This window comes from Gopherus flavomarginatus, chromosome 1 (assembly GCF_025201925.1).
Source record: "Gopherus flavomarginatus isolate rGopFla2 chromosome 1, rGopFla2.mat.asm, whole genome shotgun sequence".
In the NCBI taxonomy this organism is placed as follows: Eukaryota; Metazoa; Chordata; order Testudines; family Testudinidae; genus Gopherus; species Gopherus flavomarginatus.
In genome coordinates this window covers 23,622,704-23,834,623 of record NC_066617.1, presented here as the reverse complement: position 1 = coordinate 23,834,623, position 211,920 = coordinate 23,622,704, and the positions used below count along the sequence as shown (strand labels likewise).

At 41.6% G+C, this 211,920-nt stretch overlaps 1 protein-coding gene across 1 annotated transcript; it reads right to left on the bottom strand.

The window, feature by feature from the left end:
* Nucleotides 1-11,141: 11,141 nt before the first annotated feature.
* Nucleotides 11,142-174,485, bottom strand: SEMA3C (semaphorin 3C). The gene is made up of 18 exons (XM_050936876.1): nt 174,154-174,485; nt 170,806-170,946; nt 79,613-79,773; nt 76,687-76,749; nt 69,161-69,280; nt 62,735-62,825; nt 57,648-57,767; nt 55,504-55,646; nt 53,259-53,373; nt 50,995-51,064; nt 47,714-47,858; nt 40,908-41,130; nt 28,867-28,955; nt 25,460-25,501; nt 24,031-24,188; nt 20,591-20,658; nt 17,081-17,211; nt 11,142-15,313 (listed from the first exon to the last, which is right to left on the bottom strand). Exons 2-18 carry the CDS (start codon nt 170,906-170,908, stop codon nt 14,900-14,902), a joined length of 2,256 nt encoding a protein of 751 aa, XP_050792833.1. The 5' UTR covers nt 170,909-170,946; nt 174,154-174,485; the 3' UTR covers nt 11,142-14,899.
* Between the last annotated feature and the right edge of the window lie 37,435 nt (nt 174,486-211,920).

Here is a 211,920-nt window from a genome sequence, read left to right as displayed (position 1 = left end):
CATGTTGCCGAATCCGCGTTACCAGTGGACCTCCTGAAGGCATGCTGCTGAAAGCCACCTGACTGCTGTGCTTGGGGTGCCAAAATACATAGAGCCACCCTGATCCCTTGTATCGGGGGGTTTCTATGCCACATTCCTTGGTGAGTTTGTAGGGGAACAGAGGCCTTCTGTATATTTTGGGTCCCAGGCCAGGGTCCAAGTCCTAAGCAGTCAAAGTTCATCTACTTAGACCCCTTGCTTCCTACTTGGATTACTTCCTACCCTAGCCTACCTTTAGGCCTTTCCCACAGCTTCTTCCCAGGCTCACTGCACCACTGTATCTGCACCTATCTCAGCCCAGAGAGCTTCCTAGACCTTTCTGCCATCCAGCTGGTTCTGCCGCAGGTGAGTTGGCTCAGCTCCCCTTGCAGGTCACTCCCTGACCCTGCAGAGTGAAGAACACTCTTCAAAACTGCTTCAAACCCCCTGTTCTGGCCACCCTTTTCCCCAGGAGGCTCTGACAAGCAGCCATCTCTCACAGACCCACAGGCAAGACTCCGCAACTGAACTTGTACTATAGTTATGCTTCAAGCCTGGCTTCCCTTAGGGAGTCTCTGTCTGCCAACAAGCCAGCTCAGCAGCATCTGTCCCTGCATGAGAGCCAGAGGAGCTGCTCTCCTTTCTGAATTCAGCTCTTTTGTCTCCTCCTTCCAAGCTTGACATCTAGGGCACGTGCAGCAGGCAGGGCTGACTGGGGCCCAGGGTGCCTTTTTGCCCAGTGTGGGGTTGTACAAGTACAACCAAGTTTGAGAATGCTGCTTTCTGACCAACAGTAAGGAGACTGTGAGCCACACAGTTACGTTAATATACAGGCAAGTTGCATCTTAGGTGCATTTAACATGCGCTAATTCAGCTTTGCGTGGTCGGCAAAAAACAGAAAAATAACAATATAAAAACGGCATCTGTAGTGCAGGCGATTCTGCCCACCATTCAACTCAATGAGTGTTTCACTATACTCGGTTTTTGCTTTACACGCTAACTGCGGAACTGAACCCCTGCGTAGGATGAGACTTGCCTGTGCCAACACATAAGCGTGCTGTAGCACTATCTAGCTAACTTCTAGGGTAACTCTCATGAGCAAACGAGACTGAAATGCTCCTTAAGATAAAAATCTAGACACACTGAACGCTTCACCAAATTAGCAAAACTATCTTTATAAGACAGAATTTTGCTAATGTATAAGGGGAAGCCTGGCTGCTAGAAACCATTTATTTTAAAATTCAAGTATTTTTGGAATGTGAAGAACAGAAGATTGAGCCCAATCTAATGGCTACTGCTACAGTAAGACATGCCAGAGTAAGACAAAATTACATGTATTTTAATTACTATTCTGTTATATAATTGTGTAATTATGCCATGGAGTTAGCAGCATTGGTTCTAACTGTGACCTCTGAACCTCAATAACGCAGCATGCAAAAATGTAACATTTTGCAACATGCTCTAATTGTTTTGTTCTGTGACATATGGTGAGTGTCACCTAAAACAAATTGAGTTTTAGTTCTTTATATTTGAATCTTAGAAATGTAGCAGAATCTGAAAAAAAAGAACTTTAAAGTGACCTGTTCAGTAGCCTTTCACACTCAGATGAAGTTGCATAGAATGGGCACAAAAATAACAATATCTAGGTCTTATATACTTTATTTCATCAGTAGATCTCAAAGGGCTTTACAAAAGAGGTCAGTACCATTATCTCCATTTTACAGATGGGGAAACAGGGGCCTATAGTGGGGAAGTAACTTGCCCAAGATCACCTGAGTCCCAGTCCAGTGCTCTATTCACAGTGCATCCAGTTCCAGGTGTGATGAGGAGCTGCAAGATTTCAGAGCTAGAAGACCCTCCACATAGAATGCATGTTGACACTCCAGCTAGAAGCATGCCTCCCAGCCCGGATAGATAGCTCTGCTCAAGCTAACATTAGCAGTGTGGATATTACAACCCGTATGGCTGGCCACCCAAGTGCAGGACTACCTGACCCCTTAGGTCTGTACTCGGGTGGCTAGTTCATGCCACAACATCCAGACTCCTATTTTTAGTGTGCTACCTCTAGCAGACCTAGTGGATATCTGACTACCTGAGCTGGTTGGCGCACTCCCTGCTGCAGTGTAGACATAGCCATAGAGACTGAGACTGCGCACACTTTTCAAAAGGCCAAACCCCACAGCCCTTGTCAGTTTTTATGCTCACCATTTATTTATGTCAGTGGGACTCTTGACTAAGACCTGCAGAATGAGCCCAAGAAGCTGAGAAATGGAATATACAGTACAGCCTCAAAGATATGAACACCAGAGTTACGTTCTTACTGACCAACTGGAAGTAATCAGGTAGCAGCGGCACACACACACACACACACACACACACACACACACACACACACACACACACACACACACACACACACACACACACACAAAATCAAGGCTCAGGGCCTCAGCTGAAGGATGAATGTTAGGGCTGCAGCTGCAGAGTGTGGAGGGGTTCACGGCTCTGGGCAGGGGTAGGTGTTAGGGCTTCCAGCCTTCAGGAGCACTGGGGCTCTGGGCTTCCCTTAGTTCTGGTCCTGGATTTAGTCTCATGGGGGGTGCCAGGGCTCAGGGCTGAAATCTGTAATGTCTTGTTCAAAGTTATGGACATTTCAGAGATACAGACAACCTCTATCCCCGAGGTGTCTGTAACTCTGAGGTTCTACTGTATTGGACAATATTGCATTCCAATTTGTCTGAAGAGAAATAAGAGTTGATTTTTCCTGAGAGGCAGAGACGTGCATGTCAGCCAAGGGAGTTTAATGACATCTGCACAAGAACTGGGGTACTCTAAGTGAAACTCTCTTGAAGAGGAGCTCTGTACCTTTCATGTTTCCTTCACACCCAGCTTTTTCCAGTTACCCAATTTTGAACGTAAGCTGCAGCCTTTGTTAGAGACATTTGCTTTCATCAGCAAAGGATATGTAGTATCAAAACATCTTACAGCTAAAAAAGTCACAATAAAAAATAGTTTGTAAGGCATGGATGTCCCACTGAGTATCAGGTGTGTCCTGATTTAGATTGCTGCTTGTGATCTGAGATTGGGCCTCCGCAGAAATGGTGGTTTGGTTTCATAAAGGAACTTAAAATAACAGGCCAGATTCAGTGGTACACTGTGATTGCTTTGCCCTACTCTTGTGATGAAAAGCAGCTGTGAAACTGACTTACCCATCCAGCTAAACTGTTTACGGCTGGAGTGTACCATGAAAGAGGCCCGCGTTCTCCATTCTGAGTGTAGCTATCTGAAAGGAGCAGCATTTTCACTCTTGCTTCAAGTAGTGAATTTCTGAGGCTTAAGAGTAACGACATCTCTTTGCCCATGACAAGGAAGATGGAAGCTGTTCTGAATGGGTGAATTCAGCACCTGACATGGTATGGCCCTCTCTGCCATGATCAGTTGTGCCTTCCTCAGGCTGTAATAGTTCAGTCAACAGCAATTACTGCAGAGGGTTCCCTCAGAATGACATTTATTCTTGGCATCCAAACCTGAATGTTCTCTGTGCAAAATGACTTGTACAGTTTCCAAGATTACCACTGGCTGACTTTAAAATTGGCTGGAGGGATGCAGGGGGGAATTTCTGTTCAGCTTATAAGGCTTTTGCCTTCATGTTGTTAGCTCTTTCCAAAATAACGGCTTGCCTTCATGACAAGAAAAGAATAAACTAGCTGGGCAAATTTTTCTTTGTTAATCCCTCACTGCACTCCAGCAACACTGGAAAATGAACTGTCTGTTATTTCAGATAGGACCCCTGGGCCCGTAATATGTACTGCACTGTAACAGCACTGAGGGCAAGAACCAGATATCATGCTTCACAATGTCATCTGGTCACCAAATGGTATCAAGGCATATTCCCTCCATCTATACCATTGCATAATCAGCCAGGTGCATTCTGAACTATCAGGCACCAGATGCTGCCAGAGGCAGGGCTGAATAGATCAGGTATGGGTAAATCTCACATGTCTGGATTCCCTGACAATCCTAGAGAGGGGAGAAGGCTTCTTAGCTGTCCCTGGAAAACTCAGGATGTGGAGGAGGCAGCTCTGCCTTATTTCCAGGGCCATGTGACTGTCTATTCCAGGGATTGGCAAGTGGTGTGCCGAGTTTTCATTTATTCACTCTAATTTAAGGTTTCACGTGCCAGTAATACATTTTAACATTTTTAGAAGGTCTCTGTCTATAAGTCTATACTATATAACTAAACTATTGTTATATGTAAAGTAAATAAGGTTTTTTAAATGTTTAAGAAGCTTCATTTAAAATTAAATTAAAATTCAGAGCCCCCGGAGCAGTGGCCAGGACCCGGGCAGCGTGAGTGCCACTAAAATCAGCTCGCGTGCCACCTTCGGCACCCATGCCATAGGTTGCCTACCCCTGGTCTATATATACAGCACTGCAGAGGCACATCTGTACCGATACAGCTGCGCCGCTGCACTGTGTGTGGTGAAGATGCTCTGTACCGATGGGAGAGAGCTCCCGTGTTGGCATAAAAAACCAATCTCCACACGCGGCAGAAGCTTTGTCAGTGGGAGAAATTCTCCTGCCAACATAGCACTGTGCACGTGAGCGCTTACGTCTGTGTAACTTACTCCACTCCTGGGGGTGGTTTATTCACCCCCATGAGCAACATAAATTACATTGGCAGAAACTATAGTTTGACATAGGCTAGGTATAGAAATGAGGTAAGGGAGAGCCCTTGTCTTGGTCATTTGATGACAGATGTGGTCTAGGCATTAGGGGCAGCAGTTTTCATGGGCATCATAGTTTCAGATAATCAGATTATCAATATTAAAGATCTGAATTTTTGGATGTTTTTCTGAGCAGAACCCCAAACTGATCAAGTGATCGCTCTACTTAATAGATGCATTCTGTCATTTATTTTTAAAATAAACTAATCAAATCTAATCTAGTTACACTACCCACTACCCCATCCTGTGCTAGCAAAGAGCCTGAAGACCAAAATCCATTACTGTGTTTTGAGCTTTCTTCTGGAAACTTATATGAGGTATGGAATAGGGCATATGCTGCCATTGTCCTACAAGACAATACATTCTGGCAATATTGTTCTTCTGAGGAAAACAAAATACGGCGCAATATGTCTTTTTGTCATGGAGGTTTGAGAATGCAGTCATGTAAATAAGAAGATCTTGAAATATAATCACAGACCTACATGTATTGAAAGGTTCTATGGTCCTTAAAAGTGGCTCCTTTAGTTGTGTTGTTTTGTTTTTTTTAACCGAACATTAAAACAGCAAAGCATGAACTGTTGTCCAAGACGTGTAGCATCTGCTCAAGAACAGACCAGACAGTACGTTTGAGAATGGCGTAGCATAATGGATAGAACTTTCGATTAAAACCCTGAACCTGGTCTTTGATTTTCCCATCTATAAGTGGTTACATATATACTGATCTCCTTTGTAAAGTGTTTTGAGATCGACTCTTGCTGGGTATTATCTTTATTATAACCGGTTTTTATAATCAGAGCAAATTAGCACAGCAGGGACTTCAAGAGACTGACTGATGAAGGGGAAGGGATTAAAGAGGCTATAAGAAGAGAAGCCTGGGGAAGAGGTGGCTGGAAGAATTTACAACAAAAACAGAGGGGGACTTCTGAGACAGAGACAGGGAAAGGGCTTGATCCAACTTCCACTGTAGGCAGTGAAAAGACGGATTGATTTCACTGAGATTTGGAATGGGGCCCAAAGAGGAGGGTGAGGAGAAAGAGAATCTTCAAAGACCAACTCTCCTTCCCATATAAACCAAATACAGTATTCAGTAATAAATGCCCGTTTCTATAGGGTTTGAGCTCTTGCTATGGAATAATTTATTATACTGCTTGCTTTGTCTCCTTCCATCGTCCTATTCCTGCCTGTCTGCTACTTGGATTAAACCTTTAAATAGTACTGAAGTATTACTGCTCCAAACGCCGCATAAATAGTAACATTTTAGGCAGATACTATAGGTTGCTGTAAAGTTATTTCTATTAAGGCTGGATTAGATATAGAGGGTGAAATGATGTCCTGGAAGGAGAAGAAGAGAAATATGACCTTGGAAGCAAATAGAGACCCTGTGTCTCTGTGGGACCTTTGAAAGGGAGAGAGAAAAAGAACAGATACTAGGAAGAAAAGCACTGCAGAATAGCTGAGTGGTTGAACCTCGGGAGGCCCATCTGGCCAAGAGAATTGTGAACCTGAGATTAAATAAACATATTATTTACTCTCTCCCCATCTACAAGTTGTTATATAAGTTGCTTAGTCAGAAAACAGACTTTTTTTTTTGTTGTCTCTAAGTAATTTCTAATGGACATTTGTTGACTGTAAATGTCTTTTATTTCTTTTTGAAAAGTTCTATGGTACTTTAAGATGTAAAGTGTTTTAAAATCCCCTTGAATGCAAAACTCAGCAAACATTCTGGGTCATGTCTGAACCTGGCATTCAAATAAAATCTAATGAAGACAATGGTATCCTCAAAGTACGTGAAATATTGTTTGCTCTGCAGAGCTATATATTGAATCCAGTGGTGAATCCCGGGCTACAGAACAGTCTACCACTGTAATGCAATTACTTGGTGACTTCTGAACCAGCTGTGTTGAATTTGCTTTTTGGAATATTCACAGCTCCAAAGTATCCTTAAATCTCAGTCTTTAGTTTAGATTAGAAGTGTTAAATTGTAGCACAGTTATGGTATCTTGCATTACGCTAGTGGAGCTAATAATAGAAGAGCATTCCTCATCTTGACAAATCCACCAACTTCTACAGGGTATAGAAAAAGGCATACTAGAAACACAGCTGATTAGAGGAAATGGGTGTTAGCAGCCCAATTACTTGGCTGTTTGACATGCAGTGCTTCCATTGAAGTTAATGGGCATTCTGCCCACAGAGCTGTTGAAGGTTTGTGACCTGGGGGCCTGATTCTGCTCCCTTTGAAACAATAGAAGGAGTCCCAGTGACATTAAAAGAAGCTGGATCAGACCCTGTATGAATTAGGCAGTGCAATCTGAAAGGGAAAATGGTTTCTCATTCCATCCCTGTGAAAAGTGCCTGGTAGGGGTGTGCGCAAAGATTTTAGTTGGCTACTATTCACTTCAGTTCATAGCACACTAAAAAGTCACTTTCATTTTGGGGTTTAAGTAAAGAGCTAGGTGTGCACTGGGGGAGGGGCTGGGGATGGACGAAGGCCCTTATTTGGCCCTTGTAAAAACTGGACAGAATTGTAACCTCTGAGTTCAGCTTGCTAGCCCCACTGGGAAGGATTATGCTGCACCCCTTAAAAGGGTATGGTGGTTTGTGTGGTTGGCTCGAGAACCAGGCAACTCCAGGGGTCTCCCTTGAGGATAGTGCAGCTGCATGCCCAATGCAAAGCATGGCATGTAGAGCTGTGATGTAATAACTTTATGAATACTATGTGGCCTCAGCATTGAGAGAGACTGTCCAGTCACAGTGGGTTTGTAGAATTGTTATTTTAAGACGATATTGCTTTAATTCAATTGGGGCTTTTGGCAGCAAGAAGCCAATAGCTCTCAGGTAAGACTCATAGACTCATAGACTCTAGGACTGGAAGGGACCTCGAGAGATCATAGAGTCCAGTCCCCTGCCCTCATGGCAGGACCAAATACTGTCTAGACCATCCCTGATAGACATTTATCTAACCTACTCTTAAATATCTCCAGAGATGGAGATTCCACAACCTCCCTAGGCAATTTATTCCAGTATTTAACTACCCTGACAGTTAGGAACTTTTTCCTAATGGCCAACCTAAATCTCCCTTGCTGCAGTTTAAGCTCATTGCCTCTTGTTCTATCATTAGAGGCTAAGGTGAACAAGTTTTCTCCCTCCTCCTGATGACACCCTTTTAGACACCTGAAAACTGCTAGCATGTCCCCTCTCAGTCTTCTCTTTTCCAAACTAAATAAACCCAATTCTTTCAGCCTTCCTTCATAGGTCATGTTCTCAAGACCTTTAATCATTCTTGTTGCTCTTCTCTGGACCCTCTCCAATTTCTCCACATCTTTCTTGAAATGCGGTGCCCAGAACTGGACACAATACTCCAGTTGAAGCCTAACCAGCGCAGAGTAGAGTGGAAGAATGACTTCTTGTGTTTTGTTTACAACACACCTGTTAATGCATCCCAGAAGCATAGTCTTGAGAGATGACGGGGAAAGCTATTCACTTTGAGGATCCCCTCAAATGCATTGGTAAGCCTAGGCACTAACAGATCAAAGGGAGATATATAGCTAAGAAGTGACTTAAGCCCTGTGAAGGTGTTGGGGTGAGGAGCTCAAGAGACTGAGCAGGCTTTAAAGACACATTCCCTGAAGAAGTGAGAGTGAATTTTTTTCTCTGATATGCTTTGGTTCTAAATAAAACAATACTTTGCTTTAACAAGGCTGGTTGCTGGGTACCAGCTCTCAGAGGGAAGTGCGCTGCAGAAGCTGAGCCTAGGTCATTTTTCATGATCACTACCTGGGTACTGCAGCCCAAAGCCCAATCTGAGAGTGGGAGAATCACACGATGCCATCTCAAAGGATATGATAGCTCAAGGCATGAGATCTGGGGGGTGCACTCAAAGAAACCAGGAGGGGGTGAGTAGCTGTGACTAGGGAATCTCAGTGGAAATGTTGGCTTTCTACTAGTTTTTGCCATAAAAATCATATGGATTCATGCATTTCACACACTGTCTATACAAGATCATAAACTGTCCAAGGCTCCCTCAAGCCCAGCCTCCCCTTTGCTCCAACCCAGGGATTGGCAATCTTTGGCATGCAGCCCATCAGGGAAATCCACTTCTGGGCTGAGATGGTTTCTTTACCTGTAGCGTCACAAGTTTGACTGATCACAGCTCCCACTGGCAATGGTTCACCGTTCCAGGCCAATGGGGGCTGAGGGAAGCAGTGGCCAGCACATCCCTTGGCCTGCATTGCTTCCAGTAGTTTCCATTGGCCTGGAGCAGCGAACTGTGGCCAGTGGGAGCTGCGATTGGCCGGAGCTGCGGACGCTGCAGGTAAACAAACCTTCCCGGCCCACCAGTGGATTTCCCTGATGGGCCGCTTGCCAAAGGCTACTGATCCCTGCTCTAACCTGAAGTTGCTTTCCCTCATACCTGGATGTGACCTTCAGAACCTCTCAATGCCAACTGGCAAAGGGGGTCACTGTTCTGTACAGTACCAACTGACAGGCCTGGCACTAACTAGCACACTGCTTCCATAGTATTCCTCCATAAAGAATGTGATGTGAGGTCTTCACTGACAGGTGGGGTCATACTGATCATTACTGTTGTTGTGAAAAGGATGTACAAACACCATGTAAAAAAGTTATGCGTATACTGTAAATATGGTCCTAAAAAGTCGAAATCAAGGCAGGGTGGACAAATGGATTTCTGGCAGACAAAGGTTTGCTCACCTGTCTACCTTGGTTCACATGAAAATTAAGCATTGTAAGCCAGCACAATGGAGGCTCTGTCTGCATACAAAATCAACATGAGGATGTGACCTCAGCATACAAGGAAATAAGCCCTGGGTTGCGGGGGCAAATCCTATGTGGACAAACAGTGGATTTGGGCGATATAAGGAGATGGCAAAAGGACCCCACTTTATCCTTTACCCAAGGAAGTGCAATGCAATTACATTCATGAAAATGGCATCCAACCCACCCTGTTTGGAAGCACTGTGAAGGCCATTTAGGTGAGATAAGCTGGCTATTAGACAGGTGGTTAGCCTGTTAAAGTTAAGTTGAGTCTGGAGAAAGTGCGTATAGATTTTGTATTATAGGTAACCTTTCTGTCTCAAGCATTATCCTTACTCACTATCTCTTAAATCTTCGTATTTGGTAATAAACTAATGGTTGTTTTCACTATAATTATGTGTCGGTGCTGTGAGGTATATAAGGGACAGCAAATCTGGTGTTTCTGTGAGTAGCTAGTGACAGAAGCTCAGAGACTGGGGTGCACCTACTTTTAACCTGCAAAACATAGTGAGGGCTGGCATTGCCCTGAGGAGACAGGGTGACTAACAGAGTGGTGGTAGCAGGGAGCTGACACCCAGGTAAGCACCAGCAGTGCTTCTTCTAGTTGGAGACACAGGGGTAGCAAGGAGACTCACAGTCCTAGGCACCCTGAGAAAACATCAGACTGAGGTTCACATTCCCTCAAACCTGAGCTCACCTCCCTCAAAACTTGGTTCAAGTTTACTCACAATTTATTGAACCTTTCAACCAACATGGGCTGGTTATTGTGCTCTCATTCTGCCACTGTCACTTGAGTTCAGTAGTACGTCACCGACATGTATTGTCTCTTAGACTGCGTCCCAGCCCTTTGCAGCTCTTAAGAGGGAAAGCAGGCTCTGTAGGTCCTCTACTGCTCCCACATCAAGCCAACAATGGGTGGGCAGAGGTGTCTGGCCACCACAGCTGAGATAGCATGTCGTGCCATGGAGAAGAAAGTTGTGTGGTACAGAGGAGGTGCAAATTACTTCACCCAGTAACAGGGCGGGAGATTTGAAGGAATTGTGACTCTGAGTTGTCATTCTGTCCTCATGTCTCTCATTTAGAGTTGCTTGAAAAATGTTATATAATTGATGCAAAAATTCTAAACAAGAATGTTTCATTTGAAAATTTCCACTGAATGTTTTCAGTTTTTTCAACAAAACAAAAACTGAGGGGGGAAAATTAACTCCCCCATATCCCCTCCTTTCTAAATCCTTTTTGTTAAAAAATTGGAAAATTTGAAAATTTTAACACAGAAATTACCCGCTAAATTATATTTTCTGTCAAAAAGCAATTTGCTGCCAAATCATGGGCAGTGAAACATTTCAGCCTGATCATGATGGGGTACACAGATCCTTTATGATGCTCATTCCTAGAGATTCAATCTTGCTCTTAGATAAGTTCCAGACTTTTCTAAGAAACCAATAATACTAAACTCAATGTGAGCAAGGGAGGGCAAAACAGACTTATTACAAATCTTGAAAGCAGCATGTTTTGCATGGTTTTGTTGCAAAGATGTATGGGACAGCTGTTCTTATGATAAGTAAAAAAGTTTTTGGTTGTTAGCAAAGATCTACAAAGGGAAAAGCAAAACAAATCCTGAAGTGGTTTCAACATACTTTATTTTGTCAGGCAAAGAATAATTCCAATTAAATAGCACTGTGTTAAACTACGTTTTGTTCTTTCTTTCACAGGATATAATGAATATTCACTGTAATGACAGTTTCATCATGCTAGGAACTATACACATACCTACACTTCTTAAAAAGAGAGTTTTCTGAACGAAACATGTTTATGTACAGTACTGAGGCTTCAAAGAACACATTGTTAAATCAGAATTTCAGCAAACTTTACAAACTACACAAAATAAAAACAGCAAAAAAAAGTACTGATGGACTTCTTGACAGAGAACTTATCTTTACATTTGGCAAAGTTCTATCTAGGAGGTGTTTCTTTAAAAAAAGGAATAAAATTATATACATTATTCAGTAATCCTCAAAATAGGAAGTTATTAAATAGCACAAACAATATTACAATCTTAAATGTCCATGTTACATACAAATGGGGACCGTGGTCTACTTTAAAAAGAAAAAACTTGTAGTAAGTCTAGCCTGTACATTTAGGGCCAGATCCTCAGCAGGTATAAATCCCTGTAGTTTTATGGACATCAAGGAAATTACACCTATTTACACCTGCTGAAAATCTACTCCTTACCTACATTATACACAGAGGAGACCTGCTAAAGCATGGAAGGCTGGACTGGCTACACATTGACAGAAGTTTGTTATGTATAAACAAGTTTTCATGCAGCAGAAAAATGTTAGTTTAAGTGTAATCCCTTAAACAGTCATATCATAAGAATTGTATGTGAAGCAGCTTTAAAAATATTATTTTATAATCATATGAAACTCTGAGCTACGCTGATTGTTTTAACTGAATCCCATATTGCCAATATTCAGTTATAAACAATGCAACTATCATTTTTGAGCCCTGATGGGGGCCTATTAAAATATCACTATAATCAACCACTCAAAGAATAAATCGTACCCTTAAATGCTCATTAAATGCCATATTTCATCTGGAATCAATTATGAGCCTCACAACAGACATTAATGTTATACTAACTATGCAGTGAATCTCCTGGATAACATTGGAAGACCAAGTGCAGCATACAGAGTATATGAACTAATGTCAGTCTAGGAGGTAGTTTTGTTTTGTGGAGCCCAAAACAACTTTTTGGTTTGTAACTTAAGGATTGAACTTTCAGAAAGTCTCCCTTCCTACCAAATGGATATTTTCTCCACTGCAAGACACCTGGCAAAAACTGAGTTTCATTTACTCATTTTAATTTAATCTTTGTTGAATCTACGCTGCCAGCTCTTGAGACCTGATCCAAAGCTCAATTAAATCAATGAGAAACTTCCCACTGGTTCCCATGGCCTTTGGTTCAGGCCGCTATACACCAGTGTATCCAGTTCACTAATATGCATTTAGGCCTCGATTCAGCAAAGCACTTAAATACAGGCTCAGATTTAAGCACATGAGCCATCCCACCCCCTTTAAGCAAAGCAATTCAGCCTGTGCTAAGCTTGCAGTTAATTATGAGTGGTCCCACTGATGACAATGGGACATAAGTCTGTGCTTCCGTGATCTGCTGAATCAAGGCATATTTCCCAGCTGTTCCATCACTGAACGGCAAAATGGTAACACGCCTGACTGCCAATGCATCAGTTTGAAACCAGAATAATGCAATTGTGACAGACTCTTCATCACACTAGTGTAAATCTTGAGTAATTCTACTCACTTCAGTAGACTTACTCCTGATATACACCAACGGAAGTGGGATAAGAATCATGCCCCAAAAGCTTCCACTGTTTTAAAATAAAGTTAAAAGAATAATGGATAGAATAAGGGGTTCTCAAACTTCATTGCACTGCAACCTCCTTCTGACAACAAAAATTACTACATGACCCCTGGAGGAGAGACTGAAGCCTGAGCCTGCCTCAGTTCCACTGCCCCAAAAGAAGGGGGCCAAAGTCCACCACCCCAGGTTGTGGGGAGCGAAGCCAAAGACCAAGGACCCCAGACCGCAGCAAGTCTAATTCTAGCCCTGGTGACCCCATTAAAACAGGGTCGCAACCCACTTTGGGGTCCTGACCCACAGGTTGAGAACTGCCAGATATAGATACTTCCTTTGAAGGCATGATTTTATTAGAACTGCTGGCATTTTTTTTTAAAACCGCCTGTGGGTTTAGAAGTTATTTTTCCTCAGTTTATCATAAAATAATGTTATTTTGGTTGAATATATGATATCTTTAATTAGTTTATTTTGCTGCAGACAGTCGTAAAATGTCATTGCATTACATGTGATATTCTGTGATGCTATCTGTTGCTAATAACTGAGTGTAGTGAATAATCTTAGTGGACCCCAGGAAACTTCTCACATATGTAAGGCTAGCAGGATTTGCCCCTGATATTTTGCACTACAGATGGTTGGAAAATGGTGACATTTTTGTACCAAACTGGATGGATGGACAGAAAGACATTCACCAAGTTTTCAACCAGTTCTATTTGGCATGTTACAAATCATGAGCTGGTGAAGATTTTTTTTTAAATGTTTTTGCTGAAAAATGGCTTTAGAAAATGAAAATGTCACCAAAAATTTTGTTTTGAAATGTTCCTCTTTTTTTTAGACAAAAAATATTTTTTCAGTTTTCTTTTTTGCCCCTTTCTAAACCGTACCCTTGTTTTCCCCTTTTCAGCAACAAATAGCATATGGGTTAATAAAAAAGGAGAAAAGGATGAAAGAAAGGAAAAAATTGAAAACTGGACATTTTTTAAATCAAATAATTTTGGAAAGCAGTTTTCTGAACATTTTGTAATCAGCTCTCTTGGAAAACTTTGAAAAGATACTGCTTCTGAAACTTTCAAAATTTTTCATGATTTTTTCTCCACATCTTTCAACCAGCTCTAACCTTTATCATTTGGGACATTATAAAAGAAATCTGTGGTTCTAGTATTTGAGGAAATGTTGTACTATATATCTACATTCTGCTCACAGGAAGGTAACCTTTTTGAAAAGCACCTAAGTGACTTATTACTTTTGAAAATGTTACCTATAATCAGAGTCCTCATGTTGCTTACGAAGCTATGAAGTGTTTTAGGGCAAATATGCTCTTTGATGTCAATATGAGCAGAGATATTTGTAAATTATGTCTCAGAATGTATTACAGCTCATATAATGAACAATAATCAGTGTTTCCTGAGGTATAAAACCATTTTTTCTCTTTTTGTCCTACTTTTACTTTAATTTGACCTTCAGTTTTTTCCCGTCCTATCCACTTCTACTGTACTTTACTTTTGCCAGCTTCTTAGCTTCATGCATTCACATGACTTGTACAGTGAATGAAAATTGTAAACCCAACATTGAACCGTAAACAATTAGAAACTCATAGACTTAAATGCAGTGCAAGAAACCCCAGGGCATTACCCTCATTTGAACAACCATCGTAACCCAAATTATCTCTCTCCCTTTCTGTTCTGCTCAATTCCAAAACTGCAAATTAATGCACTGATTTTCTTTCTTTCTTTCTCTTCAACTGTAAGTAAATATCAGGATATCAAATGGGTTAAGGGAAATATTCAGTTTTGCTGCTACAATAGGGACCTATGCAATGCCAGTGAGCATCTCACAAAGAAAATGCTGGTTTTATATTTTCTCTAATTAAGTTACACTGCATTTTACTGGGAGAAGAATGTTTCTCAGGCATGCTTTACTAATTTTTATTTTAATATGCTCTCAACAGACAAACAAGAGCCCCCTTTAGGGAGAACAAACACATCTGAGGCTCCAAATGAAAAAATTAAGACCCTGGTAATTGATTCCTTCTGTTCCTACTTTTCCTGCTATTAATCAGGGCCTTTAACTTGCCATAGTCCCCTCTCATCTTCTGGGATTCTTCTCCGTGCTGTCCTTGCTGTCTACTGTCTTTGCAGTATTGGTTAATCATCTGCATTTCTGAATGGCTGAAAGCTCCAACAAAATCCTTTGGGTGGAACTGCAGTGCTCGTATAGAGCTGGCCCAGGTCCAGGGGGACCACTTGTCAGTCATGAAGGCCACCATATTTGAATCTAACACTTTGAAGTTGATCTTTGCTATGGTTTGCTTGAAGCTGTTCTCTGTTGCGATGCAATGGTAGAGTCCTCTATCAGTATCCTGGACAGAGCGAATCAAGAGTCCTTGCTCAGTCAATATGATCCTTTCATTAAGTTTGACCTACAAGGACAAAAGGAAAAATAAACTTCTTATACAGTGTGATGGGCCAATTAATTATACAAGGCACATGTAATATCTTCTGATGACTCTTTTTCACATATGGGGAGCTTGTTCTGTGTAGAGTTTTTCCGAATTTTATCTTTATTGTGATTTTCAACGGTTACTATTAACATTTGAGATGATCAAACCACAGAGACCAACCTAGACCCTTGGGAGGACCCACCACAAGGCAGGATTTTCAACCATCTCCAAAGAGGGTAGACCCCTAGGGGTAGAGAAACTTTTCTTTGCCAGCATTACAGACCTGGGTAGTCTGCCCGCTAACATCAGAGTATTCTGCTAACATCTGCTGAAAGGAAGATGGAGTCCGTAAGACTGGTGGTTGATGTCTCACTGGACACTGGGTGGCTTTTGGGTAAATGCTTTAATTGAGTATTGGCACCAGCGGGCAGTTCTATAAAGAATTATATATCTGGTGTAGATTCCATACAATAGTATAAAAGTGTCTAAGGGAAGGATGTCATTCTGTATTCAATGTTGCACAGTTTGGAAGAAATTTACACAGCACACTATTTAGTTTTTGTTTCATGTCTATGACAGGCGATGATGGTGTTCTTTTTAAATATTTCTATGTTGCGGCAACTCACATGGCATGAGGCTGTGCAGAAATCTATTTTGAGTAAGTCTATTCTCATGAAATTTCCAGCCCAGTTCCTCAAGAAAAGGGGTTTTAGAATTCAGAGAGATTCAGCTTAGCTGAAAAGAAACAACCCTCTGATCCTTTCATGGTTCAGCCGTTACTAATTCCAGCATGTGTTTTTCTGACACAGTTACAAAACAGAAAGACAAAAGGGGACTCAGCTAAGGTGTATGTTTTTCTTGAGTAAGGAATAAAGAATTGAATCTACATTGCTCGCACAAGGTTTGAGCCTTCTCTGAGTATACCTGAGAAACAGCATGTTTTACTCAATAAACGCCTTATTAGCCCTCTCTTTCTCATTTCACAGTGAGTGTAACACTTTCCATTATTTATATTCTGTCACATGCACCATGTTACTGTCTTACTCTTACAACAGAAGTTCCCTTTTTTTTCCTCCAAAGAATATCTGCCTCAGATTTGAAATGGAAATGATGTTTCCTTTTTGTATCACTCAAGGAAAGCATTATAGTGAATGTTAGAGTACTGAAACTTGAGAGCAGTAATGGAAAATGTGATTACACCGCAGTGGGGAAAATGCTTGTAGCCTTAAGTGTTTTTAGCTCAGGCTAATTTCTTGCTAAGGAAACCTGCCCCATTTCCCCTCACTCTCTCTTTTATCTTCTCCATTGCACGAAGGTGCTGCTGTAACCAGACCTAGCTTCTTGATTTTACACATCTTGTTTCTTTTATGCCTGTTTCCCCAGATCAACAGCATGTGCTGACTGAGCAAATATTCCCATTACAATCACCTTGTTGTAGAGGAAAGATTTTCTAGTTAGTGTTTTGAATATAGGTGTAGCCTTGAATTTTCTAAGGGAATTAGGTGCCCAATTCCCGTTAAAAGTCAACTGGAGTGAAGTCCCTAACTCTCTTAAGCTCCTTTGAAAATCTCAGCTATAATTTATAATGAGAGCTGTCACTCCTCATGCCAAAACTAAAATATATTCATGTAACTTTCCTAACCTGCTTCATCATAACCAGACTGTCTGAGCCCCCTGATTGAATGCACTCCCCTCCCCCCCTCCCGAGCCCCAGATTGATCTGTGCTGCTCAGCTGCATTACTCACCTCTTTCCTTCGGTCATTGTCTTTCTGTAAGAGCCATTTAATGGACGCCTGGGGAGATTTAGGGGTGCACTCAAGAAAGGTGGTGTTGTTTTTCACTCCGTACTGAATGACTTCTGCTGCATTTCTGTACGCTAGGAAGCAAGAGGGGGCAGATAAGACTATTGTACTACTGATGCCTGATTCTGACTTGGAAAGCAAACATTTACATGTCAGCAAAACTGGCAACCAAGGTTCCTTAACCTAGCCGAGTCACACCCCGTCTCAGACTCACTAGACTGAAGACGTCCAGGAATCTGTAATTCAGGGCAAAAATCTATAAAAGAAAAGGAATTAAGTTTGGAGAAACTTCAGGCCCAATCAAACAGCAAATATTTCAGCCCTGGGCACAGACTGTTCTGAGAAATTAGGGCACCTGCTTGTGGGTCAAATCCTGCCTGGCAAAGGCAAAGGGAACTTCTTCTACCTGGTGCTCTCAGGCAGCAGCAGGCCAAGGCATCATCCTAGTGCTCTCTGTGGCCCATCAGCGACTGCCAGTAGCAAAAATCCCCAACATCTGGAAACAGGACACTAGATGGTGGGGGTCTGAGTTACTACAGAGAATTCTTTACCAGGTATCTGCCTGGCAGGTCTTGCCCACATGATGTCTTGATCACCATGTTTGGAGTCGGGAAGGAATTTTTCCCTGGGTCAGATTGGCTGAGACTCTGGGGGTTTTCGCCCACCTTTGTAGTATGTCACAGTCACTTACAGGTTTAAACTAGTGTAAATAATGGATTCTCTGTAACTTGAAATCTTTAAAACATAATTGGAGGACTTCAGTAACTCACCCAGAGGCTAGGGGTCTATTACAGGAGTGGAGGGGTGAGGTTCTGCAGCCTGCAATGTGCAGGAAGTCAGACTAGATGATCATAATGGTCCCTTCTGACCTTAAAGTCTATGAATTTAAAGAAGAGCGAGCTATTTAACATGCCGGTCAGTGCCCCAGCATCAAAAAAGATACAGCCTGCTACTCCAAGGATGTGGGTAGGTCTGTAGCTGTTCCCTGAATGTGCATTTTGAGGTGAGCTGGGGGCTAAAAATGGCCAGAAACAGCTTCTTTTTCAAAGCATCATTAAGAAGCTCTTCAGTCACCTGTAGCCATCATGTAGTGTCACTCCATCCCTACCTACTTGGTGCAGCTACTTATATAGATAGGACAGGACTTAGCTCTAAACTTAAAATCCAATGAAAAACATAGATCAGACAGAGACTGAGACCAGGAGACAGAAGGAGATGATGCCACTCTTCTCCTGGGAAAGGCTTTCAGTTGATTTATAGCACTCTAGCAATACTTGGGCATATGTAAGTTCTATCTTAGGCATATGTAAGTTCTACATAACAGTAATGGTTAAAAATAAATACTGTAAATTGAACCACCTAGACATAGATGCCTAAATCAAATAATTGCGTCATCATACGGCTGTCACCCTGTCTTTCCTCATTCTATTCCCCATCTTCTGTTTCTTGCCCTTAGTCATAGAGACACTTCTAAAATTGGATTCTAAGCTACTTGGGAACCTTTGCTTTCTATTTGTTCTGTAAAGTGCCTACTACACTTTGGATTCAACACATAACAGTAATAATATTGTAAATGTTATGGAAGTGATCCTGAAGTACTTGGCATTCAAAGGTCCTAATCTGGCAATTAGTAGGCCCCTGTGCCTGCATGGAGCTTACTGCAGGACTGGGGTCAAAGTGAGTTTTACAGATGTACTTTAGGATTGAGTCATACAGGAACATACATCATACTGAATGAGAGTTGATCTGTGTACGTGTTCTACAGATTTTACAGTTGTCTATAGCATTGTAGTATCTAAATGCGTCCATCCTTTCACTAAACTTTTATCTATTGCATATTATTTTTACTTGTTATGTGCACTTTGAAAGACAGAGAAAGAAAACAAATGCTTTTTCATAACAGCCCTAAAAGCTAACAATAATTTGTTAATGCTACAAGTCTTTATAGAATATATAGAATAGCTATATGTAGAATGGCCATACAAACCTATTGATGCTCAATGCTGTATTTAAATGTAGCTCTGTGCTGAAAAATGTTAAAGCCTCACATGTTAAAGCATGTTGAGGCATGAAACATGGCATGCTTTATGCCTCAGTTTCAAAATTGTCTTATAAATTTGCTAATACATTTTACTCACATCAGCTCTTTTGTCTTTTTGGTGGTTTTCCGATGTTTTTTTCTTCTCAGTGTATTATTTTGCCATAAAATGGCTTAAAATATAATTTATATGTTGAAAGAGTCTAAATTATGGTTTCTTTATTACCTTTTATTACACTCGAAAAAGTAGGAGAAGGGCCGCCTATTGTACCCTAGCTCTTCTCTTCCCCACTCTCATCAAAACTTCCTTGAAAAGAGAGAGTGAAACACCCTAATTAAGATTAGTCAATAGCTCAATGGCTAGGGCACTCATTCATGCTGTAGGAGACCCATGTTTAAATCTCTACTCTGTCTAACCTGAGAAACCTTCCTGATGAAGGTTGCATTGAAACTAGATATGTTTCTATGAAAAGTTTTGTTTTTGACAAATTGACATATCCTAGCAAAAGACAACAACTCTACTACTGATGACACAGAGTGAAGTGGACAAGAGTTCAAAACAGGATTAAAATTGCAGGCGAAAATGACCCTGATCCCCTAATCTCAATTTGTGTGGGGATTACAAAGCAGTAGACCGTCACAGCCTTTACTCAGCCATGCATGGGAGTAAGATGGAGTAAGGCACAGGTCGTCAAGGGATTTAGGCACCTAACTCCCTTTGAAATCTTTTGAAAATCTGGGTCTAAATTACAGGTTTCACCCTGTTTGGCCTTGCCTGGAATTGGGAGTGGAAGGAGCCTTAGCTCCATTGCCTCAACTCATTGGGCAGTGTGGATGGTCCGGTGTACATTGGGTTGTAAAATGCTTCATGAAAAGGGATAAAATAATTTACTCGTCCCTCAGTGCAAAGGCGGAAAGAGGAAGAATTGTGACTCAGAGTGGTGCCCAAATCACAGTGCACCCTGGGGCTATTCTGGGGTGTGTGTGGGGGGAGAGGGGGCACAGCTTTCACACCATCTCTTGCAGGGCTATGCCCACAAGTACAATCTAGCCCCAAATGACTTTACAGTTCAGTATAATCATCAGGTGCAAGATTGGAACAGGTGGGTGTAAAGGACATGGGCAGAAGTGTGTGGGGAACTAGAGCAGTCCACCGTTTCCCTAAAGCTGACTCAAGTCAGTGCTACTGGACTCTCACTTTATAATATCTCATGCCATTTTATCATACAAAGACACCACTTCATGTAAAATACAAGGAAAGGATGTTAAGGAAAAAAAACCTATCTCAGGTTTGGAAAATGACTGTGCTTTTTTCCTGCTTTACCAGTAAACCACACAGCTGACATGAAGAATGAGTCACATGAAGGAAAGTTCAAGTGATCTTTAACAGTATGATCATCTTTCAATTACAGTACCTTTCAAGTTAAATCCTCGGCACTGAGTCATAGGATTTCCATGTCTCACATCTTGTCTACGACTCCGCCTGTAATATTTGGGAAGCACAAACTCTGACTCTAAAATAGCCACACTGTAAAACTATTCACCAAATTATATATTAGTATCAGTGGTCATGACTTACTGTAAACAATTCCATGTTTTGCAATTGGCATGCGTATAAAGCCCAGACTATTTGAATCAATGGAAGTTTTCCCACTGAAGTCAAGGGAAGCAGAGCAGAGTGCTAAGATTGACCCTATTCATGAAAATAACAGACTCTTCTGAACCTCAAAGGAGATGAGTTGTGTTCAGGTTTCTGAGAAAGGTTTCAATTGGCTTGTATTGTATCCAAACTGGTTCATCCGTTCTTCACTATCAGTCTCTGTTGTACAGGGGAGCAACATAAAGTTCAGAGGTTTCACATACAGGGGTTCATACAAACTTTGTCAGCTCCTTTTGGAGGCCAGGGCAGTCTTGTAGGATCAATGACTGCTCCTCATCAATTACTCACTATTTGATATTTGATATTTAGATAGGTTACTTAGGTCAATGTTTCCAACTTGCCTAAGTAGTCTGATTACCAGAGGTACTGAACACCCATACCCGTCATTAGTTCTCATTGGCGAAGTTGAGGTTGCTCTGCATCTCAGAAAATCACATTAGTTATTTTGGTGCTAACTATGGATTTACCTGTGCTGCTGTAGGCAATTGGTATGGAAATGTGTGCCAGAATCTCTCTGTGTCTTGGTTTCCTCATCTGTCATATAGGATGAGTAATATTGCTCTGCTTCAAGGGGATATGGAGAATTCTAAGTCATTAATGTTTGTGAAGTGCTCTGGGATCATCAGGTGGTCATGCTTTATCCTATTATAACTATTTTTCTCCACATGAATTCATGCCTCTCATCCCAAAACAAATTTTGGTGGATGTCTCTCTGTCTCTCTGCCTGACTTTAGAATTTGCAGCAAAACCTGAAACTAGTCAAGTGCTGAGTCGCTTAGGATTTTGTTGTCCTCTTTTATATTTAATACTCAGTATTAAAAATGCTGCAGCACTATAACATGGCCTGAATGATCTACAGATGAGAGAGAAAATAGTGAACACCAGAGTAGGAAAATATCTAGGTAAACCATAATTTGCTGTGGTCTTTCAGAAGCTGCTCCCACATCCCACTAACCTAATCAAGAGACCTTATCCTGACATTTTACTATTTATCCAGAAACAAGAAGTGGCAATGTTTGTTTGGGGAGGATATGTTTGTGGGTGTTTTCAGGACATAAGTTAAAAGTCAGGTGTTTTGAGGTTATGCTGTGTGGGATAGCAGGCAGAGAGGTGGCGAGAGAAAGACTGACCGTAGAAAGACACTACTGTCTAGACTTGGGGATTTGGCTCGAATTACTGATGTTTTCTCCAGCACAAGCTGTTTCTTTAGATAAAGAAACAACTCATTTCCCTAGCATATGAAAAACAGATTGTTTTCCATACTGTGTTTGGTGTTTATTTTGGTCTGCTGTAAGAAGCACATTACAAACAAAATGTTAGCAGCAGTATAAAACCCAATGGAAATAACATGGATATACATGATGGAAATGGCAAGAGGTCAGCTGGAAATTATAAATGTTGGGCCTGAGCTTCCACTTTGTTATACCTCTTAACAGTTTAAGTTGTGTTGGCTTCAGATGGGCTGAGAATCAGAGAGCTGGAGCCAGCACCTGACGATTCCCCATCCTCCCACCATGGACTTTGCTTGGTGTCCCAAAGAATCTGTCATGAAGACAAGAGGTCAAATGCTGAACCTTGCAAATTGTAAACAAATACTACTACCACACAAAAATGCAAGGTACCTGCACCATAAAATATACTTTGTTCATTCAGGACTAACTTGTGCTGTATGAGTTAATCCCGCAAGGAGTGGTCAGTAGCTGCCCTAACCCAGGAGAAGTCCAGCAAAGAAATTGTCTCTGATCCTTTTTTGCTCCCAGATGTTAATAATCGACTACTAGCACCTCATCAACTGGCTGGTCCACTGGAGGATGGAGCCAAGGTTCCACCCATTTCCCATCCCTCTCTGTCAGCTCCCCAGATACCTGCAAAGGGAGAAGTACCATGCACACAGTCCCCAGGCTCTTCCTTGAATCTACACCTGTGCTCCTGCACAGGCCAGGCTAAGACCCCACTAGTAATGAAAAGTTTAGTTTGATAATATTTCACACAATGTTCATTAGATATTCTGTAGTCATTTGTACAAGCAGTGAAGCCCAGTAATATGAGACCGCACTACAGCCTTCTGCTATTAAATATTTCTCCAGAGAAGTGGAGCAAGATTGCTAGTTTGCATAAAAAGTATAGTTTGTGCTCAGTGAGAACTAGAGACTTTCTGTTGTAAATTAAAGGAAAATTGCTTTGTCTGCTTTAATGAACCTCATGTTGAAAATCCCAAATCTAGTGGGTATGATATGGAAATGAAATTTGCCTGAATTGGTCTGTTTCCCAGAGCAGGGTGGGAAACAGTCTTCTTGTCCTGTGAATATTTTTGAGAGTTTGAAAATATTTACCATCCTGAATGGAGTTGAAAAGTCAAAATCTCAAAAATGTTTGCAAATTGAAAAATTTGTAAAAATCGGTTCATGTCAATCGAAAACCTTTGTTTCAATAATTTGTAAATGTTTTGTTTTGATTTCAACTTTTTTCCATTTAAATCTATTTTTGCCTAACGAGTGTACATTTTTAACCAGAATAAATGATTTTGGGTTTGGTTTGTTTCAAAAATAGCGAAATGGAATACTTTGACAATTTCCAAACTTTTTTATTCCATTATTTTTCAAAGTCAAGAGATTTGTCGAAACAGACCCAGCTCTATAAATAGTTTTGGTGTTAACAAATCAGTGTTTTTTGATGAAAAATGTCTCTGAAAAATTCCAGACCAACCAGACCTGATAAATAGTCCTTTTCAGTGAGGAAAAACACAGAATATAAAGATTTAATGCACCAGATATTCTGCTGCATGAAAGGCATTACCATGATAGTTACATTCACAGCGATTTTAAACAAAGGCAAAGGCATCACTGGATTCTGATTCTATTCCCACATCGGCATTACCTCAGTGTAACTCCATTAAAATTGGTGCACACATGGTATGCCAGAGGAGGATTTGGCCCTTGTTGCTTTAAAATTAGAATAAAATCTTTCTTTCACAATGTATTGTTTTTAATATAAAAAGTGATCTCTTTAGCGGATAGTTTTGGTCAGCGTGCAATGCCAAAAACAACAGGTATTTCAGTATTATTTTTAAAGAAGCCAGCAACAATAACAACAAAAACCAATCCCCTTCTGCTATCACATTACATGAGCCATGACTACATATGAAAGTAAACCCCTGACTTGTACTTTTCTTGCAAATCTCATCAGACTCCTCACCTCTTCCCTGTTGGGTAGAACCTGGAGCAGGAATTGCCATCCCAAGCACAGTAAGGATCTCTGGCTAGGCAGCAGTCAGCACAGGCTGTTCCATAGATATGGCAGCGATGCAAAGATACCTGCGTGATCCCTTCATCTGAGCTCACATATAATTGTTGCTGTGAAAGGCAATGGAAACATTTATTTCAGATGTGGAGCCTAGAGGAGCAGCTTTTCACCCAGGAGCTTAGTTAACTTATGCATAAAGCCTTCAATTCGTTTTGGAATGAACTAAAAACCAAGAAGTGAGCCACTAAAGGGTTCAAAGCCAAAATAAATAGAAATCTCCCAGGTTAACAGGCTTATAACATTACCATCTCCTGTTATAAAATACTTAAAATGCTATGGAGAATGCTAATGGTTTTTTGGACATTGAATCTCATTATTTTGTCCTGTTGCAGCGGGTCTGAGTTAGTATAGTTCAGATTTGAGGACTTGGTCCTTAGTGACGATTACTGAATCAAGCCTTTGAGATAAGCAAGTTCTCTGCATACAGTCTCCTTAAGAAATACTGTGCAAAGCTTCTAGTTGGATTTATTTATAGATTCCATAAACACAAAACTTCGAGGTCACTATGGACTAGATTCTGAGAATCTTACCTTAAATAGAACCTTACTCCAGGTCAATGGGGCCACTGGAGTCAATGAGACCACTCATGGAGTAAGGATCATTCAAGGTGAGTGAAGCCATCAGAATCTGGAGCAAAATGACTGGTTCTAACCAAAAGCCAGTTAAATAGCATTTCTTAAAGTGGAAATAAACCCTGGATAGGAGCATACCTGAACTGTGGTGGCCTGAGTCCCTCTCTCTCATAACGCTGGCAAATCTCATGGAGTTTAATTTCATAAATAGTAATTAATTAATTAATAATTCTGAAAAGTCTGTGGCAGAATTCAATAAATTTAAATTGTCTGAATACAGAATTTTAGCTAGCTTTTATTATGGTTGTGCAGTCACACAACTATTATGATCACCATCACCATATTAATGATTCATGTCAAAATAGCCATTATGAATTAGCTTGACAGACACAACCTCATCATAGGCCCCATACCACCATTTCTACACTCCCCAAGTGCTGAATGAATAATTTAGACAAATAGCTTCAGTCTATGGATTGTGATGTGATTGGTTATATGGTAATTTTTTTGTTCCCTAATTGGACTTTTTATCATTTGAAAATAACCAATATTGAACAATGCACTAGTGAATTTTGTCTGACAGTGCTGGGATAGATCCTCAGCCAGTGCAAATTGGGAGTCAGAGGTGCTACACTGAAGATCTGTGTGTCCGTATTTAGTATGGGGCATCCTAGTTAGCCTTTTTAGGACCTTAAGTTAATTCTGTTCTCAGATAATAACCACTAAATGAGTGTTCCACTTTCCTTTACCTTTTTAGATGAAATCTTCATTGTTGTTATGGGAGCATTATTCTGAAAGACAAATCACATTTATATGCCATCTTTTATTTATTATGCATGATATTAAACTTTAACATTTTGTAAGCCACAGTCATTTCTAGATAAACCATTCTTTTCCAGACTCTTGAGGGGATGTCATTCACACCTAATCATCTTTTGCCACAACTCAACAAACATGACATAAATACAAAGTTTGAGTCAGTAAATATATTGGCTGCATGAACCTCTGGACTTGACTCAAACACATTAACAAGTTCTCACACTTCTGGCTGAAATGCTCTTAAGAGCTGACTCACTACTACAGATAGGCAGTATCTGTTTGCAAACCATCATTCTCTCTCTCTTTGGAAGGCACAGCCTTTGTTCTTGGAAGGTGACAGCATGCAGGAATCATGTAACAGCTCATACGTAATTAGCACATGATCTGGACAAGAAGAATTAATATTTCTTCCACACTGTATCTACAATGCGTACACTTTGGTTACTGTCCAACACATGATTTTAGATTATCAACAAGAAATGCCAACATTACAAATGATGTGTTGTGTTACTGAATTTTTGTTTTTGTTCAGTGCACTCAGTGGACACAGCACACTACTGTATGTAGTTTTCAGTGTCATTTATTATCTGTGTCAAACTGAATGTTAAAGCAGCAAAGAATCCTGTGGCACCTTATAGACTAACAGACGTTTTGGAGCATGAGCTTTCGTGGGTGAATACTCACTTCTTCAGATGTTAAAGAACACCCTTTGGAGTGACTACATCCACTGTGTTAAACCAATGAAACAATCTATTATTCTCATCAAAATTAATGGTAAATATAATAAATGATGGCAACGGTAATGACAATCATTATTTTGGGGATCAAGGAAGAGATGGATGACATTGTGGTAGGTCAAGATTAGAGTGTGGCACACCAGAAGAGCTGTGAGGAGGCCCAGGGCTGGAATTGCAAGGGGCTTTGCAGAAATTGGAAGTTGCTCAGAATTGGGGCTGTGGGGTTGTAACACTTCAGGTCTGAATACTTGGGAGCTAGGAAATCTGAGTTCAATTCCATGTTTCTCCAGAAGCTTCCTGTTTGACCTTGGGCAAGTTGCTTAGTTTTTCTGGGCCTCAGTTTCCCATCTGTAAAATGAGGGATAATAGTACTTCCCTACCTCACAGAGATGCTGTGAGGACAGATACAGTAAAGATTATAGAGTGTTCAGATGCTACAGTAGGGGGACATAAATACCTGAGGTGATGATAAGTGCATTAGCAGATGTTGGGGCTCAGGACTGGAGCAGTAAAAGTTTAGTAAGTAAGAAATGAGTCATATTGACATAGCTGTAAGGGGTTAATGCCAGATTAATCATAGAATACTAGGGTTGGAAGGGACCTCATGTAGTCCAACCCCTTGCTCAAACCAGAAGGAATCCCCAGACAGATTTCTGCTCCAGATCCCTAAATGGGCCCCTGAGGGATTGAACTCACAACCCTGTATTTAGCAGGCTAATGCTCAAACCACTGAGCTATCCCTCCCGCCAAGATGTTACTACCAGTTCATGTCTAATGGGTAGTAAATTTGCAGAGGTCAATGTGTGGAAAGCATGCAGTGCCTATTTCCTCCTTGCTTTGAACAGTTCTTTCAGTGTAGGGTGATCAGACAGCAAATGTGAAAAATTGGGACAGTGGGTGGGGGGTGTTAGGAACCTATACAAGAAAAAGACCCAAATATCGGGACTGTCCCTATAAAATTGGGACATCTGGTCACCCTATTTCAGTGTCTCATTTTCACAAACACTGAAGTAGATCAAAAAGGCCCCAATTTGTGTCTGCAGTGCTGGCCTGGGGCTCTGTCTTTTGTGTCTTGCATGGAAACGAGATTAAATAGCTTTGCTCCAACCGTCTTTCTCACTGCAATCTGTCAAATGCCACTTTGGATCTCAGATTCCACTTTCCCTCTCAGAGCTACTTTTCAAAAAGAAAATACTTGACAGCGCTACCACATGCTTTACTTAGTCTATGCCTTTACGTACACTAAGCCTATGCTACCCTTGTCCCCTCTGTTTTTGAGAGCCTCAGCGCAACTACATATGTTTTGAGCCCGGAGCTTATGCTAGAGTGATCTTGACGGCTCAGAAAGTAATGATGAGAAGACCAAGCAGGGGGCTGAGAGTCATGACCCTGGGTTCTTTCCCAGGTCTTGGCACAGACTTCCCATGAGCCCTTGCTTTCCCTGCCTAGCTTCCCCTGCTCTAAAGGGAATGAATAATATTTCTGGTGAAAGAAGTCCCATACAATATTATTCATATGCACGTTTTGAAAAAAGTAGGCTCAGTTTTCCACACAAGGCATAACAAGACCATTTAAATTCACAGGTAACTCATCCTGGGGTGCAAAGCAACTGGGGAACCTGGGTTGGGACAGGCATGAATGAAGGTGTGCAGAGTAGGAGGTTGTGCAGAGATGGCAGTTCCTTGTATGGCTTGTCCAAGGGAGGGCCTCTGCTCACAGGGGAGAAGGGGATATGCTTCCTTGGTGTGCCCAAAGAGGGCTCGGAGGAGATGGAGCTATGACCTTGCCCCTTCCACACCTGCCCACACAGCAAGTTAGCTGCACCATAGCAAGTGGGCTGTCTAGTCCCTCTGCACAACAGGCTGAGCTGTGCTGGGTACAGAGAAGCTCAGCCTAGATCTGCATCACTTGCCCTGAGTCTACCTAGTAAATAGCAGTCCACTTGCAAATTTCTAAGAGCTTTCACCAGTAGGGTGAACAGTTCCTTATTTTTCTAACAGGCAGCTAGAATGATTGACAGAGACTCTTTTATTGTTTTTTCCATTAATTGTTTATGCCTCTTTTCAGCTTAGGGTGATTTAGGCCTAAAGCTTTTTGACTAGGGTGACATCTGGCTTTAAAGAACTTGAGCAAAGTAAAAACAACACCAGTTTGCTTCAAATATGTGGCTCATAATCAGAAAGCTTATAGTATAATCAAAGAAGGAAAAAAAAAAGAAAGAAAGAAAAAGAAAAACTGAGATTCCAGCTGCAAATGGCTGCTGCCTCAATATGTGATGCCAATGATAAAAGTCTCCTGCTGGCAGTCAGTATAACATGACCTCTTAAAAAATGTGATTACCAAAATCCTTTGAGCCAGGATGACAACATAAGAAAAACAAGGCATTTGAATGCAGATAAAAAGATTTAAGCCCATTTATACTCCACAGTACACTAGACATCACCTTATTCCTACTTCCTTCAGTTGGAGGGCATCAAGCTGACATTCTACTAATTTATTTGATCTTTTATCAAGTGCTAGTCACCCTTGCTAAAGTCCTTTAGACAAAGTGTTTGTGTGAACATATATGTTGGAGGATTGAAAGGGGGAGCAAGACAAACCTGAAAAACCTCCAGTTCTTCTAAAATGAGCTCTCCACTTGCAGAAGAGTTGGTGGGTAGGACAACAACTTTCTGTACAGTCCCCTGATCTGGAACATAGAGAGAGGACAGATGAATTCTTACCAACTAGGAAAAAATATTAGAGGAAAAAGCATAACGGAGAGAAGAGTGGAAATGATTTTCATAAATTCATAGATTTAAAGTCCTGGGGGGATCATTAGATCATCTAAGTCTAACCCCCATGTAGAACACAGATCATAGAATTTCATCCAGTTACTCCTGTAATGAGCCCAATAACTTTGTGTTTGATTTTAAAATATCTGTAATAACTCTTTCTAGTGGGATTCATTCAAGCAGGCAATAGATGTATAAAGGGATTAGACTTTTCTCCCACAGTTTTTTGATTAAGTCATGGTCAGATATTTATTTATTCATTCATTTATGTATTATTATTTTATAGCATCCATAAGTAACAGTCAGAATTAGGTCCCCGCTGTACTGGGTGCCATACAAACCCAGAGGAAAAAGCAGCCCCTGCCACAAAGAGTTTACAATCTAAAAACACAAGAGAAACAAAGGAAAGGAGAGATGGATACAATGCCAAATTTTATGTGCAATGCATGGCAACATATAACAGAAACTAATAACATGTAAGCAACCTGCATGGTACAAATTTCAGTGCAGGAATCAGTTTTAACTTGGGTGAGATGCAAGTCTAGCCAGTGTGGGTTGGTGTGCACCATCAATAATTGGGGCCTTATGTAGCAAAAGAATCCACTTTTGTGATCCACATGGCAATCAAGGATGTCCATGGGGAATGCATGAAAACTGCTCTCCCCACAGTGGCATCATTAAAAACACATAGTAGCATGTAGTCTCTATCCCCAAAATCAATTTGCAAGCATTACATTTGAAATGGAGATTGAGGTGGGACTTGAAGGAGGGCAAGGTAGTGGATTTATGGTTCAGGGAGGATGTTCAGGGATTGGTTCAGAGAGGACATTCTGTGTGAAAGGGATGGCATGGATGGTAGTGTGTGAGGTGACACAATATGGTACAGAAACAGATAAAATGGGAAAGATTTATATTTTATTAATTATTATTATTAGTGTTACCATAGGGGCCTGTGTCATAGACCAGAACTCCATTGTTCTAGGGCCTCTAAGGTAGGGACAAATGTATTGCATTTGATGCAGTGGAAAAGGCAGTGTCAGAAGATGGACTCAAAGAAAGGTTTGAGATGGTAAGAGTGATAGACCAGAAAGATTATCTTAGCAGCTAATTTTATGCTGCTCAGCCAGGACCTTGTTGGCTCTTTAGAAAACCATGAGCTTTGGGCTACATCTACACTATGAGATAGGGGTGTGATTCCTCTGCTCATGTACACATAGCTTGTGCTGGCTCTCACAAAGCTAGTGTGAGAATGAACAGCAGAATAGCTGCTATTGCACCACTGAGCCCTGTCGAGCAGTTACCCACCCACTGTGCTTCTGTTGCCTCTACCTGTGCTACTGAGGCTACAGTGTAATTTATACTCATGCTAGTTCAAAGACAGCTAGCACAAATACATGTACATGAGCATGGGAATCACAGCTCTATCTCATAGTGTAGACATACCCTTGGATGAAAAAAGGGTTATTGGCATAGGTGCTGGAACTAGGGTGCAGGGGAGGCTGCAGCACCTCCGGGCTTGAAGTGGTTTCCATCATATACAGCGTTTACAGTTTGGTTCAATGGCTCTCAGCACCCCCACTATACAAATTATTCCAGCACCCATGGCTATGGCTTCCTCTTGTCCGGAAGGACGAGAACTCAGACTGACTATAACAAACCTATTTTGCTCTATATTGTCACAGAGGAGCAAGATCAAAGAGTTTGTATCTCACTTTTGTCATGAAATGTTTCAATAATAATGTTGAATTGTGCAGGTCAGTAAAATGTTAGAGCTGCCGTGTGTGTGTGTGTGGTGTGTGTGTGTGCGTGCGTGCGCATTTCTGCCTGTAGGGAAGTGATCTGAGCTTTCCAGGCAATCTATGATGTTGACAGAAGAAAGCAAAAGCGGGAGACTTGTGATTTTGTTTTTAAGGTCAGTGACTACATTCCATAGCTGGAGTTAGAATGCAAGTTGGTTGGTGTAAATAATTTAAATCATTCGTTTTCCCCAGTGTAAGCCAGCAGATAGGCATACCTTGGCTTCAAAATAAAGAACTGTACTCATATATAATAATCTTGACCACACACCTAACCCGCACTGTTGTTTTATAACATTAAATCAAGAAACTTAAAGCAGCCAAGATATAAAAAAATGTATAGCTATCAACTGTACGTGCTCAGCAAATGTTAGCCATGAATATTTCATGAGGGTTTGTTCTATGGTTATCGTTTGTCCTCATTATGCAATGATATGATGAAACAGTTCTTTCAGAAGAAACTTTCTTGAAACTAAATCTTTTGACAGTACCCCAGTGGTCTGGACAGGGTGCCAGCATTAGCAAAACTATGAGGACCTGAAAGAGATTTACTGGCTGCCAGGACCTACATGATCCCTAAACTCCCTGAATACTGTGGAATGTCCTTCCATGGAGCTGAGATGAAGAGCACGTGTGTGTGTGGATAAGGCACCAGCCTTTACCTCTATAAAGCCTGTCAAATAGTCATGAATATGTGAGGCTTATACACACAGTCTGCCTCCACTCCCTCTCCTTCTTACCTCCCTTCACAGCATTGTGTTATGACTCTTCTCCAGCAATGTCCTTTGTTCCCTCAATATCGGGATATACAATATACTGGTGGGGAGGAGTTGCTGATTGTGATGAATTTTGGAAAACACTCTCAACTACCTGTCCTGTGTCCTGTAAACCTCACTTACAGGATGTAAAATACTCAAACACACATTGGTACAGACCCTTCCTATCCTCACACGTGCAATATGGGTCTGACCCATACAAAAGTAAGTGTATTTCAACGGTGTAGCAATCCATGCCACACGTTTAAAACTGTAAACTGGACTTCAATGTACAAACCCTGAAATGGAATGCTGAAATTAGAGTTTACAGGAAGAGACCAGTATGGGCATTTATATAACTAAGCACTGATATGAGCATACAAATTCAGGGACTTGTGTCCTTATAAGGAACTCCACATCTGAAAACTGGGTTCCTGAATCATTAGCTGCTGCAAATCCTTGATAAAACAGGGCAAGTAGACATATTTTCCATATGTATCTCAATTTATTGCCTGTTGTCTCAATATTATTTTAACATGACAAGCTAGATCCTTGTCTCCAGATACATTCCCTATCATAAGGAATCTCCACACCGCTCTACTGTGCTTACTAGTCTTGCTATAATATTTTCAAGCTATTTTATGCAATGTAAAGCTTGACAGTGGAAAATTGCTCATTAAAATTTTTTTATGCAAGGAGTAACCTTGGCCTGTGGGCTGTTCCCCAACAATACACAGTAACACCAGTTTTACTGTTATTGTTCAGTCTTTTCCTTGGTAAGTGAAACAAAAATAATGGTCCCCACATGGCTTTCCTAGTCCCTTTTCCAAAATGTTTAGCTCTCTAGACTATAAGAACAATGGTTGTCAAATCAAATGCACTTGTACATATTGATCTGAGAATAACTACATTTGAGTTTTGTTGCAAATCTTATTTGTTCACTTCTGTTAATGGAATTAAATTCCTGGGTCAAAAGGAAAGTTGGAAAGGATGCTGGCAAAATAGTCATGGACGCAAGAGATATACAAAATTACATACATTCTGATGTGTTTTCCAGTTCATTATTGTTCTGCAAGCAAGATACAAGACACAGAATGAATGTGTCATTTATGTTCACAACAAGATCCTATAAAAATCTGACAAGTAGAGGGACCATTTCCTTCCCAGAGTAACTCTACTGACTTCCCTAGAGTCACTCCAAAGATGAAGTTGGCAAAGAATGTGTTAGTTCTACTAAATTAGGAGACAAGTCATTGTGTCTGCTAAACACTAGAATATAGCTAGCTACATGGCAGATGTATGCCTTTCACTGGTCTCTCTGTAGGTAATACACAACACTTGACCTTACTACAGTATGTGTCAATACCCACGTTGCAACAGAGAGAAAGAGAGAGAGCCAAGGAGAGGAGAGATCTGGCTGAGCTGTAGGTAGGTGCAGCCTTAGTTCAAATAGGTGGTCTATTGGTTGAGCTCTGTAGAATGTGAACCAAAAAGGAGTCTTTTCCCAGCTGAGACCGTAGAAGCTACAATATATTAAGCTTCTGTTATCTGGAAGTTACTCTTTGCACGATAAGATAATTTGAGTTCCTAGCTCCCCACTTCTTTTTTTCCTTTTTTAAAGCAGATTCTCGTTTACACATTACTTTTCCCTTCAACGGCCTCTTTGGTCTCCTGCTATAGTTCCTTAAATATGTGGCCTTTACGCTACACATGTGAAACACTGTTTTATACTTTTTTCCCTCTGGCATGTTCCACAATTTCCAGTGGACAAAATTCTGAGAGTTGCTGAGCACTTGCAACTTCCTCTGACATCAGCACCTCTCAGGATCTGGCCCATTGCTTCACACGACAGACCTCTTCTCTCCTTACCTCTCTCTGTACAACATGGGTATTATTACCTACTGTAGCAAGGTCAATTACTATATATTAGCTTCTTTCGAATGTAGACAAAACTCTTGGAATGCTAGACCTTCATCCCTAATCAAGACCTGAGAATTTCCATTACCAACTAGTGACATTCACCCTTTCTTTGGAGACTACAGTCACATAAACTAATAAAGAAAGCTGCTATGATTGCTTTCCTGCCCCACAGTTAATAGTATCCTAGCCATAGATAATCATTGTCATTGTCATTATATAACCCACTGGTCAGTGTGCATTATGTGTGCCTCCAGGTCCCTGGTTCAATGCCTGGTATGTTGACCAACATAGCAGCTATCTCAGTAGCACTTTCTGGAAATACTGAGTTAAGTTCCAAAGATGAAGCAGTATTCTTGTTTAGAGAGCAGGTACAGGCCTGGGGAAAATCCACCAACTTTAGTTCGCACAGGTTTCAGTGAACCTTACAAGGCTGACCCATGTGCTTTGCTTTGAGTTTGGGGTTCATTTGAATTCCAAAATATAAATCAAACTCTCAAATGACTTGGAACAAAGTAATCACGAACATAAAGCCTGATCCAAAGCCTACTGAAGTCAATATAAAGACTCCCATTGACTTCAGTAAACTCTGAATTAGACCTATAGTTAACCTATTTAACAACATGATCATCTTATTACTATCAACTTCATTCTCCCTTCTCCTTCTCTCCTATTGTTTTTCACTCTCACTTCACCATGGGGATCGTGTCTTCCTCTGTGTTTGTACAGTGCTCAGCACACTAGGGGTCTCTGTTCTGACCGAGGCCTTTGGGCAACCATAGTACAAATAATAAATATTGAGAGAATGCAATTTCTTTCATGCCAAACCTTCTCAAACAACCCAGGTTTCAAAGCTTGACTTGAACTCGAACGTTACTGGGATCACAATCCCTTTATGAGGGATTGGAAAGAGTGAACAGCAAGAGAGAAAGAGCAAACATCCCCTAAGCTTGAAAATGGAGCAGAGAGTCAGCAGAGTGGAAAACAAACAGAGAGTGAGAGACTGTGAAGAAAGGAATACAGAGAGAGGAAGAGAACATTGTGAATGAAAAAATAAATAAGGTGCAAGATCCTCCGGTGGTGCAAATCAGCAGGTTCCTGTAGAAGCCAGTTGAGCTATGCTGCTTACACCAGTTGATGACCTGGCCCACAGTGTATAACAAAGGAGGTAAAAAATAATGAATGGTGATATCAAATGCAGATCTGTTTGGCTGAAATACTGTGGATTGAACAGAAGAGGTTTGAGTTTACATCTCTCTTTCCAAATTACCACCAACCGTTCTTTTCCACAATGACCATTTTAGCTCAGTATTGCCAACTTCAAAGAAAGACTTAGAATAAACAAACAACAATCCCAGAAAAAAATAACAAATCAAAGGGCTGGCTGTCCACATCATCAAAACCACCATCACAGTTGACACTAACTGCTACTGTGATAAACATCTTACGGAGAGGTCTCCTCCTTTGAGGGGATCCCTGATGTTGAGGCATGAGGAAGATTGGTGGGGCAGCGTGAGAAAACCTATAGTGCTTTTGCCCTGGTTGTACCAGTACCTTAAGGCTGTTGATTGGGCACATTTCATTGACTTGAAATAAATAAATAAAAAGAAAAGAATAAGTTTTCCATGATGCCTAAACTCTCTTTGTGTGAAATCCTTTCAGTCATGGGACAGCAGGTGAGACTCTGAGATGAATGGTTGTACTGCTTAGCAGTTAAAGCTAAGGACTGACAGTCAGGCCTCTTGGGCTCTCTCTTTCTGGCTCTGTCACTGTTTTGCTGCATGGCCTGGTCAAAGGTACTGAACTGTTCTCTGTCTTAGTTTACCCCATCTTGAAATGGATATAATACTTTCTCAGCTTGCAGACTTGCTGTGAAACTTAATGAATAGTCTGTAAAGCACTTTGAGGTCTCTCCCAAAAGGCAATTTGTAAGTGCAAAGAATTACTGGGCTAACTACTTAGATCTTCACTCAGCACCTACTCATTCCATTTCTAGGCAAAATCCTGAGAGTCAATGTAAGTTTGAGTAAGAACTGAGTAGGGACCTCAGGATACACACCTGGGCGGGGGGGAATTTGCAACTCCTAAAATGGCTGTAAGGGTAAAAAAGCTTAGCAGGAAAATCATCATAACGCTTCAAATGATTCGCTCAGTATGCCTGAGTGGACCGGGGGGACCAGGCTGCCTTCGGTATTACTCTTGTGTAAAACCTTCTTCCAGAGCACAAAGACAGAACACAAAACTAGTGACTTTAATGCTTGCTTTTCTGACCAGATTATCTAGCTCTGTAACAATCTGTAGTTTATTACATGTTATAGGTTATTCCATTGCTGGATACTACTGTTGTTAGCGAGAGTCAGTCTTCCAAAAAGACAGCCATCATGTAACACTGCAAAAGCAAGCACTCAGGGATTTAGTCACATATGTGACATCCATATTTTAACCCTCATGCTCTGAAAGTGCTAAGTGCAACCAGTCTTTCAAATGAAGGGTTCAAACAATTGGACAAGGAAAGGAAAGACAATTAGAAACACTGAACAAACACACACAACACTAGACACTGGAAACAAAACCACATTCACACGGCCCAAGTTAAACATATGAAACTGTGCTAAATCATCCTGAAATCTGAAATACCTTTTACAATAGTAATGCAGCCCCTTTCCAAAAGCTGAATGACATCATGCCTTATAGGAGCCGAGAAAGTTCTTAAGGATGGCCAGTGATTGGTGAATGCACCTGAACCTGACGCGGATATTTAAATATTTTCATAACACTAAGAACAATAAAGAAAGCTTGCAGAGTCAAGGGACTGCGCAATCTGGTGCACTCTGTTGGAAGTGCAAATGGTAGGTCGCAAACTTAAAAAATAAATATTAATCTCAAGAAAATGCCTGCATGCTGCTTTGCTGCCTTTCTTAAACAAATGGAAAACAACCTACCAGGGGATAAAGTGGAGAATTTGGAGGCTTGAGACATGGAGTAATGTAATTAAAATAAAATGCAAGGGAAATAAAATGCTTTACGAGCTGCAAAATTAGACAAGCAGAGAAGCAGAATAAGTGAAGAAGAGATCTAAATCCAAGGTCTTGACCAGACGACATAGAGGAAAGGGCATTAGCCTCATTGTCATGGTCAAATATGCAAATGGATAATTACACTATGACCGGCTAATTACAGCTGTGGTTTCTATTGGGATGATAAGGTATTCTACACTTGTCTATCTACCGCTAAATAGTTGCTGCTTTTCACCCCATAGGCACCTCCATTTCAGCAGTGGATGTAGAGATCTCCATTGTGTCAAGCCTTTGCATCAGCCTGGCGGGTTTTATAAAGTGCTTTGGGATTCTTCAGGATGAAAGGCACAGCGTAAATTCAAGATCGGTATCATTAGAAAAGCTGTGTGTAATGTTTCAAGAACAATGTCGGTCTATGGGATTTATTTCACTAGTCATGTGGCTTAGAAAAGAAATACTGTACTGAAATCAGCTGTTGGCAAGGAACAGTTGCAGTGAGTTTGACATGCCTGGCTGGGGGGAGTAAAGGAAATATTACATTTATTTCACGTTCATGTAAAAAAAGACATGGCTGTCTGTACCCTTCCTGTGCCATGGCTACATGGTGAAAAATACAGGGGTTCTTAGAGCTGCTTTTGTTATCGTTCATTTGCACTCAGGAACTGATTTACTACTGAGACCCTCAAGGAGGAGGGGGGAAGCTAAACATTTTGTGTGCTCTGTATCTGGCAAGACATAAAACACTCCAATTTGCAGCATGAGACAGGTCACTGACAGTGACAGACGTGACTGGGAACATCTCAGTTCAGCAGTAACTAAGCATCACAGACTGAGCGTAATTGTCACCAGGTGCCAAGTCCCATTCTCCACTGCTGAAGGGCTCAGGGCTCCCAAGAAATTATCAAATGAAACTCTGTTATACAATGTGTGTTTTGCATCTTCTAGGATGAACTTACATAAAAAGAACCCCCCTCTGCATTTCTTCTGACTGTTAATATCTTTATCGAATCCTCCTGAGTCTCACAGAAAGCACGGAGCCAAGGAAAAGTGTAAAGAGTCTTTCCTCACAGAGACAGAAGCTCGATCATTTGTATTTACAAGGGTTGAGAGGCACTGTACCCATGTCATATCTGTTTATTTTATGGCAGGGCTATGAAGCTATTAGCATCTTAGGAAGAATCTCTGCACCACCCAGGAATTGTAACGTCCAAAAAAAATAGACTAGCAGAAATTATAAATAGTACATATCACAGGGCATCAAGTCTATTATTTCAGTAGTTGTGACTCTAATCTTAACTCTTTGAGAGGATGCACTAAATTGGACTTCATATAATCATAGAACCATAGGGTTAGAAGGTGCTGCAAAGAGGGTGTGCTGGCAGATTATAGAATGAAAACAAACACACATAACCAGCCCATGTATGTTAGTACCTTTAATGAGCCACCTGCTCATTGTTTATCCATGCCTGAGTCACTTAGCTGCTCTCTGTGATGCCTAACCAATGTATAAAATGAGCTTGCCTGTATTTATCTCCCTCAATGGAATCTGATGAGGAGTAATTCACTAATATTCAGCAGTTGACTTTGAGACTTAATCCAACTCCCACTTCAAGTCACTGGGAGTATTTTTATTGACTTGAGCTGGATTGGGTCCTAAGTTATTGTTCATCATTAAAACCTGTGACATCATTAATGAGTTTCAGTTTAATAAAGGGAGTAAAGAGCTTTGAGAGCCGGAGGTGGAAAGAACCATTGAAATGCTAAATATCATTATTGTCCAAAGCTTCAAAAATGTAAGGCACTTTATATGTACAGCACATTATTCATTAGTATTACTACTACATATTTTGTACCTGATATAACATGTACCTTGTGTTAGCTGGAGACTTATATGCCTTGGCTTCTTAATTAATCTTTAGCAGTATTTTTTCCTCTAGTTAAAAAAAATCATATGTTTAGTTTACTAGTTTAAAAATTATACTGACATTTAAATGTTCATTTGAAAGCTCTAGTCTTGCAAGCCAAAGTATTTGTGTGATTAAAAACAGTGAATTGGCACAGAGGAGCTATGCTGGTAGAAGACCAAGATTTTTTTTTGTTTGTTTAGACATGGCTGATGCTAATCTATGTGAACAAAAAGTAGGGAGGGCACGTATAAACCTTCCTCTAGAGATTTCCACAGTAGCATGCACAGCACCCTTCTTTGCTTCTTCCATAGGAAGATAATATAGAACCTACTGTGTCAAATTAAACCCTGAAGGATCCAAAGGTCCCAGGTTGTCGTTGGATTCACTCGGCCAAGGGTCGGCAACCTTTCAGAAGTGGTGTGCCGAGTTTTCATTTATTCACTCTAATTTAAGGTTCTGTGTGCCAGTAACAAATTTTAATGTTTGTAGAAGGTCTCTTTCTATAAGTCTATAATATATAACTAAACTATAGTTGTAGGTAAAGTAAATAAGGTTTTTAAAATGTTTAAGAAGCTTCATTTAAAATTAAATTAAAATGCAAAGCCCCCTGGACCAGTACCTGGGCAGTGTGAGTGCCACTGAAAATCACCTTGTGTGCTGCCTTTGGCACCTGTGCCATAGGTTGCCTACCACTAATGCTAATACTTTTTTTTTTTTTTTAAAATGGAGATGAGCCCATCTCCTAGAACTAGAAGGGACCTTGAAAGGTCATTGAGTCCAGCCCCCTGCCTTCACTAGCAGGACCAAGTACTGATTTTGCCCCAGACCCCTAAGTAGCCCTCTGAAGGATTGAACTCACAACCCTGGGTTTAGCAGGCCAATGCTCAAACCACTGAGCTATCCCTCCCCCCCCTTCCTTACTTGCTTGGGAAAAAAGTGTCTTAATCAGTAATTAGTTTCTTATTTATTCTGATGACCTGACAAGCCAGGAGCCTTCAAGGCAATTTTAAAACTAATTTTGCATCAAATGGCCAAGAAAAATAAAAATGCCCAGATCCAAAGCTCACTAAATTCTTATTGTAATTCAATACCCAAAGCTCGATGCATCTTCTATCACTGCCATGCCTTATAACGATGTACACTAGCCACTAGAGAGAGTGAGTGTCATTCTAATGAATCATGACATAGTGAATGGAGGCCCTTCGTGACGGTTTGCCATGGGAACAATAACAGAGCTTTTCTGTATTCTTATTTCCTTTGGTGGTTGGGGACTTCCTTTAAGAAGAGTGAAGAGAGTTTCTTTTAATCTCCTCCTCATAAAAGTCCGGCGATTTGAAAGATTTTTAGCCTTGACTTCCTGAGTCTAATACAAGGATGGTGATTCCCAAACCCCTGTGGTCTAAATGGTAGTTTGTTGGCAGGAACAGTAGTTCCACATCTCTATAAGACTTGTCTGAGGTTCAGAAACAAACCCGTTCTCAGAGGATTATCTGCCTTATTATTAGTTGAAACTGCTCTGTGCTAACAAATAGAATCAAGAAGACTGGACGGTAGTTTATCAGAGCTCCAGTCCTCAAGCCATTCACAAGCACAGCCACCCATTAAGTCAATGACAGTCCCAGATGCAGAGGGCTTTCAGGATCCAGCTCTAGATCATCTACTTTAGTTTATTTCCCTGACAGTGATTGATTGTTCTCTGCAATTCCAATCATGTCGCAATAAATTTGAAAAGTAAATTGGATCACTATTCTCTAACCTTACAGTTCTTAATAAAAATCATTACACTTGTCAGTTACAGTGGTGTCAGGTCAATACATCCATTGACTTCAATGGAATTGCTACAGATTCACATTTGTGTAACTAAGAGCAGAATTTGATTTGTTATGTTATAAAGGAAATATTTGTGATCATTGAATCAGACATAGAAAGTCCTACAACACAGTCCCACTAGAACTACAGTTTTCTCTTTTCTATTTATTAAAACCCTCTATATTTACGTCACTGTGAAGTTGTTATTTCTGCCCCTGTAACTTTCTGGCCAAGTTACCATTCTTTTCACAGGCAGTTTACCTCATATGATGATCACAATTAGTAATAATACAATGTCAGAGTCCCATATTCTGACTCCTGGAAAATAGTACATTAATCCATGGAAATTAATGGTACTACTCATAGGTATGATGCTACTCAGGGTAAGTAAATCTAGATTATACACTGCACACAACAAAGTTGGCTTTTGTCTCTGATGAGAACCATTCTATTTTTTACAATAAATATTCATTTTATTTTCTTTGTATTTTTGTTCTGATTATAGCTCTTAAGACATATTTGTATATACAGTAATTATGTTTTAATAAGCACTTGTGAAGACAATAGGCTGTACAGGATTTGGAGTTGACTAAAAACTACAATGCAGTACATCAAGTTAAATAAATAAAACAATTCTATGCATATCTGCTGTTGAGTGCATCTTACCTGTTCCAAGAAATAAGACATGGTATCGTCCGTCAGCAGCATTAACTCGGTCCACTGCTATCTTTGTATACTTGTAGTCTGTTCCTGTCCGAATGATTAATGGCCTTTTGTGTATTGGGTAAATGGGATTGAACATCAAGGGGTGATTCCTAATAAAGGTTACAACATCATCGGGGAATTCCTTGGTTGTCCGCATGTTGGGTGTAAAGGCTCCTCCAGGACACTGTGAGGAAGCATTCATAATAATGCTTAACAATGCATAGCACCTATCAAGGATATTTTGTGTTCAATCTATCCAAAAACATTGACTGATGTTCAGGCAACATGGTAACATTTTTTCAAAAAAACACTTCATACTCCATGTGAAAATGATTATATTTATATAATGGAAAAGTTGTACTCTAATAACTATGTCTATAAACCATCCTCTGTTGGGACAAAACAAACAAACATATTTGTGTGTTGTTAAAAGCTAGGCTGATGGCAATACTCCATGCTTGCGGGGGCCTTATTTTTGCATTCCTTGAGCTCCTAAAGTTGTCACTGCAAAGAATGCAAGTGACTAGTAAGGGGAAAAATACAAAGATCTTGCCTCTGGGTAGTACAAAAATAGATGTAAAGGCCAATAGGTCTATTTAGATGCCTAATTAGATACTTACCTCTGCTGTATGTTATAGTTGTTCAGTGCACGTAGGGCTAGATTTGGACAAACCCTGCGCAAATGCACAAGAAGGGAGAAAATGCAAGGAGCCTTTCCCAGACCCTTTGAGACTGTACATGAGTACCTAGGTAAGCCTAACCCCAGTGTGAGAAGCTACATTGCAAAGCCATTCCTGTGTTACTGTGTCCTCACTGGTTCTGTGCTCACGTGTGTATTTCACTAGGACTTCTGGTGCAATAAGCTGAGCCATGCTGTGTTTCTTTCTCAGTGACTCATGAGAGAACTGGGCAGACAAGGAGACTGGTGGAAGGCCCTGGAGGTATTACACCCATCCTCAGACCACAGGTGAGTTAGCCTGCATCCTTACTGCAAAGTGGGTAGGTTCCCCGCCCGAATGCAAACAGTATCTGGGCTTTAATCCACATCCCCAGTCAGGCCAGTTAACTCGGGTTGAAAGCACTACTTAAAGCTAAGAATGTGTTTACATGTTTTCCTGAATCAGAATCAAATTTTGGCCTGCTGCACACAACTCATGTAAACAAGCGACATGGCCACACCCCTGCCCTGCACCTATCTATGGTACCATTGGAAGAGTCACCCACAATACACTGCTGCATAGCACAGGGTTTACAAGGCAGCTTCTGTGCAGTTCTTCAAGCTCTGGAGTTCTGCTGCTTTCAGGGCCCTGTAAAATGTGAGGAGGTCGGGATTTGACCCTATATCTCATCCAGGCATGAAGAGACATTTGACAGGTAAATTCTGAGCCAGGGATTTGTCAGAAGAATCTGTAGCTTTCTGTAGAGTGCTAGGAAAAGGCCTTACAATGACCCTGTCCTCCAAAGCCCCACACATTTTCCAAGCTATCCAGCTGTGAAGGCTATTGCCCAGATTAGGTACTGCATACCTGCCAGTAACGGTCCCCGCGCCCTAGCTTGATTCCAGGTGTGCCAAATTTATGTTGGTAATGACAACAGAAATGCACTGAGCTCAAAGATTCCTCTAGCATTCTACAGTGAGAGTTCTCACTCAGTGTCTGTACAACTTTAAGGGACAAAGACAGCTGAACCTCCCTGCCTTTCACCTTCATTCCTTGATTGTGAGACAATGAAAGGACCCCAGGGGCAGATGGCTCATCCCTCCTACAAAGAAATAATATTTTGTGGTTGGTGGGATAGAGATGGGAAGACCTCATAGAGAGGGGTTATTAGGGACAGGTTCCCTCCTGCCCCTCCCCCCACAGCAATCTGAGGTAACAAAGTCCCACCCAACTCTAGCCCTTTCTTTACATTGAATGAAGAACCATCCCGTTAATCAATTCTGTGATTTATCAGTCCCCTGGGGTACTCACAAGGGAGTAATTCCAGCCTTAGAGAGCTGACAGGTTGTGAGTATGTCAGGGGAAATGTGAGGAAGAAGACAGGAAGAGGAGAAATCAACTTCAATATAGAAATCTGTGCTGTGCAGGGACTTCTCTCAGCCCCAGCCAAATCTTTCATTTCTTGCTGCTCTAGAACTCTATTGGTTTTCTGCAGCTCATGGGCCTTTCATTTTCCAGGAAACACAGGGCAAATTTCAGAAATTTGTAACCAGCACTGACAAACAGGGCTGGCTACAGGCTTTTGAGGGTTCCAAGTAAGGTGATTCATGGCAAGGGACCCCAAAACTCAAAGGCACTCCCAGATCTATGTCAGAGAACCCCCTCCCCACCTGCATCCTAGACCAATATCACCTGTCCTTTCACTCCTTCCTTAGAAGACAGGTACTTTTTCCGTCTTCTAGACCAGATTTCTCAGATGCTGGGAGTGGATGACAGGGGATAGATCACTCAATGATTGCCTGTTCTGTTCATGCCCGCTGAAGCAGCTGGCATTGGCCATTGCTGGAAGACAGGAGAGTGGGCTGGATGGACCATTGGTCTGACTCAGTATGGTCGTTCATATTTTCCCCACCTTCCTTCCTCACGGATCATAGGCCATTTTCCTGTGTATTCCCAGATTCAACTGTCCCTATTTATTACCACCCTGGCATATAAATCCTCATGAATTGCAGCTGGATAATTAGATAGTTGTTTCAGGCATGTCCCAGAGATCCTTCTTGGACCTGTTGCATTGCCTCTATTACCAGCCCCAAAACCTGTGTCATGAAAATTATTCCTTTAGCCACGAAGGATTGGATTCAGAAAGCTTCATCTCTTGTGTCTCTCAGCTGCCAAACAGAGAAGTCACTGAAGACCACCATGAGCTGTTCCCTTCCTCAGGGAGTTCAGTGTACCTCTGCTGCACTCACCAGCCTACAGATGATTTAACCATATGGTGACAGCACTCACAGTACATTTTGCACCCACAAGCCTGATGGGATAGCCCCACACATTAGAGATGAACTAAAGGAAGAGAGGAACCCTTTGGTTTATAGTTCATTCTTCAACAAGCTATGGGTACAAAAATATTTCTGTCAAGTCTGGATAATGGAAACAACCCTTAAACAGCTCAGAATGTAGTAGGAAGCTGCCAATTATGTCATAAAAGTTTTTCCATAAGTAATGTTAGTTTGTGGAAGAAATAAGAAATGATTGGTATGTAGTAAAGGGGCAGCCAAAGACTGCAGAGCCTGACAGTGGCCTATCAAATGTATGACTTTATTTAATTCCATTTAAGCTATGCTGAAGCATTTGTGATGTTTACAGTTACAGCATTTTGGCTGATTGTAAGTGCATTTATATCAAAATGTTTAATTTGAAAGATCTATTTACGCAAGTGGAACAGAGGATTTGCCGTATTGGGTCAGATTGCTTGTCCTTCGAATCTAGCATCCTAGCAGTGGCTGATATTGATGTTCGGCAGGAAAGGGGCTCCTAACCCAGAATGCATTTTGGCCAAACTTTTCAAACTTGGATGCCCAAAACTAGGCATCTGCTAAGCTTCTAAATAAAAGTGGTCGTACTTTCAAAGGTGCTGCACCTTCACTGACTTCAGTGGGAAACAGAATTTAACCCTTAATCCTACCATGATATCAGAGACAGAACCTTCTGCCAATGGAGAAAAGCAGAGATAAACTACAGAAATCTCATGTCAGAAAATGTTTTTTTTAGTGACTGTGATGAAGTAGGGTGGTTTGCGGAGAAGCATCAGGGGAACAGATGAGAGGATAAGGCAGTTTCAAATGATAAGGATGCAGAGTTTAGTCATATTTGGTGAGATTATTGTCCTGATTTGAACTGGATTGGATTATGCAGAACAATGGAGGTACCATGGGAATTGGCTGACATGACAACGGAAAATCAGTGACATGCTTTCTTGTGTGTTTGTGGAATGGCTTGTTAAAAGAATTTTGGGTAGAAGAATTTGGAGAGTCTTGGGGAAAGAATATTAGAGTCCAATCATGTCTTGTCCTAGAAAAACTGGCAGCATAAGGGGGGAAATTTGGCTGAACGCTCAACATGGGGTGATTTGGATAGCTGTTCTCATGGCCTTCTCTGAACTACTACCCGGCTACTTGAGGTTTGGATTTGACCCTAAGAAAAAATATAGGGACGAGTTCCAGTCGGAAGATTCAGATCCAACTCTCCAATCCCCTGGAAATGTGCAGAGCTTTGGTTTTAACATTCCAGTTTTGTCACTAATCATGTCCTTATATTATACTATCTATTTTCGCCTTCCTTTGTTAACGTACCAAACCATTTTCTGACTTTTCTTTTCACTGAAGCTTCACACTGAACTAATGCAAATACTGAGGTGTCCATAACAATCCCCGAGAATCTTTCTTCTCAGGATCCTTCAAACTCAGAGCCCATCAGCATATCTGATAAGTTTAGACAATTTTTGCCACTATGTAAACCCAATTCTAAGTTAAATTTTCCTTTCCTTTGTGCTGCCTGATCACTTACAGTGTTTAGCCCTATTTGGAATACTTCACAAGCCTTCATAAGATGAACCAAGAATAACATGGCAGTGATTGAAAAAATGCAGATACAATATTCCTGAAGCAGCAAGAAACACTGAAATGTGACTAATCACCAGAGCATGAAACTTCCTGGTTAAATGAGCCATTTATTTTATATTTTCATAAACAGTAATATTAAAGCAACAGTAAACTCAGGAGATTAAGACTGTTTGAATTAATCACAAGCAAGAATGCTACCATTCAACCAAAGCGGAACATCAGGTATTTATTAACAAATTCTGAAAAGATTTTATGATATGAAAGGCCTAAACCTGACAGCCAGTAATATTATAAGAGGCTGAACTGATATTCCCAAAGCTACAAAGAATTACATTTCTCTTGTCCCTGGGACTTTTATTCTTCGCAAATCCCAGGTGCAGTTGTAATCCATACACCTCCTCCGTGTGGTGTTCTGTCCCATCTAGTGGCACTGAGACCACTTAGAGAGAGAGAAAGATGTAGAGGCTCATACACTAAGCTCCAGAGATCCCCAATTGAAGCTTGCCCACTGACAACCAGGGTCTGCCGGTGTTACACAATCACTACTGTTATATTATAGTGGGCTAATCAATATCTGTGTTTTTATCACCACCATTATCAGCTATTATGCTTCAGTTCTACGTTTATCTACAATGCTCTCATAGGTAATTAACCACATGAATGATCATTGCTAATAAAAGTATTTTCATCTGTCAGTTCAGAAACACTGAAAGGTTGCTATGGTGCCAATATCAAAGACCTGAGATGTTCATCACAAATATGATATAACAAGCAGATGTATCTAGAGTTATGAACAGCGTATGAAGGCTTTTCAGGAGAGAAGAACAGCATAAGCCACAGTGCAGAGGGTTTCCTGACAAGGCTACAAAGTCCCCTGAGGCCTGTACAGGGATTCGAACCTGTCTGATCTGTAGCCCACAAAGAGTTTCATTACTAATGACAGCTGCTCATGGTGGGCATAGTAGGCACTTGCCTATCCCGTTTCCTCAGGCAGAGGAGCAAGCACTAAGAGAGGGTATAATATTTGCAGGACTGCTACATGGACATGTGGTTAAAGGGTCTTGTGACAGGCAAAAGTTAAAATAAATAAAGAGGTGGTTGGAAGGGTGTGAGGCCTTTTTTCTTCATTATGAGATATGGAGCAACTATTTAACTCAGGTGAATAATGAATAGTTTAGAGAAAGACTTTTTTTAGCTAAAGATACAACACTGCAACTCTTCAATTAAGATGTCTTAGAATAAACACCTCAGAGAACGTCCATAGACCCCTCAGTAAAAACAGAAGACTCCTGATATTTCTGAAGTAAAATTCAAGCAGTTCTGCGGGGAGGGGTGTGGGTTTTTTTTTTTTAACTGCAGGCCTTCTCTATACATTACCTGTACAAAAAAGGGCACAATCCAATTTTATAAAAAATCCTTACAAGATTTGAGGCATAGACCTGGCCATGTTGTTCTATGTATTCAGTATCTCCAGGCTGATCACTGAATCTCATTATATTTTGAAACAAAGCCCTGAAAGAGCTCCAATTGGTACAAAAAGAAGCAGCAACACAGGTTGTTGTGAACAGATTATCATGGCCTCTCATCCGTCACACACTCCATTTCAAGGACTGTTTTCTAACTATCAATACCATCCATGGGATTGGCATAGTCATTTGAGACCCTCTCTCCCTCAGCAACCATGACCTGCCACCACAGCTACTCAATGTTCCATTGGAATAATGAAACTGTTGAAAACTGGGGGAGATTCATGAGCACAGGACACAGACTTTTATGGGCATTGGACCTAAAATATAGAACTCAATACTATAAGAGGCAAGAGTGATCAGGGTGAAATATAAAACTCTTCAACTTGGCTTCTCTTAATAGCCCCTGGTCTTCCTTTGTTTCTTCTCTCTCTCTCTCTCAAATATACACAAGCTCTTAAACAAATAACAGACATCTAATGAAATAATTTACTTCTACCTGCTGGACAGAAAGCGCAAGCGAGAGAGAGATTGATTTTTTAATAATTTTAATAGTTCTCAGATATTATAGTGATGTACATGATAGATTCATAAGTAGGCAGGCAGATAGATTGAATTACAACTAACTTTAGATATAATTTATAGTCTGTACTTTAGTACCAATTTTATGATACTTCATTACATTAAACAAAGACAATTAGTTGCGAAGCCTGACCTTCATAAACATCTTTAGTACTTACTGTGCCAGGTCGTGGATATGGAATTCTGCCCTGATATGGAATTAGCTGGTGGTTAGGACCTTCCTTATGTGCAAAGGGTCCATTGAACACTGTTTGGATCTCAGACAAGTGATACACACACACTGCTGAACCTTTAAATACAGAGCTGGAAAAAACAAGGAAAATATTTGCACCACAATCTGCCATTTCTTACATAACATTTTCCATCATCACAAAGGGTTCAGTGAAGCAACGTTGCCCATAAAGATAACACATTTAATAATATGTAGCACTTCTATAGCACCTTCCGTACAAGGACCTCAAAGAACATTGCACACATTAATTTACCCTCACAATACACAGCATTAATCTGTAAGGGTATGTAACATTTTCCTCACAAAAAGTATCTATCTCCCCAATGAGAGGGGAAAGTATTAGCATCCCCATTTTACAGATGGGGAAAATGGAGACGGAGACTGGTTAAATGGTTAAAAATATTGCACACATGAGAGCATAACCTTTTCCCAATGAAATGACTTTAGTGAGACCAGGACTTGACACTCTCTGTGTGGTTAAACTGGAAACAGAACACATCTCTCCTAGCCCTCAGCTCATGAGAGCCCATAGCTGCCTTAAAAAACACCTGGATAGAACACTCATTAAAACAATAATCACAATTAAGTGCAGTTAGAATATTGTAATCAGTGTTGAGCTTTCTATAAATAATATGGGCTCAGATCATGGTGTTAAATGGAAACACCCAGCAGAGGCCAGAAAATTTCATGAGGTTCCCCTTGCAGAGTTTCCTATACATTCTTCCCCAGGAGTGGTGAAGTTTGACCTTCCCACAGCCTACACTAGGGTTCTGACCCACTAACTCCAGGGATCCCAGGAGATTCGTATGGATCCAGTTGCACAGGCCCTGTGCCTTCCCATTAATCTGGGCCCACTGAGGCTCTGTCTGGGTCCCTTGGTGCTGTGGAGCCCTATTTGCCAGGGACTTTGCAGCCAGCACATGCCCCTAGCACTCTCCATTAAGGATGATCGCCAGTGTCAAGGAGATGCTAAGACATTGACTATGATATTAACAGTCCATTTCTGTGTCCACTGTGTGAAGGGCGCAATGTGTGTGTTGGAGGAGGGGGGAAAGGCACACTTCGAATGTTTATTCAGAGATGAACATCCAAACATTCCAGATTTGCTCAATATTAAGTGTGAGATGAGGAAAATCAAAATTGCTCTTTGCTGTGCACTGAACAGGTAAAATAACTAAAGAGAAAAATGTGGTAACTGCTGCACGACATTACCGAGCAATCACCATTGCTCTATGCCACATGTGCTACCTTGAGAAAGCCCTCAGATGCATGATAACCCCATCTGTTGTCTGAGCTCTCTCTTCCTCACAATTGGTTTATGAAGTTTTCCCCGGGAGCCATAAGATAAGGTTTAAAGGATGCACTTGATCATTGCAGACAATGCACCTTTAGTAGTTTGATAATAGTTCCTGCTATAAAAATAATTCACGTCAGTCACAGCCTAGACCAATATAGTTTAGTTAAAGTTAATAATTATGTTTATCTTGTAGCCTATTTCTCCAGTTACTGTTCTCAGGTTGAAGGTTTGCAGAGGTGAAAAAGATATGGACAGTACTAGTATATGAAATTCATTATGACTGCTAGGTTTAATTACACAACATGTTCAATCTAGAGTTTAAAAAACAAATAGAAGTCTTGTGGTTTGTGGAAACAGAAACCTAGACAAAAGTAAAACCTTGTATAAAGTGAGAAAATGTCTACAGGGCCTGGAATATGGTTATATGGTGCCTTAACTCAAACCCAATTTGCACTGGAAGAATACCATGAGATTTAGATATAACAGTTTCCAGCTCAGACATGTTGAATCCATAACATAATCATGTGTGGTTTTTATCGCTAAACATTGCCTCAGCATTTTCTCTTTTTGTGCTATAAGAGTCATACAGTATAGATAACCTCAGCTATTTACAAGGTACAGGGTTGGGTTTTTTCCCCCTTGCCTAAATATCATGAAACTATCTTTTCCTGGCTATATGTAAGTTTGATAATTGGCACATACGGGGCATATAGTATCGTGGTGGTTGACATGGTCAGGAAATGACTTTCTCACATGGAAATGTTCAACTGAAATGATTTTTTTTCATTTTATTAAAACATTTTCTATAAAAGAAAGAAAATAAAAAAGTCAGTTTCAACAAAACTCTATTTTTCAACAAAAAAACTTCTAATTGGTCAGGTCCAGGTATTGGAAAAAAATATAAGACACTGAAATGTTACAGCAAGGTATGTATTAAAAATACATTGACAGACAGGCAGTGGCATTTCCATTGTTCAGATATTTGAGACAAGAACCAAGAGCAAAAAACCCCAAAACATCAAAATACAAGTAAAGTTAGTATCTGTTGTTTCTCAAAAAGAACATCCCAGCAAACTTAACAAGAAATCTTGAACTTTCTCAAATAACTATCTATTCTGTCCTTACAGCAAGGTGGGCCCTTATCTGCCAAGAGATGAGGAGTGCCCATGTTTTGCAGTGATCTGAAGACTCAGGTTGTGATTCAGGAAGGACTTGATCAAACAGGATATAAGGGTGTCTTTTGGGAGCCAAAGTCCAATGGCATAAGGAATAATCTGCCAGCTATGAGACTGGGAACTATTAGCATGAATTTATTTAGGAATTCTGGGCTTGATGTTTCAAGTTCTAAGGACCCTTGATGAGGTGCTGAGAATCCTCAGTTGCCACTGAAGTCAATCACACACTATGTACTTGTTCTTTCCCGCTAGGGTGACCAGACAGCAAATGTCAAAAATCGGGATGGCGGTGGGGGTGGGAGGTAATAGGAGCCTATATAAGAAAAAGACCCCAAAATCAGGCCTGTCCCTAAAAAATAGAGACATCTGCTCACCCTATTCCCCGCTATCTAGTAAACATATGGATACAACAGGAAACATTTTCTCAATATATTTTTTAGAAAGCTGGGAGCAGAGGGGAAATTTATCTCAGGTATAGTTGTATTGAATATACATCGAGGATCAATTTGGCACAATGAGTACAGCTCCAACAGAGATCACAAGTAATTGTTCATCTAATTGATGAGAATAAGCACGACTGAAAGGATGTCTCCTAGGTGGCAATCATAGTTGCAGGATATATTAGTAATGCATTCAATCCCAACTGCCTTGACACAAAATACCTCTTTCTGTGTTTATATGGAATTGGAACTGAGGCCACTCACAGAGGTTGCCTCTACAAATCTTCAAAATTACCTTGATGTTGTAAAAATTCCATACACCAGTGTTGTTCTAGGGTTATCTGTTTCTAGGAGAAATACATCCTCTGTGAGAAAGAAAGAACATAGCTGTTGAGTAATTGCTCTAGCTTGAAATTTAGGGCCTCATCCTTCTCCCATTGACTTCAATGGGAATTTTGCCTCTGACTTCAATGGAAGCAGGATTGGACCCATCATATTTAAGGTTGGTCATAGTAAAACCAGTATTTACACATTCTGAGCCAGATTTTCAAATGAACTCAATACACAAATGCCCCTATTTAGACACATACATAAAAGGATCAGATTTTCAAATGTGCTCAGTACCCATTTTCTCCCATTCTCCTCAGCAGGACTTTAACTCATGAAAGCATTTAATCATGTGTTTAACATTAGACAAATGTTTAAGTCCCAGTGGAGTTGAAGTTACAGTGCTTTCAAAGATGTGTAGAATTCAAGGCTAGAAGAATCTACCACTTCCCTTGGGAGTTTTTTCCAGTGGTTAATCACCCTCACTGTTAAAAATTTGTGCTTAATTTCTAATTTGAATTTGTCTGGCTGCAGCTTTCAACTACAAGTTATACCTTTCCCTGATAAGTTAAAGATCTCTTTAGTACTTTGTAGTTGCTCCCCACAAATGTACTGAAACACTATAGTAAAGTCATCTCTCAGTCACCATTTTGATAAACTAATGATCACAATATCCCTTTTTGCCACAGCATTATCCTGAGAGTTCATGCTCAGTTGCTAGTCCAATATGATCCCCAAAGCCTTAATGCTCAAAGCTAAACATAAGTGCTTTGCTGAATAGGGGTGGAATGATGAATCAGGGTCTTGGAGCTGTTGAGAGCAGTGCGCTTTTGAAAGGTGGCTGTCAAAGGATCCTCTAAATTTTGAATTTGGTTTTGTTTGTGCTTTATGTCAGGGACTGAGACCAGCAATATATACCACATAGTGTTTTATCATAGGATAAAAGTACAGTGATCTAGGATCAGATTTTGATAACCTTACTCACATAGAACTTTAAATTAGGATTTGATCCAACCACGATTACATTCTAAATCAAAACAATTGCACTGAAGTATTTTTAACAATGCATAGCCACAGAGATTCTAGATCCCATTTACAGTGGTGAAAATCAGGGGCAATACCACTGAGGTCAGTATAGTTACACAAGTGTGGAAGCAGTGTGCATGAGTCCGATTCAGATCTAGAATGTGGTTCATTAGCTAACAACATATATCTTATCTGAAATAGAATTTATGTCCTTAGCTTCTCAAAGCAGAAGACTGTACAGTCTACTCATTGAGTTAAATAAGGCCAGGGGCAGCTGATCAAATTTGTCGTTTTTACCTGCTGAGTGTTGCACAGACAAATCCACTCTCCCCAGTTGAGGCAAAGCTTGTTTGAGGTTATCTGTCCAACAAATGGGGTTCAGATCTGTGACCATGCCTATGACAATCATAGACATCAGATGTCTGCAAACACGCAGCTTTAGATATGTGATCATGAAGTTAATAACTCATATTTATGTTGGGCACCCGAATAAGACCTTACACAAACAGAACAATTGTTCTGAGGGTTAGTTAGTTAATGTTTGTAAAAAGCTTTGCAGATGTAAAAGCGTGTATAAATTCTAAGCAATTATACTTAGTAGCAGTAGTATTTAGTATCCTCCTCCTCATCAACAACAACTTCTGCTTCCAAAGAGACTTCTACCAAGTGACCCAAAGGAGCACCTGTCTTGTCATCAAAAGGACATTAGTGGTACATAAAAACTGACACTAAAAACAGTTTAAAATACTATAAGCAAATCTTAATCATTAGCATAAACAGTAGGAACAGCAACAATTATATTTTGCATGTACATCTCTCCTTTCATCGGAAGCTCTCCACGTGTTTTGCAAGCATTAATTTAGCCTCTTACTACTTCAGTGCATAGTCAAGCATTATTATTTCTGCTTCAGAGATGAGGATAATGAGGCAAAGAAATTTATAATGAAATCTTGGCACTATTAAAGTCAATATGATTTTTGGCATAGACTAAATGGGGCCAAGATTTCTAACCTAGTGACTTGTCCAAGGTGACATAGGAATTTTGTTGCAGAACAGGGAATCAAATTCAGATGTCCTTAACTCCCAGTATCTGTGGCTTAAGCACAGGTATATATTTTTTTCATTTGAAGTTAAGATTCTCAAATACTCATAGAAACAAAGATAACATGATATAGATAATACTTCGTAAAGACTACACTGCTATACCTAATTCATCAAAGTATGTTTCCGTTCCATCCTCGTCCATTACTGAGCACACAAGTCTTGCTTTCAAGAAAGTTGTCCACTTGTTTACAAGACTACGCTGTCCACCAGTATCATTCTGAAAAGCAAAATGAATTTGACAAAAGTATAACAAAGCAAAACTAAAATCTTACTTAATACTCGCAATCTTTTCTCGGGTTATTATGATCCATCATCTAGCAAATACCTTTTTTATATTAAAGACAATAAACAGAGATAGGCATGAAGCAAACCCCTTTGCCAAACACTGCCAAATCTGGGAAAATACAGACCCAATTATGAATGTTGAAATTGAGGACTATCTTGAGCAACTTTGCAAGCCTAAAGTGGGTGCACAAGCATGACACAAGCATGACACTTTTGCATGTCTAGCCTTTGAAAATCAGGCTTTGAATCATTTTTCTACAAAAATCATTTAAAATTGTGTTTGCTGTATAGAGTAAGGATCACAGTGAAATATCTCAGGAAAATTTTAGGTGAAATCAGAAAAAAATGTTTACAGCAAAGTTCACCCCTTAGTCTCTGTCCCCCTGACCTTTCTTATTGACAGGGTCTCTAAAGATGAACTATTTTAGTTAACAGAACCAAGATTAAAGTGCTGTTTTAATAGAGGCATTAACAGAAATGTACATGTAAGATGAAATAACTGGTAAAACTTTATGATGCCAGATTTGTACAAAATCTCATTAATGTACTGTTCAGGTATCTGTTATCTGAGAGCAAGTGACCTGGAAGGTTCAATTCATAAGACCTAAATAACCAATTTTGTACTATTTAAAGCACACCATAAATGGGAATATGTTTTGAGAAAACTCGTCAGAATGATGTTAAATGATCAGCTCTACTTTTATTCTGCCTTTCATGCGCATGTGTAAGAGGAGTTCTGCCTAGCTATGAAGGGGGAAAGTGACCTCTCTCATTTTAAACTGGAGTAAAGCCTTTTTAGCCACCTGTCCATACTTTCTTTGCAGCTGAACCAGCAGGCTCAAGAGGCTTGGGCATTAACTTTCGTGCTGCCAAAAATGCTATTAGAATAGGTCTCCTTAACTGACCTAAAGTTAACAGAGCTCATGGCAAGTCAGGCTGACACCAGGAGGCTTGTAGCAATGTTCACTCCTTATTGAGGTTGTTACAGTAGATTACTATCAACATGAAGGATCAGCTCTTGTTCCCTTTGGAATCTATAGGAGTTTGCCATTGATTTCAATATAAGCACAATCAGGTCCAAGTCTTTTTGGAAGCAATCTGGACTTCATTATAATAATAATATCAACAATAACATCCTAATAATGTTTAATGTCTTATTGAAAAATACCCAGAGACCACTGGGCACCTAACCAAAAATACAAAAGAATAGCAATATTGTTAAGACTAGATCATATATCATATTGAACTGCCAGAACAGGAACTGAGCAAAAACCAAAGAGCACAACCATTCCCCTGCACAGCCACATCACAAACCTCAATGAATACAAAACCCATATTAATCAGGAGGGGGAGAGAGGGGACCTTCAAACTTGATTTCCAGTTTGTCCTTAGGTAAGGGATAAAGGGCTTTTCAGAAAAACAGAGCATTTTACAGTTTTAATTGTACAAGCATCCATAACCTCAGAGAAAGAGATAGCTGCTTCAATCACATTGCAAGCCAAATTGACTCTGGTTACAGAAAAAGAGAAATACGGGCAACAACTAAGGCCCTGATTCTGCATGGACATATGCACATGCATAACTTTGATCCACTGAAATCAGCGGGACTAGTCATGTGCTTACATTAAACATGTGCATAAAGTGTAATTGTTTTACGAATAAAAACAATGTTTTCAAATGCCTTTACATTGAATTTCTTGTGGGAGATTTGGTACTTCTGTGATTCAGTAAAGCTCACATCTGAATCATGGAAAGTAAAGCAAGCTCAGGAAGTCAGTGTTATTAACTACACTGCACCAGACACCAAGGTGTACAAATTCATCAAGCGCTAATATTCCTACTAAAATTACAGATATATTCCAGATATATCTAACAAGGTCAGGGCTTGGCTCTGTACTCAACAGCCTTTCTTCTTCATTATGGAGATGGAAGCAGGAACAGGAAATTTGCTTGTTATTGGAATTAAAGGCTTTTAAGTCGTTTTAATGCAATGAATTCATTTTGATTATTCAATCAAGCCAACAAATCAGCCCCTGAAAATTGAACAAAAAATTATTCTTACTGGGCATATTCTAGCAATCATTGAATTAATCTGTTTGGTGCTGCCACTGTTGTCCGTAAGCCTCTCTTTGAAGAAGAAGTACACTTTGGCATCATTAGGGTCTGTGCCGTCTGGGATGAGATGAGCATCCACAAAAATAGGCTCTGAAAAGAGACAGATACAGAGCAAACAATGTGTCAATATAAGCAACTCTTGACAGCTACTGATCTCTCCAGGTACCTCCACAGAATGCATCTCCTGCTGCTGCCCAACATGCTAGGACTTGGCCCTACTCATGTGTAAAGTTAAGCACTAGTGTCACTGTTTTCAGGACAGGGATCTAGGATGGTTTCTGTAGACTCAAGTTGATACTAGAGCAGATTTGTCCCAGTTTTCAAAAAATCAAGCCTGAAGCAGAAACAGCGGTGCTAGTTTACTAGAGATCGAAAGCCTTGCAGGAGAAGAATCAGTGAGCAAGCTAGAGAAGACTCTTTGAGGAAAAAAAAATGTGAGAAGAGAAACAATGATCTGAAAACCTGTTAGGGAGAAAATGAACAAATTACTTTTCAAGCCTATTCAATCAGAGGATAAAGGTTGTGGCAGAGCTACTGAAAACCAAAGCAAGGGAGGCTTTGAGGATGTGAGAATGCTTGAGGAGTGAAGTTCCCTCAAAGATATTCATATTAGAATATGGTGAACATATTGAAATAAATATGCCCTACAGTCTGAATGAGCACAAGGATAGAGGACTGCAGCGAGCTAGAGTCAAATTGTTTGTGTATCATAGTATCACTGCAGACTACTTTTAGGCAGTCACAGCTATCAGTACACTTGCTTTCCTTTGGCAATTTTCTTGGCTAAAATCTAATGAATAGCATTGGAGGCCTCCAATGATCTATATTCTCCAGTCTGGAGGTCACTTACTTCCTATTATTCATACCATTTGATTAGTTGATACTCAATACAAACCACTTTTGACTTTTTGGTGACCTCTGATGGAAAGGTCACATTTTTAATTTTGGATATCTTCTGTACTCTTCAATCCATTATCAATGAATATGTCACATTTCATGATGCTAGCTCAGGAGGAATATGGAAATACATTGTGTGTATCAGACACCTTTTCCAAGTAACTGCAATATGTAAGTTTTCGAGCAACGAAGCACTTTCTGTGCAGTCCATTTTCTAACATACTTTGAGAAGAGTAGGCAAGCTTAAGAGAATGAAGACAACTAAATGCAAATTTTAGAAAACAGATAGAGTTTCCCTCTTTTGACATATTTCATTTATTCTCTTACAAAAAGTGCAAGTTAGTATCAAAACACGTGATATCACATGAATTATGAATAAAAAGAATAGATGTGTTAGGATTTGCCCTGTACAATTGCATGAGGTAGAAAGACCAGACTGGTTTCTTTCAATATACCTCAGTAGGCTTGGCAGCAATAAATGCAAATCTTCAAATCAGAATGATAAATTTGGCCTATTCCTATTGGGTGAAATCCACCACTGTGCAGAGGGCCAGCACAAAACCTATTGCATACGATTAACTTTAACCCAGTGAAATCAATGGGACTATTTATGTGCTTAAAATTAAGCATGGGCATAAAGTGTAGCTGTTTTAAGAATAAAATAAAGCATAGCATATAACACATGGGTGGGATCCTGGCCCCACTGAAGTCAGTGAGAGTTTTCCCATTGATTTCAATGGAGCCATGGTTTCACTCCTTGTACCTCACCATTGCACAGAGGTGACTTTTCCTCATTGTGCCATTTTATGACAATCACATAGTTAATAAGTTATTTAAATTTACTACATTTGAAAATTAAATGTAAATAATTAGAACCAAATCTTCCTATGCCAGATAATCTCAAATAACTAGGGGTTAAGAACAAACTTCCCTGGGAGGCAGTTTTAGCCACTTCAGGCACAGTGTATTGGAGTAGCTGAACCATGGGTCTCCTCCAGTATGGCAATTCCCAGGTCATGTAGAATTCCTATTTATCACACAGAGTGCATTGTCTGTGGCATGTTTTTATTCCTATTTCTGGCCCACAGTTTCCCTTAGTAGATTCATTTTAGAATGGGAAATAAAGAACTCTTTGTTGAAAAAAACCTTTCTCTTAGTCACATATCAAAAGCTTTAATGAAGCAATTGTCTTACCACTCAGCCACTTAGAATTGTGTTGATCAGTTCTCACTGCATTCCGTTTGGTTAAACTGCGAAAAATTGCTGCATCGGTCCCCATGAAATCTATGTACATTCCTGAAAACAGCTCTTCGTCTATGGAAAGATGGAAAACGAAAAGGAGAAAAAAAAAACCCATGAATGTGTCTATCTTGGCTTTTTGGGAAATCCATTTCTAGTGACCTATTTTTGTTAAAGATGGTGCCAGTTCTTTATTTGCATAGCAGTCACTACACAGAAATATCAGTCCGGTGGGAGTTGAGTTTCCTCTGAATCATGGAACAATCATCTAGCCTAAGAAGGAAGCATCAGATGTTGCTAAGAACTTTAGGGAACTGCATGATTAAATATAGCAGCTAACCACATGTGTAGTGAAACTTTTATTTGAAATATAGCTTAGTGACTGAACTTACATTGATAAACACCAGTGCACAGACAGGGTAATAGTCTAAAAAGGAATCAAATTCAATTTTTTAAAAAAGTACTTGAGAAAGCTTCTGTGTATGGAAGTAGCCAAAATACTGGGCCAGTATTTGCAAGTGTAAATTGGCATAGCTCCAATTGAAGTCAACAGAGTTGCTATTGTTTTCAAGGCTGACTTCGGACTCAAGCATGATTCTGTACTGCAGAAACTGGATGAAGATGCTATGAACCTGGCTCAGTGTAAAGGGAAGTAACAAATACCTGTATTATATACTAGAGTCAGAGTAAATTTCTATGTAGTGTGAAGAAAATTAGACATGCAACTCTAGTTTACTTTAATAGGATTAGGTACCTAAATTCCCGGTGCAGGACGCTGAAAATTCAGCCCATATATATATACTACATAGAAATTTACTCTGACTCTAGTATATAATACAGGTATTTGTTACTTCCCTTTACACTGAGCCAGGTTCATAGCATCTTCATATATATATATGAAGCATATATATATATATGAAGCATATATATATGAAGATGCTATGAACCTGGCTCAGTGTAAAGGGAAGTAACAAATACCTGTATTATATACTAGAGTCAGAGTAAATATATATATATATATAATTTCCACTGGCTAATGCAAGGCAACCCCAGAGTACAACACATTAGCTAAAATAATTTTTAACTTCCATGCTGGGAACAGTGGCTGAATGAACTCCCAGACAGCTAGGTCCTTTGATGTTTTCACCCAAATGCCTGGGCTGCCATGAGTGTGTGTGGTCAAGCTGGCAAGAGCCACAAATATTAAGCCTTCTTTTAATTTTTTGTTTGTTCAACAATAAGAAACACTCGTTCACCTTTGAGAGATGAAAACTCTGGAGGGTTTTTTTTCATTGCTTGCTAGGTCATGAACCAGATCCCTACTGATTAGACAGTAGGTAGTGCCAGGCATTGTGTCACTTACATGTCTTTCCCTTAGCTGCGGCTCAACGTATGAGGGAATCCATTGTGCAGGGGGTAACAACAAGGAAAGTAGACAGAAGTTTACACAATGTGGTTTGTTCCACTATTTGTGCTGTTAGATCAATAGCGGCTTATTATGAATCTTTCTAAAGCAATGTGATTTCCCCCCAGAACCATCTGGTGTCTTATTCCTCTTGTTAAATAGATTGGCTGCAATGGATCATGCCTATGGCTCTCACACAGCTCTCATGTTCATTCCTAGAAAAAAATAGAAAGGCTGGAATGGGGCTATGGAATTCTTAATCCTATTGCATACCAGCTTTATTAGTTACGTCTTAAGCATTTCTAGATCCTACTAGTCTAATCAGGTATCAAATGATATCTGTCAACTCCACTTCCTTTTGGTTTAATGCTTAAATTCTGCACAACAGTTTGTCTTTGCAGGGTAACCAATTCACACTGTTTCTCTTTGTTACTGGGGGAATTGCTGAACTGATGTATGTCTGCTCTTGTAAATACCTAGGAGCATTAGTTGCAGAAAGAAAGGGAGTGTGCATGTTAATTATTCCTTGCGTGCCCAAAGATACATTTTTCATAGCTTTGCTTCTAAAGGATTTTTGTAGAATGGTGAATTTCTCCTACTTTCTAATTTGTTTGTCAGGTGGTGTTTTCCTCTGTGGGGCCATTCACTTTTCCTGTTCTATTTCAAGCTTGTGTTCTGTGTTGCATAGGTGGAAGGTGATACCAGAAATCGACAAGAAACAGGGACCACACTATAAAACGTTTATATCATTATACTTTACTAGCTCCGATGGCATTCATCAGTTTAAGAGGAGGGAGGAAAGAAGGTCTTGTGATTAAGGCACTTATCTAGGCCTCAGGAGCTCTGGGCTCAATTCCCAGCTCTGTCTTTGGCTTTCTAGTTACACAGGCTCTCTACTCCTCCCTCAGTAGCAGTACAGTTCTCCAGTTGGTTGAATCTTTTAAAAATTAAGAAACTTTTTGAAGTGTGAGCACTGTAAATTGTGTAACCCAAATGATTCAAAGTTCAAGGAGAAATATTGCTTTGGAGATTAACTAGATATTGGGGGCCTGCTCAGTCATACCTGGGAGATTAAAGCAGATAAAGTAACTTCTACTAAAATGAAGAAAACTCCCATGTGTCCAAAGGAGACAAGCCTTTGTCCTACTGTGTGTACAGAATCTTAGAAAAGAGGACGTTAATGGGCATTCATAAACCCCAGGATGAAAAAAGAAAGTCTCTAGTCTTTGATGGCAGTAACTCATTTAAGAATGTGAAAAGCATAATTGCTGTTTATGAGTGGACTAAGCTATAACTGACTTTGATCAAATTCCTTTACATGCTGCCCACAGATCATTGATGAGGTAAGATGGAAATGTAGCCAATCATTTAAAGGGGTAGAGTATCACGCTAGAGAAATGACACTTTCTCTTCTTCCATGCAGACTGGAATCCCCTTTTGCTTGCATCTCTGCTCACTACCATGCCAAGCCACCTTGGAACTTTATATTTTTGAAGGTAAGATGCTGAGATGATTCTGTTCAGTTGAGGAGAGAACAAAGGACCTGTCCCTGGAGCCCTACTCTTTAAGTTGAACGCCCGGCAGTTCCACTGTGTACCTCTCATTAATCCAATGGAAGCTGCATGGCTAAGACATCACACGGTAGTACCGTGAAAACCCAGGGCTAAATGCCTTGCTATATTGTGCGCAGTTGCTCTGAAACTCAACATACTGTACACAGAGGTCAACAGAATTCTTCTCTTTGTTCAACATTATCCTAAGTCAGTTTGAGAAATCTGTGCAACTCCTGCTCTTTCACTTGGCTAAAAACATACTATGTTTGGGCTGCTAATTTAGGCTATGTCTATCGTAGGTGTGAATAGCAGTGCACATCAAAGTGCTGTCTTGTAACTCCCCCGTGTGGATTCTGCAGGCACCAACTCAAAGACTCCCAGTTCACATTCATGTAGTACGACATTAATACCAACTAGGAACCTATTAATTCACATCCATAGCTCCACACAGGGGAGTTACAGCATAGCACTTTGGTGTGTGTTGTTATTCACACCCCTGCAATCAAAACTGTGGGGCAGCACAGATGGGCCCTCAGAGATCAGGGATTAGATACAGATTCAAAATGCAAAGCTTTGGTATCAGGAGTCTCTGAACACACTGCAAATCTAAATGGCAAAGTGTATGTCTACATTGCACATTCAAGAGCACGTGTGGCTCTAGTGGTTGTAGCATTGTCTGCGCAGGCAGTTGCTGCTCCAGCCCAGCTGCTGTCATAGTCCTAAAAACATACTGCAGACGGTGACTAGGCAGAGGGCAAACAAAACCATCGATCGAGCATGCTTAATGAATTCAGGGCAACGTTTAAATTAATCACCAGAGCCCTGCCATTCCAAAGTAAATGCTTTTCATTCCTTGCTGTGAAAGCCAGTGAGGAGTTCATTATGGACTGACTAACTCAGAGTTATGTCTAAAGCATATCTTGCTGCAGTCTGGGAGATCTGAGGGTCTGATGACCCCTTTCCCTGTGCCTGCTGTGATCTTTTTCACTAATGCAAAGCCAGTGCAAGTGAGGATAAAACGCTGTTAAATCAAAGTGATAGGGCCTGATTCTCCTTTTGCATTAAGGCCATGCACATTTGCATCCACTTGAAGGCTCTTTATAATGCCACTAGAGTGTAAAATGATCTTAGTGTAAACCAGAATTAGGCCTGTAGTGTTTTACACCCACTTTGCACTGGCATAGGTGCAAGGTAAAGGGAAAATCTGGCCCTTAATGTGCTGTTATTTTTTCCAGCCCACTGACCGCTGGAGATCAGGCACGTTGAAGTGAGGATATGTTGTTTTCTCCAGGTGGAATTTGTGAGCTGTCCTTTCATTCTCTTTCAAGGTGAAATTCACCCCTGTGCAAAGGGCTACACTGGGCCTATGCTCCACTTAAATCTCAACAAAGAGCTTAGGTGGCACTGAAGTGGGGCCCAGGCACTGTGCTGGCCCTGTGTGCCAAGGTTTCACTCTCACTGAACACTCTGCCAGACAACCTACAGTGAGATGTCAAGGGAACCAGCTGTCACAGTCTCTGCCCTTCCATATGGAAGTGAGTTGCTAAATTTATAGTCAGTGATACAGTGCGGGTGAGGGAGGGGTAGGTAGAAATGCCAGCTGCAGAGCAAGGAGCCTGGCAGTAGCTGGTGGCCTCAATAGCAGAGACAACAAATATGAAATGCAGAATAACTCGAAAGACTCCAGCAGGTTTTGCTTCCCTAACTACATGGCAATGAGACACAAGAACTGGCCGTGATGAATGAAGTCAAAAAGTGTTTAAACATTAAAAAAAAAAAAGGTTAAGATATTTAAAAGTTGTAGCTAACCCTGGGAAAATGTGAAAAATGAAAAGGGGACAACCTCTTGCCCTCTATACCTCCCTCTCTCCCTCCCTCATTGCTGCTTCCTTCTGCATTTCCTTCACACATCCATGCTTAGCTCCGTGCAGACCTTCAAAAGACGCCTGACAAGCAGTATGAACACAATGGTTTCCTTTTACGGGCTGTGCCCTGTGCTCCATTTGTTTATGACACCCAATCGTTTCACACTCTGCTCAGTCATAATGATTTAAGCTGCCAGGATCTTTGGTTATTTTACTTACTGATCATAACAGATACTGTGTTCACATTAGGGTTGAAAGAACAGCGCCCCTTCCCCGATTCACACTTGGAGTCGATCATGAAGACTTGCTCCTGTAATATAGACATGCATGTCATTGCTGATGTTTAGAAACCTTAGAAAATGAAAATAAAGTCAGAGAAGACTTTTTTCCTGTGTTGTTATCGACAATAAAAATAGTCTGCACTGGTGTGGGTTTTTGTGTTACTACTTACAATAAAACTGTCTTATGATGAGTTTTCATTATCTTCTCACTTGTACCCAATTATTTTCACTGTAATTACAAATGCAATACACTCTCAGATGTAGAAAGTGTCCTCTGAGTTTAGCTGAGCTGCTCTGTCTGTGGTCCACCCAGCTTATATGTCAGCAATAACATCTGCAGACATTTTTTCTATAGTCTTGAAATGACCTATGAATTACTTGATGAATTCATGGTGGTATTTATATCAGAGGCCTAGGCTAAAACACTTGCAATAAACTACTTGAGTAACAATACATAAGAATGCAAGCCTCTCTTTTCATTGTCAGCTTGTCATATTATAAATCATAATGGCCCAGATTTGTACAGCTATTCAGATATTGCTGTGCTCAGTGTCACAATGCCTAACTGATTTAGAATCCTAAATCTCATTTTCAAAAGGGATTTAGGCACTTAGGAATCTAAATTCCATGAACAGTCCATGGCATTTAGACTTCTAAGTGACTAAATCTTTTTTAAAAATGAGACTTAGGCTTCTAAATCAGTTAGACATTGCAGCACTGAGTGCAATGACACCTAAACAGCTTTAAAAATCTGGGCCCATCTCCTTACCCCGCTTCCAAAATAATTCCTAAAGCACACACATTTTCTTCAGAGCATTGTCTCTTGGATTACACTCATTGCTCAGTCACTATGGTGGTAGGTGTCTTATAGATAACAAAAGCAAGTGTAGGACTTGATCTCTTGCTGCTGTTAGACGACTGAGCAATCTTGTTTAGATGGTATAGGTCATTCACAGCACTATAATTCAAAAATGGTGTTTAGGTTAAGAAGCAGCAATCTGGACCTTTACCTGTTCCTTAAACAGAAGCAATCTTTGGTTAACTTGTGTTCCCACCCCATCTTGGTGTCCCTCTTAATTTACTGACTCCAGCTAGAACCAGAAAAATAATTGCAAGGATAAGAAAGGATTTTAAATATTAGGGGATAGCTATGTTAGTCATATCCACAAAAATAACAAGGAGTTCTGTGGCACCTTAAAGACTAACAGATTTATTTGTGCATAAGCTCTTGAGGGTAAAAACTTCACTTCTTCAGATGCATGGAGTGAAAATTACAGATGCAGGCATTATATGATGACACATGAAGAGAAGGAAGTTACCTCACAAGTGGAGGATGAGTTTTGACAGTGCCAATTCAGATTTGAGGCTATTTCTGTCCCAAACAGAAACAGGTAATCACAAATACTCATAAGAAAGCCAATCAGAATGAAGTTTTTGTGATGTGGATGCCAATCAAGTAGAAACTGGAATGAGTCATGTGACAGTGGCAGACCAGGTGCCAGCTCATGCCAAAGCCCCCTACGTCTCAGTTGAACATTGACAAATACATAGCTGGAACCAGTCTGGCTCATCTGTGTGTGAGTACTGTTAAATATGTATTAGAGTCATAAAAATGTACTTCGTGTTCAGACTTCAACACAGGCAGCAATTTATTATAAGCATTCCATAATCTCACTTATAACATCTGTATCCCATCTTATAAGGTAACATTCAAGTGTTTGCTCTGCAGGGGCACGAGCAGAACTTTTAATTTGATCGCTTTTGGAGGGGCACATTAAACACACACAAGGAGGCAATGGCTCTCGACAGCAGCACACTCCGTGTTCCTGAAGCCTGGGGAGGGAGGAAGCAGCACCACAGTTGCCCAACAAAAGAAGGCCCATAGACACCAGACAAACCATTGTGGAACATCAAAGGACAAAAGACTTTGTTGATTGCTCCCCCACCTGCTAGGAAGAGGAGACATACAACTGAATTCCTCCCAGTGGCTGAATTTGCAACTCAAAGAGAAGTGGGGAAGGGATAAAAAGACCTAAGAAGGAAAAATGGTTTTTTTTAATGCTGCTTAGACTGAGTGGCAAGGATTACTAAGCATATACAAAAGATCCCCAGTGCTTTGCTTGGGTTAGCCCTAAAGGACATAGAAGCTTCTATTGCCCTCTGAAACTTAAGACAGGAATTCATTTGTGTGTATATGTGTTTACCTGCGTTAACTTTGTAAATAACTCATTTATTTCTTTTTCCTAGTTAATAAATCTTCAGATCATTTATTATAAGATTGGCTACCAGTGTTGTCTTTGGTGTGAGATCTAAAGTGCAAATGACCCAGGGTAAGTGACTGGTCCTTTGGGATTGGGAGTAACCAGAATATTGCTGTGATCTTTGGTTTAGGTGATCTTTGTTATAAGTGACTGTCTATCACAAAGGTAAGCTTATCTGGCTGGCAAGATAGATCAGACTACCCAAGGGGACTATCTGTGACTCCATGTTCAAGATAATATAGTGCCTGATGAGTTCACACTTGATAATGTGTTGCCAAAATCTAAGTATAGAACTCACAAGCAATATGGGGTTGATACCCTGCTTCTTAACAGTCTGCCCTGAAGTTGGTACTCACGCTCTTGAGCCGCTGTAAGACAGCTTGACAAGAGCACCGATTCGTTACTTGTTCCTTCCCTAATAAGACCAAGCATGATGGCACCTAGATGCCACACAGGCCACTAAACAACCATCTGAGGGTAATAAATTTGGTCTCTAGTAACTTGAGACAGTTTAAATGTTCACTAAAAGCTGCAAGTTCCCAAATTCCATTACTATCTATCTATCTATGTATCGATCGCTATGGAATCTTATCTATGTAACCCATCACTATAGTCATTAGACAGATCTTGTAAACAAAATTTCAAATCTAAGTATAAGGCTATGTTCTCTGTTTTCTTAATGAATATGTCGTTTCATACTAATGTATATTCGTATTTTATGCTTACGGTACACTACTCCAAAATGCCCAACCATTGCACTGGCAATTTGCCAGAAGCCGCAGGACCACATATATTTTTCAAATGTATTAAGTTATTTTTTCTTAATCCATCATAAATCCACACAGCCATAACATTTGCTTCTACTTGCACCCACTCTGATATTAGAATAACACTTGGTTAAGTTCACAGTAATCACATTCTGCAAATGATTAGCCTTTTCTTCACCTGTTCTTACAGGGAGAGTTTAACACAAGTCTACATTTTATGATAGCAAGAACGGCATTCAGCTCTGCAGAGAACATTTTCCTTGGCCAATGTATCAAGGCACAGGATGAGAAAGGGAAGCAAAGAAGTGTTTTGATAAACTGCGACAGGGAAATACAATTTAACCAGATATGGCCAAATACTGCCTCCCCAGTGAGGGATCGATCTCTAGCTGGGAACACGATGCCCTCTTACTGCAATCATGTACTAACCAAAATCTGAGACCTGGCTCCCATGAGTGCCAGACTATGGTGCTGTCATGCTGGGTGGTGTTTTACGGTTTCCAAGGAGTGTTTGCAGCAGAAATAGATGTGCCTGTTTAAAATAGCAATTCTACACCTGCAAAAACAACCATTTGTTTGTGGAAAACAGTGATAAATTTGAGGTGAAATCATGGTTTTTGCAAAAGCAAAGGAAACACAACTTCTCAATAGTCCCATCAGCATGACATAATTTTTCACTCAGCTCTCCTAATTAGGCATTTGCAGAGGGAAATACTTGAATTTAAATCTGTACTCTTTAAAGTGCTTTGCTATTGTTGGCCTGTACAGTACCAGCAATGAGAGTGCAATGCCTAGTCAAGTGTCTGACAGACTCCAGACGTCTGAGACAGCAGTTTATTTAATCAATTGTTCATAGGCAGGCAGCTACAGAGACGAGCTAAGTGAAGCCAACTCTGCTCTCCAAGACGTGTATCTTTATTTTAAACTTCAGAATTTTAACATCCTGCATCATCTTGAAGCCTCATGTGTTATTAAAAGTGAAATAACATTTCTGACAACAAAGAAATCATCAGATTAATATTTCTGTAAAAAAGAACAGGAGTACTTGTGGCACCTTACAGACTAAAATTTATTTCAGCATGAGCTTTCATGGGCTACAGCTCACTTCTTCGGATGCATAGAATGGAACACACAGACAGGAGATATTTATACATACAGAGAATGTGAAAAGGTGGAAGTATGCATACCAACAGGAAGAGTCTAATCAATTGAGATGAGCTTTTTCTCCTGCTGATGATAACTCATCTCAATTGATTAGACTCTTCCTGTTGGTATGCATACTTCCACCTTTTCATGTTCTCTGTATGTATAAATATCTCCTGTCTGTGTGTTCCATTCTCTGCATCCGAAGAACTGAGCTGTAGCTCATGAAAGCTCATGCTGAAATAAATTTGTTAGTCTCTAAGGTGCCACAAGTACTCCTGTTCTTTTTGCGGATACAGACTAACACAGCTGCTACTCTGAAACCAGTCAATAATTCTGTAGTGCTTGGTAAAACGGCTACATACGTTTTAAAAGATATCATATTGATTATTCTACAGATGGGATCACTTTCAATTTTAAAATTAATTTCCTGATAAAATTAAATTAGAATGACTGTCACCAGGATGGTATTACTGAGAGTTCCTAACTAGTTGAGAGCAGAAGAGTAGATCCATTAATTTCAGAGATTCATCCCAGCGGTTCTGTGCTGTTGAATCCAGGCTCCTAAGCCCCAGTGGCAGGCAGTCTTCTAGGAGAGGAAGTGCACAGTCTATTTGGGGGCCTGGAGCCAGCCAATGCTCCCCCAAAATGCTTGGGACCATTCCATTGAAGGATGGGGCAAAGTCTTCCAGGAGATGCACTGATTTGTAGCCCCTCCAAACAGTCTGTACTTGAGGGTTGAGGATTTCAAACCCAGCCCTCTCCCTTTGAAATCAGTGGTCAAACCCACATGAACTTCTATAGAAGCAGAAACAGATATTTACAGCTGCCTTCCCCTGGCAGAACTTAACCAGCAGCGTCTGCCCTCTCCCTGCAGCACAGCCATTTCTCCATGTGCAGGAAGGCATACTGCTCCTTCCTGTGCCCTTAAGAGTCAGTCTGGCCCAAACTCTACCAAAGTGCCAGGATTCAGATAAAAACTTTCCTTTTTCCTTCTCCCTGTTCCATTTATTGCTTACTACATTTGTATAGAAAAAAAAAATCTCATTTTGATATCATGAAGTCTGGAAAATGCATTTATGAAATATCTGGTCTTATACATATTTAGCCAATACAATGCAATTGAAAGCAGGCAAACTAACTCAGGTAATGTACTAAGAGGCTGCTCTTTACAAGAAGTGTTTTGGCTAGCTATTATTCCATGACAGTGCAGTATGCGGGAAGGAGAAAATGGTTTACGATTTAAAATGTAGGAGGACAAGTAGTACTTAGTAGCACAAATTGTGCTGCCTGGAAGGAAAAATAAAAAACAAAACAAAACAAAACAGGAGTGTGGAAGGGAATCTTTCTAAAATGGTAGATGGATGGTAAACTTTACAGAACAATTAGACTTGTCACAAGAAGACTAGAAAGTTACTGTGATACTTAACCCTTTAATTGTTGAATTCTCTGTTACCAGATGTAAAGTAAGTTGCTTCAGTGGTTCTTAGGAATTAAATCAGCATATCTCAACTGGAGCCATCAATGGAAATAAGCAGTTTTATACCAGCTGAGGCTCTCATCCTAATAATCGATGACCCAACCTTGCTGCATCTATTCAGGCAAAACTTTTCTTGTCGATGAGGCTTTATTAGGAGTTCTACCCGAATAGAGATTGCACGTTCAGGATTGTAGGTCCCCATCCTGCAAAGACTTACACCTGTGAGTACCTGGCCCACAGGAGTAGTTCTATTGAACTTAACAATACTACTCCCATGGATAAATGCTTGTAGGACTGGGGAATAAGAGAAGGACCTTACTGAGTTTTCTTCTACTGCTATTTATTTGCAATTTTGGATGATAAATTAGGAATGAATTAACCAGTTCAGATTAAATGAGAACTAGCCAAACCTTAGCCCAAAGTCTGAAGTGAGCTTTTTCTGACCCAAAGTCTGAAGTGAGGCTAACGCTATCAAACCATTTTCTACTTTTATGCATGCCATGCTCTCTGGTAGCAGCTGGGACTGGAAAAAGAAGTGTCAGAAAACCAGGAGAATGGCTATCCTTGTGCTATTTGTAGCCTGACTGGACAAAGTAATCTCATGAGATCTCCAAGAGCAGTTTCCAGACTCATCCTCTTTGGATAAGTGTATTTGCCCAGTACTAAAAATATCCACCACAGAGAACATGGGAACAATGAATGAAAACACTTACTTCAGACCTGCGCCCTCTGTTGAGGTATGTGCATACTGGGCTGAATGCTCCACTCCCACAGACGTACAAATGGGTGCGATTGAAGGTCTGTATCACACGTACATAATTTCCACAGCCATGCTGTAGGGAAGGAAAAAGACTTAATAAATATGCATGCAGACAAAACTTATTGAATGTTGGGAAACACTAAGGAACAGGAATAGCTGATAATTTTAACGCTGTCCTTGTCAACTTGTTTATTACAATATGTTCTGCTGCAATTAGTCTCATCAGTTAGGACAAACTCCCTTGCTTCCTTTCTCATTGCTTGTATAGAGCCAAATCCATGATCCCTGTCCAAAACCTTCAGTCAACAGGCTTTGTGCAAATGTTGGGGGTTGGAGAAGGGACTCTTGTTCTCATCTGAAAAGCTATGGCTGCTTCACTTCCCATCCACAGGGAGTTGTGGCCAGTGGGGCTACATAGCTGTAGACCTACAAGCCATGCATGTGCCCTTTCTTCCAGCCTGTTCTGCTGGCTGGATTGCCATGGATGGGCCAGCATGAAGTATGCAGAAACCGAGGACTCTCCATGTTCAGCTTCTCTATAGCCTGCTCTTTTTGCTCAGAGAACCACAGTATATCAGGGTCCTGATCCTTTCCCCACAGGCCAGGAGTAAATCTTGTTTACTTCAATGGGAGTTACCCATACCCTGCAAAAGGAGAATCAGGGCCCCAAAGGAGAGCAGGCTTTTGATCTTAATCCGAAGTGCCCTCAAGGAAATCTCTGCAAATAGGTCATTCTTTTTCTCAGTTATTGTTGTTAAACATCACCAGTTCAAAGGTGGAAGTCATTGGAAAAAAACAGCCCATATTACTTGTCTAGACAACTTCCCTCCAAAATAATAAGAGCCTCATAACATAAGCAAATCCCCAATGGATGTAAAATGTTGCCCCGTATTGAAAACCTGCTTTAACAATTTCTAAGCGGCATACATAGAGCAAATGTACACGTAAAATCAGCATTGCTCTGCATTCCCTCCTATTCTCCTCCTAGCACCCCTTTCCTTTCATTCCCCCTTTTTTTGACACCGATCAGCTGCTGCTGCACTTTAGATTAGGTCATGTACCCAGATGTTTCTTTTCCATATTTTTAGTAATCAATATCCCAGTTCTGCCCTCGTATTCAACCGGGTAACATTCCTTGAAGTTTCTGAGAATTGTGTGTGCGTAAAGTGACCAGGGCTGGAACCTATGCCATCAATCACTCCCTTGCTAATCATTGGAGCTAATCCTTGCTCAACAGGCTGCACATTTTATTTATATTTGAAGACGTTCACATTTTCAGTCCAATATATAATGGCACTCTGCTATGACACCTGTTTATAAAGGCACCCAAAAAGTGGTTATATAACTGTCAGGATTTCTGTGTTGGTGGAAATAAAAGCTTCCCCATTAGGAATGCTGTGCAGCAAACAGCAAGGAGATTTAACTGTGACGGCATTAAATCAGTTATTGTGGGAGCCTTATCAAAATAGACAATTTTCCTAAAGCTGAGAACTGTCCCTACATCCTTCCGCTTCCCCACATCTAATAAGTCACTGCTGCACCTCAAGATCTGCTTTGCTGTGAGGTCAGGCTGTCAAAATCAGTCCTGCACAGGAAATATCTCAGTGTTGTCTACTTGTGCTGTGGGTGAAGAGGAGGAGAGGAGCTAGTCAAAGATGCACTACTGGCTCATATGCACCATGTAACTTCATGGCAGGAAGGCAGAATGCTGCTTTCATGTTTGTTCATGTCAGTGGGGGCTTTACTGCAACAGATCTACATAAAGGATTATGTGTTGAGTAATCTTATAAAAAAGCTCCTTGGAGAGTAAGACAGGGAGTCTATGTGTTGATGAATAGTACCTGAGTGTAACACAGGCTTGTTCTCTACTGTTACCAAGGATAAAGCCCCTCCAGTACTATTGTGTCTTCTTTCCACAGTTATCTGCAGCCAGGTTATGGAATAGCTAGAGGAATCTGACATTCCTTTAGGGACAGCATTGTGAGCTCATGTTTTAACATTTACTGTGCCCTCATCTCTCCACTGTGGTGATTAACAGGTCAGTTACACAATCTGGCTCAATGCTGATTTTATGAGATTTTAATTTTGCCTCACAGAATGAGGTCATGGAACCAATTCTGAAATTGTTCTTTTGATCCCTTGCTGATGTCTAATATTCTCCAGTGTAGTGCCAATGAACTCTCCCTATGATTTTATAAATGATTAATCAGGGTGATTCTCTTACAGTCCCCATCCCATTAAAACGGGCATTGTAACTTACACCCTTTAAAAAAAATAGCATTGGGACCTGAAGAACTTTGATTCAGCAACACTTATCTTTTCAGTATCTTATTTGACCTTTCTAGCTATTATGTTACTTTATTTTCTTTTAAAGTCTGACTTGGCTGAGGTTACATGCTAGCACAAAGACAGCTTTGGTTGGGAATGCAAATGATCAATTTGTCAGTGCTGATGATGGTTTGTCATGAGCTCATGTATTACTGGGTATTTCCACTGCAAATAATGTCAATAATCATGAAATCAGGGTGAATTCTTTGGAATCTTAAATTGCTTTGACAGGAATTGCACTTGACTGATTTTGTCATATTTAGCTGACAGGGTGTAGGCTTTTCCCTCTCATCTCCATGTCTACTGTTCCCCTTTCAACTTGTGTCCTTCATGGTTCTCTCTTATATCCAGTATTATCCAGCATTTACCAAAATTACTTTAAGTGACATGGACTGGAGTTTTACTTCTATGTATCTGACACTCTCTAATCTGTTTGTAAAATCACTCTTCATTTTTCTTCCATGTCTACCATATTATTCGGACTTATTTAGACTCACACAAAAATACATACATGCTGTTAAAATGGAGCTACCCGTTGCTGGTTCCAGACATTGACTAAGGTATCATTTCTCTCCCTCCTTTTGAAATTTTGATACATAGCCATGGCCTCTAGAAAAGAGACTGGGAATTCTGATTAAGCTAAGCATCATTTTGGCTTTCCATATCTCTTCAGTAGTAGATGCAGATTTTTTATACTTGGGAAATATTTCCAGAATTTCTGGATGTCTCTGATATAATCATTCCAACTCAGATATTCACGTCCTTCCATAATGGTTATTACAATCTGCTACCTACTAGAATTTTGACTTTCAGCTAACATTACTGGTATTCAACAGGAATGGAATATAATGGCTAAGATTCTGATGGGGACTAGAGAATGTATTTGTGTTATCCTATATGTGCTGATACCTACTGAATTGTGGACTTACTGTACAAACCTTCACCAAGAGGGACATTAATGTTTGAATATTAGTGATTGCTCATTTTTCTAGACATTGCCTGAAGTAAATGTTTGCATTTGCATATGTAACTCTTTGCATTGGCTATCAATTAGTTATTATGCATTGGCTTTTTGGGATCTACTGGACTTTGAGCTCACTATCAATGGTGTAAATCAGGAGAGGCCAACCTGAGCCTGAGAAGGTGCCAGTATTCACCAATGTACATTGCCAAAGAGCCACAGTAATATGTCAGCAGCCCCGCATCAGCTTTTCCCCCCTCACCTGCTCACAGCGCCTCCCACCCACCAGCAGCCCCACCAATCAGTGCCTCCCTCTCCCTGCTGCACCTACCAATCAGCTGTTTTGTGGCATGCAGGAGGCTCTGGGGGGAGGGGGAGGAGCGAGGGCATGATAGGCTGAAAGGAGGGGATGGGAAGGGGTGGAGTGGGAAGCAGGGCCTATGGCAGAGCCAGGGTTTAAGCAATGGACACTCTCTGGCACACTGGAAACCTGGTGCCTGTAGCTCCAGCCCCGGAGTTGGCGCCTATACAAGGAGCCGCATATTAACTTCTGAAGAGCTGCATGTGGCTCCAGAGCCACAGGTTGGCCACCCCTGGTGTAAATGAAGAGTATCTCCAACAAATTAAGTGGAATAATATCAATGTAAAACAGATGCAAGTGAGATGAAAATCCAGCCCATTGACTATTTAAAAAGTTAAGAATGCCCAACTGCACTCCAAAAACAAGTCAATGGCAAAGAGTACAATTGACTTCAATGAACTTTAGATCGGACTCATCACTGATTTCAGTGGAAGCAGAGGCTGGCTCTTTAACTTCCTAGTTACATGTTTGGACAGACTTTTAATTCTTATTAACTCTTCAGGGTGGACCTAGTGTTCGGGTCACATATTTAAAGTGTCTTCACCCAAGACTTTGGTTTTGTACCTGCAGTTTTGGATCTACAATGAATGACAGATGCAAAAAGCAGGTGAAATTAAATGTGAGTGCAAATGACAAGATTCCCATATTTTAAATACTTGATTGGGCTTGTAGTGGAATGCAGAGACAATCAATTTCAGGTGCAAAAACAGAGGCTGTGTTTAGCAATGTGGCCTTTATTGCTAATCACACTGTAGAGCATCCCAAGACGCTTCATCATGGAAAACTTCTATAAAAGTCTCACTCTTGAGTAATCAACTTTGAAAGAAGCTCCTTGGAAGATAGAGATTTGTGGGTTTTGTTGTTGGTTTTTTTTTCCCATGGAGCACACATTTTGTATATTGCACTCAAGGCAAAAGCACCTTCCATGCTGTGATATATTCTTGCTGCAAAAATGGACACTATATGTTTGGAGACTTGAACAAGACTGATGATCTCTCGATATTAAAAAAAAAAATGCCAAAACTTAAACCAACCCATAACTCTTAAAATGCAATTATATACTGCTCTGTGTTGTATTCTTTCTGTTTAATGCAGTTTAACAAGCTAATAGATCCAGGCTGTTGCAAGTTGTAATAGCAACTATGTAAAGAACTACTTAAATGTAGCAGAAAACACATATGCCTTAAGAAAAGCCACATATTTCAATTCTATAATCATATAGAAAGGAAAAACAGATAAGCTGCTGTCTCAACCCTAGTTATTTATTTAAAGAATCATTTTGTTGCTGTGGAGCACTAGAATATATTATTTTCTAGAGTTTTATTGAAAAGACTATGTTGCATTATGCTCCAGTAGGTCCAATATATTTTGTTTTCCTTTTCCGTAATCAAAAGTACATTGAACTATAATAGACTCAGGAAAACATAATTTTAATGTAAGTCTAATTTTGGTTAGTGAGCTCACTATTTTAGTATGACAGTGCCTGGAATGAGCATTTAATGTCACCATTACATTTAATTTGGCATTAGGAAATTTGCAGCTAATAAAATATTTTCAAGCTGTATATGTACCTGAAATATGGTAACACTGGACCTGTTCCAAAGTCCATTGAAATCAAAAGGGGTTTTCCCATAGAAATAAAAGTGTTTTGCATCAGGCCATTGTTTCCAAAAGCATATTCTTTGTTTTATAATGCATAATTCCAGGACCACTTTAATGAACATCAGTGGTGTGATCCTGTATTTAAACTAGCATGAAAGCATGATCCAAAGCCCATTAAAATGAATAGAACGTCTTCTCTTGACTTTGCTGAGCTCTGGATTAGAACATCAGTAAAAACAGAATTCAACCAAGTGCCTCCTGAAGATTGGTGCTGGGAAAAAACATTTTCTTTGTGTTACATTAGTAACTCTGGTGCTTAAACTCTTTTATGGAAAAATAGATGTGTCTGAGGAGATGATGTAAGTGAAGACTGGGATCATTTCAATAAGGGGTGTGGCATCTCCCCATTGCTTAAGATTGAGGAGAAAAGCAAATGTTGCTATTTGTTTGACCACAACAATTTTCTTGTGAAACAAGCAAATGTATACAGGCCTTAGTATCTGATCCTGCAATGAGAGGAAGGAAGGCAGATACCAACACCCAGGGTTGGCTCTGGCATTTTTGCCACCCCAAGCAAAAAAAAAAAAAAAAAAAAAGGAGGAGGGGCAGGGCCACTGGAGCAGCAAAGCAGGGGGAAAAAACCAAAAAATGGCGCGGCTGGAGCGGCAAAGCGGGGGGGAACACGGAGTGGCTGAAGCGGCAAAGCAGGGGGGGAACACGGCGCAGCTGGAGCAGCAAAGCGGGGAGGGGAACACGGCACGGCTGGAGCGGCAAAGCGGGGGGAAAACAACACAAAAACGGTGTGGCTGGAGCAGGTAAGTGGGAGGGTGGGGGGAGAAACAATGGTGTGGCCGACAAAGCAGGGGAAAGACAAAACAAAAAACTATACAGGGCGGCCAGAGCCAGGGGACTCCCTGTGCTGCAGAGTGCGCGCCCGGTCTAATGGGGGAAGGGGAGGGAGCGGGAGGGAGAGAGAGAAGGGGGGCAGCCAGCGCTTTAGTGGGGCTCTCGCCACACGGCCCCGACCGCCACGCCGCCTGCCAGGAGAGCTCCACTCCACTCCGGTTGGCAGGGAGGGAAGGACGCTGACTGCCCTGCCGAGTTTGCTGCAGGACGCTCCCCTCCTCTGTGCTGCCGCCCCCTACAGGGCGGCAGGAGCAGCAAACAAAAAAACAAAAAAGCGGCCATGCAGCCCTAGGATTGGGCGGAATGCTGCCCCGTAGAATCTGCCGCCCCAAGTACGAGCTTGCTCAGCTGGTGCCTGGAGCCGGCCCTGCCTACACCCGCACATGGCTTCACAGTGAAGTCAGGATCTGCACAGACCCACCCAGGGGCGGCTCTAGACATTTCGCCGTTCCAAGCATGGTGGCATGCTGTGGGGGGCGCTGTGCTGGTCGCCAGTCCCACGGCTCCGGTGGACCTCCTGCAGGCGTGCCTGCAGAGGGTCCGCTGGTCCCGCGGCTCCATCGAAGCCGCAGGACCAGCGGACCCTCAGCAGGCATGCCTGTGGGAGGTCCACCGGAGCCACGGGACCAAAGAACCCTCCGCAGGCATGCCGTCGAAGGCTTCCTGCCTGCCACCCTCCCAGCGACTGGCAGAGCGCCCCCATGGCTTGCTGCCCCAAGCACACGCTTGGCGTGCTGGGGCCTGGAGCCGCCCCTGGACACACCAACAGGACTGTGGTCAAATTTACATGTTTTAAGGAAGCACTACTATTTCTCAGATATTTGCCTAAAACATTGTTTTAGAAAACTAATAAAAGTGTGTGTGTGTGTGGGGGGGGTTATGACCAACGCTGTATGCTGTTGTAATGTGCAGAATAACCACTGCCCATTCGCAAAGATTCTTTCCATAGAAAAGACTATATATTATCTGGGAGCTAGTCCAGGCACTGACATTATCATTAGCTCAACAGTCTACAATATATTCTCCAGGAGATACTTGGAACAAACATTATTCATGCTATCCATCACTAACAAAAAACAAAACAAAACAAAAATCCTAAATCCAGTTATGAAAGTGAGCAATGTACATATTTTTTTCAGACAAACTATGAAGACATATACTATGTAAATATTCTCATTTTCCAGAATTTCACTTTACCTTTTGATCTGGAGAATATTAAAAAAGAAAAGCCCCCACCCCTTACATCTTGCTTTCAGCTGCACTCAAGGTGCTCTGACTCAATGGCCAAATATTTAATTGTGTGTGCGTGTATAAAACTTACTGTAGGATCTTTGCCAGCCATTTTGCACTCTTCAACTTTGATTGCTGATGCTGGCCAGAAAATCTATTTGGAAAGAAATAATAATTTAAATAACTACATAATTTTAGTTGAATATATACAACATTCATCACCCCACCTAGTTTATGCTACAGGTTTCCTTCAAGGTATTTCTGCGTTCACAAAGTCAATATTTTTACAGGTTTCATACCTTTTTGCTAGGGAAAATTATTTCTTCCACATATTTTTCTGACAGAAATCCAGTTTAAGCAGTAAAGAGAGTTTTACTTTTCCCCACAAGTCTGGATTAGACATGCATCCGTTTAAAATATGGGCCCTAAAAGACTGTTGCTTTTATTCTTTTATAAAACTTTATTTTTACATAAACACAATGGTAAATGAGTGCTTTGTATTTTAGGGTGCAACACTGAAAATAATGGGCCAGATCCTCAAATGTAATAAATTAGTGTAGCTCCCTTGAAATCAATGGAGACAAGCTGATTTATACTGAGTATCTGGCCTAAAGTTTGCTACTCCAGTTAAGGATTAGTTAACCAACCTGGACAAACTACAAACCCCTTTGAACTTTTGCTGTTCTGTACAACTGAACAAAAGAACTTTAGGACTAAAACTTTTCTGAGGTGCTGAAATGTCTGAATACGGGATACATTTGTATTAATAAAAACTGTTGCATATCTTTATGCTACTTCTAGGGATGGTCCATGACTGGAATCGGAAGTGCTGAAATACAGCAAGAAAGGCTGTTATTACAGTGTTTCTTGTTTGGAATCAGAAGCGGAAGTGCTGGATATCTCATGAGAAAATGTGTTCTCTTAAAATTTCCAGCTGAATTTAGCAGATTCTGGAGGTATAGATAACTTTCAGATAAGCACCTCAAGCTCTGATTGCTTATCCAAACCATACTCAAACTCTGGTGTTTTTTAAAGTTCATCCATCATTAACTCTGATCTTGAAACAGAAAAGGCAGTAATAGAGAAACACTCTCTATACTCTTCATAGGTGGGTTAGTCTGATAAGGAAAAGTAAATCAGAATTCTGTCTCAAGATACCACTGGCAATATCAGAACAATAAAATGAGCATTGTGATAACAGATTTAAGTCTAAATGTGTTTAGCTAATGGTTCATTTCTGTGCATCTTTCCTATATTAAAATATTATTATTTCAATAGATTTTTAGTGACATTTAAACAAATGAATCACAACATAAAATAGATCATGTTGAACAGGATCTCCCAGGGACACAAGAGTAGCAAAAGGCAGCCACTATAAAGAAAAATTAAGTAGCAATCCTGCAGATATTGGATAGATTCCAGTTTGAAGCAGCCTAATATTGGGTGGTCATGTGATCTGTCAGAACTGTATGGGGATATCTTTTGCTTTTATTTGGTTGTTTTTATTTTTGTTTCGCTATCTATGGGTATATGTATGTAGACCCTGACTTCTGGTTTCATTTTACTATTACAGTGCATTGCAACATTATTTTGTAAAGCATGCTCCTTGCATTCATACGTGTATGCATATGTATCTATCTATCTATATACATATCCTCCCAAACACTTCATAGAATAAATAGCAGTTTGAGAGAAGACTGACATACACAGAAAAAGAAAGAAAGAAAACAGGTTTTCACATGAGTTTTGCAGTGAGGTTTAATCAGTGTGGCAGAGAGGTACAGTAAGGCTGTTCCAGATAGTACAAGCCTTTAGTACCAATGGAGATTATAAATTATGTGGTGGTACAGTAAAAAAGATGGATGCTGGACTAACGGACCAGATGAGATTCATAGATTCCAAAGCCAGATGGACCATTGTGATCATCTAGTCTGACCTGTAAAGCACAGGCCACAGAACTTCCCTAAAATAATTCCTAGAGCAGATCTTTTTAAAAAAAAAATCCAATCTTGATTTTAAAATTGCCAGTGATGCCAACTCTCACTATTAAAAATTCACACCTTATTTCCAGTCTGAATTTCTCTAGCTCCAACTTCCAGCCATTGGATTGTGTTATACCTTTCTCTGCCAGATTGAAGATCGCATTATTAAATATGTGTTCTTTATCAGGGAGACAAGATATGTGTTCTTTATCAGAGTGACAAGATCTATTAAGTATATTTTACAGAAATCTGAATTTGAACAGGTTCTGGAAATAAAACAGAAGCCTTTGGAGGCTTCCAAATACTGGAATGATGTCACTGCATTTTCCATACAGCTAAGGGAGAAGGCATGAACATTTTGCATGTGCTGGAATATAGAGAGCAGATGGATGTGATGGCCTGAGCAAAGAGTGTTACAATAACTGAAAGGAGAGGACAGCATAGAGAGGGACTGCAACGGAGACAGGATTAGCGTTATGTCTCTGAAACTAGGAATAGATCACTCCCCTACCATACAAAAATGGGAAGGATTATAAAACAGAAGCAAAAAAGTTCAGAGGACAGGCTTCAGCTATGGGACTTTCTTTATCGTAGGAAAATAAAACAAACCTAGTCTAAGATTAAAGACATTTTATCGTATTCATTTTCCTCACACAGCCTGAAAAAGGAGACAAGTTACAAAAAATATCCTCATGCTGCTTAGAGGGTTCTTTTAAAGCTGCAGCTTTGAATACTCTCAAATCTTTGAGACGAGTGGAAATTTTACATCAGTCACCTCATACAAGGTGCTCCTTGTGAGACTGAGCCACTACGCAGATGACTCAAAAACAAGTAAACAGGTTGAATGAAGTGTTTTAAGTCATTTGAAAGTTTTGTTCATATCATATTACACATCAAACAAGTACTAAATGTTCAATGAGGTATGGATCTGGACTTCTGTCTACTGCTGGTCTAATGAAACACACATTTTTTTTCCTTAGAAAAAAAGGCATGCAGAAAAATGATATTGGGTTCTGGAAGTACTTTTGAACTTACACTCAGAGGGTCCTGGCTTATATTATTAATATTCAAAGACAAAATGTGATCTTTGCTGCCCACATAGATCCGGTCCTGATCTTCATCCATTAATAATATCCTGTAATCGAGTGGGTGGTGGGATATACGGTAATATTCAGAGGTCTTGGTTTCCTGCAGCTCTGTAATAGTGAGTACCACAAGTTAGCAAAGGCATTCCGTTGCTTTTCTTAGTTTTATAATTGCATCTTATTTTAAATAAAAGACCTTTTGAATATAAGTATAGCTAATAACAACAGAAAAAAATTATACCAAGCTGTTGGCAATAAAGCTATTGTTCAATTAAAACCAATATTCCTTTCCAAGTTTAAGTGAATGGTATTTACAAGGTAAGTAAGAATCAGTCATTGATTTATCCATTCAACTAATGAACTCCACTATTTTAATGGATGTTATTATTTACAGCTTTAGCTTTTAAGGCAGACTGTATATAAAATTAAATAATGGACTCAATACATTATAAAGTTTATGACAGAAAAAGATCAATAAAAGCTACATAAAAACATTTCAGTTACTTTTCCTAACAGAGGATTTCACTGAGAATGGCTGCCTATATATTTTTAAGGGAAAGGTACTTCTTTGTTTTTGACAAAATGAAATGTTCTCCTAATTCCCCATAATGAATGTTAACTACTTTTCAAAGGCTATGGTTAGTTTAAAAGAAAATCTAATTATGAAATCAAACACAAATAGGCAATTTTCTTTCTTTTTTTTAATGGGACAGCAGCTATTGTGTCACTCTTGTAGGTTGAACTCATCTGTTTATTCAGATAAACCCCATCCATCCCTTACTGAAGTAAATGCCAAAACTCTTATTGCATTCAATGTTGCACACTCATGCCCATTACAGGAACAGCACAAGCATTTTCAATGTTAATAACCCTACATCGCCTTGCCAATGCTCTTCTGTTCTGTTCTGGAGAGACAACTGCTGTAAGAAGACAGAGACAAGGTGGGTGAGCTAATATCTTTTATTGCATCAAGTTCTGTTGGCGAAAGTGACAAGCTGTGTAGCTTGAAAGTTTGTCTCTTTCAGAACAGAACTTGGCTCACTAAAAGATATTACCTCACCCATCTTGTTTCTCTCATAGTTAGGAACCAACACAACTCCAACACTGCCAACAACATAAGAAGATAAGCCTTCTTCTCCTTACTCAGCCAATTCTTGGCCTCCACTTTGATTATTTTATCTTTAATTGTAAAGTAGGGGATATATTTTTAATATTTGAGAAGGGAAAGTAAAGCTTTAAAAAGTAAAAGGACCTATTTTGAATACCTAAAATGATGTATTTGTACCACAGGCACATTATTTTCAGACGTGCTGAGTACTCACAGTTCCAAGTGAAGACAATGACAGCTGCAGGTGCACAGGACCTCTGAAAATGAAGCCTCATTTGCCCAATCCTACCAATTTTATTCACACACTTCAAGACAAAGTCCATTGCCATCACTCAGAGCCAAATACTTGGATTAAAGTGGTGTAACTTCATTAACATCTTTGGATCTATATGTAGTTGCTCCAGATAAAGATCTGGTTCTTCGTTTTTGCCCAGTACTCTTGCAATCTCTAACAAGAGCTTTCCCTGAATAACGATTGAGTAAAGGCTCCAGGATCTGGCCGTTAGCCCTTACTGATGCAACCAGTCAGAATGAATCAATGGGGCTATAATACAGCTGGTCAGAAAACCAAAAATATTTTGGTTTTCAGATTTTTGGGCTGGAGGGTTGTCAAAAAGTTGAAATTTTCAGCAGAAAGTAGACACGTTCCATAGAAAACTTTTGTTTAGCTCAAAATTCCAAGTTTCCATTGAAAACAGTTTTGATGGGAAATTCTCCACAAGCTCTAGATTATCCATGTGAGCAAAGGTTTCGGGGTTGGGCCCTCCATATATGTATTGCAGATATAAGTACAGAGAATCAAGTTAATTAGAAAAGATTTGCATTATCACATTAACTCTGATAGATAATAGCTCATGCCCATTTAATTTTCAAGGTGTTTAGCCAGTAACCTTGGAGACAATGGGGAAGATCCTCTTCTGGCGTAAGCTAGCAACTTTGATGGAGCTGTGACAACTTACAGAAGCTGCATGTCTCTCCAGTGTATATCTTGTAATATTAAAAATAGTACTATTCATGAGTAAGATTCAAACTCCTTGCTTCATAGCTTAAATCAAGTTGGTTCTCATAACCATGTATGAAAATTGTTCATGTCACACAGGTGAAATCAACAAATTTACTTTTTAATTCCCTTGAAAATCCATTCTCTTTTTTCATTCAAAATTCCTCTGTGTAAACTATAATGGTTTGCTTTTCCAAGGCACCTAAGGGAAATAGGCACCCAAATCCCAAAATTCAACTCCCATGGGCTCCTTTAAAATTCTCAGGCTCACCTTTCAAACAGATTATGGAAGTTTCATTCTCATTAATCCTTCTGGTTACTTTAATCATTGTATTGAGTTTGCTTTGCTGCAGTAAGGTAAAACTGAATCTTCTCACCAATCGTACGATCAGAGCTGAGCTATAGCTCAACCGCATAGAGGTACCCAATGAAAATATCACATTCCTCTGCTATGCTGAATTACTGTGCTCCATGATATCACTCTCACAGGCAAGTACATACTATAGCATCAGTGAGTCAGTATGTCAGAATGTACAAACTTTCCTTTAATGATACCTTTTAGAGTAGTCAGAGATACTGTGAATGGTATCATGGTGAGTCAGGGTGCTAATGACTGCTTTCAAGGAAGGGGCCCGGGAAGCAGTGAACATGTCCTTTCCATGGTTCTCATGCTCATATTAGGAGATATCTATATTTTCCTGCACTTCAAGCTCTTTGTTACAGCACTGTCCTTGTTACGAGGCATGTGGTTACAGGCAAAAGCAGTGGAAGTGGAGAGCTATAGAGCTACTCTGTTTCAAACAGGTCACTGGCTGGAAGGATACCACAGGACAGCACCCTACCCTATGTAAGAGTCTGAATGAGGTCTTCCCTGACATCTAGTGGTGAGGACTTCAGGAGCTGATCCCAGCACCCACCCTGTCTAGGTGCTCAGCATGATGGGATTGTTTGCCCAAATGATCACTTGTGGCTGGTGTTGGATCCCCAGTCTTCTTGTCATGGGGGCAGGAGTAATAAAAGGGTTATCATCTTTGTTGTGTGAACTGAGGGCAGCAGAACTGTACCTGGCATACCTCAATGGAGGGACGCACCTGCAACTGAACAGCACTCACTAGGCAGGGGACATGGGTTCCAAAGCCCAATGAGTGAGAGAGGGTGGAGATAGGTACTTGTGCTTGGTGGTGTGGGCCCTGTTTAAGCATCCTATACACCATTTGACCTGCCTTCTCTCCATGGTATAATAGAAGAGCTAATTTAGATTTAAATGAGAGTCTTTTTACATGCTGCAGAGCTGAAATCACTGTTACTGAGGTGTAAGTGTTAGACCTACTTTGGGACAATATCTCTATTCCAAGAGGCTGCCCAGTGTGCACTAACAGTGAGGCTCCTGAAATCACTGAGAGCTGTGTTAAGTGGGGGGCCCTGAAGACACCTTGACAAGTGGCCAGCTGGATGGTTGGTGGAGCAGCATGGCCAGCAGGGCAGCTGGTGAAGAGGTGTGACAAGCGGCCAGCAGGGTGGCTGGCAAAGAGAGCCAGACTGGAGCCCAGTAGGGAGGTGCAGCAATTGGCCAGCGGGCCGACGAACGAGTGCCTGAGCTGTGGAGAGTGAAAAGTGCCTCGTTACCCCCACTTCCACCCAAGGTGGAAGGTGCACTCTGCAGATGAACCTCTGGACTTTGGGGCTGCACTGGCCAAGGACAGCAACTGTGAGTGGGATGCAAGAAAGGACGGGCAGGTTAAAGGGATTTTGGGTTGCTCAACTTAAGAACCTGAGGGGAAAAGGACACTGACCAACTTACTTGGAGGTGGCTCTTTTGCTCATGGTTTGTGTTTATGAATCCTAGTTGTAGTGTTTTCCCAAATTAATGCTGAGTTACTTCCTTCCTTTTATTAAAAGTTTTTGCTACACTCGGACTGTGCTTTTGAGAGGAAAAGTATTGCCTCTTAGAGGCACCTGGGGGTGGTGTGTAATTGTCTCAGGACACTGGGTGCAGGTTCAAGCCAGTTTTCTGCTGTATTGTTGAAAAGGAACCCCTAGATACTGAACCCAGCCCTTGTTGCTGCTGGCTTCACCTGGCAGAAGGGTTACATTTACAAACAAGTCAGAGGCATCCACAAGTGGGAAGGAAAGACTCTCCTTGTGGCAAACCACCACCACAGGAGATACAATCCCATACAAGCTTGTTACTTGTACTTCCTTTGGGCTGAGGCCAGAGAATGAATCACAGGCCTCCTGTGGGTTTTGGTCAAGTGGGGAGGAATTCATGGTTCCATACGCTGTCTTTTGACAAAACAAAATTTGCCACAAAACAGCCTTACAAAATTTGATTTGATAAAGTATGCTACTACATGGAGACTATTATTTTGAAACCTCAGTGATGGAAAGATACTATAACAGTGGTGGGAAAACTGTGGCTCACAGGCTGCATGCGGCCCGTTAGGGTCATCTGCAGGCCACAAGACATTTTGGGTGACATTGACCATTGGTACGGACGGCCCCCCCGCAGACCCCAGTCGCCATGGTTTGCCGTTCCCAGCCAATGGGAGCTGCAGAAAGCGGTGGGCTGCAGCGACGTGCAGGCCATCACTTCCTGCGCTCCCATTGGCTGGAAACGGTCAACTGTGGCCACTGGGAGCTGTGGGGGACCATCCCTGTGGACAGTCAACATCAGCAAAATGTCTTGCAGCCCACAATCAGATTACCCTGATGGGTCGCAGGTTGCCCACAACTGCACTATAATGTCCCCAATGCAACTCCCAATATTTCATAAGAAAAACCTCTTAGAAGGACAGGCTCTTGTATCTGAAATTATCAAGTCTATACATTTATTGACCTTCAGAGTAAACCTTGTTGATTGCCTTGGGAATTTGGGAATTCAACCAACATCCTCAAAGCAGTAAACTCTGTATGTAGAATGAGACCTCAGCAAGTTAAGTCTCTTAGCACTTTGTGAGTATTTAATATTTTTGTACGGCAATCAAAATAAAGGTCACAATTTATTCCATGTGTAAGTAACTTCTGGCTGTAACCACACAAGAGTAACCTTTGTTAAATAGGTCAGTGAGTTTGGTCTTGGCTTTCATGATTAAATCGATACCAATCTGATTCACACTTAGAAATCTTATCTTAAAAACAGATTATTTAGCCCTCCTTCCTTTAACAAACAACAAAATGTTCAGTGAACTCTCTCCCCAGAACCATATACTATTCTGAGCTTTTGGGAAACTGCAAAGGTTGACAGCTATCTTGCATTAAGAATGTATGAGTTCTAGGATATACTCCACATATGCATGTATCTGCCTCACTAGATGACTCTCTCCAGAAAGTTTCTCTATTAAAAACAGAGGAATTAAAGGACAGAAGATGAAAATGAGTGTTATGTGCATACATTTTGAGTTTCAGAAGATGCACTATATTATTCTTTTTTAACAGTGAATTAAGGAGTATCTGGATTACCAGTCCTGGAACGTGCAGTGCTCTATTTATCCACAGACAGGTACAGCATGGGCAGGACCTCTTGAGACAGGATTGGTTCCAGTACATATGGGTACTCTGTGAAGCTATCAGTTTGGAACCCCTTGCAGTGAGGCACAAAGGACAGTTAGTGACTTCCTTTTCTCTGCAGTCGCAGCAAGTTTGTGCATAGGGAACCCTTGGGCACATGCACAGCATTGATACATGTGTTTGTGAACGAAATTAGAGGAAGAATGGATGGATGGAGGAGGAGGAGACCTGCGACATGCTTCATCCTTGGGCCACAATGAAGTGGAAAAATCTTGACGCGCTCATTCTACCATCCCTACACATTACTCATTCTGCCCAACCCACCCTCCACTCTGTTTCATCAGCAAAAAGCGAAGTTGAATGCAGGTTAAGATGAACCAGAGGAACTAGCAGAACACTCTTGGTCCATGTGGCTTAGATGCTTCCAGCCTAACTCAATATGCTTCCTGTACCCCAGTGCCCCATCAATGACAGCCCCTCCATGGAACATGGCCTCTTCTTATCTGACTCCAATTACACTAATCATGATATATCTTCCCTGTTTTACAAACATTTTAATATATACCTTAAAAACAAATGATTGATACCCAGACCCCCACAACTCTGTTCCTTTGACCAGAGATTATTAGCACATAGCTGCGTTGGAGCCTCGTCTTTACCACAGACTCAGCAGGTTATGTAGTCTTTGAGATAGTTTGGTCTCCTTAACCTTGCCACAAGTGACTCAGCTCTGTCTACTTGTCACCTATGTCCTTGTCTAGCCAACTACCTTTGTGGAGTCTGCTCCCTCCCTGTGGGGTTGCCGTGTGGATGGTTGTCTTTCTCTCCATTCTGTGATGACCCAGTCTGTATTGCTGTAGGCTCTCTCTGGGTGTTGAGTCTGCTGGCTCATCTTTCCTGCTCCTTGGGATCACTCGTCTCTCTTGCATAATCACCTCATATGCTCTGGGTGCCACTGCACCCCTCATGACTCCTTTAGTCCACTCCTTGTGGTGTCTCTCTAATGACTGGATCCTCACAGTGGTGCCTATCTTGTGGGATGGTAGGTCCTTGTCTGACTTATCATATGCTAGCGCCTGCTTTCTCTGATTGTTGGCCATCTCCTTTTGGCATCCCCATTCTTCTGGCTGCAGCAAGTCTCCCCTCATTTGTTCCCTTAGTGCCTGTGCTTGACTGTTTTGGCACCGCTGTTGTGGAATATTTAATGCCACAAAAATGGCAACCAGAGTTATGAACCAGAGGAAACAATCTTGTGTGACACTCTTTTAGCTGTTTTCACAGCTGAGTCCACTTTCTCATTAACCTGAGAATATGCTGAAGAGGAGGTGTGGTGGTCAAACTCCCATTTGCATGCAAATGCATTGAATTCTTCTGAGGCAAATTAGGGTCTGTTGTTGCTGAATATCATGTCCAGAATACCATATCTGTCTAAGTAGACCTTCGGTTTACCAATCACTGACTTGCTTTTTGTATTTAGGCAGGGTATCAACCTCATAAAAGTTTGAATAATAGCACACTGTAATCAAGTACTTGAATGTAAATAAATCCACTTCCACCTTTTGCCATGGATAGGTGAGCAGCTCATAGAATTGTAGGCTGGAAGGGACCTCAAGGGATCTTCTGGTTCAGTCCTCTGCACTCAAGGTGGGACTAAGTATTATCTAGACCATCCCTGACAGGTGTTTGTCCATCTTGCTCTTAAAAATCTCCAGTGCTGGATATTCTGCAACTTCTCTAGGTAATTTATTCCAGTGCTTAACTACCCTGACAGTTAGAAAGTTTTTCCTAATATCTAACCTAAACTGCCCTTGCTGCAATTTAAGCCCATTGCTTCCTGTCCTATCCTCAGGGAATAAAGAGAATATTTTTCTCTCTCCTCCTTGTAAAAACTTTTTATGTATTTGAAAACTGTTGTTATGTTCCTCCCCACCCACTGGAGTCTTCTTTTCTCCAGACTAAAAAAACCTCAGCTTTTTTGATCTTCCCTCACACGTCATGTTTTCTAGACCTTTTGTAATTTTTGTTGCTCTTCTCTGGACTTTTTACAATGTGTCCACATCGTTCCTGAAATGTGGCACCCAGAACTAGACACAATCCTCCAGTTGAGGCCTAATCAGCGTGGAGTAGAGGGGAAGAATTACTTCATTTGTATTGCTTACAACACACCTGCTAATACATCCCAGAATGATATTTGCATTTTTTTGTATTGGTGTTACATTGTTAACTCATATTTAGTTTGTGATCCACTCATTACCTCATGTGGCAACAGAGTCTCTTTCTGCTGATGGTTATCACAAAACCAGTAGGTGTACTGTGGAGGAGTGGAGTTATATATTCATTCCCAGCCAGTAAACCCACTCTCAAGCCCATCTAAGACAGAGTCTGTGCCTGGATGTGAGGTATGTATTTTTGCCTTCTGTTGTTACATAATGAGGTAGGGACAACAGCTCTCTTTCCTCAGAATATGATTCCATCTTGTACACTCTGCTCATCTTTAATTTGAAAATATGGTTCTGCTCCTACCAGCTGTTGGCCTTTGTCTTCTGGACACCATGTTAGGATAGCTCTTTTGACTGCCTGTAGTTGAGTATCTTTCTCCAAAGCCTCTGATTTCCATTAGTTTTGTTACTGAAACTGGGAGATAGTGCTGCATGTTAATGGAAGCAATGTCCTGATCCCTTTCCCCCAGCTTGCTGATACTTGGTATATTTGCCCTGCTCTGGGTGTCAGCTAACACCAGTAAGCATCCTGGAAAATATCTGATCTCTAGCTGGTACCACTGGAAGTGTGTCAACATGAGCTGAAATTTCTTTGGAGCACCAAGAAATTGGATTTGTGGTCTGACTGCACTATTACTGAGTGGCCATAGGTATTTTGATTGAATCACTCCACTCCAAATATCAGAACCAGAAGCTCTTTTTATTTTCTATTTGGGCATATCTCTGTCAGTCTCTGACAGGGCTCATCTGTGATAAGCAACCAGCTGCTCCTGTAAAAGAACCACACCCAATCCCTTCTGCTTTGAAGCACACTGGAATTGCAGTGGCAGTCCTGGCTCGCAATACTTCAGGATAGGGGTATCCATTATCATTTGTCTCAGCATGTGAAATGCCTGCCTTTGGGGACCTGCTCATCTTCATTCAGCAACTCACCTTGTGAGCTGACACATGGGTTCTGCCACGGCAGCCAGCCGTGGACAGGACTTGGATGATAACTGATCATTTCTATGAAGCACTGTACCTCTTTCATATCCACTGGAGCTGGCATGTCTTTGACTGCATTGATCATATTGGGATCTGATTTCAGTCTCTGTCTGCTGTGAGTAGATGTCCAATGTAAGTCACCTCTTGCTCAACTGCATTTTTTCTGGGTTCGGTTTTATGTTCTTTTTCCTGCATCGCTGTAGAAAAGCATGTAGTTTTCTGTCATGGTCTCATTCAGCTTCTGTATCATTATTCCCTTCACAAACAATGAGGATATAATCACAGTTATTTTTGCTCCAGGCAGCCCTTCCGGCTCTTGGGTGAGGATGCTGGACTCTTTATCATCTGCCAAAATCAATTCCTCACATCACACACTGTAAAGATTTTGGCTTGGAAAGTTTGTCAAGATGTAATAACATATGGGAAGTGGGTAGTGGAATCTTTTCAATGCCTGGTTCAGTGGTTTTGGGCCTATACAGATGTGTAATTTGCCTGATGGCTTTTTGACCACCACTATGCTGCTTAGCCAGGCTACAGAGGCCTTTACAGGTGCTCTGATACCCATGCTCTGCAGACTTTCAAACTCCTTAGTACCGGATTACATACTGCCTCTGGAATTTTCTCTCATGCTAAGCACACAGGGTTCACTGTGGGTCTACTTCCAGTCACTGCTTTCCGGCACTAGTCATCTTTGAAAATATCTCTATATATTCTAAAATAATCTCCATTGCCCATGGGACCCCCTGTTTTGCTTCTTGCACTGCATCTTAAAATTCTGACATTACACCATGATCAGATACATGATTATTATGGCTGTGTTCTCCATGAGAGGTCTGTGGTATATCCATCCACCACACACGTCAGTTGGTACCATCTGTTATTTTTCAGGTTAGTTACTATGAATTCACATTTTTCCAATGGGCTGTATTATGCTCTCATTGCACATTATTAGAGTGTGCCTACTCTTTGTAATGGGTGTGCTTGAGTCCAATACACTCTGAAGAATTACACTGCAGGAGTTCCCACTATCCAGCTGCAATTGCACAGGGTGTTCCCCTGTTAACATTGTTGCATGCACAGAAGTTAGTATTGATCCTGGTTACTTTCCTGTCCTGACAGCCTGAAGCTGAGATGGTCTTGGAGTCAAGGAGAGAGTGATGATGTCATCACCACTGTCTGATGTGCCATTCCCCTCTTGTGCAAGTCTGACTGAATCTTTCTGGGACCTTCCTCTGCTCTTGCACACACTGCAAAAATGGCTCAACTTGGCCCTGCATTAGGACAGTATTGCAAGGAATATGACAACTCCTTAATCCACTCATCTGTTCTCCCACAATAAATGAATCTTGCTACAGGTCTGGAACCCTGCCTATGTGAACTTCTCTGCTGTTGTCTCACTGCATGTACTTAGGGGGAGCTGTGCCTCCTAGGGCTTTCATCCTTTCTTTTGAGGCTTCCGATGGATGTCCCAAGTCTACGTATCTGTCTAATGTGAGATCCTCTTCCCAGAGCAGCCACTCCTGCATGTGGTGATCCCAAGTTCCACAGACTATCCTGTCCCGAATCTGGGAGTCTGTCAAGTTTCCAAAATTGCATGTAACAGCCAGTGTGTGTAAGGCAGTAACCCCGGGGTCTCTCTCTTTCCTTTCAGATCTGTACATAGCAAGAAACCTGTATTGCTCCACAGTTTCTTTCCCTGGGACTCCTAGAGTAGCTGTGAGGCTTGAAGCAGTGGCAAGCTTCAGAGTGGTACAGGGCTCTCTTCCTTGTTCAGCAGTAAGGTAAAATAACAGTTTTACTCTCCTGCTATTGTCCTCCCAGATAGTCAGATCTGCATACAGCTTGAACTTCTCTTTCACTGGGTCCATTACTGGTCAAGGTTTGTGTCTGTAAAATGCAGGTCTCTGGGTGACTTCAGACACTGTCACCATTTTTCATTAGCAAAGAGTGAAGTTGAACGCAGGCTAAATAGAACAAGTGGAACCTTATTAAACCCTGTGCACTGCTTTGTCCATGTAGGGGAGTTGTTTCCAGAATAACTTCACCCATTCCCTGTTCCCCTGGTGTCCTATCAATAACAGCTCCTCCAGGGAACAACAGCCATCTAACGCCAGGTCCACTGAGGTTGCCAACCCTCAGGAATTAAAGATTAATCTTTAATTAAAGATTATGTCATGTGATGAAACCTCCAGGAATACATCCAACCACAATTGGCAACCCTAAGTTCCACATGGCCCTGAAGACTTGGCAGGCAACAGCATAAGACTATTTCAACTTATCCTTCATGCGTCATAGGTCCATATGAGCCAGAGTCCCATTGTAACTGCAACTTTGGCAACATTGTCTGACTAGGCCCTGGATAAAGGCACAGCCTGTAACACTCTTTTTGGTTTCATTTAATCCTTGTTCTACACCAACAAAGGTGCCAGGCAGTGCCTAATGTGTTTTTGTGACGTGACCTCTTGTCTGCTTAGGGAGTGCAACGAGACAAGTTTTTTTTTTTCTTGAAGTATCTATTTAGCAGCACATACCTTTTGCACACAAAACACAAATGAGAATGTCTCCATTTGCTTTTGGGGGTAATTCTGAGCAGGAGAACAATTTACTATTGATATATAGCACTTTCTCTAATTTCGCTTGTAGGCTTTTCCTACATTTCGAATATATAAGTGGAATCTGGAATGTTGCCCCAACTATCATTTCCATGAAATTTCTCCAAGCTTGCAAATAATTTCAGTTTCACAAAGAAATTATGGTTAAAAAAATATGTATTTTTTATGTTTTCCTCTTTATGCTTTGCAGTATTAGATATGTGGTGACTAAACAGTGCTTTTACTAACTTGTTGGGGGACTGACTTGAAAAGTCCCAGGTGAAAGACAACAGGCTTCAGATGAAGAGAAAAACAATCATCTTAGCTTTTCTTGATCTTCTTCCAGATTTTTCAATAGAATGACATGACCATGGGACATGAATACATTACTTTTTTGTTTCTGTGTTTGTTTCTTTAGAGTGTATGCAATATTCCTGGAAGAGTATACTATTTATATTATTGATTTTGATCTGGGGCTGAATATGAGTTTAATTTGGGTCTCTTTGCACACACAAGACAAGGGATAGTTGAATATATAATTCAGGATAGGTTTGTTTTTTGTAAAGTTTTTTTTTTTTGGCAAAGATGTGTCAACATCCAGGGGCGGCTCTAGGTATTTTGCCACCCCAAGCACGGCAGGCAGGCTGCCTTCAGCGGCTTGCCTGCGGGAGGTCCCCAGTCCCGCGGATTAGGCGGTAGCCTGCGGGAGGTCTGATGAAGCTGCGGGACCAGCGGACCCTCCGCAGGTATGCTGCCGAAGGCAATCTGCCTGCTGCCTTCACGGTGACAGGCAGAGCACCCCCCATGGCTTGCCGCCCCAGGCACATGCTTGGCGTGCTGGTGCCTGGAGCCGCCCCGTCAACATCTCATTGTCAATATCACATGCATTTAGGTGATCTGTGATGCATGATGCAGATTGCATGAAGAACTTCATTACTGACGTAGTTAGCTAAGTCAGAAGAAGCCAAAGTTACCATTAGAAAAGGACTTTTCTCACAACAAGGTTAACAAAGCTCTGCAGTTAACAATATTCAAACCACAGCACGGCATTACGCAGAAGCCTATACAATCATACTTTACATGATTCTTGTTGAAAGAAAAGTTGAATGTTAATAGCAACGTAATAGAGTTATAAGAATTGAAAGTAACAGGATAAATGCATCTAGTCAGTCTATAAATCTCGTTAGGTTTTAAGTGACTCTTTAATTAAAAAGAGAGAGCAAACAAAACAAACGCTGAAATTCAGGAAATCACAACTTAACTCATTAATATGGTCATTTGGGACAAGATTTCCCTATCAATATAGAGCAAAAAAGGAGCTGTCTGCCAAGAGCCACTGCTTAAATGTATAATTTACATGAAAGAAAATCAGTTTCTGTGCTTGGAGTGAAGAATAAATAACACCGAAATGTCCTGCCAAGGAGATATAAAAATGATCATGCTCCAATGAGCACTGATTCTCCACTGCCTTGCACATTGTATAATCACTTCTACCTATGCAAGATAAGTATATAATGGATGTAAAACACTCCCAGATCAGAATGGTAGCATTGTGCACAGGTATCAGTGGCAGCTCAAGGTATCAAAGATTGCACAAATGCTTTGGAGAATTAGGACCCAGAGCTAGTTCTAGCATGTTTGCAAAACAGTCACCTTTGGTAACACAATATGTGTATTAAGGGCAGTACATTCAGGAACTCTTTGTGAAGGTGACCAGGGGCTGGTAGGGAAAGATACGTCAGATAACACAGAGGAACAGATCCTCTACAGTTGGTCTTGAACAGTGCATTGATACTTGCCATTAGAAGTCGTGCATTTCACAAGCCAGTAAGAAGACATGATCATGAGAGTTTGATAATCTTCAAAGCTGGTAGATTTTAAAATAATTTAAAACAAAAACACACAATTGAATGGCAACCTAGCTGTAGGAGAAGAAAGTGACTTACTACTTTAAAGACTAAAGAATGAGGAATTGCTTCTGATGGAGACAGGTTGCTGATCTATTTTGATTTTTTCAAAACCATTTTAAAATCTACCAGCAAATCTACTTGCCTTTAATTTGCTGCTTTAAAGTATAAAGAATGAGGAGAGGTGGATTACAGAGATCTAGATCACTATCCATTTGCAGGTCAATTTCTGAGGTATGGTGAAAACATGACTAGAGACAAATACCTTTTCTTTTGTGGGTGGCAATGTGTGGGGAAGTGGTTCTGTGGCACATTCATCAATTCAAGCCATCTAGTAAGGTTAAGTGTGTTTGTATTGCAGCTTTAGAATATGAGGAATGGGCACTATTAAAATGCCTAACATAAATGTTTGATTTATCGATATATTGTTATGGTGCAATCATACTACATTCCACGGTACAGACCCCAGGTGTCTCTGGAAAGGAAGAGGGAAAATAAGTGAACTTTTCCCCTGACTGCAGGAGCAGAGTTATTCGATGTCTTGCCAAAGATTCCAGGATCCAGATTCCTTCATTCAGAATTATGCAAGACCACCCACACCCTTCAGCCAGGCAGTCTAGCTAGGATTTAGCAAATTCTAATCATAATTGTTCAATTAGGAGGCCAGTTCTTCTCTCATCTACAACAGTGTAAATCTAGAGTAACCCCACTGAAGTATGTGGCATTACACCAGTATAAAAAGGGTGAGAGAGGTGAAAAGTTCTTCTTAATTTCTTACTGTGCAAGTCTTATGAGCAGTTTTATCCTTATGGGGAGAACCATCACACACTTTATTCAAGAACATCATCACAATTTGTGTACCTCAGAATGAAAATATCACAACTAGAGCAGTGAGGGGAATTTTCTGGAAGAGGCATCCAATTATTCAATTGTTATTTTGACCAGATTATTTATTATCTTTGCCCTCAAAACAAAGGAACAACTGTGGCAAGTGTGAAGGGCAGTGAAGACATGTCAATTTGATTTCAAATTCCTTCAGCTAATCAGTTAGCCATTTCATATAGAAGCCTCTCTCTCTCTCTCTCTCTGTTTCCCTCCTGTCTCACTGTCTGGCGTACAAGGTCAACAACTCTGCAATGTTCAAACTGCTCTGAAGGAGATTTAAGCTGTATACATCGGAGTGTGTCTGTACATAGTAATAGAGCTCCCTTTTCATTTCTTTTCAAAAGAGATATAGAAGGTCCTTAGCACATTTCTTGCTGCTTTGAAAACAAGAGATGCCTCAGCTGGTAGCCTGCGTGTACACAGAGGCTTTTCAATCACAGCTCAAGACATTTTTAATTTCCATATGCAGGAGCAGGAAGCTCTTTTCTTGCCAAGTATGACATTACTGTTGAGCTGGAGGGGCAGAAAAAAAAGCCACACCCAAGGAGAAATCAGACATATTCCACATTGCTTTCCTCCTTCTGGGAACATCTTATCTGTTCATTATAGTCTTTTGTTTTCTCTCTTTTTTTTCCTACTGGACCAACAATCACTTCATAAAGGAAGCATGGCAGAGCTGTCTCCCTTGAAGTTCATTCATTGGAAAAATGCTTCACAAAGCTGTCAGGCAAAGTTCAAACAAAAGAGGCCTTGTTTGTACACACAAAAGTCAAAGAGAGCTGAAAAACCAAATTGATTGGATTACTGGATTTCCTTCCATTTGAAGATGAATCAGAAGCTACAGTTAATGTTGAATGATGCTGTCCTCCCACTTAGCAGTGTTAACCAAATAGGACATATAAGATCTGTACTCCATAGCCATTATCTTGCACCGCTGATGTCAGTGGATTTGAAAATGGATCAGGCCACAAAGGCTGAACTTCCCTTTTTTTCAATTTGGGATGCCACCACTCATGCTGTTATGTTTGAAATATAAAAGCCCTCTGAGGCCTGGGTTTCATCTCCCCGTGTATTGCTGTGATAACTGATATCAGCTCCGGTGCTCTTGCTAAATTTGGACATCTGGAGGAGGAGTGGGGTGGTGAGTATGAAGAGGGGATATTTCCAACAGAGGGCCCTCATTGCTGAAATTCTCTTTCCTTGTTAGTTTGTCACTGAGTGTGTGCTAACCTTTAAAGCACAGTGTGAGTATTTACTCAGTGGTATCTGACTGTGGTGAAGATCCAGAGCTGTTTGGCCTAGAGGTCTACTTATTTTGAGGCCTATGTTATTAATGTTTGTAAAGTGCTTTGGCAACAGACCGGTCCAATGTGGAGGCTGGAGTGCAACAGAGCTGCATTTTATGTTATTTGGCATTGCCATACACTGAATAATAAAGAAGTATATTAGCAACACAAAGACCGGTATTGCGGGGTAGATGGCAAATGCCTAGAAAATCTAGACTTTGTTGATGATACTGTGCTACAGAGCAACATCCCTGAAAAAGTGCAAATGAAGGCAGACAACTTGACAAAATTAGGAGGCCAAGAGCAGCTCAAAATTAGTTATGATAATACAATCATCCTTGAAACCCAGACATGAAGCAGTAACATCACATTAGAAGGCAACAATATTAAGGAAGCAGAACAGAAAAGCTACCTGGACAATACTATATTAGTCAATGGAGACTTAATGAAGGAAATTACATCAAGGTTAGGAAAGGCATTTACAGCATTTAGTAAACTAAAAATACATACGGAAGTCAAAGACATATAGCATCAGAACAAAACTGAGAATTTTCATTTGAAATGTAATATTGGTGGTATCATATGTCTGAGAGATCCGAGAAATCACCAGCCAGCAGTTTCTACCAGAATTAGAAAAAATGCTGGACATACTTGGGGCATGTACTCTGGATGAAGACTCCCACATGAAGCTGTCAAGTGGAAACCAACTTATGTGAAGAAACAAGGACACTCAAGAGAAACCTTAAGAAGAATTCTTTGCAGGGAGGACAAAATAATAAATCTCAACATGATAGAGCAAATGGAAGCAGCAGCAAAAGACAGAGAGGCATGGAAGAGACTGGTTTCCACCTTGTGCGCCAACATTAGTGGAGGAAGGATTTTTTATAAAATATGAGCCTTGAGATCCTCCCATTGGAAGTCACAATAGAAGAGCAAAATATTGCCCCAGATAAAGGAGGCAACACAACATTGTCTTCAAAATCCAGCAGTTGCTTAATGCAGCCGCGGCCTTCACACAGTACAGCCTGCCTCCACTAGAACTTGCAAAAGACAATATCCATCCAAGAACATTCAGTTTCACTTTCCATTACTGCAGCCACTGTCAAACCACACCCACCCTGCAACGCCACCTAGCAAGGGAAGGAAATACCTTTCCCATATTATTATTGCTGCTATATAATACAGTGGAAAAAAGTCAGCATGAAATCATCCTCTTGTTCTCCTCTACCATTAACAGAAAGTTGCTTTGTTACAGTATTAAGTAGGTGGCATTGCATGGAAGTAAAGGTGATCACAATTTTTTATCAAAGTATTTTTTTCCAATGGAAAATGACCCTTTTCGTGGGAGAGATATGTGGAAAAAATGAAGAACCGATTTTGTCTGTTTCCATTTGAAATTTTTCATGGAAAATATACATTTTCCAACTAGTTCTCCATGAAAAGTAAGCTGCATTTGTACTTTACTTGCAATCAACTATCATTTGTTATTATTTCTGTATTTACTGACAGGAGGATTACTAAAAGGCTGTGGACAAAGTAACTACCAAGAATAGATATGAGACACTGGAATTTGTTTATTGTTCTTGCTGAATAAAGGAGTTTTGAAATATTGCTGCCACTGTATTTGTTTTCCTCTTAAGTGCCCCAGCTTACATTTGCTTTCTTTTTCTGATAGGCTATCACTAATTCTCTCTGTTGCTTCCTGCTATTGACCATGAGGAGCTTGAACCAAAACCTGGCTGGTTTGAAAGTCTAAGAAAGTCAGAGCTTTATTAAAAATCGGTCATTCCCAAAGGCAGTCACTACTTAATGTAACAGATACAGATATGCCTGCCTACAACCCATTTTAGCCTATTCATTAGCGATATAACCTACTACAGCAAATACTTGCTGCCCGTTTCTGCAATGTGCTAGAGATGGCTCTTAGTATCCTCTTATTAAAATTCACCAGGGATATGGAAGGGAAGATTGGGGTTATTTGAAGTTCAGCTCCACACATCTGGATGCTTCCGCTAACCTATCCCTGCCAGATATGACTTACCGACCCTCTGTGCTCATAAAACACTTCTGAGAAGATATTCTTTAGCTTTTAGGATACACCAGGTTCAGGTATTTCTAAAAGAAATTGTCTTGGGATGAATACCCTCAGAATCTGTACAGCCACTTTTTCAACCTACTACCGCTATTTGAAACTGAGGGCATTAAACATTATTAATGTTCAGAATTGTACTAATGGTATGATGGAAGCACCCATAAGGAGCTAGGCACTGTCCACGAACATAGGAAAGCACGCTCCCTGTCCCAAACAGCTTACAATCAAAGAACATTTTACTATAATATCACTATACTTCATACAATTTTCCATCCATCCATATATGTATGCCTCCATCCTTCTGTCCTAGCAATCTTTCCCAAATCTGAACCTTAGAGTCCAGAAAATGAGATACTAGCATGAATTTCCCTAAGCTTAATTACCAGCTTAGATTTGATAGGCTGCCACCACCCAAAAATATAGTGTTTTGGGGCACTCTGACCTCTCCACCTTCCCTGGGGACCCCAAGAACCCAGATCCCTTGGGTTCTTAAAACAAGGAGAAATAAACCATTTCCCCTCCTCTCCCCCCTCCCAGAATTTCCCTCCCTGGGCTATCCTGAGAGATACTGATCTAACCTCTTAAATCACCATACAGAGAAGCATCTCCCTTCCCTTCCTCAAAGAGGCAAACAGATTCAAGGAAAACAGAGAGAGGTTTTATCACTCCCTATCTCCCCCACCCGTCCTGGTGAGTTATCCCAATCCCCTGGGATAAAACAAGGGAACAGAGAAAAACCAATCAATCAGGTTCTCTAAAAAGAAATCTTTTAATAAAAGAAAGGAAAAAGTAAAGAATTATCTCTGTAACTTCAAGATGTAAATATTACAGGGTCTTATAGCTTACAGATACCAGAAAGAGACTTTTCCACCAGTACCAATACAAATCAAAATATTCCCAGCAACTACACATATAAAAGTTAATCAGCCAGATCCACAATTGCAAATAGAGTTAAAACAATTAAAAAGCCTAAAACGCCTGTTTTACTTACTCTATATAAAGAAACTTAGAGAGCCTGCAGTAATGTCTGGTCTCTCTCAGACCCTCCGAGAGAAGAACAAAGAACAAAGAACTCACACCCAAACTTCCCTCCACCCAGTTTTGAAAGTATTTTGTCTCCTGATTGGTCCTCTGGTCAGGTGTTTCAGGTCACTGTTTGTTAACCCTTTTATAGGTGAAAGAGACATTAACCCTTAGCTATCTGTTTATGACACCTTCCTTCCTGGTTTTTTACACAATGGCAATTAACATAGATTCCCAAGAACGAAGGATAAAATGCCCTAAAGGCTTCCCTCATCATCATGGTGATGAGGAAGTGTTTGTGTTTAAAAGGGAATACAGATACACACATACTCTAGTCCCTCCCCACACCTTTCCTTCCATCCCCCTTGCCCCCCAATACCACAAGTTAAGGGGGAACATTTCTGAGGGAGACCCCTCTTAGAATATTGACAGCCATCATTTGCCCTTTGTGCATTTCATATGGAAGCCATTCTCATCACGTCTCATTGTAGCTTTGAGAGATTAGTAAGTTTACTTTCCATTGAATACTACAACACTGTTCAGAGTCCAGACTGTGTGCCTGAATTGGAACAGAACAGTTAAATGCTCCAAAATATTCAAAAGAGTGAAAGTGACAAAAACATGGTAGTTTTTAAGTATGCACTATTGAGGTTACAGTTTTTAAACTCAGAAAGTTTTCCTATGTTCCTTTACTTCCTCCCTACATTCCCCCTCATAGCCACTTTGATGCAGAAGTACATTCACTCCCAGCGCTAATAAAAACACATTGACAAAGCACATCTCAAGTGCTAAGATATTTCATTACGATTTCTGTAAAAAAGCAAGAATCATCTCCATTGTGGTCAGACGAAAGAACCCCTTTCCCTGTACTCCTTTCTTTCTCAAAGAGCAAATTATCTGAAGAGTCAGCCAGTTTCCATATATCTAGGATTGGTATTACTGCAGTTTAATCTCTGACTTTATTGATGTACTAATTTCAGCTGCATTTCTAGCCTCTTGGCACAGGAGCTGCGTCACTACCCACAAATCTCCTTAAAACACAATGGTATTGCCCGCAACAGTCTTTTCTCGCCACTATACTACAGTAACAAAATAGAAAATGTATGTTTTCACAGTCACTATTCCATTACAACATTTTTTAATCAATTTAGAATTAGCTGACAGTGGATCAGGATCTGAGGTCCTTCTCTTTTTTTTAATTCATTCTTCAGTGAAGTAATGAGAGTTTTGATTGAGCAAGGACTGAGTAAAAACACCTCAGGGTCGGGAGGGTGGGGAGAGGGTTAGTGCCTTATGGATTAGCTGAAGGAAAATGTTCCATGTTCAGGTGGAAGATACAGAGATGTTTGCAGGAGAAGTAAACAAATGGGCTTTAGAAGCTGGCAGTAGAGTAGGTGAGGCACAACCATATCAAGTGATAACAGTGATTAAGTAGCATGGAAGCAAGGGAAGCTGAGGGCAAAAAGCTTGAATCTGATGCAGAGGAATTCAAAGAGGGTTGACATGGCAAGTGCAATAGCTGGGGAAGATGATCTTAGTTGCTGCATGTTATATGGAAGGAAAGGGGAGAGGTATGTGGGTGTCTAGGAGACCAAAGACAAGGAGATATAGAAGGCCAATACTAAAAACATCTCCCCTTTAAGGCCAAGTTCAGGCCTATGGTCCTGTTTTGACAACAGTAACTGGAAATGGTACCAGAAGCTGGATATGAGTCAGCAGTGTGCCTTTGTTCCCAAGAAGGTTAACGGCATATTGGGCTGCATTAGTAGGAGCATTGCCAGCAGATTGAGGGAAGTGATTATTCCCCTCTAGTCGGCACTGGTGAGGCCAGATCTGGAGTATTACATCCAGTTTCCACCCCCCACGCACACACTACAAAAGGGATGTGGACAAATTGGAGAGAGTCCAGTGGAGGGCACCAAAAATTATCAAAAACCTGGGGAACAAGACTTATGGGGAGAGACTGAGGGAACTGGGCTTATTTAGTCTGCAGAAGAGAAGCGTGAGGGGCGATTTGATAGCAGCCTTCAACTATCTGAAGGGGGGTTCCAAAGAGGATGGAACTAGGCTGTTCTCAGTGGTAGCAGATGATAGAGGGTCAATGGTCTCAAGTTGCAGTGGGGGAGGTCTAGGTTGGATATTAGGAAAAACTATTTCACTAGGAGGGTGTTGAAGCACTGGAATGGGTTACCTAGGGAGGTGGTGGAATCTCCATCCTTAGAGGTTTTTAAGGCCCAGCTTGACAAAGCCCTGGCTGTGATGATTTAGTTGGGGTTGGTCCTGCTTTGAGCAGGGAGTGGGACTAGATGACCTCCCGAGGTCTCTTCCAATCCTAATCTTCTATGATTCTACCACGAGTAAGGGTCTCCGTTCTGGCAGGTGAGCAGCAGTGAGGCTGGAATTACATAGATCACTTGATTGGTCTTCTCATATAGTTTCATGTATGCTACTAGTATCAGTATAGGTCAATATGTCACATCTATGTTCACGTAAAAATTATTCTTTTCCATATTTCAAGTTAAGAGAGTTACCCATCTCTAGCTTGTTCATACCGGAGGGATAAAGGAACAAGTAAATGATAGTATATCTCAGTGGCCAAAATTGCAGGTAAGTAAGTGTCACTTTTCCCCAAGCCATTAATAAACCAGTGCCCCAACATGACGTTATGAGGTGTTTGCCCTAGCATTAGGTGCTATCGGAGATACCATCTTTGAGAAAAGAAGTGGTCACTACTGATTCCATGGCACATTTTACAATTGTACCTACACAAATTTTGGTAATTTCAACTATTCAAAATATTCTTCACTCCCTGCCCTATTCTGTACTGTTTCTCTGTACTACTAAATTACCCCCTGTGGATCTAATTTGGGGAGTTTGGTTCAACTTGGGTCAGCCTACAAAGGAAGGCTACTCAGCCTTTGCCACTGGAAAGAAGCAAGCTGATGTCTGTAGGTGGGTGTGGGAGATATTTCCGGAAGCTAGGGAAAGTTTGGTTTGGGAGATGAGCAAAGCTCAGGCCTCTTCTTATTTTGTTTTCCTGTTTTTCCCTAAAATGTATTTTTGTGGTATACAAAAATGCATCTGCGCCCAGAAGAAGAATGGTGATGTGGTCAATGGCAAGAGCCAAAATAAATAAATGTTTCTGTCATTACACCTAGCTGTGAATTTCAAGAGAAGTTAGAAGTAACTTTGAATCATTAAGTGCATCCTTAACATGCATTACTTGTCTCACTGACAACCCTAGAACTTTTGGAAAATCTTCCTTAGCAGATTAATTAAGGTTTGTTATGTTGTTTTAACTGCACAAACAAAAAACCTTCCAAAATGTAAATACGTGTGTGAGTATTTACTCCTTCTTTATTTATTTTTGCTACTTCATTTAATAATTGATTTGGAGGTTGTGAGTGGATCCATTACCACCTGCCCTTTATTTGATGTGGGTGTCCCCTTAGTGAGTCAGCCCTTTGGAGTCCCCGCACCCTCCCAGCCATCTCTAAAGTTGGTAGGAACAGCTCTTGTTTGAGGACTCATACTTCTGTGAGTAACATAGTTGCTGTTCAAACACATGCTACATAACCATATTTCACTCGGTATGTACCCCATAAAGAAGGTTGAATATAGGTGAAGGGTGAATTTAGGAGCATATTACCATCAATCTTCATACTCAGCTGATCACCAGCTGGTGTTTGGAAGAAACTAGAAAGAGAGGCATAGACTAGTACACTGAGCATGAGCAGGTACATCAGGAACTACATAATTCTAATTGTGCCGTGGCAGTGTTTCCCACCGTGGCACTGGGCACGTCACATAAACTCTCTGCCTTCATTTCTTCATCTGTAAAATGAAGATAATAGTAACATACCCACCTCACTGGGAAATTAGGAGGATGTGTTAAGTAGAGTCTGTAAAGCTCTTTGAAAAGGAAGGACTGTAGGAAGTTATTTCAAGTGTATTTCACATGCAAAACCAGTTTCTTTTGCTTGACATCCAGACCTTTCAGACTTAATAAGTTCAGCCAAAACTCTGGTTTGGATTTAAGAGATAACTTTTGTGCTTTTCTGTTTAGATTTCATCTGAACGGGAAGCTATTTAAATAAATAAACCTTCTGCAGTCACTCACTCCATGTTTAAACTAGACTTGCCATATTTATTCAGCAGCAATATCATCCAGCACTTGGGGAGTGGGGGGGAAAGAAGAAGATTTTTTACTTCTTTCTTGTTCACAGATAAATATGAAAATATTTTAGATAAACGCTACATGTTTAGATAATAAACCCTATGAGTTATTTAGTCTCTTCTGATTTCAGCGCAATCACTTATAGATAACGATAGCTCCTAACATTAGTGGGCTATTAGACCCTTTGGGTATGCAGCGCACAGACAAAGAGAAGAGGATGATATATTATTGCTTCCAAGTTGAAGAAATAACAGCCAGGGAAAGCTGCAAAGTGTGCTAAGTGAAAGTAACACATAGCTATTTGATAGCCTGTGGTGTTGAAACAGCAGGTTCAAGGCTGCGATGTCTCTCCCAGGGTTCCAAATCCACAAATTATGACCATGGTTGTTTAGATTCCTCTCTGATAGGCTAGACGGTGACTGGCAGATCATACATGGGCAAGGTGAGTAGGGTGCAAAGAGGCAGTCACAACTGCAGTCTCTGTGCCCTCCCATCTTGGTGGGGAAAAAGCAGGGCCATATCCCTACCCCTTCCACATAGACAAGAAAAGCTGGCCAGATACAAAGCAAACACACTGCACCATCCAGATGGATAGTGAACAAGGCATGCTCCCTCTGTCTGTATCAACTGAGCTTAGATTACACAACCTGGCCCTTAAAGTACAGTGCATGGTTTTGGCATTGCTATGAAGAGCGGTATGGGTTCTGATCCTGCTCTTAATGAAGTGTACAGCAAAATTCCCATGGACTTAAATGGTACAGGACTGGGCCCTAGATTAATAAGTGTTATAACTGGAATGTGCTCTCCATATACAAACGCATGACTCTCTGGCCTTGTCCAGTCAAGACATAAGCAAAATGCTCATTAACTTTAAAGGAGGTTTTGCTTATGTCAGGACTACAGGGCAGTGCCCTTTATGTACGCACAGTATGTAATACATTTTTTCTCATGAAAGCATGACCAAGAAGGTAACATCAGCATTCATTTAGAAAATCATTTTAAAAGCATTTAGAAGAAGGGAAGGTCATTTCATGAACTGTGAGTCAGAACTCCTGGGGACTTGCTAAGTCAGAGTTTCTCAAACAGGGGTCGCCACTTGTGTAGGGAAAGCCCCTGGTGGGCCAGGCTGGTGTGTTTACCTACCCCGTCCGCAGGTCCAGCTGATCGCAGCTCCCACTGGCCACCGATCGCTGCTCCGGGCCAATGGGAGCTGCTGGAAGCTCCTAACCTCACTGTGTCTCAGTTTAACCATTTTCTATCTTTCAAGGTTATTGCTAAACTCAGTTAATAAATGCTTGTAAAGTGCACAATGATCCTCAAAGGAAAGGAGCGTATAAATACACATTATTATTATAATTCACATTGCCACTAAATCATCTAAAGCTTGTATACCAGTGGTGGGCAACCAGCGGCCCGCAGGCAGCATGCGGCCTGTCAGGGTAATCCGCTGGCGGGCCACCAGAGAGTTTGTTTACATTTGCATGGCTGCCCGCAGCTCCCAGTGGCTGCGGTTCACTGTTCCTGGCCAATGGGAGCTGCGGGAAGTGGCGTGGGCCACAGGGTGCGTGGACAAGTTAGAACTATGTGAGTTGCAGCAGAATGAATTGTGACAGCTCTGAACACCTTTTAATCTGAGAAATCATTTACCAAAGGTGTGTTATCCTTGCTAGAATTTCTCATAAGAGGGAGTGCAAAACATAGCCTGTTGTACACATAGCCTATTGTACACAAATATTTTGTAACAAGTCCGTTCTTTTAGCTGATATTTATTTAATAGGGCTTGTCTGCGTTATACATGATATTTTGGCTTGCTACATCACAGGGAGACTACATGCATGCATTTGAGGAATCTGATCATTTAGCATGTTATGCAACTAAAAGCAATAATCACAATCATTACCTTTGTTACATTCCTACCTACACTCACACCCTCCTCATCTGTCTTTGTTTGTTACTCCATGTTATGTTATGCCTAACTGAGACTAAAGGTTCCTTAAATCAGGAACCTCTTGTTTGTTTTTTAAAAAAATTGATCTCAGAGAAAATAGTGTCATCTCAGACCTGTGTATATCTGGACCATGGAATATAAATTATCAAATGCATTCCTTTTGTAGGCATTATGTCAGATTAGGGACCATAAAACCTAGGCCTGGTCTACACTACGCGTTTAAACCAATTTTAGCAGCATTAAACCAATTTAACGCTGCACCTGTCCACACAACGAGGCCCTTTATATCGATATAAAGGGCTCTTTAAACCAGTTTCTGTCCTCCTCCTCGATGAGAGGAGTAGCGCTGAAATCGGTATTACCATATCGGATTAGGGTTAGTGTGGCCGCAAATCGACGGTATTGGCCTCCAGGTGGTATCCCACAGTGCACCATTGTGATGGCTCTGAACAGCAATCTGAACTCGGATGAAGTGGCCAGGTACACAAGAAAAGCTCTGCGAGCTTTTGAATTTCATTTCCTGTTTGCCCAGCATGGAGCTCTGATCAGCACGGGTGGCGATGCAGTCCCAAATCCAAAAAGAGCTCCAGCATGGACCATATGGGAGATACTGGATCTGATCGCTGTATGGGGAGACAAATCTGTTGTATCAGAGCTCTGTTACAGAAGACGAAATGCCAAAGCATTTTAAAAAAATCTTCAGGCTATGATACAGAGTCCACAGCACAGTGCTGCGTGACAAGAGTAATGGAAAGCCAAAGAATCAAATGGACGCTCATAGAGGAAGGGAGGGGGACTGAGGACTCCAGCTATCCCACAGTCCCCGCAGTCTCCGAAAAGTATTTGCATTCTTGGCTGAGCTCCCAATGCCTGTAGAGTCAAACACATTGTCCGGGGTGGTTCAAGGTATAGCTCGTTAATTTACTCCCCCTCCTCCCCCGTGAAAGAAAAGGGAAAAAAATAGTTCGTTGACTTTTTTCAATGTCACCATATGTCTACTGCATGCTGCTGGTAGACACGGTGCTGCGGCACTGAACAGCAGCATCCTCTCTCCTCCCTTCCCTGGTGGCAGACGGTACAGTGCAGTAGGACTGGTAACCGTCCTTGTCATCAGCCCGTGAGTGCTCCTGGCTGGCCTCAGGTGAGGTCGGCTGGGGGTGCCTGGGTAAAAATAGGAATGACTTCCGGTCATTCCCAGTAGATGGTACAGAACGGCTGGTAACCGTCTTCATCATAACAACTGGGGGCTGAGCTCCATCAGTCCCCTCCCTTTCATGTGCAAAGAAAAGATTCTGTACTGCCTGGACTATCATAGCAGCAGGATGCTGGGCTCCTCTCCCCCACACCATTTAATGTCATGCCTGGACTATCATAGCAGCTGGAGGCTGCCTCCCCCTCATTTTATCTCACTAACAAGTCAGTGTTTCTTATTCCTGCATTCTTTATTACTTCATCACACAAATGGGGGGACACTGCAATGGTAGTCCAGGAGGGTTGGGGGAGCAGGGAAGCAACGGGTGGGGTTGTTGCAGGGGCACCCTGTAGAATGGCATGTAGCTCATCATTTCTTCGGGATCTGACACGGAGCAACTGTGCTCTCTGGTACACTGGTTCTGTAGTACACTTGCACCAAATTCTAGGCAGGACTGACTCTATTTTTAGATACCATAAAGGAGGGATTGACTCGGGGAGTCATTCCTATTTTTGTCTTTGTGCCCCCGGCCGACTTCAGCCGGGGCACCCATGAAAGCAGCAGATGGTACAGAATGACTGATAACCGTCATCTCATCGCCAATTTACAATGGCACAGCAGACAGTACAGAACGACTGATAACCATCCCTGCTATCTTGCAAAGGCAAATGAATGCTGCAGTGTAGCGCTGCAGTACCGCGTCTGTTAGCAACATCCAGTAGACATACGGTGACAGTAAAAAAAAGCTGAACAGGCTCCATGGTTGCTGTGCTATGGCGTCTGCCAGGGCAATCCAGGGAAAAAGGGGGTGAAATGATTGTCTGCCGTTGCTTTCCCGGAGGAAGGAATGAGTGATGACATTTACCCAGAATCACCCGCGACACTGTTTTTGCACCATAATGCACTGGGGTCTCAACCCAGAATTCCAATGGGCAGGGGAGACTGCGGGAACTATGGGATAGCTACGGGATAGCTACACACAGTGCAACGCTCCAGAAATCGACGCTAGCCTCAGACCATGGACGCACACCGCCGAATTAATGTGCTTAGTGTGGCCACATGCACTCGACTTTATATAATCTGTTTTACAAAACTGGTTTATGTAAAATCGGAATAATCCCATAGTGTAGACATACCCTTAGACAATAAAGCCCTTGGTTATGCAAACTGCCACTGTGTTACTCCAGTTTTACAGAACTGTACCACCACTGAACTCAACAGAGATTCACATAATTAAGCAGTGTAAAGCATTGGAGAATCAAACCCTGGGTGACTAAGCAGGGTGTTACAAATAGTGCAATCGTCAGAGAGGTGCCTGGGAATCTGAGTGGCCTTCCCAATTGGCTGCTGGCAACGTATGATGAAATAGGAGGAGGTGGGTGTCACCACAAAGGCCCTTGGGAAAAAGGTCCCCTGTTCTTTGCAAACAACTCTTGTCTCAGACCTGACGCACTCACTACATCAAATATGTTGCCTTCATGGTATTTATCTATGAAGGGCAGCTTGTGAGGTCTCTGCTGAAAACTTATCAATATGCATGATCATTGTGAGATGTGCATATTGGTAATATTTAAGGAATAATGTAACTATATTGAAAATTAAACCCTTATGGTTTTAGAGTGAAAGTTGGTCACCAGGGAATTATATGTCTTGATGATGACCCATTCAAGCAGCACGGAGTTGTCACTTCTCTCTGGCCAGCTGATTATGCAGTGTATTGTTCAATTGCCCCATCCCAGAACAGTCAATGGCAAATCAAAGACGACTGTAAACCAGTCAAAACAACTTGGGGCAGGGGGAGGGAGAGGAACATTACAACAGACAAGGAATCACCCTGTCTGCCAATAGAGAAAAAGGGCTGATTTAGTATATGATGTTCGTCCATCATTGTCGATGAAGACCTCAGCTCATTTGTTCGATGACTGGGCTCTGTGCATCCGAAGATGACTGATCAGTCCGATTCGGGCGTGGAACGTCCTGTCACACATCGGGCAGACATGTGATGGCACTGTCGATGATGTGCGGGCAGCCCTGGACTTGCGTAACTCACGCTTTCTTTCAGCCTCAGCAGTACACCTCGCCTCAGAGATATTACTGCCTGTGTGAATGAGGCTGCGCCATGCTGGACGGTTCAGTGCGAGGGTTTCCCATGTGGCGGTGTTGCTCTCGAGTATATTTAGTATATAAGAGGGCAGAGAAAGTCCCTCTGCTTCCATTCACTGAGGATACATCTTGTTGAGTGGGGATATTTTTCATGACCGATTGGATCCTGGTTCCTGTGAAGCCAGTGAGCGCTGCAACATCCTGGACTCTGGGGGGCACCTAATTTATTGGGTAGGAAAAGTAACTGTTGGCCCTAGTTCACACTTTATGATATTGTTTTGTATTGTAATCCTTTGTTTCCATCACTCTCTCTTATTTATGGTGGAATCTTTATTCTTTTTTAAATAAGTCTTCTTTTGTTTCATTTCATTGTGTATTTTACAGGAGTGGTGATTAAAGGTAAAACTAGCAAATTCAGACACACTGCTCCTTTGGGGGCTGAGGGTCTGGTATTTCTGTGAGTAACCAGTGACAGGAGCTGGATACCACAGGGGAATGCTATAAGGGGACTTGGGTATTGGGGTGCACCTCTTGTTAACCTTCAAGGCAAAGTCAAGGCTGGCATAGCATGGAGGAGAGTGCTTGTGTGCCTGAAAGGCTGGTGGGGCTAGGGAGCTAACACTCAGTTAACACAAGCAAGACTCCCTCATCCTAGAAGCAGGGGGTAACAAGGTGACTTGCAGTCCCAGGTGTCCCAGGAGTTGTCACAATATGGCCTAGTGGTTAAAGACACTAGGAATCAGGACTCAAGTTCCTGGTTCTATTGATAACTTGCTGTGCAGAATAGGACACATCTCAATCTTTGTGCCTTAGGTTCTCCATGTGAAAAATCAGTATAACAAGGCTTATCCACTTCACCTGGGTATACTGATACTTAATTATGCATTTTTTTTAATTTTTTTTTTGTGATCTTCAAATAGAAGTTGCTTTCCAGCCTCTAATATAACAGTGCTGCTGATTTCACAGTTGGGAAGGCTGCTCTAAGCATGCAGCTCTGTGAGAGCGCGTCATAGTGTGTCGTCATTGTGAACTGCATTCTGAGCACTGCTATTTCATGTGCATTGTACTGCATTGCCCTGCAGATCTAAGATAATTAGTGTAGGAAGTCTAATTCCTTATCTTAACTATGTGAAACAAAGCAGGCTGTCCCTTCTGAATTCTGACTCCATATGCCACTTTACCACTTAAAATCAGGGTATGGGAAACAATATAGCAGTTTAGAAGTAATGAACGACAGTTTCATGGCTAGGATCTTTGAGATCGTAGTGGCTCATCAGCTGAATGATGAGTGATTTACAACTGGTAAAGTAAATCGCATAAAAAGGACTTTAGTTCATTCAACTGCTGTTCTGTAGTAGTTGATGCATAAATCATACACTAATAGAAAAAACATATAACTATTTCCTGAGGCTTTAAACTATGACATCTCTTGGTCCACGCCACTTCCAGGAGCTCCCATTGGCCTGGAAGTGGCACAGGACGAGGGACGTACTGGCCACCGCTTCCAGAAGCTCCCAGTGGCCTAGAGCAGCGAACTGCGGCCACTGGGAGCTGCAGTCAGCCGAACCTGTGGACATGGCAGTTAAACAAACCAGCCCGGCCCACCAGGGGCTTTCCCTGCACAAGCGGCAGAAAAAGTTTGGGAACCACTGCATTAGATGAATAAAAATAGCCTCTGATGTTACACAGATACGGGGAAAGGTTACCAGAACCTTCAATGCATAGTCATCAGATAGAATCAGAAATAAATCCTTCTCCCCAGTAGTATAAGATTGTGGATACACAATTACATGCATAATAAGCATTGTATATCTTCCTCTGAAGCATTAGAGACAAAGTTCTGGGGATAGTTAGACCATTTGTCTGTTCCATAATGGCAACACTCTTGTTCTATAACTGACATCAGTGGTTATTTTATGCTTTTTTATTGCTTCAGTGTCCAGTATAGGCAATCTTGTCTAAACTTGTTTCTGATTAGCATGTTTTCCCCAAGGCTATTGATATAGTTCCTCTATTCAGTCAAATCTAGCCAAGTGCTAATGTCTCCTGAGCAACAGTATCATCACAGCAGAACAGAAAGCCAAACATATTATACGGTATGTTGTTATACACATGCATGCTACCACTATTAACTAAGTGTAATTGATAGGGCTTATTTAAATTAGAACTATATCGTAGTTATATAAATAGCTTTGTCTAGAATTTAGTATATCATAGTTGAGCAATTAAATTAATGCCTAGTGTCAGTTACTTTGATTTTGCAGAATGTTAGCTATTTTTGAGCAAGGAAATCTGCTTTCAGCACATGTACGCAAGAATTTTAGAGGAGAAACATTGGTGAAAGGGGTGGAAGATACCAAATTTCACAGTTTAAGCCAGATTCTACTCTAGTGTGAATTGGGATAGCTCCACTGACAGCAATGGAGCTATATCGGTTTATACTAGATAAGTGTGTATCTGGCCCTTTGTGTTGACTGGAAAAGAGAACAAAAAAATGTCTGCCCAGTAGCAAGCCAGTATCATTTATATAATCAGCACCATGATTTTAGTGAACCATAGCTGCATATTCACTAAGAATCATCAGTGTAGCCTTACTCACATGATTAGTCCGTCTGAAAACAATGTGGTTACTCTCATAAATATTGGTTTGCAGGATCAAGACCCTGGTTTGTATTGCTCCTCTGTCACGATGCTGATGAGAAGCCAGACAGTTTACAAAGGCCTGAAGCACTGAAGTAGATTAGCTGTTATATACTCTCTCTCTCTCTAATCAGAAAAAAAAAGTATTGCAATATATGAAATATATTCAATTTGCATATATTCGATCCCCCTCTCTCCCGTGAATGTCACCTGCCTTCTTGGATTATCAATTCTATGAGAGTATGTGTTTGTACAGATCCCTGCACCATGGGACCCTGATCCTGATTTGGGCCTTTGGGTGCCACTGTAATATAAATTTATACACAGAAGAGCCCTTGCCAATTTCCAGACCCAAACTGAATCAGTAAGATTTTTTTTAAATATTTATTTAACTATTTGACAACTACTGTTTCATTATCATATACTCATATCCTGAAATACCAAAGGTAACTTAAACACGTTGTGTATGCAGTATTTCGAGTCGTGTCTGAAGTTACGAACTGGTGGTGATTACTGAATTCTGTTATGTAACCTCTATGCCAGTCCAGATATATCAATTTGACCAGTATGTGGGAAGACAGAAATAAACAATTTTCATGGTCTTCTGGTGATTTGATTCAAGCTTTTGTTATATTTCTAGATATCATTCAGACATAGAAAAATACTATAGGAATAACCCTGCCTGTTCCCACTGAAGTCAATGGCAAAACTTCCATTGAATCCCAAGTTTGGGCCTGTTTCACTGCTACTCTTTAGTGTCAGAACATGCATATGAAGGCTTATTTTTGCTTTTGTTTGCTTCTGCCTCTTTCCTCAAATATCCTGACATCCCTCCCTTCTCCCTATCCCCTGCAAAAAGGGAGAATTTATACAGGTTTTCTCAAATCGAGGCTTAAAATACGATTATTGTGGTTGTTGTGTCATAGTTTAAAGCCTCAGGAAATAGTTATATGTTTTCTCTATTAGTGTATGATTTATGCATCAACTACTGCAGAGCAACAGGTGAATGAACTAAAGTCCTTTTTGTGCAATTTACTTTACCAGTTGTAAATCACTGATCATTCAGCTGATGAGCCACTGTGATCTCAAAGATCTCAACCATGAAACTGTCGTTCATTCCTTCTAAACTGCTATATTGTTTCCCATACCCTGATTTTAAGTGGTAAAGTGGCATATGGGACTGCCTGTCAGGCTTCACATTGTTAGGATAAGGAATTAGACTTCCTACACTAATTATCTTAGATCTGCAGGGCAATGCAGTACAATGCACGTGAAACAGCAGTGCTCAGAATGCAGTTCACAAGGACGACACACTATGACGCGCTCTCACAGAGCTGCATGCTCAGAGCAGCCTTCTCAATTGTGAAATCAGCAGCACTGTTATATTAGAGGCTGGAAAGTGACTTCTATTTGAAGATCACAAAAAACAATTTAAAAAATGCATAATTAAGTATCAGTATACCCAGGTGAAGTGGATAAGCCTTGTTATACTGATTTTTCACATGGAGAACCTAAGGCACAAAGATTGAGATGTGTCCTATTCTGCACAGCAAGTTATCAATAGAACCAGGAACAGTGTTATATTAGAAGCTGGAAAGTGACTTCTATTTGAAGATAACAAAAAGAATGCATAATTAAGTATCAGTATATCCAGGTGAGGTGGATAAGTCTTGTTATACTGATTTTTCACATGGAGAACCTAAGGCACAGAAGTTGAGATGTATCCTATTCTGCACTGGTCTAATGGATTGGAGGACAGGAAAGGGAGTCAAGATATAGTCCCAATTCTGCCATTGACCTCCTATGTGACCCTGGATATGTCACTTCACCTCTCTGTGTCTCTGCTCCCCTCCTGCCCTTTGTCTGTCTTGTCTATTTAGATCATAAACTCTTCAGGGCAGGGATTGTCTCCTACTATGTGGTTGTAGACAATCCAGCACAATCTCTTTCTAGGCTCTACGGAAACACAAGTAATAATAGCAAAGAATCCTGTGGCACCTTATAGACTAACAGACGTTTTGGAGCATGAGCTTTCGTGGGTGAATACCCACTTCCTCAGATGCATGTAATGGAAATATCCAGGGACAGGTATATATATGTGTGCTAGCAAGCAAGCTAGAGATAACGAGGTCAGTTCAATCAGGGAGGATTATGCCCTGTTCTAGCAGTTGAGGTGTGAAAACCAAGAGAGGAGAAACTGGTTCTGTAATTGGCAAGCCATTCACAGTCTTTGTTCAATCCTGAGCTGATGGTGTCAAATTTGCAGATGAACTGAAGCTCAGCAGTTTCTCTTTGAAGTCTGGTCCTGAAGTTTTTTTGCTGCAGGATGGCCACCTTAAGGTCTGCTATAGTGTGGCCAGGGAGGTTGAAGTGCTCTCCTACAGGTTTTAGTATATTGCCATTCCTAATGTCTGATTTGTGTCCATTTATCCTTTTCCGTAGAGACTGTCCAGTTTGGCCGATGTACATAGCAGAGGGGCATTGCTGGCATATGATGGCGTATATTACATTGGTGGATGTGCAGGTGAATGAACCAGTGATGGTGTGGCTGATCTGGTTAGGTCCTGTGATGGTGTCGCTGGTGTAGATATGTGGGCAGAGTTGGCATCGAGGTTTGTTGCATGGATTGGTTCCTGAGCTAGAGTTATTATGGTGTGGTGTGCAGTTACTGGTGAGAATATGTTTCAGGTTGGCAGGTTGTCTGTGGGCAAGGATTGGCCTGCCACCCAAGGCCTGTGAAAGTGTGGGATCATTGTCCAGGATGGGTTGTAGATCCTTGATGATGCGTTGGAGGGGTTTTAGCTGGGGGCTGTATGTGATGGCCAGTGGAGTCCTGTTGGTTTCTCTCTTGGGTTTGTCTTGCAGTAGGAGGCTTCTGGGTACACGTCTGGCTCTGTTGATCTGTTTCCTTATTTCCTCGTGTGGGTATTGTAGTTTTGAGAATGCTTGGTGGAGATTTTGTAGGTGTTGGTCTCTGTCTGAGGGGTCAGAGCAGATGCGGTTGTACCTCAGTGCTTGGCTGTAGACAATGGATCGTGTGATGTGCCCGGGATGGAAGCTGGAGGCATGAAGGTAGGCATAGCGGTCGGTGGGTTTTCGATATAGGGTGGTGTTAATGTGACCATCACTTATTTGCACCGTGGTGTCAAGAAAGTGGACCTCCCGTGTAGATTGATCCAGGCTGAGGTTGATGGTGGGGTGGAAGCTGTTGAAATCATGGTGGAATTTTTCCAGAGTCTCCTTCCCATGGGTCCAGATGATGAAGATGTCATCAATGTAGCATAGATAGAGAAGGGGTGTGAGTGGACGAGAGCTGAGGAAGCGTTGTTCCAGGTCGGCCATGAAGATATTGGCATATTGTGGGGCCATGCGGGTGCCCATAGCAGTGCCACTGATCTGGAGATATATATTGTCATCAAATTTGAAATAGTTGTGTGTAAGTATAAAGGCCCAGAGCTCAGCAGCCAGTTGTGCTGTGGCATCATCAGGGATAGTGTTCCTGACAGCTTGTATTCCATCTGTGTGTGGGATGTTTGTGTAGAGAGCCTCTACATCCATGGTGGCTAGGATGGTGTTTTCTGGGAGGTCACCAATGCATTGTAGTTTCCTCAGGAAATCAGTGGTGTCGCGGAGATAGCTGGGAGTGCTGGTGGCATAGGGTCTGAGTAGAGAGTCCATATATCCAGACAGTCCTTCAGTGAGAGTGCCAATGCCCGAGATGATGGGGCGTCCAGGATTGCCGGGTTTGTGGATCTTGGGTAGTAGATAGAATAACCCTGGTCGGGGCTCTAGGGGTATGTTGATTTCTTCTGGTGTTAGTGTAGGGAGTGTCCTGAGTAGATGCTGTAGTTTCTTAGTGTATTCCTCAGTGGGATCTGAGGGAAGTGGCCTGTAGAATTTGGTATTGGAGAGTTGTCTGGCTGCCTCCTTTTGATAGTCAGACCTGTTCATGATGACAACGGCACCTCCTTTATCAGCCTCTTTGATGATAATGTCAGGGTCGTTTCTGAGGCTGTGGATGGCATTGCGTTCTGCACGACTTAGGTTGTGAGGCAAGCGATGTTGTTGTTCACACTACACACTCAGCCCAGAAGAAAAGTCTGTCCTATCTCGGGGACTCTCTTTCTGCCCTGCCACCCCCACCAACATGATACAGTTCTGTGGCGATCTGGAAGCCTACTTTCGCTGTCTCCGTCTCAAAGAATACTTCCAGGACAACACTGAACAGTGCACTGATACACGGGTGCCCTCCCACCAACAGCACAAGAAAAAGAACTCCATATGGACTCCTCCTGAGGGTCGAAATGACAGCCTGGACCTATACATTGAATGCTTCCGCCGGCGTGCACAGGCAGAAATCGTGGAACAACAACATCGCTTGCCTCACAACCTAAGTCGTGCAGAACGCAATGCCATCCACAGCCTCAGAAACGACCCTGACATTATCATCAAAGAGGCTGATAAAGGAGGTGCCGTTGTCATCATGAACAGGTCTGACTATCAAAAGGAGGCAGCCAGACAACTCTCCAATACCAAATTCTACAGGCCACTTCCCTCAGATCCCACTGAGGAATACACTAAGAAACTACAGCATCTACTCAGGACACTCCCTACACTAACACCAGAAGAAATCAACATACCCCTAGAGCCCCGACCAGGGTTATTCTATCTACTACCCAAGATCCACAAACCCGGCAATCCTGGACGCCCCATCATCTCGGGCATTGGCACTCTCACTGAAGGACTGTCTGGATATATGGACTCTCTACTCAGACCCTATGCCACCAGCACTCCCAGCTATCTCCGCGACACCACTGATTTCCTGAGGAAACTACAATGCATTGGTGACCTCCTAGAAAACACCATCCTAGCCACCATGGATGTAGAGGCTCTCTACACAAACATCCCACACACAGATGGAATACAAGCTGTCAGGAACACTATCCCTGATGATGCCACAGCACAACTGGCTGCTGAGCTCTGGGCCTTTATACTTACACACAACTATTTCAAATTTGATGACAATATATATCTCCAGATCAGTGGCACTGCTATGGGCACCCGCATGGCCCCACAATATGCCAATATCTTCATGGCCGACCTGGAACAACGCTTCCTCAGCTCTCGTCCACTCATACCCCTTCTCTATCTACGCTACATTGATGACATCTTCATCATCTGGACCCATGGGAAGGAAACTCTGGAAAAATTCCACCATGATTTCAACAGCTTCCACCCCACCATCAACCTCAGCCTGGATCAATCTACACGGGAGGTCCACTTTCTTGACACCACGGTGCAAATAAGTGATGGTCACATTAACACCACCCTATATCGAAAACCCACCGACCGCTATGCCTACCTTCATGCCTCCAGCTTCCATCCCGGGCACATCACACGATCCATTGTCTACAGCCAAGCACTGAGGTACAACCGCATCTGCTCTGACCCCTCAGACAGAGACCAACACCTACAAAATCTCCACCAAGCATTCTCAAAACTACAATACCCACACGAGGAAATAAGGAAACAGATCAACAGAGCCAGACGTGTACCCAGAAGCCTCTAACTGCAAGACAAACCCAAGAGAGAAACCAACAGGACTCCACTGACCATCACATACAGCCCCCAGCTAAAACCCCTCCAACGCATCATCAAGGATCTACAACCCATCCTGGACAATGATCCCACACTTTCACAGGCCTTGGGTGGCAGGCCAATCCTTGCCCACAGACAACCTGCCAACCTGAAACATATTCTCACCAGTAACTGCACACCACACCATAATAACTCTAGCTCAGGAACCAATCCATGCAACAAACCTCGATGCCAACTCTGCCCACATATCTACACCAGCGACACCATCACAGGACCTAACCAGATCAGCCACACCATCACTGGTTCATTCACCTGCACATCCACCAATGTAATATACGCCATCATATGCCAGCAATGCCCCTCTGCTATGTACATCGGCCAAACTGGACAGTCTCTACGGAAAAGGATAAATGGACACAAATCAGACATTAGGAATGGCAATATACTAAAACCTGTAGGAGAGCACTTCAACCTCCCTGGCCACACTATAGCAGACCTTAAGGTGGCCATCCTGCAGCAAAAAAACTTCAGGACCAGACTTCAAAGAGAAACTGCTGAGCTTCAGTTCATCTGCAAATTTGACACCATCAGCTCAGGATTGAACAAAGACTGTGAATGGCTTGCCAATTACAGAACCAGTTTCTCCTCTCTTGGTTTTCACACCTCAACTGCTAGAACAGGGCATAATCCTCCCTGATTGAACTGACCTCGTTATCTCTAGCTTGCTTGCTAGCACACATATATATACCTGTCCCTGGATATTTCCATTACATGCATCTGAGGAAGTGGGTATTCACCCACGAAAGCTCATGCTCCAAAACGTCTGTTAGTCTATAAGGTGCCACAGGATTCTTTGCTGCTTTTACAGATCCAGACTAACACAGCTACCCTCTGATAGAAGTAATAATGAGGATGAGTAATAGAAATGCCTAATCCTTTTATTTATTTATTTTGTTAAATCTCACAGCTACTGTGTTTGCCTGTGGATTTTAGCTTCCCAATTCCAGTGACTTAATAACTCCCCCTCCTTCAGCTTGCCATTTAGCCTATGGTACTGCCTCTTGGTCTGCACCACTCTGTACAGAGGTCAAAGATAATTATATTATGGCTGCTGTTAATTAGTGGCTCAACCACACTGACTTCTTCAACCAACTCCTGGCTGACACATAGAACTATGAACATCCTCCATCATGGAAATAAAACCTGACATAGGGCCAGGAACCATGGGAAAGTGATGTGCAGTGATGGCCCCCGAGTAGTACATAACTAAGTCAGTGCCGTGAAAGGTCAGAAATCCATTGTGAGGGTGCATTAACCACAGGCACAATGTCAGAGCTGCCATCGAATGACTGTAGTTATCTCACCAAAGGAGGAAGTCAGAGTGCATGTTTTCAGAGACCAGAAATCCACCTTCCCACCCTCAGACCTACAGCCTGCATACAGACTAGCAAGAGGCTTGGCTGAGCAGCCCTGAATGACCAACCCAAGGAGCATCCAAGGCTGGGAAAATGGCTGACATTGGGCTTTCCACTGTGTTCTTGTTAATGTGTTTCTTACTAGTGATATCCCAGGAAGAGACAAACTTTGTACTTACACAGGTCACATAGACTGGAAATTCACCTTGTCAGATGAATGACCGTTGGCCACCATTCAGAAAAGCCAGTTCTGTACCAGGATTGTTCTTTCGGTCAGTAGTTCTATTTTTTCTTGTAAATTTTGAAGTGTAGCCGCATTTGTGATTTCTGCCATGACACAATCCATTTTATGAACAGTATCTCTCATGACTACATTCGATTACACTTCCATGTTCCCTTCCTATGTTACCATTATTATTATGGGCCTGATCCAACCAAAAGATCTGCCTATGTGGACTCTTACATCTTTTAAAATCAATCGGACTTCATGAGCTCACAAGATCCCATTATAGGATTGTGGCCATATTTTCCCTTCACATGGACAAGTTAATACATGATAAACTAAACGGGGGGACAGAAAGAAATAGCTAAGATTCAAATCTTAAACATGGAAGACAAATGTTGATGTCAATTATGACAAATGTCTATGATTAATAGATTAAGAGGCAGATCCTCAGTAGTACATCTGCATCTATGTGACTAAATAAGGTGCTAACCTAACAAACCAATTAAGCATTGAGCTTAATTTTAAGTGAATGGACAGTTCCATATAGGATTACTCAGGTGCATAAAGCAAGGCATATCTTTAAGTGTATTCGTAGATCAGGCTTTAATTTAGGATAAAAATGTAAGTGAAGAAAGGCATTCTTACGGGAGGAAAACAAGGAAATGAGATGAAGTGGACATTACTGGTTTAATTACTGCAAGAGGGAATAGTCTTGCATTGCCTCGAGGCAGGTAAAAAGGTGAACTGTAGGAACAGCCAGAATTTGTAAATAAACCTAGGGCTACCACTATTATAAATAAATATGCCAGCAGGGGAAAGAGTCCTTGGGAAATAAGAAGTGAAGAAGATGAAGCAGCAGAGGCAGCAGCACCAATCTGGAAGCCAGATTCGCAATATAAAGGAAGACTGGTTCCTGTGAGGGAGTAGAGGAGGGCTGAGAATACCAAGAGTTCTTCTGCCCTTGCACAGGCTGGACCGAATGCCTTTGAGGAGCACAGCCATTACACCTTTCTGGAGTCCACACCCATACTTGCTGTGCAAATGTGGGGAAGTGAGGTAGGGTGGCAGGATATATCCTGCCACTCCTCCTTAACCCCAGCTAAGTAAGGAGCACATAATATTTTTTGTTTGTATTACAGTAGCCCCAAGAGGACCTAAAAAAAATCAAGATTCCACACAGTGCTCCATAAACATAGCAAAAGTACCTGACCCCAACTGGTTTTGATCTAAGTAGATACGGGAGGGAAACCAAGGCACTGGGGGGGAAAGTGACTTGTCCAAGGTAACCAAGAAGGGCAGTGGCAGAGCTGGGAATGGTACCAGGTCTCCTGAGTCCCAGTGCCAGGTCCACTTGATCACAGGTAGCATTTTGGAGCCTCCCAAGGAAGGTGGAGATACCACTCTGGAATGTATCTGGAATGGGCATGCTGGCAGCCTGTATAGGGGGCACTGGCTGACTCAGAAAACAGTCCTTGTGGGAGCTTTAGGTGCAAGTTAGCCCTCCTGCACCCTTCCCAATGCACTTGAGGGTGCCAAGGATTGACGAGTGTACTGTGTATTTGTTATAGGTAGCAGATTGGCAGCACGTGCTTGAGGAGAAATGTGTGGAAGCTCTTACTCTAAACAGTCATGAATGGTTTGTGGCTTTAATTAAAAATAATAATAGCCAGAAATGTAATGTGAATTTGCTTTTCTTTTTTGGTTCAAATGATCTTGCATGTTATGACTAAGAAAGGCCATGAGTTTCAATCCTCCAGATTGTGCTGTTAAGGGAGGATGGATTTGTGATGAGTCTCCATGAAACCTGTGGCTCTTAGAGCAAGTGGAAAGTGCCTGGCTTTCTAGGTCTTCCACTCTTCTTTCCCATCTTCCGCAATGCACACTTGTATTGCAGCTTAACAGCACCTATTGCGCATTACAGGTGCTGTCAAGGTGATAATGCTTGAAAAGGAAAGGACACAGTTTGACACTGAGAGTCCAGAAGGAGTTTGATGTCCCGAAAAAGTTTCTCTTTTTATTTGTAATCTGAAAAAAAATGACCTGATATCACTGACACACAATAAACATGCAACCCCATCAATGCCATTTTTACAGTCACTTTTCAGAATGCAATCACACTTTAAATACAGTATGTGAAACGACATATGTTTGCACCTTATCACTGAATTAGGTACCTGTTTATTTTTGCATCAGAATCTATGTCTGACTAGTGTTAATGATTTCCACCTTCCCTGTTCGACACTACTTGCCTGGTTTTTTATGCTTAAATTGCATTGCACTGAATGTGTACTAAGTAATTTCTTATTTCTGTTTTTCATTGTCACAGGATTTATGTCACTGCATTGCAATGCATAAACTCACCACCCCAAAACCAAAACAACAGCCATTAAAAAAAGTAAAGAAAGAAGAAAAAAGAAAAAAATCCAGATGTACATTGTACATTGACAAATTCTGACCTTTTCTAGAAAAATACATCTTTTAGCCAGGCATGTATATCTTGGCGAGTAAACGTCCCTAATGTACAAAGGAAGGGCTTTGGCTCAGAAAAATGGAAGAATTATTGAAACAGTTGCTGACATTTCTGTTAGCAGAGACATGCTTCAAAGAAAATTCAGGGAGGGGAGGAACCAGATTGAATGCATATTTGCCACCGAGCACACAGTGGCAATCATTGGTATCTTCTGATCTGTGGTTAACCCTGCTATCTTCTCTGCAGTCATTAGACTGAGCAGAAAAGTTTCATTGCCCTGATAAATGTCACCTTCTACCACGAAAGCTCGTGTTCCAATATGTCTGTTAGTCTACAAGGTGCCACAGGACTCTTTGCTGCTTTTACAGATCCAGACTAACATGGCTACCCCTCTGACACCTTCTGTAGGAACATTGTACAAGCCAAAAGTTCACAGAGTGCATTTTCTTTTAATAAGCAAGCAAATACTAAGGACTCAGCTAATGAAGACCAGAAACCAGAGCCATGCACTCATTAATGCACAAGAAAGGCTCTGGAACACTGCCTCCAGAGGTGGGATGGGGAAAGACATGCTTACCAGAAGCAGCTGGTACACTTGTAGGGTATGTCTTAACTACCCGCCGATACGGCGGGTAGCAATTGATTGCTCAAGGATCGATATATCGCGTCTCATCTAGACGTGATATATCGATCCCCGAACCCGCTTATATCGATTCTGTAACTCCACCAACCCGAACGGAGTTGCGGAATCGACAGGGGGAGCCGCAGACATCGATCCCGCACCGTGAGGACGGTCAGTAATTTGATCTTAGATACTTCGACTTCAGCTACGTTATTCACGTAGCTGAACTGTGTATCTAAGATCAATTTTCCCCCGTAGTGTAGACCAGCCCATAGAAAAGTTGCTGAGTGTACTCACCCCCCGGCAGGGGCAGCTCCAGGCACCAGCACACCAAGCGCATGCCTGGGGCGGCAAGCCGTGGGGGGCGGCCTGCTGGTTGCCGTGAGGGCGGAAGTCAGGCTGCATCTGGCGGCATGCCTGCAAGAGGTCTGCTGGTCCCATGGTTTCGGTGGCAATTCGGCGATGGGTACGCCAAAGGCGCAGGACCAGCGGATCTCCCATAGAACCGCCACCGAATCCGCATTACCAGCAGATCTGCCGCAGGCACACCTCTGAAGGTAGCCTGACTGCCATGCTTGGGGTGGCAAAATACATAGAGCCACCTCTGCCCCCCGGTCCAGACTTTTTAATGCTAGTAGGTCCACAGAAGGGCTGGGGGCCAGGACCATCACCAAGTATGCCCACATTAGCTCCTCTGAGATGTCCAGCACTGAGTTTAGGGAATGCGAGCATCTGCACTTCCTGCTTCCTGCTATTGTAGAAATTCCATGAGGAAAGAGGCTTCCTAGTCCTTCCCTTCCAACACATCCAGTCTTGGGAGCAATTATTTCTTATACTGTAAGCTGTTCAGTGCAGAGACTATTGAATCCTATGTTCAGTTCCTTGCATAAAGGGAACACGTCTTCAGCCTGTAGGTACTAACAGAGTGTAAATATTATTATCAGAAGTTTAAATGGTGGCCAGCTATTGCATGCAGGATTGCCAGCCTCAAGCACTGAAAAAATCATCAGTCCGTCCTCCAAAAATCTTAGAAATCATGAGATTTTTAAAATCACAAATATGAGGTTCTTATTTTGCCTTCTGGGTTTTGAGTCTTTAGGGTTCATGTTTTCAAGGCTTTCCTGGCAACCCCAGGGAACTGGAAACTTAATCTATAAACCTTGAAAGCCAAGATTCTCATATAATCACAGAATTCCAGCAGTGCGGGCTCTAAGAACACAAACTATTGCAAGAATCATGATATAATCAGGGGAGTTGGCAACACTGTGATGAAAAGCAAATGGGGAGGATTGGTAGAGAGGAATGGATCAGTTTAGATAAAATATTAAACCCTTCCTCCTTCCTCCAAAATGACTCCAAGCCTTTGAGATTGAAAACAGTCTTCCTAGTTCTCCCTTGCACTATTATTTTGTAATTGTGTTCCCTTCTGTTCTTTCAGGGTCCACCCATAACTAAAACAAATGGGGGCCAAAATACCACAGGAAATGCTATTCTTGTGCTATGCCTTGATTGAGCGGAAGAGAAGTAGGATGGGAAATTCAGAAAAAGCCTATTCTGGAGACACTAGGCATGAAATCCTGGGAGTTTTTCCATTGACTTGGATGGAGCCACCATTTCAATCTGAGAAAGTTCAGATGAGCATACTGAAGTCCTCTCACAGGGCTTGATCCTGCCCCATTCAAGTCACTGGGAAAATGTCTGTTGACTTGAATAAGGCAGAATCAAGCCCACAGTTACCACCCACTTCTAACTCTGACAAGCTGACACTGAAGTTAGGAAATCGGAGTAATCCTGAGATGGACTAAATACAAAACAAATGATAATTTCGAGATTTGGCCTCTAAACTTTTGCTGAAAGGAACCAAATCCTGGATTTTTTGAGCGTTTCCCACGACTACAATAACTGACTGAGCTGTAAAAACAGGCCACATAATAATGAGGCTTTTGATAATGTTTCCCAGTGCAAATGTTTCATGGTAGTTAAATTTGTTGCCTAAAACTGAATAGGGAAATCATAAAACTAGTTAAAATATGCGGGTCTTTATGGACTCATAATAATAATATTGTATTTATTACAACCAGGATTAAGTTGTACATAGTCCAAGCTGCAGGCTAAATAATAACAGGTTTTAATTAATTTGTTAAAGCTGCAGCATTCAACTCCATTAGTACAAGAATTCTATTAATCCACCCTGGCTATATTGTAATAACTGCCTGAGAAATATGGTCCTCTATTAGACAATGCGTGCATTCAATGAGCAGAGAAACATAAAATACTTGTAGCAATTAGCTAATATGGTAAAACTAATAAAGGTGCTGTTCACAGAGCCAATGGCTGAGAAAGCAATAGAAATTGGTTTATCAAAACAATAAAACATCCATGTTTATTGCCTGCAGTAAATAAACATTTTCTCCTCCCAGTAGGATTTTCCCCCAAGGAAATCACACAGTCTTAAAACCAGGGTCCTGAAGGAATTCTCTCTTTCCCTTCACCCGTGTTCCCACAGTGAAAAAAAGCATTGCACAATTACCAGGTATACTTCAGAAAATTATTTCGTTCCTCTGAAAAATAACAAGCCTTGGCTCCTTCCACAGGCATGACACTCTAGTAGCCTTGTTTGGTTTTGCAAACCTACTTTTTTATCTTAAGTTCTCATATGACTCCATTACCAGAGTATCTGAGTACTTCACAATATGTAATGTTCTTATCCTCCCAACAACCCACCACCGTAGGGAAGTACTATAATCTCCATTATACAGACGGCAAACGGAGACACTGGATTTTCAAAATCAATGGGAGTTAGGTGCCTAAATACCTTTGAGGACCTGCGCCTAAGTGACTAGTTCAGGGGTCACACAGGAAATCTGTGGCAAAACAAATAACTGAACCTAGGTCTCCCAAGACCCCAGCTATTGCTCTGATTCCTAGACCATCCTTCTTCTGTGTTTTGAAGCTTATATTATCAAATGTTGACATAGTGAAAAAGTGTATTTTGTCTTTATGGGTTATTAATACAGTAGGTAATGAAATAAACACAGATCAACAATACATCTTTCATCGAGGGATCCCAAAGGGCTTTACAAACATTCAGTTAAGTCTCCTAACACACCTGTGAGAAAAGCAAGCATTCTAGAGGGATCACACTTCTTAACACCCAGCTCTGAAGCAACTCTTTCACAGTGCATAGTAAACAGCACAAAGGTTTAGAAGTGAGAATGACAAAGAATTCAGAATCCAAGCAAAATTGCAGAGATGGGATAAGTGTGAAACTCAGGGTTTCTTTTTCATAGAGCTTTACTTTTGGGGTTTGGTTTATGTGGGGGTTCACACCCTGCATTCTGCTCTGACTTTTCAGATTCAAATAACTAAGCTGACCTCTATTTAACATCTCACCCAAAAGACTGCACCTCCAGCCACACAGTGTGCACTGTAACTGGTGTACTGATTTAGGGGAGTGTCACCTAATGAATCATCAGCACAAGCAGCTGTAGAAGCTGCGTGTGCCCTAGATGTTGATCCAGCTTGGCTCTATCTGTGGAGAGCTGGCAGAATCGCTGCACAAAACAGCACAGCTGCAAAACTTAGGTGGGGTGATGTCTGGAGCTGTATGGAAAGCACATTAAGTTGCTAATTGTCCAAAAATGTTTATAGTTAAAATATAAGAGAGTCATGTTTTGAAATGAGTGATAAACCAGGGACGCTTCTGAATACCCCATTTGAAAACTGTCAAAAATATTAGTTTAACGCTACCCTTCTACTAGCCAGGAAAAAGAGCTTAAAAAGAGTTGTTAAGTGTTTCCAGTAGTCGTATTTGGCAAGGCTGAAAATAAGCATGTCTAAGATTAGTGTTCATAATTAACACTAATTAGCTGTCAAAATGGTGGCAAAAATATATATGCTACAATTAATCACAAGAAATAGTTGAAAATCCTTGTTGGAAGGGAAATGCTTTGCATGCTAGCAGATCAAGTCTCACTTCCTTGGGTACATGAGTAATTTTCCTCAGGAATTTTCTTCTGTATTTGATGTGATGGAGACTACAGACCCCACGCTGACCAGAATGGTGTTAATGAGAGCCTGTGGGCCCAATGTGCCCCTCCCCCTTACACCTGTGAGTCGTGTCAAGCCTGGCGGGAGGAGATAAAAGAGGCAATTCAGTACTGGCTAACTGAGAGAAGGAATAAGCCCCTGGATTTAGGCATAGGTAGGTTAGCCTCTAACAGAAACTGTCTTGGTGGCTACCTGGAAGGAAGGAAGGAAGGATGGACCAGGTGGGGCTAGTATCTAGCTAGAGACTCTGGAGTGTCAGGGTTTCATTGATGCAGGTAGGAAGAGTGTAGGGCCTTTTTTTTTTCCACATAACAAGTTTGGTTTCCCTTTTGTTCTTGCTCAAGCTTGCTTAGGCTCTAACTGATCACCATGAATGGGGTTAGGAAGGAATTTCCCCTCTGGTCAAAATAGCAGTGACTTTAGGGGGCTTTGTCTTTGCAGCATGTGGTTGCAGGTGATTTGCCAGGATTATCTGGGTATAGCTCACTTAGTCATTTCCCTGCCCTTGCCTTCCTGTTCTCTGCCTGTGGCACACAATAGTCTTTGGAGGGCTGTAATACTCTGGTCTAAATCCAGTTAGGGTTTAGTATGAGGGTGTTGGTAGCCTGTAATTTACAGGCGGTCAGACTAGATGATCTGTTGGTCCCTTCAAACGGTGAACTCCATGAAAGAGGAGTGGCAAAGATCCACGCATCCCCCTCTCTTTAAGGAGGGGGGTAAATCATAATAATGAAATATAAGTCCCCAAAGCTACAGGGAACCAACCATTGCTTTGAGACTATTTTGTATTAAATAGAATAAAATCAGAAAAAATAAGGCAAACACAAAGCAAAATTATTTTTGAACACTTGACTGTAATATGTAGTAAGATATTTTCACTGTACTGCAGTTTTAGAATATTTCCATAACCGTGAAGATTACAGAATGATTTCACAGCCAATTAACTTTGCTCTAGCATTCCTCTCTTATTGCTTAATTCACTGTTGCTTGGTGGCATGATTTAGAGCTAACATCCCATGTAGAATAGATGGCCCCACTTGCCAGTGGCTGTAATACTTGAGAATTAGCTAAACTGAAAAGGTCAGGCAAAGAGGCACCAGAAATGAGGTTCCTGTGGTATACTAGGCTTGATCAAAGCAATTTACATCTGGACTCAAACTACAGATGGTTTGAACTCTGAGGTAGTGGCTTGGAGCAAATACGTATATCTAGACCTAAAAAGCTTGCTGAACAAGAATTCTGAGAATTTGGGTCTGGACTCTCAATATTGTTCTCAGCCACAGTGAGCAACAACAGTGAGAACAATTAATTGAAAGGTGAATATGACAAATAGTTCACTGCCATTGCTGAAAGCCATAATTAAACACTGAAGAATATCATGCTATTAGATGGAAATCTCATTGCTTAGGATTTTTGGGTAATTTACAATATTACAGGCTAGAAATATAAAGAAGGCCTTGTTAGACCACACAGATTAAACATTTCAATTCTAAAATGGAACAATACTGTTGCTAGTTATTAAATCAGTCTACTTATTAATTATGAGCTTGAGTTAACACTTCACACTGTTCCCCCTCCCCTCGATTCCTGAGCCTCTTCTAAACACGGTGTAATTAAATATGTTAACTCCATTCACTTAAACCAGGGCAAAGCACTGTGTGGAAACTCTTAATTTGAATTAGATTTATATTGATTTAGTGAGAATGAACTTGAATTAACTCAACATACGATAGGTTTAAATCCATTTAGAAGCATTCACAAGTAGGATTAACTAAAGTCATGTTTCAGACTGATTTTAGTTCAACCAATACCACTTTGTGTATAGACAGGGCATAACATTTCAGTTAAGGCCTTGATGTAAAGGATTAGCTTTTCCTAACAGCTCTCTGGGATAACCTGGAATAACTTCACTAGAATCAATGGGATCACGGTGGTGAAAAAGTGGCATAAAGGAGATCACATTCAAGGCAAAACCAAATCCTTCTGAATCTAACGTCTCAGCCTGCAACCAGCACAAGTCTTATTGTTAAAAAGTGTGAACACACTTGTCACTACCCATAAAAGTGTGTAGAGAAAGGACACATGTGACACATGCTCAAATTTCATGTTTCCGGACCCTTTCCTGCAAAATATGCCACCTGCAGCATGATGCCAAGTGCCTGAAGGGTCACATGAGGATAGCTTCAAGGGCGTACAATGGTTACATCACTGTGGTGTTCACACCCTGCCATGTCCAAGCAGCTGCTAAAAAGATGACAGGATACCATCTGTCACAAACTCATGCCCAGCTGTTGTCTAGTGTGAAGATTACTTCACTGACATGATGCAGATTGCATGAAAAGTCCCAGGAAACTGAAATTACCATTAGAAAAGGACTTTCTTCACCTCAGGGGTAACAGAGTCCTGCAGTTACCAGTGTTCAAACCACAGCCCAGCAGGAAGAAGAGAGGGCGAGGTACTGAACCACCAAATCACCACAGGGCAGAACCAAGGGCAAAGAGTACACTAAAATTCTTGTTTTACAGGCTCTCCACCTATCTGCATCCATATTTGTTAATATAAAAAAATCAATTTCTTTCCCTCCCCACACAGTTTTAAGGATGGGCTCTTACTTCCTTCCTCACACTGAGTCTGCATGCTCCCTGTGGACCGCCGAGTCTCTGTGTGGAGTACAGTTGGCTAAAGGGCACCTCCTGCATGGTGTATGGGGGGTAGGGGACAATTTCCTGGTACAAGTACTGGAGGACCAACTAGAGGCAGAGCTCTTCTTGCCCTGCTGCTTAGAAACTGAGAAGAATTAGTAGGGGAAGCAAAAGAGGATGGGAACCTGGGAGGCAGTGACCATGAGATGGTCGAGTTCAGGATCCTGACACAAGGAAGAAAGGAGAGCAGCAGAATACGGATCCTGGACTTCAGAAAAGCAGACTGACTCCCTCAGGGAACTGATGGGCAGGATCCCCTGGGAGAATACCAGGATGGGGAAAGGAGTCCAGGAGAGCTGGCTGCATTTTAAAGAATCCTTATTGAGGTTGCAGGAACAAAGAATAGTAAATATGGCAGGCAACCAGCTTGGCTTAACAGTGAAATCCTTGCTGATCTTAAACACAAAAAAGAAGTTTACAAGAAGTGGAAGATTGGACAAATGACCAGGGAGGAGTATAAAAATATTGCTCAGGCATGCAGGAGTGAAATCAGGAAGGCCAAATCACACTTGGAATTGCAGCTAGCAAGAGATGTTAAGAGTAACAAGAAGGGTTTCTTCAGATATGTTAGCAACAAGAAGAAAGTCAAGGAAAGTGTGGGCCCCTTACTGAATGAGGGAGGCAACCTAGTGACAGAGGATGTGGAAAAAGCTGAAGTACTCAATGTTTTTTTTGCCTCTGTCTTCATGAATAAAGTCAGCTCCCAGACTACTGAACTGGGCAGCACAGCATGGGGAGGATGTGACCAGCCCTCTGTGGAGTAAGGAGTGGTTCAGGACTATTTAGAAAAACTGGACAAGCACAAGTCTATGGGGCCGGATGCGCTGCATCCAAGGGTGCTAAAGGAGTTGGCGGATGTGATTGCAGAGCCATTGGCCATTATTTTTGAAAACTCTTGGCAATCGGGGAAGGTCCCAGATGATTGGAAAAATGCTAATGTAGTGACCATCTTTTAAAAAGAGAAGAAGGAGGATCTTGGGAATTACAGGCCAGTCAGTCTCACCTCAGTCCCTGGAAAAATCATGAATCAGGTTCTCAAGGAATCAATTCTGAAGCACTTACAGGAGAGGAAAGTGATCAGAAATAGTCAGCATGGATTCACCAAGGGCAAATCATGCCTGACTAACCTAATTGCCTTCTATGACGAGATAACTGGGTCTGTGGATGAGGGGAAAGCAGTGGATGTGTTATTCCTTGACTTTAGCAAAGCTTTTGATACGTTCTCCCACTATATTCTTGCCAGCAAGTTAAAGGAGTATGGGCTGGATGAATGGACTACAAGGTGGATAGAAAGCTGGCTAGATCGTCGGGCTCAATGGGTTGTGATCAATGGTTCCATGTCTAGTTGGCAGCCGGTATCAAGTGGAGTGCCAAGGGTCAGTCCTGGGGCCCATTTTGTTCAATATCTTCATTAATGATCTGGAGCAGTGGTTCCCTAACTTGTTCCAACCCTTGTGCAGGGAAAGGCCCTGGCAGGCCGGGCCAGTTTGTTTACCTGCTGCGTCTGCAGGTGTGGCTGCTTGTGGCTCCCAGTGGCCGCGGTTCACTGCTCCAGGCCAATGGGAGCTGCTGGAAGTGGCGCGGGCCAAAGGACACACTGGCCGCTGCTTCAAGCAGCTCCCATTGGCCTGGAACAGCGAACTGTGACCACTGGAAGCCGCGATCGGCCGAACCTGCAGACACAGCAGGTAAACAGTCCAGCCCACCAGGGTTTTCCCTGCACAAGCGGCGGAACAAGTTTGTGAACCACTGATCCGGAGGATGGCATGGACTGCACCCTCAGCAAGTTTGCAGATGACACTAAACTGGGAGGAGTGGTAGGATACACTGGAGGGTAGGGATAGGATACAGAGGGACCTAGACAAATTAGAGGACTGGGCCAAAAGAAATCTGATGAGGTTCAACAAGGACAAGGGCAGAGTTCTGCACTTAAGACAGAAGAATCCCATGCACTGCTACAGACTAGGGACTGAATGGCTAGGGAGCAATTCTGCAGAAAAGGACCTAAGGGTTACAGTGGACAAGAAGCTGGATATGAGTCGACACTGTGCCCTTGTTGCCAAGAAGGCTAATAGCATTTTGAGCTGTATAAGTAGGGGCACTGCCAGCAGATCGAGGGACGTGATCATTCCCTTCTATTTGACATTGGTGAGGACTCATCTGGAGTACTGTGTCCAGTTTGGGGTCCCACAGTACAAGAAAGAAGTGGAAAAATTGGAAAGAGTCCAGCAGAGGGCAACAGAAATGATTAGGGGGCTGGAGCACATGACTTATGAGGAGAGGCTGAGGGAACTGGGATTGTTTAGTCTGCAGAAGAGAAGAATGAGGGGGGATTTGATAACTGCTTTCAATTACCTGAAAGGGGGTTCCAAAGAGGATGGATCTAGACTATTCTCAGTAGTAGCAGATGATAGAACAAGGAGTAATGGTCTCAAGTTGCAGTGGGGGAGGTTTAGGTTGGATATTAGGAAAAACTTTTTCACTAGGAGGGTGGTGAAGCATTGGAATGGGTTACCTAGGGAGGTGGTGGAATATCTTTCCTTAGCGGTTTTTAAGGTCAGACTTGGCAAAGCCCTGGCTGGGATGATTTAGTTGGGTATTAGTCCTGCTTTGAGCAGGTCATTGGACTAGATGACCTCCTGTGCAACAACAGTGAGAACAATATGATTCTATGACATATACACAGGGATGGGATTCTTTATTGTGTCCCACTACTACCTGCATGGCTCTTGGTGAGCAAAACCCTCCTCTCTTCTGCCTGTATGAGCCCCATTGGATTCAGTCAGTCAGGATGCTAAGAAGCCTATGGAGATGCTTAGTAAAACTCCCACTGACTTCAATGGGAGAAGAAATAGACCAACACTGAAAATCCTGTCCCTATAAATCCTGTTGGAGACTGGAATGTAAAACATTATTTAAATATAAACAAGTTAAGATTGCCACGACGATGTGTTTAGGACTTTGATTATTATGATTTAATGACTTTTCATGATCCATGCTGCGTGTTTGATGAGTAAAATATGCAGATTTCATCCATATGAACTGGACACTGTAGGTGGAATTTTCAAATCCACTATATGATGTAGCAACACAAGCCCTGGTGACTTTCAGTGAGACTCGTGTTCTTAAGTCACCTGTGTTCTTCTGAAAACCCCACCCTAAACAAATATTTTAGGGGGAATAGGAAAACTGTATCTTATCACTTACAGTACCTTCAAAGTACAGGCATGCTGTGCGCTGCACTTAATACAGACTAAAAGCTTTCTTGTTGTGTGCCAAAATGCATAAAAATGAAAAAGAAACCAATGCCAAATATGAATAAGGACTTTCGTTTTAATTGTGTAATTAGTTTACAATTAGCAAATTCTCTAATTCCATTTAAGGTTACAATCTGTGGATGCAGCACTCATAAAGAAGTGCACAGCTAGTAAAGAAGCTGGATGAGTAATCTCTCTTTTTATTTATGTATTTTACAGACTGCCTTGGAAATAACAAGGAGTGCTGGAACAGTATTATAATGCTTCATGTCTAAATACCATACTTCACTCCTTACAACGCCATCTCAATGCACTTGCTATGCTTTTCACTGGGATTGTTATGCATTATCTAGATCCACACTTTGAACTCTTTCTCCTCTTATGTACAATACCCAGGTTCTGTACAACATATGTATGCATGTATGGCTCCTACACAATAGATTATGGATGGGCAAAAATGTTTTAGATTGAATTAAGATGATTATGCAAAGTTTAACTGGAGGCAGCTTGGTTTAATAGAGAGTTTAGGACACGATTTCTAGCTGTGCTTCTAAATCTCTCTGGGCTACATTGTGACTTGGCTTATAAGTTGCCACAAGGGAAAAATGAGAGAGGAACCATTTTACATCCGTATTTAGGCAACCAGATCTTAACTCCAAACATATAGAGAGTAGCTCTTTTTTCTGTCTGTTTTACTCGTAAATACTTGGATCCTATTACTGTAGTACCTCAAAATCTTTAATGTAGTTAGCCACATAGCATCCCTGTGAGGTATGGAGGTACTATTGTTGCAATTCTACAGATGTGGAAGAGAGGCATAGGAGATACTGATTAACTTGCCCAAGGTCACACAAGAAGTCTGTGGTAGAGCAGGTACTTGAATTTGGGTCTCCAGAATGCCAGACTTGCATTCTAACCACTGGATGATCCTCCCTCCTGAGCAGGTGTGTGGGCAATGGACACAACCTTGGCTTCATCTCTTTAATCACTGTCACTGCAGCATCCCTTGCTAATGGCGGTGCCTGAAGGGGCACTGTAGTCCTATCAGCACCTGGACACCTTACCTCACTTCACTGCACCTCAGCTTGCTCTTCTCATATTTTGAGATCTTGCTTAAATAATATTTGTCACTGAAGTTTGCTCTGAGTCAGCAAAATCAGGCTGGAAATCTCATAAGAACAAGCTCTAAATTGAAATTCCCCACATACCTTTCTGGTGTAGGCTGGATACGTCACTGTAAATGTTTATATTTTTTAAATGGCTCGGCTTAAGTTGGGTTCTAGAAACTTGCAAGTTTTAGGTGCTTGGGGAGAAAAGAGGTCCTTATGTTTCCCAACCTACTATGTCTGTTTCTAGGGTAAATATCTTATGGAGAAATACAAGATCAACTTTCCCCTTCTGCTTTCACAAAAGGAAAAACTATTATTTCAGTCATATGTGTCATGTATTAGCCAATTTTACTTTTTATTTCTGACTTTCTGCCACTTTTAGGGTACATCTACATAGCAAGTAGGATCTTGCAGCAGTGAATCTCAGAGCCCAGTTCTACAGACCTGGGGTCACACTACAGTGCTAAAACAACTGTGCTAGTGTTTGGGCTCAGGCTGGAGCTGGGCTCGGAAGCCTGGGGAGGGGTGAATTTCAGAGCCTGAGCTCCATTCCAAGCAGCAATTTCTGCACTGCTTTAGGTGCCTAGCATAAGCCTAAGTCTGTAGATCCAGGCTCTGAGACTCACTGCTGCAGGTTTTGCAGTGCAGTAGTGTAGACATAGGCTTAATGTTCCTGGGCTTAAAGTGAAATTCATAGATGGTGAGAGACCACATTGTCCATCCAGAGCTCACTGAAGAGAAGTTGTATTGATGATTGTCCCTACAGCACTCTAAGTTCAGTAGTGAAAAGTGGCCAACAGCCATTCCGTTTTCCCTCTCTGGAAAGGAGCAGCAGCTCCAAAATCAACTCCCTGGCTAGGTGTTAGACATGTTGAATTGGAGTCTCATATCAAATCAGCAGGCTGGGAAGTAAACCATAGTGTCTCAAGTACAGTAAACATTTCTCGCTCACCATCAGCCTATTAAGATGCTCTGCCATTAAATATTTTATTGCCTAGGCAGGTGGGGAGTGCTACAGTTATGTCCCCAGCAAAGAATGACTTTTTCAATTATAATTCAAACACAGATGCATCACTCTTTTGCAGAAGGACCATGTCTAATTCTATGTCCATTTACAGCATTATATAAAGTCACTCAGATAGTAGTGATGAGTATGACAGAGAGAGATAGCTAGAGCTTGCATCAATAGTCACAGTTGTACCATACTAACAGTTCTTTCTACTGCTACAGCACAGAACTATTGCACATATAAATATTACAGGTATTTGGTTCAGACCAATCACTAAGTGATGAATTAGGAGACACAAGGGTGTTGTTGCCATACACTAAATAGGCTTAGAGTATCTGCAGCAGCTAGTCACAGGATAAATCCTCATGCATCTGCTGGCCAACAACCCTCTTTCCTCCCAGGAATGCATATACTCCTGAGATCTTCTCCAACACTGAGTTAGCAACCCTGCCACCTCTCTGCATCCAAGTGTCAGGGGAGGGATTTCTCCCACCTCTTCTACAAGTGGGGGGCCTAATATTGGGGGATATAATCTTTTGGTTTTGATTTTAAATGCAAAGTTAACACATTTGAACCCATAGTGGCCACTGTACCTAACTCTGGCACCACGTGTTTGGGTTATAGGGGTGGTGGCCACAGGGGCAGCTCTATGTTTTCTGCTGCCCCAAGCACGGCAGTCAGGTGGCCTTTTGTGTCATGCCTGCGGCCGGTCCACTGGTCATGCGGATTCGGCGGCATTTCTGCAGATGATCTGCCGGTCCCACGCCTTTGGCGTACCCACCGCCGAATTGCTGCTGAAGCCTGCCTGACTGCCGCCCTCACAGCGACCAGCTTGCCACCCCACGCACGTGCTTGCTGTGCTGGTGCCTGGAGCCACCCCTGGGTGGCAAGGCTGTGAGCTGTGATAACAAACATGGGGCTGCTCTTGCAGCCAATCACTCAGTCAGCAGAGAGTACTGTGCTAGCAATAGATGGAGATTAGCACAGTTTCGTTGTGTATATAGTCACCTCCTAAACCCCAGCAAGACAATTTCATAGATCCACAAATCTGAAATATAGTCCCAGGTCTGATCCAAATTTGGCTCCAGATTCAGAAAACAGATTATGGCCCACATCTAATCAACTGAATTATGATACGTAAGGTCAGGGATCCCACCTACTACAAGGCCTTTATAGAGTAGCGATGGCAGTTTCATAGAACCAAACACCTTCTCCATATGGGCCTAATCTTTAAATCATGGAAGCAATTAACTGGATTTACACTTGGATTCACAGCAGCAATTGGATGCTGGATGCACTTTTTATGTGGCATTGTGGTGATAACTACTAAGAAGGGCTAATAATCAGGTGGATTTGGCTGGTAAAAGTGTTAGGGAACTGCTGACCCTCGTAAAAATGTTAATGATGTTTAAAAGCCTGCCACATTCACAACTAACATTGGGGATGCTTCTGCAAACCCAACAGGCTTTTTACATCTTTAACAGTTTACTAAGGTCTGTATTTACCTGTTCTTCTCCAGCCAACCCCACCTGTTTATTAGCAGCCAGTGGCCTTTCTTATCAGTTATCACCATAATGAAACACACCAATCCAGCATGCCAAATGAATCCAGCTCCCAATTGCTGTTATCCTTACCTCTGTATGTCAGCGGCTAAGGGCCAGGTCAGATAAAGTACTTGTATCACCTGGTGATATTCCAAGCAGAAATTACACCCTAGGTACAAATCTACCCAAGCCCCAGCCTCACCCAGCCCGCTTCTGCACCTTGAAGGAACTATTGCTGGTCTCTGGAAGAGCCCACTGGCTCCTTGCCCCTCAGTTCTTCAGCAGTGTCAATTGTCTGTTCCCCTTCCTGTCTTGATAGAGGTGGGGGGGGGGCGGCAACCAGGTCAGGACACTGCTTATTCAACAAGGCAGCTGTCCTAACAAAATACTAGTTGCATTTGTGGGGCCAGATGCATTGAGCTATTTTTTCACTTCGGAATTTTCAGTTTAGTTTATAAACTAACACTATTGTTAATGCAACTGTCACGTTTATTGAAAATACAAGGTGTGATTCACCCATGCATTAGTTCGGTTGTACAGTAATGTCTCTCTACTGAGTTAATCCCATGCGAAAGTGAGGTAAGGCAAGACTGAAACAGTCCCCTACGTTTTCTCAAGAGGATGTAACAGTTTTTATTGTACCTCAACTTTTCTATTATTTTTTCTTTTTAATATAAGAAACTGAACATATAATATAAGAAATTACAGCTATGTTATAGCAAAAGAGAAATATTATACCATCTGAGGAATGTGTTGTGGAAAATTGTACACAAAACTAAATTGTGTTATTTGAAAAATATGGTATCACAATACATACACAGCTCCATGCAGCTCCCAGAAAGCTGCTGTCATCTCCCTCTGGCTCCTTGGCATAGGAGTGGCCATTGGGGATCCAAGCACTGCTCCCTTCCTCCAGTGCCGGCTCCGCAGCTCTCATTGGCCAGGAGCCACAGCCAATGGGAGCTGCAGGGACGGTGCCTGCAGGCAGGGTCAGCGCACAGAACCACCCGGCTGCACCTCTGCCTAGGAGGAAGCTTCCTGGGAGCCACCTGAGGTACGCACCACCCAGAGCCTGGCCCCCAAACCCACTCCCACACCTCAAACCCCCCGCCCCAGCCCGGTAAAAATGAGCGACGATGGGGGAAAGTGAGGGAGGGGGGATAGAGTGAGTGGAGATGAGGCCTCAGAAAAGGTGCATGGCAGGGTGCAGGCAAGAGTGTTCATTCTTCTGCAAATAGAAAGTTGGCCAACCTATCAGGAGGGCTTGCTAGTATAGCTACACTGACAAGCCCTTTCTAGTGTAGACAAGGTCTGAGGTACAGAAAAATGAAATAAGTTGCTTCTGTTCAGATCCACAATTTGTGAAGTACAATTTGCCTCATTCATTGTGCAGTTCACACACACATGCACATTCTTTATGCAAAGTTTGACATGTACATCTGAGCTCCACAGGCTACCCATGTTCACAACTCTGGTCAAAAGTGTTTGGGGAAAAAAACATATTAAGTCCCAGAGTCTCGTAACCTTACTCATGCTTGGTAGCATTTTTTTTGCACAAGTGCATAACTTCAGTCTCAGTTAGGGTATCAGAATCTGTTCCTAAATGTACTGGGGGCAGGCACTATCTTCCCCTATTGCATATGGATGTGCACAGAGTCGCCACTTGCATTTAGTTTAATAATAATGGCCAAAGTTACTTAAACATTTGTAAGCGCATATTAAAGGTGAGCAAAACAATAAAAGTTTGAGTTCACAATGATTACTCAGTGCTAACGTTTAAAACTAATGCCTAGAAGAGCCAAACCAAGAGAATTATCCTGGCAACAGTCATTGGCAATGAGGGTGACCTTATGTCTCATATTATATTTTTTCTTTCCCACATATAGTACAATCTGAGCCACTGGGATGGATTTGCTCTGTGTATACCATGTTATGGTGTCTACGTTTCTGCCTTAATGTCAGCCCAAGCACAGGGGACATCCCAAGAGGAATTCCAGAAATGTATCCAGGCATCCTCAATACAGGAAACTGAATCAGTGTTTTTGGAGCACAAAGAGAACATAAATGTATGAAGGTTGAATGAAAATTGTGGGAAATGGCAGACTTGTAATACTTCGCACCACAGTACAAGTGATGGCAGCACTCAGAGATGGCAGAAGTCCCAGACATGTAGCAGGAAATATGCTATTTGGAAAAAAGTATCTGAAACCTGAATTTTGGAGTCCCTTTTTTGCTCACGAAAAAACTCGGCACTTCTCCCATTGAAATCAATGCCAAAAAGTCTATTCACTTCAGTGATTTAGAGGACTGCTCATTTTCATTTGGAAATGGGCTCATTTTCACTGGAGAAGAGGCCCATATTGGAGAAAAAATTGTGAAACGTAGTACTACTACTTGGAGAAACAGGCTCACTTCCAAACTTGTGAAGAAATGCAAAGAATCAGCACACTTCTAGAATTTTCACTTGTGGTTGTAAATAATTTACACACCTCTGGAGTTCATCCCCAGAATAGCCCCATCCTGTGCACTGAATCAGGCTTGTGAAAGAGGCTGTTGTCCATAAGAGCCCTGTCTCATTTTTTTAGGCCTTATTGGAAAATGTGTAGGGAACGAGTCAGGGGATTGCAGGAAAAGAAAGGATGATCTCATGGTGAAGGCAACTGAATGCTGCTATAGAGAATTGGAGTCTTTGCCTCAGTGTTCCTATACGATGCTAGGCAAGTCACTTAAACCACATTTTTCACAGGTGGTCACTAACTGTGTGTAGTCCTCATTTTCTGGGTGCCTGACTGGAGTCTGATTTGCAGAAGGGCTGAGAACTCACAATTGCCACTGAAGTCAAGGGGAGCTGTGCTTTGAACATATACAGTACTAGATGATGTTTTGTATTCCTAAAAATCGGGTTCTAGGTATCTCATATTGGGCACCCAAAATCAGTGGATTTTTTTGACCTTAATCTGTTCCTTATCTGTAAAACAGAGTTTATAATACCCCCTTACTTCACATGTTGTGAAAATAAATTCATTAATAGTTGTGAAGCTACTATAATGAGCACCACAGAAAAGCTCATGAGGAAATGAATATTTCCATCTTAAGAGAGGGTTTGAGCAGAGCGCAGGAAAGAAGGCATGGGGCCACATATTGAACAATGAGGTGAAAACTAAATAGTGAATAGCTGCTCCGTGAGCATTTTATATTCTGGGCACAGAATGAGGTAGAGATCCTGTGAGAAAAAATAGCACGTGATCATGTAATTAAAAACTGTATCATAATGATTATGCACAAAGGGCTGGAATTAAGATTGCAGAGACAACCTTTCTACTCTGGAATTTCCTAACTTTTGAGTGACATTGCAACCTTAACATTCTCTTCCCAAAGTTTTTTCCATGTAATACATATACAGAGATGACCATTCCAGTTACATGTTGATGTGAAGGGATGATTGACCTATTACACTAAATGGCTTCCATTTTCTATATGCAAATTATTCTACTTGTTGATTGAGACGTGGTGTTCACCCCATACCAGCCCTGAATGTGTTGAAGGGGAAAAAGGGCCAATTAGTGTGATAGAGCCCACAACACAGGATTAGACCGGAGAAGTAATCCCTGATTGGAAGATGGAACTCAGATGACCAGGTGTGGGCTGGGCTTTTATAAAGCCCGGAAGCTGGAACTAGACAGGGCTCCAGTCATCCTCTGTGCATTACAGAAGGAAGGAGGGAACCCAGGAGAAGGGCAGAACCCCAGTGAGCCTGGCTCTGAGGGAAGGGTGTACGAACAAAGCCTGTAGGACGTGGAGTAGGATTGGCCCAGGGAGAAAACAGTAAGGTTGGGGACTGAGCAGATCTTGGCTGTATGTTGTAGGATCCCTGGGCTGGAACCTGGAGTAATGAGTGAGCCTAGGTTTTCCTAGCAGCCACTGATGGAATGGTATTGGCTGTATAGCAGGTCCAATGGGGTTAGGAGTCTCAGAAGGGGAACACACATAGTGACCTGGCTTGAGGACCAAGTCATGAAAAGGAAGTCACAGCTGCTGGAGTGAGAGAAGGGCCACAAAGTGAGAGGACAGCATGTTGAGAGACAGCAAATAGAGTCATCAGACCTAGAAGAGAGCTATTCCCCAGAGCAGTCAGGAGGAGGCACCCCAGTGGTGAGTGTACTCCATGACACTGATCTTTGATAATACAGCTTGTCAGCTTCCCATTTCTCATCCAACCCTGGCCCTGAGGAGTGGAGAGACCTAGAGGTCTCTCTGAGAGACAAGAGCCCCAACACCACCACTCAGGACAGGGGAGTCTTTTCATTGACTTTAATAGACTGTGGATTAGGCTCTAAAAGAGCAGGGTGCTAATAATCCTATAGTTCAGATAACATGATATAGAATTACTATACGATATTATAGTAAACCCCAGGTTTAGTCTGTATGGCATGTGTATATACAAAATAAGGTCCTGGCCTGTGCACACATTGGCAGCGTGCTTCACCAGCACAGAACTAAGGTAACCCAGGCCACTGATGTAAACTATAAACACATGTACAGTAGAAATAGTACAGTGGTTTTGTTTCTAGCTAAAAGAAATTCTCTGTATGTTTATAATGTCCTTTGATGTGTATTATAAACCTGTGAACAAAAGGCCATGAGGCCCTCTGGAAGAAACTTCAGTCATAAATACTATATGTAAAACTGTTTTAAAGAATTGCGGAATAAATAAACAGTGACATATATATCACACAAAACATAGCTTGGTTACTTTTGAAAAACTTGCCAAGACAATCTTTGGTTCCTACAAATTACAAAGTATTGTTTTTGAGCTGGTAAAAACCTTCTTTAAAACTAGTTAGTTATTTAAACTGAAAAGTATATGTTTGAACAGACAGGAGATTTGAATTTACATTGAAAATATTTTGCATTGCTCTTAAAACAAAATACCCGAGTTGTCCACATTAGAATTAAGCATGAAATAAGTGATGGGGGTGGGGGATTAGGAACGGTTACAGCTCTCATTTCTATCACTGAACTCAAACAGAACCTACTTTGGTGTTCTAAAATATATATCCTAAATATATTCAGATGTTGTTTTCACCACTCATTTCCAAACAGGACTGCGTGGATGTGCCAAGACTTGCTTTTAATGTATTTCCTGCTCTATCTGGAAGGGAAAAACAGAGAATCTAGTGAGGGCCTCTTCTGATGAGATGTCCACAGCAATTTAAGTAAGTTCAGAAGATCTAGACACATGATATGTTCTAGGTAAACAGCCAAATATATGCTTGCCTAACTGAACCACTGAGGAACTCTGAATTTTTTCAGGATCACCCATTTATAATTAGAATAGTACAAGTCTTGCTGTCTGCACTCATTCAAGCTGAGGCACTCCTTTTCTTGCCTAGCTATATGCCCCTGTTTTGACCTCACTACAATAATATATACATTGGAGGAAATTGTATATAATGTTTACACCAAACAGGTGATAAAATATCTTATTGCGCGTGATGTGAAGCCTGAATGCAAATTTAGTTCTTTCTAAATGAGTGTCTTTAAATTGGAACCTACAGCTTGGTCCGTCCATGGGACTGAAGTACAGATTTTCCCAGTTGAGCCGAGTGAGGGAAAGTGAAGAGATAATGCTTGAACGGTACTGGCTGGAGTCATCTTTCTTACCAGGAAAGTGTGTGTGTGTTGGGACAGGGGTGGAGGGCTCTAGAGGCACTGCGCAGTAGTATTCATTTCTATACCTTGTAATGCAGAAGATATCTGACCTGGTCACTGGTCCACCAACCATGCAAAAATAAAGGTAATTTACCAGAGGGGCCAGAATGCTTTCAATATCCCAACTCATACTAGGCCTGTCTCGTCTTCTCTTTTCAGATCATATGCAAAACCACGGTCCTGACCACTTGTTGGTATTGATGGAAGGAGGGTGTCTTGGCCCAATTCCCACTAACATTTACCATTCCAATTTTATGCAGGGAAAACATAGGATCTGGTCCATTGGAGCTATTGTGAACAAATAGGCAGGGCCTGGGGTTCTCAGATGGTATATAACACCATAGCCCTACTTCAGTTGAGTTATGCTGATTGACACCAGCTGAGGAGATGACCACAGCTTCTTTAGTCCACAAATATTAAAAGAGATTGGAAAAAAAAACCAACATACCCTGAAATTGTTCCACAGTAACATCTCCAGTATAACCAGCTATCAACAGCCTGATCTTCAATGAATAAATTACAATTTTGATTAGCTTTTACAAACATTCATCTTTTGCTGCCTAATTCAGGCTGCAAAACCCTTTCAATTAAATGACTTGCTGTTGCACAGCGTACCATTAGCTTATAAAAACCTGCTGCTGTAAGCATCCATTACCACAAAGCTGCTAGTGACATATTGATTTTCAAGCTGCAGCTGATCCCCTTGAGACTACAGAGCATATGGCTGTTTGTTAGACCTGCTGGGTAAAACATGTTGATGACAAAAGAAAAAATGAAGTCCTTTATTTTCGGTGTGACTTCTTGTTTCATTATTTTTTTTAAAAAAATGAAATGTTAATTGTATTTAGACTGAGCTCTCTTAAATACAGGTTCTTGGTCTTTCTCTGTATTTCAGCAGTAGTTGGTAATGCTTTAGTACTATGGCTCTAATAATTAAACACATTAGAATTTTGAACCAAAGCTAGGTATTGGAAGACCGTATTAGGCAGTATCTATTTTTACAAACTTGAATTCAGATTATAGTAAAAGACATGCCTTTAATGGGCTTTGGATCAGGCCCTGTAGTAGTCACTGGGACTCTTTCCATTGACTTCAATGGGTTTTGGATCAGGCTTAGAGAAAAGAACACCTAAAAAAGAAATTTATTTTTTACCCCACTGAGTTCCTTTCAACATGTCTATATATTGGTGTATCATAACTTCCATATTTAGCATAAAATCAGATTCATTTACACTTTTGAATATTAACATGCACAATTAATTTTTAAAACCTAGATTTAGGTGACAAGACCTCAGCAGAGGTGCTCAATAGGGACCTGCCTTTTTTTGCTTTCTGTAACTAGTCATCGAATACTTGCATAAACTCCAGTCTACATTGAGCAGCAGATACGTCTGCACTAAGCAGAATGCTTAAATGTATGACGCAAATCTCAAATTCAGAGTTAGCAGAATGATGACCCTTAAATAGTGCAGCCTAAATGTAAACCCCAACTTCTTATACTTATTTCATGATGTTCAGCCAATAACACTTTTATTGCTGTATTTACAGCTGCTGTTTCCACATGCTCTGAGTTGGTATGGAAACATTCTGGACATGGCAGCAGTATAGTGCCTTGAGTGACTGTAAAGGAGTAGCTGCTATTTCAGCATACTAGAGGGAGTGCAGGAAGTTGCTAACCAGGCTCCGTAGCTGTTTTGAAGCCAACGTTGCAGGAGTCATTAAGGGCAAACGTTCCTGCGTGTACCACACACCATTTTAATTAGAAGTTGTAAACACCTGGCCAATCAGTAGTAAGTTCTGTCATAGGTACAAAACTGGTCTCCATTTGAGCATCAGTCAGATCCAACCCAGCTCTGCAGGGAGAAATTAGAGCTGCCTTGGGTAACTCAGACTGACTTGGGTGGGTGGGAGGTGGATCTCAGTGCAGTTTCCTGTGCATTTTACAGAAGTCAGTGGGATTGAAACTGGGAAACACCATTCAGGGGGAATTGCAGATTGGAGACCATATGTCTTCAGGAGGTGTACTACATCATGGAACCAGAGACCGTGTGAGCCTAACAATTGCAATAATTGTCAAGTTTTCTTTCTTATATGAAGTTGTGTATGTGATCAGTGTTGTGGAAGCTGAAATAACTGGTTATTTATGCTTTATCTACTTGTCAATATAATACACAGAGTGAGCCCACGTGAAAGCAAAGATCTCAGATTGTTAGACGTCCCAATCCCTGTGTTTACTTTATAAGGTATGATATATTTTATGTTGGGGTTCAGGCCCTGTTACATTCATTTAAAGGTAAATAACCTACCTATTTGGTGGTCGTGGTAGTCCAGCTAAGGTGCATTGTAATTGCTGTGCTTGTAATGGTTTATCTTTGGAATCAGGTTTCAGAGTAGTAGTCGTGTTAGTCAGTATCAGCAAAAACAATGAGGAGTCCTTCTGGCACCTTAGAGAGACTAACAAATTTATTTGGGCATAAGCTTTCGTGGGCTAGAACCCCCTTCATCAGATGCCTGAAGTGGAAAATATAGGAGCAGGTATAAATACATGAAAGGATGGGGGTTGCCTTACCAATGGGGGGTCAGTCTAATGAGATAAATCAATTAACAGCAGGATACCAAGGGAGGAAAAATAACTTTTCAAGTGGTAATGAGAGTGGCCCATTACAGACAGTTGACAAAAAGGTGTGAGTAACAGTAGGGAGAAATTAGTATTGGGGAAATTTGGTTTAGGTTTTGTAATGACCCAACCACTTCCAGAGTTTATTCAGGCCTAATCTGATGGTATCCAGTTTGCAAATTAATTTCAGTTCTGCAGCTTCATGTTGGAATCTGTTCTTGAAGTTTTGTTGTTGAATAATTGCCATTTTCAGGTCTGTTATTGAGTGACCAGAGAGACTGAAGTGTTCTCCTACCATCCCGGGAACCAAACTCTGCAACAAACCCCGGTGCCAACTCTGTCCACATATCTATTCAAGGGACATCATCATAGGACCTAACCACATCAGCCACATAATCAGGGGCTCATTCACCTGCACATCTACCAGTGTGATATATGCCATCATGTTCCAGCAATGCCCCTCTGCCATGTACATTGGCCAAACCAGACAGTCTCTACACAAAAGAATAAATGGACACAAATCTGACATCAGGAATCATAACATTCAAAAATCAGTAGGAGGAATTTTGAAAATTAATTGTGTGTGCATAACAGTCTTATGGTAAAGACTTATACTGGATTCCTAAGAGAAAGAAAGTGAATCTTCTTATAATTTCCACTTCTAGTATTCATATGGAAAATCCAATTGTCTTCTTGTCTTCTATGAATTCATGGTCTCTGCAAATACTTTGTCAGAGAAAGGAACTCTGTATCACAGAATTGGTAAGTAGATAGACTCCCCTCCCCTCCATCTAGGTTACATAAAGGTCAAATGTCTCATTCAATGTGTCAAGCCATTTACTGGCACTATGAATACAGGTTTCAATCTTCTGAGATAATTACAATGGTGATCCACTATACCCAGTGAAAATACCGCTGACTGAAGGGGTTCAACACAATTTAAGTATACCCTATGAATCAATACAAAAGGAAGAATACATAAGTATTGTCATTAGGCAGCAAAGAGGACCAACTGATGTAAATCAATGTAGCTCCACTGACTATGCCTGTACCTCTGGTGGTTAAATCAGAGCTTAGTTTCCATCATCTATATATGGTGAGAAGAATACAAAGAACCTTCAGAATCATGTCGTGTTAGTAATGAGTGAGTGAGCATACAATTCATGTGGTAGATCCTTGAACAGCATACGACTGATCTGGTAGCTCTCTGAGAGTAGATCAAGACTTTAGTTCCAAAGATGTTCTCTGAAGAATGATAGCCTGGGTACGATAAGGAAGGAAAGTGTTTTTTTTTTTAATTCTTCTTCTCATTTTAGGTCTGCAACACAAGCTTCTTGTATCAAACAATTTTGTTTCCACTATGGTTATTTCAGGCATCAGGCCTGAAGCATCCTAGACCAGCTGCACGTCATTCTGGTCTCCTGATACTTCTAATGGAATACTCATAATAAACTATGCCCATAGACTATGCTCATAGACCTTAGAAGCTCTTCTGGCTTCCATTCTGCTTGCTTCTAGGTGGACAGACACATCAGAGAAGGAGATATGCTAATGAAAGGAAAACTGCAAAGATTTCTAACTACACTTTAGAAAGCCCAATAAATAGTTATTAAGTAAGGATACACGGTATAGATATATTGAAAATGAACATTCAAAGATGTTGTAGAAATGCTGAACCTGCTGTTTTCTACCACAATGTTTAGCTCAGTCAGATTCAGTCAGAAAAGCAGGATACAACAAGAGCAGAAGTAAAATGTGTTAACACATCTTAGTGTGTTCATAGGGGTGTACTGTGATTATAGTACCCAGGCTGTGTGCCACAACAACCAAACCTTTACCCTTTCCTCACTTCCTCAGCATAATCCCACAGTTCAAGTACTTTCCTGGTTGTCAGAAAATAAAACTCAAACCACTTTTGTTTTTAATTTAGTGACCTCCCTCACTCTTGCCAACTTGTTCGTTGCAGGATCATTGGAAGCCTGCCACTGTGCTGCACTGGCTGTTGTCCTCAAGCCTCACTCATTTCAATCGTTACCTCAGTTAGAGCTATCCCATGATGCATTGTGAATTTCTAACCTCTGGAAAGCCGTGTAGCATTTAAGCCTGGCAGATCTACTAAGTGTACAGTGGAGTTTGCTGAGCGTCAGCAAAGAAAGGAAATCTGTAAGCAAAAGTTACTTTTGGTTGGATATGCTAGGAAACTGAACCCGTCCAATCTAAACTGTCAAAAAAAGTTTGATTCAGTTTAATTCAACTAAAGTTTGGCAGAGTCATCTTCACTGTTTTTTTTTTTAAACTAACCAGTTGGTCAGAGGACAGATATACATATGCTCAGTAGCTCTTGAACTTTTCCTAACGAGTCTGGCACGTTTAATTGTAAAGTCATGCACTTCTAAAGCTATAGTGCGGATGAGAAGCCACAGTTTGGTATCAATTGCAATTCTCCCACCCAAAGACTGTTCTCCAGTTAACAAAAGTATGTTCAGTGATAGGATAGACAATGATTGTCAGCTAGCTTGGTAGCAGTCATGGATCTAGGCAAAGGGTCAAGACAATTCAAGTCTTTCACCTCATTCCCAGTGCTGAAGTAAAGTATGATGGAGGGAAAAGAGAGGGAAATCTACATATAAAAATCCTAAAGGTTAGGATCGATTGATTTAATATTCCTTCCCATCGGTCTCCGCCTGTGTAATATACACTGTAGTCAGTACAGAAAGCTTTCTATACTCTCTTACATAAGAACAGATGTGCTGGACAGATAATTGGTCCATAGCTGTCCTCTGGCAGTGCCCAAAGCTTCTGGCCATTGGAGGTTTAGGCATGCAACCCTAACCAGAGCATGGAATTGCATCCCTGGCCATCTTGGTTAACAGCCATTGAGGGACCTATCTAATTCTTTTTTGAATTCAGTTATAGTTTTGGCCTTCACAACATCTCATGACAATTAGTTCCACAGGTTGACTGTCCATCATGTGAAGAAGTACTTTCAACCTTATAGATCTGGATCCCCATTTCTGTATCTTACTGAACAGATGAACTGTCACATGGAAACGCCAGTTACTTACTCACTGCACAATGAGAATTCAAGGATTTCATCCAAGTTTTTTGGCTTCTGTTTTTAGTCTTTCTCCATAGTAGGTAGCAAAACACTGCTTAAAAAGCTCAGAGGCCAAACGCTGAGCTGCTAACTTCATTGATTTCAGTGGAATTTTGCCAGCTCAGCATTTGGCTTTAGCAATGTAGTCTGGGCAGATGGAACTCTATACTTTATATACTGTCACCTATTTTCAGTGGAGTGATGAAACTATCAGGCTCAAATAAAACAATTATTGAACAGTACAATGTACATATGTAATTTCATTTAGCTTTATTAATGCATAGCATCACCATAGGCTGATAGCTTGTATCTCCAGGCAAGGAAAGATTAAACACCACAATCAAAGTCTGTTCAGGCCTTTCTTTTCAGTGCACACTTGATTCTTCAAACAAAAGTTCACAAAGTAGCACAAAAATAAAGCTATTCCCCTGACCAAAGCATGAGCCTAGAGGCCTTTCCCCTTGTACCTCTCTCCCCTGCTCCAGGGTCTACCAGAAAAAACCTCTGCTTTCTGCAGCTTCCCCTTCAATTGAATTATCTGGCCTTTTATAGGAATTACCTGACTGTTTCCAAGCTGTGTCTGACAATCAAACAGGACTGGCTGGCCCCAGACCCTTAAAGGAGCAGATCACCCCATTACAATCAACCAAACCATTACTACTACTATGTGCCTGAAGAAACTTGTCATATTTTGTGCATGTGTTGTGTTGAGATAGAGGCATATATCCAAAAGGTACTGAACAAAAAAGCTTTTCAGATATTCAGATACTAGCTTTGGAAACATGTGAGAGTTAAAACTGCCTCCAGGCTCTGATACCGGTTGCATAAACCAGAACATAATAATGGATCAGTAACAAAAAGATCTTGTTGCCCAGATCATATTTTGCATGGATGACATCTTGAATAATTTATCTAACGTGTTAGACAATAAACAAGCTTGTTTTCAACACATTGCCTGAGAGTCTTCCCTGGTCTCTGTTGTTCCTTAAAGTCCACTTCACTCCCTATCTGTGTCTATTTTCCTTCATACCTTTTAACTATGTTTCAGAGAAGTGATGGATCAGCTGATCTTTTTCTTCAGGAGGTTAAACCTAGATTGGAAACTCCTAGAGGGAGTGACTGCTTGTCTGTATCTCTAGGAAACACCACAGATGTTGCACAATAACTATAACAGGCTGTTACCACAAAATACTTTGATATTGTTTTTTAGCTCTTCTCTACTACTAGTGTCCAGGGCTTAATTTGTGCCAGAGCTTGCCAGGGCTGAGTCTTGGCACCTCTAGGCTTGGCAGTTCATAGCCCTGGCACCTCTGGGCTTGCCACATCAGTTATGAAAGTAAAAAAAATTGCTTGAGACCTCTTTTATTACAAATTAAAAACTGCTTGTGTTGTATTGTTTTGGGGCGTGGGAGAAAGGATGACTAAATTAAGGGATTGCTTAGCCTGTATCCTTGCCTTCTCTTTGAAGAATGTGGTTTGGCACCAAAACAGAGGTTTGAGTGGCTGCAGCTTTCTGAGGTGTGAGAAGCATCAGCATCCGTGACTTAGCCCAGGTAGATAGTGCTGAGGCAGTTATTCCATCTCTTCCCCCAAGAACAAAAAACTTGCCCAGAACAAAATCCCAGATTTGAATCTTCCTTAATGTTGGGAAAGAATGAAACTTGGTTCATATTATGGCTGCCTCTGTGGGACAAATGAAACATCCCCACAACTTGGGGAATATTTTGAACTGGATACAAACTATGCTGCTTAGGCCCCTCTGTAGCTGTTTTCTCATAGGGCTGTTGGTGATTGCTTTCCATTTGCAGCAGAACACCATGTTGGACATCAGGCATTGTTTCCTTATAGAAATGGCAGGGAGGTAAGGAAGTCCCATGATTATATATAACATCCTCAGTCAAACTTAATGACAAATGCCTGTGTGAAGTGTTCTGGAAGCCTTTTGGACTCAATACCTTAATGCCAATCTACCTGCCATACTGTACAAATGGCCCTCAGAGATAGGTCTGTGTAAATCAAAAATCCTAGGCTGCAGTCCTGAATATTTGTACAGCTGTTCAGCCAACGTCAAAGTGACAGGTTTCAAGTAACAATAAACATGCAAGTGAGATTTTGATCTCAGTTACAATAAAATGCCAGCAGCATTCATGTATCACAATGACAGATGAGGGTGCCAAAAGCCTTGGATTAGTGTCTTTTTATTATTTTAAAACTAACTAAATAGAATAAATACACTGGTGTAAATCCAGTGTAGCTACATTGACTTCAGTGGGGCTACTCTTGATTTACACTAATTTAATTGAGCTCAAATGTGTCTATGGACACAAATGCTTGCAAGAAGACAGTAGAAATTATGCTGGGCTACCTGCAGGGCATCTTTGAGCTGCATACATGGTGGAATCACATCATGGAACAAGAAGACAATAGTGCTCCCCTCCACAGCTGTAGTGAGACCGTAGCTGGAAAAGTGCGTTCACTTTGGGCTCCTTCTTTACCAGTAAGATACGGATGAACCAGAGGGAGTTTAGAACTGTGAAAGTGATCAGGAGGCCAAAGGGAATGATTTATGGGGAAAAAGTTATAAAGCTAAGTATGCACAGCTTGGATAAGAAATTATTCAGAAGGAACATAACAGTCCTTCTTTATGTCAGAGGTGTAAATTCCAAGAAAGGAAAGGAATTAGTAGGATGGTGAAGTAGAATAGAACTACCACTACTGGGATGGAATTAATATGAGAAAATGAAGGTTTCATATTAAGAAAATAGTTCCCGTCCCTGCACAAAGGAAGTCTCATTGCTTGGGAGTTTCGTAGCTGGGCTAGACAAAACACTAGTAAAACGTATTTTACAGGGAACAAATTTTGCATTAGCAGGGAGATCGGTCAGAGCAGATATGATCTCTAACATTTACAATTCCGTGATACATGTATGCAAAAGAAAGGATGTGTGTTAATCGTAATTTGATCTGTTTGATAGACACAGCCCTTACATAGGCATATATATTATCTACATTGTCCAGCACATATGCTAGCATACCTAGAGATATTTAGTTATGTTTCAACAAAATGCTCTCAGTTCACATCTCTGTTGCTTCCTGCCCCTCACAACATGAGACTTACAGGACACAACACTCACTGAAAAGAACATAACGTGTTGGTGTAAATTGGCACAGCTTCATAAGTCAATGTGCTGCATCAGCTTACATCAGCAGTTGTAGAGGAAGTTGGAAGAAAGTTGCAGCTTGAACGCGTTTTTGAGCTGCTGAGAACTAAAAATATTTAAAACAGCTATAAGAGTTGTAAAAATACTGTTCTTTTTGCAACAGTCACCTATAGGTGGCAAAACAGGTTACCAGTTTAAGCACTAGTTATTTCAGGGCATAATTACCAACCTCACCAAAGTTACGAGAAGCTAGTTACTAGGTGCCCAATTACATCACTGCTATTTCCAGTGCAAAGGATCTGCAGTAATCTCTCTTATCCTGCATTTGTGTGGTAAGGAACGGGGAGTTTGAAGGGGATCTGAAGCATTTACTCTCCTCTGCCCTGGAATATGGACTTTGTGAAGAACCCTTCACAAGTTTATGGGAGAAGAAAATCATGTCTTCAGTAGAAAACTGGCATCCAGTTAAAGCATCCTTTTGTGAGGCTTGCAGCCAGTGTCACATCTCACCACCACAGAGGTTCAGATAAGTATGGATAGACTTCAGATAGGCTTCCAAACTTCATTTTTGCAAGGCAGGCAGATCTCTGAATCGTCTCCCACTCATATCTTTGTGCTTCCTTCCATCTCCCTCCTCTTGGGTGCTCGTCAGGAGTCCCCTCCCTAAAAACACATTTCGTCGGTAACATCTTTCAGAACTTAACTGATGATCACAAGAATAAAAACACAATAAAAATAAAAATTCTTCTGCACCATTTTGAGGATGGAGCTTAATCTCTCTAATGTAATTTAAAATGATCTAATCTAGTCTATGATAGTTGTAGGTGCCATAGTAGCATTTGGTTATCCTCAGGGAGATTTTAAAGATGCAGCACAGAACTCGCAGCCAAGGGCTAACAGGAGGCTAAAATGGCTTTAAGCCACCTTTGTGCCTTCCCTAACCTTGGTTGTTTTAGGGCTGGTGCAACCCTCTGCTTAACATAGCTCTGGGTGCCTATCTAAATTACAGCAGTCTGTCTGGTTGCCCTATGGGCCCCAGCATTTCCATGGGCCCTCCAAAGTGTTGTGGTCCCATCTCCAACCTGCCTCTCTTGCCCTACTTCTGACATACCCCCTACACCAGGGCTTGAGAGAGGGTCCTCAAAAGGCAGCCTAATCACTGTTTTCCGCAATGGCTGTCCCTGGGGAATTATCCCGTGGCCAGAAATAGGGCACTTAAGGCCTCTTCATGCTGCTCTGGCCCTTCTGTCAGGCTTAATGAGCCAGAATGGGGGGTGGATTTCCCCTAAGGTATTTAAGCTGTCTTCAAAGTGTCCTTTGTAGTCAGTGGAAAGACTCCAATTGACTTCAGCAGGAGCTGGAGAAACCTCTTAGTCTGGAAGCGTTTCTTGTTGCGAAGACTGTCTTCCGATCTATGGCAAAACATCAAAGATACTGACACGACAAGTAATACATAACTACTACTACTAACTAATCTTTGGAAGCTCACCCACTATTAATTTGTAGGACATGTTCAAGCAGAGAGATTAGTTTAGTATTCTCTGTATTGCAGTAGTGCCATGAGGCCTCAGTTAGGGACCAGGGCCCCATTATGATAGGGACTGTACAGTACATATCAAAAGTGTGAAACATACAGTATATTTGAGCCTTTAAAATTCCAGCTGATCAGTTTTCACAGGTATCTGCCATCCCTCTGCTAGCGTTGCTCCCAGGTTGAGATAAACAGAGCTTGGGGAAATGGGTAGATAACATGTTTTCAGACTTCCATAGTCTAATACGACAGTTTAATGTGACAGAAGAAAGTAAATCCAACCTATCTGGGTATAAAAGTTATCTATTCCTGTTGATCATTTTGCTCCACTGGTAGCATGTTTGCCAGGAAAAACTGAAAATACAACTTCTTCTCCCATTACAACTTCTTGTTCTAAGGCAAATTATATATAGGCATATTCTTGTTTATTTAATGACATACGTGTGAGCTTCCACCTGGTGCATGTGGGAATTTAAAAAAATTCACAGTACTTGGATATCGGGCTTAGAAGGCTTCTAAAGAAACATTATAAAAAAGTGGTTTTCAACTTTTAATCATTATCAACACAAAAGCGCCACGGAGGCTTGATCTCTCCTCTTTTCTATAGCCTTAGCCTAAAAATAAAACAAACTCAAATTCCTTTTTGTTAAATTTCCATCTATTATAGTTTGAACTTTTCTGAAAACTCACTCAGCTAATGAAGTTTAATCCGCACATTGCTTAAAGCAGCAAGAAAGGGGCCTGTGTGCGCTGTGGGTGAACGTGGTTTGGCAGAAGATGGAGCCTTCTGGTTCTAAGGGGCAGAAAGCAATAGAAAATGGAAGCCAGCCTATTGCCCCTGTTTTTCCAGCTGTCTGACTGGTAAAATTTTAGTCTAATAAAACAGGGGGAAAACTAATGAGGTTGTGAAGAAATCCTAAGTAAACTGACAATACCATTCACTGTTCAGTTCACTGTTCACACATAATCTTCATAATTTATGCTGTTTTTTCTATATGAAATAGCCTGTGTACCCCTGTATAGAAAAAGAAAGCTTTCAGCAGTGTGCTCGGGGGCTCGAAGATCTCATTTCCTGGGGGCTGCCGTATCAAACTGGAGGAGCTGTTTAGTGCTAAGAATTGTCATGCCAGTGCATATTTTAGCTTTGCAAAATAGCAGGTTGTCCCCTAAGGAGCTTAGAAAGAAACACTGGTGGATTTTAGAAGAAAAAGAGGGGAATTAATGAAATCAGCTATATGAAACCCTTCTATAATTATATTATTTGAAAGAGAGCAAATTGGCTTTAACAAAAATAAAAAGGAGTAGGGGAGCTCTGGATTCACCATGGGAAAATCTGTGATTTCAGGTGGGATCTCTTATATTGAATCAGGATCTATAATTCAGATTATTAGTCCATTGATCTGTGGTTTTACGTAGGGTGAAACATTTTGAACGTGTTCCATAATTTTGTTTAATACTCAGTAGATCCAACTATTAATTAGGAAAGAGTCAGTAAAAATTTTTGGACACAGAAAAACTGATTTGTATTTATACAGGTCATAATCATCCATAAAGGTGCTTATGTGGCTCTTGTCACCTCAGCATTTGAATGCCTCACAGTCATAATGGGTGTTATCCTCACAACACTCCTGTGCAGTAGGGAAGCAGTAATATCCCCATTTACAGATGGTCACATAGCTGATCATACTAGATGTATTACCAATTCTTTATCATTGCCAGGTTGAATATCACTAACTTTCTCAGCTGAAGAGTATCTTGCATCCCTTTTAACAGGTTATCTAAAATGCTCCAGTGAGTGGGGAAACCGGTTCCCCTTTACCGAAATGGAGTAACAGACTTGTGTTTCATTTAGAGATGTGAACATTTGGGGGTGCTTTTGATTTTGCAAAACCGCCTTTTGCTGAGGTGTTAACCCCCACACTGGACTGGAAAGGGTTAATGAGGATGAGAAGGAGCTGATTAAATGGTAGGCCACTTATGAGTATCTGCTGATTGATTATGGAGCCCTGCTCAGAAGGAAGGGGAGAGGCTAGTATAAAGGCAGGGGGTTGACAGCAGAAATGAGCTGCACTGAGGAAGCCTGCAGTTACTCTCTGGGTATTACAGTGGTGGAGGCCTACCTTACAACTCTGGGGGAGAATGTGAGCACTTAGTTGCCCCGATACAAGGGGATGGTGAGAGACTGAAGTAGGAAAGAAACAGGGAAATAGACAATGGAGCTGTATTATGCGGAGGCCTGCTTTGCTGAAGGCAACTGCACCCTCTCTCGAGGTGGGCTTCAGAGTTCCTGCTGAAGGGGGCTGACAAACAGCAAAAGGGAGTCCAGACCCTATTCATGCAGGTCTTAAAAAAAAAAAAAAAAAAAAGGCAGAGATGAGGCACAGATATTTCTGCTTGGCAAGGTTGGCCAAGGAGCAGAATATCTGCTCAGGATCCTGCAGGAAGTGAGCTCCAGGCCCCACAGGCCATGCACCCACCTAAAAGGCTGTTAGGCCTGTGGGTGGAGGGGACACCTAAAGAGAATGCCCCCACCTATACAGAGACCAGAAGCCTTAGCCTGAAGGCAAGGACATAGAAAAGCCCAAAGGCATCCAACCTGTTAGGAGAACAGGAGGGAGAGGCTCTTGCTTTTCCTGTGTGCAAGACAATAATAAATTACTGCTTTCCTTCCACACCCATATTTTTCCCACTGAAATATCACAGGCCTTTGCACTACTTAGACAAAATAATCCTTTGACTTTGGTTTTCCTGAGTTGTAGTACAACATTCCCTCAATTAGGGAAAATTAAATAGACTAAAATATGAAAATATTAGTATGGAACAGCACAATTACAGAGGAGCAATATTTCTCTGACCTTCACCTGAACTTGTAAATTACTGATTTCTTTTTGTGGTAGTTGCTTAACATGCCCCACTTTAGTTGCTGCCAGTTATTATCAGACAGCAAAAAAAACACAAGGATCTTTAGCTCAGTTTGAACCAGGCAAACCTCAAAAAAAGTTTAGGTGCAGCTGTGAGGATTAGTGGCTAAAAAGAAAAGAAGAAAATTCAAACCTGCAAACCAAAGCTTTGTATCTATAAATTATATAAAGTAGCAATTACTGGCACATACACTGAGGAGAGGAGCCTAGCAAGGGTGTGCCTTTTTTATTTCCAAGAGCACACTTAGGACAGTAAAGTATGCATGTCCTGAGGTTATACAACTGTCATCTTGTTTGTTGATCCTGACTTCTGGAGTTGCGTCCGCATGAATCCAAAAGATTTCATGGATATCTGAAGGCATTAGCTAAACAGGGGTATAAAGAGTAGTACATACTGAAGTTGGGTAATGAGACTACGTTTTGAGGCAGGAGTTCAGATATTACCAAGATTCCAAATAATAGAACTGATGCACTTCCACAATTCTAACTTTCACTTATAAATCTCACCCAATCTCTGGGCTACTTATAGTGAGAAAAAAAACAATTTATTTTCATGCAGTTGTTGAGGGTATTCTGTAACCACAGGTTTTTTGTTAACTTTTACAATAAAGTGGAGATTTCTAAAGTGAAATTTTTTACTTCAGTGGAGCAATGGAAGTTTTGCCGCTGACTTCAGCGTGAGCCAGAATTTCACTCTATTTCTTTTTCTTCCTGTTTACGGGCCTGACCAAAGCCCAGTGACATCAGTGAGCATTAGAACACACCCTATGTTTTCACTAAAATTAAATCTCTTTTCCAGCTCATCTTCTCCCTTTTGAATAGCGTCTCCTACTAAACTGTGATGTAGCCAATGTTTTGTCACACTAGCTACCTAAGGGTTTGTCTAGAGTCAGTCCCACAATTCAGATTATGGGGCTGTGAATTGCAGTGCATACTAGTCCTCTAGAACTAAGTTATAACCTAGGTATCTTTTAATTTGTGCCTGCAGCATCCACATGGGCAAGTTAGAGCGTAGCTCGCTAATGCACACTGCAATTCAATTCCTCCCCCTCTCCCCCAGTCAAAACTGCAGGGCTATGCAGACATATTTTTATTTCAACTCATACAGAATTTCTGTTAACATTGACCTGAAAATGAAGGGGCAGAGGGGAAGTTTCTGTGCCCCATTTACCTCCCCCGTTAATGTATTAAGGAGCCCTGAAAGCTGTTGGTTGTTTTTTATCTGCTTCTGTTTTTACTCTGGAGCAGCAGTTTTTAACCTTCTCCATAGCATGACCATGAGTTTCAACAGCAAAACAGTTTTGGGATCCCACTCTCCTAGGTTCAGGATCACCATCCTATCCAGTCATAAAGAAACAGAGCCGCCCTCTCATATTGAGAATTCATACACTGTAAGTACTGGATCTTGACTGCCCTGTTTTGCTGGGGACTGTAAATGGAAACAGAGGGGCCTTATTCTGCAACAGTGTTGACATTAGTTAAGTTTTAAAACCAGAGTAGCAATAAATCTATTATTTCTCCTTTTCAGTTTCCTTTTCCCACATACAGCACGAGTTATGCAAGAAAGGGTGTGGCAGCTGGGAAAACAGGCAGCATATTTTGCTGTGATAACAAAAATCCCAAGTTTTATTCACTAGAGAAGATGAACAACTGTTCTATCCAAGAATAACCCTTGTCTGACCAAGACAGATATTGATACTTTTTGCAGACAAAACTACAAAGAGATTCTATTATTTCATGTTAAAAGTTGATACTTTTTGAAGAACAAATGAAGTCATCTTCATCTCACCCACAATCTTTTTCATTGGTATTTATTACCATTGATAACACCTGCTGAGAGCCTTCTGTCCTGAAGCTTTTGAAGGCTGATGGCAGCTTCATGCTAATATCCTTCAATGGCCCTGGGATTTAAATCCATATCCTTAGGATTAAGTAAGATCAGTTAAAAATGAATAACCCTTTATAGCCAATATGCCTGTATCCTTCACGAGACACAGAATGGATTGGTTTAGATGGTGGAGTTTAAACCAGTCAATCCACTTAGGTTTCTAGATTCAATACCCTTTTCTATGCCTTATATTTTACTTCTATTCATTGCTGTTAAGTTGGCCTAGTGTTTAAGATACCTGGCAGAGCTCTCAATTAATACTTATAGTATTAATATCCAATATTTGCCTTAAAGTAATACCTCAGTTACTCTCCCTACAGGGGACTGATAATGGGAAACTGAGGCTTTCACTGCTAGTTAGCTCATGTCATGGGTAGGGACCAAAAGTTACCATCCGAAGGTGTCTGTGATGAAGTGGTGGTGTCAGTTCAGTTCCTAGTGGATGGATAGCTATCCCTCAAAACCCACAACCACACTGGCCATAACTGACACAGAAGTGAAGGGTTTAACCCTGGTCCCACTGATGTCATTGCCAAAACTCCCATTGACTTCCATAGATACAGCACTTTCCCCCTCCAAACACACAAGGATTTAATGGTAAAAACATAAGATGGTCCTGATTCTGAACTTATTTGCATCAGTTTTAAACTGGTGTGCCTCCATTGTCCAATACACCCTGGAATGGTAAGAACAGAATCAGGCCCTTATGTGTTCCTAGGAAATACAAAAAGTTAGTCTGGCCAACAGATCATATGTCTTGTGGGTTTGTCCAATACCAGAAATCGGTTTAATACTGGTATTTTGTATCTCTGTGGAATGACAGCTGACAGGTGGTTAAGACTTTGAAGCTGCTGAGCAGTTTCTTGAACAGCAGCCCCATTGAAATCAACTGCTCACCTATTGGGATCTGGCCCTAAGAGTTTAAGAGAAAAGGAAAGATGAGGGAAATCTACCATTTTCATAGTCAATATTATAAAGGGACCATAACTGTCTGTCATGGATGATGAGGTGAGTTTACCAGGAAAAAGGAGAGAATATTAAAACCTAGATACTCTTAATTCAGCTTTCACGTTTCAGAAATAATATAGCTACTAGTAACATGTCTCAAAAGGATAAACTTATGAACAAGTGTCATATTACCAGACCTCTGCAATTACACGTCTGTAATATATATTGCAAATTATATATATATATATATACACACACACACACACACACACACACACATACACAATAAATATTTATAGTGTGTGTGCTTAAGGCTAATAATATAAAACTTGTTCACACGTTCACATACACACTATATAATGTCTGTTTTATCTTTTATATACAATATTATACAGACACACACTTTGAAAATGGTGAAATTGAAATAAACTTTATCCAGATGTTGCAGTAAGCAAAGGACTCAAGCCTGTCTTAAAACCAATGTTTATTTTGAGATTTGGTCACAAACTCTCTTTGTTTAATTTAGAAGTAACTGTATCTGAGTGCTGAAGGAGTCAATAGAATTTCCAAAACTAACTAAATAAAATAAAATACAATTCTGCACCGAAAAGACTGCATTTAATTCCACTCACTCTGCACATCTCATCAGAACCTGTGCAGTGATTTATTCATCCTTTTATGAGTAAGTTCAGTGCAACAGCAAAGAGGCAATCTCTCTTTCACTTAAATGAGACAGCTAAAGAGATTAAGTGCAGAAAATGTAGTCAGGATCAAGTGATAGATTGCTTTTGTGTTGCGTCATGTCAAGCTTCACATATAGGATTTCTATCTCTTCTTAAGAAGGATCTTTCTGAATATAATAGATATGGTACAGAGAAACACAAATATATATATAAAATACACACACACTGTTCCCTTTTGGGGCAGAGCACTGGACCTCTTTAAAGTAGAATAATTTGCATTTAGTCCCAAACTTTTAAATTTGGGTACCAACATTTTAGGCACTCTATTTCGTATGAAACAAAAGTGACTGGCATTTGGAGGTGCTCATTACCTGAGGCTCCCATGTGAGATGCAATGTTCGTTTGGGTCACATTTCTGATCACTTTGGGAGAAGTTACCCTTTCTCTTCTGGACAGTGTCTAAGGAGCCAGCTGCCCTGAAGCCATTACTTGAAGCAGATGCTAACATTTTAACAGTAATTTACCATCAACCTGCTCTGCATCAAATGACAGCTTTTAAAAATCCCAAATTGTCATAGTGGATCAGAACCAGGCACAAGCGCTGTGCAGAATGCTAACTATGCAATTTGTTTCCTCACCGATAGCAGAGCCTGAACACACCTGCATACACTCATGCTCTCTGCTGTACAGAAGCAGCTGGCATTGGTGGATGTCTTATTTATCTCCTGTAGAGAATGTCTGCAGCACCCATCTCATATGTGACCTAGAGACCCCTTGGTGCTAACTGACAGAGGGTGCATAAGGTTTTACAGGGATCTGATATCTGGGTCCAATACCTACATCATAATATTTGAGGAGTTATATATCTATACTGAAATTGTTTTTAAGGACTTGGAGTTAAGGCAGCTCACCAGAAGGTTCCATTCATCAGAGATGTTCCTTTCATGCAGGAGGTAACTTACACTTCTCTCCCTTTCTGTGTTCTGCGCCTTACGTTGCATGTTTATTTGCATACTAAGCCAGATGTGAACTGAGAGACGAGGAAATCCACAGGAAGAAACAGCAAGGGGTGTCCGGTTTATGAATAAAGACAAAGAATTGGTCTGGTATATCTTGGAGTGCAAAGAAATACCCTTCACCTAGCAGATAAACTGGCAGCATGCTTGTCTCATGAAAGAAGGGTCACAGCCAGCATGGCTGTAAAGCGCTGCAAGGATTTTGGGTGAGCAATACTCTACTAGACATGAAATATCTTATTAATTAAGTCTATGCTCTAAAATGCATGTTATTTTATATGTAACCCTTTGTTTCCAATACTTCTATTTGAGTCTGTCTGCTTTGTGAAATGAGCATATTTGATGTAGATATGAACAAATCAAATTGCTGTGAGGAAGAACTGATGAGCTGGGCTGTACTTCTTCTTTGGACACAGCGGAGCGGTGAATACGGGGTGTCTCCAGTGGAGCAGGAACTGGACACTCCAGGGAGATGCTTGAGGGCTGGAGTGTGCCAATCATTAACCCGAAGAGTAACAGTGGGGCCTGGGAGGCCTAGCGGGGAGAGCTTATATTGCCCAAGGCTGGTAGGGTTGGAAAGCTGACCCATGGCAGGCACAGACAAGGCTTCCTCACATTAGATGCCTCATAACCTTTAGTTCATGGTGCTTTAAAAGTTGTGGTCCTATTTTCCCAAAGATCCATAACAAGAGCAATGGTCATAGTCTCTTGGTGTAGCAAACAGTTCATGTGCATGTGGAAAATGCTGTTGTAACTAGGTGATAGGGATACTGATATTGAGACATGATGGGTCTCCAGACAAACACAGCTTCATATTCCATAGTCAAGTATACTTCCTTTGCCTAAATCCATATAAATATCCTGAACACAAAATACAACAAAACTCCTGAAGGTTTTAGCCCCTTTTCTCTTTGCTGTAGGTTATGTACATTAAGGAAATAGTGCAGCTGATACAGTTATTCTGAACTGTGGCAGGAAGTGAGGTTTTTAACGGAATGAGCTTTAAAAATTCCAGATGTATTCTCATTAAACCCACCAAAAAAATCTAAGTCCAGGATCAGCTCTCCATGCCAATTAAGCCCTATCAGGCCTCTAAAAGTAACTTTTTGAAGAAATGCCAGCCTTTTCTTAGAAAATCTTAATTGGTTCTTACTAATAAAACAGAAAATGCCATTTTTGGGGATGACAATACTTGCATTGTTTTATTACAGTTTGCTAGTCTAGCTTCTAAGAACACTCTACATATTACTGCATTCACTCAAAAAAGCCCTCTCACAAAACTGAAATGATTGTGATTCTGTAGGTCTGAGTGCATGGAACAGCAGAATGAGAAGGAAGTTTTAAAAACTGGAAGGGGTCCTTTTACCATGCAAATGTTTTAAGGGCAATATTCTCAGAAAAGTCTCAATTTCTTCCATTTTCAGGTGCTGAAGCTGAACAGTAACACAGAGGTTGATCATATTTTCAGGGTGCTGCAGGAAACAGTGCTGGCAATTTAAGAAGGTTAAGTTCTTCATCTTATTTAGACTGGGTGAATACTGGTGTTGGGAGGCAACACCATCTTTCTGGATAAGGATTCAAACTGAGGTCTAGATCTCCTAAGGTTAGTCGAGGTGGCACTTTTCACATGGGCACATCAGTCTCGCTTTTGGAACTAGGTGAAATTCTTGGGTAAGTACATCTTACCGTCTCAAATTTCCTCAGCAATTCAGTAGAATACAGTATTCATCTCCATTCCCTGTCCCCAAATAGCATATGCTGTTAAAAATATGGCTGTGTTTCACTCTAGGGGTGGCTGTGCTTCAGTGTCAGGCCAGGCGATTCCTGAACAGATCCAGAGTCCAATCTTGCAATTCATCTGAGCAGAGTGGCAATGGCAGTTCCAAACACAGAAGTCAGGCCCATACTTTCTAAAGTGCTTTGGGATCAAACAGATCACGTACACATCTACATGGAGGGATTAAAGCTGAGCATGTTTTTCATATGCATTTGACTTTTTCCATCTCTAGTAACTGAGGTTGTAGAAGGTTTCCCAGCACATTTATCCCATCATTTGATTTGCTATCTAAATTTTGCAGACACATTCAGTTATCTGCCTTTTAATTTATTTTTTCCTCCTGTATAGATTTTGGCAGCCTTGCTCTGGCATGTTAAGAGGTAGGGAAAAAAATCCTCCTCACCAATCCTGACCATCACTTCTTGAAGTGATATAGTGGTCAAACAGCTGCCTCATATAACATACTCCCTTTGCCATGTATATCCACTTCACCAGCTCATTTAAACTGGGCCATGAAGGGTTACAGAATGATTTATGCAGCTGTTCAAAGAAGCAACATATTTGCCAAGCTGAATCTCCATAAATCGATTTATTCTGTATCACGTGCTACTTGTGAAAGCTGAGGCTATAATAAAGATTTTTCACTAAGAAATTGGGAAGGACAATGGGAGTTTAAAAAGGCTCAGAGAAAGGAGTTCAGGAAAGCCTCTCATTCTATGAGAAGGACATAGGAGACTGCTTAGAGCTGCTGGAATATGAAATAAATGATCCTAAGGCAAAAAGGAAACTTTAGAACTGCAAAGGGAAGAGTAAAAGTAGATGAATAGAAAGCACAAAAGAATGTGAACATTGATCTGACACATTTACATTTACCGTATGACTATAAAGTCCTTATTGCACATTTCAGAGTGTAAATCTGACCCTTTTAATGGGTGAAAGCAATACCCTTAATGAAAGAATTTGGATCCAACCTCCTCCTGGCTATTAATTTTGTAGAAAATCCAATTTAAGACAAAATTCTTCCATTAAGCAACTTGCCAACGCACATGCTAGAAGGTAATTTTAGTGATGTAATCATTTATCCCAGCAGTAGCTAACTAAAATTAAATAGGACACCTTAAAAGTGTGTGTGTGAAGTCCCAAACAACTGCTAAATGTTATATTACATGCAAGCATACTGGTACTTGACATTTGCACTAGAAAGAAATCCTTCATATAGTAAAAAAATTACACCATGCTCCATCCTCAAGATTACTGCGGTCATTAAAAAAAAAAAAAATCACATGGCACTTAGAACAAGCATAGGGGTGTCATGTCCTGATGTCCTGGCCAAATTCTATTTTGAGAGAGTACTAAGAGCGCAGTGCTATGAGGTACTGAGAAACTGCTGCAGAATGCTGAATGCCCTCAACTCCTTTCAATTTGAGGGTGCTCAGAACCTCTCAGGAAGTACTCAGCACCCAGCAGGTTTGGGCCCAGAATGCTTACCTAAATGGCATCTACAGTTTCAAATAGATGTTGTATTTCTTTTCACTCCCTTATATGAATTTACTGTGACTGCACTGGTGAACAGTTGTTGAAGCGATGTGCTGCCAGTATATTTTAAGAGGGAGCTCCCAGAAAAAAAATGTTCCCCTTAGAGCATGATAAACTTAATGTACCAGGCTGCCATGTAGATAGGAGGTGTGAAATACTGGGACTTTTTATTCATTCATTCTCTCATTTAAACCAATTACTGGCACATGTCTATATTGTGACAGACCCAGGCCAGTGGGGTACAGGAGTCTGGTAGAGGGCAAATATAATAGTCACTGGGTGAGTAGTTTTCTGTTTCCTGAGTGATCAGAGCAGGGTCTGCTCTAGAGTAGTCAGGAACTTGCTAGAACCAATTAAGGCAGACAGGCTGATTAGAACACCTGCAGCCAATCAAGGCAGGCTAATCAGGGCACCTAGGTTTTAAAAGGAGCTCTCTCCAGTCAGATGGGGAGGAGCCAGAGGAGAGGAAGTGTGTATGAGGAGCTGGGAGCAAGAGACACAAGGAGCTGCGACTGAGAGGGTGTGCTACTGGAGAACTAAGGAGTACAAGTGTTACCAGACACCAGGAGGAAGGTCCTGTGGTGAGGATAAAGAAGGTGTTTGGAGGAGGCCTTGGGGAAGTAGCCCAGGGAGGTGTAGCTGTCATGCAGCTGTTACAGGAGGCACTATAGACAGCTGCAATCCACAGGGCCCTGGGCTGGAACCTGGAGTAGAGGGTGGGCCTGGGTTCCCCCCCAAACCTCCCAACTCCTGATCAGACACAGGAGGAGTTGATCCAGACTGTGGGGGAGATCACTGAGGTGAGCAAATCTGCCAATAAGCATAGGACCCACCAAGGTAGAGGAGGAACTTTGTCACAATATATAATGAAAAGGATTACATAGATTGGCAAATGCACTTATATTAAGTCTGTAGGAAGAAAATATTTATCCTATATTCCTGAAAATATCCTCACTAGAGTTCAGCGGTCAACTTGCGTACTTTGAAATGAGAAGGAGTGGAGATTTTGTAAGGACCCCAGGGGTAACCACTTCTGGGATCCTTAATTGTATTGCCAAGCCCTAATCATGGACCAGGACCCCATTGTTCTAGGCGGTGTACAAAGTTGAGTCCATTCTAAAAGCAAAATCTGGTTTATTTTAAAGGCAAATGATTTTCTCTCCTGAAGTTTTTTATGACCCCTTGGGGAAAAAACATCAATATCAGGGTGATGTAACCATATCCATAGGAGTGAATTCCATGCAGAGGCAGTGCAGTTACTCCCAATCCTCCCATCACTTTGGTAGTAGGATTTTAACAAGTGACTCATGAAAATCACATTAGTGAGCAGGCATTCTATCCCCCGAACAATTACCCTGTCAGTGGTGCATGAAAGGATTCCATAAGTATGCCACATGCATTGGGATTCTTAGGAATGAAACATCACTGTATAAATGTAACCTTTTACAGGAAGGCATAGAATGCACCAGCAAATGGTGTCCTTTTTCCTAAAAGCTTCATAGGTTAAAAAGAAATAAAAAGGCCAGGGGTGGAGGGTGGCGCATAGGAACACCCAGCCACAGGAACACCCAGTCCTCGATAAGGGAGTGTTGTTGGAGTCAAATAGAAACCTACATGGTAAAGATCAAAGCATCCATGCTGAAGGGAGAAATAACCAGTCCAAATGAGAGAGCATAACATCTAATGCATTTGCATATTTACTGAAGGAGCTCACTCAACACTCTCCAATAAAAATGAGTAATTTTTGTGTGTCACATGTCAGTAATAATCTCTGACACACACACACAGGCTTCTGAAGCATCGGATATCAAAGAGCACTGTGAACTCTTCAAGTCTGCATACTGTTTTATAGAAAATGGCCCATGGTGCAGCTCTTGTTACTGATATTCATATAATTCATGTCAGGATACTAGGCATGTCAATGCCTTTCTCTATTTGCAATTTTTTTTAAGTAACAGAAGATGCATTGTACACTGTTGTCAATACGATCTCTACCTGAGTAAGGACTGCAGTGTTTGGCCTGGAACAGCGAACAGAAGGGAAAATTGTAGCAAGGTAATAATGGAACTGACCATTCCATTTCTTCTGTGATAACTAGAGGATTAAAATAGATAGGGTTTGTCAAAGCGAGCTCGGACCGGCTTGGCTTTTGCTAAATGAAAGTCAAAGCCAGAGGTAGTTCAGAGCCAGTATCCACTCATCCAGATCTCCAAGGATTGAGAATGGGAGTAAGTTAAGGGACACAGCCCCTCTCTGTTAGAATAGATTGTTACTGTGGTGGAGTGAAAGAAATAGAGCTCTTAGCACTCTGATGAGTAAACTAATTTGTGAATTCAGCAAAGAAAAGGACTGAATTAGCAAGCCTTCTACCAGATTTTGGGCTTGATTCTCCATCACCTTTCATCTTTTGCAGTCATTTATTACTCATCATTTCCTCTAATGGCTTGAGAGACTCACTGGTGAACAGACCAGACAAAATTTTATTTCACCTTGCCAATCCCCCTGACCTCACTGTATGATACTTTTCATAGCTGAAGTTCATAGTCCACCCCACATATCACCTTGGGAAAGCAGGTCTGAATCACCTCTCACATGCATTGATGTCAGTCAAAAGTCATTCCATGGCAGTCGATTGAATGATCGTGCTATGAAATAAGGGTTGGTGAGAGAAGACTGATTATTTATCAATGAAAGCTCTGCAGGTGGAGCACTTCCAAAGAACACTGGGCTTTTCACATGTCACAGCACTTCCTTTAATGCTTCTTAAAGGAGGATTTTTAAAAAAAAATCAGTTATGTGCCCAGTTTAAATATTTCAATTAATTATGCAGATGTAACATTACCTGCATTATGTCCACACTTGTTAAAACTGTGCTGTGCCAAACAGCAAGCTAAATGAACCCGCCTAAAATAAACACATTTCCTATGCACAGAGGTGGGCTGCTTGCTTCTGAATGGCTAATACAATTAAAAAAAACCAAACAAACCACACAACTTTGTCTTTGTAATTTAGATGTATGGATTTTAATACAATCACACTATTTGGCTGTCACTTTTGTCAGAGGCAAGGATACCTACTTTTCTATATTAAAAAATGAAGTGTAGTGTTGAGCTTTGTAGTCTGCGGTCCCAAATTTTCAAAGTGATTTGTGATTTTAGGTGTTCAATTTGAGATGCCATAAAGGGGCTGGACTTTCAGAGGGTGGGTGTACAGCACTTTTTAAAAATTAGGCCACTCTGGGTATGTCTACTAAGCTCAAGTCTGTATGACCTGGGCTTGTGAACTTAATGTTTCCAAGCTTTTGCTTGAGTGTCCACATAGCATTGTGAACCTGGGTTTATAGTTGCTGGACCTGGGTTTTACAGCCGTGCAGATGCATCCATACTGCACTACACCAACCTTCTGACTCAAGATTGTGGCTTGACCTGCATCCACACTGCCACATGACAGGGTTTGAAGCTGAGTCACAGCAGGACTTGCGCTCAGATTCACGCCCCCGCCCCCCGTCAGGATCCTGGGTCCTGAGTGCTTGCTCACCCAAGTCATACTGATTTGTGCATGGATGGAAACGGGGCTTGGGCTCAAACCTGAGTCAGCACCCGAGGTTATTGTGCAGTGTAGACACATACCCATAAAAGGTCCCTAAAGTTGGGAAGAGAAAATTACTAGTTACTTTAAAAAATGTAGCCCAGGATTCCAAGAATACAATGATGCTATGTTAAAATCTGAGAGAAGCTTGATAAGTTCTGCATTCAAAACAGAAATAAAATCTCAGATTGATAGGTCTTTTGGGGGTTTGTAAGTGCTGTAGTCGTCTTTTACCCTACAACTGTCGCTTCCCTTTGGAAGTAGCTTTCATTACATGAATAACACCAAAGAGCCCAGCAGCTATTTGACCACAAAACTATTGACTACTTGGACTGTCAACACCACAGAGTAGCCCAAATAATAAATGAACTTTTTATTAAGTGTGGTAACATTAGCATTACAATGAGGGATTGTTTGAAAACAAGCTGTATTGCTGTTGCTCAAAAGCTAAAAGAAAATGGTTCTCAGTTTCTTTATTTCTCCAGGAGGGTAACCACAGGGGTTATATTAAATCTTTTAAAATATGTTGACAGTTGAAAAAGTGCTGCTGCTGCTCTAGTGACATTTAATGCTTTTTAATTACTATTGATGAAGTTGGGTGAGTCTCTTAGAAGTGGTTTACTTGTTCTAGTAAGTTTTAAGCCTTGTCGAGAGACATAGTGGTCTGTAAACTTGCACAAACTTAGACCTGATCCATTACTTATGTGTCATTTCCAGTGAAGACAGCAGGGGGGGATCTATATGAGAAGCTTCTGTTTGACTGTGGTGTCATATACATGGCGCTGTGAAATGTGCACATCAAAACCTGAAACCTGTGAAACTCACCTAGACTGGACATCTCAATATGAATTCAAGTGTCAAAATAGGTTTGCTAAAAGGTCCAAGGCTCAAAAACTATCTGGAGCAGCCTTGCACTGCTTCAGAACACTGCAGCACACATGGTTTGGGAGCACATGAAACCCCACACTTGAATTGTAGCTATACGTAAATTGAAACCAAAGCAAATATTGCACTACTCTGGGGCCTGATACTGCATCTCTTACTTGAACAAGACTCTCCGGCTTCAAGAAGAGCTTTGCCCATAGGAGGACTGTAGAATTGGGCCCCAAAATCTCATTTTCGCATCCCTGTAGTAGCCCTGAGGAATGTGTGTGCACAAGTGTATATGATGGTGGGGTCAGATACAGCAGGGGTTGGTCTCAGTAGTCCATGAGGTAATTATAGATAGTCTTCTGCTAAACTGTATCAATTTAGACTGCTCTAATGTATCCTGGGGTGGTTTATCCCTCCCCTGCCCCCCATCCCCCAACTCCAGAATTAGGGGAGCTTAAAGCTACCTTCCTTCCCTCCTCCCTCATCCTCTTTTCAGCTCTGCTGAGTGCAAAAGCAGTGAAGCAGAGGATCTGGCCACTACAGCTAACAGGACAATGAGGCGATGATAAAACTGCCAAGCCAGATTAGTGAATTCCTGAGCCCAATTCTCCATGGATTTATCTTGTCTAGTTGCTTATACCCATGTAAAGTGAATGGTTTGATTCTAAGCTGACTTCACCTTGCACAGATATACATGATGGTACAACATGAAAGGCAATAGAAAATCAGGCATACTGTATGCAGGACATTGGAATTTTTAAGGCACGTAATACATATACAATTCTAAATTCCACACGAACATCAAACAAACATTTAGCAATAGCAAATGAGTCACAAACTCTATTTTAAATAGAAAAGGGGACATATTCCTGATTTCCAAAATAGAAATTAAGGGTTTAATCCTGCTCCCATTGAAATTAATTGCAAAACTGATCAGGCCCTCAAGATATTGAAATGTCTTACTTTTAATTACACTTCCTTCTTGATGCAAAGCATGACAAGGAATGAAAGCAACTAATGATTCAGTCATTTCAGATCTCCATCTTTCCTGATGAAAAATGGAACGGGGCAAGTTGCTGACTGGATTCCCCTATGTCAAATGCTGTTATGTGAACATAAAAGGACTTGTTCCTAGAAGATCATGTCAGGTTTAAAATGCATCACTCTTTTTTCAGTCCTCATTGCATTCTCTCCACCCCCACCCCTTTCCTTCTTATTCCTATATGAACTGCTATTATAACAGGGAGACATGAATCCAATCCAAAACCATGAACAATCTCGCACAGGCATCCTGAGTTGAGAGGAATGTTTTGACTGGTCATTGTTGCCTAATTTCATTATGTTTAAACCATAAGAGCCGGAAAAAAATAGTTAACTTTTCATAAAATGACTTTTTTTTTTAAAGTGAGAATCATTCTACCAAAAATCAACAATTCTTACATGCAGTGTCTTCTGGTAAAGAGATTATTATTAGAGAGAATGGACTTGGAAGTACATTAAAATTGAAAGCGGTATCGTCACCTCTGAAGAGTAAACAGCATCACATTTCACCTTTTTCTGTCAGAACAGTGCACAATAGTAGCCCCATTGTACTGTAGACGGGGCACTTTTCCCATCAAACACAGCAAGCTAAGAAATCCCTTTTCACATCCCAAAGCTCTTCCGACCATCTGGAAAGCAAACTTAATAAAAAGTAAACTTACTGTTTTCATTCTACAAGGAGAGCTTACCACTCAGTGCTGCAGATAATGCTGAATATATTACATATATGTATAATTTTTTATATAAATTATTTACTTCAGAGACTCAGAAAGAGCTGTTAAAAAGCAAGGAATTCAAAACATACTCTATTGAAAAACAAAAGAAAATTGCTCTCGGCTTGACATTTTGATGTGCAAAACTCAGAGCAGATTCAGAGGAAATCCATGAATATGGTTAATAGCTGAAGCACTGAGAGGAAATTATTAGATCAGTCCATTTAAATACAGTCACAGCACAACCTTGGGAGCTCCCATGGCTGCTACTACTCTTCTCTGAGGGATAGAGATGGTCACTGTTATTCACACTGAATAGCAATCTGGGGTAAAGAAGTATTTATATAAGAGTTGCAGAATCTGGCCCGAAGCAAAGATATTGCAATATTCATTACTCTACAAAAATTGCCCTCGTGGATGGGCACTTCACCAAAAGAATGGGTTGCGGTGGAATAAAGCAGATCTAACTCCACTTATGGAAGGGAGGGGCAGCACCAAAAGTAGGTAGTGCTGGCCAAAAGGGGGTTGTGACCCTCATATATATCTAATAGGGCTTGCATTATCATTGCATGTGAGTGCCTCACAATCTTTTAATGTATTTATCCTCACAGCACCCCTGAGCTACTATTAATAGAAGTACTGTTAACCCCCCTTTGCAGATGGGCAACTGAGGCACAGAGAGACTAAGTGATGGGCTCCAGGACAACTGTGGCAAACCAGGAAATGGAACTCAGCTCCCCTGAGTCTCAGGCTAACATCCAAACTGCAGGCCCATTCCTCCTGTGCTTGCTAGTTCATCCAGTCGAGATCTGTAAAAAGCGGAAGCTCCTGTTCAGACTAAGACACCCTACTCAATGTTCTCAAATTAGGGACAGGCAGGCTATTTTCTGTGCTACTGAATGTGAAAAATAGTGTGGTCTGGTTTGTATAGGCCTGTTATGGCTCTGGCTAGAGCAGCATCACACTGATAGCAGGCTTTGCCTCTGTCCAGACTGAGCCTGGGGTCAGAGTTTGCTAAAGTTTGACAGCCTGAGAGGTTAGACTCAGTAGTGAGGAATACTGACTCACAGCTTAAACATCCTCTGCTCTTCCAGGTGGCCACTGTGTCTCAGCACCAAAATAGTTACCTTAATGCCAATGCCAATTAACATTCACTGGGGATCAGGCCCATTGTGTTCAGCACCTATTACTGTGCAATGTACAATACATTGTAATCATTCTTCTTTGTGTGGGCTTATTTCCAATAATACCTTCCCTGATATACCGGCTGCCACCCTAAAATCTCAGAATCATGGAAATTAGAAGTGGAAATGACCTATTAAGTGTAGAATTTCCCTCTACACTCTGTTTTTCCAAGATGGAATTAGGACTATTAGAGATGGAAAAGACATTCATTATACTTAACATTTACCATGTGTTTCTTTGGATATTACCGGTTTGGGGGGAATTCTGCCTCTAGAAATAGGGTTACCATCATGTGGAATCTTTGGGCCAGTGGAAAAAAAATAGAGAGTGGAGTGGAAAATCCTGACAGACCTACTTCCCCACCTCCCGTGAGGGAAAGAAGGGAAATATAAAAACAAATAAAACTGATCCTTTGATCTATCCCTTGTGCATTTATTATTGCCTAGAAGAGAGGAGAGACTTACAATCACTATGCAGCCCATTAACTGGCATTGAGGTCACCAAGTTGATCCCAGGGAGCAACTTACAACCACCCTGGGGTTGCTCTAACTAATACTAGACACACCCCTGGTCACACACACTTTCTCCATGCCATACCAACTACACTAAAGTCCTGGTGGTAGAACGGTGTAGGAATCACTAAAGTGACTCTATGCTACCCAAGAATTTCCCTGCATGGGATGCGGGGGGCAGATTATCTTCAAGCATCAAGACCTGCCAGCTTCAGGGCAGCCGTGCACCAGCCGTGCCCCAATGCAGGCAGGAGCTGCTCCATGTGATTCAAAGACAGGCCAAAGCCCAGCATCTGTATAAGGGAGAGGGATCTGAATATTAAGTGCCAAATAGTTACTAATATTAATTCAATGGAATTGATAGGCCCAGAGGGCACGTGTATCTGGACAGGTGACTGGGCTCACAGTTTCAGACAAAGAATAATAAAGCAAGTGCAACAGGTTTCCAGACATTTGGGTGATTGAAGCAATAATAGAATAAATGGGGTCAGTCATAAATACAAAAATAGCTCCTGACTGGCTGAGTGGCCTTTCCCACTTATTCTTCTTGTATTTCTTTATTACGGGCTAGATGACTTAGTCACACTTGCAAGAGGTTTGGACCCTGAGCAGCGTGGGCTGAGAGATAAGTCTGTCGTAATGGCTTGGCCTGAGGCTTGAATTCCTTCTAAATTTCATGAAATGTGTAATCTCACAAATTTCCATTCCAGCCCTGGAACAGCATATGCAGAAAACATCAATTCAAAGCATATTTTGCAGCATTTGATTCTTTTCATTTAAGCCCAGCATTTGTCAAAACCTCCAGGACATTTTCATATAAATACCCGGAGGGGAAAAAATTACTACAGTAACACATGGAACCACCACCATAAATGCTAACAGCCCGCATGCAAGGAGGTCCAGTTTTGCAATTAAATGCAGCTTTTTAAAACATTTACAACCTATTATGAAAAAATACCGCTCAGCATTTTAAACGAAGGATGTTTTAGAAGTGAACTGTGCAAACATTTTGAAAACAAGCATTTTAATAGTCTGTTTACAATATATGGGCATCAGTAATTTGACCCCATGTGAATTTAAATGTCATAAGCATACCCAGTACTTAGTGTATATACAATACACACAAAACCAATAGAGTACAAAATGGCAGGTGATTTTTTTATGCCCAAATGAAGATCCCTTAAAAAGGCCTGATTTTCAGATGGTGAGTCCTCAGCCTTTTCGCAAAATCCAGTCTCTTTAAAGGTGTCTCTAGATGGGCACCAAAAAATGGAGGCAACCAGAATCACTGATCTCTTTTGCAATTGTTGGCCATGTACTTTATACATTGCAATACGCACTGTAATAATTACATTTAAAAATACAAACATTAAGGAGAGGAATACATGCGTTAATTCTGCCTATGCCATAATCACACTTTTAAAAAGAAAAGAAAAAAATAAAATAAGCCCCATGTATTTGTGCCTGTAATTACTACTGACACTAGCCTCTGTGTAAGAGTTAACCTCAGCATTGGGCTTTTTGGCACTACAGTATTGCAAATAATTAAAAAACACAATAATTATGTGGACACACATTTAGAAGCCATCACCTTATTTATTACTCAGTTATTGGACTGAATGAAAAGAAGAAAATGTTCTACAATAACATTTGCTTAGGAATGTTTATCTGCTTTCTTACCATTGAATGTTAAGAACACCCTGGCCTGAGGCTGTGAGGATCCTTTTACAGTACTAGAGTAAATAAACATCCCAATCAACACAGGGACTGCTAGAAGTGCCATATCTTCAGATGTGAAACTTATTATCCAAGAAATAAAATCTAAAAGAAAAAAAAAAGAGAGAGCCCATTACTAATTTTACATTATATAATTTGTGTGGCCCAAAATCAACAGTACAGAACAGTAGGTGTCGGAGAGCTTTGCCAGATTGAAGCTATAATATACAACACTTCTGCTTTTTCTTTTTAAATCTGAAAATGTTTTGTCTGGATACGTTCTGTGTTGGCACCAAAAGAACTGTAAGCATTCTACTTAGGACGCATAGAGATAAAGTTTTTGGTGAGTAAAGACTGCAGGATTAGACCCAGTTTATTTCAATAAGGACAATTCCACGGGCTGGAAAAATAATTATGCTAAATGTCAAGGCAGAGCAAAGCAAGGGCAGGAGATAATGTTTCATGAATAAAAGTTGGTTGATATTTTTAGACCTCTTTCCGTACTGTACATCATGTTTAATCGATACCATTTTTAAACTTCAGGTCTGCTCCAGAGAGCCTTTGACTTTTTGTTTTTTCAAATAGTGTATTTTCTAGTATGTAACTACGAAAAGGACAAAGTGAAATACTGGCCTCATTAAGTCAATGGCAAAACTACCATTGACTTCAACAGAGCCAGGATTTCACCCTCACTCTTTACACCTAACATTCATCAACTGTTGCTTAGGAGTTTAGTCCCAGATGTGTTTTCTAATGGGAATACTTCATACTATGGGATATATAAATACTCTGCTCAGTCCATTGCTTCACTCCCTTCACATAACGCTGGTGGGTGTGTTTGCATGTCTGAGAGAACTCACCTTTCTGAGTAGCTTTTCAAGGAAGAATACTAGGAACGTGCTGCTTTTCTAATTCCACAGTGGCTCATATAGGGCCTGATCCAAAGTCTAGTGGAGTCAATGAGAGCTCATAAAATAAAACCTCATTCAAACCTAGGCACTAAGACTTAGCACTTCTACAACCTCCCATTTGTGCATCTCAAAGCACTTTCCAAAGGCTAATGGATACAGCCTGAGAAACGGGCAAGTATAACTAGCCCCATTTTACAGATACAGAAATGGAGGCTTAGACAGATTAATGGACCTTCCTATGGTCACACACAACTAGGCTCTGATTCCCCATTGATTCAGTTGCACCCATTTTACATCAGTGTACCTCCTTTGATATCAATGGATTTACACCAGCTTTAAACTGGTGCAATGGAGTGAGGAATTAGCTCCCAAGTCGATTGACTCCATATACACTGAATCCTAGCCCCATTCTTATTATACCAACTTCTGGCTACCTTTTTAATAAGAACGACCCCTCTTCTTTGTGCTATTCAGTGCTTCTGAGAGTGCTATCATAAAGAGGTTACACTGATTCAATGGGAGGCGAGGGCACTCAGCACCTTGCAGGATGTGGTCCCTAGTGTCTAAGAATTCCCACATAGTAATAACATTAGGGACTGAAAGTTTTTGTTTACCCTGAGAACTGTCATTACCTGGACTATGCTAATATAGAGCTACTGTCTTCACCCTTAGAGGTAATCCTGCTAGAGTATAGTTGAGATGCAGTGTGGAGTAGTTTGTATCTGTGTCCATTCAGTCCTTGCCCACTCTGGTGAGACCAACATCTGTCCTAAAAGAACTGGCTCTAACTTCCAACTAGTTTCATATAGGGCAGTAAACAGCTGTCAATAATGACAACTTCAGATCAGTCCCAATTTGGACTGGATTCACAGTTGACTCAGAGGTGAAAGGCTCAGGGCCTCATTACCACGCCTGAGTCATCCAATATTCACTTACTGTAAATCTTTTTAAAAAGAGCTACAATCTGCACCAGAATTCTATATGAAACTGGGGTTGTGGGGGGAGAGGGAGAGTTTCTACAACAGTCAGACTGGTTCAGCAGTGTTAACCCCTTGCAGCTGATCTGGAGCTGACTAATGCATCAAGATCAGGTATTGTGGTGTTTCTCTGCTAACTGACAAAACTATTGATGCGGGCAATTTACCAAATACAGATCTGAAATACAAAAGGAAACAACCCATTTTGGACCATCCCCAGTTAGTTAACAAACCTGTAAAAATTAATACAATTATACTTGTGTAGCCTTTGCCAAAAATAATTTTTAAACAAGCTGCACCAATTCCAATATTAACGCTGCTTTGTGGGTTTTAAATTCAATACCCTACCACTAGCCCCTGGGATAGCCTTCTGCATAATCTTCTTTAAAACACAGAAATGCCATTAAATCCTGATAAGACTGCCTTGTCGGGCCAAAACAAATGGCCAATCATACCAAACATGTGATTTTAACCGATGCAATGGGATTAGTATTCTACAGTAGTAGTACTGTGCCTGCTTTGTAATACAGATGGGGAGGAAAAGAGGGAAAACTAAAGAGTCCTGCTAAATCATATTGGGAGGAACTGTCAAAATTACAAAACAAAAAAATCCTTCATCCCTCTTTCCCTTCTCCTTCCACCTTCCTAGCCAAATCTAATTTCATCAGTTATACTTCACTGCTTGTATTGCAAATTTCCACTGTTACACAAACGTGACAGGCAATAGGAGATCCAAACAATAAACTGCACGCTCCCTTCCCTGTTGTTAGGTAGGGATAATAAAGGCATGTTGCTGCCATAAAGGTATCTCAGGGCTTTGTTATTACAGCCTCCTCTGACATGTGAGTTAGAGGATGGAAATATGTTCAATTTTAGGAATCTTAGGGCCCCTTGGCAGTTGAACACAAACTCATTTCAGTTTAAAATCCCAGTTTGGGCTAAAATCCCAGTTCTATATTTCTCTCTAGAAAGTCATAACAATAAGTAAACTCAACGTATTCTGAGCTCATGATCTTTACCGGCAAGCAACTGCACTAAAATCTGACAAGCGCTCCCCTCTAGCACAGACAGAAGAAATAGTTTCATTCCTCACTGTGCGTTCCTGTTTTCACAGCGTGAATAACAAACTTGTTAAAGTAAAGACGGAAAGTTCCATTCACGTGGAATTTTTTTTTCCCTCCAAGAAATGCTCCATTGCTTAAAGTCGTGTATAACTTCAGTGTGAAGCGCCGTGCAGGTGTCAGATGCTCAAGACTGAATCCCAGAATTACTCTCTGCACGTCAAATCACCCAGTGCAAGAAAAATAAGGATTATGCAGTTATGAAAAAACAGCATTGTAATGCTCGATGAAGCTGTGGCAAAATTCAGCAGTCACGTTTCACATCTATGACAGTGCTGAAAGAGAACTTTCAATCATGCTTACCCAGCTACTGAAGGGATCAGTAGTGCAATGCCATCAAATTTCTATCAGTGCATGGACTCCGCTCCTTTTACCAGAACACTTTAATTCCAAACCTGGCTCACTGCAGAAAGCCTTTTCCTCCTGGCAGTTGCAAACGTACTCCCAGTTTCTTTGAAAAATAATCCTTATTGCAATCAGGCACCGGGAGCTCTTCTCCCCATTCCTTAATTAAGCACCTAAGAGTGAATGGAAAGTAGCTGAGCCCTGCCGGTGAAAGCTTTGGTTTCCAATTACAGTCACCACTCCCACTGGTCCTACTGCCCTCCCAGCAGCCGCTTTACAGAGGCGGCTAGCCCAAGGCTGGAATACATCATTAGCTGAGCAAGTAGGGGCCGATCTCATAAATATTGTAGAGGCCACACCCATAAGGAAGCGAGCGAGACGCAGAAAGAAAGGCAGAGGGAGAGAGGGACAGACAGCAGGGGGGAAAGGCGCCGAAACGCAGACAGGTGAAGTCAGGGAAAGAAATCCTGGATTGTGCAACATAAAGATGCCCGCTCACAAAATCTGTTTGCTTGACACTGGTTGTAAAGGAGTCAGTGCCTAGCAGGGTGGCTTAAGAGGGTTTCGTACAGTACTTGGAAAGCAGGCAGACCCACTTTGGTCATAAATATGGAACTGCACCATGCTTTTTAAGTGGAAAAAATGATTAAATCCTTTTAAGGAAAAGATTTCTTTCTGTGCAGGATTCCAGGGCTGATTCTCCGGGACACTCCTTATACACGCATGCCAGAGAAATAGCCAAGTTTAGTTTCCACAGCATGCCTGTGATCCGAGCTGCCTTTGAATTAGAAAGCAATCCCTGTTCTGTTTATGACGGCTATTGTTTCCTATTACTATCTCCTCTGCACCCTGAAGCAAGTATTGTCTGTGACCCCTCTACAAACGGACTTTCTCCTTTTCTTCCTCCTCCCCCCTAACAATCGTTTAACTCCACCCTACCTGCCTCAAAGGAATTTATTCCGCACTACAACTTTATATAGAAAGATTATTGTGAACGTTCAAATTCTGCAAACCGAAGTGTTGCAAGCCAAGGAGAGGACTCCAAGTCAGAGTCACACAACGTGCTTTGATGTTCAAGTTAAAAATGCAATTCTGTCAAGAGCCAGACGTATAAAGGCTCGGGGACTGGGTCTCAGCCCTGAGGTTAACAGCACTTGCTGGAGAGGGATTACAACATATTAAAACCCAGCAGAGGTCGCCATACAGAGGGGAGGAGGACAGGGAAGAAAAACTAAACGTTTGATTGGGAGGAAAAAATTGGTGCAAAATCTGATTCTTGTAAGAGTGCCTTTCTCTCTAAAACTTTAAATGGGGATGAGAATGGAGTTTATAACAGGGGCAGATGATAGCACTGATTAGACCCAGCTAGATGAGTATTATGAATATTAAAAATAAAGATTGTGTAGATAGCTCCAAATATTTTGACCAGGTAAAATTTTCAAAAGCACCTAAGTGATACATGTGCCTAAATCCTGCTTAGTGAAAGTCCCTCCTTCGATGGGACTTGAGTACTTTTGCAAATGTTACCCAAGGTGCTTTAAAAGAAAAAACATGTATTAACATACAAGCTTTATCAGATTCTCAGATGAGGCTCTGGCACATAGTGTAAACATGTGCAAGATTTCCCTGAACTCTTTTGGGAGTACCCTGTACATTCAGTCTGACCTGCAGATCCAGACACTTCTGAGTTAAGATTGCCATTCTTCCAAGTGAATCTGCTCTATGCCCAAATCTATGCATTGCAGATTCCAGAAGGGAGCATTGTTACAGTAACACTTCAGGGGAACACTTTAGCAATGCTGGTCTAAAACAGGAGGGGAGGGGGAATTCAGGAAATGCCACCTAGATTTTTGCCCCCAAAAATGTTAATTTTAACCACACAAACAAAAACCCACAAAAAATGTGACCAACCAGGATCATCAATACACCAGCCTACCCCATTATACCTGAGGAAAATTTTCAAATGTAAGTTGCTCTTAGCCTTAGCTGGAGTCAGTTGCACATCTCAGTATTTTCACATGTGTGGACACAAAGGATCCATGTGGCCACTTGTGTTCTTTTTTCAAAAATGTTAGCACAGTTTAGAGATCCAAACGTCAGATGTAGCACGCAGGAAAAGTACGTGGATTTCTGACACTCCCTTGAGGCCTTTGGGTTCATAAAGCAACAAATGTGCTATAAGAAGAGATATGAACACAGAACTTTAATCAGGGAGGTGTAATCTTGTTATGAAAGGGGAACTGTGCTTATTTCAGAAATCAAAATGCAAATCTAGGTGTGAACAACCATGCTGTATTTATTTACTTGCTTTATTCATTGTCTGTGTGTGTGTGAGAGAGAGAAGGAGCGAGCTGATTAACAGTTAATCGTTAACTTCACACCGTATTTTAAAACACCACACATCTGCAATGAGTGAAATGGTTAAAGTTTTATTTTAACTGTATTGCAATAAATAGCATGTGTTAGTGTCAAGCTCAGTCAGTGGAATGGAAATTACTTTTCCAAACTATGAGGTGGGGTTGGAGTAGTTCCTGGAATGAATCAGGCCTCTGAGCGAAATGAAAGGTATGCAACACACATGCTTTCCTGGCTGAGGATTTTAAAGCCAAACACAGAGATACAAATGTCTGAACAGGGGCCCAATTCTGAAGATCAGTATTAATGATTTATATCGTACACACTGCATGGTAGCTGCTTTAAAGCCTACTTGTGATCTCACACACACCACATTTACCATGGTACAACGCTGCGGACTTGAATGGAGTTACTCCAGGTTCATTGTTATCTATGTCAGAACAGACTCACATCTTGATCCTTGCCTCAGATTATTCACAGTCTAAGGCCCTAATTCCTGCTAAGAGATCTGTCTGGGCAAACCCTCATGTCCACACCAAGCATGCTGAGAACCTGCTGACTTAGGTCCAAGGTTTCACCCATGCAGAATCAAAGGGCAATTTAAGACATTCCACACCTAATGATAGCTGCAAATAATAAGGGGATAGGTAGAAGGGGAGGGCAAGGGTAGAACATACAAGTTATATCCCTTTTCTTTACTCTGTCTTGTCTATTTAAGTTGTAAACTCTTTGGGGGCAGGACTGCCACTTATTCTCTGTTTGTACAGTGCGTAGAACAATGGGGCTCCACTCTTCATTATCTTTTAGAATTTATTATGTTTGCAAAATGGAATAAAGGTGGTGAAAGAGTTAAAGGAGACCAGCAGAATGGGTGAAGGGCCATACCAGTTTAGGGGATGATGATGCGGAGTAGAAGCAGAAAGGTAGTGATGGAGAAAAGGAGGACAGGGTAGTGATGAGAAGCAGGTGGCTGAACACAGGTGGTGTAATTGGATTGGATCGGCAGGAAAGAAGTTATTAAGAATATCAAGAGGTGCAGCAATCAGTTTCCATTCTAACACAAACACTGACTCTCAAATCAGACTAGATCAAATGCCAGCTCTGATAGAAGACACAATCATTAGCTGATAAAGACACAGTAAAATTACCATCAAGCACAATCTGTTGCTGGCAGTAAAATGAAAAACAATTGCATATCCCGCCAGTGGCCAGAGCCTAAGTGACAAGAGTGAGTGAGGTCAGCTTCCCTCTATTATTGCTCACACATCAGTGGAGCATCAGAGCTCCTCACTGAAATACGGGGTCACCAGGTGGACAGTTCAGAACTAATCTCCATTCTGTTCTGTCCTTTCTTCCCCAGCCAGGAGAGATTCGCAGTGTGTGAAATATGTCCATCTGTGGTGTGATACAGCTGTGTCAAAGGATTTTTTTCCTGAAGGCTGCAAGATCCAGTGTCATTCAACTTCTTATTCCTGAGAGTGCAGGAGACTATGAGGATACAGCCACTGCTGATTTATGTGGTGGCTTTGAATGTGATTGGGTTTGTGTTTTTTAACAGACCTAATAAGTTAGCACTCCTTTGCTGGTGGTTAAATTAAGAAGGATTTGAATAATGAGGGCACACCAGAGATGGCTCCTGACTAAAGGAGGAACGAAGAAAGTATTCAGAATATGGTGGCGAAGGAATACAAAAGATACAGTATTTGTATTATGGAGGTACTTTGAGTCCTCAACTAATATTTGAACCCCATTGTGCTGGGAGAGAGACAGGCAGTTCATGGAGGAGCTTACAATGTAAATAGACAAGATAGAAAGGGTGAGAAGGAAAATAGGGGCACAGAGCATTGTGGTGACTTGCCTGAGGTCACATAACAGATCAGTGGCAGAACTGGAAATAGATCCCAAATCTTCCAAGTGCCAGCATAGTGCCCTGCCCACTGGACCATACCACAGAAGGCTGAGCCACCCCAAAGGGAATATTATCACTCTGGATGAAGGGGATTTTTTGGTGCAACTATTCCAACATTATTTTTCAACTATCAATAGTTATAAAACACTTTCAACCACTTAATGTTTAAAAGGACTTGTGAATTGTTTTCATTTTTGGTTTGAAACACACTCCTAAACACCTGAATATAGAATGCTTTCCTCTACCTTAATATAACAAGCATGGTTGCCTCAGGACTCAGCCCTACTCTTTGTCTTTCTCCACCTTCCTTCTCATTTTAATTGGGTAAGGAATCAAACCTGGCCACCTTTGGTTTCTTTCACTATGTACCAGGTCCAGGGCCGGCTCCAGGCACCAGCACAGCAAGAAGGTGCTTGGGGCGGCCAACGGAGAGGGGCTTGTTTGATTACTGCCCAACCACGAGTGGTACAACCTCCCTAAAAGTGGGGGGCCACCAGGGCCCAAGCTGTGGGCCCCCCCATCTGAGGCCCCACCCCCATGCCTCCACCCCCTGAACTCCCTCCCTTGCGCCACTCCTTCTCCCCAAGACCCAGCTCTCTGCTCACTCCTCTCCCTTCCCCCTGTCACTTCTCCTTACAGCATAGCCCTCCCACTTTTAAAAGTGATGGGGTCATGGCCCCCTGGTTGCCCCTGTGCCCAGCACACACCAGGGTGGAGTTCTCATGCTATTAAGTTTTCTGTAAGGAATTTAAGCAGCAGGAAGAATATAATTGCCAAAATCTGCTCACAGTTACATTTGTGCAACTCCAGATTAACTTCATTAAGGGCATGATGCAAAGCTTTCAGTCTCTATGGCATTTGAGTTATTCTTTTTACATCAAAGAAACTGATGGAAGAATTTGCCTCAGTACTTGAAATCTGGAGGACAGTCTTTGTTCCCAGCAGATTATCATAATGTGTCCTTTTACATTCCTTAAAAAGCATCTTGTATTGTTTGGTATGTATCAAGGTTTGTCTTTGGAATAAAAGCATTATTCAAATTGTATTTTATGGATGTTGCAGCTTCAGTATTGATCTCTTCATTGCTGTATTGTTCTGAACACACTGCGTTCTTCCAAGGCACCAGACGAGATAAACTTCAAATGCCGTATGTGTTGTACATTAATGTGATTGCTCTTTCTCTCTTCTTATACATATTTATAAAATGTCTTTGAATGCTGATGTATGAGAGGGACAGTTATTTCTTTTATTCCACCAGGCCCTCAATGCAATAGATATTTTGAAAGATAGTTCAAAAACATTTTTGCAGGATAGCAAATTATTGAATTCTACTTGAGCAAACTAGTCCCATGGGCTCCACTGGTACTTCTTGCATGAGTAAAGTGAGCATGCTTTGATCCTGTACAATGCAAGCCTTTGAGGCTAGATCCAGTGTCCACTGAAGTTAATGGGAGTATCTCCAGTCACTTCAATAGGCATTGTTTTGGGCCCTAGGACAACAGATGGAGTATAGGCTAATATTTAAAATGAACTAGGAATGGCAGTAGTCCATATACCACAAGCTATATCCAGGCAAAACTTCCATTTGCCTCAAGGGTTGTTTTATTAACTGAATGAGGACTCAATAAATCCAAACGGTCTGACATAAAACATTCATTTATCCATTGTTGTGTAGTAAGATGACATCTATTGTCTAATCCTGCATTTCTTGCTTGCTCAAACTTAACATTGACTTCAGTAGATTTGGTGCATAAGGAATCTAGCATTGGATCCATGATATCATTATGAATTAAGCTTCAGAGTTCTCTAATACAATGAGAAATTTCTGCCGCTTTATATTAGGCCTTGGCTTCCTCTTCAAAGAATCTCAGTTGAGTGAGTCTACTTTTAATTCCTCTCCTCCCCCCTGCCACACGCACACAATATAAGCACTTCATTAAATATTTGTCTTCCCCCCCATCTCTCTCTCCCTCTCCCCAGAACAGCTGTTAACTGAACATTGATATGTATTTATTAACAGCAGGTTGATTTATGCCAAAAAGACAAAAAATAATCTATATTTTGGACGGCAGCCAGAGTACAATATCCTTTCCTTGGTTACACCTTCATCAGTAAGAATCAGTTATTCAGTGTCAGTAGGAAGAAAAGCAAAAGACAGGACAGATAAGAAATGTTTCTTAAAGGCTTTGTCTGTAATATCAACATTTCTAAAAGATTCAAATGTGTTTGTGGAAAACCAAAGGTATTGCAGCATACTGTAAAGGAGCTCTAATGAAATTAGATATAAATGTATTTTATGTTAGGATTTCAGCACATTTTTTTTATTTACTCTTCATAGTTTATTTACATTCTGAACATCTCCAGAATCAGTAATAGTAGTTAGTTTTTCAGAACCATTACAGTATTTATATAAACCTTCCCATTTTCTCTGCAAAAACAAATCTTGCTCAGTTGGCCCAGCATGCTGATCAAGAAGCCATAGAAAGAGTTTTTAATCCTATCTATACAAGTAGTAGTAGTTATAATACTTGGATTTTCTTCACAGATTTCAAATAAGTGGAAAAAAGTAGGGATTTGCGCATGTTATCACTTATTACTGTTATGCAATGCACAGCATATTTGACTTTTTCTTCATTTTTTTTCCTGTAAAGTTTATTTAGTTTACTGGAATGTGAAATCAGAATTTGAATGACCTCAGACAGCTGAATTTTGGGGATACCCAAGTTTTGCCATAAGAGGGCATTGTTTATGCACTTTGAATAGAACATTCATCTTGCCCTATTCACATACATTTTAAAGGGTGACAATGCCCAACACTCATTGGTCACTGGAGGGAAAATGTTGATGTCTTTGTAGATTGAATATCAATCCTGCCCTTTGCACCCATTAACATGTTGGGAGTTTGGCATGATTAATAGGACAGACATAGATCCTTTACCTTTGAGTTTGCTTCCTAGATATATTGAAAACACGTGGGAAAACCAGGGAAGAGGCAAGGCATTCCTGCTGCAGCTGAAGGCTTATCTACACCCACAACATTGCAGGGGCTCAGCTGTACTGTGGAGCTGCACTGCTATAGGGGTTAGTGAAGACGCTACCTATGGTGACCTGAGAGCTTCTCGTGTCACAGTAGGTACCTCATCTCCCTGAGAGGTGGTAGCTATGTCGACGGGAGAAGCCCTCCAATCAGCACCAGGGATTTTCCATACCCCAGAGCAACGTAGGTATACTGACAGTCTGTTAGTCTTTAAGGTGTCACTGGACTCCTCATTGTTTTTAAACTGACATAAGTTGATAGTGTAGACCAAGCATTAGAGATCGCCATTGGAAAAGTCAAAATTCAAAACATCAAGTTTTACCTGTGGCCCCTTTTAAGGAAGGGTGCTTAAGCAGACACTTAACATTAAACACTTGTTTCAGACCCATTGAAAGCCCATGCTCAAGTATTGTCTTTAATTGGGGTCAATATTTCCTACTTAGATACAAATGTTCAGTTCAGGCTAGAAAAAATGTAATGTACAACATAAGGTTTCAGACCAGGAGTAACAGTTGTTGTTTTTGCCTTTACTAATTTCCTAAAACATCCATTTAGTAGATAGAGGTAAAGAAAGAAAAAAAAAGTTTATAATCCCCCCTCACACACATTTCTCCAAATAGAGTTTACAATATAATTCCACAGGCCATGAAGTTTACAGCTTGAACAGAACTGTCCAAGTATTTCAGTTTCAAATTAAATCAACTAAGTTGTCTAATTAAAAACCACCTAGTGCACAACTGCAGTAAATTACTACTATGGAAGTGTAAGGACATCCATATTTTCATAACAGTAGTCAGTTACGCTCTGATGATGTTCTGGAAGGCACTGAGTGATCTTTATGCCAGGTGGAACTCCAATGCAGCCAGTACATTAAACTAAGGAGAAATTTGTGTCATTGTGTCAGCTGTTATGGGCTTAACCCAAAACCCACTGAAGACAATGGAAATATTCCTGTTAAATTCACTCAGCCAAAGCCCTGAATCGGGCCCTGTAGGAGGCTCAAAGATTAAAGCTTCCTCCTTTTAAAAGAAGAAAACTCACTACAGAGATTAACATGCTGTGTACGAACATCCTTGAAAGAACTGATGTGGTTTTGGCATCAATCATGCACTCTACTGTGCACAGGCACAAAGGTGAATCATGCACTCAGTTGCAGGATTGAGGCTATAGACCATAAACTGCCTGAAGCAGTGATTGTCCTTATTTTAGCCTTCTGTAGTACAGATGCTGAACAACAAATAGAGATGACTTAGCAATAATAATGAGTTAATATTAGGAAGGGTCATCTTACTTAAAAAATATCTGTTTTCAGGTAATGCTAAGGTCCAATTCAAACCAACACCAGAAAGAAATTTCAATTAAGGCACAAGCACTTGCCTGAGAAAAGCAAAATGTGTTGTCATGTGTTGCAAATAACATCAAACATACTGTGTGCTCTGCAATATCCTGGCACAGTGGGGTAAATTAAGGGTGTATTTAAATCTGGTGCTTGAACACTGTTCTCACGTAGCAAAGAGTCCTGTGGCATCTTATAGTCTAACAGACGTATTGGAGCATGAGCTTTCGTGGGTGAATACCCACTTCGTCGCATCCGATGAAGTGGGTATTCTTCCACGAAAGCTCATGCTCCAATATGTCTATTAGTCTATAAGGTGCCACAGGACTCTTTGCTGCTTTTACAGACCCAGACTAACACAGCTACCCCTCTGATACTTGTTCTTATGTGTTTATTACACCATATCTAGCTTTGTATTTCATTGTCCTCTTTTCTAAAATTCTTTTATTTACAATGTGATTTCCTCCTCTCATTCACTTTTGCAAAGAAGCATGTGGCTGAACAATCTGACTTTTGACAAGCAGAATACAAGTTACTCTAAGATAGGTTTGGATTTTGACCAGCCTGTCAAGTCTGTTTCCCCCCAAGGACAATTCATACTGTGAAATCCGGACTGGTATATAACTGAGAAATACAAAAGTCCATCATTTATTAATGCTGTGCAGGATGGAATTTGGTTACTTTGGCTTAAAACAGATCTAATTTTATGAGGGTTCCGCTATCAGAATTATCTACAAAGAAATTTTGTCTGGAAAACATTTAGTATCTTCAACAGGATATTTAAATTTCAGTGTATGCCACTTCTTCATTTTATGCTTATTTTATTGAGAGTTGAAGGGCCCACTCTTCAGCTGACGAAAAAAAGAGTGCACCCCTATTTACATCAATGGAGCTACATTGATTTAAACCAGCTGATGATCTGGCTTGAAGGATACTATTAGATCATCAAGTACATACCTATGCAAGGACTGGACACAGACCCCAGGAGTGGACATATCAGTTGATACCATCACTGTCTGTGAAAAATGAAAAATATTTTTCTTATCTATGGAATCCTGCATTATGACTTCATAGGTTTTCCACAGTCATTCCGGTGTAGGATGAATGCCAGGATTTCTGTGCACTGTATCAGGTAACAAGATCTGAAATGACAAGCTACATTATGGGCCCAGGACCAATGTGCAAACAGTCATCAGCAACAGATTTAGTATGCTTATTTATGCGAGATTAGGATCATAGGACTCAATTCTTGTAGTGATAGACTCAAAGAGCTCAACCTAATTAATTTAACAAAGATAAAGTTAAGGAGTGAGTTCTCTCAAGCAGTCCTGGGCCAAGTTCCAGAATGTCATAGGCTTATTTTGTCTATAATGTTATACAAATCTATTTAGTCTCTGTCAATGTCTCAGAGATGCAGCATACAGTATTTGTAAGAGGCATATCTTCAGAGCAAGAAGAGACCTGAGTCTGGAAAACCTGGTTACAACAGAATCTATGCGTTTACTGCAAAAAAAAAGAGTCTTCCCTACTCTATTCATCCAAATAACATCATGGAATAATCAAGGTTTTTTGCACCCCCTTTTGGCTGCTTCATGCAAACATTCAGAAGAACAATTCTTATACTTTTAAAGCAAAAGTCTTGTGAACATTTGTGACACTATGTGTTTCTGACAGAAGTGTTTGCTTAACCATCCTGAAGCAGCCTGTTACTTACTGGGCCTCTTCTACTCTTTACAAGAGCTACAGTCAGACAATCAAAGAGCAGAAACAATACCATTTGACTTAGATAACCAATCACAGAGCACAAGTAGTGAATTATGAATAGTGAATACTAAAAGCAGTATAGTCTTAGCAAATGATTGGCAAGCAATCTATAGGCTAAAATGTTTTTACATGAAAAAATGAATAGCTCTGAATAATGAAGAAATTCATAAAAATCAATGTCTATTCACAAACGATCCATGGACAGATAATAGGGCTCAATTTATTGAATACATTTTTCATTCTGAATAGCTTGCCTGCTTCAATTTCCAGCTTGTGAAGGATGTTGATTTCCCTGGTGTGGTATCAAAATACACATTAGTTCTTGCACCATTTGCACCCATCTGAAGTTTAGTTATGCTAATTCACTTCCTTAACTGTTACAGAAATGATGCTGACAATAAAGCTACTAAAGATATCACTTCGTGTAGTGATGCCTGTGCAAAGTGGATGCAAAACATGGCCAAATCAGAATGGTAAGATTTTAACACTCTCTTTGCACAAGTGTAATAAGTGTGCATGGTGCATGGCTGTAAAGAGTAAGGCCCATTGTGTCAGTGTTTCTAATTAAAATATCATCACACCGGTTCTTCAGTTTCCTTGTCTCATGAAAATAAACTTCCAGCATACATTTCCATCAATGCATCTTTTGTGATGGTAGTGATTTTTGTTTACACAAACACAGAGAACATGTATGCAGACCAATTTCCATCTACATGTTATACACGCAGTGCCATAGAAATACCCCTCCATGTTTATTCCACCCAGAAGGATTTTTTTTCCTGGGATGATACTAGGAAAATTCCAAGGTGAAAACTTAAGAGTTTTCCTCCCCATCTCAGTCAACTCCTGTGAGCAGGAAGGGTGATATGGCTTAACATCAGTACCAGATAGATTGCAAATCCATGCTAGCAGTCCCTTGCTCTAGAGGAATTCAGTATTGTAAATCTAAGCTAGCCCACATCTAGTTATTACCACAGCCTCTGAAGAGGTCAGAGAAATAAAATAAACTTTGTATAGCATTATAGATTTTTAAATGCAACCAGATAAACATGATGATTAATGAAACATCCTGCCCTTTTAACCATTAGTGTCAAAATAAATTCAAAGCCTTTATTACTGAATGCTCACAGACAATCCCATCTACTCAAATGGAACCTTTTTAATAATATTGCTGCATAAATCACCTCTATTTAAAATCTAAATTTTTTTTATCAATCTCTCTCTCAGTATGAGACAACCTCCTCTTCTGGGCTAACAGAACATGGTGTGCTAGTTGTGGAACACCCTGATCAGCAATGTATAATTTACAGAATTTGCTTATCTGTCTAATCTAAGTACTTAGCTATTTCTAGACGGTTGCTCACCCTAGTACCTAAGTTTAGGTGCACATGCTATTATTGTGCAATTTTAATTTAGGATTGCGATTTGGAGGAAAAAAAATATGTGCCAGACTATTCTATCACTGCTTGTTGAGAAATCTCACTGCTGCTGCTTAAAGGAAGTGAGCTAAAGAATGTGGGCCAGATCCTTAGCAGGTGGAAATGGGCACAGCTTCCCCAGCGTCAGTGGACCTATGTGCATTTACACCTGCTGAGGATCTGGCCTAGTGTATCTAATGTTCAGAGTAGTAAATTCAGATCTCAGCATTACAAAATGCTCAGGTTTCAGGTGACTTTTTCGTTAAAACAAGTCAGCTGGCCCACGGGCATGGCGCTGGCGGCATCAAGCTGCTCTGCTGTTTCACTTCCAAACCCATGTCTGTTGTGCATTTGGCATTCTCAAGCCTTTGCAAAAAGCAAAACATGCATATATCCTGACTATATGAAGAATGCTACAATGATGATTGGCAGAGGTGGTAGCCCTTAAAAATGGGCCAGTTTTACAAAAAGCAGGTGTCTTCAGTATCTACAATGTTCCCTTAAATTTCTCTATACTTACCATAGGAAATACTTCATATACTTCAAATATTGAGGTTATCTGCAGATGCCTATATAAGGCAAAATAATTAAGAGCTAATAATGCTGTGTAACACAAAACAGTCTCATTTAAGACAACAGAACTACTTATGTAAGTAAGTACTCGTCAGCACAGAAAGGGTTACAGAATCAAGACCACAGTTACCTAGGGCAATTGGCAGGATTTTTAAGACCATCAAAGAATAGTAATTAGGTAAAGGAGAAATAGCTGTCCTGATGATGTATTGTTTCATCAAGAGAATATACAGTATATTAGAATTTGGATTATTTCTTAAATTGATGTATGTAAGCAGATATTTTGGGATAAACAGACAATGCATAACATAGCTGACTATAATCTGACCAAACAATTATTTATGGGCGCAAACCAAGATCCACAATATTCATTTTATTATCTTTTATGTCTCAGTCAATCAGCAATTTACCTTTGCTTGAGGTTAATATGAGTGACTAGTTCTTTTGCATTTGTACTCTGTTGCTCATGTTGTTTTTCCCCTCAGCAACGTATTTTATATACAGTAGGCACAATCAGGAAGTCTATTCACTCTTTAGATAAAGTATGGACTTTCATTGGAGTCTTACCTGATTATGGGGTGAGTATGGGTTTGAGGTCTGAACTCAACCTCTGAATGACCAACCTTAATGATTCAGAGATAAAATAATACAACAGAAAAATGATCTGGGCATTTGAAAATGCTGTGATCCATCATATGAGCGAACTATTAGTGAAGATCATAGGGTGGAGTGAAAATAACAGGGTGGCATGATTCTTACCACACTCAAACACACATTCTCCACTGTGAACTCATGAAGTTCAGCATGTGATATTGAATATGTCTGCTATTGCTACCTTAAAAATATCTGGGGCTGTGGAAAAGTTGTGTGATCCAGTGTGATTCTGGGAGTTTGGATGAATGCACCCCTGGGATTAAGGCAGCATTAAAAGGAGGGAATATGAAATCCAGATTTATGCTTCTCATGTCCAGTTGAAAATGAAATACAATCAAAATTCAGTTTTGGTTGAATGTATTGTAATGTGAAAATTGCAATTCTGTCTGTAATGAAATTCTAATTTACAGTGAAGAAACAGAAATTAATTAACGTAAAGCCTGTAGCCTGTGAATGCAGATGGTCAGACTGGATAATGGTCCCTTCTGAAGAAAAACATAATCAGTAAATAACCTGGCAACAGTTTTTTTCCCCACATAATTTGTCCCCTTCTGCCCCTACTTCTCTGCATGGGGTTGCTGAAGTGGTTTCAAATTAAAATAGAGTGGCTAGTGTAGTGAGGCCAAGTGGCCTCCCTCTGAGTGGGACCATTACACGCCCCTTGGAGGGTGGAGCCTAGATGGTCCCACCCCCCTCGCCTGAAGTATGGGGGCATGGCTGGAAGTATAAAAGGCTGGCCCCGCAGCACAGCTCGGTTGTGCTGCATCCCCAAGAGGAACCTACACCTGGCTGTTCCCGATTCTCAGATGCTGGCCAGAACTGGCCCAGAGTGCCTGCTGCTGTATACCCTGAGGAGCTGGAAAAGGCCTGGAAGCTGCAGGTACCAAACCCTGGGGAGGCAGGAAGTAGCCCAGGAAGTAGCTGCAGAGCCAGGGTAGCTCGGTTGGCATGTTGCAGCTGGATCCCTGCCAATGCTGGGGCAGCAAATCCTACCCCTGCCAGGGCTGGGATGTGGTGGAGTAGAGTGGGCCTGTGTCCCCCTGCCACCCCACCCTGGGGTAGCTGACTCCCTACAGTGTGCAGGGAAGCTCTAGCTCTGAAGAGGAGCCTCCCTTACTAGTCCTGAAAGACTGTTTATTTGCTGGCTGCCTGAGCCCCGCCGAGGCTAACGCCAGCCACGAGACTGTTGCTTGCTGGCAACCCTGAGCCTCTCCAAGCCCAGGATCTGGTTCCCCTGAAAGACTGTTTGTTTGCTGGCTGAAGCCAGCCCTGAGACTGTTTTGCTTGCGGGCCACCTGAGCCTTCTCAAGCCCAGGCCCAGCTCACCTAGAGACTGTTTTGTTTGCTGGCTACCTGAGCTCTGCCCAGGCCACAGCCAGCCTGGATAGACTCGGTTTAAGGGCTGACTGCTTGAGCTACCCAAACCCAGGGTAAATCCTGACAGGGACTATTAATAACTCAGCCCTATTGTGGGTTCTTGGCCTGAGTGGCCTCCCTCCGAGCGAGAGAGTGAGACACAATTACAGTTAGACTCCTAAAAAAGGAGGAGGACACCAGACAACCAGACATGCGTGCTTTTTTCTCCCCCTATTTCTTCTGATAATAGGGGATCTGCTCCAGACTGAGTTAGTGAGTTTTGAGACAGCTCTGAATGCTCAACCGAGACATGCTATGAATAAATGTTCTAACATGGGGCCAGGAGTCTGCATGTGTGTACATGAATAATTGTTTTGTCTCTTTGTCTAGGTTGAAGAAACCTGTAGCTCCAAATGCTTGCAGTCAGTACCCCAGTCAACAGCAGTCCTCTCCTTTAAGGCTTTGCTCAAATTTTGGATTGCGATCCACTATTAACCATCCAACCTTGTTCTCCCTCCCCTGCCCTTTCTCATATTCCTTTAATGGAAGTCACACTACACTTTAAACAGTGTAAACATTGGGACTAATCAGAAGTGCGCCAAATGCACTTTTACCACTTTAGTTTTAGATTGCACCTCTTTCCTTTTCATCTCTATTGTGACCATATATATTGTATGCTCCTAGGAGTAGGGAACATGCCTTTTTGCTCACGCCTTAAGCCAAATGCACATCAAGGGCACTTGTTTAAATAAACCCGTCTTGATATAGCTTATGATGAAACCAGTGACGTACCAAAGTTTAAAGTGCTACACTCCAGTCTCTCTCTTCCCTGGGTTCCTTTGAAACCAAAGTGAACAGACGGGAACTGATGATGAGTCAAAACAGTCCATACACAGAGCATGGGAAGGGTGCGCCCCTGTCAAGGGCTCTGTTCCTGAAGCTTTGTAGGAGTAGGAAAAACAGGTGCTGAAGGAGATGGAGTCCGACCAGGACATAGCAAACATGAACCCATGCTGTGTTTTATGTTATGAGAACAAACCCAGAAAGAACAAAAGTAAGCTCTCTCTGAGAGACCAGACCATAAGTGCATCCGCTCTGTAGAGCACTTGCATCTAAACAAAAAATGGCAGCACAAGAAATATAATGGTCCCTGAACCACATTAACCCAGGATCATGTTTTCTGCATTTGAACGCTCCGAACTCACATCCATTGCTAACATAGCAGTGGTGTCTTCCAATCTAGGCTAAGAGCCCTAACACTTGCCATGATATGCAAACCTAATGTGCTATACAGGTTTAAGCTCCAGCAGGAAGATTAAGGTTGCCATCCATTCTGCAGGACGCTACGCAGTGCCAGAAGTCCTGTTCTTTCTCAGATTCTCTCTTGTACAGAGACAGAAATCAGTTGCATTTACGAAGACAGAGTGTACAGCCAGGCTAAATAACAGCAGCAGCAGTCTAGCGTTCACTTTAAATGTTGCTTCTACTGTTAGTTAAATAAGTTATTCTAAAGCCTGCCTCATCCTCACAGAAATACTACACCTAAATCCAACTTTGAAAACCAATAGAGCCGCTGAAGTGCATCCCTACATGGGATAAAATTTATTGGTTTAAAAGTTTGCCAGTATACAGCTATGGTTCTTAAAACTTCAGTTTAATGGGGGATGGTTATAGGATATAGTGTGACTTGCTAGATCCACTAATCTGTAGGCTACAGAGAGTGTTGCTGGATTCCCTGTTTGCCTGGCATTTGGCTCAAAAGAGGAGGTGTAAATGCCAGCATAATATTTTATGTTATAATATGTCTGACCTGAAAATTGTCTCTTTTTTCCAGAGCAAAATATAAAGTTTGTAAGAGGATCCCTTTTATTGCCCTTCACTGCCTAGCCTTAAGAGGGTTGTTTCAGTGTGCAATGTAGCCTAATGCACCCAGGGATATGGAATCATACAGCCAAAGTGCAGGAGCTCTGCAAATGAGGAATAATAAGTTTGTTTTTTTCAACAAGCTGAATTGGTAATTAAATACATTTCCCTCCAAGTTATTACACATGTCTCAGTATGATGCTGATAGCTATTGTGCTGTAAAAAGTGCCATCTTTTGGAAGAGATATAAAACTGTCTATTTGCTGTAAGCACTCAGTAGCATATTTAGGGCCAGATTTGAAGAGTGAAGAGCATTCTTGCAGCTCCTATTGACTTAGGGTATAGAGGCTCAGCATTGTCGCAGTAAGACCATTAGCCAGAGCAGGGGTGTTAATCCTATTGTTTCCACCAAATTCCAACTTAGGTAAATGTATTCTTCCTGCAAGTGCCTAAAATGCCCCCTCTGGTTTCAAGTGGCTAAATTAGTCTTTTGCTTCCACATCTCAAAATGTGGTATAGTGATTACTGGGGCAGAATGACTCACATGTTCCACCCCAGATGTAGATGCATTGCAGTGAGAACTGAATAGTACTTGTAATACTACAGCACTGAGATGTGCTATGTTACTACAACATAGTAGTGCTAGTTTAGTGTAAGTGACCCAGTTATGAAGTAATGATACTAATACTTGTAACATAATATGATATTTTGAGAACAAAGGCCACTAAATGCTCAAAGGCATAATGTCTATAGCTGTGATACAGGTTATCACGTAAGTGCTTCTCTGCACATAGTTATTTTAAGTATGTATGTATGTATAAACACACATGGAAAAAAACAATCTATAGATGGAGTGGAAGGCAGAAAATGAGGTACTGTGGGAATTTTTGTAAGACAGTCTGAGATGCACCTATTTCAAATAACTTGAGAAAAGAACATGGAAGCAAGTATTAAAATATGCAGCAAGCATAAAACTGGAAGGTCTAGTCAACACCAAAAGAATGATTGGATTCAAAGTGATTTGATCCGGGCCACTTACATGAGGTTAGAGAGACGAGGCAGGTGAGGTAATATCTTTTATTGGACCAACTTCTATTGGTGAAAGAGACAAACTTTTAAGTTTGCACAGAGCTCTTCTTCAGGTTATACACATTTAGCAATGTTAAATATATAAAGTACGAAGGACTGAGGGCTCAATTTTCAAAGGTTCTCAGAACCTTCAGATACAAATAAGCACCTACTGAGATTTTCAAAAGAACCAAAAGTAGGTTGAGTTTCTTATCTGTGCAGATCATCTATTGTTGGTCTCATGGTGTGCCCTCTGATGACTGTACAAGCCAATTCTAGAGGTGCACATTTTGCTGCAGATGGTGCATGGGAAGTTCGCGGTCAGTGGATTGTGCACTGCTGATGCTCTGTGTGTCGTTCGCGTGCCTTTTGTAGACGCCGGCAGCGGTCTTCCTCAAAGGTGGTGCAGGTATTTCTAACTGTTGCACGCCACTGTGTTCTGTCGCTGGCGGGGTCCTCAAGGTCCCTAGGTGTGATACTGCTGTACTGCAGATGGGCTTTGATAGTGTCCTTGTAAAGTTTCCGTGGATGACCTATATGCTGGATGCCCTGTGAGAGCTCACCATACAGAAGCTGGCGGGGGATTCTGTTGGCATCCATGCAGCTGACATGACCAGTCCAACATAGCTATGACTTCATGATCATCATTTCGATGCTTGTCATCTGGGCTCTCTCGAGGACCTCGAGATTGGGCACTTTGTTTTGCCAGTGGATCTTCATGATGTTACAGAGGCAGCGCATGTGGAATGCTTCAAGCTGCTTGATGTGACACCTATATAGTGCCCATGTTTCACACCCGTACAAAAGAGATGAGAGAACAACAGCTCTGTACACAAGCAGTTTTGTTGACATCCCGATGTTGTGGTGGTTTAAAACTTTGACACGTAGACAGCCAAGTGCCTGGCTTGCTCTGGACATTTGTGCGTTGATCTCATTATCCAGTGATCCATCACTGGATATGACACTACCCAGGTATTTAAAGTTCTCCACTACTTTAAGATGGGTGCCGTCAATGGAGATACTCGGGACAGAAGCATTTGATCCAGGTGCAGGTTGATGAAGAACTTCTGTCTTTCCGAGGCTGATAGTTAGTCTGAAGAGTTGCAAGGCCTCAGCAAACTTGTTGACAATGAAGATCATTTTCAGTGTGAGCCATGAGGGCACAGTCATTGGCAAAGAGTGCCTCAAGAAGGAGTTTCTGCACTGTCTTAGTCTTTGCATTCAAGTGACAGAGGTCAAAAAGTGAACCATCGTGCCAGTATTTCAAGTATATACCTCAGTCCAGATCTTTCATTACATGGTTAAGGATGCATGCAAAGAACAGGTTAAATAGGACAGGAGCGAGAACACATCCTTGTTTCACGCCATTGGTGATGCTGAAGGGGGCTAATGTGGCTCCATCAGACAATACTTTGCCTGCCATGCTGTCATGAAAAAGGTGTATAATCTGGACAAATTTTCTTGGGCAGCCAAGTCGTGTTAGAATGGTCCAAAGCAGGGCTGGCTCTAGCCATTTCGCCACCCCAAGCACGGCAGCTTGCCGCGGGGAGTGCTCTGCCACTTGCCGGTCCCGTGGCTCCGGTGGATCTCCCGCAGGCGTGCCTGCGGATGCTCCACCGGAGCCGCGGGACCAGCGGACCCTCTGCAGACATGCCTGTGGGAGGTCCACTGGAGCCTCCTGCCGCCCTCCCGGCAACCGGCAGAGCGCCTCCCACGGCATGCCGCCCAGGGCCGGTGCAACCATTTAGGCGGACTAGGCGGTTGCCTAGGGCGGCCGAGATTTGAGAGCGCCAAAAAGCGCCCTCCAATTTTTTTTTAAATGGTTGAGCAGCCGCTGCTGCTGGGACAGAGAAGGAGTCTGAGCTGCCGGTGGCAACCCGCAGTCCAGGGTGTCCCCTGGGTCAGGACGCCTCCGCAGCAGCCGGCAGCCCAAGGTGTCCCCCGGGTCAGGGCGCCTCCGTGGCAGCCGGCAGCCCAGGGTGTCCCCTGGGTCAGGGCGCCTCCATGGCAGCCGGCAGCCCAGGGTGTCCCCTCGGTCAGGGTGCCTCTGCGGCAGCCGGCAGGCCAGGGTGTCCCCTGGGTCAGGGCGCCTCCGCAGCAGCCAGCAGCTCAGGGTGTCCCTTGGGTCAGGGCGCCTCCACGGCAGCCGGCAGCCCAGGGTGTCCCCTGGGTCAGGGCACCTCCGCGGCAGCCCGCAGTCCAGGGTGTCCCCTGGGTCAGGGCACCTCCGCGGCAGCCCGCAGTCCAGGGTGTCCTCTGGGTCAGGGCCCCTCCGTGGCAGCCCGCAGTCCAGGGTGTCCCTTGGGTCAGGGCGCTGCCGCGGCAGCCCGCAGTCCAGGATGTCCCCTGGGTCAGGGCACCTCCGTGGCAGCCCTCAGTCCAGGGTGTCCCCTGGGTCAGTGCGCCGCCCCAGCAGCCAGCAGTCCAGGGGGTCCCCTGGGTCAGTGCTCCGCCCCGGCAGCTGGCAGCCCAGGGGCGGGGGTCCCCTGGCCCAGGGAAACCCTGGGTTGCCGGCTGCTGTGGAGGTGCCCTGACCCTGGGTCAGGGCGCCGCTGCGGCAGCCGGCAGTCCAGGGTGTCCGGAGGGTGCGGCAGGCAGACGGTCGGCTGCTCGCGCGGCTCCAGTGGACCTCCCACAGACACCACTGCGGCAGCTCCACCGGAGCTGCGGGACCAGCGCTCGGGGGGCGAAATTGCCGTCCGCCTAGGGCGCTCAAAACCCTAGCGTTGGTTCTGATGCCGCCCCAAGCACACGCTTGGCGTGCTGGGGCCTGGAGCCGGCCCTGGTCCAAAGGGCTTCCCTGTTGACGGTATCAAACGCCTTTGTCAGACCTATAAAGACAGCATACAGGTGCATATTCTGTTCAATGCACTTCTCTTGTATTTGTCTGACAGCAAACACCATGTTGACTGTGCTCCAGCCAGGTCGGAAACCACATTGACTTTCAGGTAGATTTGCCTCAGAAATACTGGCTATTATGCAGTTCAAGATGATGCGGGCGATGATCTTCCCACCAACGGAGAGGAAGGATATGCCTCTATAGTTTCCACATTCTGCTTTGCTGCTTTGTTCTTGAAAAGAGAGACAATAGTAGCATCGTGGAGGTCCTGTGGTATGTTTTCATCCTCCCAGATGCTGATGATCACGCTGTGGAACGCTGCTAGTGCTGCTGGATATGCTGCTTTGTATATCTCTGCTGGTATCCCACCTTTTCCAGGTGCTTTTCCTGAACTCATCTGGCTAACAGCTTTCTTAATCTCATCTATAGTGGGTGGAACGTCAAGATCTATCAGAGCAGGTTGTTGTGGAATTTCATTGAGGACATTATTATTCATGGTTGATGGTCTATTGAGAAGGTTGCTAAAGTGTTCTCGCCATCTTTCGTTGATGCCTTCTCTATCTTTAATCAGCGTTGTGTTGTCTGATGAGAGCAGTGGGGTGGTCCTTGGTGTAGAAGGTCCATAGACAGTCTTAACAGCACTGAAGAACATCTTTGAGTTGTGAGTCTCAGCATAGTGCTCAATTTCTTTGGCTTTGCTCTCCCACCAGTTGTCTTGTATCTGACCGAGGTCTTTCTGTGTTTTGCTCTGAAGGTACTTGAAATGGTCCTATTTAGAGACTGAGGAGGGGTCATTCTGCCATTCGATAAAGGCTTTTCTCTTTACTTCCAGTGCTGAGCATATTTCTTCTTGGGTCTCATCAAACCAATCCTGATGTGTTCTTTTCTCTGGTCCAAGAGATGTTATTGCTGTGTCAGTCACTATCTGCTTGAAGCGGTCCCACTTTTCGGTTACAGTACCGATCAATTGTCCATGGGATGTCAGTTTGTCATCAAGACTCCTCTGGAAATTGTTGAAACACTGAGCATCCTTCAGTTTGGCTATGTTGAAAGCAGGTCACACATGCTTAGGGCGTTTGTGCCGAGAGGGAGCGATGTGAAGTTGAAGAGACATCCTGACTAATCTGTGATCTGTCCAGCACTCTGCGCCTCGCATTACTCTGGTGATCATTATGTCTTGGATGTCTCGCCTTCTGACAATGGCATAATCTATCAGATGCCACTGTTTGGACCTGGGGTGCATCCACATCATTTTGTATTTGTCCGCTTGTTGGAACAGAGTGTTGGTAATGGTCAGGTCATTTTCAGAACAAAGGCTCAAAAGGAGTAGTCCATTGCTGTTCATTTTGCCTACACCATGTGGCCCGGTTATTTCTTTCCAGTTCTCGCTGTCAACCCCGACTCGGTCATTGAAATCACCAACTAGGAGTAGTTTGTCTGTTACAGGTGTGGCCTTGATCAGCCTGTCGAGATCTTCATAGTATTGTTCCTTTGAGTTGTCAGAGCACGTTAGAGTGGGTGCATATGCACTGATGATGGTGGCATGATGTTTGGCATTTAGTGGGAAGTGTAGTTTCAGCAATCTTTCATTGATACCCACTGGAAGGTCTGGGAGTTGATACATCAATGTATTCTGTCTTCTGTCTCAGTCTTACCCTTCCAGAAGAAGGTGTAACCACTTCCTAGTTCGCTCAAGGAACCTTCCCCAGGCAATCTTGTTTCACTTAATGCCGCTATATCGATGTTGTAGCGGGCTAGTTCTCGAGCAATGAGAGCTGTCCTTCTCTCAGCTCTTGCAACAGCTTCTCGATCCATGAGGGTACGAACATTCCATACACAGATGGTAAGTTTCCTTAAATTTTTCTTTTGGTTTCAGCCGCAGGTTGGGTTAAACTGCCAGACGCAGCTTGCTGGCCAGTTGTTGTAGGGCAGGCAATTTTTAGGCCACCTTTTCTAGACCCCTCCCTTACTAGGGTGAGCAGTGCTGTCCTGAAAAGGGCTGCTCAGACGCCTGGGATGCTGCTGGGCAACTCTACTGCCCCAGGTACAGAGCTGGACAACCACCTATCCACAGGCCACCTGCGTGCAGGATTGGGACTACGACTCCCAGTGGGAACCTCCACCTGTCGCTTTGCCCCTCCCCCATCACCGCAGAACTTGGATGGTATGATGATGATGTTTGATGATTTGCACAGGACCTGTGTGTGAAAGCTTTTTAAGTGGTAGAGCCGTTGCAAGGGAGCAATCCCACTCTCTAGATCTTAGAAGCCAGAAACCAATGGTACGAAAAATCATCACGACCGGTAACTTCTTTGGTTGCATTGGATGGCCTTGATGTCTTTCGTGCCTCGTCAAGCCCTTCACTGTCCACAAAGCGTTGCAGAACCACCTTCTTGGCTGTTGGATCTTAGTGATCTCTTTCACCCAGTCCGCTGGAGCTGACGTTGCATGCAGGGTAGGCATATCCCTAATTCACTGAGGGTTTGAGTCCCATCAGTTACACTCACTTGGTTTAGCTTGCCTGTCGAAGCCGTTGCCCGGGGTGTGGCCACTGTGCATGCTGCAGCTACTTGGAGCCACAAGTGAGAGCCGAGTGACAGGTGGGGACCAAAGTGGACGGACCACCTCCGAAGGGTACAACAAGTCCCCCCATCAGAGGTACTACCCCTCCCTGGGCACCCCATATATATGTATATATATAAACACACACATACACACACACTCTTCCCTCTAAGTTAGTTACTTGCTTAGACACTTTTGAAAATCCCACTGTGTACTTCTCTACATCTATCGGTATCTAAATACCTCAGAAAATCAGGCCTTGAATTAATAGTTACAACTATCCCCACAGCGTAGGCTCCACCCAGGAAAATGAAAAGGTAGTTGGATGTGTTTCCTGAGGAACAGACTATCACAGATTATAATAATGACACTATCTGGCTAATAATTCCACACCTTACTGTATTACTGAATACAACTGCGCACGTTGTATCATAGGAAAAGGCAATATACAAGATGGATATTTTGAAGTGGCAAACAATCTTTATTGTTTGACAGCTCTGATTAGTGTTTACTGTTTTGTACTGAGCGGTCATCATGTCAAAGTCCAAAGCACAACAGACACTGTTGCTGTGATTACGTTTGTTAATGAAGTTAACACCTTCCCAGTACAAACTATTACTATGACGTTTCAACATAGGCATCATTGTTCCTCCTCATGCATGCTGTCTCCAGTATACCACTGCATTCATTGGGTACAGGATCCAATTTCAGCATGCTGTGCTCCCTAGCTCACCCTTCCAAATTCCCAGCCCAAACAAAAAGGAATAGCATTTAGGCATTACTTGCATTGTAAGTTCAGTGTCTCAGGCCATAAAATTAGGCTTCCTCTTTATGTGGACTTTGAACAACTGGCCTGACCCAAGACGTAACAAATGTTTGCAGAGGAAAAGAAAGAAGCAATTTCCCTTCGGCATCAGCAGAGGCAATAACAACAGATGTCAGATTAAGTAGGTTAGCAGGGTCATGGAACCATTTATATTCAGTTTGTCATTTGGAGTTCTGATGTACAATAGATTTTAAATGTTGCTATTTTTATATTAGGGAGAGAGAGAGAGAGAAGATTATGAGGAGATAGATCCTGTTGATAAAAAAGGTTCCTAAATCTCACTCCTACGTTGGAAACAGAGAATTGAGCTATATATAAAGCGCTGTCAAATGCACAAAGTAAACAAACTTCAGTCAGAGTGATCACAGATGTTTTTTGTAATCATAACAGAAATGTGATTTTCAAACGGAAGGTAGTCCTTCAAAATTTCATTTTTCTCTGACATTGTGAGAGATCATCAGTGACTCCAGATCAGATGTGCCCAAGTTAAAACTAAAATGCTGTTTTCTCTCACTGCCAGTCCTGCACACTTACTCTAGGAGCACAGGCTGACAACTGAGATCTTTCCTGCTTGTGCATCATAAACAAGAAAGAATCGCTTACAGCTGTGTAATCCTGTTGCCCGCAAACTTCTCTCATTAAGACCTGTGCAACACCATTTTCTTCAAATTCTGCACTTGGCTACACTTGTACAACTCCATTATCTTTATGATTTGCCCTCAGTGACACCTGTGCAACCTCATTATCTTCACATTATGCCCCTGGTTTCACCTCTGCAATCTCTTTGGGGATAGTGGCCCCACAGTGGAAACTTAAGACAGTTCACAGTACTTTTGATTATGAAAGAGAATCTCTCTCTGTTTAGTGCTGAGGTCACCTTACAAATCCTACAAACATAATTATGTAAAAATATAATGTCTTTTGCCTATAGGATTACAAAAGAATTTCAAAAACTATATGGTACATGTATATGAATTAAATTTAATACAACTGTCTTGAGAAACCATACATGTTTCTCCAAAATAGGAGATAAAGAGATAACCCTCTGCTCTCTGTTAGAGGTAGGTACAGTTTACCTAGGACAGGGTTCCACTAGAAATGGTTTAAATGCATCATTTTTGGAAGGAAGGAGTCTCCAATGACTACTCCATATCAGGTTATCAGGTAACAGGACAAGGTCAGAACCAATGATATTCAAAGCCAAACCCAGCAGCTGCCTTCATCAGCACTGGTTCAGTTTCAGCATCTTTCTTGGTATTGACATATTGTAAGACTGGAAGACCAACAAATTCCAGAGCATGTGTACCAAGAAATGCTGCTACATGTCCAGTGATCACATGACACTAAAAGCTTTGATGATGGGACAAGATTGCCACTGATGGATGCAGACTGACTATACAATCAGACCTCCTTAAGTATTTTGCCAGACATAAGTCAATGGGGTGCTCAATTTCCAAGTAGACCACATCCCATTTGGTTTTGCCATGATGACTTGCTGAAAATTGAACTTTCAATGAGAGTTTTAATTGAAATTTTTGAAACTCAGAAAATTCCAATCAACTCTAGATTTTACTAGGCTGGGGTTCAGCCCTATTAAAATGCAGCCACCTCTGGAATGGAGGGTAGCAACCAAACGCTTCACACACAACACATTGCAAAACACTGCTTGGGAAGGAGCCAACCTTTGGGCAGACCAGTTCTCTTATGAAAACTTCCTAGAGATCTTTTGCACCTAGGCAGAGGAGATGAGACCTGAGTTGTAAGATGGCTAAATTCTGAATGGCCTTCCCATGCTTTGTAGGGTAAACTACATGGAACAGCCCACTGCTTTTGCAACGGTTCGAAACAAACCAACCTTAGAAGTTCAGTGTTAAATCAAGACCTCTTGCCAGCACACGGAAATAACGAATTTAAGAGTGCTCGTCACAGCTGTATGTAGTAATGCAAAACCTCTCCTTTTTGTGTATACCCCAACATTTTCCATTTTTGTGCCAGGCTATCAGAGAAACTAATGGTGAGTCAGCCAGCTGTGTAGGTTACCAGCTAGAGTCATACCAGTGTAAATCCAGAATAACTCCATTGTCTCCAATGGAATGAACATGCATATGCACTGAGGTAGATGAGAACAGAATATGCCTCATTTTCTTAAGCTAGAAAGCCTGAAAGTGACTCTAAAGAAAGGGTGTTTTTAAGGCTGTTACAATTTTATAGAATCCTTGAATACCACAGCTGGTATTTTATTCAGAAAATCTATTCAGTTATCTACATCTATCTATCTATCCCCCCCTCCCCATAAACACATTTTTAATTATTTCAGTCAAGTCAGCAAGGCTCCAGAAATCAGGGACAGATCCTCACCTGGTGTAAATTGATGTAAGTCCATCGCAGTCTCTGACTGGACTGTTTGCAGAGTGAAGGAGCCCAGAGCTGCCAACCCTATCACTGATCCCCACAAATTATAGGTTTTCAGACCTTCCTGCAAGTCTGTAGGGAAAACCTGTGATCCTCCAGAGAAAACCCCTGTGATTGACTGTCCTTCCTTGGAAATCCAGTAGAGTGGCTACACTTGCTGAGGAGATTCTTCCACACATGAAGAAGGCAGGTCTCCCTCCTGCCTCAGGCGTGCTCCTGAAGCACTTGGCCCTATTGGCAACAACTCCTCTGCCTCCTAGCTTCACCCTTCCTGGAGCTGAGATGGGAAGGGTTGGTAAGAAACAAACTCCTGGGGTTTGGCCCGCACCTCCTCAAGTTCACCCAGCACTAGGCAGGGAGTGACACAGCTGGGGAAAAGAAAGCGGCCCAGCACTAAGGAGAGCAGTGTGAGTGGGAGCAGTGTTAGTATCTGAGGAGGTGTATTTGGTTATGCTGAGATCTGTGGGGTTAGGCAGATTAATTCACTAGAGGGGCTATATGTGGGGTGGAGAGGTAGCAGACTAATTTACTGAGACCTGGGGCTGTGAAGGTGAGGGGCAGAGCAATGCACTGGGAGACAGAGTGCCTGGTGGTGGTGCAGATGCTTCCAGCTCCTCTCCTATTGGGGCCCAATAGTATGGGGAATGCTTGGAAGCTCCTTAGTTGAAGGATCAGGCCATTTATATATTTGCATGCTGTCTTGCTTTATCCTTTAATATTCAAAAGGAGGCAGCTAAAAGAATAATAATAATAGAAATAGCATTGAGATGTCCTTGTAACTACAGCACATGCTGGTAAAAAAAAAAAAAAAAATGCCAAACACTTCCTGATTAATACAAAAACAGGTTCAAGTCTTCTGTTTCTGACCTGATAGTTCTCTACTTAATTCCATCCCCAGCTGGTTATTACCTAATCAGTGGCAGCCTAAATATTCCTTGCACTCTTCTGTTCTGAATATTTATACCACTTTGACTTGCCAGCAATATGCTAATTTTCTTTTGCACTAAAACTGAGTACAAACTGGTCTAATTCCCAAGAAATGCACTAATGAAAACTTCTGAAAGTTAACATGTATGAATTCCATTAGACTAAGTCTCAAGCCTTACCTGAAGTATGTGCAGAATCACTGACCTGAGGATTACTGATTACAAGCATACACAGCAGAAAATAAATTACTTGGTTTTCATCTAGATTTTAAAGATAACCCATAACAGTTTAATAGGCTCATTGGAACTAAATTGTTCCAGACTCAGTGAGTATCTCCCAAGATGTCTTGTTTGTGTTGTTTGGGAAACTGCTGCCTGCTCAGAGGTCTGGACTTTTTTATAATTACTCGTATGATAAATATGAAAAAAAATAAATGAGCTGATTGGAATCTTAACCAAAAGCAAGAAGCAAAAACTGCCTGGATGATCTCAGACATAACAAGTAATAACAGGCCCCTTTCTGTGCAACCAGTGTCTTTGGAAATGACTTTAGATTTATCACTACCATTTTCACATGGTTGTAATGCATGGACTGGGAGGAAAAAAGGATTAAAAAGCTTTTTTTTTTCCAAACAAATCAGTTTTCATTTAGAAACTGTCACTCTTTGAACAAAGACATTTTTCAAATATATTTGCTCCCTGAAAGGACATTTTAAGTATTGCTCACAAAATGAGAAATACCGTTGGTCACATCTTTATAAAAGCTATTTAACATAGTATGGAGTAAACATGGTGCTAAAGGGGCATGGTTGAAAGTCTGGCAAGAACATTAAAGGAATGTGTTCAGTCCAAAAGATCACTTTATAAAAATAAGCTTTAACAAAACTCAAGAACAAGATTTAGAAAAAAAGCTAAGGCAGTGGAAATCTGAGTAGGGGCTGTTCATTGTATCTTATCCACAGTAAAGGATTAGACCCTGACACCACTAGCATGTGATCAAATGGGGGAAAAAAAATTCCTAGAGTAAAAGGAGCAGACATTCTATCTTTTACGGACTTTTCCTCAGTGCTTTCAGCATTGCCTTGGATAATACAGTAGGCACAGCACCCTATGGAACCCAAACCTGATTGACAGTAATATGAGAAACACCCCCATCTGGTTTGTAGGAAAATTAGGAAGGTTATGGCAGGAAGAATTCTGAAAGATGATAGGACTGACAGCAATTGCAAGATCTCAGAATGATTGGTGGAATCATGGAAGTCCTGGTTAGGGCTGAGCAAATAGTTGATTTTTTTGTGGGGAGGGGGAGCAAAACAATTCAGGGGCACTGGAACAAATTGCATTGTAGCGGGGCTGAGAGTCATTGAACCACATGGTAAACCCTGCATATAATGGAATCCACTTCAAGCCAGGGGCTGCGGTAGCACCCTCAGCATCCCTAGTTCCAGCACCTATGAAACAATTCACTTCATTTTGAACTGAAACTGAATTTTTTCTTACTAGAACAACAAATGAAAAACTTTAGTCTGTGCGGAATGTCAGTTTGACTTGATGTTTTTGAATTCATTCATCTACACACAAGCATGTGTGCACATATACGCATAACTTGCATTACATCATATCTGGACTAATCATTAAATGAAGACTATGAAATGTAGATTGTTAGCCATACTGTATTAGGTGACATTTGAGAGCACTACATGCAACGAGGAGCGTAATTCGTTTACTGGCTTATGGATTCTGAAACAAAACTGATATGATGTCTTTTGATGCCTGGTTTTTCATGCACATCTTTGATTTATTGATTTAACTGAAGGGATTTGTGCAAAGTCAAGTAGCCAGACAGCTAAGTACTGTTCACTGCAAATTTGTGGTATATAATTCTAGATAAGGTTGGAAGTAATTTACATTTAACAGATTTAAGTTGCAGATCCACCTGTTTCTGATAATAGCATAGGAAGAACTTAATTGTTTTTCAAAATCCAGTTTTGCTACATTTCCATTACAAATATGCAAGACTTTAAATCCTACATATCCACAGTTTTTGGAAGGTGGCAGAATGCTGCTAACTCAGACATTCAGTATGGGGGCTTCTCACATATATAATTGCGATGCACTATAATATGCATTATGCAAATTGATACACATAATTTCAGAGATCTGTAATGTGACAAAACAAGACCCTTAGTGATTTGAAATTAAAATAGCTACAGGATAATATCTAGCTCCTGTCTTGTTTTTCCTCAGTAGATTTTGAAGTGCTTTATAGATTAATAGCAAAGCTCTATTTTGCAAATGGAGAAACTTAGCGGGAATGTGACTTGTATAAGGTGACACAGCACATCACAGCCAGGAATAGAATCTAGGGGCTAAAGCCAAAAAGGGATGTAGGTATTGTCACTCCTAACTTTTAGGTGCCTTGCCATCCGCTGGGCACCAGAATTAGGTGTCCAGGCTCCCTATACAGTGTATGGGGAGAGTTAAGGATGGGATCCACAAAAACTAGCATGCTGACCAGGTACCTGCCTAACTTAGACAGTTAGATAAGCCAAGGAGAGGTGTGGGTCCTAAGCCCTGTCCCTCTCAAGGAGCTGGGTGCCTAAATCTAGGGTAGAAAGAAGGGTCTATCTTCACTTGGGATTCTCAGCTGTTAACCCTCTCTTGCAGTCAGGATCCTAAGCAATTTCTGCAAGAAACACGGGGGAAAGGGAGGCGGAATGAAGAGGGTCCCTTATAATTTGTAGCCCAGTGGACACTCAAAATGGATGTGGGAGACATAGGCCATGGCTACACTTACAGTTCTGCAGCCCTGGTAGTTACAGCTGTGTTCGTACAGCTGTGTAGGGCCAGCGCTGCAGTGTGGCCACACTGACAGCTACCAGCGCTGCAGTGTGGCCACATTTGCAGCACTTGCAGCGCTGTTGGGAGTGGTGCATTGTGGGCAGCTATCCCACAGAGCACCTCATCCCATTTTGGCACTGTGGCTTGTGGGAAGGGGACGGAAGGGTGCGGGTCTTTCCTCTTCCTGTTCCAATGTCCCGTGGTGCTTTGCTACACATTCCGAGCAGTTTGGAGGCATTGTGAGTCTGCAGCGTGATTTCTGTTACAAATGGAGCCCGAGCTGCTGAGGACCTTGCTGATGAATGTTGCCAGCACATCACGCATGGCAGTGGAGCTATTCCTTCAGCTGCAAAGTGACAGTGAGGAGTCAGATGATGATATTGATTCGCCTGACGCTCAAGACAGTAAATTGCTTGTGGCAGTAACAGACGTGCTCAGCACCGTGGAACGGCACCTTTGTGCTCAGGAAACGAGCACTGAGTGGTGGGATCACATCGTCCTGCAAGCCTGGGATGACGAGCAGTGGCTGCAGAACTTTTGGATGAGGAAAGCTACTTTCATGGGACTGTGTGCTGAGCTCGCCCCTACCCTGCGGCGCAGGGACACGAGATTGAGAGCTGCCCTGCCAGTGGAGAAGCGGGTGGCTATTGCAATCTGGAAGCTGGCAACTCCAAATAGCTACCGATCGGTGGCGAACCAGTTTGGAGTGGGAAAGTCCACCGTTGGAATAGTGCTGATGCAAGTTTGCACAGCCATTAATCGCACCCTGCTAAGAAGAACAGTGACTCTGGGGAACGTGCAGGACATTGTGGATGGCTTTGCACAAATGGGTTTCCCTAACTGTGGAGGGGCAATAGATGGGACGCATATTCCTATTCTGGCACTACCCCACCTGGCATCAGAGTACATTAATCGCAAGGGGTATTTCTCCGTGGTTCTCCAAGCGCTTGTGGATCACAGTGGGCGTTTCACTGACATTTACTCAGGATGGCCTGGAAAGGTGCATGATGCACGCATCTTTCGGATCAGTGCCCTGTTCAGGAAGCTGATGGCCAGGACTTTTTTCCCAGACTGCAAGATCACAGTAGGGGACGTCGAAATGCCCACTGTGATCCTTGGAGACCCCGCTTACCCCTTAATGCCATGGCTCATGAAACCGTATACAGGGAAGCTTGACGGGAGCAAGGACCGGTTCAACTACAGGCTGAGCCGGTGCAGAATGACTGTGGAGTGTGCTTTTGGCCGTTTGAAAGCCCGCTGGCGTTGTCTTTATGGGAAGCTAGATTTGGGGGAAAGCAGCATCTCCGCTGTTATATCCGCATGCTGTACCCTCCATAATATTTGTGAAGGGAAGGGTGAAAGATTCAGTGAGGAATGGACCTCCGAGGTTCGATGCCTAGAGGCTGAATTTGCACAGCCAGAGAGCAGGGCTACTAGAGAGGCCCAGCAAAGGGCTTCAAGGATTAGGGATGCCTTAAGGGAGCAATTTGATGCTGAGAGCCAACAGTAATGTTTGGTGCCTTTGCTGTGCTCGTTTTTCCCTTGGGGTACAGTATTTACCACTTTCTGCAATAATAAAAACTATTGTAAAAGCCATGAAATCCTTTATTCAAAATACAGTACATAAAAGGGCAGGGGGGTAGGGTGGTGGACTGTACATTCAGAGGTTTGAATATGTCCTGTTTGGATTGCTGTTCAATGTCTGCTGCACTTCAGGATTAATATGCTGCAGCGTCATGGGGGTGGAGTGCACAGGGTAAGGATTGTAGTTATCAGGGCTGGTAGGTGATCGTACAGGTGTTGGGGGCAGCTGGGGGTAGTAAGAAACAGGCTGCTGGAGAAGGGTGTTTTGTGCAAATACTGGGGAACAAGAAAAAGAGCTTTGGGAGGGGTGTGGGTTACCACGGTACAGATCTGCCTGCATGGCTACGAGAGACTGGAAAGAGTCAGTTTGGTGAGCCAGGAGGCTTATCAACTGCTTCGAGGTTTTTTTGGTAGCCAATTCCTTTCTCCTGCTTTCTGTTTGCCTCTACTCATGCATTTTCTCTCTCCATTCCTGTGTCTTCCTACTTTCTCTGGCGTACTGATTCATAACTGCTTTGATCAATTCTTCTTTTGATTTTCGTGGATTTTTCCTCAAGTTCTGCAAGCAACGGGCAGGCAGTGATCCAGCTGCATTATTCAAGGTCACTTAAAAAAACATAGATAGAAACGTAATACACAGAGGCTACATTGTTTATTATCACATAGTGAAGGAGTTTGTAGACTTTTTGTAGCATCATTCCCACATACCTAACATAGCACAGAGAGGCCATGGAAGCAAAGGCATGGCGAGCAATGGGGTGAGTGTTTCTGCCCCGACTTCACCTGGGAAGTGGAACTGCCTGATGGCTCACTGGGATTTCTCTGCACTGGGTAGAGGAGGGAGCTGGGGGCCTGCACAGGGGACAGGAGGGAACAGGAAGCTGGCGACCTGCAAGGGGGGGGCCGGGAAGCTGCCAACCTGCAAGGGGGGGGCGAACCGGGAAGCTGGCGACCTGCAAGGGGGGGGCGGACCGGGAAGCTGCCGACCTGCAAGGGGGGGAGCCGGGAAGCTGCCGACCTGCAAGGAGGGAGGGGATCGTGAAGCTGCCGACCTGCAAGGTGGGGGGGGGGGCCGGGAAGCTGCAGACCTGCACTGAGCAGTATCCCTACATTCTCAACAGGGGTTCCTACTGCCAGATATATCACTGCTGCATGTTACCTGGGAAGAGAGGGAGGGTCTTCTACAGCAATGTGGATTCCGCCCTGGTCCCTATGCAGCTTGCCTGTGTGCAGCAATGGTCCCCTCGCGGCACAGTGGCTCGGACGAGTTAGCCTGACCGGGACAAGGACCACGGTGGCTCTCCCTATAAACTTGCGCAAACACATTGCCCACGCTCTGGCTGCAAGTTTTCAAGAGATTACCGAGGCCGATTACAGAGACGTGATAGAGCAAATCAATGGGCTATTCCACATTTAGGCATGCATGCAGGCAGCCATAATCCAAACCCTCCTCTCCCAAAACATAAAATCTGCTTACCCGGAACACGCTCCTCTGCTTCTTCTTCACCAGCAACTTCCCGCTGCTGCGACTGGCTAGCCTCCTCCTGGCTTGAGAAGAGCTCCTGGCTGCATGCCTCCTGGGACTCTGGGGTGTCTCCCTCCAACCCAGTAGCCTCACTCTCCGCTTTCTCTACACCCTCCCCCACTTCTCCCTGCTCTGAGCTCTCCATCGTGCTCCTCGGATTGGCAGTGGGGTCACACCCAAGTATGGCATCCAGCTCCTTGTAAAAACGGCAGGTCGTGGGGGTAGCTCCTGAGCGGCAATTTCCCTCACGGGCTTTGCAATAGGCATTGCGTAGCTCCTTTATTTTTACCCTGCACTGCAACACGTCCCGTTCTTGGCCACTTAGCAGCAAGGACTTTGATATCTGCCCATAGGTATCATAATTTCTCCGGCTGGAGCGCAGCTGTGATTGCACAGCTTCCTCACCCCAAACATTGATGAGGTCCTGCAGCTCGGAACTGTTCCATGCTGGGGCTCGTTTGGGGCATGGAGGCATGGTCGCTGATTGATTGATTGATTGATTGCACTCCACACCTGGCTGAGCAAACAGAAAGGGGATTTTTAAAATTCCCGGAGCATTTAAAGGGGGGGTCAGCTGAGCTCAGGGCAGTGGAGTGTGAAACGATTACCAGAGTGGCTGAAAAGGTATGCTGGGATACCTCCTTATACCCCAGAGGCCAATAAAAGCACTGTTGGTGTCCACACCTGATGACCAGCGCTGCATCACCAGCGCTGGAATCGCTACACCCGAGGCAGACCAGGTGTACAGCCAGCGCTGCAACCAGGGAGTTGCAGCGCTGGCTGTGCTTTGCAAGTGTGGCCATATCCTGAGTTGCAGCACTGTAACCCCCTCACCAGCACTGCAACTCTCCAGTGTAGCCAAGCCCATAGGTTCAAATTCCCCTTCTGCCTGATATGGAGTAGGAATCTGAACTTGGATCTTCAGCCTTTGAGGTGATTGCCTTAACCAGTGGACTGTGGGATATTCTGGTACAGGTTCCCTCAGTCTCTCCGTTGAAGCTGTTCATTGGTTATAAATATTTAAATATGTAGTGGGCCAACAGGCATGTGAGAATGACTCCGTAGTTCGGTGGTTAGGGCACTTATCTGATGGAGGGGAAACCTGAGCTCAAATTCCTTAGTGATGTGGTTTAGAGTGGGCAATTGAACTTCCATATTCTGGACTGGTGCCATACCTAAAGATTATAACGGGTCCCCTTGCTGTCTCATCTCCTTGGCCCATTTTGTGTGAGTTTAAGAGTATGTTGAGCATGCCCACTGAATCAGAGTAGGCATGCTCAGACAAGTAAGAAAAGCAGGACTTGTTTGAGAATTAAACTGGGGCTTAGGTGTGAGTGGTGCCAATGGGCCTAGGCTGAGGTGGCTGTGCTCATGCTCACTGGCAGAAATTTAGGTGCCTTGGGGACTGCAGGTGCTTACAGGGATAGGTGGTAGCTAAGCAGTGCCACTTATGGATCTCAGTGGCACTTAATGTTGAATTTGGGCCCCCAAAATGGTAATTAGGCTCCTTAGACCTTTTGTGGTCTCCAGGTCTCTAGCGTCTCCGTCTAGCACCATTCCATAAACCAGTCTTACTGCTAACTAACTTAAGCCTCAGTTACACAACTTTCAAGCAATGTAGGGAGGAGATGGGATGTGAAACAGAGAGAAAGGGTCAAATTCTGCAATAGATTTTTTGCACTTAACTCCCATTGTTTTTAATGGGACTATTCCTGTGAGCAAAGCCTGCTTCCGTGAACAAGACTTGTAGTATCAAATTGAGCCTGAGTAAGCTATATGAAAGGTTGCACCAGTCTATCTGAGCTGAATGACAAATTCACTAGAGACATTTTCCAAGCCAGTTGGCTCAATGTAACGATGAATGTATCTTTCCTAGCCAGATTACAAGGACATTATCAGGTGGGAGTTCTGACCAGTGGAACTTCTAAAAGACATCCATCATGTCAGATACTTATTATGAGGTTCCTCTTTTTAGGGAAAGTACAGCTTTCCTTTTACTTCAGTAATTCAAAGCAGTGGGGGAACATATCAGCTATAGTATTCACTCCACTTTGAAAATCCGTCAACAGCAGTGTCTTGGGCTCTTTCTGATCACTTGCAGATAACTGCTCTGACTCTGTGCCACTATTAAGATTTCCATATTGTTTACTGAGGGGCTGTGTTTGAGACAGGTTAAGTTACATCTTTATGGACATCTAGATGAAAGTTTATTCAGTCATCTAGTTGATCCTTTTCTTTAATATTTCAGACAATAGTTAAAGTGACAATGACCACATCACACCAGTTTTAAAAGCTGCTTCATAGACAGAATGCAACTTCAAAAAGTTGTTTAAATTCAGGTTGACTATCTTTTTTTAAAAAAGGCTAAAATACAGTAGAAAGCGTGCCATAGAGGACAGTCCCCCTACACTGGTCGCCATGACCGGGAACAGGATGGATGTTCTATATATCTCTTCTGTCCCTAATTCCTACAATTCTATTAAACATTATCTATTCATGTCAAACAGCTAAAAACAACAGTTAAAAAGAGACATCTCAACATGAATACTTTTGAGTCCCATTTTTCCTAATCTAGTTTTGTGAGCAAGGTAGAATATAATGTGAAGTGGGCAAGCTATTCATATTGAACAAATTATTAAAGATATTTACCTGCTTTTCTGTTCCAGAATTTTCTGGCTTCTTATTTTTTTTATTAATAATCATTTGAACACTTTATGGAAATATATTTCAACAAATGGCCTGACTGTTCACTTCCACTCTGCCTTTAACTATTCAATGTTCATTATTTACATTATATAGGTTTGGCTACCTCATAACTCACATGCTAGTGTTTCTATTCTTTGATAGTATGACCAAAACTTTATAAACATGGAGTGGTGTGAGCACTTCTGGTGCAAATTATACTTGTTAAAATTTAAGGCTAGATTCTAATCTCATGCTGTTGTACAAACAATAAAACTCCACTGATTTCAACAGAAGTCAGATTTATACCAGCATAAATGAGAAAAAAATCCGGTCTTAATATTTAAAACACAAGTTCATATGAAAGCAATGTCATATTTTGCATTAAAAGTACATTTATACACTGTTTTTAAAAATATTAAGAAATGATTAATAGATGTTATAAGTGGATGCATACATGAGTAATATGTATTAGAGATGGGTATAAGCACATCAGTACAAGGTTTTAGAGATCGTTATAAACCATGATGGTAAGTAACCTATTGAACTATTGCACTCTATAACAATTGCTTAACCAATTACTAAAATATCTATTAATCTATTATTCAACCTTTATAAACTATTTATAAACGTAACCTTAAGATAATGTGTGACTCAAATGAATGTCTGGTATAATTTCAAATCCTGTTGTCTTTACAGTGAGGGCTTGTTAAACTCAGCTCCTTCAGTAAGGATTAAAAATTTAAAAATCCTAAAGCTTCATTCAGTTCTGTGGGTTTGCAGGATTAGACTGAGCACAGAGAGAGCTACCAAGTGACCAATTGTCACAAAAATGGTGTTATTAAATCAAAATGAAAACATAAATCCCAATCTTGGAAAACAATGGCCCATCCAGAAACAACAACAAGAGCATTCTTTGGACTATATCCCCACTATGCTTTTAATAACCTCCTCCATAAAATGGTGGAGATCATTACCAAGCTATGTAAAGGTGAGGAGATAGTAAGTTGAAAGGAGCTATATACATAAATATATTATTATTATTAATATTAATGTATTATCTTCTTGATAGACAAGTGCAATTCTCACTTGTGTTATCCAGCATTAGACAAGCATATAAAGTGGAAATTTGGCTTTAGATCTATTGGAAAATACATTTTGTTGTGCTCCAAAATGGTATTGTGCAATGGCAATATTAATAATGTAAGGGGCACTTAGTAATATCATGTGCATTTCTAAGGTACTTGCCATAATTGAATCAAGGCACCACATATTGTTTTTCATTTATATTAACAATTTAAGCATCTCTTGGGCTTTTACTCATCTACCTGTGATGGCATTGACGGTGACTCTTTATTGGAATTTGACATAATATCTTCCATGCCACTGTACAGGATATGAAATGTGCCTTTTTTGATAAAACAGCATACATAAACTGAAATGAATAGTAATGTTGGAATGAAGAATTTTTATAGCTTTATTTTTAATTTTAGTGTTCAAGAAAAGTTTTATTCCAAATAATTACATATTAGTCATATAATACACATTGTCAATATTAGAGTGGTTGATATAAAGCATACTATAATGCATTTGATCTATTAATTCTGTGTAATAACTTTTCAACTGAGTCCAACCCACGATGAATATGGCATATTGTAAGTAATTTAATCATTGGTAAACTGTCTTTATTCAAAAGCAACGGAAACCAAGTATGCTTTACATGTGTCCTGAGATGATATGATGTAAGCAGTTTTGTAATATTGAAAATAAATTAAATAAACCATCACCGTAAGCAGTTTCATGATAGAAATCCCAATAAGTAACACAAAAGCAAACCACATGTTCATTAGTTACAATTAATTCAGTTTTCTGGACCCTATATAACAGTTACAGAGTGTAGAATGAGGGTAAGTATTACCAGTGGTGACTCAGCTGTGCAATTTGCCCTTTATAGTGTATATCGTGTCACTTATAAACTACTCCATTAAATTAATGGAGGAAGTAATTACTGGAAAACTTGACTCCCATGCTTGTGTGAGATTTGAAAACCTGTATCTCAAGCTGTGGCTCAGATGTTAATCTCAAAGCCTCTCAGATTTTACTTTACCAATAGCCAGGAAAACTAAAAACAATATAAAGACAATTCTGCATTTTTTCCCTTGCTATCACATTTCTGGGTATATAGAGAGTTATTC

What these genes read in the sequence shown, in the direction of transcription:
- SEMA3C (XM_050936876.1), bottom strand. Translation starts at nt 170,908, where the DNA reads ATGGCACTTCTAGCAGTCCCTGTGTTGATTGGGATGTTTATTTACTCT. An exon ending in GGAATTTTTACAACATCAAG is followed by an intron (nt 47,859 to 50,994) that starts GTAATTTTGAAG and finishes TGTTTTTTCCAG; the next exon opens with CTCTGTATTTAAAGGTTCAG. An exon ending in TGAAGATTTCATCTAAAAAG is followed by an intron (nt 24,189 to 25,459) that starts GTAAAGGAAAGT and finishes TGCCTTTCACAG; the next exon opens with CAACAATTATATGTGAGCTC.